The following is a 221,176-nucleotide window of genomic DNA, read 5'->3' as shown; positions in this document are numbered from 1 at the left end:
ATACACAGACAGTCTAAATATTCTTTTTCTGATAAATGAAAAAATAACTTTACATTCATTTTTTAGATAAATGTACAGGAACTCCCACCACCATTACAATTCGAAGATAATATCCATGACGAATCACAGGAATGGATTACAAATTTGTTAAGTGATTGGTTTGGTGATAATTGTAGTCGTAGTAGTAGCAGTATGCTTCTCAGTCCTGATACCCTCGAGGGTTTGTTGAGTGAGTTTGGGGATTCCAAACCACACAACATCCCCACCATTGAGAAATTTAGTGCAAGACATGAAATCCCCGTACCACCCCCTATCATGTCCGATTTTAATTGTAGTATGCTTCCTCCGAATATGGGGGATAGTTATATTAATGTACCAAGTACATCTACAGGGGGTATGACTCAACCAGCTAACCTCGAATGGGCTGATAGTCTCAGTCCTGATACACTCGAGGGTTTATCGAGTGAGTTGGGGGATTCGACACGACGTAACATCCACATCATTGAGCAAATTGGTGGAGGAAATGAAATCCCCGTAACGCCACCTGTCATACCCGAGTTTAATTTAGTTTACTCTGCCTTGCACAATGTATTTGTTTATAGGGCTGAGTTTGAGGATCCATTTAATTCACTAACATCAGGTAGCATCATAACGGATCCAGGAGACATAGTACACTCCTATGTGGGCAAGATTCGAGCCCTTCTTGAAAGAGTGATTTGGGAGGGTGGTGGGAGGGATGGGATTAAGGCTGCCATCGCACAAAAAATAATTTATTTCAATGAAAAGGCGGATGAGGTGTATGAGCGTTATTTACATACTAAAATGCTACCACTTCATCTGGATCTGAATAATTTTGAGGGGGTTTTTATGGAATGGGTTGACAATATAGTAACAAAATTGGAAAATTATACTGTGTTGGGTTGTGTGTCGTTGTTTTTATTTATTGGGAGTTTGGATATTAATGTGGTTAAATTTAAAAATAATTTTATTTTCAGGGGAGTCGTGGGAGGGGGGCGGTGGGACGAAAATATAATGAAGATTTAAAGGAGTGTAAAGGTGTACAACGATTTCGTTTCGATACAGGGCTTCAATGCTTCAAATATGCATTTCTTGTGGCAGCTCACAAGCCTCTGCAAGAGAATGCTACTAAGACACTGTTGGACAATTATGCAGTTAATGGGAGTCCAAATTTCCCTAAAGTAGATTTTAATTGTTTAAATGATCACTATCCAGTAACACTTAATGAGATAACTATTTTTGAGCGGGCTAATGCACATTTAAAAATCGGTGTTACTGTACTACAATATGAAACAGAACTTGAGGGGGGTGACCGTAAAAAGGGGGTTATATTTCCAGTGAGAGCTCCGTCCATTGAATCAGTGGAACATTGCGTTTGGCTTCTTTACAAGCCAGCCAGTGATCCCAATTCAATTGGACATTTTTTTCCAATACCAAATATTAGTCGGGTTCTGGGGGAGGGTAAAAGGGGACGTAATGGGACATGTTACTATTGTCCAACATGCCTTTCTAGATTCCGGTCAGAAATTAAGGTAAATAATCATATGAAGCATTGCAAGCGTCACGGATGTCAATCTGTGCAAACGGTTAGCAGTGACAGGGCCATCTTGCGATTTAAGAACTTTCAAAATTCACTCCAACAGAGTGAAAAGGTGGCCTTAGACTGCGAATCCACTCTCATAGATGTGTATGATCCATTGAATTCAAATCTTGTTAAAAAACATGAGGTCATTGCAGTCTCTTATGCTCACGCACAAAGAGACTCGTGTAATTCCATCCAATTGGTAGAGGTAGTTTAGAGAATGAATGGTGAGGATTGTATGCTCTCAGCCGTGACAGCACTCATTAAAACAACAAATAAACCGATATCACGGCTGTAAAATACATCCGATCCAATGACTCTATCACCAGAGGAAGAGTTGGTTATTAAAACTGAAAAAAAATGTTGGATATGAAAGGGTGACTTTGTTGAGGGTAATAGGAAAGAGGGAAAAGGGAAATAGGGTAAGGGGAAAGGGGGTAAAGGGATGGTCCACGACCACGATCATTTGGGTAACCCGATTGTATCGGGATTGAGCAATTTTCGTGGAGTGGCACATCAATCGTGTAATTTAAACGTTAGTCAACAAGTGTTTCCAACTGTCTATATACACAATTCCAGCTATGATATGAAATTTATTTTACTGGCATTGGCACGATTGCAACGAGGTGGAGTTGTAGATGGCGCATGGGTAGATGGTTCTTTTTCTTATAATATCATACCCAAGTCGTCTGAAAAGCTGCTGCTCTTAGAATTCAAATGGCAAATAATAGATAACGATAAATTGTGCGTGAATAAGATCCGTCTTTTACACTCCTTTAGTTTCTTCCCCAAATCCCTAAGACAACTCATTGAAGTACAGAAAACTGACGATTTTAATAGTTTCCCCCTTCTTAGGCAATGCCTCCTTAAACAGCACTTTTCAGACGGTGAAATGTATGATTTATTAACGTGTAAGGGCATATATCCATATGACTACTACAACTCCACTGAAAGGCTTTCTGAAGAACAATTGCTGTCCATCGCGTAGTTCTACGATTCACTTTACGAGCGTCAATGCACCACTGCCGATTATGAATTTGCCAAGAGGGTTTGGGCCAAGGGAGGGTGTAAAAACAGGCGGTATTATTGTAAATATACCTGGCAAGTGATGTATTGACGTTGTTGGATATTGTGTGTAAGAACACGGACAAAATTTATGGTGTTTCGGTGGGTTTTAGGGTATTATTTTTCAACTCCTCATCTGGTGATGGATTTAATTCTTAAGATCAGTAAATAGGAAATAGGCTTGATCACCGACGTGGATCAGCATCTATTTGTAGAGAGATCAATGAGGGGAGGGTATTTTTTTCATGGAGATCGTATCCTTGAAACTGATCCGACTGGACAAGACACCGGTGTAAAGTCGGATCCAGTTTTCCTAGATATGAACTCCCTCTATCCGTCGGCAATGTCTCACTATTCTTTGCCGTGTGGAAATTATAAGAGACTTAACGATCCTCGTGCTTCAGATTTCCCCAACATTGCCAATGTTGAGGAGAATGGACCGCAGGGATGGTTTTTTGAAATCGATGGTGAAATACCGGTGGAGCATCATGACTCTGTGAAGGATTTTGTTTTCCCGTGCATAAACAGACCGGTGACTAGGGACTCTTTGAGTCCTTACAAAATTTCTAAGGTAGAGGATGGTGGTGTGCACTGGACAACTTCAAAAAAAAAACTTATCACCGATGTTCATCAGAAAGAGAATATCGTTGTACATCACATTCTTTTGCAGTGGATGGTATCCAACGGTTTCAACGTTAAAGGAATGTATAGAGCCCTCCAATTTAATACAAAAACCCTATTTGAAAACGTTTATTGACACTTTTGTCGGTAAACGTTCCGAAGAGAAAACGAAGGTTGAAAAGGAAATTTTTAAACTCATTTTGAACTCAGCCTTCGGTAAAATGTGTGAGAGTGTACGTAATTGAAGTCGTTGTGACGTTGTGACAGACCCAGAAGAATATGCTCGAATCGTTGCCGATCCAAACTTCACATCATTCACCATCATAGACTCGAATATGGTCCTCTTAAATAGAAAAAAAAGAAATGTAATTCTCAGTAAAAATATTGCAGCTGGCAGCGGAATAACCAAAATATAAAAAAAACTCATGTTGTCATTCTATTACGATGTGTGTAGGTACCAATGGCCGGGAGAGGGAGAAGTTCAGTAAATTATGGGAATACCGATTCACTGTTGCTAAAAGTTAGAACTGCCAATTTATTGGAAGATTTGGAAAAAGGCGTGCACATTAGCTCCCGAATGGACTTTACCAATTGGGACGAGTCCATTTCCCCAGAGCTAGTGAAGCGCCAGGCCCCAAATCAGTTACTAATGTTGAAATCAGAGACGGGGAGCGACTTGATTTCCAATGGTGGACTTGCAGGTCCGAAGGTGTACTGTGTACAAACACACAATGAGGTAATCAAAGAATTCTGCAAGGGGGCACCTAGACACTACGTGAATCAGAATTTCGACATGAATGTATACAGAAACTGTGTGGAAAATAGTATAGTTCCAAGGGCGAAGGTCATGGCGATTCGCTCTTTAAAATTTAAAAACCACACAGTTCGATTTGACAAAATAGCCATGTGTCCCGTGTCGGATAAAGTCTATGTGTGTGTGGATGGTGTGAAGGTGCTACCCCATGGACATTATTTAACTTCTGACCGAAGTGTGTGTCGAGATTATAGACATCACCTCGGTCGTGAAAAAATTAAATAGTAAATGGTTGGGTGGTGGGATTCTTTTTTTTAATAGATTTTTTTTTCAACTCAGCAGTGGGTTTTTTTTCACAACTCAGCAGTAGTTTTTTTCCCAACTAAGCAATTTTTTTTTATAGCAAGGTAGAGTCGTATGTTTTTTCTTCTTTTTTTTTTAATAGAAAAAATGTGTTAAAATTGTTTAAAAATGTTTTTCTTCATGTTATTGTTGTAAAAATAGTGTGAGTTATTGCTATTCGTACTGCATTTTAACTTGTACAAAATGTGATGTCAACAAGTGAAAAATGTTGTTCTTCATGCTATTGTTGTACAAATAGTGTGTGATATTGCTATTCGTGCTGTATTTTAATTTGTATAAAATGTGATGTTAACAAATGGAATTTATTACTGTTGCTATTTATGATGTATTTTAAGTTTTTTTTGTTAATTAATGAAAAAACATGTTTTTCTTGTACTTGTTATTGAATAACGTACTAGGTAGATCTAAGGGAAAATTATTATTATTATTTATTCATTAGAAAAGTATGGTTAACAGTTAGTTGTAGACCGACTATTCTTAATAGCAGCAGTATATATCAATTTAAAACACCATTTAGATCGCTTCTGTGTCGATCGTCAATGTCAGGTAAAACGTTTAAAATGTTTATTAAAAAGTCAGAGATGTACGAAAAAGGAATTTTCAAAGAAATCGATACTACTAGCAGACTCATAAAACCATTAATTATTGACTGAGTGTCAAAATTAATAGGAAAAAAGTACTTTTGCATAGAACAAATTTAACTACACAGATATTTCATAGCATCAAAATGATCTTACAACGTTTCACAGAATCGAGAGACTACTATTGCCATCTACCAACCTATAGCTTTAGATGGCAGCACAGTCCCTCAGACACACGGCTATTGTGTGAGAGACATGCAAAAAAAATAGATATTGATGACAATACTAAACTAACATAGCCACAAAATTCCAAATTATTACACAGAAATACAAAAACCATAGTTGTAGACCGACTATTCTCAATAGCAATATTAAGTATCAATTTAAAACACCATTCAGATCGCTTAGGTGTGGATCTGCAATGTCAGGTAAAACGTTTAGAATGTTTATTAAAAAGTAAGAGATGTATGAAAAAGGAACTTTCAAAGAAATTGATACTACTAGCAGACTCCTAAAAGCCTTAATTATTGACTGAGTGTCAAAATTAGTAGGAAAAAAGTACCTTTGCATAGAGCAAATTCAACTACACAGATATTTCATAGCATCAAAAGGATCTTACAACATTTCACAGAATCAAGAGAGACTACTATTGTCATCTACCAACCTATAGCTTTAGAGGGTAGCACAGTCCCTCAGACTCACGACTATTGTGTGAGAGACATGCAAAAAAACAAAAAAACAATATATATTGATGACAATACTAAAGTAACCTAACCACAAAATCCCACATTATTGCACAGAAATACCAAAACCATAGGTTGGGTTAGGTTAGGCTAGCCTAAGTACGCGCGCGTACGTTTTTGCACAGAAATACCAAAACCGTAGGTTAGGTTAGGCTAGCCGACGTACGCGCGCGTACGTAGGCTAGCCTAACCTAACCTATGGTTTTGGTATTTCTGTGCAATAATGTGGAATTTTGTGGTTAAGTTACTTTAGTATTGTCATCAATATCTATTGTTTTTTTTTTTTGCATGTCTCTCAAACTCTAGTCGTGTGTCTGAGGGACTGTGCTGCCATCTAAAGCTATAGGTTGGTAGATGGCAATAGTAGTTTCTCGATTCTGTAAAATGTTGTAAGATCCTTTTGATGCTATGAAATATCTGTGTAGTTGAATTTGTTCTATGCAAGGGTACTTTTTCCTATTAATTTTGACACTCAGTCAATAATTAATGCTTTTAGGAGTCTGCTAGTAGTATCAATTTCTTTGAAAGTTCCTTTTTCATACATCTCTTAATTTTAAATAAACATTCTAAACGCTTTACCTGACATTGCAGATCCACACCTAAGCGATCTGAATGGTGTTTTAAATTGATACATAATATTGCTATTGAGAATAGTCGGTCTACAACTATGGTTTTGGTATTTCTGTGCAATAATGTGGAATTTTATCGTTATGTTAGTTTAGTATTGTCATCAATATCTATTTTTTTGCATGTCTCTCACACAATAGCCGTGTGTCTGAGGGACTGTGCTGCCATCTAAAGCTATAGGTTGGTAGATGGCAATAGTAGTCTCTCGATTCTGTGAAATGTTGTAAGATCATTTTGATGCTATGAAATATCTGTGTAGTTGAATTTGTTCTATGCAAATGTACTTTTTTCCTATTAATTTTGACACTCAGTCAATAATTATTGGTTTTATGAGTCTGCTAGTAGTATCGATTTCTTTGAAAATTCCTTTTTCATACATCTCTGACTTTTTAATAAACATTCTAAACGTTTTACCTGACATTGACGATCCACACAGAAGCGATCTGAATGGTGTTTTAAATTGATATATACTGCTGCTATTGAGAATAGTCGGTCTACAACTAACTGTTAACAATACTTTTCTAATGAATAAATAATAATAATAATTTTCACTTAGATCTACCTAGTGCGTTATTCAATAACAAGAACAACAAAAACATATTTTTTCATTAATTAACAAAAACAACTTAAAATACATAATAAATAGCAACAGTAATAAATTTCATTTATTAACATCACATTTTATACATCTTAAAATACAGCACGAATAGCAATATCACACACTATTTGTACAACAATAGCATGAAGAACAACATTTTTCACCTGTTGACATCACATTTTGTACAAGTTAAAATACAGTATGAATAGCAATAAATCACACTATTTTTACAACAATAATATCAAGAACAAAATTTTTAAACAATTTGAACAAATTTTTTATATTTACAACAAAAGAAAAAAAACATACGACTCTACCTTGCTATAAAAAAACTGCTGAGTTGGAAAAAAAACTACTGATGAGTTGTGAAAAAAAAAACCACTGCTGAGTTGAAAAAAAATCTATTAAAAAAAAAAGAATCCCACCACCAAACCATTTACTATTTAATTTTTTCCCGACCGAGGCGATGTCTATAATCTCGACACACTCCTCGGTCAGAAGTTAAATAATGTCCATGGGGTAGCACCTTCACACCATCCGCACACACATAGATTTTATCCAACACGGGACATGTGGCTATTTTGTCAACTCGAACTGTGTAGTTTTTAAATTTTAAAGAGCGAATCGCCATGACCTTCGCCCATGGAACTATACTATTTTCCACACAGTTTCTGTATACAGCCATGTCGAAATTCTTATTCACGTAGTGTCTAGGCACCCTTTTGCAGACTTTTTTGATTACCTCGTTGTGTGTTTGCACACAGTACACCTTCGGACCTGCAAGCACACCACTGGAAATCCAGTCACTCCCCGTCTCTGATTTTAACATTAATTACTGATTTGAGACCTGAAGCCTGACTAGCTCCGGATAAATGGACTCCTCCCAATTGGTAAAGTCCATTAGAGAGCCAATTTGAACGCCTTTTTCCAAATCTTGCAATAAATTCACTGTTCGAACTTTTCGCAAAAGTGAATAGGTCTCACCGTCATCTGCTTGAACTGCTCCCTCCCCTGGCCCGTGGCACCTACACACATCGTAATAGAATGACAACATGAGTTTATTTTATATTTCGGTTATTGCGGTGCCAGCTGCAATATTTTTATTTAGAATTATGTTTCTTTTTTTTCTATTTAAGAGGACCATATTGGAGTCTATGATGGTGAATGATGTAAAGTTTGGATCGGTAACGATTCGAGCACATTCTTTTGGGCCAGTCACAACGTCATATTGACTTCAATTGTGTACACTATCACACATTTTGCCGAGGGCTGAGTTGAAAATGAGTTTAAAAGTTTCCTTTTCAACCTTCGTTTTCGCTTCGGAACTTTTATCGACAAAAGTGTCAATAAACCTTTCAAATAGGGTTTTTGATCAAATTGGAGGGCTCTATGTATCCCTGTGACGTTGAAACCGTTGGCTAGCACCCACCGCAAAAGAACGTGATGTACAAGGATATTCTCTTTCGGATGAAGGTCAGTGATAAGTTTTTGTTTTGAAGGTGTCCAGTGCACACCACCATTCTCTACCTTAAAAATATTGTATGGACTCAAAGAGTCCCTAGTCACCGCTGTGTTTATGCACGGGAAAACAAAATCCTTCACCGAGTCATGATGCTCCACGGGTATTTAAACATCGATTTCAAAAAACCATCCCCGCGGTCCATTCTCCTCAACATTGGCAATGTTGGGGAAATCTGAAGCACGAGGATCGTTAAGCAATTTATAATTTCCCCACGGCAAAGAGTAGTGAGACATTGCCGACGGATAGAGGGAGTTCATATCCAGGAAAACTGCAGTTGGAAAGTTGGAAAATATCAAATATGAATTTTTTGTGTTTTAAGTGTGTTTCATGACATTCTAAGAGATGTAAAAAAATTAAAAAAAAAGGGGGGGGGTTGATGGGGGTTGGAGTAAGGGGGTTGGAGGGAGGGGTTTGGAGGGAGTGTGTTGGAGGGAGGGGGTTGGAGGGATGGGGGTGGACGATTGTGGCACTTTGGGCCGGTGGGGAACGAATGTGGGGCCGGTGGGGAATGAATGTGTGGCTGGTGGGGAATGAATGTGGGGAACTTTGGTCCGGAATAAAAAATAGGTATGATTTAACTCATGTGCTAAGCTCGCAAGCCATTTAAATATAGTGTTTACATACTTTTTTTTCTTGTTTTGATATTGCTCTTTACCGACCTCTGGAGATCCAGGTTCAAAAAATATTTAACAATCTGTTAACTATAATAATGTCTGTATAAATTTTAGTAGAATTATTTTCTTTACCCACTATAAATATAAAAGAATAACTTACTTCTTGCGTGTAGCTTTCGACAATATTCCTTTTATTTGAATGCATCATTATATTTCAAATGCTAATTCTGAACTGAGATGATTACAAATTGTCAGAGTTTTTATACCCGTATTCAAAGTCAAACATAAGTCAATCACATCTATCAATTAAAAGATAGCAGACAGATATGAAGTTACTATAGTATAAAAGAATCATCACGCACTTTGAACAATGATCAATACAAATTTTCACGGTGGTGAAATTCCGGTCATTACACTGTCTGCTTGTATTGGCGGGACTGTCTTGTTGTAAGCATTGTAGCTATATGGGAGACAACCCGCTTGTAATCGTTATAGCTATATGGGGAGACATCCCCGTTGTAATCATTATATACAGACTACTGACAAGGATCGTTATTTACTTACCATTTATTACTATGAAGAATTTGTTTGTTTTTTTTTGTTTTTTTTTTGCTCCAACCAAATCATATAGAAAAAAATTTGTGGAAAACTTGTTAGGGGTCACTCAGTCACAAATTAGAACTTATATTTTTCCAATTACAAATTAGAACTTATATTTTTACAAATTAGAACTTATATTAAAATATTTATATTTTATATTTATAGAAAAAAAAATTTTCACTTATTTGTTTGCACACTACTTGACGGGGCTTTCTAAGGATAGGCTGTACGAAAATGTGGTTCAATGCCACTTTCTAGGGATATAGCGAGAGAAAGCTTGAGATGGCTAGGGCAGGTTCTGCGGATGAAGGATGAGGGATTGCCGAATATAGTCCTTTTTGGGCAACCGTCTAGGGCTCAACGAAAAGCAGATCGTTTGTGTTTGGGGTGGGAGGATGTCAAAAAAAAGATTTAAGGAAAATGGGAACTTCCTGGGAGGATGCAAAGACGAGGGCTTTGAATAGATTGGGATGGAGGAGGAGCATGTGTTGCTGTGTTGGCCTCAGGAGGCTTGGTACTGCGGTGAATCGTTAGTAGTAGTAGTACTAGCAGTATTTAATCTATAGCTCTCATTAATGTTTTAATTTCATATTAATTAATCTTATTTTCTTCTGATTACCATTGAATATATTATTCAGGAAAAATATATGCAAAATCAATCTTTCTTCTGCCAAAGTTTTTTTCGCTACGTAAACTAAAACAGAACATCTGTTGGTTCGCAGACTATTTTCTTTTTTTTCATCATTCCACAAAGAAATTGTTTCTTTTCGACATCGAACCATGGCCTTTATAATTCCGTATCACCTTTCTTATACAAAAGATTTAATCAAAATGTTCTATGCTATTTCGCAGAACAACCTATATCAAGTAGTTTATGGTAACGAACTGTAAGTAAGGAGCGACCTGGCTCAATAGTAACCGAAACTCTAAAAAACGGAATTTTGATACCAATAGATTTATCAAAAGAATCAAACTGTATGCTGATTTCAAAAAGTCTTAGTCTTACGTCGGGGGTTACTAGTAGTAAGTATCTATTGAATTTGCTTAGACATATAGCAATCTCCATGTTATTTGCATGCCCCTATAGGAATTCAACATTCCATGGCACTTTTCCATGGCAAATTACCAGACTGGTTATTAGAAAAGGTTTTTTAGGGAAAGCTGTCAATCACCCATGTGTTATCCACAGTTCCATTTTTGAAGTCTGTTGAAACAGTTTGACGTGTTTGGGGAGATTACGTTCATTGGCGTTTGATTAACATTTGCAAAAAAAGGGGTAATTAGTGATTGGATAATTTTTTAACGTGAAATCTCTGAATAAAATATTTTTGGAGCATGTACTTGACGATGGATAAAAGGAATAAGGTGATTAGCAATTACGAGCGAGAATTCCCCCACTTGTTCCTGGCAGTAGGCTATGCATATCAAATTACTGTACTTTGGGCCGACTTGCTAGCGAAAATGGATTCTATGGGTCGTATAGGAATTGTACATTTTGAATATCTTTCGTGAAATGCAAGAGTTGGAATGCTTCGGTAGTATTTTGTGGTGCTTTACCTTGTCACAGTTACATTCTGTTGATTTTCATAGTTCATTTTGAATTTCTTTCATTGAAATGCAAGAGTTGGAATATTTCAGTAGTGTTTTGTTTTTCTTTACCTTGTCACAGTTACATTCTATTGATTTTTAAAATTTCATTTTGAATTTCTTTCTTGAAATGCAAGAATTGGAATATTTCAGTAGTGTCTTGTCGTGGTTTACCTTGTCACAGCTACATTCTCATGATTTTTCAACGTTCATTTTGAATTTCTGTCGTGAAATGCAAGTTGGAATATTTCAGTAGTGACTTGTTGTGCTTTACCTTGTCAGAGTTACATTCTCTTGATTTTTCGAAGTTCATTTTGAATTTCTGTCGTGAAATGCAAGAGTTGGAATATTTCAGTAGTGTTTTGTTGTGCTTTACCTTGTCACAGTTACATTCTATTGATTTTCATAGTTCATTTGGAATTTCTTTCATTGAAATGCAAGAGTTAGAATATTTCAGTAGTGTTTTGTTGTGCTTTACCTTGTCACAGTTACATTCTCTTAATATTTCAAAGTTCATTTTGAATTTCTTTCGTGAAATGCAAGAATTGGAATATCGTTTCTTCAACTGAAAGTAAGGAGCAACATCAAAACTTAAAAACGGACAGAAAATAGAGGCTGTTAAAATCATATTGAGCCTGTTCATGAGACACCAGTAAAAATTGTGTATGATTCAAAATGGAATAATGATTATTCTACTGATTACGAACTAAGATAAGACAATCACTCCATTATCAAGAGAGAACATGGTGAACTATTTAATGGAACAGATTCAAAATGTCCAAAGTTAATCATTGATATTAATAATCTATCATAATATATTTTTGTATTAATATTCTACATAGCATTATTTCATTAAAAATATTACATTGTTATGTGTTCATTATTTTTTAGAGTAAGCTAGCATATCAAGCGTTTAGAATGTCCATTAAAACATCAGAGATGTAAGAAAATGAATTTGCGTACATCTATTGTCAGACAAACAATTTTCATAAAATCTGAGCTAATAAGTGTTTTTTGACCGTAAACTCTAGTTTTTTGTAAGAAAATTATGGAAAATAAAATTTTCTGGTTCAAATTTGAAAATTAATTACATTTATGTATATAAAAATAAAACTATTTAAGTAAAAAGCGTGCTAAAAATTGTTTTTTGAACATAATAGCTATTTTCCTTTACGAGGATTAGGGAGATTACATGTCTTTAGTTCAAATGTGAAAATGAAGTCCAGTTTGGATACTCATAATGATTAGAATTGTTGCTTCTAATTCAATATTTTTTTTTCCAATAAAACAAACTATTTTTTTTTAAACTTCAAAATTATTCAACTTTATTTATTTTTTATTTTTTTCTTTTGTACATATCTTAAAATGACAAAATATCTTTCTTGAATTCACCTCTTGGATATACAATATAGAAATTATAAAAAAAATGTAATTTCCAGACTTCATTTGCTTGCAAGAGATACCGAGAGTTCTATAACTCTTCCCCGCAATTAATTCTAAGGGTTTTATGACTCCTCCCCAAAATGAATTCAGATGCTTTTAGGAGTCATCCCCCTAGCCCTAACTCCATTCGACCTTGAGCGAAGGTATAAAAGTTTGATGATGTATTTCTCTTCTTAACAAGTACATTAATACCTTCCAAGATGATAGGACTCTATGACACAGAATTTATCGGTTTGAAAAAATTATCTTGTGGTGTTATATTTGAATGTGCATTTTTATTATTGTCAATGGAACTTGAAGAAATTGACTGTTATCATTGGATAGTGAACTACAACATGTATGAGTATGATAAAAGCTTGTGGAGTACTACGTTACATCGTATAAACAGACTGGGATTCTACGATAGAGTGATTACACCACTTAATAATAGTGGTCAGGAACTGAGAAATGTCCAGGAGGAAGTCAGTGAAATTTGCAGCTTTTTCGGGGTTGAAACACTCTATGTAAAGGGTAATGTACCTACAGATAAAGTTTTAATTCAAAAGTGCGACCCTAGGATTCCACTTTTCAATCTAGAAGAAATTAAGTCTCCTAAATTTGAAGGGGTTTATCATCGTCCTGAAGACGAGGTCAGGTTTTTCGCGCACTGGATACCTAAGGTCATACCTCATCGTGATAAATGCATTAAACATGGTAAGAACTATTTCATATCATGGGACCTTCGTGTTTGGATGTTTAAGTGTGGACATATCTATGACTATGCGTCATAATATAATTTCGTATTAATATTCTACATAGTATTATTTCATTGAAAATATATTATGCATTATATTGTTATTTTTTCATTACTTTTAGAGTAAGCTAGCATATCAACAGTTTAGAATGTATATTAAAACATCGGAGATTTGATAAAAGGAATTTGCATACATCTATTGTCAGACACATGAGGTAACATTGACAAAATCTAGGTATCAGAATGAATAAATTCCTTATCAACATCCGTTGTTGGATATGTCATTATGTCATTATGAAAAAATTGTAAGTAGGTAAGTAAGTAAGGTAATACACAATACGGATACACAAAAATATGCAAAGTCGACATAGTTTTATTTCATTTTTTAAGGTTAATTTAGACGAGGTTACGTGCGCGCACGAAACTACGGCCTAATTAACCTTAAAAAATTAAATAAAGCCATGTTGACTTTGCATATTTTATTAAAAATATCCGACAATTTATGCAGTAAAATCATAGAGTTTGTTACTTACTTAAGTACATTTTTTTTCCATAATTTCTTGAATTAAATTTCTGTATTGTGCATCCAAATGGGGAATTCAAGAAAGAGTTTGTTACTTACTTGCGATTTTTTCATAATTTCTTGAATAAAGTACCTGTATTGTGTATCCAAGGGATGACTTCAAGAAAGAGTGTGTTACTTACTTACAAATATTTTCATATTTTCTTGAATGAAATGTCTTCTTTGTGTATCCAAGAGGTGAATTCAAGAAAGAGTTTGTTACTTACTTACTTACCTACTTACAATTTTTTCATAATGACATAATGACATATCCAACAACGGATGTTGTTAAAGAATTTATTCATTCTGATACCTAGATTTTGTCATTTTTACCTCATGTGTCTGACAATAGATGTATGCAAATTCCTTTTCTCAAATCTCCGATGTTTTAATATAAATTCTATACTGTTGATATGCTAGCTTACTCTAAAAATAATGAAAATATAGCAATGTAATGCATAAAATATTTTTAATGAAATAATGCTATGTAGAATATTAATACAAAATTATATTATGACACATAGTCATACAAACATTCACTCTTAAACATCCAGAAACGATGGTCCCATGATATGGAATAGTTTTTACCATGTCTAATGCATTTATCACGATCAGGTATGACCTTAGGCATCCAGTGCACGAAGAACCTGACCTCGTCTTCAGGACGATGATAAACCCCTTCAAATTTAGGACACTTAAATTTTTCTATATTGTAAAGTGGAATCCTAGGGTCAAACTTTTGAATTAAAACTTTATATGTAGGTACATTACCCTTTACATAGAGTGCTTCAACCCCAAAAAAGCTGCAAATTTCACTGACTTCCTCCTGGACATTTCTCAGTTCCTGACCACTATTATTAAGTGGTGTAATCACTCTATCGTAGAATCCCAGTCTGGTTATACGATGTAATGTAGTACTCCACAAGCTTTTATCATACTCATACATGTTGTAGTTCACTATCCAATGATAACAGTCAATTTCTTCAAGTTCCATTGACAATAATAAAAATGCACATTCAAATATAACACCACAAGATGATTTTTTCAAACCGATAAATGCTGTCTGATAGAGTCCTATCATCTTGGAAGGTATTAATGTACTTGTTAAGAAGAGAAATGCATAATCAAACTTTTATACCTTTGCTCAAGGTCGAATGGAGTTATGGCTAAGAGGGATTACTCCTAAAACCATCTGAATTCATTTTGGGAAGGAGTCATTAAATCCTTAGGATTTATTGCGGGGACGAGTCAAAGAACTCTCGATATCTCTTGCACGCAAATGAAGTCTTGAAATTACATTTTTTTTTTATAATTTCTATATTTTGTTTCCATGAGGTAAATTCAAGAAAGATATTTTGTCATTTTAAGATATGTACAAAAGAAAAAGATGTAAATAAATAAAGTTGAATAATTTCGAAGTTTAAAAAAAATAGTTTGTTTTATGAAAAAAAAAATGATTGAATTAGAGCCATCAGTCCTCATCATTATGAGTATCCAAAACTGGACTTAAGTTTCACATTTGAACTAGAGAATTGTATTTTCCATAATTTTCTTACAAGAAACTAGAGTTTACGGTCAAAGAACCCTTATTAGCTCAGATTTTAAGGAAGTAGTTTTATTTTTCGATCCAAAAATAGACTTAAGTTACACATTTGAACCAGAGAATTGTATTTTCCATAATTTTCTTACAAAAAACTAGAGTTTACGGTCAAAAACCCTTAATAGCTCAGATTTTACGGAAATAGTGTGTCTGACAATAGATGTACGCAAATTCCTTTTCTTACATCTGTGATGTTTTAATGGACATTCTAAACGCTTGATATGCTAGCTTACTCTAAAAAATAATGAACACATAACAATGTAATATTTTGAATGAAATAATGCTATGTAGAATATTAATACAAAAATATATTATGATACATTATTAATATCAATGATTAACTTTGGACATTTTGAATCTGTTCCATAAAATAGTTCACCATGTTCTCTCTTGATAATGGAGTTATTGTCTTCTCTTTGTTCGTAATCAGTAGAATAATCATTATTCCATTTTGAATCATACACAATTTTTACTGGTGTCTCATGAACAGGCTCAATATGCTTTTAACAGCCTCTATTTTCTGTCCGTTTTTAAGTTTTGATGTTGATCCTTACTTTCAGTCGAAGAAACGATATTCCAATTCTTGCATTTCACGAAAGAAATTCAAAATGAACTTCAAAAAATCAAGAGAATGTAACTGTGACAAGGTAAAGCACAACAAGTCACTACTGAAATATTCCAACTCTTTCATTTCACGACAGATATTCAAAATGAACTTTGAAAAATCATGAGAATGTAGCTGTGACAAGGTAAACCACGACAATACAGAAGAGAATATCCAGAAGAGATAATAACATTCAAGAATAATAACCTGAGAGGTCACGAGTTTAAGCTAACTGAAGAACGTTTCAGAAGAGATGTTGGGAGATGGGTATTCAGCAACCGTATTGTCTCCGAGTGGAATGCACTACCCTCAGACACTGTTAACTCAGATTCAGTCAATGCATTTAAGAACAAAATTGACAAACATTATAGTGATAAAGCATTTAATTATTTACATTTTTGTAGATAGAGGCGCAAGCCTGTTTTCGCAATATATTATTATTATTAATACACTACTGAAATATTCCAATTCTTGCATTTCACGAAAGAAATTCAAAATGAACTTTGAAAAATTAGGAGAATGTAACTGTGACAAGGTAAAGCACAACAAGTCACTACTGAAATATTCCAACTCTTGTATTTCAACGAAAGAAATCCAAAATGAACTTTGAAAAATCAAGAGAATGTAACTGTGACAAGGTAAACCACGACAAGACACTACTGAAATATTCCAATTCTTGCATTTCACGAAAGAAATTCAAAATGAACTTTGAAAAATTAAGAGAATGTAACTGTGACAAGGTAAAGCACAACAAAACACTACTGATATATTCCAACTCTTGCATTTCAATGAAAGAAATTCAAAATGAACTATGAAAATCAACAGAATATAACTGTGACAAGGTAAAGCACAACAAAACACTACTGAAATATTCCAACTCTTGCATTTCACGACAGAAATTCAAAATGTACTTTGAAAAATCAAGAGAATGTAACTGTGACAAGGTAAAGAACAACAAGTCACTACTAAAATATTCCAACTCTTGCATTTCACGACAGAAATTCAAAATGACCTTTGAAAAATCGTGAGAATGTAGCTGTGACAAGGTAAACCACGACAAGACACTACTGAAATATTCCAATTCTTGCATTTCACGAAAGAAATTCAAAATGAACTTTCAAAAATTAAGAGAATGTAACTGTGACAAGGTAAAGCACAACAAAACACTACTGAAATATTCCAACTCTTGCATTTCAATGAAAAAAATTCAAAATGAACTATGAAAATCAACAGAATGTAACTGTGACAAGGTAAAGCACAACAAAACACTACTGAAATATTCCAACTCTTGCATTTCAATAAATGAATTAAAAAATAAAATATAAAAATCAAGAGAATGTAACTGTGACAAGGTAAAGCACAACAAGTCACTACTGAAATATTCCAACTATTGCATTTCACGACAGAAATTCAAAATGAACTTTGAAAAATCATGAGAATGTAGCTGTGACAAGGTAAACCACAACAAGACACTACTGAAATATTCCATTTCTTGCATTTCACGATAGGACTTCAAAAATGAACTTTGAAAAATTAAGAGAATGTAACTGTGACAAGATAAAGCACAACAAAACACTACTGAAATATTCTAACTCTTGCATTTTAATGAAAGAAATTCAAAATGAACTATGAAAATCAACAGAATGTAACTGTGACAAGGTAAAGCACAACAAAACACTACTGAAATATTCCAACTCTTACATTTCAATGAAAGAAATTCAAAATGAACTATGAAAATCAACAGAGTGTAACTGTGACAAGGTAAAGCACGACAAAACACTACTGAAATATTCCAACTCTTGCATTTCACGACAGAAATTCAAAATGAACTTCGAAAAACCAAGAGAATGTAACTGTGGCAAGGTAAAGCACAACAAGTCACTACTGAAATATTCCAAATCTTGCATTTCACGAAAAAAATTCAAAATGAACTTTGAAAAATTAAGAGAATGTAACTGTGACAAGGTAAAGCACAACAAAACACTACTGAAATATTCCAACTCTTGCATTTCAATGAAAGAATTTCAAAATGAACTATGAAAATCAAGAGAATATAACTGTGACAAGGTAAAGCACAACAAAACACTACTGAAATATTCCAACTCTTGCATTTCACGACAGAAATTCAAAATGAACTTCGAAAAATCAATAGAATGTAACTGTGACACGGTAAAGCACAACAAGTCACTACTGAAATATTCTAACTCTTGCATTTCAACGAAAGAAATCCAAAATGAACTTTGAAAAATCATGAGAATGTAGCTGTGACAAGGTAAACGACGACAAGACACAACTGAAATATTCCAACTCTTGCATTTCAATGAAAGAAATTCAAAATGAACTATGAAAATCAACAGAATGTAACTGTGACAAGGCAAAGCACAACAAAACACTACTGAAATATTCCAACTCTTGCATTTCACGACAGAAATTCAAAATGAACTTTGAAAAATCAAGAGAATGTAACTGTGACAAGGTAAAGCACAACAAGTCACTACTGAAATATTCCAACTCTTGCATTTCACGACAGAAATTCAAAAAGAACTTTGAAAATTCATGAGAATGTAGCTGTGACAAGGTAAACCACGACAAGACACTACTGAAATATTCCAATTCTTGCATTTCACGAAAGAAATTCAAAATGAACTTTGAAAAATTAAGAGAATGTAACTGTGACAAGGTAAAGCACAACAAAACACTACTGAAATATTCCAACTCTTGCATTTCAATTAAATAAATTAGATATTGAGTATTAAAATCAAGAGAATGTAACTGTGACAAGGTAAAGCACAACAAAACACTACTGAAATATTCCAACTCTTGCATTTCACGACAGAAATTCAAAATGAAATTCGAAAAATCAAGAGAATGTAACTGTTACAAGTTAAAGCACAACAAGTCACTACTGAAATATTCCAACTCTTGCATTTCAACGAAAGAAATCGAAAATGAACTTTGAAAAATCAAGAGAATGTAGCTGTGACAAGGTAAACCACGACAAGACACTACTGAAATATTCCAATTCTTGCATTTCACGAAAGAAATTCAAAATGAACTTTGAAAAATTAAGAGAATGTAACTCTGACAAGGTAAAGCACAACAAAACACTACTGAAATATTCCAACTCTTGCATTTCAATGAAAGAAATTCAAAATGAACAATTAAAATCAACAGAATGTAACTATGACAAGGTAAAGCACAACAAAACACTACTGAAATATTCCAACTCTTGCATTTCACGACAGAAATTCAAAATGAACTTCGAAAAATCAAGAGAATGTAACTGTGACAAGGTAAAGCCCAACAAGTCACTACTGAAGTATTCCAACTCTTGCATTTCACGACAGAAATTCAAAATGAACTTTGAAGAATCGTGAGAATGTAGCTGTGACAAGGTAAACCACGACAAGACACTACTGAAATATTCCAATTCTTGCATTTCACGAAAGAAATTCAAAATGAACTTTGAAAAATTAAGAGAATGTAACTGTGACAAGCTAAAGCACAACAAAACACTACTGAAATATTCCAACTCTTGCATTTCAATGAAAAAAATTAAAAATGAACTATGAAAATCAACAGAATGTAACTGTGACAAGGTAAAGCACAACAAAACACTACTGAAATATTCCAACTCTTGCATTTCACGACAGAAATTAAAAATGAACTTCTAAAAATCAAGAGAATGTAAATGTGACAAGGTAAAGCACAACAAGTCACTACTGAAATATTCCAACTCTTGCATTTCACGACAGAAATTCAAAATGAACTTTGAAAAATCATGAGAATGTAGCTGTGACAAGGTAAACCACGACAAGACACTACTGAAATATTCCAATTCTTGCATTTCACGAAAGGAATTTAAAATGAACTTTGAAAAATTAAGAGAATGTAACTGTGACAAGATAAAGCACAACAAAACATTACTGAAATATTCCAACTCTTGCATTTCAATGAAAGAAATTCAAAATGAACTATGAAAATCAACAGAATGTAACTGTGACAAGGTAAAGCACAACAAAACACTACTGAAATATTCTAACTCTTGCATTTCAATGAAAGAAATTCAAAATAAACTATGAAAATCAACAGAATGTAACTGTGACAATGTAAAGCAAAACAAAACACTACTGAAATATTCCAACTCTTGCATTTCACGACAAAAATTCAAAATGAACTTCGAAAAATCAAGAGAATTTAACTGTGGCAAGGTAAAGCACAACAAGTCACTACTGAAATATTCCACCTCTTGCATTTCACGACAGAAATTCGAAATGAACTTTGAAAATTCATGAGAATGTAGCTGTGACAAGGTAAACCACGACAAGACACTACTGAAATATTCCAATTCTTGCATTTCACGAAAGAAATTCAAAATGAACTTTTAAAAATTAAGAGAATGTAACTGTGACAAGGTAAAGCACATCAAAACACTACTGAAATATTCCAACTCTTGCATTTCAATGAAAGAAATTCAAAATGAACTATGAAAATCAAGAGAATGTAACTGTGACAAGGTAAAGCACACCAAAACACTACTGAAATATTCCAACTCTTGCATTACACGACATAAATTCAAAATGAAATTCTAAAAATCAATAGAATGTAACTGTGACAAGGTAAAGCTCAACAAGTCAATACTGAAATATTCCAACTCTTGCATTTCAATGAGAGAAATACAAAATGAACTTTGAAAAATCATGAGAATGTAGCTGTGACAAGGTAAACCACGACAAGACACTACTGAAATATTCCAATTCTTGCATTTCACGAAACAAATTCAAAATGAACTTTGAAAAATTAAGAGAATGTAACTGTGACAAGGTAAAGCACAACAAAACACTACTGAAATATTCCAACTCTTGCATTTCAATGAAAGAAATTCAGAATGAACTATGAAAATATTCCAACTCTTGCTTTTCACGACAGAAATTCAAAATGAACTTTGAAAAATCATGAGAATGTAGCTGTGACAAGGTAAACCACGACAAGACACTACTGAAATATTCCAATTCTTGCATTTCACGAAAGAAATTCAAAATGAACTTTGAAAAATTAAGAGAATGTAACTCTGACAAGGTAGAGCACAACAAAACACTACTGAAATATTCCAACTCTTGCATTTCAATGAAAGAAATTCAAAATGAACTATGAAAATCAACAGAATGTAACTGTGACAAGGCAAAGCACAACAAAACACTACTGAAATATTCCAACTCTTGCATTTCACGACAGAAATTCAAAATGAACTTCGAAAAAACAAGAGAATGTAACTGTGACAAGGTAAAGCACAACAAGTCACTACTGAAATATTCCAACTCTTGCATTTCAAGACAGAAATTCAAAATGAACTTTGAAAAATCATGAGAATGTAGCTGTGACAAGGTACACAACGAGAAGTCACTACTGAAATATTCCAATTCTTGCATTTCACGAAAGAAATTCAAAATGAACTTTGAAAAATTAAGAGAATGTAACTGTGACAAGGTAAAGCACATCAAAACACTACTGAAATATTCCAACTCTTGCATTTCAATGAAAGAAATTCAAAATGAACTATTAAAATCAAGAGAATGTAACTGTGACAAGGTAAAGCACACCAAAACACTACTGAAATATTCCAATTCTTTCATTTCACTAAATAAATTAAAAATTAACTTATTAAGATCAAGAGAATGTAACTGTGACAAGGTAAAGCACAACAAGTCACTAATGAAATATTCCAACTCTTGCATTTCAACGAAAGAAATCCAAAATGAACTTTGAAAAATCATGAGAATGTAGCTGTGACAAGGTAAACAACGACAAGACACTACTGAAATATTCCAATTCTTGCATTTCACGAAACAAATTCAAAATGAACTTTGAAAAATTAAGAGAATGTAACTGTGACAAGGTAAAGCACAACAAAACACTACTGAAATATTCCAACTCTTGCATTTCAATGAAAGAAATTCAAAATGAACTATGAAAATCAACAGAACGTAACTATGACAAGGTAAAGCACAACAAAACACTACTGAAATATTCCAACTCTTGCATTTCACGACAGAAATTCAAAATGAACTTCGAAAAATCAAGAGAATGTAACTGTGACAAGAGAATGTAAACTACTCTTTCATGGGCCAGGAGGATGCAGACCAATCAGCGTAAGCGTGAACTGAATGGGCCACAATAACAATTCACTAGCTTTTAATATCCCGCTGTGGCATCGTGAACTTATAATTTTAACGCGTATTTTTTAATGATTTAAAGTCTTAAAAATTTTTTCAAGATTTAAAGCTTTGAAAAATCAAATCTTTTAAAGCGCGGCTGAAAGCACTTACAGGAGAAAAAGAATATGTACCTGCTAACAAAACAGATGACATATCATGTTATCTAACAATCATGTTCATAAAATTTTCTAATCAGGACTCGACTGTTTAGGATGGAAAAAATAAGCTATGATAAACTAAATCGGTTGGATTTGAAATTTTAATTGATATTTCATTTTGGGCAAATATTTTAACTGAAAGTTGCGGTTACAAAGTGGACCTTACATACGTTTTTATGAACAATATTTAAAACCCTAATTGCAACTCTTCATTGAACGTTTGAGTCGTAAATATTGGCTCTCTGACCCAAATAGGTTCCCGATCACTGGCCTAGGGTGCCAAAAACTATTGAGCCAGCCCTGATACAGACCCGCAAAATCAGCAAAGTTTTGAATAGGTCTACTGCATAGGGCTGTATACAGGCAATAGGAGCGACCGGCTAGTATGCAATTGATACAGTAGCACCAATTATATTTGAATAAAGTACTCAAAGGAAAATCAATTGGTGCTCTTTTGTTGCTGTTGTAGGTAGTTTTTTTTTATGTCGTACATCTATATTTACTACTTCCCCTCTATATTTACCTCTTTGAGATCAATCTGAAAAAACCTCTATTCATCTTCTTCTTCTTCAGATGTGGACTTTACACTTTACATTATTTAGCCATCTCCTTATGTTCCATGTCTTGCCGCAATTGAGTATTGGGGTGCTGTTAGCTAAAACTCTAGATTTATGGCGATATGCCACTTGTTTCTCGGCGTAGAAATATAAAAATGAAAATTTGGAGTTCTGAACTTATTGAAAGGGTTTCCCCCACCAAGCTCTTGGTAACAGGTTTTAGCTTATGGAACTTCAAGCAGTTTACTAGCTTTAGTTAATCTTATTTAAAAACATGACACTTACTAGGATCCCCACGAAATTTCAGTGCTACCAGGGTTGTTTTTTTTACCAAAATTTACATACGAATATTCCCCTTTTCGTATTTTTAAACCTTTTTAATGACTTTTTTTTCTATTTTTTATTCTTTTTTCTATTTCTATTTTTTCCTATTTTCTTTTTTTTTTACTCCGCTCTTCTCAGTGCTCATAATGATACTGATCACTACCATCAGATAAATTGACGTTGATTGGCAGCTGTTCCCTTGATTGGCATGCATTATCTACAATATCATAGCTTGATTCTGCTATTTATTTAGGATTCTTTCACTTCTAAGTTGTCTTCCAAATCAGACTCCTTTCCATAATCAAATCTAACGTTTTATCACTAAAACGTTCTTATACAAAATTCTTCTCTTTTCTTTTCTCTTTTCTTTTTGAAAAAATAGACAACTGAGAAGGACAAAAAATAATTTAACGTAATTACCATTTATTACCATAATAATAACGTTATTACCATTTAAAGCAGCTTAAAAAACTGCCTTTGAAGAGAACAGCACCAATTCACAAAAATTTCGTGGGGGAAAGGTAAATTTTTCGATTTTTATGAACATCAGAAAACTTATATTTCAAAATCTATAGGGGTAAATTGCCCACCCCCGTATTTACATCCTTATTTAAAAAGCCCCTTTAAGAAAATGGTAAATTAGAAAATGGTAAATATGAGGCATGCTGTGGATGACAAAAAACATATTTTTCATTTATATTCTTAGTTGTTTTTCATACAACTACATTTATTCAAAACTTGGGAAATGTATAAAACAACAAATTCGCACTCATCCAAGGCGATATTTATCACAGCTTCACAGAGACACATCAAAAAATTACCAAGTTACAAAAATAGAATTTACACTAGTTCCTTATTTTTAGAACGAAATACAAAAGTAAATGATTTCAAAGTCTGAGACTAAATAATGACACCAAACAAAAGTTGGATAATCTAAATATAAGCACATAACCAACTATAAGGCAAGTACAAAAAATTTTTAGTGAGGAGAGAGGGGGGATTATGAGAGGGGACACTAAAAAACTTGAAATTTTATAATTATCCTCAAAATGAAAAAATTTATTAATCCCGAAGTTTATACGGGGCAGGTGACTAAGTATATAGATTCTTCTCCTGGGCAAGTTCCTATTACCTAACAAGGTGGTGGTAAGGCCCTAAAATTTAAGTATGGAATAAATTTTCCTTTCAAAAAAAAAGAAAAACATTTTCAGTTTCTATACAAAGCTGGAATGTACCAGGGAGTTCCTATACCTCCTTGGTAACCGGCAGGGAGCGGCCAAGGGGGTAACTGGCAAATCCCCATTTACAAACAGGTAGTAATTATAAATTGTATCAAGAGGATAATGAAAAACATTCCCATTTAAAGTGTGGCAAAAAAATTCTCGATAATATTTTACTTTTAAAATGAGAAATCATTTTATAAACCCCTATTACTTAGCTACAATGATACTAATTACAATATATCCCCCTCCTACCCTTGTATAAGCTCAAATGTTGAAACACAGACAAATGATTTCATTACTTGATCTAGAATATAAAAGGAATATCTATATTTGTATATAACATTTGTAAAAAATAATAGTAATAATGACATTGACTGCACGCAAAAGCTACTGTGATATAAAAGTAAGGCAATATGCTCAGTAGGCTTAAACGCAATACAAAAAAGAAACCTACCTTAAATTTTACGTAAATTTTTTAATTTAAAAATATCGAAATTTTATTTAAAAATTTAATTTAAATTTTTGTTTAAATTAAATTTAATTTTAATTTTCAATTTAATTTAATTTTAATTTATATATATTTTTTTTAATTTGAAATCTCGAATAGTATTTTGTGGAAGGGGGATTCTAAATAGCGAAAACTAGTTGAGAACTAATGAAAAAATGAAAAAATTCTGAGAATTTAAGGAGCTCAGCAAACTGGTTATTAGTATTATGTTTTCTTTAATATTCTTATCTTATATTTAAGTTGAAACCGGTTGGAGTAAAACCGGCAAAAATCTGTTCTGAAAACTTAACGAGCTCAGCGTTTTGGTAGCTAAATATTTTTATTTTTTAAATAGCCCCGTTTTACATCAAGAGTTTATTGATCACAGCGAATCGACTTTTTTCCATCGTAACTGCCTTTAAAAAAATAAAACCTATGGAACTAAAACCGATAAAAGAAGTGTCAAACATTTCACAAGCTCGTCTTACCGGTAGTTAAGTTTTTTTAAAAATAAATTTTACAATTTTGTTTTGTTTTCTTCAATATTTTTTTATTTTTGCTAATGTATATCAAAGTTAAAGCCAACTCAATCAAAGCCAGTGTAGACCTGTTTCAATGATGTATGGTTGATTAAATAAATTCATTCATTCAGCGAGCCGGCTACTAATTTTTTTGAATAGCCCCACTGCGTATTAAAGCTATAGTTCGACACAATTATTCAATATAAACGGCATTTAGAAGTTAGTTGGCCCCAGGTTACAAATTGGTAATTACAATAAGGCACAAGATTGTGAATCAGAAGAAGAAAACTATAGAAAAACAATATATAAACAATATACTATATACACAAAATATATATATATATGATTTACACAAGTTAAAAACACTAGTACAAATAACACAACAAAAGGACGCATTAACACAAATAAAGGTTCGAAACTGGAGTAATGCAGAATTATGTAAGGCACTTTGATTTTTTCCCCTTTGCAATAATTAACTGAAAGTAAGTTACAAAAGCCAATTATCATTACTGACGATTAATTATTATTTATTATTTTTGCGCCAAACTCCTAACGTTGATCTATTCTTAAATACTGGGTTTAGGATTTAGGTGTAGTCTTTTTAAGCGAATATTTATTTAATACAGGTGTTCTTCACATCAGGTTTTAAACTAGAAATAATTTCTAGATTGAGCTCTCATTTTGAGGCTTCCTGCCTTTGGAGACATCCCCTCGACAAAAGTAAATATTTCCAATGCTGGATTTGTAGAAATGCTTACAAAAAGGCGTAAGCACATTAAATCAGGCATAAGCTCAAGCAGCTGCTTGATTACTTTTCCAAGAAAAAAACTTTCTATTATAGCATTCACATTTTACGAATTAAAAAAGTTGCAAAAAACGTCGCCTTTTCTTTGAAAAAGCTAGTAATTGTCCTGCGCGTACGCTATTAAAACATTGGTTGAAAGCACTGCGTCTGTCTAATGCTTCAGTATTTTTTGTTTAGGCTATATGAGATCACACCATTCACGAGCGCAGGGGGAGGGCGGTTTCACCCCCCCCCCTAAAAAAATCTTATATTTCCCCAAATCCCTTGGCACTTCTTATTCAAATTATCCAATATTTTTTTTTATTATCTCCCTCCCTTTCAAAAAAAAATTCTAATAATCAATGTTGGGTCATAAATAGCAGAGTGAAAGAGCGAGACGATGTTTGGGTGTGCATGTCATTGTCAGCCACTTTTACTTACTGAGTGTGTAAGAGGTTGAGTTTGAGGTTACCAACCATTTTAGGATGAGATTAGTAACTAATAAATTAATGACAGCTGAGTTAGGGAAGGAACCCGCAGTTAGACACTTATAAAACTCAAGACTTTAGGTCCGTTTCAGAAGTCAATTATCATTAATTATCTTTTATTTACTTTATCCTTATGGCTCACAAGTACAAATTCTACCCCATGTGGAAAGTAGAATAGCAAAGACCCCGGGTGTTTTTTTTTTCACGGTTGAAAAAGGTTTAAAGCATAGGAGGATAAGTGTGCGAATAAAGACAAGAATATTGAAAGCTACTATAATGAAAGTGGTCATTATAGTATAGTTCGTTACTACTAACTACTAACAACTCATTGTTAGTAGTATCTAACATTAGTAGTTAGTAGTATCATTCGGATGAATTCCCAAAGGTTGTTAATTTCGGTCATGTATCTTGGGTCAAACGAAAAGCAGGTCGTCCCAAAATAGGATGAGAAGAGGCCATAAGGGAGGGGTTAAAGGAAATTGGAACTTCGTGGGAGGGTGTAAAGAAAGACGTTCTGAATAGATTGGGGTGGTGGGGGCGCAGGTGTGTTGGCCTCAAACAGGTTGGCGCTGCATTGAGTTGTTAGTAGTAGCAGTAGTATCGGCTCATAAGAAGCAACAGATTTTGACATTTTAGCTCTTGCGGCGCTTAATACACAAAGAACTGACAAACTTTTTATTATCTGTTTTTTTTGGAACGCAACTAATAATATTACTAATAATTTTTTTTGTAATTATCAATAATTAATAATGTAATAACAAAAATAATACACTATTAATGATCAGTAGTGACAATTGCCTTATGGGACGCAGCCGCCTTTCACCATACCCCTTTTAAAGTACAAACTCTATAAAATGAACTGCATTTCATCACGGCATTTAACACCAAGAACAAAAGCAACACTGACTGAGAAAGCCTCTCTACAATGCATGATATTATGTTGAAGCGAATCAACTCCAAGGAAAGCTCTTCATCGTATTATCCAACACACAGAAAATGATAATAATAATAATAAGCTCAAGCAAATCATGGCAAATAAAGGCAACACTAATTAAAAAAAAGCCTTTCTAAAATGAAGGATTCAGTACTGAAGTGAAAAAATCCAGGAAAAGTTGTTCGTCACGTTGTGCAACACATACAATAAGCTCGAGCAAAGCAAGGGCAATAATGGCAACACTGATTAGAGACGATTATAGCATTAAACATATGACAATTTTAACATGTATTAATAGCACTGAAATTTTGTGCATTCTATGTTTCAATATATTGTTCAAATATGTCTGTGTTTTTTTTTTTTTGTTCATTTAGTTTTCTCTTTTTTTTATCTCATTTCCTGTTTCTTGCTCTGGGATTTGTGCAGCAGCATGTTTTCTTAATTTGCAAGACAAGCTTTGTGCCAAGGCTTATTTGTGTATAATAATATGTATTGGTAGTATTTGTAATAATGTATAATATGTGTTTATAATAATAGGCTTATTTGTAATAATAAATAAATAACGCCTTTTTCAATAGCCACAGGCAACTTTCAACTTTAATTGGACATAATTATATCGGAGGGGACAGAAAATTTCTATCCTAAATTGCACAATTAAAACTTAATTTAACATTTAAATTTAATATAAAAAAAAGAAGACCCATTGAATTAAACATCACACCAAAATCACTAGAAAACGGCGAGCCATTATAGGACATTTCCCCCCACTGTTACAGTGTCATTTATAATGTATAACATTACGATAAACTGCCTTAAAAATGTACCTTCTTCCTGAGAAAAATGAATTTATTGATGAAAATAAACTCCCTCGTCCTTTAAAACTTCATATAAAAAAGCAGGACCTTCAAAACTAAACCTCAGACCAAGACCACTGGAAATAGGGCCAAGCATACCCATTCCTTCCAATCCGTTATAGGTCATTATCCCCTCCCTAGTGTTACGCTGCCATTTAACCATGTATACCATCACAATGTACAAAGCCTCATACCTTAAAAATTACAAAGCCTCATACCGCATCTTTTGAAACTAATCGAGTAAAAAGCCAATTTTTAGTGAAGACTCACACACTAGTATCAAATCAGCACAGATTCCTCTACATCCCTACAGAACCTTTCAAATTTAAGCTCACACCCAGAGATGAACCGTACCAAATCATTTCAAAACGGATCAAATTACACAACAAATTGTTCTGAAAAATCGCTGGGAATTATAAAAATAGTATTACAACATTACGTATACCCTTCCTGAATAAAAGCTTAAAGTTTTAAACTCATACCCAAAGATCAATCATACCAAATCACCTTAAAGCCAGTCAAGACATCAAATCGTTCTGAACAACCATTGGTCATTTTTCAAAACAGCCTGACATGATCGAAGATTGTTAGCATACCATTCTCAGAGGGAGTTTCAGCCCTATTTCACTCAAACCCAAAAATGAATCATAAAAAAACTACCTTAGAACCGGTCAAGTTAAACGTCAATTTTTTTTTTAATCACTTGGGTATTCTCCCTAGCGCATTTCTTAACCAAGATGGCTTATATTAATTACTAAAAAACTGGTCAAGATATGCATCAATTTCTTCTGAATCACCATCGGATATTATCAAACTAGCACTCTGTTCTTTGATAGAGCTCAAAAGTTTTAACACATTTCCAAGATGCATCATAATGAATCACCTTAGTAACAATCTAGTTACATACAAATCTCTACTGAATCACCATTGGATAATTCTTCGACTAACATACCGTTACTTGCTAGAGCCTTACAGTCGTAACACATATCCAAGACGTACCATACTGAATCACATTAGAACCGGTCTATTTATACATCAATTCCTTCCAAATTACCATTGGATATTCTGAACCATAATACAGTCCCTTTATAGTCTTACAGTTAAACATCAATTTCTTCGGAGCCCCCACGTGACATTCTTACACTGGCGTTACGCCTTCGTTGCGATCGCCGCAGAGCATCAGCCCGCCTATAAGGTTCTGATTTGAGACCTAATAAAATATCTTCTAAGGCTCCGTGATACACGTCTTCTGTTGGGAGAATCTTCTTTTCTTGCACATTCTTGGTTTTCAACTTCAACTCACTTATAACAGCATCCTAGATAAGAGAAGGAAATTTTTTTTTTACATATATAAGTTTAAGTAATATATATATATATATATATATATATATATATATATATATATATATATATATATATATATATATATATATATATATATATATATATATATATATATATACATATATATATACATATATATATACACACACACACATATATATATATATATATATATATATATATATATATATATATATACCCTGGTGAAACAAATAAGGAAAATATATTTTGTCATTTCACTAGTTTTGAATAAGATTTTGGTATTTTTTTGGGATAAATTTGAAACCAGTTTTATAATTGTGATTTTCCAAGTAAGTGAATACTTTTTTTCCAGTTAAGAAGAGCCATTTTTTAGGAATCCGGTGTGTTTATTGGATGCGCACGCGCTGATTGCGTGATTTTTGGCCGCGCAGCGTTGCCATTCTTGTTTGTGAGTTTGGTTTTCGGGCGCGAAAAAAAGGTCAAAATCGGCGTGTGTTTCTTCTTAATAAGTGAAGTCTTGTGGACTGATTGGATCGCTTGGGACCAAGCAGAAGAGGGGAGAGAACCTGCCGGAAGCGCCGTATTGGTACCTGCCGGTTAATTAGCCTTAAATTGCAGGGAACAGGTGAGCAGGTCTCGACGCTTCCCTTGCTCCCGGTGATCGACGTACGCTCCGAGCATTCTTTCCTGTGCTCCGAACTGTGCTCCGCCCCCGGCTATTCTGATTGGACTGTGACTTCTCAGACGAATCCCTGCCCACCGACTGTGATTTTTCGACGCTCTGCTGTTTCATTCCGCGGGTGAAATGGGGACTGATTCGAGAGAGATAAAAATGATCTATAATCCTGTCCTGAACTTTGTTTATCGTGCGAATAAGGCGGGAAACGCAAGTGTAGATATTATCTCGAAAGCGACACAATATTATAAGCCTGATATACTGTTGAAAGCCAAGGAAATTATCTGGCCGATGGCTGGAAAGACTACTCGTGTGTCAGAGCGTGTCAAGGCGCTTGATATTGTGACTGATCTGATCGGAGCTGTTCGGCAGTGTGACGAAAAGAAAATAGCTCTTCCTAAGTTTGTCATATATGAACCGGATGAAGTGCCGATAATTCCTGGTGAGGTTACTGCTACTCTCACCAGGAAACTGAACGAAGTCTGCAGCAGTGTTGAAGACCTTAAACAACATATAACCACTCTAAAGTCGCAGCCTAGCTTTGTGCCTCAGGTCCCCAGTGTCACTTCTCAGCCGAAACCTACGTACTCGGTTATCTTGAAACAACCAGCGAAAGGTCTTGTAAAGCCGGATGACCGCAAAGGCTATATTGAGAGCCTCGCGGATGCCGCTTGTTGTTCTCATATTATGGACCTGAAACCTCTTCAGAAAGAGTGGCGGATTGTCCTTGACGATAAGGACGCCGCGACTACACTTGCTAATGCAGTTAAGGATGCTAAATTGAAGTCGCCTTCATGCTTTGGTATTATACGTCATATCCCAGATGATATCGAGGACAGTGATCTATGTGGTTTGATTCAGAACTGTGTTAAAGCAGAAAGGATACGAAAAACTCGATCGTTCAAGCTGCTTTTCGACAGTAAGATGCACTTACTCAAAGCAATGGAAAACCCTGTGACCTTTGGCTATGAGAAACACCGAATTCAGGAGTATAAATTCCTGCCCATGCGTTGCTATAACTGTCAACAGTTTGGACATGCAGCTCAAACGTGCAAAAATGATACCAAGTGCTCTCGCTGTGCCGCTTGTCATAAAAATTCGAAAGAGGACCCTTGCAATAATGATGTGAAATGCGCACTATGCAGTTCTGCGGACCATCCTTGCTTTAGTATCAAATGCCCAGTAGCAATGAAAATCATGGCTAGTAAATGATTGCTCCCCAACTAAAGGTTTGCTCGTGGAACATTAACGGAAATGTTATTGAAAAGCTACCGTTTCTCGAAAGTGCGCTATGTTGCAACGATGTGCTCTGTTTGCAGGAGCACTTCCTGTCGACATCCTCGGTTTCTCTTCTGAAGTTCAGTGACAATATTCAAGTATTTTCGATGCCTGCTGTGGCTTCGGGTCGAGGAAGACCATCAGGTGGCGTTGCCATACTCGTTAACTCTCACCTGGCTGTCCAGCTGTTTAGTCAAAATGAATGTTTTGTGGCTGTAAAAATCGGTGAAGCTTACGTATTCTCTGTTTATATCCCAACCGATTACCGCGACATTGCTTCAGAGGAGAGATTCAGTGTTGCATGCTCCCAACTGGTGCGTTCCGTTCAGGACTGTCATGATAAGCATGGGCAGGTGATTATTGTGGGAGATTTCAACTGTGACTTAAACGATAGTAATAGCGCAAGGTCTCAAATCCTGTTGCCCGCTCTTGCCGACATGCACCCCGTACCAAATGACTGCTGTTTCACATATGTGCACAATTCAGGCTCAACAAGCTCTTTGGATTTCTTCGTCTGCTCGAACAGTGTGAAATCACTTAGTGTTAGCCGTGTCGATACTGGCTTATCGGTATCCGATCATTTCCCTATAACCTGCTCATTTGAAATTGCTATGCCTGAAATCAGCTACCCAAGGAAAAGGAAGTGGTATTTTAAATCTGATTGGAATAAAGTCAACCCTAGTGTATATTCTAGTGTTCTTGGTAGCGTGTTGGCGAAAATCAAGATACCGGTCCAGTTACTACAGCAGAACGCTAAAATATCAGTCAGTGAAAAGAAGATTCTTTTAAACATATATTGCTCTGAGCTTACCCATGCGATGCGGTGTGCCGAAACAGCTGCTGTACCCAAACGCAAAGTGCGTGTGGGGTCTGAAGTTCCTAAGTGGTCTCTTAATCCAGAGCTGGCTCACGCGTGCGAGTCTTCCAAATTTTGGTATCGTTTGTGGAATAGCTGTGGTAGACCCCGTTCTGGCGCTGTGAATGATGTAAGACTCTACACCAAGCGTCAGTTTTCTAAAATTCTTACTAAACACAAAAGAGCTGTGATTGATGGATATAGTGAAAGATTGTCAGGAAATCCCAATGAAATATGGAAGTTCATTTCAAAGAAGAAAGGTGATTGCGAGTCAAGTGATCAAAAGATACCATCAGAGCAAGAATGGGTTAAATATTATACTAGTGAATTTTCACCCCCAGATACCGTTTTGGAAGAAGATTTCTCTACGCAGCTTGTTGCGACTTTGGGTGATTGTGATTCGGGTCCCAGTTTCACAGTTAGTCTGGAAAAAATTAAACAGTGCATTCTAAAACTGAAAAAGAAATTGTCATGTGGAAGCGATCAGTTATGCGGTATGCACCTCGTGCACGGAAGTATAAATCTGTTGCATCACTTGGGTCTACTATTCCAAACTATATTCAACTGTGGGTTAGTCCCCGATGTGTTCTGTGCTGGTGTTGTAACCCCGGTGGTTAAGAAAGGAAAGGATAAAAGTAAATGCAGTTCATATCGGCCAATCACGGTTTCCTCGGTAATGTGTAAATTGCTAGAGCTGATAGCTATTGATGAGATAACAGAAGTCTGTTCGACACCAGAGAATCAGTTCGGTTTTAAAAATGGTTACAGTCGTGAACATGTACATAGAGTTATTGCTAATGTTTTAGTTGATGTTGAAGAGAAAGACGATATTCTTCTTATGGCCGGTCACGACGTTTCGCGTGCGTTTGACTCGGGAATTCATCCTCAGCTTTTAATCAGCGCTAAGGATCGTGGTCTTGATCGCTCAATTTTACGTGTTTACAGGAATATGTACAGCAAACTGTATGTTGTTATTAAAGTGCCGACACGAGATGGTTTTGCAATTTCGAAGTGTGTAATACGTGTATGGAAAGGTATTAGGCAGGGGGGTATATCTTCACCCCCACTATATAATAACAGTGTCCTGGAGGCCCAGAAGAAAGTTCGCACGACATTTATCTACCGAGGCCTTGATATGTCGCTTCTGAACTACGCTGACGATATATTGAATCTCAGCAGGACTGTCTCGGGTATAGAGGAAAATTTTGATATTTTATGTATTGAGTATAGGAAAATCGGATTGAAGTTTAATGCTGAGAAGAGTGAGGTTGTCGCATTTGGTAAATCGCGTAACCGGCCCTCCCCGAATAATGTTTGTCTAGATGGTCATCCGATACCTCTATCGCCAAGTATCAGTTACCTTGGACTTCCGATTGGGAGTGATCTGAGGCATACCCGATCGCTTTTGCTATAATTTGTTGGTTCGAAGCTTCGTAAGACATATGGTATGCTTGTTCCCTGTAAAGCTCGATACAAAAGAAGTATATTATCAAAAATTTACAATGCATTTGCTATGCCCCTTTTGCTTGCTTTTTCACCCTTTTGGAGTATATTAACTATCTCGGATAAGAAGACGCTACGAACGTTGTTTTTTTCGGTATGCCAAGTTCCTCCTTGGCATACCTCTTTGGGCCAGAAACCGGGGCCTGGTTTCTGTATATGGGGTCACAGATCCTTTTAAAGCAATCACGGAACGGAGACTGCGATTTGAGAAGTCGCTGGATCCGACTAATACCTTGTTTAGTGCCTTTATGTAAATTGTTACCGTCTAAAGTTTTTTTTTTTTTTTTTTTTTTTTTTTTTTTTTTCCTTTCTATTTACTCCGAGTTTACATCATGTGTGTATTTCGGGAATTAAATTTATTGATTGATTGATTGATTGATATTTGCCCCTATTTGTATTTTTTTTTTTTTTTTTTTTTTTTTTTTTTTGTTTTTTTTTCTTGTCTGTTTTGCTATGTTTTGGTTTTGTTTGTATTTGTCAGAATTTATTTGTTTTTTTTTTCCATTTTCTTTCTTTATACTCCATCAGTGTTGTATTTTACATTTATGATGGGAAATAAATTTATACATACATACATATATATATATATATATATATATATATATATATATATATATATATATATATATATATATATATATATATATATATATATATATATATATATATATATATATATATATATATATATATATATATATATATATATATATATATATATATATATATATATATATATATATATATATATATATATATATATATATATATATATATATATATATATATATATATATATATATATATATATATATATATATATAATATATAAATATATATATATATATATATATATATATATATATATATATATATATATATATATATATATATATATATATATATATATATATATATATTTCGTCCGGGTGGTACGAAAGTGAAGTTTACGTGTGATGAATGGATTGAGGAACTAGCACATAAGCCTCCTCCCTCCACAGCTTCCAGAGGTGCTAAAAATGAGTGTTTTATTGAATGTGTTTAGTTTACTTATTTGTTAATTATCTTTTCTTTTTCGCTTAGTTTAATCAAATAGATATGGAAAAGTTGATAGTGATGAATTTGAAATGTTTGGGTTAATGATAATTTTTATTTTTGAGTAAATAATTTAAAATGTCTGTTAATGTGAAATTATTTTGAGTGGGTGGTAGCGGGCTTATGTTTTTTTGATGGTTTTGCTTTGTGCCATGAAGCTTGCAATAATTTGCTTTTTTAAATTGTATGTCCGCTTTGCCGGAATATATTTTGTTATTTTTTTTTTTATTTATCTAGGTCTAGATATATGTTTAGTAGATAATGATTTTTTCCGCCACCGCTACCCTCTACAGTCATATGAATTAATTTTTATTGATGATGGTTAGAGATATTGTTTTTCCTCCTGGGAAAAGCACTGTCTTGCAATTTGAAAGTCGAAGGGTTGATTTTTCCAGCCAGTTTAATGAAAGAATAAATAGAAATTTAGATATTAATGCCACTGAGATTTTCACAAATGAACCATCAAGGTATATTTTTAAAGAGGAAGCACTACCCTTGTATTGTGATAGGGGCCATTTTGGCCTTAACATTTTTCATTTGAATTGTCGGGGATTGAATTCTGCGCATAATTTTTTATCGGAATTAATAAAGACTAATGTCTTTCAGGTGATCGCTTTAACTGAAACGTGGTTAAATGATAATAACTGGCAATTACTACATATCCCTGGGTATAATTTATATGTAAGGAATCGCGAGTATTACCAACATGGAGGCCTAGCAGCTTACATTCAGGCTGATTATAAGGTTTCAATAAGAGAAGATCTTACAATATATAGAGAGAAAGTTTGCGAGTGTTTTGTTTTACATATAACTAGAGAGAATTTGAATTTTTGTATTTTTGTAGTATATAGACCTCCACAGAGCCTGCTCCAAGTCTTTATGGACCTATTTGAAGAACAATTAATGAAACTTCCGATTAACTCTATGCCATGTTTTATTATGGGGGATTTTAATATTGACCTTATAGATCAGTCATCTGCTAGCACTGAATTTATTAATAGAAGTTTATCCAATGGGTTTCATCCTTGTATAAATATCCCTACAAGAATTACGGGAACATCAGCTAAGCTTCTGGACAACATCCTTTCTAATGTACCCTTGAGTCTTCCCAGGGTCCTTATTAACGATGTATCTGACCACTTTGGAGTTTCAGCTAGCTTTTGAACTGTCACGAAGGTGGTTAAAGACAAAAAATCAAGGATTCCAGTGATCAGTAAAAGTGCGATGGTAAAACTTAAAAATGATATAGAAAAGGTGTATTGGTACGATGTTTTGGGCGAAGTTCAGGACGCAAATTCAAAGTTTGTTTTATTTTATGAAAAGTTGCAGAGTTTGATAAGTCAAGTAGTCATATTGAAACCGTTTAATAGAAAGCACTCAAGTAAAAAACCTTGGATTGGTCCTGTGACTTTGAAGCAAATAAATGTAAGAGATAAATTGTTTAGAGCTCAAATAATTAACCCGACACAAGAAAATAAGCAATTATATAAAATTTATCGAAATAGGTTGAATACAATTTTAAGAAATGAAAAAAAGAAATATTTTGAGAAAAAGTTTAAGGAGGTAGAAGGATGCCCTAAGACAACCTGGGAACTAATAAAAGATGTGATTGGATTAAAAATAAATAGTGCACCTGATGAATTAGTTAGTGTAATGAGAAAGACTTTGAATTCTGAAAAGGACATATGCAATAAATTTCAGAGTTATTTTTCGAATATTGGTCTGAATTTAGCTATGTCCGTTGTGCCTGATAGTGGTGACCCGACGTTCGAGTTCTTACAGAGGGACCCCATTGATGTATCTCTTCACCTTAGACTTCTAACGGTTGATGAAATTAAAAAAAATTATTTATGGGTTGCGTAGTAATTCATCTGGTAGCGATCATATTACTCTAAAAACACTTAAATGTATTTTTCCTGTTATAGCTGATGTTTTATGTGGGTTAATTAATGAGTGTTTTCGTCAAGAAAAATTCCCAGACTGTTTTAAAGTTGCCCGTATAACCCCAATTCATAAGGGTGGTATTCAAAATGACCCAGGAAACTATAGACCGATATCTGTTTTACCCATTATTTCCCGTGTTTTAGAGAAGTGTTTTAGTATTAGAATGATGAGTTTTTTGGAGAATCATAAGTTATTGGTGGAGACACAATTTGGGTTCCGTAGAAAAAGGACAACGGAACAGGCGATGATTTATTTGACAACTATTATTAATGATGTATTAGATAAAGTTTCAAAATAGGAGCTATATTTTTAGATCTGATGAAAGCTTTCGATACTGCGGATCATGAACTTCTACTTAAGAAGTGTGAGGTGTATGGTTTGATGGGTATATCATTACATTTTTTAGGAATTTTTTTAAGTAATCGTTATCAGTATGTCCAACTAAATGATTCTTCTTCTGAAAAAAGCGTAATGAAATAGGTGTTCCGCAAGGATCAGTTCTTGGTCCTCTACTATTCTTGATATTTATTAATGATCTGACAAATTGTCTAAAAAATTTTTGCTGTAGAATAAATGAACTAACGGTAAACCCGACTAATCAAACAGTTTCACTGTTTGCTGATGACACAACAGCCATTAGCACAGCTAAGACAGCGGAGCTGCTACAGATTTCCATGAAGTAGTCAGTTAATAGAATAACAGCATGGTTGAGGGTAAATAAATTAAGGATTAACATGGCCATGTCTAACTTTATTATTTTCTCGCGATCATCAAACTTTTACCCATGGATCAAGGAATTAGATATGCCCAATGGCGTTATAAAACGGACTGTGTCTTTTAAATACCTTGGGATTGTAATAGATGAAACTCTATCTTTTAAGGAACATGTTACTTTAACTAGCAAAATTCTGGCAAGAAATCTCGGTATAATGAAGAAACTCCAACATTGTTTTCCCAAGTCTGTCCTTCGCCATTTTTATTTTTCTTTAATACACCCGTATATACTTTATTGTTCAAGTATTTGGCTCTCTACTTTTTCTTCTAACCTAAAAACAATAAGAGTTCTACAAAATCATGCAGTAAGAATTTTAGCCGGTATATCTCCACGTATGTCTGTTAGAGAAATTTACCCAACTTTAAAAATTTTGCCGGCTGCAGGCCTTCGTGAGTTCTATATATTGTGGTTTAGTTTTGGACTGCAGCAGGATGTTCAGCCTCGTTGTTTTGGTGATTTATTGTCCATTAGGTCTACTGTTCATTCTCATGATACAAGGGGTAGCGCGGACTTCTGTGTACCTAGAGGTATATTTTCCCGTTCATGTTTTTCTGTTTCTTATAGAGGTACGCGGAAATGGAATAGTTTGAATAGTGATATTAAGACTATTGGTGACCCCAATATTTTTAAAAAAATCATTAAGGAACTGCTTTTTGCTGAATATGAGTTTTGACTGATTAATCGATTTATCTATTGCGGGGGTTTTGTTGATATGATGTTTCCAGAGGAAGTATAATATATGATATTATTTTTTATTTATTGTTTAGTGTGATGGTATTAGGGGTGTCGGTGGCCAAGTATCCTTTGTTTTAAGGATTTTGTTTTCTCTACCTCCCCCACGGACAAGCTTTGCTTTTTAGGGGAGGCAGCAATAATTTTTTATTGATATGTTTTTTTTTCAATAAATCCTTATTCTTCTTAATTCTTCTTCTTCAAGTTTCTCAAATCTTTTCCCAATGCAAACACTAAGTCTAAGAGATAGTACATTCCTTTGTTAAGAAACTACTTAATAAATATGGTCTCTTATAAATTCGTCAAATTTTCCGCGTAAAATGCTCCCCCTCTCTAATTCTTTTTCCCTTTTAAATTTGTTTCCTTCTTCTTCTAATACTGGCATTCACTGCATTTCTTTGCATTGGATTGAAAATTAAATCCACCAAAAAAAAGTCCTTCCACGGGGAAGTCGAAGGACAATATTAGACCTGAATACAAGCAGAAATCAACTCATATGAACAGAACTCCAACATGAAATGAACAGAACTGCACAATAAATACGGAAAGCGACAGAAAGTTAATAAGACGGAAGCAAAAACAGGTACCCATACTCAGTCTTTTTTTTTCTTTTTTCAAGATTTTATCAAACCTCAAATTCACTTTATTTCTTTGCCAAGGACCTTAAATTCTATTTTTATTTTAGTGTCTATAGAATTTTTGGAGGGACCAAGTGGTAACAAATACCAGGTCTACAGAGATTGTTTGCAACGACGCTAATTAAACAAGTGTGTTCTTGCTAAAATGAAGAAGATAATTATATGCTCCCCCCTCTCCCCAGCCTAATATACACCATAGAGTACTTGCTCATCAATAGTAGCACACTTCCGCCCTGTCGTGCCTCTTTGCACCGGTTATGACACACTTTAAGTCACACACAGTGCCCCCCACACGCAATTTTGAAAGCAGACAACCCATCGACTAAAATGTCACGCAGATTCTGAGTTGGTAATTTTCTCTAATTTCTCTTTTTTTTTAAGATTTTTTTCACAATTTGAACGTAGTTTCTTGTGATAGATTTTTTAAATTTATTGATTTTTTATAATTATACAAAATTCTTGACGTGAGAATTGGAAGAATAAGAAGATAAGTCTGTGAAACAAGATTAGAATATTGGAAGCTAGTAGTGATGACAGCGGTCAAATATGGCTATGAAGCGTGGACGCTCCGAGAAACTGAGGAAGATTTCCTAGATGTTTTCCAAAGAAACTACCTACAGATTGTTTTGGGTACCCGACTGACTGAACGTATCTCAAAAAGCAGGCTGTAGGAAAAGTATGGTTTAATTTCGCTTTGTAGGGCAATAATAAGGGAGAGATTGAGATAGCTAGGGCATGTTCTGCGGATGAAGGATGACAGATTGCCGAAGGTTGTCCTTTTCAACAAACCGTCTAGGGCCAAACGAAAAACAGGTCGTATCCGGTCGGGGTGGGAGGATGTCGTAAGGAAAGATTTAAGAGAAATTAAAGCTTCCTGGGAGGGTTTAAAGAGGGGGGCTTTGAATATATTGGGATGTAGGAGGAACGCGCACAGCTGTGTTTGCTTCAGGTGGCTAGGTGCTGTAGTGAGCTGTTAGTAGTAGTAGAAGTAATTTTACTACTAGTTTAGCTGCTTAATTTATTAAAATTTGACGATCTTGTTTATATTTGTCTATCTTGTCTTGAATTTTCAACTCACTGAATTTTCACCTTTTCAACTCACTTTTTTACGAACATTTTCATTATTATTATCATCAATTTTTTGGTACTGAATTCGTAGCTTTTTGGTGTTCACAAGTTCGGTAGTTGTGAATGAGATAAATTAAAGGGTAATATTAAAGGGTAATTAATAAAAGGGTAGTAAATTAAAGCGCAATATTTTACTATCGAAATGGGTTTCTCAATCAAGCCATACCAAAACTGATCTTCTTATTACAAAAAAAAACATAATTATACACAAAATTTATAGCTTAAGAAAACACACAAATTCAAAGGAAAAGAACAATAAATGCTTGTCAATTAAAATCAAAACAAAAAAAAACACGAAATACAAAAAAAAACGATAATAAAATTAAAAAGCAAAAATTCAGTCAAAGAAACAAAAGAAATTATTTTCAAAGACAAATTATACTTTTGAGACATTCTTATTTTTATAGATTTATCTTAGGCTTAAAATACATTTCTTTTTGAGAAATATAAATTTTTAGCTTTTAAAACAATACAGAGATTCAATTGCTGACTTCTGTCAAATAGATTTGTAAGATTGTTTTCTTTTAGCTTAGCAAATTTATCAAACTAACTAGTACAAAAGTTGGATACAAAAACTGCTCAAGAAAAAACTTTCTTGAACGCACAACACTGTTATAGAATTTGGATGGTACAGAAAATTTACTGAAACAATATTAAAACCTTCTCTTTTCTATACAAATGAACAGATTATGTAAACACCATATTCCAGAACCAAGAAGTATTAACAGAGTAATTGATAAACTTCAGGAGAAAAATAAGCATATTGCAAAATTCTGAACTGAACATCAAAATCAGAAATAGTCCTAGACGATATATGCCCGCTCCCCCCCCCCCTATTTTCATAAAACTAGTCACAATGGCTGCTCTTTTCGAAATGATGGCCTAAGAATATTGTAAAGGGGCTATTTCGAGCAGAAGTTGTCAAAATTGCCGAATTTGTCAAACTAAATAGTATAAAAATTGGATAAAAAGATAGCCGAGCGGAAAGATTTTTCGCTTGACAAGCGTGTACCAAATCACCTACTCTAAAATTTCTAGAACGCATTCGACGTAAATAAATGACTAAAACAATACTATAACAGGTTCACTGCAAAAACATCAGTAAAAAAACGTGGATACTTATCTGTTTAGCATTTCATTTACCCTCGTGTTTAATTTTATCTTTAACATGTCTAAACGCATTTGAACTGATTAAGACCAAACGAAGTAAATAATTAAGATATAAATAATAAATTAATAAATGACCACTCTCCTGCTCCATACAATTTATTGCAGCACCAAGCCCCCTGAGGCTAAAACAGACGCGCACGCTCCTCCCTCGACTCTAATATATTCAAAACATCAATCTTGGTTATTAAATGATAAGTAATATAAGTAAGTAATAAGTAAGTAATAAGTAAGTAATAAGTAAGATAAGTAATAATAATAAGATAAGTAAGATAGTAAGATAAGTAATAAGCAAGTAAAAATGATAAGTAAGTCAAATAATAAGATTATACTTGCTTCAGAAGTTCTATTCACTGCTTTTACTAACCCCCCCCCCCCCCAAATTTATTAAGGGAGATATCAGGACTGTTAAACAGAGGAAAATATTGGAGAATGTTTGAAAATATGTAACAAAGTGCAGGGAATAGAAAAACATGAAAACTGTACTTTCAGTGGGTTTAAGCATGAGAATTAGCTTGTCTACATTTTAGCATGGAATTCTTAAAAAAGAAGCTCTTATAGACTTCTTAAAAAAGACTCACTTCAAAGTACATTATTTTTAGTTATTTTATTTTGGATATTTTAATATGTTAATAAGGGATATTTTATTTATATAGATCTTATTTTACAGTTTATTATTTTGCAGGTACGTCATCTTTTGTTTTCTTTTTATTTGCGCATAATGACTTTCCCCCTCCTCCTCCCCTTAACATGACACACTGAGCATCAACATGTCATGTTAGCTTGTGTGCAAATTAGACATATGCTAAGCTTTTTTAATTCACAATTGAAGCTTTGCTACGACTTTAAGCATAATTACTATGAATTTTTATATTTTCAAACTGAAAATGAGTAAAAACAGTTGAAAATAAGCAAACCTCTAAATATTCATTCACATCTCCAACATTGTTTTCTAGGATAATCAAATCATTCAAGTCAAGGAGACATTTATGTTCCTATTTGGTACTCTGTTCTCTTACAAACTTAAACGTATTCCTTACGACAAGGTCAATCAAAATAATCCACAAAAAAACGAAAAGAAGACACAACCTTGGGTAACTCCTGATTTCACACCAAAACCAACTATTAACATCGTTTACTTATGACACAATTAATAAAACCAACTGACCTGTTGCATTTTTTTGTTCAATTTATTCCTTTGATTAATTTGTTCCCGATTTTGTATCGCTTCTTGTGCCGCTTCTAACCTTTTTCTTTGTGCGTTTTCAGCGTCCACTTGCTGACAAAAAAAAGAAAAAAGATAAATTACCAAAAACTTCACGATAAAAACATATTTTTTTGGACCCTAAACCCACCTTAGATCTATTCGTACCTGAAAACCGCAACTTTCTAAGACATCGTTTCAAAGCTATGAAGTTTTTGAGGGGTATCACCTTTGCGTCAATGTTGTCTGGTGTATAGAGTGATCCCTCATCCAAGGGTGACAATTTTCGTCGTGCTGTGCCTCTTTGCACCAGATATGACACACTTCGGGCCACACGTGGCGCACCCCATACGAAATTTTGAAACCAAGCAACCGATCGACTAAAGTATTACGCATATCCTGAAGTAATATTTTTCTCCAATTCCTCTTTTCAGTTATTATGTTGTTTTTTGTGGGTTTTTCAAGTCGACTGTTGGTTTTGCGATAGATCTTTGGGCCATGTAATAGGGAAGGCCAGTCATTGATTTATATTTGGATAATTAAGCCAGACACAATGAATATTTGATTTTTGGTGCGCGTTTGTACCGGAGAAGCCCCTTCCAAAAAGAACATATTATTTTTTCAACCAGGACTGGTTGAATTTCCTTGAAGTAATGATATTAGGGCTGTTTTAAAACTTTTTTAAACAGTTTTAATGATTGAATTTTAATGTAAGTTTCTTTTATAGTGTTTTTATTCTCTTCGTCTGTTTTGCTGAGGACGGGCCTTGGATATAGGGTCGAAATATTCATTTAAAGTTGCGTTCCACTGTCTTATATAAAAATTTCCCTGTTGTTCTACTTATTTGTTTATGATGGAAAGGCAGTGTGGTCTTCGTCGCTAATTACTACTTATAACATAATTTACTTCAGGCACCTTATTTTTATTACAGAATAACATAATTTATCTTTTATAACAAAAATCTTATGATTTAAATTGAAGGCGTCCAAGGACCTTATGACTGAAGGCGGCCAAAGGCCTTATGACTGAAGGTGGTAAATTCTGTCGAGCAAAAACAAGCAACCGACTAGCATAATTCCGGTTGGTGCGCCGGAATTATGACGTGCCATAATTCCTGATAAAAAACGAAATTAGACCGACAAAATTCTCACATATAGCCCAAGGAATATATACAAAACTAAAAAAAAAAAATTAAAACACTAAAACAACGAAATTCTAACTTTACAATATGCAGGATATTTTTATTCATCTGTTTCCTTCCACTATTATCAACTTTTTAAAACCATTTCAAAAAATATTTTGGTAAATCATGCATTCAATCATACACGGAGATAAATTCATGACTGAAAATATAACTGATTAAATAAAGGAGCTAAAATTTATAAAATGATCGAAGTAATGGAGAAATTTATTATTAGGGCTAGGAATGGGACCATCAGGGGGGGGAGGGCATTGGCAAGTGAATTGGATATTATATTTGGAAAGAGCATACAAAGAGGAATCAAGTTGTGAGTTCATCTTGTCGCTATGCCAGTACCTCGTATATATTTACCAAGCCAAATAAACCTACAAATTTTTAATTTTTCTTCTTTTTTGTTTGCTGTGAGAAATATTAAGCCGACAAAAAAAAATTTCAAGTTAAAATATCTGTTTTTTCAAGTAAGCCGTTTTACCCATTGCTGAATTTACCTGTTGGTTTCTCCAACAGGTTGGTTCGTCTAATGCTGACCAGTAAGAATACTGTGCAAAATTGTTGTGTGACATGGAGCATTATCGTGATGCAAAGCCTTGATGTTTGGTCTCTCACACCCCTGACTATTTTTCGATGCTTTTCAAGAAAATCCCAGTAAAAGTTTTCATTTGTTTTTTGATATCGAAAAAGCAATCAGCCGGCATTTGATGCTTCGACTTCCTGAACATTTTTTGGGGGGAGTGGACCTTAGAGAGGTTGGACATTAGGAGGGACCTTTATTTAAAATTTTTCTTCTTGTTTTGCTTTTTTTGAGAAATATAAAGTCAGTAAAAATAATGATAACTTTTTAAAGGTAAAACTTTTTTTAAACTGAGTCTTTTTTACCCGTTGTTGAGCTTACCCTTTGGTTCCTTTTATAATATTAAGGAATAAGAATACCACAGTTTATTTTTAATTTTCTTCTTTTTTTGTTTGCTGTAAGAAATATTAAGTCAGTAAAAAGAACGAAAAACTTTTTGAAGTTAAACATTTTTTTTGCAAGTGACAATTTTTACCCGTCGTTGAATTTACCTTTTGGCTCCTTGTCTAATGTTGAGGAATAAGAATAACACAATTTATTTTTAATTGTCTTCCTTTTTTTTGTTTGTTAAACGGAATATTAAGTCAGTAAAAAGAACGAAAACTTTTTGAAGTTAAAACATTTCTTTTTAAGTGAGCATTTTTACCCGTTGTTGAATTTACCTTTTGGCTCCTTGTCTAATGTTGAGGAATAAGGATAGCCCAATTTACTTTGGATTTTGTTCTTTTTTATGTTTGTTGTAAGAAATATTAAGTCAGTAAAAAGGACGAAACTTTTTGAAATTAAAACATTTTTATTTCATGTGAGGTCTCTCTCTTTGATGTCGTGTTCCTTATGTGAAGCTCTACTAGCGAAAACAAAAATTCATCTCCTTCAGGTGAATTTACGAGACAGTGAGAAATAAATTGCAAGTTTTTTAAAAGTGCTATAAATATCCTTTTATTGGGAGGGATCGTTTTCCAATACTGACGCAACTTCTTTCAAGAAAGAACAATATTAATTGCAGATGCTATTGTAAAAAAAAACCGGGATCAGTTGCCAAAGTAAACTTCAATTTTGTTTGGCATGGAAAGACGAGAAAAGCGTTCAGTTCTAAATGTCCCAACTACGCCTAATGCTTAGACTGGGGACCCTTTTAATCACTTATGAAATTAAACCATACCGGGGGAGGGAGTTCCTCCCCCGGTCGGAAGGACCCATCCTCTACCCGAAATAAAAAATCATGACCCAAAATGTAGTTTTTCGTCACCGCGACCCCCCCCCCCCCGAAAAAAATAATTTGATACCTCAAACCCCTGAGCAATAAAGAAATAAATAATTTTAGGATGTAAAGGAACTCCAGAGTCAAAACTATAGACAAGAGGGAGGCTCTGGGTTTGACCCCTCCTCTTCCCCATTCTGGAATATGTACATGACGTAAAAAAAGCCCTGTTCGGTTATTTACAGGTTAAAAAGTTCTTTCAGCGATTTTTGCAACGATTGTACCCCTTCTAAATGGCTTCACCCCCTCCCCCTCCAAATTAAACTCCTGGAAACACTGCAATACGAGGTATATAAATTTGATTTGGGGCAACCAAAAGATATATCTTAAAACCGCAGTTTTCAGAATGGGGGGGAGGAGAGAGAAATTTTATTCTGATGCCCTTGGCATGAGCACTCTAATGGGTTCCTTTGTTGTTCATATTTTGCTCTGGATTCGGCTCTATTAGAGCTTGTGATAGTCTTTGGAAATAAACATTATATTTTTCTTTAAATAACGGCTTTACTCGCCAAGTGCTGAAGAAGTTCAAGTTAGCGTCTCTCCCTAAAACTTCACTTCTCATTCACAAAATATGGTCATGGGATATAATAAAGGCTATGGGTCATTACATCAAAAGTTGATGGTTTATGGCATCGTTCATGACGCCATACCGCAAAAATTTTAAGGGCCTGATATGCCACTAGCCAGCTTTTTACAGGTTTTTTTCTCTCTAGAATTGTGAAGGTTGAACTTCCCATAAATGAGATTTCTTATGTGAAATTCTGAACAACCGTTACTTTTCGTCGTTTACGGCCTGATTTTTTCTTAAAATTTTAGTGATTTTGTAAAGAGCGAGCACGATTCTGTAAAGTTTAGAAGCAGAAACAGAAAAAAATAAAGAAAATGCTGCTTTCTTATGCTACTACTGCAACCACTAATACTCATTTGTCCCAGGCAATTATAAGATGGAACCTCAAATAGTGACAAGAAAAGTGTTCAAGAGAGATAGGTAGAACATTTTAGAGAATGTATTAATATATATATATATATATATATATATATATATATATATATATATATATATATATATATATATATATATATATATATATATATATATATATATATATATATATATATATATATATATATATATATATATATATATATATATATATATATATATATATATATATATATATATATATATATATATATATATATATATATATATATATATATATATATATATATATATATATATATATATATATATGTGTGTGTGTGTGTGCGTGTGTGTGTGTGTATGTTACCGTGAATATCCAAAAATTGGTGAATGTCCGCAAACTGTTGAACGTTGACATTTATCGGTGAATGTCTGAAATACTTGTTTTTTTTCTCCTTGGATTTAGTCAGCATCGCCAGTCAACTTTTTCAATTTAATGTAAGATTTGATGATGACGGGTTATGTTAGATTACATGAGGTTTGGTTAGGTAAGGTTGAATTAGGTTTTTAACCCATTTCTGTTGTTCCCTTTCCATTTTTGTTTGCAACCAAATTTAACCTAAGCTAATTTAACTTAACCCAACCTAAACTAACATAATCTAATCTAACTTTAACTTTTACTATCATAGCTTGCATAAGACTGAAAAAGCTGACTCGCAAAGCTAATTGAATACAAGCCGAGAAAAGGGAATTTCGGACTTTCAACTGGGAGGCGAAATGAAGATACTGTAAAAACACAACAAAGCGAATATTTCGAGGGGACAAATTTTGTCCCCTCTAAATATTCGCTTTGTTGTGTTTTTTTAGTATTTTCATTTGGCCTTTAAAAACCCCATTTTCGCTCGTTTTTCTTTCTTTATCTTATGTCAAGCCAATGTGGTTTAAGAAATTATCTTTGGGAGGCGAAGAAACATTTGTTTTGCAAAGAGGAGTTAGAAAGAGTGCTAAAAGAAAAAAAAATAATACTAAGTACTCAGGTGCTGATACCGTGGTAAATGAGTTTTTGAAATATGGTGGTAGAGTGGTTAGAGATAAATTACTGATGATTATGAACGTAATTTTAATTAGGGTAGGCACCTAGTGATCTTAAGAAAACTGTAATTAATCCCCTTTATAAGAAAGTTGATAGGATGAGTGAGGTTGTTGTAGAGGCATTATCTTGGCTTGAGTAGGAAGCAAATCACTAAGCACGACGATGATTAATAGACTAAGATGTGCTGTAAACAAAGTTTTAACAGAAGAACAGTGTAGTGTAGTGTAGAACAGTGTAGTTTTAGGAAGAGGAAAGGATACCCAAATTTGTTACTTTTAGATTAACATCTGAAAAGTGTCTGATCCATCTAACCCATCTAGTCAAACGCCGTTTTATGGATTAGGAAACGTCATTCGATTCTGCCGGCAGAGAGCTTTGTTGAAAGTCCTATCCTTGTTTGGTATGCCAGATAAGTATATTAAAGTGATTAGTGCTATTGATGAATACAATATTGCTGCGGTAAGGTAGGCAGTAAGTAGCAGTTTGGTGCTGAATCAGGAGTTAAACAGGGTTGTGGCCTATCACCGTTTATATTGAATATTTTGATGGACTTTGTCCTAAAGAATACGGCAAAGGCTATGGGGTGTATGGAGCGGAATGGGAAGTCAAAACTCTCCCAGACTTTGTTATGCAGATGATTTGAGTATCCTAGAGAACAGTATAAGCAAAATAAATTCCACAGGAATTGTCCATGGATAGCTTTAGGCCTTCGTTTGACTGACCAAACAACAAGCTCGACGAAAGGCCCCTGTTTTGACTGACTGGTCAAACAACCAGCTCGACGAAAAATTTAGTTCCATTCAACTTTCTAGGGCTGAAAGTTTGAAAACAAAAGGCTGAGGTGGGCAAGGCAGATGGCAGATTTCCAAATATTGTCCTGTTTGACCATCCATCTGGGGGAAAACGAAAAGCATGTCGTCCCCGAACGGGGTGGAAATAGGTGATACGAAAGGATTTAGAGGCAATTGGAAGCTTCATTATGAGGGGGTAAACTTCGAAGCTTTGAATAGATTGGGGTGGAGGGGCTGTGGAGAGATTAGGATAGATAGAGCGTAGATGTGCTTGTCTTATGCAGTTTATTGCTGCCGTAAGTTGTTAGAAATAGTCGTCCAAATCAAATACCTTATTAAACCCATAAAAAGTGAACTTTCACTTTTCCCCAAAGTTTTGGGTAAGACGAAATTTTATAATAGGACAGTAATGCACATTTACTATTCTAATGACCAATGAGTTTCCATCCTTCCACCACCCGGTGCACATCCAGAGCACTCCTTTTTCTACCATTTTTGGCAAACTTCACATCACATGTGGGCAAACTTTCACCACACCTCCTTGCGCCACACACGGAGTAATTCTCGTCGCGCGTGGCAAGAGCTAAATGTTGTACACGGTTTCTAAAAGTTGACAACCCCTTACTAAAGATTACAACTACTTAGACAATTTTCGCTTGGAAACGCAAAAGGCTGAGCCTAAAAATATTTCCAGTCTCTGGCTGAGGTAAATTACATACAGAGTATAGTCAGAAAAATCTAATTCAAAAAAGGGAAAAAAGTGAATACATTTTTAATTGAGATCTAAGAGGCAAGAGGAATATCTGAAATGTGTTTAATGTCGGGAGGCATCCTAAAATGTATTTTATGCTAAATGTATAAGACTGTCTATTTTCTTATAGATTGACAAAGAAAGATCAGATATTGGTAAATATAAATTTAAAATCTGTAATGGAAACACATAATATTTCAAATTACCATCGCGTTTGGAATATTTTGAATGCACCATTGTCAAAAACGGTGGTAAAAGGAAACAAGATTTATGATTAACATTTTTTTCCTAAATTTTAACGTCAAACTTGTACTACAGAAGCGGAAAATCGAAATTCCAACAAGTTGGTTGGGGAAGCCAGTAACAACACTAAATTGTTCCCATATGGTGTCTTCTAACATTATTTTAGAAGACAAATCTATGAGGGGAAGGGCATTTGCCCCGCCTCACTAAATTTTGAAAAATATCTTTTATATTTTTTAAATTTAAAAAACAAAAAAGTGCCCCCCTCCTTGGTTTAGAAAACATATTTTAACCCTCTTACTCATATTTTCGAGAAATTAGCACCACTGTACCAAGCCCCCTCCCTCCCCCCCCCCCAAAAAAAAGGTTACAACTAGTTTACAAATGCACATTTTAAAGTTATATTTAATATATTATTAAGCATTAGATAATATATTTTTTTAAATAGCGTTCCCCGTTTAATTGTTTACTAATATGTTACAATTTAAAAATACTGCTATTGTGCATTTCATTGTGCTATTGTGCTATTGTGCATGTGAAATGCTATTGTGCATTTCATATTATGCACTGCAATTGCATTACTGTGTGTTTCAGATAAACACAACTGCTATTGTGTTTTCGCTTCTTTGGGCATATTCGCCCATAAAAGCCGTCTAGAAAATTACAGACAAGTTAATTTGTCTGGCATATTATTTCCATTGAATTTTGCCTCTTTTACAAATTGGATCTGAAGCTTGTAGATAAAAAAAAAGTAAGTAGATTACGGGGCTTAACTCCATATAAAATACATATCCCAATAGAGTATTTATCATTTAAGCCCTTGACTATCTTAGAAATAGCCACTTAATAATTCAATAGCATAACTGGAACGACCAATCGTTTTATTTCTAGAACGGCTAGCAAGTTCACAGTGAGGGAGAAAACTCGAATTTCAGGGATTGGACCCGCTCGAGGTTATTAGTAGATAGAAGCTTTAATGGGTACAACTTGATGAAAGAGATAGAGCTGCTCCACAGAGAAATAGAGAGCTTACTTGTGTAAAATCTTGTGGCACAAAACTTTTCGTTCTTTTTTTTAGTGCTTTTTGCGTGATTCGTCTTTCTGTTAATTTGATCCTCCACTTGTTTCTTTTTTTCTTCGTGTTTTACTTATTACTTATCGTTTGATGTATGTGGACAATAAATATTTTTATTAATTATATTATAATGGGATTGGCGTACGACACAGAGGAAACCAATAATATGAAAGCACACGTTTTTCCACGGAAGCGTATAAATTCGAAATACCACGAAATGCGTATAAATTCGTTTACAATTACGCATGCTAGGCTTAGAATGTGAATAATATGTTCTTATTGTGCAATAAACAATGGTTAAAACATGAACATTACCCGAACCTTACGGTGACTCGGTCATTTAGTCCACACGCCATCAGAAATACCAGTCAGCATACTATGTAATTTTGACCCCCCCCCCCTGCACATGGTTGAAGCGGCCCTCACGAAATAATTTGAATCCGGTGGAGGGACAGCTTCACTCAGGACCTCTCCATGATCGGTAGCGATCTCCAAGAAACAGTTACGCTTGCACAGGACCGCTAGGATTGGAGGCGATGAGTCGCATCTCTCTCTTACACTGGGTCACCGGCAGAGGCAATAAGTCACGTCAAGTATTATCAGATCACTCCGTCATACTGGCAAGAGGGAAAAGTACGGGTGTATGTACACCCCGCTATCATCAGGCCTGTTAAAATCCTGTACTTTGGCAGCCCTGCCAGGAATCTCAGGAGGTTTAGTTCGAATTCTGTAATCTCATTCGAGTCAAGAGTGTCCAAACTTTCTCTCGACCCATTACAGGTTATTTCTAAAAAATACTTTATCAATAACTTATTTAAATGTCTTAAGCATAGAAGCACATATGTCTGTCAATGTGGGGAGATGCAGGACCAAAATAAAAAAAAAAGAAAATTGTCTGGTCAGGATTGACATTTCTTGACTGAGTACGCCAGAACAAATCCTGGGGATGATCCCTCCTCCATGAGCAGGTCTCGGTTTTAAAGGATTTTCTACGATCCATGACCGAGGGGCATCTTTAGCAAATGAACTAATTATACTATTTCCTTTGTTTTTGTTGAGTTTATCCCACTTTTCCTATTATCATCTGACCTTCCAGATAAAAGACTTAGGGGTTCTAAGTTTAACACATCGTAAAAAGAGTTCCCAATAGAGTGATTCTCATTCAAGTCCTTAGCTTAGTAAGAAAGATAGCTACTTAATAATTCACCCTCCTAGCTGGATATCAATGATTTATTTCTACAATAACCAGCTAATTCCTGGTGAGGGAGAAAAAGATTATTCGGAAACCAATTTGAACTTGGAAAACAGCAATTCAAAAGATCCTTTAATAGGCACAAGTTGATGGACAATAAATTAATTCTATACAGGTCAGAAACGTACCGTCAAACCTGACATAGAGTTAATGTATTTTTGGCCGACACTCCTCCCCCATACCATCTTAATTAAAGGTTCTACTTTGGCTACTTTACAATGTATTCTCTCGCATTTTGAAATGCAAGAAAAGAATGTTTTTTCATGGTACTATTTTCAATTTTTAGGAATATTCCTTTAGACTAGTCTCACGGATGAACAGTTTTTTTTTTTTTTTTTTTTTTTTTGAGAATTTTGTTTTAAACTATCAATAGTTTATGATACTAAATTGTTTTTCCTTTTTCTCCGAGACCGCAACTGTAGCTGTTGACCACGTTTTGCAGGACTGCACCAGCCTACCTCGTAACTAGGCTAATGACAATTGATAACACATCCCTTTCCCGTCCCCTCTCCCAACAGAGGTCGGATCAGAGTAAGGGCTAAGAATTTAACCTCTTCAGAAGCAAACGCGCTAGAGCAAAAAACAACAACACATTTTTAGATTGCTAATTTTCATGGTTTGGTTCGCGTTTTTGACTATTCTTTCCTAGCCCCTCCCCCCTCCACTGGTCCCATACAGCCTTAGGCTATGCAGAAAAAGGCAACATAAATGATGAAAACTGATTCAAAACAGATAAAAATGGGCAAAAACAAGGAAACATGATTCATTGATCATTGCTGCATACTATGAAGTAAAAATTCCACCATTTCTTAGGTTAGTTTCTTTATATAGCCTCGGGTTATGTGAAACCATTAGAGGGGAGGGGATGTTATGAATTGTCAAACACGCACACCAAACTATAAATATGAGCATAAAATTTGCAATCCAAAAATGTGTCTCTTTTTGCTCTAACATGTCTACTTCTGAAGATGTCCAGTCTTCAATCTTTGCCCGAATCATGCACAGATCCTATACTGTTCGATCTCTTAAGCCTCATCTTGACTGACATCATTCGCCCTGCCAGCAGCAGGACCGGCTTTGGTTTGACAGCCAGTCATAGTTTCGAAGGCAGTTCAATCATATTGGCTGTCCTATCGTAACTGGCTGTCAAAAAATGACCCGCCTTCAAAAAATGTTGCTGACAGGGTGAATGATGTCACTGAAGACGAGGCTTAGTTGGGTGCCAGAGTCTGACAGTGACGAGTGTTACCAATAAAGCCATGATCGGTAACTCAGAGTGATGAATCAGACTCTTCCTAAGTTTTAATGAGTTCCTAGTTTTAATAACTGAGCAAGAGAACTCATCATTTATTTCTAGAAAAACTATCTATAGATAGCCTTTAACTAGAAGATAGTGTTTAATATGTCACCATGATGGATAGAACTACCAATCATTTATTTCCAGATGGGCTTTCTGATTCCCAACGAGGGAGAGAACTCTAAATTTGACGATGGGGCCTCCTAACATGGATAACACTAGACACAAGCTTAATGCAGAGAGAGGAGGAGATAGGGGAGAGTAATTTCTTTCTTTGAACGGACCAACCAGCTCTGTTTTAAGCGTATGCAGGTTAAAACATTTAACTCTTTACTCCCTACACGTAATCCTTTCAAAGATTCAGCTTTGGTAACATCCCATGAGCCCCCGAGGGTTTTAGGCAATTTCTAAAATCACATTTCAGTCTAATTTCTACCTCCGGCTCCAGCTAGCCTTTCACCTCCTTGCAGGTTAATTAATAAAACCATTCTGTGATGTTGTTTGACTTAAAAGCATTTTCGGATTTCCAATTTACTTAAACACGTATAGGGACTTCTTTAGTAAAGTAAACAATTATCCAATGTTCTTTATTTGCACTAAATGTACCCCTCCCCCTTTTTCCAGGTTCATCAGAATTTCCAGATAAAAGAAGTAAGTTCCTTGCAAGGATTTATAAACATAAAATGACATCCCAACGGACTATTTCTTATTCAAGTTCTTAGCTTTCTTAGTACGATAACCGTTTAATAAATCATATCTAGAACTGCTTGTAATTTATTTCTAGAATATCCATCTAATCCCAAGTGAGGGAAAAATCCTTCAACTGCTATTGTATGACCCATTTGGGGGATGACAGTGGAGAAAGAATTTAGCAGGAGGTGATCATTACAGAGGTATAATTTGATGGGAGGGGGGAAGTTGCATTTCATCAATGATTCCTAATTAGAAGTTTACAAATTTAAGAAATTTACGAGCTATAATCAAACACGTGAACAACCCCTAAGGTCTCAAAGGGTGTCTGCAAGAAATGCAATAATTAAAATCTGAAATCAGATGACATAGTTATCCAACTTATGTAGTTGCTTGTTTGTTTTGTTTTTGAGTGAATGAATTGTTTTCATTTCTTTGATTCCTTAGTTGTTCGATAATATCCTTCGATGGCAGTTTTTAGTTTTTTAGATTTCGAGCAAATCGCGGATATCGACAAATAATTTGTTTGTATGGCTGTTAGGTATCTGTTTTTCATTCTTTTAATTTTTGGCTTTTATTGAATTTTATTCATCTTTTAAGTTTTTGGTTTTTCTTTGTTTTTTTTGGTTCTTTTCACATTGACATTCCGCGTTTGTTTTTTTTTTGTTGTTTTTTTTTTTTTCTTCGGCACTTTCCGTTGTTACATTATTTCGTTTAGCGCTGAAGAAGAGAGGCGTTTGTCCTCTCGAAATATTCGCTTTGTTGTGTTTTTTCAGTACTTTCATTTGGCCTTTAAAAAACCCATTTTTGCTCGTTTTTCTTTCTTTAAGCTTTTCGTGAGAAATATGTTTTTGGAAAACGAAAAACGTGGAAAAAAGGGTTAATTTTGAGACTTTATTTGGTATATCTATATATAAAATCAAATGTATGTCTGCGTGTGTCCTGTATGCATTATTACACTGTTCGTCAGATCGCCGAGAAACTTTAAGAAATTGTTGATTATATTCTTGCGAGGGGTTTAGGTATGAAATACCCCCCCCCCCCGCCAAGGCCCTCTTTGTACTTTCCGTGCTGACTGAAATTAGACACCCCTGAACACAAACACTTGATGGCTGCTTCCGTTAATGTTGCTCACACTTCCTGGACGTTAATCATCCAAAAAGGCCCAGCGATTAAGTTGATAATCCTAACTAATTTTTAAATATTTTTAAATTCAAAAGATATGATCGCTGTTTTACATGTGAGGGAAATTTTTTAAGGGGGAATTGTTGGAGAGGGGGGAGATTTTCGAGGTGGACTTTTCCACCAGGTGGAGAGTTTTCCGGGGGATTTCCGCAGAAGAGAATTCTGCGCAAGGAAGTAGTTTCTGCAGCGGAAAATTTTTCGGGGAGAGGGAGGTTTTCCTTGAATTTCCTCTTTGAGGTCGCGGGAACTCGTGACGGGTAAGCTAGAAGTACATAAAATTATTTTAAATAGTCTTAGAATTAGGGTTACTTAAAAATAATTTCGTTCTAATCCAGTCACTCACTCCAACTTTCTTACAGTGGATAAAACCACATATATATTTGTGTGGGGCATGATATAGGGGTGGGGGACAGATCGAGCAAAAGACAAACGAGGAATATAAAAAAAATAATAAGAAATCAGAGATTTTGATATATATATATATATATATATATATATATATATATATATCAAAATCTCTGATTTCTTATGTTTTTTATATTCCTCGTTTGTCTTTTGCTCGATCTGTCCCCACCCCTATTTCCCTATATATATATGTACCACCATCCCTATATATATATATATATATATATATATATATATATATATATATATATATATATATATATATATATATATATATATATATGTATATATAAATATAAATATATATATATATATATATATATATATATATATATATATATATATATATATATATATATATATTATACTATATTATATATTATAATATAATCTAATACGAATCTGTTATAACGCGATTGGAAACGTAATAGCTGATTTCCAGGACGCTTTCACTTACTACCTTTAGGCATAATAGCAGATAGTTGTCAGGAAGGAATTGGATACATTTTTTTTACGTAAACTGGTGCCGTATTTTTTGCTGAAGTAAGGGTGTCTAGATTCGGCAATAAGCCGAATACAAGACTTTTAGAGATGGATAACTAACCTGTGCCGTAAAATCCCACCAGAGTTTCCCACAGAGAAGGACTAGACCTTTCGATGTAAACAGGTAATTCTTGGCCTTAGATGCGGTTTTTTTTTATCATTTATGGGCCTTCAGAGTCAGCTACAAGACTTTAGCGAGAGCTGATTAAGCTGAGCGTTCAATGAAGGAATTATCCATTCTGTCTATGTAATTAACCAGTTTTAAGTGTATTGTTGTTTTTATGTGGATGTCCTGTTTTTTTGTTGTTTTTTTTTCAAAATACAAAATTCCGCCCTTCGGGGCTTGTGATAGTGATTTTTCTAAGTAAATATCTTATCGCATCCTTAAACTATCACCAAACCCAGCTTTCCCGCACCAGAGATCGACCAGTCCCGATTGATGTTCACCCCATGAGAGGTCATTTGAGAAATTACTTATACAATGTGCAAAAGCATGAATATTAGATTCGGCACAAAGTGAAGACACCGAAAAAATAAATTTGGGTTAAAAATATCTAATATTTCATTTATGGTTTGGTTTACTTTTATCTTAAGGAGATTCTTAAGGCCTCGTTAATAAAGAAATTGTCGTGAAAATTTTAGGACAATAAAAAAATTGGGTTAAAAACATTCAATATTTCATTTATGGTTTGGTTTACTTTTATTTTAAGGAGATTCTTAAGGCCTTGTTAATAAACAAATTTTCGTGAAAATTTTAGGACAATCAAAAAAATTAAAACCTTTGTTTTCTCACTGTTTGTGTGAGCAGGGGCGTCGTTTCGTTTCGTCATTTCTCCAATAATTCGCAGAAAAAAAATATTATAATGCCCCTTGATCATTCACATATGGACCCCCTTGCCCCCCTCTACGGAACTAGCAAATGACTAAATCAATTGCTTTTTTTTTAATGCCAGTTTTATATCTGAAGGGATATTAAAAATGTCCGTTTTTTGCTCATTCTGGCAGTTCAGTCTCAAAAATTTTGGATAACCCTGAGCGCAAAAAAACACCTTGAGAAAATAGCGGGACGAACCCTCTTTCAACCGGCTTCTGAAAATAAAACAACGATATACGTAGATCATAAAAGTAATTTAATCTGACTGTAAATTTGACCCTGATTCAAGTTCTTATGGTTAAAACCATTTTACTTTAAACTATATACTTTAAAGTTCATTTTAGTTTAAGTTAATTAAGTGATTACTTTAAAATTTTACTTTGACTTAAAGTTTACCACTTACTTTGAACTTACCACCATCATCAGGGACGGATCCAGGCGAGCAAAGAGGCAAGCCCCCCTCCCAGAAAGTTAAAAGCTGCATTAATTAAACGGCGGAGGATGTGAAACACGGATTTGGGAGCTCAAATTAGTAATTTACGTTAATTAGTTAATAACGTAAGTTAACCTAATTCTTACTAAGTTCCTAGTTTTAATAAGTCAGCATGAGTAATAAAATTACCAATTATTTATTTCTGGAAGGAATTTGTAACTCTCATGTAAAGGTAAAAAAGATAAAGGATATGGCATTAGATTCTATAGTCCAAACTGGAGGTGCTGCTCTCCGATTCATGGCCATTCAGCCAGGAAGTGCAATTGGAGGGGGGAGTATCCATCCTGCTTTTTCCGCAAACCCTCCCTACTTACCATCCCCATATTTCTTCAGGTACCTGTTTAGAACTGGGTTGACTCTGGCTGAGCTTACAGAGTGAGGCCACTGACTCTCGTTCCAAACCAAATAATCGGCAATACCAGGACTCAAACTCCTGTCCTTCCGGACAGATTTGCAAGTCTAAGGTGCTAACCACTCAGCTAGTTTGGGTAGTTCTCTCCCTCTCCCAGAGAGAGAGAAAACTACAATTTCGACTATGGGCTTGATAGCACGGTAACTATAGGGAGAAATTTAATGTAGAGAGAAGGAAGAAATGGAAGAGTAGTAGAGTTTATTTAAACAGGCTAAACATGTCCTATCAGCTCTATTCTAAGCGTATACAGGTTACCAAAATCACCCCTTTCACCCTACAGATCACCCTTTCCGAGCATTCAGTTTTGGTACGCTCTCATGAGTATTCAAGACGGTTTTTGGAAACATCTAAAGTGTCATTTCAGTCTAATTTATATCTCAGGCTAGCCTTTCAGCTCTTTCCAGGTTATTTAATTCGACTATTATGGAACACTTTTTGGCTTAAAAACCACTTTCAGATATCGATCCACTAAAACATGCAAAGAGGGACTTCTTTGATAAAAGTAAGCAATCATCCTATTTTTTTTTTTTTTCATTGAGTTATCCCCACCCCACCCCCATTTTTAACCGTTCATCTAACTTTTCAGATAAAAAATAGAAAAAGTAAGTAGGCTTTCAGAAACACATAAGGACGTCCTAACGAAGTATCTCTCGTCAAGTTCTGACCTTTCTTAGATGAATAGCCATTAAATAAATCATCTCTGGAACTGCTTATGATGAATTACTAAAATAACCATGAAATTCTAGTGAGAGGGAAACCCTTTAATTTATATTATATGACCTGCTTGGGAGAAGATAGCGGAGAAGGACTTTAGCATTAGGTGACAATTACAGTGGCAAATTTAATGGGGAAAACATACAAGTTCAGTTCGTCAATAATTCGTGATTTCCAATTTTTGAATTTCATGCGAGAGTGGAGATACGGCTTTTGAGCTTTTCGTGAGAAAGACAGACCGATCCCTCCTGATCAGAAGCTTTAATGCAAAGCCATATCCTGTGATGGAGGTTGAAACCTCCGCAAATAAAAATGGTAAATCAGGGGATTTTGCGCCGTACTAATAACGGTGTTCATCTTAAGAATATGGGACAGTCTGAAGTATAGCTCTTTAGCGACATCCCGTCCGGCATAAGTGGGCCTGCCACGGCAGTCTTGGTCTCATCTAAGAATTGCGTATTCTTCTAGGGCAACCTCACGAATCTCTATCCCTTGGCTGGGATTGGTCTCAGCAAAGCATATTAAGTTCGGTTTGACCGTGTTAATCAAATGATCAAACTTTGATCTGCGACCTCGTGTTTTACAATTGGCTAGAGTGAAAAGGTCAGTTTTTTTAGTCCAGGGTCTAGGCTTCTTGTAGTAGTTTAGGCTCTAGGACTGGGCTTCACTTTAAACAAAAAGAAGTCTAAGGGGCTTAACGAATATTCTTGAATAAAGATCTTTTGAGATAGGAGGTGCATTCCCTGAATGTATTTTGCTCATTTTTCATCAACTACTAGCCATAAACAGTTTGACATAAGATGTTAAGAGCCATTCCAAGCAGATGGGGCAAATCCTCCAAGTAGATGGGATATTCGTCTCTTGTACATTTTTATTGAGTTTTAGCTTTTTATGCTTTAACATGACATGCAAAGAGCCTAAAGAACATTCTGGCATCGAACTCTTTAGGAGACTCTTGAGAAGCTTTCAGTGAAGGCTGTCTTTTCATGATTTTTCATTGATTACTTACCTTCTGCGCCTAAACGTTCAAAGAACATTCCACCGACAAGATGACTTTCTAAAATACGGGGATCATTCACTAAAGGCCTCTTATGAACTATTTCTCTTGGTATACTGACCTTATATGCTTTAACAAAACGTGCAAAGAGTCCAAAGAACATTCCTGCATCCAGCTGTTTTGGTGATTCTCCGAAATAGGCGGCGCATTCACTAAATGCTTCTTGTGCATTTTTCATCTCAGTTTTAAGTCTGACCAATTTACTTTCAGCGTTGCCGAGAAAGTCCTGGAATTAAAAAAACAAAGAAAAGATTAAATCGAGGGATTGTGTGCTTTTGCACATCTATTGCACGCACTGCACATAACACGAGTATGCTATATACTCGTCACGAAGTAAACCAAACATGGCGCAGCCTGGCGGAAGTATGACATGCGATATGCACCAAACCCTGCATAACAGATGTGAATCATGCGTATCAAAACAAGGCTTGCTCCGAGATATACATCCGGCGGCAGAAGGTGGACAACCCCTCAGACTAGATTAAGCTTAAGTAGCGTTGAAAAATAGTAATAAATAACTTCTGTAGCTTAAGTAGCGTTGAAAAATAGTAATAAATAACTTCTGCAAGACAAAGCGATAATCAGCAGATTAAGAGCACACACCAAAGAGTATGAGCAACTTACCAGAGTGGGAACTGGTTCTAGTGTCGAAAAAAAACCCAAAAAAACCTGAAGTGTGGACAAAAAACGCCATCTAACGTCTGACGACACTTCGCATTTTTTCAGTGTAATATTAAAATTAGTTAATTGAATTTGCAGAGTTGGCAAAATTAGTGAAGTAATAAATGTCTGATCTATGTTCCTGACAGAAAATCGAATGCAAAGCTTGGAAAAAAGCCATGTGTCACAAAATACTAGATGACATTGATGTTTTTTATCGACACTAGCGATAGCTTCCTCTCTTATAAGTTACCTACACTTTTTGGCACAGGCTGGAAAATTTCTAATTCACCTTTTACCTTCGTTTTTATATACTACAATAACTTTTATTTCCCTTTTTTCTGGACGTATTGCTTTTGCAAAAAAAAAGAAAATAAATAAATACAGTATGTCTTTTCAAATCTGGCTTATATTTCCTCTCAAGATATTCAGGCACCTCTCAATTATTAATCTAAGAATGAAAATTTGGCCAATGCATCCTCTTCTCTTCTAAAACCACACAATTTTTCCTAAAAACTTTATTTAAAGCATCTCTAAGTCTAAAAAATTTAATCATACCAAGTAAATTGCTTCCTACATAAACCAGTCTAATGCCTGTATAGTTATCACACTCACTCTCATCACCTTTCTTATGGAGAGGCTTATCCTAAAATCACTAAGTACTTCCCCTTCCTCTAAATAATATTCATAATCTTCAGTAACTTATCTCTAACTTCGCAACCACCATATTTAAAAAATTCATTTACCACACTATCAGCGCCAGGGGCCTTGTTATTTTTTAATCCTATCAGTACTGTCACTAATTCTACCTCGCAAAATAAATCTTCCTTCACATCAAAAGTGTCACAAACTTTCTCCTATACCTCTTCCTGAAACTCTATCCCGGTTATGGACATTCTCAAAATGTTCTGCCCATCTCTCTTTAACTCATTCCTTCTCACTAATTTTGGCCCCGTTCTCATCTTTAACTGGAATAATTCCGGATTGACTATTTCCTCTCAATTTATTAACATGCCAGTACAAAAATTTTCTTTTTATGTCGTCTGGCCACACCTTCCAGATCTTCGGTAATTTTATCCATGGCCTCCACTTCACACCTTCTTAGTTCACATTTTAATGATTTTTCCACTTTCTTTGCATTCCTCTTATTTTCATATGATCTATCGCTCAAATAATTTCGCACAGGCCCCTCCTCCTCTCTATTAAACATATAGCATTCTCACTAATATTCCTAGCTACGTTTCTAACTTGAAGAAGTTCCTTGGACCTCCAGTTGAATGGAGGCTTTGGCCAATCCTGGGCCAATTTTGGTCACAAACTGGTTTTTAGCACTTGGCGACGCTCTCTTATCAACAAGAGTCGAAATCCTGCACATACAATTTCAAGCCTACTACCTCCGACTCATTACAATAAAGTTAAAGTTCAAAATAGGGATAAAATCCATTATAATAGACAGTGTATTAGAAACTCACAAAAATACCAGATATTTCGGTCACATATACAGTAACCGTCATCACTGTATATGTGTCTGAAATATCTGGTATTTTTGTGAATTTCTATACACTGTCTATTAAAAAGGATTTTATCCCTATTTTGAACTTTTATTTTATTTTATCGTCATGGAAAGGCAGTGTGGTTTCCGAAATTATCTACTCCGACTCATATATATTCAAGACTACAAATATTATGCTACTACGGAGAGGCAACCCATAATGCATAACCTAACTAGGAAGAGGTTATTCAACCCCCCCCCCAAAAAAAAACAAAAAAATAAACCAAACCCAGAAGAATTTGTCCATTCATAAGAATACACTGCTAATACTGCCTTGTTTACCAGGCTATAATTTCTTCCAGGGGTGCCACTCCTCATGGTCACCATGCAGCACTTAACAGTCAGAAGTTTGGTTAGGAAAACTCATGAGGTCCACCCTGATGCTAATATGAGGTCTTGCAAGCAGGATTTCCCTGTCGGAGATCGGGATGGAGAATGGAACTTACGAAGAGCAGAGGCCCCAAACCATCTCACAACAACGGAACAGCTCCTACCTTTAATACCAGTCTGTCCTCGTCAGGGCATACATATGTCGATATTAGATAAATTAAATAAAAAAAAACAAGTTTTTTTAACTGACAGTAAGGAACGACGTTAAAACTTAAAACGAACAGAAATTATTCCGTATATGAAAGGGGCTGTCATCTCCTCAACGCCTCGCTCTTTACGCTAAAGTTTTTCATTGTTTAAAAAAAATAGAGTTTCGAAAAACTCAAACTTTAGCCTAAAGAGCGAGACGCCGCGGAGGAGACAGCCCCTTTCATGTACAGATCCGTATCTTCTCGTTTTAAGTTTTAACTTCGTTCTATGCTTTAGTTTAAAAAAAACTTGTTTTTTTATTTAATTTTTGAACGCGTTTTAATTAACGCCGAGTTTGACATTTGCCCACAGTACACGAATAATTAAAAAAAAAATTTTGAATATTAATTTTAATTTTATTTGGTTAAATGGCTTTCTCGAAACCTGTTTAATTTTATTTACGAACGTTTTTATTAGTAATAAATATACGTACTTACGAATTAACTTACGTAACGAACCTCTATATTCATATATTTTTAATACGTATATTAGAGGGTTCGCCCCCTAGTCAATACCTTGCTCTTTAAGCTAAAGTTCGAATTTTGTTCCAATTCTTTAAAAATGACCCCTTAATCACAAATGCGTTAATTAGAATAAATAGCTCTTATGAAAGTACTAAATAATCTTTGGTTTAAAGAGCAAGGTATTGACTAGGGGATGAACCCAATCATATACGTAATGTTTTCTGACGTTTTAAGTTTTGATGTTGTTCCTTACTTTCAGTTAGAAAACTTGTTTTTTTTTATATATAAATAATTTCTGATCTTTTTTTAAATAATGCTGGGAAATCCGGCGCCCCCTTCATAGCAATGTTCCTTCCCCCACGAAAACTTCTTTCATGGAAAGATCCTCCCACATAACCCCCGACCCACTCCCCCCCCCCCAATACCAGAAAAAAATCCCCCTGAAAACGTCTGTATACTTCCCAATAACCAATACTACGTGTTAACATTGGGTAAAGTTCATATCAGTCAGCCCTTCTCCAAAGGACTTCAGGGAATTAAGTCATCGAGAAAGACAAAGTTATCATAATTTCGACCATTCTGAACAAAATGGCTATCTCAAAATTTTGATCGGGTGACTTTGGGAAAAAATGAGCGTGGGAGGGGGGTTGCCCTCCATTATTTTTGGTCACTTAAGAAGAGCACAATAAATTTTAATTTCCGTTCCACTGAGTCCTCCCACGATATTCTAGAACCACTGGGTCGATAAGATCATCCCTGGAAAAAAAACAAAACACCAAAAAAACAAATAAACAGGCACCCGTGATCTTTCTTCTGGCAAAAAATTGCAAAATTCCACATTTTTGTAGATAGGAGCTTGAAACCTCTGCAGTAGGGTTCTCTGATACGCTGAATATGATAGTGTGATTTTCATCAAGATTCTATAACTTTTAGGGGTCTTTCCCCCTTTTTTTCGAAAATCAGCCAAATTTTTTCAGGCGCGTAACTTTTGATAGGTAGGACAAAACTTGATGAAACTTATATATTTGAAATCAGCATTAAAATATGATTCTTTTGATGTATCCATTGGTATCAAAATTCCGTTTTCTACAGCTTCGGTTACCATTGAGCCGGGTCGCTCCTTACTTACAGTTCGTTACCACGAACTATTTGATAAAGCCAAGTTACGGCTCGGCTGTATTTAGCATTACATGGATAAAACGCAAAAACGAATCAGCCAAAGGAAAACCAGTTTTCTCGGATTTACTTTACTACGGAAAAATCAATTGTTTGAACTTTAATTGGTTGTCACTGTTTGTGTTATCCAAAAATATAAAACCAAAAACTCTCTTTTCGAGAAAATAAAATACGCTAAAAATGCTTTTGAATTATAGTATATCCACGCAGCTGAGCGACTTGGACTTCGATCCTCCTTCTCCAGAGGAGAGTCCTATAGCCGCTGCACCGTAATAACTACTGTTTAAAGATGTATTGTTATATTTAACATTTTATGTGTTTGGATACTACCCAAGCAGGTTTTTGTTTTGTTTTTTTGTTTTTTAACATTTTAACTACATATTCTTCGATAACATTGTTATAGTTCCTGAATCAGCTTAAACAGCAACTTTCCCTCACTTTCTCTTCTTTTTTCAAAACAAGTTTCTGAATTTTTTGTTACTTTGGGCTACAGCTCGTTCTTTACTAATTTGTGCCGAATGCCGTAAATATGATCATTACCAATTCCTTTTCGTTAACGAAACACAACATCATTCCTTCACTATTTAATAGATTGTTGCTATCGCTGCAACCATGAATTAGCGTGGTAAACTGGATCTGAATGTTCTGTACGTAGTCATTTTACTAGGGTCACATCTCACCCACATTTGCCACTTCATCTATCCAACCTTAACCTTTCTTTTCTATAGTGACCCCCCTCATGTGAGGTCTGTCGTTTATCATTATAGGTTCCACTATCAACATTGTAATGAAACACAATTTTTGACAACACACACCATATTCATATTCAAGATAACGAATGGCAATGGCGTCATGCACTATCAAACAGCATCTTCATATAAAAGATGGCGAATGCCAATGGCATCATGCATTACCAAACAGCATCTTCAAACACAAGATGACGAATGGCAATGGTGCCATGCACTACCAAACAGTATCTTCATATACAAGATGACAAATGGCAATGGCGTCATGCACTACCAAACAGTATCTTCATATACAAGATGACGAATGGCAATGACGTCATGCACTACAAAATAACATCTTCCTATAAAAGATGGCGAATGCCAATGGCATTATACATTACCAAACAGTATCTTCATATACAATTTGACGAATGGCAATGGCGCCATGCACTATCAAACAGTATCTTCATATACAAGATGACGAATGGCAATGGCGTCATGCACTACCAAACAGTATCTTCATATACAAGATGACGAATGGCAATGACGTCATGCACTACCAAATAACATCTTCCTATAAAAGATGGCGAATGCCAATGGCATCATACATTACCAAACAGTATCTTCATATACAATTTGACGAATGGCAAATGCGCCATGCACTACCAAACAGTATCTTCATATACAAGACGACGAATAACAATGACAATGGCGTCATGCACTACCAAACAACATCTTCATATACAAGATGACCAATGACAATGGCGTCATTTACTAATGCAAAAGGATACATACAGTCAATTCGCCTCAGAAAGGGACTTTAAGGAAACTAGAGCTTAATAAATGGGGTAAAGAGTGAAGCTTTGAATTGATTGGGGTGGAGAAGCAGAATGAGCAGCCGTGTTTGCCTCAGGCATAATGATATTGCAATGAGTTATTAGTAGCAGAAGTAGTACCTAAGTTTAATACTACTTCAGTACACCGTTGGCATGCCGTAGTAGCTGGTAGCGATTAACGCTACAAGTAGTTAAGACTTTAAGACGTATCCAGTTAAAGACGACCGATACCCTTAAATCACAGTACATTTCGCAAAATTTGCAGCGTGAGCTAGGGTCAGTACTCTGTGCCCTCTGCTAATCCTGCTCATTAAAAGAAAGAGGACCGTTGAAGTCCACCTATTTTCCAAATCCAGCTAATCACAAATAGCAAACACTAGATTTCTATACATTTTACTATATATGAGGTTCTTATCAACAAACGTGGCCTATAGCAGGAAAATTTGGCATCCTCAAATATTGTCAGGACCCTCACTCTATCATTGTTGCAATTGTCAAAATTCATGATGTTCATTCACACTGGTGATGGATTTACACTGACTTATTGCAAATGTAATAGCTTCATTTTTTTTCTATATAAATGTAGTTTATGTTAATTATAATACTTTAGTGTTTCTGCTGATGATGAAGACCGACAGTGTCTTCAAAATATTCAGAATTTTTGTATTTGTTTTTCACTGTCTAGTAAAGGACTTATCCTATTAAAACTCTTATTCGTTTCGACAAAAGATAATGCTATAATCAAATACAGTTTTGATAAAAAGAAAAAAAAATGCATCTTCATATACAGGATGCGAATGAAGTCATACGTCATGGAGATCCACCACATGGCTAATATGGGAGTAAAGTTCATTTGTGGAATGGATGTTATATTCAGATTGAGGATGCAATTCTAGGTATATATTTACACATTAGGGGAGTGAGGGTATATATTCTGTGAATATATAGGTTCTAAGAAATTCATGGATGTTATATTTAGATTGAGGATGCAATTCTAGGTATATATTTACACATTAGGGGGTTGGGGGTATATATTCTGTGAATATATAGGTTCTAAGTAATTCACGAATTTCTTAGAAAAACTGGAAAAACAGTCAAAGAAGTGAAGATAAAGGCTCTCCCCCTGCAAAGTGTGTTAACTAGGATTATTCTGAATATTATGAAATAAGAATTGTTTTCCTGATATATTTCCTTATATCCAGCTGGACTCCTAGGCTTAAAATACTGGTTGACCGGTTGGCTAATTTAAAGGTTTGTATATATATATACACTGTCAAATTAGCCATCTGGTGGTATCCCATACGTCATAGGTTACAGCCATAAATGAGCCATATTAAAACTTATGATATATAAAAAATTGTGATGCGAAATTGAGAATCCTCTGCGTGATCTACAATTCAAGAGATACTTGGCTTGTTCAGTTTATCGATGGAATCAAATGGATAATTTTGAACCTCAATTAATTAAATAATTGTAATAATTAGATAATTTATATGATTTCTTTTAGAATCGATATTCTAGCATTCTGGTTCGGATGTCAGTCCTAATTGTAAGCACATGCACTGATAAGGTATTTGATGACAAAATCATTACATTTTTTGACGTAATAGATCCTGTTTGTCTAACGAGAGAGAAAGAAACCGAACAAGTGCGTTTACTTTCTTATCTGGACTGTTTACAATTTGATGAACAACATTGTCACTGATAAACGAAAATGATTCCCACAAATATATCATTTACTTACAAGAAATCCGTTAAAAAATAATTCGTACACAAATAAAATTTTTGATAAAAATCAATACTGGAAACCGTTCGCAAGACGGTATCTGACGAACGGTAATGGGCCACATTTTAACAATTTCGGAACCTGTTTTTCATAATAGATGTGGTTTATTATAGAAATTTCAGAAACATTTCGAGTTTTTTTGTTGTTTTTTTTTTTGCAAAATAACAGGCTCCTTTTGAAGAGAGATTTAAGGGTACACTTTTGTGAACTCAAAAATTTCCTTTCTGGGTACAAATCAATACTCGATACTTATCAATAAACGATATATCAAAATTCTTATCAATAAACATTGATACTCGTTATATGGTCTAATTGCAACGTTTCTTTCAGCATATTTTTTCCAAGAAGAGAGAGAAAAACTGAAGATAAGAGACTATAAGCGATATAAGGGAAAGAAAAATACGAAAGAAACATAATGGAAACTTATGCACGTCAGTTGTTTTGCAACCTTGTGAGAGTTGAGATAGTTTAAGACCTGATAAGAGATTGGGGTTATCAAGTCGCGTGAACTGATGGAGATAAGACATGGTTTTCATTGGCTGAAATTTTCCTCGTTATTTAAGCAGTTTTGTTTATTTCTTAATCCTGTAATAAGGCTAAACGACTCCTTGGACTAATTAAAAAAAAAAAACTGAGCTGCAATACAATCAATTAATTTAAATTAAAATGTAAACTAATGAATTTAATTAATAGAATGGAAATTAAAAATTCTTATTCAAACTTTTAAGCCCAATATTTTTTATTATTGGGCTATTCCTCCCCCCTCCCTCCCCCCCCCCAAAAAAAAAAATCCTGTGTACATGTCACATGATCAAATAACGCATATATTTCATGGGTTCAGGGTCGAATAGACAAATTTTCTGTCCTTGAATATTATTTCTCATGGCAGTAGCATGTGGCGAATTCATATTTGGAAATAAAAATATGTCAAAATTATAAACATTTGATAATATTAGTCAAATAATTGTTCGTTTATTTAGAACAGAAAAATTTCTTCAAAAAGTCTTAGGGCCGCAAGTGAAAAAATGAAAAGAAATCCAGCTTTAAGTCCGTTGTAAGTAGCATAGCCTTGAAGGGCCCTGGCATTATTTCCGTTTTTTTTTTTCAAAATAGTGACAAAAATTAAATAAGAATAAAAGTACATTATGAAACGTCTATCTGAACGTGAATAAATCTGATTAAAATAATAAGAGAGTATTTTTTTTACGTGAAAGCTATTTCAATTTTTCAGTTGTTCCAATTTCATTGAGCTTCAGGTGATTTTTCAGTTTTCAAGTGGGGGAGGAAAATCTTATGGTTAACTGTCAGGATCAAAGTGGCCATAACGGAATTTTGAACCTTTTTTTCTTTTGGCTGAGATTGAAGCTCATAATTGGCGTTAATTGGAGTACAGCTGCTCTCCGAAATTGACAGGAAAGCAAATTCGCCAATTATATGAATCGTCAATACAATTACATGGGTCTTATAACCTCTTCTAATTTCGGTGTTGTCTATTTCTTAGTCTTAATTAAAAAAAAACTTTCTCCACAAAATAACTTTCTCAGAGAAAATTAAAGAACTCAATTATACGAAAAATGAGCAAAAATAAAATCAAATAATCTACCAAGCGTGAAACTACCATAAATTAGCGTCAACAAATAAATGAAACCCAAAACAAACAGAAATTACAATAATTAACGGAGTCAAACTTAAAACAAGCAGAAATTAACATAAGTTGGGCGCAAAACCCCTATGCCTTCCCAAGGTCAGAACAAAATTTGCACTTTACTGAAAAAATATAAATGTTTTTACTTTTATAAATTTAATAAATCAAATAATATTAACATTTTGGTTAATTAATATAAGTATATATATATTAAACTGACAATGCACATTCGTTTGTATTTTTTCAGTAAAATCGCAAATTTTGATCTGACCTTGGGAAGGCATAGGGGCTCGTTTTGAGTTTGACTCGGTTAATTATTGTAATTTCTGTTCGTTTTGGGTTTCATTTATTTATCGATGCTGATTTGTGGTAGTTTCAAGCTTGGTAGATTATTTGATTTTATTTTTACTCATTTTTTTCTTAATGGAGTTCTTTACTTGTCTTTGAAAAACTTATTTTGTGGAAAAAGTTTTTTTAATTAATTTCTGTTCGTTTTATAATGACATAGTCTTTTCAGGAAAAAATAAAATAATACTTTAAATCTTATCGTTTTTTAAGAATTTATGGTTTGGCCTGCTATTTGTATGCTGGAGAAAAATTTTCAGCAATTTTTAACAATATACACCCTTTAAAAATCTGGACACAAATAGTACTGTTTAATTTAGTTTTATACCTACTCTAGTTGACCTGAAATGGATAACTTGATACCATTCGCAAAAAAATCTGTTTACTTTCTATGATAGCTTGGATACACTTACGCTATTTTAATTTGGTTAAATTTTAAGAGCAGAAATGGGAGTGGAAGAGGGATTAGTTGCCGTCAGATCACCTTAGACTTTTAAAAAGGGCATCAGTCCTTTTTATTTTCAATCGAATGAGCCTTTTCGAAGTTCCCACGACAACTCCTTCGATACGAAGTGCCCTGGTCAAAACAACAACAACAAAATATAATACATTATACCTTCTTCGATCTTTACTATAAAAATATCAAGCCTTCCAATCACTTTTAACTATTAAAAAGGGCACTAGGCCTTTCGATTTCCAATCGAATGAGTCCTTTTTGAAACGACAACGCTTTCTATGAACACCTTATATACCCCCAGGGCATAAATTACAACCCTTACCCTAAGGTCTGTTAGGGTGGTTGTCATCCTCTAAGACCGAATTTCCAGAACTTTCAACTATTTTAAACGACATGGCTAACTCAAAAGTTTCATTGGTTGTTTTTTAGTAATTGGCGGACACAAGTGGGGTGTTAGTTACCTTCCAATCACTTTCGACTATTGAAAAGGAAACAAGCCACTCCAATTTCCAATTGAATGAGCGCTTTTCAAAGCTTCTACGACAACTTCTTCGATACGAAGTGCCCTGCTCTAAAGAAAAAATTTATAAATAATACATTATGCCAACATCGTTCTTATGTGCCCCCAGGGCATAACTTAAAATTCTTGCCCTGAGGGTTGTGGGGGAGTGTACTCCTCATTACTTAGTCCCCGTTTCTTGTCTCGTTCTCGAGTGTCCCCGTTCTTCACTTAGGCAGCGCGATCCTGCTGCCTATGATTTATATAACAACTTTCTATATAAACCTTATATGCCCCCAGGGCCTAACTTACAACCCTTGCACTGAGGGCCCTGAGGGGGTTATCATCCTAAAAGACCTAATTTCCGGAACGTTAAACTACGTTGAACAAAATGGATATCTCAAAATTTTGATTGGATGTGTTTTGGAAAATGGTGGGCGTGAGAGAGGCGTTAGTAACTATCAAATCACTTTCAACAATTAAAAAAGGCACTAGCCCTTTCAATTTCAAATTGAATGAGCCCTTTTGAAGTTTCTACGACAACGCTTTCAATAAAAACTTTATATGCCCCAGGGCAAAACTTACAACCCTTGCCCTGAGAGCTGTGGGGAGAGGGGTTGCCATCCTTAAAGACCTAATGTTCAAAAGTTTATACTACATTGAATAATATGACTATCTAAAAATTTTGACTGGATGTGTTTGGGGGATAGGTAGGCGTCAGAGGGGGGTTAGTTGCCCTCAGATTACTTTCGACTATTAAAAAGGGTATAATCCTTTGGAATTTCAAATCGAATGAGCCTGTTTTGAAGTTTATACGACAAAGCATTCTATAAAAATCTTATATGGCCCCAGGGCATAACCTAAAACCCTTGCCCTGAGGATTGTGGGGGAGCTTCCTCCTCAAAAACATATTTTCTATCTGGAAATCCCTACGCTGAACAAAATGACTATCTCAAAATTTTCATTGAATGTGTCTGGGGGAATGATGGGCGTGGGGAGGGGGTAGTTTGCCCTCAATCACTTTCGAGTATTAAAAAGGGTACTAGCCCTTCAAATTTCTGATCGAATGAGCCTGTTTTGAAGTTTATACGACAAAGCCTTCTATAAAAACCTTATATGGCCCCAGGGCATAACTTAAAACCCTTGCCCAGAGGGTTGTGGGGGAGTGTCCTCCTCAAAAACATATTTTCTATCTGGAAATCAGCTACCCTGAACAAAATGGCTATCTCAAATTTTGATTGGATGCGTTTGGGGGAATGATGAGCGTGAGGGGGGGGGGCTAGTTGCCCTCCAATCACTTTCGACTATTAAAAAGGGCACTAGCCACTCCGATTTCCAATCGAGTGAGCCCTTTTCGAAGTTTATACGACAAATCGGAAGTGCCGCTGTTTACAGTGACATCGCTGTTTTACTTAAGGAATAAGACCAACGTTTCACAATTTTCACAAATGCGTCTTTAACCATAAAAATAAGCATAAAATTAACAATCTAAAAATGTTTCTCTTTTTGTTTTAGCATGTCTCCTTTTAGAGAGCCGATAGTCTGCACCTTTACCACTTAAGATTTTAATATCCATTTCGAAAAATGAGCGTGAAATACAACACCTTAAAAGCAACATGAAATTTCATTTTACGCCTAACTAAAATTTCCAACGAAATTAAACCAAAAAATACATTTTACCCACGTATTTGACATATGGCATAAAAAGGCAAAAAATATGGCACAAAAAGCCGTAAATTAAATCAATTTTGACTTAGATAACTTAGAGTCTATTTCAGAATTCCAATTCGAGGATTTTATTATCGAAAAATAAAGTTTGTCTAATTAAAATAAATATATCATGAGTGTACGTAACTGCAGTTTACAAATTCATTTAAAAAACTAAGTTTAAAGACGTTTTAATTTTTATGTAAAAAAAAAATCTAAAATGTGAGAGTATGCCATTTTAAATCTTATAAAGCTTTCCAAATTTAACTAAAATTAAACAATTTTTACTTTCAGAAAAATAAAAACTTGAAACTACGTCAATAAAATTATTAGAATTAAAATTTTCTTACATTTTCTGAAAAATGTAAAACATGACATTTACCCCATCCCCACTCCACATCTTATTAAACATAATTACTTAGTTTCAATCCAAATATGCACATACTTTTTCTCTTTTAATTTCATTTTTATAGATTAAAAGGAGTAATAATAAATAAAAACTGTCATTATGTCACTCTACATCTTACATCTTATAAAGCTTTACAACTTCCTCTATATAAAAAGTATTAAAGCTTTTTTATTACTAATATATATATATATATATATATATATATATATATATATATATATATATATATATATATATATATATATATATATATATATATATATATATATATATATATATATATATATATATATATATATATATATATATATATACTATATATATACATATATATATACATATATATATATATATATATATATATATATATATATATATACATATATATATATATATATATATATATATATATATATATATATATATATATATATATATATATATATATATATATATATATATATATATATATATATATATATATATATATATATATATATATATATATATATATATATATATATATATATATATATATCACGTGACAGTAAAGCGTAACAGACAAGTATTTTATTTAATATATGCAACACAATTATTTATTAAAAAAAAGTTGGTTCTATCGTAAAAAAAATATATAACGTGACAGAAAAGCGTAATAAATGAGCGTAATAAAAAGCGTAATAAAAAAGCGTAATAATTTCTTAATATATGCAAAAATACCCACGAACAATTAAAAAATATATAAGCAAACAAAATAGGTGGTCCGCGTTACGTCTTAACTGAAGGATGGACCTCCCCCATCTTAACTGTAATATGATATTTTGTCACCATTTGGTAATAATCTACCATATAATCTCCTCTCCCTCCCATAATATTCTATTTTTTAGGATTATACAATACTGCATAGTTGGACACCAGCCATTAGGAGATGTTTATTTTATCTTGTGATGGGGGGGGGGGTACCTTAAGCCTCAAAATGTTTCAAGCTTTCCATAACAAGTCGTTATGATAAAGATGGAGGAGGTTAAACACATCCACAACCTTAGAAACATACACAAGGGGGAGGTTCGACTCCTAAGCGTAAAAAAGGTTTTCTTTAATGCGTGCATATAATAAATACCTTTGTGACGCCTAATAAAAAATATACAACCAAAGAAAAAATTCTGGTCACGGCTTAATCAAGGGATAGATCTCCCCTTATCACTACAGTAGTGCAATATTTTTATAATAAATTTATATAATATATTTATACATTTAATAATATATATATATTAATATATATTTTCATAAATATACAAATAATATATATTATATTTATATATATATATATATATATATATATATATATATATATATATATATATATATATATATATATATATATACTTTACCCCCCCCCCCCAATGTGGAAATTTATAGTCCAAATTTGCTTATAAAGTATTATATTTTTATCTTACTTTGGTATATTTTATTAGAATTGAGCGTCAGAGAAACACAGAAGAATATTAGGTAGAGGGTATGTCGTACAACTACCGCAGTTTTTATACTAAAATTTTCGAACTTGCGAAGAAAGTTATTTCAGATAAATGTGGAGGGGGATTTGCCCCTAACCCCTATCATTGTCTCAAAACAAATGAAAGGGGGAAGGGGTACCTAAAGCCATTATATAACCAGAATTTTCAAAATATTTCTAAGACAGGCCGTTCATACAAATAAGGAGGGGGTTCTAACTCCCCCTAACTCAGAAACTGATCCTGAGGGATAGGGTTACCGATCAGCGTTAGAAAATAATCATTTCATTTGATGCATGCTAATGATACCCACATGAACAATCACAAACAATTTACAACCAAACAAAAATCACGCGGTTCAATTGAAGCATCAGGTCTCCCCTCAAATTAACAATAATAAGATGTATGATAATAAAGCATATTTCCACTACAATATTCTGATCTACAAGGTAGGAACATTTCTTAAAGATCAGAAGCCAAAATATCAAGAGCTGGTTCTATTGTGGCTTCCAATTAAAACTTTTAATGAAAGTACTTAGTCAATAAGTCAGTTCTTACTTAACTGAAGGATCTCAAGGGGGAGGGGAATTCTATAGAGTGTAAGGATTAATTAAAAAATCGATCTCAAGTGCACGGGAAACTTTCCTGTTGAGTAATTAAAGCTACCTAATTTGTTGCTAAGGTACAAATTAATAAATAGAAAAGCCGGGAGGAATTAAATGATCAAACAAGGGAAAAAGTAGGACTTAATCAGCTGTATTAATTTTTTTCAAAATAATTAAAAGTTAAGAAAATCGTTATGAAATTTAAAACAACGTTAATTAAATAAGAAAAAAAACATTAATGCCATATTTTTTTTCTAGAGCTGCAAACAATAAATTAAAACTTTGCTAATAGAAGTTTTTATTGTTCGTTATTAATTATCTGTTTTTATTATTTTTATCATTTATTAAAGGGAGAAAAGAAGAATGATTTAAGAAATTGTAAACAAAGAAAATTTAGAGAAAAGAAAGCTATTGTTAAGAAGGACTGTGGAGATAGAAAGCAACTGAAAAAAAGAGAGAGGAGAAAAGAGAATTCTTTATGTATCCAGATGAATGACGGTACCAATATTTCAACTGAAGCTTATTATTTATTTTTTTATATACTTTATTCTTTATTATTTTTAATTTGTTATTTTTATTACGCAGTAATAGAAATTGTGAGAAACTTATCTGATTATTTAAGAAACTGCAAATGAACTAACTTTAGAAAAATAAAGAAGGTATTAAGAAGAACTGTAGAGAAAAGAAAGAAAGACAAGAAAGAAAACTATCCTAAGAGCAAAATTATCGTATCTCGCTTGTTTGTTTTCGCCATTATAAAGGGCCGAAAAAGAAACTAAGCTACTACAATTTTATCAACTGGACTATGGGGCGTCCAAAATATTTAGTTGCGCTTTTCTTGTAATGGGGCTTCGGGCATTAGGACGATTTCACTCTCGGATCGTACTCTTTTAGCTCCTTCCAAAATTCAAGCTCTGTCTTTCCAAAACGTTACCTTCCAGGAAGTTAATAATGATTTAGATTTTTTAAAGTGAAGTTTTGAATATATAATAGGCTGTGAAGATGTAATGGTTGGTGAAAGATGTTATATATGTGTATACTATTTTTGTTATTAAATTTACTTCGAATCCTAAATTCTTTCTAAATTTCCTTCGAAGTTATCTAAATTCAAGCACTTTCGAAGAGAGCGATATTTTTCAAGAACTTACCTTGAGAACAATATGATGTTTTTCATCTCTTAGCTCCTTCCTGAATTCGAGTTCTTTCTTAGCTAGCTCCATCCCCTTATCAAGTTCGTGTACGTCTGTCCCCAAATTCTCCAAGGATACTGTAAAAAGGTACTGATTAGCCCTTATGGCCTCTAGGGAAGTCATTAAGACTTCTAATAAGAGATTTTTAAGAGCATGAAAATTGCTAGCAAACGAACAACGAAGGGCAATCAATCTTAGTAGCGACACTCGTAAAATGATACAAATACCTTTTGTTGGATGAGATGCTATATGAAGTGAACAGACCTTTAGTTGTTAAAAGTTGATATAAAAATAGCAGAATTTTTCTGTTGGGGGGGGGGGGAGGAAAAGGGGGCGAAACATGTAAAAAGGTCCATGTACTGACCACAACTTAATAGTTTTCTGGGGAAGAATCTCTCTGACTAATTTCTAAATGGAAAATCCACCCCATCCCCACTTCTATGGGCAGGTTTGGGTGTTACTACGTCATAAAATACTACATACAACACTCACATAGCAACACGACATACTAAATGATCCATGACGTACTCGTATGTCACTTGCCGAGGAAAAAGCTCATAGCGAATAGCAGCACTCGTAAAAAATTATAAATTATCTCTTTATTGGTTGAGATGCCCGATGAAATAAACAGACCTCAAAAGATGATTGACAGCAGGACTTCCTAGGACTATTTTGTCCCTGGACTTTGATTTCTCACTTTAAGCAGTAATAGTCCCTACAAGCTTTTGAGCCAGAGGAGCGTCATGACTCAATGGCTCTCCATGACTCCCTGGCTCTCACTTAAATTTGTCCCGATGTTTAAGATTATGACCGCCAGTAAAAACGAATTAGATAATCCCATCCCACTTAAAAGACAAGTACAAAATGTAGAGATATGTTGTGAAAGTATGGCTTTTCTGAATAGAAAAACTTGTTTCCTAACCTTTGAGACGACATGGCAAAAACGATTGCAGTGAAATGATCTTTAATTATAAAAGTTCATATATCCGTTACAACGAGTTATGAATGCTCCAATTACTTGATAAGACCATGAGGCAATAATTTTTACTCGCTTGAATTTTAAACTTCACTCTTTACTTTCAGTCGAATAACCTTGTTTTTCTTTAATTAATTAAAAATAAATTAGTTAAAACAAAATTGAAAAACACGGGTTCACTCTTTTTTCTTCTTTTACAACTATGATACTAATGATAGATTAAAAAATATGAAAAGAAAATTGAAATGTAGATTAAAGAAGATAGAAAGAGATAGAGAAAAAAATAGAAAGGGATAGAAAGAGAGAGAGAAGAGAGAGAGAGAGAGAGAGAGAGAGAGAGAGAGAGAGAGAGAGAGAGAGAGAGAGAGAGAGAGAGACCCTAAAAAAAACACAAAACACTCGATTTGCTCTTTCATTGCTGCTTAGAAAGGTTTTTTTTTCGTAGTATTTGTTTTTAAGGTTTGTCTTTTTACAATGTCATGTGGACTTTTTTTCTGCTTTTTCTGTTCCCAATTCTGCACCGAGGATCATTGTTCGGAGGAGTGGGCCGAAATATTTGCACTGTATTTTATTTTATTCACCAGCTCTATTGCCCTTGCTTATTTCTTCGTTACGAATTTTTCTCGTTTGTTACTGTTTATCCAGTGTGGTTTCTGAAATTATTTAAGAGCTGCAAAACAAGTTCGAGCCCTGGTATTGTGGTTATTTGGTATAGAATTGGGGTCATTGGCCTGACTCTAAGCTCAGCCAGAATCAACCCAACTCTAAATGAGTACCTGGAGAAATCTGGGGAAGGCAAACAGGAAGGGTGTGCAAAAGCACAAGATTGCTAGCCCCCAACCCCCACTGATTTTCCTTGCTAAAAGGCCACGAAACGAAGATCAGCATCACCGGTAGGAACCATAAAGTACAGTCCCGTATTTTTTACTTTAACCTGTAGACCATGCCAATCGTTGGGAGGGGGATCCCAAAATATAAACCTTCTTTAAAGATGGTGAGTTGAGACAATAGATAAAATAAACAGATTTCCAGTTATTAAAATGTATTGTATTCGGTTGTAAAAAGTTATACTACTAATACTACTAACAACTCACCGCAGTACCAAGCCGCCTAAGGCCATCACAGCTACGCACGCTCCTCCTCCGTCCTAATCAGTTATATATCGTAATATTTATACAATATTATATATTATTTAAAATATTATATTTACAAAAATTTATATATTTTTATATTTACAGTACTGTCAAAGCAAGAGGCCCAAGTCCCCTATATATTTCTTGTATATAAAAAAACAACAGTTATCTTTTTTGCTTCACTACTTTCTCTGTGTTTTTCAGCTTTTACTATAAACCTTATGACATCAGTGTTTGTGCTGCAATTCCGTCTTGTCAGGTTTTCCATGCAACTTAAATAGCATGGATAGATATTTAGTGCCAAAAAGCTATCAAAGGCTTATTTTTGCTAGATAAATTTCTTTTGGCTTGTTATGAAGAGAAAGAACTTGCCTTTTGTCCTCCATTTATTATGTCGTTCTGCTTTAAAATATACTCTTTTTTAATTTCTTCCTTTTGTCTTCTCTTTTTTATCACTTCCTGTACATTCAAAGGGGGAGAGATATTAAGTAGTAGAGATGTTTAGTAGAATTTGTGAGTTGATCCAATCACATTTTCTGAGCTCGATGTGATGCTCAGTTTTTAGTGAATTGATACATCAAATGCATGTGTCAATACATATTATATCAATAGGATTAACAGACCTATCTAAGGGTCTCGAACAGGCTCTTAATGTACTTCTATTATCGTAACGTTGACATTCTTTAATAAATCACATTTAAGATTTGCAAAAAAAACTGGGAGGATATTATCTTGAGTTTTATACAACTAAACCATGTTTTAATTGAGTTTTAGAGAAAATTGTATTGGTTTAAGTTCCTTGGTGCTGTATAATCATGTAAGGGCATGCCCTCATTGAATTTCATGTACACTGCTAAATAAAAACACCTCCCAGGTACAAAGCAGAGAAGTTAACCGCTCGAGATGGATAGAGTATTTCAAAGAAAGGTTCAACCTGATATCCTTCCAAACCCTGCCATCCTTGACCTATTTCTTGACTCCAGCCCCCCTTCCCTCCGTTCTGAGATTGCGAACACCAGTCGAATACCGAAGACAAATAAGGCCCCAGGCCAGGAATGAATGTAAGCGGAACCACGGAAACCACTTATAGCTCTTTTATAGAAGATTATATGAGCGGCCGTTCAAGAGGGCCATTTCCCAACTTCTTGGTGCGATGCCACAATTCTTCCACTGCACAAAAGGGCAATAAAGGTGGCACGTGTGACTACCATCCTATTAACCTTACAAGTCAAGCTGCCACAATCCTCACCCGTATCCAGTGCACCAGATTTTAAAGAAATATCTGGAATTCAGGCGCGACCTTTACCAGCTCTTTGTTGATTTTGAACAAACGTCTAACCTTATTTGAAGAAAGACCCAGTGGCATATCTTCCTCCATTCCGGATTCTACGAAACATAGTCGAAAGATATGTACTCTAAATTTGGGAGTCGTGTCATGGCAAGTGGAGGTTTCACTGACAGCTTTCAGACATCCGCAGGAGTCCTTCGAGGATGCCTCTTGTCCTCAGAGCTGTTTAACCTTTTCCTCGCAGCAGTCTCAGCCCTGGTGGAAACAACTTACGGCGCACATATAGGGATTGTTCTGACAGGCAAGCCAGCATACCACTGACGCTATCGAAGAAATGGCAGAAACACCTGAGGATCTACAACCCGTTGCTAACAAGATCCTTGAAGCGACTAGTTCTTTTGGAATGATCCTAAATGCATCCAAAATAAAGGCTATGTGCAGCTCACAACACCCAGAGAATGCAATTAAACCAGACCTGAGACTTAACGGAGAGTATCCAGTGGGTAGACGAGTTCCTGCACGCCCATATGCCAAAAAAATGATTTATCTCTACGGCTTACAATGCGTCTTTTCGATACCTTAATTATCCCCATCTCAATCTACTCATGTGAAACATGGATGACCATGTGAAACATGGCTGAAGATGGATGACCAGAGTCCACTTGAAGCGTTAGAAACTAAATGTCTCCACTGCATCGCTGAGGTCCCCTAACTTAATCAAATCTCAGATGTCAAACTCTTTCAGTGCCTTAAAATCCGACAAACAACGGGTGAGTCAGTCTCGTCTTCCGTAAATCATCCTTGAAGGCCAAATTCGCGGTCCTCGCCCTCATGATTGTCCCACAAAGAGGTGCAAGGAAACTTCACGCCTCGTCACTTTTCAGACCTTCTTCGTCGAGAAGAAGACCGCAAGGCATCCAAAGGCATATCCATACAATTACGAAGACAGAGACCCCAAGATGACCTTCAAGGACGGGCACGACTTAAGTCAAGTTTACTATATTTTTTTTCTCCTACTGATAATACATTTCTTTTATCTTGCCAAGTAATCCATAAAAAAAAGAAAAACAAAAAGAAAGACAAAAACAACAAATAAACAAAAACCAAACATCCATAACTCCAAAAAAAGCAGCCAAAAATAAAAATACCAACGATAAAATCAAATCAAACGACAATAATTACGACTGTGTAATGAAATTGGTCAACAAACTACAAGAGCTGCAAAAAGAAATCAACTAGAAACTCGGTTATCTAGCCCTCAGTTACCCGGTTTCCTCATTATCTGGACTACCAACCCTAACCAACTCAATTTTAAATTCAAGTCTGTTCGGACATGTCCGAATCGAATTACTGGCCCACGACACGTCGCAATCTGCTGTATACGTTTTGTTACTGTATTAGTTACTAATTAGATTCAACTAGCATGTGAAGTAGACGTGCCAACTATAGTACAATTAAATTTTGTAAATAGAGCTTATATAAACAACGACTATATTGGAATAATGCCCCTCCCCCAACTCACTATTGGCCTTCCCCGATCAAAAGTTTCAACTGGTTCGTTGGTTTGGGAGAGCATAGAAAAAAAGTGACAAACAAACAAACAAAGCACTTCATAGCTCTCATCAACCAACAAACTATTTTAATAGTGGTTTCACACTGACCAAGTACTCTTATCACATTGACTAGAGTATGACAGCTATATTTTTGTTCATTTTTAGTTCAAAGCTAATTTGTTTGTGGGAAGCAGCATTCTAGTTTCTGAAGCCAAGGAAAATCATACCGTTTTTTACTATGTGTTTAAAGCAAGATCAGAACTTTTTTACAAGACAACTTTCATCATGTTGATTCAACGTAATGCTAAAAGTAAGTGTATTCAACCACTATGACTCAGTCTGCCATGGAATTTAGACAAAGATATAAAAAAGGATTTCCTACTTCCAGCAGCCTTTTCCAGAAAACGCAGCTCAGTATCGAATCCGGCTACTTCTGGGAACTTGGTCCCGACAGTTTCGGCAATGTAATGTAAGAGAGACAGCTTCTTGTCAGCTGTTTTAGTGTCAGTCAGGGCATCAAGGGACTGCAACTTAAATCCATATGCTGGCCCCCTCCTGGCACTATTCATATAATTGCCAAAAGCTAAAACAATTTCCAGTAAGCGTTTTAGTTTCTTTGATTGATGAATTGAACGGGACGCAGCGTGGATGGTTTGAATTTGCTAAAAAATGAAAATAACTATCAATATGCATACAACAATGCTATTTTATGAAATCAAATTGAGCCCTATAATTTTCAACCATATCAGAAGGATGTGGGAGCAACATATACTCAAAAATCTTGCTAAGCACACATGCCACAGTAATAACCCTGTAAAAATTGCGTGAACTTGGATCTTTCCGTTTCGTCAAAATACATCTCAGGAAAAGGGATTTGGCATGTATACTTAAAACAATAATTACAGATAAAAGAAATCTTGTTCGGGGGGAGGGGGAGGATTTTTTTTTTATCTATGCCTTTAAGACCAATTTATTAGTCAGACGAATATATATATATATATATATATATATATATATATATATATATATATATATATATATATATATATATATATATATATATATATATATATATATATATTATATATATATATATATATATATATATATATATATATATATATATATATATATATATATATATATATATATATATATATATATATATATATATATATTTGGGGGGGGGGGGTCGTACCCGGTAAACCTCCTCCCCTTGGATGTGATCCTGAGACTCATAATACCAGCTCAAAATACCAGACCAATTTACGATTCAGAAGAATATTTAGAGGGGGTGGGGTCGAACCCAGAAATCATCATCTCCCTGGATGCGGCAAATTCAATTGATGGTTAAATTACTCAAATATCATTCAATTACTAGGAGACAAAAGCAATAAGAAAGCATAATGTTATTCACCTTTACACCACAATTCATCCAAAAGCCTACTAAGCGTATATTTCACAGTAAAAGGCCTGTGAAAATTACGTGAATTTCTATATTTCCCTATCTTCAAAACAGATGAAGAGGACAAGGAACAAGGGACTTAGAAATGCACATTTTAGACAATAGCTACATATGATAAATAAGTTCAAGAGAATTTATTTTAAGATAATCAACACTAATACCATCAAGGTCAACTAAATTCCCCTGAGACTGGTTCAAACGATGTGGTCGTAAAAATTGTAAAATAAAAATTCATGCAAAAATTCATAAAATTCAAATAAAAATTTGCGGAGAGGCAAGGTCAAGAAATGGGGCCTAGACAAGGTGAAATAATGCACAGTAACACAAAAGCTGCAACTAGCCAAAAGAACAATACGTTATTTCCAATAATATGGAGTTCTAAAATTTAACATTAGAGGAGAAACTGATAAAAGTCACTGTATCTTTGAGCGTTTTACTTTTCTTCCATTAAACGTTTTCGTCCAATGTATTGATCGTTAGTCTGCGCGGAATTTTATCCAGGTTTTTAGTTTTGAACCTGGTAACTATAGATTAATTTAAAACTGAATGAATTAAGAATACTGAAACGGACTAAATTATGGTTCTTTTTAAGCATAGAACAGCAACCAAAGCCGGTTCACACAACTATAACAACTAAACAAATGAAAGGCAGGCTCAAGAAACTAGGCCTACACAGAAATGAAATAATGTACAGTAACACAAACGTGCAACTAACCCAAGGAAAAATATGCCACAAACAGTAATTTGAATGTCTGAAATATAAAAAAATAGATCAACAAACCAAGATCAAATTAAAATCATAAACCATGTAGATTTCTTATTTTACTAAAAACAAAAAATAAATAAGTAAAAACTGACGCTCCAAAGACTTGTTAAAAAAAAACAGAATAAAAACTAAGAACAATTTTAAACCAATAATTTGAATAAATTAAGAAGAATAAATCAGGCAAAACTAAGGTTTCTTTTTAAACGCGGAAAACAACTAAATATACTAGCGAATTTCTAATGAGCATCTTTATCGGGGCGCAGCGACTACAGCGCCGATTTAGGTTTTAAGGAATACCTCTTGCTCTTTGAAAATGCAGATACTCATTGAAACTCCCTAGAGGGGGTCCCAGCACCATACAATTGACAGGACGGTAGCAGAGTTTGGTCTCCCACAATGATATCTGTGGACATATAGGTTAGCCTTAGTCATTGCCTTAAATCGTATCTTGGGGAAGGTTTAACGATTCCGTGAATTCAGGTGTAGCATTCTAGTTTACAACCCAAATGCCTCCCGACTCTGCACGAAATCTTAATGTAGCCACTCCGTGGTAACCTCATACTTGAAGATACTGGTTGATTCAGCAGATGCTGCACTGACAGATGATCCCATATATTGTTTACTATCTAATAGAGGAAATAGCTTCTGTCTCTGGTTATGCAATGGCACTTCATAAGTTTCTTTGAATGCCCTGAAGTCATATGGTCCATGGACAAGGGCACAAGAAGACCAAAAAGGGCAGAAGTCGGACTAAAATCCCCTCTCCTTCTTTTTTCCCTCGATTTACTTTTTTGCTAAATTAATGCCAACGTCAAACTGAAATACATCTGATTGCTAAATTATATCCCACTTCTTCAAGTTCCAATTTTACTATTCCTGGTGCTTCGTGAACCAGGAAAACTATCAGGAAACATTTAAAGGATTACTCAAGATCTGTCTTTTATCAATAGACTTTCATATAGAAGTCACGAGTAGGTGGGACGGTTGGGATTGAATAGAAAGTTAAATTGTAAAAGGGAGGGACACAAACGGACAATAATTACACACGAAATGTTTTCCTATCGGCAAAAATAGAAAATTTCGTTTACATTTTGTCAGCTGAAATAACAGTTATTTAGTAGCTATTAGTGCAGTTATTTACTAAATAATTTTTAGGCAGTTACATAGTTGATATAGCTCCAGATTAAAGTAAAAAAAAAATATTAAGAAAGGTAAAGAAAATCAAATTGTAATTTTGGTTGTGTTTCCACAGTCAAGTTCATTTTGCAAAAGAAACTTGAGAATGAGAAAAATAAACTTGAATATAAAACTTAAATAAATTAAAAATTGGAATCTGAAGGAGGGCAATGGGGAGGGTTCAATGGGGAGGGAGGGTTCATGGAACCAAACTGTACCTTTAATGATCCATATTGATATCCCTTTCCAGATCCCGGTTTTAACAAGATGCCACAAGCACACCTGTTCTAATCAAGTATATTTTTAAAGGACTGGTGAACTGCATAATTCGAAGCCATTGCCCTTGGTGCTGTGAGTCTCATCTTCCCTTGAGGCACTTTTTGGTGATCTTTTGACCATTTTTGGGGATCTGGTGGTCTACGTAAAATGGTGATTTTAGAACTACGATCCTTTACCAGGGGAGTTGAAGTCCAAAACCTGCACCATGAACGTCGAAAACTTGAGTAGCATGACTAGACTAATGTAGGGGTGTAGGAAAAGGGGCTGTCCTAGTCTTGACTGCAACTATTGCTATTCCCAACTTATAGCAGCGCCTAGCCAATAGAGAGCTGTGCATGCCTCTATTCCCTCACCCCGCCATTTCGGAATTTCACTCTTCTTTCCTCTCATCAAGGGTCTTAACCCTTTAAGTCTTTTCTCCTAGTCTCTTTCAATCCTCAGACCAGGAAGTCCTACTTTCTGCTAGGCCCTAGACGGAATATCGCAATTTTTGACGGCCTATTCATAACAACTCAGTAGATAAAGCTGAGTGTGAAAATTCTGGGCTTTATGGCTTAAGCCCGACTCTAAAAACAAAGAAATGAATACAAAGACGACAAATGGGTCTATGGCCCGTAAATGAAAACAAAAAGAATATGGCCCGTAAATGAAAACAAAAAGAAACAAAAAAAAAAAATCAAACGAATATTTCGCCCGTATACAACAAGGCGTCTTCAGCGTAGAAACAACTAGTAGCAACGTAAGCAGCGTAGTAGCTGCCAATCGTAAAAGTAAGTAATTGTACATTAAATATTAGTCTATTTTAGTTTTTTATATATATATATATATATATATATATATATATATATGTATATATATAAATATATATATATATATATATATATATATATATATATATATATATATATATATATATATATATATATATATATATATATATATATTTTATTTTTTAGTTTCTAGTTTGTTTTTTTTTTTCTACGCTGAAGATGCCTTGTTGTTTACGGGCAAAATATTCATTTGATTTTTTTTTTTTTTCGTTTTAATTTACTGAAACAAAAAAGTTTGTCGTCTTTATGTTCATTTCTTTGCTTTTTGTTATGGCTGGCCAGTTCGGCTTTAGATCTTTTGTTTTTAAGCCCGACTCCCAAAAGGGGCTCAAATAATTTTTTCATGTTCAGACCCTGAACTGTGATAATTTATTACAGTTGACTTAACTAAAGTCTAGTCTACCGTATTTCTGGCTGCAGTTCCGACAAGATTGATTCTTTCTGAAGGTTTAATAGTAAACCACTTGGCCGACTAATAAAGTTAATTCAAATACATAAAAAAACAATCAAGGCTATTAATCAGTAATTTAAATGATTAAGGTAATTAATGGTTAAGATTAACTAGTTAGGGTAATGGTCTAGCACGCTGAAAGTCGTATCTAAAAAGTATTCGTGATTTATTTTGTTGCTAATCAGTCAGAGCAAACAAAGAGATAAGGGCATGGAGATTTTTTTTTATAATGATAAAACTTTCATTAAAACGATCTTAAAATAAGGTCTTTCTTTTTAAAACATAATTTTTCTCTATTTCCTAAAAGCTAATCAATGTTGTTACATCTTTGTTTTATCCATGTATATAAGCTATTGTCATATAACCTAACTTTATCTACGCTAACTTTATCTATAACGTTCAACCGAAATATTCGGATTTCTTTATTGCCAAAAATTTGTTTCTTTTTTATTTGTCCACTGCTTTGTCCAAAATATTCTAGCGCTTTCCACTATATTTTTATTTGCTAAATTCTGAAAAAGGAGCTCAATGATTGTCAGCCATCAAAGTAAATATAATCAAGAAACTGACGCAGCTTTGCGCTGCTATTTTAGCCACCGGAGATAATCTGATGAGTTGTAAGTAATAGTAGTAATAATAGTAATATATAATCATTAAAAGGGGCAGTTGGATGGAATTCTAGGGCCACACCAGTTGAACTTCAGGGTTATAAATAGAGCTAGGGCTACATAGGGCCATAAGCTCTTATAAAAATGGGGCCACAATAAAAGAAAGGTTAAGTATAAAAGTTGTAAGTAATAGTAGTAATAATGGTAATATATAACCACTAAAAGGGGCAGTTGGATGGAATTCTAGGGCCACACCATTTGAACTTCAGGGTTATAAATAGAGCTGGGGCTACATAGGGCTTTAAGCTCTTATAAAAATAGGGCTACAATAAAAGAAAGGTTAAGTATAAAAGTTGTAAGTAATATATAGAGTAATAATAATACCAATAAAATTGGTATCTTAATTTTCCTTCATTATAGCCAAAGGAAGAGGGGTTGAAATCAGCTTATACAGATTATTGTTAAATATATATTTAATCATAAGAGTACCTAAAAGTAATCATTAATTACTCATGGTAATCATTACTACGATAAATACTTCAACTACGAAAAATAATATTTTCATCGTCAATGCTAAAGATCAAATAATTATTGTTTTTGATAATCATATTCTTGTAAAGAGAGAACCCAAATGAATTTTGCAAGATCTTTAGTATTCATAAGCAAATTAACTTCAGACGAAAAACAATGGATATGAAACAGTTTGTGATACACCGTCAGTTGCCATTAATTGTCATCAGTCCCATTAAATGTCAATAAGTTCATAAGTTAAGTTCATAAGTTTATTAATCCACATTCACAAACAAACAGATAAATTAAATAACACTTTCGCGCTGTAGAAAACATACGTAGGTTTGCGATCGCGCGAAAGTCCACGTAATTACTTACCTATTAACTCAACTCTTTACATAAACCTCAACTATTTAATCAAAACTATTATAAATAAACCAAAAATAGATAAACTATAACCAATATATATGAAAAAAATATAGATAAATAAATAAATAAATAACTGAATTAAAAATAATAATAGATAATACTCAATGTCTCTGAGTATTTGTCATTACTCGTCTCATGTATAAGAGTTAGTAAAGGAGATAATTCGCCTATACACAGGTTATTTATTTTGCTAAATTGTTTGTTTAGTTTTACATACAATAGTCGGGCCCCGACTCGCCCTATTCCTCTTATAGATAGATAAATATTTATTGCAACAAAAGTTGCTTTGGGCCATGGCAAAAAACGACACAAAATATTCTTCTTAATAAAATTATTCATACCATAAGTAAATATAAAATATTATTCCATATACTTTTATATTTTATAATTTATTTCTGTTTATTCATGTCAGGGTTATTTAACATATGGCGCAAAATCACACCTTTGCTTCCATTTTGACATTTTTTAGTGTAATTCATTCACCTGTGATATAATGTAAATAACTTGTTAAATTTGTGTTCTAATAAAAGGTGCAACTAAAATTTATGCCCTTATTTGACAGATTGGACAATATTGGGCAATATTTCTCCGGCCTCCTTTTTCTTATAATACGTTCCGGCCGTCGTATCCAACGTGCCACTAGTTTTCTACCCGGTTCAATTACTAAGCTGTTGTTGAGGTTGAAAAAACAAGCTGTTTTTGAAGTAGTATTTCCTATATGTTTCCTCCTTCAAGTTACTGCAGTAGCACATTTTTCTAAGCGTTTTCCCTATTTGCCCCAACCACGCATTGCACTCCGGGCCGGAAGTAGAGAATCAGGAGATCGGTATATGCGCTCCACAGACCATTCATCAGCATGCGAAAATTTTTGTTCTAGTGCCTTGACACAAGGCGAAGATAAACTAAATAAAATTGTCTTAAAAAAGTACTTGTACTTGTACTTTTGTACTTGTGAAAGCTTATTTTTAGGTTCTGTAATTTATTTTTTTACTTATGCATGTGTCATATTCAGATATTAGTATATGTATTAGAGCATTTGAATAAATGTTTCTCAAAATAGGTATTTTGCGTAACAATTAGGAATAAGAGGTACTTTTATTGAGTCTGCAATTTCTAGGCGTCTTGAAAAATAGAAAAAATAATTTTAGGCAACATTTTTCTAGTTCTCCCAGGTACAGTAGCCCTCCAGATCAAGCTCCTGAGAATAAGCCCCATCCCACCTTCTGTTTCCATATCCAGATAGATTTATTTACTATTATATGTACCAAAAAAGAGGCTGAATGAAAGCTAGTTGGTGACGAGCCAAGAAGGCTGATTGTAATCGGATATTAGATTACTACTAATTACTTTTGTTAGTGAGTTTTTGTTTTTACTATAAGTGGAAGTTCTGAATGTTCCATCAAATGGAAGTATGGATTCCTCCGATACTGTTCCAATGATCTTCCTCGCGAAAAAAGAAAAGAAACATTAAAATGCACAAGACTTATATTTAGGGCTACAAACGAACTTTTTGAAAAAGACGTGCGCCGCATCCTCCCCCACCCTATAAAAATCCAAATCTTTCCTATGTGAACACCTAAAAAAGATCTGTCACTTTGGTCACAAATGTGATCCTTTGAAAAATCCACAAAAATCGTCCGTCAATTCACTTTAACAGCTCTACAAACTAATGTACATCTGAGACCAGCACATGTTCTGCTATGCGCAGCACACTTCTACCATGAGTGACACCTACTACGCGGTGTACACAGTTTTTGTAAGTGGGCAACTCCTCGATTAATACACATGAAAGGCTTAAAAGTTTCCTATTACCTTCTTTACCGTAAATGTCAACACTAATTAGCCCTATATTGTAAAAAACTTCCCTTTCAAAAAGGCATTCCTTTTCTGACAGTAGCACTGGAATTAATCTGAAATGAGATCCTTAAAAGATAACACGAAGCATTAGGTTTGTATTACGATTTCTTTCGATCAGGAAACACAACTGTGAGCAGAAAGTTCTTTCTCTAAGCTGATTATCTATTTTCGGGGGGAGGCCTTTGACCAAATAAAGTTCATAGGCCGATTTATCAATTTGCCTCTGAGGAGATTTATAATAATCTTAGAGGGAACCTCACCCCTAGCCTTTCCCCTCTGTGTAGAGATGGGCTAGTATTGTTTATACATATTTTGACAGTACAGCATGTTCGAGTATATTGTTCATCCCTGATATGTACAGCGTAGGATCGGATTTGACCTTTGAAGGCATTATCTAATCAGAACCAAGACTGCAAACAGAGCTACAGATAAAATTACAGCTGAGTAAAGGACAAACCTCCCTGACCTCCCTGACTAGCAGATTACTTGGTTTTCATTTTCAAAGGAGAGACAGTAACAAGAGTAGATATACAATGCCTTCTTGGAGTTCACTTCTCATTCGATCTCATATGGCTGGACATCTCAGCAAAGTGAGATCCTCATGCCCATGAAAGCTAGGAGTCACCCTAAGATACAAAACCCTTCGCTCATAACGAGTCCGTTTGAGTCCATTTTGAGACCGGCGTTATAAAACAGGGTTTTAAGAAAATCGGAACTTCATCGGAGTTAGTGTAGAGTGAACATTTGAACAGACTGGGGCGAAGGAGGAGCGTACGCACTTTTGTTGGGCTCAATTGGTTTGGTGCAGCCCTGACTTTTTAGCAGTAGTTTTATCATTTATTTATAAGAAGAAGAGCACAATCTTTAAAACTCACCTGGTGGATGCATCTTATATACCATACATGTACTTGTACATCTTATATACATACATGTACATTATATACCATATAATTTTGGATTTTAGGGTTTGTTTCGACACATGCAGGTAATGAGTAACGTAAGATGTTTGGAAATCAGTTCGTAGAAATTGAGCGAAAGGAAAAGTTTTTGGCTGACAGTTAGGATTATGCAATTAAGGGAGCTATACTGGCTGAAGGATATTCTTTCAGAGTTGGGAGGTGGTTACTTTAATTTAGTGCTAGGTGAATGATGGTTAAGGAAGCTTGGAAAATTTTTGGGTATATTTTTGGCTATTGGTTTGGTTACAAATATTCCCCAGGTGTCACTACATAGGGGTATGCCATATGGTTTTATGGCATGGGGCGCTCATTGTGCCTGGGCAATGAAATTTAAGCGACAAAACATATATAGGCAATGAGTTATCCTCTGAGGAGCCCTGATATGTGGTGATTACTCGGGGAATTTTAAATTTTGTAGACTTACGATGCTATAACTTGGTTTTGTGACAATGACTTATACTTATTAATGCTGATTTTGCTCTATGTTGGACTTGATTTCTGGATTATCGGGTTGGATATACTGTTTTGCCCTAGGTGATTGAATGGATGAGTAAGGTCTATACCTTGTTCAAGTGCCCATTTATCTCAGTTACTAAATTAGGAAGACACTTTTTTTCCAAGTAATTACCTGTAATACATTATATGTCTATTACCTACCATATATGTAGAGCTTGTGAGTGAACCAATGTATAAATTATAAATCACCACCCAATTTTTGAGAAGAAACCTTATTTGCGATCCTACTCGAAATTTTATATTTAAATTTCAACAGACAAATACAGCTTAACATGAGAGTGCGCTTCGAGGTAATTATTACAGGCAAATACATTACAAGACTGATATTCAGTTAGTATATGACTTAAAACGGAAAAAATGTACAATCAAAATTAAAATAAAAACAACTAAATACACGGTTAATAATGGCATAATTGAAAGTGCAATTAAAATTAATACAATTATAAATTAACGCCACGAGCAGCGACATTAAAACATTAGTTGTTTAGTCCCTTCAACTTATGACTTTAAACGAATAACAAACATACAAATAAACGTAATATTAAAAATAAATATGATACTAAAAGAATAGAAAAAGGAATGTATACAATTAGTTGAATTACTTACCGGCTGAATGAGGTGGACATTGTCGTAAAAATTTGCGATGTAATTCATAACGTTTAGTTTCGTTGCAAGCCTGTCTACTTTAGTCAACTGGAACAGGAATTTGTCTTCTTCAGTCAACAGGTCAACACTTTTACCTGAGTTAACGTAATCTCGATATGCCTTCACCTGAAATTTATTGCAAATTAGAAAAGATTTACGTCTAATCATTAAATATACTTATCAAATAAATAAATAAATTTAATTAGAACGAAAAAACTGAAAATATAATTGAATTATAAAAAATATTTGGTTTTGAAATAAACATAACGAAACATCTTTGCCTCCCAATGCACTAAAAAAAACATACCCAGAAAACTTTTTTTTGCTTTTTTAACAATAAAAGTGAAAGCATTTGGCGGTCATGCGGTCATGGTTTAGAAGTAATTCTGCGCGACCCTTAACAAATGTTGATTTAGTTTGATCTGCAAATTTGGCTAATTTCTTCTCAGCAGCGATAAGCATAGAAACATGTACACCCCCCCCCCCTCTCATTACGAAAAAAGTGAATAGAAGATCAAAAACAAAAGAATACTTAAAACCACCAACTGTACGTACCGAACGCTTCTCAACTTCATTTATACATTGATTATATGTCAGCGTTTTTTTTTTTTTTTGTTTTTTTTTATCAGGCTGGATATTCCTGACTGTGACAGCTGTTCATAACTTTGTTGTAGCACAGCCATCCCACATTTCTATTCCTAGTCTTTGAAAAAGATAATCTGAAAAATCTAAAAATGATTCTGGAAAAAATGAAAAATTCCTAGTTTCTTTTAATATCTATATTTTTTAATTTCATATTATTTTCACTTTATTTGACTATTGATCCTATTGAAAATGAAGAGACTAAAAATTCGAGAAAAAAACACATAACTGGATAACATCAAAAGTCACTAAAACCCCCACAGAGAAAAAATCAAGGAGGCAAACTCAATCCCCAAAATTAGTAACAATTATTATATTATTAATTGCTACACATGTTTTTTTTATTGTTCATGCACATGAAAATAAAAAGGCATTTTTTATACACAATTTATAACTGTAAAAGTATCAATCAGGGCCTTGAACTATTCAAGCATATCGTAGTAAGTCGGTTCGACATAGTACAGGACCACGCCTTTCTCTCTTTAAAATATAATTACTGGCTTCAACTCGGCAGCTGATACAGTGAGAACTAATCCTTGATCTAAAAAGACTAAATAAAAGCATCAACATCTAAATAAAGTAGAAACTGGGATAGGGGGAGAAGGGTCTGAAATAGACATTACCGACATTACTACTACTACTACTAACAATTAGTTGTGTTGGCGTGGCCAACACAGCTACGTACGCCCCTCCTGCATTCTAATCAGTTTAAAGCCTCTTTCTTCACAACCTCCCAGGAAGTTCCCATCTCTCCGACATCTTTCTTTATGGCATTCTCCCAACCCAGCCGCAGACTACCTGCTTTCCGTTTAGCCCTACACGGTTGGGAGAAAAGGACTAACTTTGGCAATCTGTCATCCTTCATCCACAGAATGTGCCCTAGCCATTATCGACATTATTTCCTAAAAATTTGTATGAAATACATAACTCTTGTTTTGGGTATGGAAGAGATAGCCGCACACACAATCATTTATCTGAGGTAGCGTAATCTCGTTGTGTCTTCAAAAACGCATAACAGAAATAACGAATTTGAAAGTAGCAAGGACAGTAAAATAAAATAAATAAATAAAAGCAAATAAAATAAAATCTGATCATTGGAATTACCTAATCAAAAAAAACGTGGGAGAAAATGTAGTCCAAAAAACGTAGGAGAAAATGTGGCAACACGTCACTAAAAAAAACGTGGCAGCAAAAAACTTGGCACCAAAAAAAAAACATTTCACATAAAAAACGCAGCACCAAAATCTTAAGAGGATGTAGCTCGTTGGTATTTAAATTTTAATTGGAATTGAATCATTGTCAAACTTAACTAATTACTTTTACTTGTTTACTTTCATGCTTAGACGTGGCAACACTGATGAAAATGTGTTATTGCCCTAAAAGCTTCACGATTTTGAAAAAAATTAAAGAAAAATCTTAAGAAATCGCAGTTTTCTGGTATGAGCCGATCTAATATGGGTCCATGGGACAAAAAATGGTTCCTTTTGATGTCCTCGGTACTTTGATAATTAAAAATGCTTACGTTTGTCTTAAATAATTGCAACTAAAATTATAAAATTACTAAATACAACAAACTTTTTACACTTCCATACCATAAAACTTCCATACTTCCATACCATAATGTTGTTACAACATTAGCTGACATGTAGAGTTTAGTAGTCTTGAAAGAAACCAAGGGTAACTTAAAATAAAGCTTATATTAAAATAAATATCAGAAACATTTTTTGCAACAAGAAGAGTGGTATCGCCCAACAGCATCCTTATTCAGACTTAGTCTAATAGAAGGGAGGTGAGAGATTAATTCCTATGCTCTTTGATTTTGAGCAAAGAGCATTGGTAAACTCCAAGAGTTGAAACTGGCACTAGTATCATAGGCAGCGCCCTAGCGCTGCCTAAGTAAAGAACGATGTGGGCACTATGTGTTTTTTTTTTCATACCCGGGCACTTCGTATCGAAGGAGTTGTCGTAGAAACTTCGAAAAAGGCTCATTCAATTGGAAACTGGAGTAGCTTGTATCTTTTTCAACAGAAGAACGCGGTTTGAGGGCCAACAGCCCCCCCCCCATGTCTATCATTTCCCCAAATACCGTCAATCACCATTTTTAGAGAACAATTTGTTCCGTGTTGAATTTTTCCTGTCAAGACTGATGCTTCTGGAGATAACACTCCCTTACGGCCCTCAGGGCAAGGGTTTTAAGTTATGCCCTGGGGGCATATAAGGTTTTTATAGAAGGCGTTGTCGTAGAAACTTCAAAACAGGCTCATTTGGTTATAAATTCAAAGGTCTAGTACCCTTTTAATAGTCGAAAGTGATTCGAGGGCAACTAGCCCCCCTTCCCACGCCCATTATTCCCCCAAACACATCCAATCACAATTTTTGGATAGCCATTTTGTTCAGCGGTGTAGATATCCACAAACAAAATGTGTTCTTGGGCAAGTCACTCCCCCACAACCCTCAGGGCAAGGGTTTTAAGTTATGCCCTGGGGGGCATATAAGGTTTTTTATAGAAGGCGTTGTCATAGAGACTTCAAAACAGGCTCATTAGATTGAAAATTGAAAGGGCTAGTACCCTTTTTAATAGTCGAAAGTGACAGGAGGGCAAATAGCCCCCCCCTCCCCACGCCCATCATTCCCCCAAACACATTTAATCAAAATTTTGAGATAGCCATTTTGTTCAGCGTAGTTGATTTACAGATAGAAAATATATTTTTGAGGAGGACACTCCTCCACAGCCCTCAGGGCAAGAGTTTTAAGTTATGCCCTGGGGGCATATAAGGTTTTTAAAGAAGACGTTGTCGTAGAAACTTCAAAGAAAGCTCATTCGATTGGAAATTCAAAGAGCTCTTGCCCTTTATAATAGTCGAAAGTGATTGGAGGGCAGCTAACCCCCCCCCCCCTTGTCCATCATTTCCCCAAACACATCCCATCAAAATTTTGAGATAGCCATTTTGTTCGGCTTGGTTGATTTCCGGATAGAAAATATATTTTTGAGAAAGACACTCCCCCACAGCCCCCAGGGCAAGGGTTTTAAGTTATATCCTGGGGGCATATAAGGTTTTTATTGATATCTTTGTCGTAAAAACTTGAAAAAGGGCTCATTCGATTTGAAATTCAAAGGGCTAGTACACTTTTTAATAGTCGAAAGTGATTTGAGGGCAACTAAACCCCCTAACCTAACCTAACATAAACCAGAGAAGACACACGCACAGAGAGACGACAAACACATAAACACGACACACACAAAGAGACAAAACACACACACAGACGACAAACACAGAGAGACGACACACACACCGAGACGACACACACACAGAGACGACACACACAGACAGAGACGACACACAGAGAGAGACGACACACACACAGAGATGACACACACATAGAGACGTCACGCACACAGAGACGACATGCACACAGAGACGACACACACACAGAGACGACACACACATAGAGACAACACACACACAGAGACGACACTCACACAGAGACGACATACACAAGACGAGACACAAACACAGACGACAAACACACAGAAACGACACAAACAGAGAGATGACTCACACAGAGAGACGACACACAAACAGAAACGACACACACACAGGGACGACACACACACAGAGACGACTCAAACACAGAGATGTCACAAACACAGAAGTGACACACACGCACAGACGAGAAGCACATAGAGACGACACACACACATTGAGACGACACACATAGAGATAATACACATAGATACACATAGAGATAAGGTTTGTACTGAAATCTTCGTCGTAGAAACTTGAAAAAGGACTCATTAAATTTGAAATTCAAAGGGCTAGTGCCCTTTTTAATAGTCGAAAGCGATTTGAGGGCAACTAATCCCCTCTCACGCCCACCTTTTCCCCAGACACTCACCCACAACCCTCAGTGGAAGGAATATAAGTTATGTCCTGGGGGCATATAAGGTTTTTATTGAAATCTTTGTCGTAGAAACTTGAAAAAGGTCTCATTCGATTTGAAATTCAAAGGGCTAGTAATCTTTTTATTAATCGAAGGTGATTTGAGGGGAACTACCCCCCCCTCTCACGCCCACCTTTTCCCCAAACACATCCAATCAAAATTTTTAGATAACCATTTTATTCAACGTAGTTGAAAATTTTGGAAATTAGGTCTTTAAGGATGACAACCCCCCCCCCACAGCCCTTGGGGCAAGGTTCGTAAGTTATGCCCTGGGGCCATGGAAAGTTTTTATTGAAAGCGTTGTCGTAGAAACTTCAAAAGGGATCATTCAATTGGAAATTCAAAGGGCTAGTGCCTTTTTTAATAGTTGAAAGTGATTGGGTAGCGACTAACACCCCTCTTACGCCCACCATTTTCCCAAAAACATTCAATTAAAGTTTAGAGATAGACATTTTGTTGAACATAGTTGAAAGTTCTGTAAATTATGTATTTAAGGATGACAAACCCTGAGAGCCCCAAGTGCCAAGGTTGTAGTTTATGCCCTGGGGGCATATAAGATTTTATAGATAGAGTTGTCGTAAAACTTCACAAGGGGCTCATTCAATTCGACATAGAGAGGGCTAGTGCCCTTTGTAATAGTTGAAAGTGATTGGAGCGTAACTAACCTCCCTCTAACACCTAGCAGCCGTCCAAACACCTCCACTCAAAATTTTCAAATAGTAATGTTGTTAAACGTCGTGTAAAATTCCGCAGATCAGGTATGTAAAAATGGCATTAGGGTATGGGGTGTAATTTATGCCCTGGGGGCATATAAGGTGTTTATAGACAGCGTTGTCGTTTCCAAAAGTGCTCATTCGATTGGAAATCGAAGGGCCTAGTGCCCTTTTTAATAGTCGAAAGTGATTGGAAGGCTTGCCATTTTTATAGTAAAGATCCATGTGGGTATAATGTATTATTTTTTGTTGTTGTTGTTGTTTAGACCAGGGCCCTTCGTATCGAAGGAGTTGTCGTGGGAACTTCGAAAAGGGCTCACTCGATTGAAAATAGAAAGGACTGATGCCCGTTTTAATAGTCAAAAGTGATTGAAGGGCGACTAGTCCCCCTTCCACTCCCACCCTCCCATTTGCCCATTATGTTTAAAAACTAAATGTTGCCTAAGATTAAACCAAAAAGTACTGTGTTAGTGCTAATTCCCAATAAGGTATCTCAGCAGTATCCCAAGAACGACTGAGGGTATTATGTTCATACTTTTGGGGCTACTCCTGAGCTTAAAATTTAACCAAATCAAAATAGCGTAAGTGCATCCAGGCTATCAAAAAAAGTAAACAGATTTTTTTGCGAATGGTATCAAGTTTTCCATTTCACGTCAACTAGAGGAGGTATGAAACCAAATTAAAAACTACTATTTGTGTCTAGATATTTAAAAGGGTGTATGTTGTTAAAAATTGATGAAAATTCTTCTCCAGCATACAAAAAGCAGGACAAACTGTAAAGTCTTAAACGAAAAGATCTAAATTATTATTTTCTGTTTTCCTGAAAAGACTATGTCAATGTAAAACGAACAGAAATTAATTTAAAAAAACGTTTTCTACAAAATAAGTTTTTTCAAAGAAAAGTAAAGAACTACATTAAACAAAAAAAGAGCAAAAATAAAATCAAATAATCTACCAAGCGTGAAACTACCACAAATCAGCATCGATAAATAAATGAAACTCAAAACGAGCAAAAATTATCATTAGTAGGGCTTAAGACCCCTATGCCTTCCCAAGGCCAGAACAAAATTTGTACTTTACTGAAAAAATACAAATGACTATGCATTGTCAGTTTAATATACATATACTGATATTTAGTAATCAAAATGTTAATATTATTTGATTTATTAAAGTTATAAAAGTAAAAACATTTACATTTTTTCAGTAAAATTTTGTTTTAAAACATTGGAAATTTTGTTCTGGCCTTGGGAAGGCATAGGGGTTTTGCGACAAACTTCTGTTAATTTCTGCTCGTTTTGATTTTGGCTCGGTTATTTATTGTAATTTCTGTTCGTTTTGGGTTTCATTTATTTATCGATGCTGACTTATGGTAGTTTCACGCTTGATAGATTATTTGATTTGATTTTTGCTCTTTTTTTGTTTAATGGAGTTCTTTACTTTTCTTTGAAAAACTTATTTTGTAGAAAAAGTTTTTTTAATTAATTGACAAAAAAAAGTCGTCAACGTTTGGCATTTGTTTGGCGTTTGCCATTTCTTGGCATATTTTTTAGATTAATAATGAAGCAAAATAAGAGCAATTAATTTCACTGGCAAAATTAGTGCATTAATGAGTTTCTAATCTCAGTTTCTGGAACAAAAAGAATAACTGCCAAAGTAAGGAGAAAAGAGAACCCACAGACACCAAATGATAGATGGCGTTTGTGGTTTTTTGACACTGGCGACGGTTTCCACTCTTACAATTTGCACAATAGTCTTTGATTTTGACCACAAGAGAGGCAATAATACATTACCTCGATGTCAGTTGGAACCATTCTTTGGAGTATTTCCACCATTTCAATTTTTAAGGTCTTCAAATCAAGGAGGTTCACTGCTTGAACGATATTGTCCAACGGATGTTCCAACTTTCGTCTGGAAATGGCTACAATAAAAGAAAATTAGTGAGAAGCTACCCATCGACTCTTTTCACATTGGTGAGACAGAAGACGTCACAGTTTCGTTAGATACTGTAGGCTATTTAGTTTTTCATACTGCAATTTTATAATTTCACAAGAGACAAGAAATGAGGTTTTATAGCTATTTACACTAATTTTTTTTTTTTTTTAATTGTGACACAGCAGACGTCACATTTTCGTCATTTAAATAATAAATTGAACTCTGTGAATTGCAGTGTTCACAATGACACAATGTGTGCCATAGTTTAAAATTTCAAAGGAGAACATAAACAAGGTGTTTAAAAGGTGTGATCTTATTTTTGCTCATATCGTGAGATTGGTTTCAAATTTTTATACAATTTAATCCATTAACATTAATTCAACAACTTTTTTAACAGGTACTTTTTGTCACAAATAGCGAAGCAGCAAATTAAAACAAGCCCTAAAACATGAAAAATTCGGGACATTTTGGGACTAACTCCGGGTTTCTTTTTTAACAGCACGAAAAATAACAAGACAGTAAACATACCAAACGAAAAATAGTGTGTTCGATACCAGCACCAATTCTTTTGTGAAGATTCTATTTTGAATTTGAACTTTACTCCCTTTTATTTCTTATTTTACAATTCTTCTGATCTTTCTTACTTTTCCTTCTTCCAATTATTTTTTATCAATTGCTTATTTATTCTTTGTTTTGAAAGAACATCCCATTTTTTTCCCTTCTTAGGGTTTACTCTTATTTGATTTTTCACAAATTATAATCAAATAAGTACCCATTATAAAACATTTTATTTTGTATACTAAATTACAAAAAAGCAGTGTGGCCTTAAAAACTATTAACCATTAACTAGTTACTGACTTATGCCATATTGTGAGATAGGAGACGCCATATCTTTAATATAAAAACAGCGCAGCTGACTTTGAGTACCACGGTGTCCAAGACAATAAGGACGTATTTCACGGTTTAATAATTTTTTAATTTTATATTTTATTTTATTATTTTTTTATTTTTTTTATCCAATAAAGGAGGAAGCCATAGGCCCGTCGCATAAAGTTGTCGCATAAAATTACAACTGTAAATTGTAATTTTAGCAAATTACAATTTTCGAAGGAGGACCGAAGTCCTCCCTACTGATTTCTGCTCTTGCTGTGAGATAGTAGACAGTGAACGTTAATGAGGCTGGGTAGCATTTCCCATCTTTCCCTAGAATTTTTTGCTCCCTTCCCCTAAATTTTGAAGAATACCTTTTCGGGGGATATTTTTCTATAAAAAACCTTTTTGTTATTTTGATCTAAAAAAAAACTAAAAGAAACGGTAAATTCTACCCCCGACTAAATTTTGAAAATAACATCCCCCCCCCCTTCTTCATTTTCGTGAATTGACGCTACTGAGACCTTTCCATATTATTCGTTCATTTTAAGCATCTTTTCCGAATTATGTGCTATTGAAAGCCTTTCTCTCTCTCGGAATACTGAGCGATGACCAGACTTGGAATTACCATTTCGCTATTACAAAGAAAAAAGAGAATGAAAAGACACTTCACATCCTGTAATACATTTTCTGCTAATGCCACACTTTTGTAATTAATAACGGGATTAATTAATTAATCATTGTATTAATTAATCACAGATTTTTCAGTAATTCTTGCTCAGGTACTTGTATGATATAGTCCCAACCTAATATTCTTCATCTAAGTAGAACTTGTTTCTCTGACGCTCAATCCTAATGAAATATATCTAAGTATGATAAAAAATATAATACTTTAGAAACAAATTTGGGCTATATATTTGCAAATTACGGAGGAGGGGGGGGGGGGGGGTAAAGTATAGCTGGTCTGCATGCCTAATGTGTTAGGTACAGTTATCCTATATATTATGAAGTAAGAATTGTTTTCTAACTTCAAATTGTCCAAATACTTTACCCCCACCCCTAATGTACAAATATATAGCCCAAATTATATATTTACCATCTATTCTGTCACTTCCATTTGTCCAGTCTCACGCTAAGCTGAAAGAAACTAATGAAAAAACCTGTTCTACAATGGGTCAACGGATGAACAACTTGAGTGGTTGGGGCTTTATCATACAAGTACCTTTGCTGATATTCTGAAATGGTGGATGTCACAATTTTGTTAGTTAATTAGTGTACTTAGTGTACTAATTAGTATATTAATTGTATTAATAGAGTACTAATTAGTGTACTATTTATTTGTATTAATTAGTGTACTTTGTTAATTAGTGTGTTTCGCGTGTGCAGTGCTTAAGACGTCAGGGCGCATCATGGAAACCAGCATGTTTTCGTACACTTTTCTCTTTTTTGGCTCCGTTATTTCACTTTTTTTAAGGTTTCTCCATAAAATAAATGAATAGAAGATAGTAAGACAGAGAACAAGAGAGATCTCTAGTTAAAAAGCTTGAAGCTTAAAAATGAGTCATTCCACTGAGTGGTTGAAAATTTCACACGGAAAATCCAATCAAATTGTAGAAGGCGGAGCTATTCAAATATATTCAAGCACTAAATTGGATAGACTTCTACTTCTGATTTACGTTTCACAAATTAATTGACTCGCTTTCAAGAATACACAAAATAAAAGAGCCAATGAACCACAGGGAGATTTTTTTTTGTAGTATCATAGGGAACCCTCTGGTATTTTGCGTATTAGTGAAATCTCACTTTCTGATTAGAGGGTAGATAAGCCCTTTCATTTTAGGCTACACCATATAGGATATTATGACCACTTTTATCATAGTAACATAGGAAACAATTCTAGTCATAATTGCAAGCAGAAATAAGTTCATTGGTAAAGAAATTCCGTTATTTTTTGCAATAGAATGGCAAAGATACACGTCGGGACTTAGTTTAAAAGTAAGCAGTTATTTTCTTCTTCTTTTTTGGTTATTTGGCATTATATGGAGATTTAGTTATAGTTTTTGTTGTTCTTTTTTTTACCCCCAAAAATACAGTTGCAAAATGTAATATAGAAAACCCAATAAATAAAGTAACGTTACAAAATATTTAACATCATAACAGTGGCTTAATAGAGCCTTAGGTGGTAATATAAAGGATTTTGTTTTTTTAAAACAACTACTATTCAACTGCCCTCCCCCTAAAAACAACGTATTGCAAATGGCATATTTTAAGTCACTTTAAAAGTAACTGTAACCATAATGCGTTTTCCCCATGTACGCAGGAATTTTTTTTGGGAGGGGGAGGGGTGTACAAATTAAAAAACAAGCAGAGCTTAGGCAAGCATGAAAAAAATGTAAAAAAAAGAGGCGGAAATCGTAAAAAAAATCATATTTCAGAGGCCAGATCAAAAGCACAGGCTCCTCCTCCCTCGGTTGAAGCACTTAAAATCTCTTCTGCTCTTTCAAATGCAATAAATCGGCTTTCTTTCGCACAACAATACCGTTTAAAAAATATGAAAGAACCCCTTTTAATTGAAAAACTGCTCAAACAATTTCCTTTGGAATAGCTATTGTATCCAAGGGGTTTTTCGCTCTCAGCAACCTTATGAATATCTTGGTTGCTAAACTTCTGGCAGGCTATGAATCTTTATGCCATGCTTGGTGCGCGTCTCTTGGTGTACACATTTTTGAGAGTGGACGATCCCTTAATCCCTTTGGACGATAATGTAAAAATTTGTTCTGAAAGACATTCAATCACACCACTATTGGAGCTAAATGAAGTAAGAAATTGATAAGATTTAAGTAATAAATGGGAAACAAAATTTAAACCAAAATTGAGAAACAAATCGATGAGAAACAAAATTTAATAATAAGTTCCCATCAAATAATACGGCAAAAAGAGGAGATGGATAAACTTCCGTAAATCAGTTACAAAAAGGGTGGTTTACTAAATCAGTTTATTTATTATAATAAATAAATTTATTATTTTTATCTTTCTTTATTTTCTTATAACATAAAAGTTTTTTTAATACTTGTATTTATTATATTATTTTTATTATTTTATTCGAAAAATAATAAAAATATCTTAGTATTTTCTTTTTTTGAGAAATTGATTTGAACCCCAAATAATTCGGGTATTGTGGAAGAAATTTCACAGAGATCGAAGACAAGCTACAATGAGAGGTACTTTTGGTATTCTTTTTTAGATAATTATACAAAGTACTGAGTAGCATCAATTGTTCTTTTTTTTTCTTTTTTAGTGTTCTAATGCCAACTTGGTCTTTCCTGTTTTCTCTGCTTTCTTAAATCCCTCTTAAATCGGTTACATAAAGGGTGCGCTAAAAGTTAAGCAAGATTTTTCTTTTCGATAAAATACAAACTAGCAATTTTTTACCTAGCGGCAATATCACACCGTCACAAACCGGTATTCGGTCAGCAGATTCAGTCTGATAGATCCTGCTTTGGCAGTTCCTATCAGAGTAGTGAATTTCCATAAAAAGTTCTAACTTTTGGTCATCCTTGGATCATCCTTCAGTGACAGAACTGAGACTAATATGTTATTTGAATGCCGACGTTGGGTTAGTCTATTTTGTCGCAGATATTCATGTTAAACAGTATTCTGTACTTTGAATATTTTTATTATTTCCTTATATTCTGCCGTCCATTATGTTTTGTAGTTTTGACAGGTAATAAATAAATATCATATCAATATTTGACCGGGATTTAACGAACTGGCTAGCTATTTTCACCGACTTTCTTACTGACCAAGATTGCCGTTTCGATCCAACCTAGTTAAGTTGGAAATGTGCTTTAATATTGGTAAAGTTGCAGTTATTGTGCAAGAAAATCGGTTAACTTGCGACACTTAATTGCGGAATTTTACTGATATTTTCTAAACACTTAAACATAGAATAGAATAGTAAGTCTCTATGGGCAGGAAAAAAACAGGATAGATATTAAGTCTATTAGTTATATCTGAATTTTCAATCGACAGCAAACAAGACCCCTTTGTAGCAAATTCATAGTTTAGTGAAACAACATGGCCGAAACTGCCACTGCCCCGTGGCAAAATAGTTTTGGTCTTTTAAAAGTAGCATCGGAAATTTTGATTTCTGTTTAAAAGAGCACTCTCCCAACCTTTTAGGACCATTGGTTTGATACAATCCCCCCTAGGGAAACAAAAAAATTAAATAAAATCAAAACAATAAATACCATAATCTTTACCATAATCTTTTACCATAGACATTATTGTTCTTTGGTATTTTTTTATGGGAGTATATACACTGCTCTATTTGTGTATTATAAAATAGCCTATAACAAAATAGTTTCGGTAGACCTACTGAGCCTATAAATAATTAAACCGTTTCGTTTATATTTTATTTGGACTCCAAGTCCATAGAAGTACATACGACATTTAGGGCGGGGGGGGGGGCACAGTACATAAGCCTAAAAAATATTAACCAACTCTTTTGTTACTATTAGTCTACCGAAACCATTTTGTTATAGGCTAATTTATAATACACAAATAGAAAAAAATATATAGAGACCTTGCTTTAAATGGAGATACTGGAGATATTCCTATAGGCCCATTTACAATAACTTAATATTGAAAGATTCAAATAATATTTTTCCTCAGTTTAAGTTAAGAACATCTGCCCACAATTTTAATAAAAACTGTGTCAGTAGGCAAGATATAGGTCAATAGCTAAAACGATATTTCTTGCCCAACCTAATTGGTCAATCGTCTTTCTTGTTTCTTTTTCATCAGTGATTTACTTATAGCATGAGTGCACATAGGTCTGACCTTTAGCCAAGGGTATCTGGAGGGAGTAGGGACACTTCAGAGGGAGTAGGTTAAAAAACCTCAAGATAGTACATTTCGAGGCCAAACTCTTCCGTACTTTCCGGACAAAAGGTCTTCAGACTTTTTTAGTGGGATTTCCCTCAACTTTATCCAAGCATCAATTGAAAGTTGGAAACTTTCATAGGCTTTTGACGGATTCCTGGACTTTATCACAAATAAAACTTGAGCTTTTGCTTAGCTAGTAATCACCGAAACTTTCAAAAAAGGAAAAATAATAAACGAAAAAGCGAAATCTAATGGCGTGGAATCACAGGATCTCGTAAGAAAGGTAGAACCATTATTTCGTAAAGTCTTGAAATTTTTAGCCGAAAAGATTTTCAATCTGCATGATTTAAGGGCCGAAGTGGATTCACTGCCCGTCCAACTCCACCAGTTCGGGCATAGGCTGAGAATACAGGCTGAGACAATTTCGATTGTAAAAGCAAAAGGGACATTTCCGAGTTTATGGGACATGTAGCGATGCTGTTTTTGAAACAGATACCTGACAGATTAACATGATTCCATATATCAAATTAAAAATTTGAAAAATTACCATTAAGCTTTTTGAAAGAAACTTTATTTGATTCTGCCACTATAATTTTCCATTCCCAGCAGCACTCAAACTCGAATTTCATATTCTTCTTTTTAAGTTGTTCGACAATTTTGTCGCTTTAAAGTACAAAACGGCTCATCTTTTAACAAGTCACAAAAGTTGTTTATTGCTCAACATACACAGTTACACCATTTCTACGGTTATATTCGAAAAAAATGGCATTAATGGTTTTGCCGGCCCAAAATAGACAACGTAGATGACATTCATTAATGGCCATATCCACCGTTTTTTTCTACCTAAAGGGCCACATTTAGCAAATGCATGGGTTTTTCACACGTGGGCTTTTGACCTAAAATTGTCTCTAAAATTAACCCTAATTTTCAGTGTTTCTTACACCCCTTCAGGGTTTAAGCTTGAATATTTTAAATACCAGATTTGTGGGAATTACATCTAGAGATGTTTAAGCTAACATAATCTTAATTAGCAGTGAGGTCAAATAAATTTTCTTCTTTGACGTTCAAGTTTTACGAATTTAAAATATCGGTCAAGAAAGTGCTACCTTTTCTCTCATTAGAGTTCACGAAAAGACGCTCTCCAAGCGAGAATTTCACTTATTACCGAGCCCCGAAAATCCCCCTCCCCCAAAAAAAGAAAACCGGAGGCACCACATCAAAAAGTCAGATGAACTTTTTAAGAATGTCATTTCGTTGCTGTTTCTGCTTAAGACCATACGATATCTAGGCATATGTAGTATGTGTAGTATTCAGGATATAGATGTCAGCATTTACTTCAAACAGCAAAGCCAAAGATTGATAGGACGTTTCTTGTAACAGATGTTGTGCCTCTGAAACCCTTTTACTCGCTTAAAATTTCCCTCGGGAATGCTAATCAAGTGAAATTCAACGTTTCTTCTTTTCATTGCTTAAAATTTTACTCAGAAGATTTAACAACCAATCAGGTTCTGAAAAACTTGATTTATTTTCTCTACAGAAAGAATGAATAATATGATTGGCTTACGAAAAAATGCTCAAAAGATGCAAACCAACAAAATTAAAGCACAATTTTTCAAATATAACTATAGGAAAGTAATCTCTCTTTTTCTGTTTAATTAAGCAATAATACTTTAAATACGCTTTGTAAATATTATTATGAATAGTCTTTGACAAGTAAAAAGGCTTTCCATCCCATAACGACCTACCGGGCAAGAAAAAATATCCAAAAAATTACAAAAAAACTAACATTTTCCTAATTTATATATTTATCATTTTTCACAAAGCCAAAAAATTTGAATTGATATCTATCCCCCCCCCCCGAAATCTCACGATTTTTTTATTGTCCCATAATTTTATGATTTTTCTCACAGAATAATGGGTTTAAAGGATTTGCCCCCCCCCCCCGGGAAACAAATTCCTGTGTACGTGCCTGCACCTGTGTCTCTAGGTGGTGTGCTGATTCTGAAATTTTTGAAAAGATGGAAAAACTTTTGACTTTCAGAATAACACTTTCACCGTTACTAAGAAAGGGTCATCCAATTTTAGTTTTGTGTTTTATTTTAAGGTTTGGTTTTTTATATTTTTATCAGTTTTATTCTGCACTGAGAACGGTCAAGCGGAGGTCTTGACCAAAATATTTGCATAATTTTTCAATTTTTTCACTGGCTGTTAATTGTCCTCGTTTTTCTTCGCGATTTTATGTTCTTTCATGATTAGCCAGTGTGGTCTCAGGAATTATTTACAGCTACACAGTAGCTTACACATAGGAGTGAGGGGAGTAAGGGCCTCTAAATCCACAGCTCAAGATTTTCCTATAATTTCTTGCATTTTCCGTATAAATCTACCAGATTTTTCACTTTTTAAAAAATTTCCCCCCTCCCTAAACACATGCCATATATGTTCGTGACTTACACAACCTATATTTAACTGTAACAGTCTTTTGTGATACATTGTGATATATCTTATACATTGTGATTCACTGTGTAATACCTTATTCACTGTGATACAGTGTGAAATACCTGTGATATGATTCCTGTTTTACCTTAGGTTTACTTTTGTGGTTTTATTCTACCGAAAAGGTAAAAAAAAAACTTCGCAAATGACAATTTTTTATGAGCAATGGACCATTTAGATGGCCATTTTTATGGAACATATATCAAAACACAGCTTAAAGACCCTTACTAACTAGGGATATTAGGGAGGAGAGCTAGAGATTGATTTTATGGTTTATTTAAACTCGTATCAGAAAAGTTTTCACTAGGAATTCTAATATCTATTTGGACGATAATCTGAAAACTCTCTCCGGAGGGTATTCAATCACATTTGAGCCAAATGAAGCGGGAAATTGATAAGACTTAAGTAAGAGACTGAAAATCGAAACTTGCAACTTGAAATTCAAGGGCCTATGAAAAAAAAGGAAAAGCACAGAAAATGGATTATCACATAGATATTGGGAAACCGATTTAAATGGAACGAGACTTTTTAACGATTCAGCCAATCCTGGTGAGCAAGAATATTCAAAAAATTTCAATTCACAAAAGGCGATGGGGTCTATAATGTAGAAGAAATGGCTGACATTTCCCCGTTCAGTAACGAACGGGGATAATGAAAGAATAAGCTAAAAAATTAATAAATATGACTATGGATGAAGGAGAATTTCGTAGTAATTTTATTAAAAATTTCTTAAATCACTCTATAATAAGGTTGAGAAGAGCGAATATGATCGCAGACGTGCGCAGGGGTGAAGAGCCCTCGGGGCAGAGGCGGTTTTAGGGAGAGGACAGATATTTTGGAAGACAGGGGGAGGGAGGGTGCTAATAAAGATTTTGCGCCAGGCACAAGAGAAAATAGAGCCACCACTGCCTCGGAGTCTGAGCTTTTACCCTATAACCCTAAATATTACTAACTTTCTGGGCACTTCTTATTCAACCTACCAAATAAAACTTGTTTTCTTTATCCCCCCCCCCCTAAAAAGAAAAAAAAAATCATCTGTACGTGCCTGAATGCGTTGTAAGGAAAGAATTGGCTTATCATGCTGATTCAAAACATACAAGATTCATTAAGTTTAGTCTTATCCATCGAAGGCTACGAGCCTGAGAAAATTTGCCTGATTTCCAAAAAAGGGAGAAACACCCCCTAAAGGCCAATGCATTTCATAACACACCATCAAATTCAGCGTACAAGAGAACCCTACTGTAGAGGTTACAAGCTCCCATCTTCAAAAATGTGCAATTTTGCATTTTTTGCCAAAGAAAGATCACGGATGCGTTTTTTTTTTTTTTTTTTTTTTTTTTTTTTTTTTTTTTTTTTTTAGGACAGCTGAAAGGTCTAATAACTATGGGGGATTTTCCACGAGGAGAATTTTTCATGGAGAGTGAGGTTTGCGAAGAATGAACTTTTCAGGGAAATTTTGCACTGGCGGAATTTGCAAGGACTCCCTTACGAAATTATTTTTATTTGTCTTACTTTCTCTTCGTCGACTCAATTTTATATGTGGAGATTTTAATGGTAATTGTCCGGGGTAAATTTTCACCGGGATTGAATTGTCTAGAGAATCTTTCTGTGGAGGGGAGCCGGATTTCCTGGCATTATTTAAAAAAAACAATCAGAAATGTAATTAATAAACAAGTTTTTTCAGCTGAAAGTAAGGAGCATCATTAAAACTTAAAATGAACAAAATATTATTACATATGAGGGGGATTGATCCCTCCTCAATACCTCACTCTTTACGCTAAAGTTTTAATTTTTGTTCCAGGTCTTCAAGAATGACTGCCAAACAACAAAGGTCAGCCACAAATGCAACACCTTAAAAACAACACCACATTATTTTCTGTAAAAGAAACTGTCGCAAAATGAAATTGCATTGAACTTCACTTAAATAGAATATTCTAGGTGGCTATTGTGATAGTAAAGTACTTCAATGTCACGTTAATGCCACAATGTTGCAGTAAAAATAAAGTCACGTCATTTTTCGCCAAAAGCTTGTCGCAAAAGAAAATTGTGTGGAACTTCACATAAATAGCATATGCTAGTAGGGCTGTTGAGTTAGCAAAGCACTTGACTGTCATAATAATGTCACAAATGTTACTTATAAATAACGTCACATTATTTTTCGCCAAAAAAGCATTACAAAAGGAAACTACATTGAACCTTCCTTAAACAGCATGTGCTAGAAGGGCTGCTGAAATAGTAAAGCACTTCAAATCACGTTAATGTCACAAATGTCACTTTGAAAACCACGTTACATTAAGTTTTTGCCGAAAAACCGTCGCAAAAGGGTATGCTTCAGTTTAAAAATCAAACTTTTAGATGTAGTATCAAAGAACTAAAATACTTACAAGTCATTTCAGATAATTGAATTTTGGTCCTTGAATAGTTTCACATTGAGCAATGAAAAATACTTAAAAATTAGCGAGTCATATAGGAGTTTGACAAATGGAAGGCATTTAGTCAAAGTTGGAATACTGCTGATTAGCTGTGGTCCAAACAGATGTACAAACAGAGAATTAGATACAGGAAAATCGACAAAGACAAACGCCGTCTTCGGTTGTTCCAAGATTAACCATTGCATCAAACCTCAAAACTTGGGTCTCAGCAAACTTAGTTATGTTGTGCGCTTCAGCAACTTGGTATTTAGTCCCGGTGCATCAACTGAATACGTTCAATGCCCTACAGACCAAATACTTCGATAAAGTCAAATGCATCAGATAGTATAATAACATGTGGAGCAAATGCACCTTTCACGGCTTCAAACTCCCACTCCCTTCAGACCAGATCAACTCCTGGTCGCTTCCAGGGTGCGATAGCCGTCTCTTTTTACCTTTCCACAGGCATTTAAACGCATATGAATGTACCATCATTCACATTATTCTTTTTTTCGAAACTAGGGCTTTAGAGTAGGGTCAGCCGTAGAGTGCACGTCCTGCACATGACCCCCGAAAATATTGCCATGCCTCACTGGTGGGGCCTGTATCCCACGTTGGGAATCACGGCTTCAGAACTATATTTAGAGCTAGACCTGAAAACATTCAAAATGCATTCGAATTCATTTAAAACAGAAGTTGTGAAAGATGAAAAAAAAACTAGGCTATATAACCCTGGCATGCGTGAAAGCTGAAGTCCTACGTGGGAGTTGAAGTCAGGATCAGTGCAAGCTGAGTGCCACTACCACACCTTGCTTTTATACTTATCATATTATACCGATGATGGTGGTTATCTTTAAAATGCCATTCCCATCTCATCACCCACTATTTTATCAGCAATCTATCTTGCCACTGGCAAACTAATCTGTTTTTATATTACCATATTATATCAACAAGAGTGGTTATTTTTAACATGCGACTCCAATCTCACCGGCCACTAGCTCAACAGTGTTCTCCCTCCCACTAGCCACCTAGGCTGCTTTTATATTATCACACTATATCGATAAAGATAATGGTTATTTTTGAAATGCCACTCTTATCTTACCGGCTACTATCCTAACGGTGTTCTAACTGCCATTGGCAACCTTAGCTGATCATCAATGATTTTTCCTCGGTCATGATCCGCCCTGTCCGGAAAAATCACGTTCGACGTCAGCGTTCCCATGCGACATGCAGAGAGCTGCTTTTACTATCTTTGAAACAAGGGGATGTTTTGTCTGTCCTTGATAGTTTTCAGACTAAAAACCGAGTTCCATAAAACATCAATCGTCGATGAAGTCATGTTCTTAGGTAAACTCGGTGCCAGCTGGAGCAAGTTCTATTTGTCACTGGCAGATTCAGCATTAACACGGAAAGGCATAAATGCAACGATTTTCACAAAGTCGCTTGTTCTTGTCTCCGGATTTGAATCATCCAGCCGCAGGCACCGGAAATGCTGAAGGGCACTTTGACCTAGTGATTTCTCTTCAATATGGCGGCAAACAGCCAGGTAAGCAGTTCTGGCACTACTCCTCAAGTTCAGAGCATCAACATTTTGTGTCTTCGACAGGCATTCTTCCACGACGTCACCGCATGCTACTTTATCGGATGGAAGAAAATCCCCGCTTGAATGGGAGAGCTCAGAAACGTTTTTTTTTCCTTCTGAATATCAGTCAAAGCACTTTGCTTGACAAAACGGCTGGCGGTCATCATTACTAGTCGACGCGTTTCGTCATACAGAATGTGGATAGATGGTTCTTTACGTTGAAACAACTCTGTGAACTGAGCAAATAGCTTTCCGAAAGATATTACACAGAGGACTAATACTTTAGATATCTCTCGGTATCCGCTGGACTTCATCAATTTTGGTCTTTTCTTAGGAATAAATTTCAGGAAATACTCATCGAGAGCATCCTGTCGTCAGCAAATGTCCTCTTGCACATTTGCTATACTTGTCTAAGAGTTTATTCCAAGGGCATTATTTATCAAGTCTCACAAGGTTTAGCCATCGACTTGGCAGATGTTTCAGAAAACGATGTGGAGGAAGCTCCAACATCTTCACAAAACATGCAGTGTTACAGCTTGAAACGTTTTAAATAAAACTCTTGCACATTGGCTATACTTGTCTAAGAGTTTATTCCAAGGGCATTATGTGGCGCTTTCCTACGCCAAATAATGCCCTTATAATCTGCATGCTCTAATCACTTAATTTTGAAAATGATTCTCTGCTAGGATCATCCTTCTTCAGGTTTTCCAATTATATGATAAACTATTCATTTGCTCTGATTTTCCTTTTAAAATAAACATACTAATTAATTCTTCAAAATTAACCACCATTTCAAGCCCCCTTTTAAATGATAGAAAACTTTGTTATAAGGAAAAAGACGGCAACCCCAAGTGCTTTCCAGCTGATGGCAAGAAAACTATGAACTATATGAACCTTTTTTTTCTAAATTGTGAACCATTTATGAAACTAGGTTAAAAACATGAATTTTTTCCATAATTATGAACCCAGTGGGAGGTCTGGTATCGGTATACCAGACCACCTAAACTACTTATTCAACACTAACCCAACCTCGCTAAGTATACAGAAAAGGTTGACAGTTATATTTTCACGAGCTAACAGAAAATTATTTTTAACAGATGGGAAGACGGAGACTGGCCTTACGGAAGGTTAACTACCGATCATGACATCTATATTAAAAGTCTTACTATTCTGTTAACTAAATGGACCTCTGATTGAGGCTAGATTAAATTAGATTAGCCTCTGATGGACCTTTAAGAGGAATTCCTCTTATTGCAAATAAGCTATGATTTGTTAAAAATACAATATGTTCAGTAGCACCAATTCACGAAAATGTAAGGGGGGAGGGGGAAAGGATTTTTTTCAGTTTTGTGTTAATAAAGATAAAAAAAAGTATATTTTAGAATATAGTGCGGGGGGAGGGTGATTTTTTCTAAAATAAAAATACCAAAAAACTGATAAACCAAAATCTAGGAGGAGCCCCCCCCCCATCCCCGAATCGCTACCGCTGAATATGCTTGATTCATATATTTTATTGACGTATTTTCATGAGGGCTACATTATAAAAAGAATTATTTTATACATTGCATTCACTGTTGAACGTTTGGCGCACAGTGCTTGTTGAGTAAAGAAACAATGGACTATTTTCGCCTTTCTTTTCACGTTCTGTGTCTGAAAACGTGCAATGTTGATAATAAAAAGTTGGTTTAGTTCAATTTCATGGAACAAACTGGCTTACCAGTTGCTTTAATTGGGGAAGGGGGGCAGGCATTTGCCCCACACCCCAAAATTTTTTGCACTCTCTTAGATTTTGAAAATATTTTTTTGGGTACTTTCATTGAAAAAAAAACTCAAAATTCAACCCCTAGATTTTGATAAGCACATTTTTGCTTCCCTCCCCCTCCACCCCCCTCATTACCGTGAGTTAACACCACTGTGGCTTACAAACATCATATAATTTAAAATTAATTATAAGGAAGGAATAGAATAGAATAGAAAGGAATAGCAATATTAGAACCAGCTGGAGTATTAACTGTGACATTCACAGCTGAGCCCTTTTCACAAAATAGAAGAAATAAAGAAAGCATACAACAAAAATTTGTTTCAGAACAACCCATGTTCTTTATCATTTGGCAATAATCTATGGTAATTAGACCAGTAGGCTAATATTAAAGCTTACCAATATTTCTCAGTCTCGTATGCTCCAAGACAGATGTTGCTTCAGGTTTCTTAAACCGTTTGCTTCCAATAGTAGCAAATCCGTCGATTTCACTGCTGCCACTGGACCTGTTGCTCATTGCTTGATTTCCTAGTTTGAACTGTTCCTCGAATTCGTGAAAATCAATCACAGCAAATACCTTTTCATCGTCTAACTCGCTAAATATCGTTCCTTTTACCTAAAATTTAATTACACGAGAATTATATGCACACACTTCATATATGTAGAAATTTATCTCAGAAGGGGAGCATAATACTAAAATAAAATAGACCAAAATTAGACAAATTATAGGGAAACTATAAAAAAAAAAAAAAAAAAAAAAAAAAAAAAAAAAAAAAAATCGTTTAAAATCTTTTAAGAAGACACTGAAAAAAAAATTCTAGCGCTAATAATAAAAGAAGTCCGGCTATTTTGGCTTCACGTCTGGAAGCCTTTATCAACAAGAAAAAAAACTTGGTTTAAACAAACTTATTTAAAAATATGTGAAAAAATAAAATGAAAAACAAAATCTTCTGGAATATCTTCACATTGGACCCTATTGGACTTTTATCAAATCCGTTGATTTTGAATTGGAATCAAGTAGTTGGAGGCATCAAGCCATGGCTAATTGTAGAAAAAGCCAAAACAAACAGTCCCAGTGGGTGAGAGGTAGACCTGGCATAAGCCCTTTTTAGGATTGTATAAAAATGATGTCATTTCATTTATTGATAGATAAGTCTATCTATCATCTGTTGATACGTCTTTCCTAGGGCAGAAATAAGGTAGATTGTAATAGAACTAAGGGATGAAACATTGGATTGATTTTGGGTTGACGCGTGACAGACAATGTCCACTGGACTTGTATGCAAAATCTGGGACTGAATTTGCTTTGACTCACAGGCGGTGAACAAATGAAACCTAAGCCTAATAGACTTGGTCGCTTGTAGTCTAAAGGTGGATTACCGTTTCATAGGATTGACAGATGACCAACAAGTCCCCTTGACTTGCAGGCGAACGGTGAAATCTATAGTTTTCCAAGTGTTTGGTTAAGTGGCATGGGTAAACGGCGGGAGGTAAGTATGACTCTCTTATCTGGCAAATACTTGTTTGTTAGCTTTTGGAAAGGCACGCCCGCCTAGAGTCTCAGGCAGGTTGACCAAGAATTTAAAATTGACATAGGACCGTTAGATTGCCTGGAATGAGAGGCAAACAAGGCACGCCCGTCTACGGCCTTAGGCAGGTTGACCAGAAATTTAGAATATCAGACAAAATTTAAGATAACAGATATTCTGTTTTTTACTGTCTTGTGCACTGTCCTGTATTAACGGAATTACCTTATTGGACTTCATTTAAACGTGAGTATTCTTTCGTTTTTCATTTTGCTCTACAGCGTTTGTGTATTTTGTTGTTGTTTTTTTTTGTTTTTTTTTTTAACTTTTCTTTATACTGTATGTTTACTCGGGCTATTTTTATTAGTTCTTTTTACCCGTTGATAAAGGCTTCCAGATACGAAGCCGAAATATTTAGAATTTTTTACTGTTGGAACAAAAGAGATTCTTCCTCTCTTGTAAGAGATTTTTACATGTCTTAAAATTTACATATATCTCCCCCCCTCCCCATTAGCACCCCGAATTTCTAGTAACTGCGGATAGGTGGTTTTATGTCAACATATACTTTTTGGACAATTATATATTAAAGAGAAGCACCCCTCCCCGTCTCAGATAATAGTTTTATTAAGAGTTTCAGCAACTAAAACAGAATCAAAATTCATGTGTATAGGACAACTTCAATTTACGGACTTACGGAGATCACAGTTTGGGAATCCCGGGAGAGTTAAAGACAATCGGGCTTTTTTGGTGGAATCATAAGATCCCTTTGAAAAAGATTAGTGGCTTGGCAAGGTATGGTTGCAACATTTTCTTCTAAGGGGGATGGAAGTACGTAACAGGCGAGTAATATGAAAGGTCCGCTAACGTGATTAGCCTTTTCGGGTGTTCGGTCTGAAGAACCACCCTCAAGTGTATGTACCTTTCTTAATCCAAAAAAATCGGACATTATTGCCAGATTTGGTGGTAAATCTTATGGTATAAGAGGTATTTAGGCGGAAAAAGGGAGCAGTTACGTTTTTATGGTGTACTATGTCCGGGTTATATCTTTATAGTCAACTTTGATTGTGTTCCTTACTTAATTCTCAGATAATCGTGAGTAACTAGGCTCCAGCCTTATGAGAGTATCATTAACTACCAAGTGAATCTTTAGGTTTGTTTCTTGTTGGCTTAAATTACTTAGTTAATTTTAGAGTCATTTGTAGAGGTAAAGATAATAAGCAAATATAAAACCTCACAATATAAATACTGATTTAAAAGCTGATTCCACTACTAAGCACCAATATAAAACCTGATATAAGTCAATAAATAGGCGAGAAGAAGGCGTAAGGAAAAAACATGTCGAAATTGTTTTTATTTTCTTTCTTTGTCAACAACATTAGATACGCCTGTAAATATATGTGGATTGCTTGAAATACTCTATTTCGATAAGAAACTTTATTGACCTACTCTCGCTTACACAGAGTTTTTTAGGTAGATAACTAGGGTTATCATATATGTGACTGCTTAAAGCAGAATCAAAGGAAATATTTGTACTATTAGAATTTAAAGCTTTAGTTATGTCATCTTTGTGTTGTTGCAGGCGTCTTTCTAAATTTTTATGGGTTGTACTAACAAAAAAATGGCCACAATCACATGTAATTTGATAAACCCCTCTCTGGCGAGTAACTGGGGTTATATCTGTACCAGAATTTAAGAAATTCATGATTTTAAAATTATTTGTAAATACGACATAAAAATTATTTTGTGTGCAAACTTTTTTTAAACTTGTAGTGACTTTTGGAATATATGGAAGGTAAATTATATTTGAGGGCTTGAAGGAAACTTCACATGGTAAAAGACCCTTGATTTTACGGGACTGTCTTGCCAATCTTCGGCTAATTGTATTGTTAATAAAGACAATAGGATAACCGTTTCCAAAAAGTATGTCTCTAGTAAAATTTAGTTCATCTGTGATGTAAGATTCAGAGCAAATGTTTAGGGCACTGTCAACAAAAGATGTAACAACACCTCTTTTAACTTGTGGGGGGTGAATGGATTTTAAATGTAAATTTCTGTTATTTTATGTGGGCTTTCTGTAAATTGTAAAATCCAGTTTATAAGTGTTACAAATAATTAAAACATCCAAAGACGGTAGTTTATTTGCTTTTTCAATTTCTAGGGTAAATTGTAGAATTCGGTCATATGTATTAAGGTGATCTAGAAAAGTTTGCACACAAAATAATTTTTATGTCGTATTTACAAATAATTTTAAAATCATGAATTTCTTAAATTCTGGTACAGATATAACCCCAGTTACTCGCCAGAGAGGGGTTTATCAAATACCATGTGACTGTGGCCATTTTTTTGTTAGTAGAACCCATAAAAATTTAGAAAAACGCCTGAAACACCACAAAGATGACATAACTAAAGCTTTAAATTCTAATAGTGCAAATATTTCTTTTGATTCTGCTTTAAGCAGTCACATATTTGATAACCCTAGTCATAAAATGGTTTTTGAAGAAACTTGCCTTATTAGCAATGATTTAGGCATAAAACAGGTTGTTCGAGAGGCAATTTAAATTAAAATCAAAATGAATAGTAATATTTCTTTAAAAAGAGATTTGGGGGAATATTCGCTTAATGCCCTATACAAAAATTTAATTAAATATAATTTGACTAATCACATTAAAAAAACTTTAATTGAATCCAGTCAACCTATTAAAAATCGACCTTCTAGCTTGGCTGCAAAGAATGCTTGATTAGCTTTATAGGCTGTCTTTAAGTATCTTAATTCCAAATGAATGAATTGTTCTCTGTCGGTTTCGCTTGGAGTACAAGTCCTGGTTGAACTTCCTTGAAGTATTGATATTAGGGCTGTTTTAAAAAAAAATTTAAACAGTTTTAATGATTGAATTTTAATGTGTTTCTTTTATAGTGTTTTTGTTCTCTTCGTCTGTTTTGCTGAGGACGGCCCTTGGATATAGGGTCGAAATATTCATTTAAAGTTGCGTTCCACTGTCTTGTATAAAAATTTCCCTGTTGTTCTACTTATTTGTTTTCATTGCTACCCAATTTCATACCGACAGCCTATATTTATTTTGCACTTTTTTTAATACCTTTATTTTTATTTCGTTTTGAAGAGCTCAACTTATATTTTTTTATTCTATTGTACTGAGGATGGCTGAGCGATGCTCCCGGCCATAATTCTGGATTTTCTTCGTTTTGTTTCGTTATCCTACGACTTCTCTTATAGTCAGATTCTAAACAGAAGCGAACCAATTATTCGTTCACGAAATCGGGGTAGGCGCATTTTTCATCGGGTGACGGAAAATCTGGTTACCACAGAGAAGCTCGACTTCTATAAGAACTCAGTTGAACATTTATAAATTCTCTGCCTACCTGGTTTGGTTTCATTGCTACCCAATTTAACACCGGCAACTTGTATTTAGTCTGCACTTTCCTCTTAATTGTCATTGCGTCCATCAGTCCGTTCATAACCGGCGGGGGAGGTAATAGGGCTCCACCAGTACCTTTTACACTTTGACTAGACAAAACAGGAGGTAAAGGGGGTACCTGGCCACCCATAGGAGGAGGGGGTGGAGCTCCAAACATCGGTGGAGGAGGTGGTGGACATCCTCCTGCGGGCAGTGACATTGGGGGCGGAGGAGGAGGAGGTGCTGTTGAGACTGTGCCTGTGGCTGGAAGAGTATTAAACTTTGTAGATGGACTCGAATCTGAAAATAAAAACATATTATTGACAAGTATTGTTAAGAATAAAAAAAATTGCCCTGATCTAGTACTAAACACAAAGGTCAGGAAAGTATGAAGGTGGTGTTCTTCAGACCAGTAAGAGCCCCCCTCCCCCTAGATAATGTCATTTTTTGCAAATTTTTTCATATGTTACCGTGTTTTTCAAATAAATAATCTCTTTCGGGAATTATAACAATTTTTACCCTCCGAAATATGGGGATTTCTGTGGTTCTTTTTTTCACAATTAACAAGTTTTTAGCAAATTTTGGGAGATCGACTTAGGCTTTCCTTCTCTCCCCCCCCCCTCCCAATATATATATATATATATATATATATATATATATATATATATATATATATATATATATATATATATATATATATATATATATATATATATATATATATATATATATATATATATATATATATATATATATATATATATATATATATATATATCAATTAGAATATTAAGTCAATTAGAATATGAATATATGATAAATAAAAATAGCCCAAGTAATGTAAAATATAACCTTTCAAATAATAAAAGATATCTGGACGATCTCTTATTAACAAATTGTGCAGAGTTCATTGAGATTTAAAAAAATATTTATCCACAAGAGCTAATTCTTGAGCCTAGCTGTGTGATGGGACACTCGAACCATTTCTTAGATTTAAATATTAATATTTCAAATAATAATAAATTAGTTTTTAAATTATATAATAAAACGGATGATTTTAATTTTGAAGTAATTAATTTTCCATATCTTGAAAGTAATATACATTCAAATATTACTTATTCGGCTTATTATTCCCAATTATTATTATTCCCAATTTGGACCATTTTCTCCGAAAGTGCCCGGTGCTCTCTGATTTAAGGGAAAATTACTTACATGGGATTGTTTTGCTGCTTCCAAATATCTTACAAAGTAGTAATCCAACCACAATATTTCGTATTGGTGCGTACATAGAGAAGGGATTAAAAAGAAAGAAATGTTTTTACAATTAATTAGTATTAATTATATGGAATTAAAGTTATTTTTTTTTGTATTTTACCAGAAGGTATTTTTCGCTATGTATTCATGTTAATGTGTGTTTGTAGTTTGCTCTGTTGTAATTTTTCTATTTTCATATTTTTTGTGTGTATATGGCTCTTGGGCTTTTTGAAATACACGATCTATCTATCTATCTATTCCCAATTATTTAGGTATGCAAAAATATGCAGTAATTACACAGATTTTAAAAATAGATGTAAAAAGCTGAGCGAAAAACTGATCTTAAGAGGTTTTTCTGCCAAAAAAATTAGTTGGCAATTCAAAAAATTTAGTTTCATGTATCATGAACTCTGAAGTAAATATACAAAAAATTATAAATAAATACTGAATGATCTTTTACTCTAATTTATCGTTTGCTTTTCTTTTTTTTTTTTTTTGATGTTTGAGTTTCTAGGGGTTTCAAAAAAGCTTGTGGATCTTTAAATTGGTAATTGGTTACAGATAACAATAAAAGACACATATGGACATGTCTTCATTTGTTCCAGAATGGTCTCTTTCAGTGACCTCTGGGATTTTACTATGGAAACATTGAAACACTTTTTGTATGTAATTTTTAATAGCTTGACTAGTATGCATGTATTTCACAGGTTTTACCTGACATAGGGTTACCATATAGATCTTATGGTAGAGGCGCCACCGTGCTGGGTAAAGAATGTAAAGACTCGAAACCCGTTAAGGCCGGTGGTATTTCTTCTGATGAGCCCTAAATGGAAGGTTTTACTTGGAGATATTTTTCTAGATTTAAGGTGCTTTTGCTGGTAATTTTACAACGACTTACATTTATTGATGACAACTTTGCATGGATTTGGACATTTCTATTTGGTTGATGGTTTGGGTATACTGTTTGGTCCTAGGTAGTTGGATGGATGTGTAAGGTGAGAGCCTCGTTCAAGTGCACATTTGTCTCAATTGCTGGATTAGGACGACGTTTTTTTTTTTTTTTTTTTTTTTTTTTTTTTTTTTTTTTTTTTTTGCTTTTGCCAAGTAATTATCTCTTAAACATAATATATATATATATATATATATATATATATATTCTGCTGTCAGCCCACACGTCCGTAATATATATATATATATATATATATATATATATATATATATATATATATATATATATATATATATATATATATATATACATATACATACACACACGTCATATATATATATATATATATATATATATATATATATATATATATATATATATATTCTGCTATCAGCACACACGTCCGTAATATATATATATATATATATATATATATATATATATATATATATATATATATATATATATATATATATTACGGACGTGTGTGCTGACAGCAGAACATGTTCGGAGTGGCGAGAAAAAAAGATCAATATTCATCCATTCAATAAAAAGAACTATCAATACATTACAAAGCGTATGAGAAACTCAAGTTTGTCTCTGAAACTAATGACATCTGCCGTTAGCCAAAAAAATCATTACATTAATTAGTAATTTAGCTTGTTTTCGTTCACTTAAAGAAATATTTCTTCGTTTCCCCCCATGGGATTCGTAATTCTTATCTAGTAGAAAGTGTGACATAGCTAATCCAATTATTTCTTTAAAAAAAACAAGAATTCTTTTGAAATAATTGTATTATCTGCGTGTGTCTTCTTTTATGTTTATTATTGTAAGCTGTAATGACTACCATCATTGGCGTATCCATCATTCGAACAAAAAGGAGGTCGTAGGGAACTAGAACTAGGCCTTAGCCAAACTTTTGTCAAGTGATGATATTAAGGCTCTGTTAATTTTAGTTTTTTAGGTTGTTTCGATCGAGGAGCTTTTCGATCCTGAGTTTTCAATTTTGTTATTCTCATTTGTTCGTAATTTTTTATTTATTATTTTGTTTTAGTTTTTTCTGCCTTTTTGAAGATGACTATTCGTCATACAGCCGAAATATTCGTTTAGTTTTATTTTCAGCCTCACTGTCTTAAGAAAAGTTCTCACTTCAGTTTCATATCGTATGTTGTCATTTGAGTATTTTTTTTTCTTTTCATTTACCTTTTTTTATGCTCCTTCTTTTCGTTTTGTACCATGGTTTTTCAGACAAATAATAATAATAATAATAATTAGAATCTATATTGATAGACTTACAAACCTATATTAAACCTAAAAAATAATATACAAATCTAAGTAAAAAAGTGAGTAAAAAATAATTTATTATTAGTATTAAATCAAAAACCGAGTTTTATCAACTGAAAGTAAGGAACAACATTAAAAGTTAAAACGAACAGAAATTACTACATACATGAGGGGGATTACTCCTCCTCAACACAACACTCTTTACGCTAAAGTTTTCTTAGTACTAAAAAAAAAACTTATTATTCTAATTAAACAAACATTGTATTTCAGGAGTCGTTCTTACGAAATTGGGACAAAATTCAAACTTTAGCGTAAAGAGCGAGGTGTTGAGGAGAAGGCAACCCCCTCATATACGTAGTAATTTATTTTCGTTTTATGTTTTAATGTTGCTCCTTACTTTCAGTTGAAAAAAACTTCTTTTTTTTTAATTGAATTTCTGATCGTTTTTAAATAATATCAGGGAAGTCTGGCTCCACTTCCACAGAAAAATCCCTACTCCTCACTGATATATTTTTTAGATAGACAATTCAACCCTGGTAAAAATGTACCGCGGACAATTACCCTTAACATCTCTACGCGTAAAATTGATTCGGCAAGGAGAAAGCAAGACATAAGAAGAATTTCGTATAGAAATTTGGGCAAATTCCACTAGTGCAAAATTTACCCTGATAAATTCACCCCTTGGAAAATTCCCTCCCCATGGAAAGTTCTCGGAAAGTTCTCTCCATGAAAAATCCCCCTAGCAGACAATTCATCTCCCCCATAAAAAAAATATGCATACTTCCTACTAACAAATACTAAACTTAAACATGGGTAAATGTCATAGCTTAAAGAGCTTTCCCCGGGGGCTATGGGGGGTCATGTTATCTCCAAAGGCATAGTTATTCGGCCTTTCAACTATCCTGAACAAAATAGCCACCTCAAAATTTTGATCAGACGATTTTGAAAAAAAGACATGGGAGGGGAAAAAGTTGCCCTCCAATACTTTTCGTGACTTAAAAAGGGCATTAGAAATTTTAATTTCCATTTGAATGAGCTCACTTCCGATATTCTAGTACCGATGGGTCGATATAATCACCCCTGGTAAAAAGAGACAAAAAAAAAAAAATAAACATGCATCGGTGATCTGTCTTCAGGCAAAAATACAAAAGTCCACATTTTTGCAGGAAGGAGTTTGAAACCTCCACACTAGGGTCCTCTGATACGCTGACCTGATGCTGTGATTTTCATCAAGATTATTTTACTTTCAGGGGGGTGTGTTCCCTTTTTCGAAAATCAGGCAAATTTTCTCAGGTTTGTAGCATTTGATGGGTAAGACTAAACTTGATGACACTTTTAAATTTGGGATCTGCATAGAAAGCTAATTCTTTTTATATATCTATTGGTAACAAAATTCTTTTTTTTTTAGAGTTTCGGTTACTATTGAGCCGGGTCACTCCTTATTTATAGTGCGTTACCAAGGACTGCTTGATATGGCTATTGTAAATGAAGATTTTGATTTTATATACCTCTAATTCATCGTAACAAGATCATTCAGGCCATATATGGAGCTACTGATATTGTTATGCCGTTTTATTAGCTATCTGATAAGCTGTCCAAAGACTTTTTTTTAGTTTATGGCCTTGCCGCTGTCACAAAGGAATCACTTGAGCTCTTTCATGTTGTAACTTTCTCGTTTGTTAGTTTTTCTTTTGTCTCCATCATTGCATTTTTGTTTGTTTATCCTTTTTTTCGAAATCATCATAACAGGAAAATTAGAGCGAAATATGGAGCTACTAATATTGTTATGTCATTTGATAAGCTATCAATAAGCTGTTCAAAGATTTTTTTTCTTTACCACGGTCATATGAGGCTTACCCCATATTCGTAATCCTTTACCTTATGCTTTTCTTGTTTCTTTGTTTTTCTCTATGCCGCTATTGCAATTTTGTTTGCAAAATAAGCTTGTCTTTTTGCTTCTTTAATTTACTTTGGGTTTTTTTTTACTATTTTTTGCAATTTTGTACAGAGGCTAAAAAATGAATCAGAATTATTATTATTACTATTAGGCTATCACTACTTCTTTTCTTTTTTTATTTCTGATTAACACTAGCCCAAGGATAAATAACTACTGTTGCCAAAAGGAAACAATAATTACACTTGCGTATACCTTTCTGAATTTGCCCGAATTCTGTTCAATAGCCTATTAAGAATCAATAAAAAGAAAGTTTAAAAAATGAAAAATATGCTTGCTTCGAGAAGCTTTAAAGTTGGATTCAAATAAGCTTCGACCTTTCATTGATATTCGAAATTGTATGAATTAAAATTACGATCATTCTGAGTTTCCCATTTCTGAGAAACGCCACGCTGTCAGAGGCGCTGGTAAATAAAAATAGCGCCAGTAGTGGAGCTAGCAGCCTTTGAGCTAGCTTTTTAGAGTTTAAGTTTTTTAAAGTGGAGCTAGCAGTTTTAGAGTTAAAGCACCAAAGTGTCCTCACATTTAAGTGTCCTATATTATGTTGCATTACATTCATCAATTATACCAATGTAAAATATAATGAATTCAGCAAATATAGTTATCACAAAGATTTGATTGTCATAATAAACTGGTAATTATACAAATTAATTGGTTATCATTAATTACTATTAATTGAGCTTTATTATTAAAATAGTACTCTTACAATTCGTGACCTGAGAACAAAATTATCCTATCTCCGTAAATAACCACAATTTGAAAAATGTTCTGCCATTTAGTATATATGTTTTGCTCTTTCAAAGGGCACATGTGGTAACCCGGTAGGATCCTCTGTAGCTTAGCAACAGACAATTCAGTTTTGTCCTAATCAACAGGTCAGCACTTTCCCTGTGAGTGAAATTATCCTATCCTGCTTATTTATCTTCATTATTATTAAGAACAAAAGAAAAAAAATGAAACTGAATCAGGAAAAACAAAAATATAGAGCGTTCAAAAAAAATTTAAATCTTTAATTACGTTTTCCAACAATGAGTTTTCGAGCAGTAGCATAATTTCGCTCTCAGGTCACGAATTAATTAATATGTATGTTACCGTGAATGTCCGAAATCTGGTTAATGTCGACATTCACCGGTGAATGTCAGAAATTCCTTTTTCTCTGCTTTGATTCAGTTAGCTTTGCGAGTCAGCTTTACCAGTGTTATGCAATGTTTGATGGTTAACGTTAAAGTTAGGTTAAATTAGGTTATAAATCTCAGAAATGGGTTAGAAACCTAAACTAACCTGTTACCATCAAACGTTGTATAAAACTGACAAAGCTGAGTGGTAAAGCTGACTAAATCCAAGCAGAGAAAAAGGAATTTCGGACATTCATCGGTGAATGAATACATTCTCCAATTTCGGTCTTTCACGGTAGCATATATACTCCCTACTGCAACAATAAAGACACTGTTCTTACCTTTACCCGACCTAGGTAAAGTATTAGCTATACTCTCAAGCTCCTGGATTCGACATTCCAAATGACTCTGCTTCTGTTTTGTCTCTTCTTCACGCTGCGCCTGCGTAACTCGAATGGACGCCAGCTCCCCCTCGAGTCTCAATCGGGCCTCATAAAGCTCATCGCGTTCAGTAATTATTTGCTGCAGTCGAGACTCCATCTCTAGCTGTTTTGTGAAGCCATCTTGCTCCAGTAGACTCAGTTTTTCGTGGATCTGTGTTTCAAAAGGAAGATGTTTATTAAGTAAACATTCAGGTTCCATTTCCACCCACGGGAATTCAATCCTCTTGCTTATAGAATTATAGCAAAGGATTCTAGTTTAGCTATTGTGTGTCCAGATGTAGTCAAATAGTTTCGAGGGAGCTTTTTTTTATTAAAAAAACGTTGAATTGTTTCCAAATATAACCAAATTTTGCACTTAGCTTTGTCTTCTAGGGGGAGGGAGGAGGAGAATGGTGGGGCAGCCCCCTCCCCTGGGTACCCTTTGACAGCATACGATGCCCTTCGATATCATAAGTTGATTTGAGTGCTATAAAAAAAACGAACAAAAAAGTCCATTTATAGTCAGTAAAAAGAACGATAGAATTTTTATATAAAAAGGAAGAGTTCTAAGCGATTTCCTGAAAAAAGAGAATTACTTTTTGCATTCTACTCGCTACACAAAATGACAATAGAAATTAAAAGCTACAAAATAATACCCAGATATGAACCAAAATAAAATCCATGTAAAAAAAAAAAAAGAAAAAACTAAAAACTAGGTAGGTAATTTTCATAACCAAGGAAAAAAATAAAACAACTAAGAATATTTTCTTTTCAAAACTGTAATAAACAAGTGCTTCAGTTGTACAGAACAGCCCCCTCCTGTGATAGGTCCGGAAGACCACTAGAAGAACAGAGACTGATATTCCTAAATAATTCATATGATGAAAATTGGTCATAACTTCGAAATTCACTAGAAGAGTGGTTATTAACTAGGAGAAGTGGTCATTAACTAGGTATATATTTGAATAAAGGTTTGAACAGCAACAGTTGATCAAAATATCGAAATTCATTAGGAGAATAAACAGATGACCAGGAAGACTGGGATTGATCTCATTAAAATTTTGAAGAATGACAGATGATCAGAATATTAAAACTCCCAAGGAAAGTAGCCACTAACTAGGAGAACAGATATATTGATCTGATTGAAAGTTTGAACATAGACATATGGTATGAAAATTAAAAGACACATTAAAAGCAGTCATTACGACTAAAGTTAGGTATTCTAGTCTTACTAACATTTTGAAAAGTGAAATATGGTATGGAAATAGAAACAACAATGTAGTATAGTTATTAGCACTAAGGTCAGATAATCTGGTAAGACTAAAATTTTGAAAAGTTAAATATTGTATAAAAACAAACATAACCCTTAAGTGTAACCATAACCTAGGAGAACTGGGACTTATCTTGATAAAGGTTTAAGCATCAGGATATCAAAATTCATAGGAGACTATTCATTTAACTTAGGGGGACAGGGATTGGTATTAATAAAAGTTCAAACAATGACAGTTGATCATAATATCACAATCACTAGGAGAACAGCTTGTCCCAAAGAGACCTGAGCTTGCTATGAGACATTAACAAAAGTTGAAACTAGGAAAGCTAATCAAAATAACGAAATTCACAAGGAGAATGGCCATTCACTAGGAGAACAAGGATTGATATTCCTAAACGTTTAAACAGAAACTGAGAAAAATAACCAAATTTTCTGGGAGAATTGCCATTTTCTCTTAAAGTGTATTTCATCATGACGATATAAGAGAAAGGGTTTACTTAAAAAGCACAAACGTTTTCTTGGGAGAGAAAAATTGTCCTGTAGCACAATTTCACTTTAAATGACATTGAACTTTTGAAATATGAAAAATGACTGAATTTATATATATATTAAAAAAAAAAAAAAAAAAAAAAAAAAAAAAATTGATTTTAGCAACTAACACGATTAAAAAGAGTACAAACTCAGTCAAACAAAGCAAAAATAAATTGAAAAATTTCTACTGGAAGACCTTGAACAAGTGAAAATTGCAAAAACAGTAAATTAAAATACTTTTAAATTGTTTTAATTTTGAACATTCTAAGATTTTGACAATATTAAAACTTTGAACAGAAATAAAAATTAACCCAAATAAAAGAGAAACAAAAATAGATAAAGAAAACATTATGAACAAACTAAGATAAGCAAAAAGTATGTTTAAAGAATTATTGAAAATGAAAGTGAAAAATTGAAATGAAAAATAATGGACTTACATGTGCTACCTCATCTTCAAGCTCTGCAACCTTTTCAAGTGCAGCCGTTTTCGTCTCACTATCTTCCATCAGTGCAGCCACGTCAAAGACATTATCCAGATAGGCTGAAATTTGAGTTTGCAGTTCTTCACTTTCGTGATGTTTTAATCTCTCTAGGGCTTCGTCTAGTCCCAGTTCAGTGAAAGCATACTGAAGGTGAACTCGGAAATTTACGTCTTCCACGGAATGAACAATTATGTTTATAAATTGAAGACAGGCGACCTGTAAATTAAATTTCGAAATTTATGGAGAGGAATTAGATTCAGCTGATCACATTGTACAGACTACGTAACTTTTTAGGGACGATTGCACCACCAGCTGGCAGTACTTCCCCTTAAACTGGCGGCACCAGATGGCAGTAATTCTTCTTACTTCCTCTTAAACTTTCCTCTTAAGCTCAACACACAGTATTTCGGTACTTTTATATCGATTGGCTATTTAAGAATTTCTAACTCGGAAATTTACGTATTCCACGGTATGAACAATATTATTTATAAATTGAAGACAGGCAACCTGTAAATTTAATTTTGAAATCAAGTGAGAGGAATTATAGCACGGATTTCAATCTTGTCAAATAGTTATATCCAACAACTATAAAGAATTAACTGCTTTTGACTAGTATTTTATAATATTCATATAAATACATTAACCAAGTATTTAACTGCTGAGATAATATGAATTCATAATATTTTGGAATCATCTTACTATTTATATTATTTATTTAATTTTGTACTATTGTTAAATACATAATTTTCTATTTTCTGTCGTTGTTTTTTTTTATTTCTCTATGTTTCTTTGTAATATTATTCTGTTTTTCTCTATTCCACATTCCATGTTATAACTTTTGTATTTTATTTTTCACTCATGTCTGTTTTTTACAATTTCATGTTTTCGATTCTATTCTATTTTACAAAATTGTTATAGAAAATATCCTATTCTATAATTCTACATTTCTATTTTTCTTGTACTGTATTCTTCTTTCCTTTGATATACCATTTTTTCTATTCTGTTAAGCATACACACTCTGTAATCTCATATTTCTATGCCTCCTCAGTCATTATATTTTGTATGGCTAATCATACCATTTTCTAGTTATTAACATAATTATTTAATCTAAAATATACAACAATCTATTACTCCTAGGTTTGGTGATGGCAAACTGGTTTCTCGCATCGGCTTAAAACCAGTAAGGCATTCAAGTCCAACGAACATCTATAAAGGTTGTAACAGTGGAGTCAAACCCTTTCAACAAATCGTTGGAAAGGACAATTTTTTCTAAAGAAAGACACAGCATTGTTCGACCTGTATATTCATTAATTTTTGCATCCAAATTTTTGCAAATTTTTGCACCTGAAAAACTGCATAATTACTTTATAGAAATAGCAAGTATCCATATTTCTTGTAAGTTTTTCTATAGATTGGATACAAGTATGTAGATCTGTGGTAGGTCCAAGTTAAACTCCGATTGGTCAATTCCTGCGATTAGGCGTGTCAGGGAAGGATAAAAGGGAGGGGCATTCCCCGTCTCACTCATTGATAACTAACTTAGTGTTATAATAACATATAATAAACTGGATATCTTCTATAAATTGGATACAAATATCCAGCAAGTATCCAGATCTGCCGTAACTACTACTACCACTACTAACAACTCACCACAGCACCAAACCGCCTGAGGCCCACGCAGCTACGCACGCTCCTCTTCCATCCCAATCTCTTTGCATCCTCCAAGTTAAACTCCAACTGGCCATAACCTGCCTCAAAGTTTGAAACAACATTGGTTAAATCTCTTTTCAGTTGATAATTAATTAGTTAGCCTTTTTGACCAAGACACCATATAAGCGTATAATATATTAGGTATAGTTTTACATTATATTCTTAATATAATTTTATTTATATTGCTATCTATATATTATATTTATATAAGTACATTTTACATTTATATTGTTAATAAATCAAACGATGACAAGGGGAAGTATACAAAACAGATGGGGCTTACGGAAAAAAAAATCTCGAATTGTAAGATATTCAAGAAGACAGGCCAGAATCCCCCTCCCAATCCCCTTAGGTCCAAACCTGGGTTAGACTTAGCCAAAATCAAGTTACTAGAGTCAAATATAGGTGTTCAACAAGCCAGTAAGAACTTTCCCTAGGTGTAAATTGTTTTTAATGAAAAGCATCAAAGATGTTAACTTTCAGGAGAGAAGATTCACGAGTAGTTAGGGTTGGGGAAAGTATTTTTTTATTAAGATACAAAGATGTATTTCTCTTAATTTCGGAGGGAGGGGGCATTGAACCAAAAATTTTTAAAATCGAACGGGGAGGGCATTTTCCCTCTAGCCCCGACCCACTCCGCGATTGGAACCTTCACCTTTTACCCCCTTGATCTCCCAATTGAAACCTTGACAACCATCTTGACTTCCACCTACCTCGACTACATAAGAATACTTACCATAAATTCCATATGGAATGTATCGTAATGGCAAAAATATTTCATCATTGTTTCAAAACGTCTTGTTTCGCCACATACTTCTTTAAAACGGTCGAAAGCATTTAAAACCAGCTCATGACCACCTTCTACTAAACAAATGGCAGCAAGAAGCTGAAGCACTAAAGCCTTTGTCCTAAAACATAAATAAATACATATAAATAAATAAAATTAGGTATAAATTAGTAAAAAAATATGTTAAAGTTTAGATATATTAAGAATAAGTATAATGAATGAAGTAGTAGCAGGATTACTACAATAACTTGTTATAAATCAAAACACAAAAAAAATCAGCACTACACCAAAGCTAGAGGGAGCATTGCTAGCGGGGAGCTGGAACGTCATAGAGAGCTATTTAAGGGCTCATTTGAAAGGAAGTTACACTATCTACGTGCTTTTTAAGTAATTAAATTTTAAGAAAAACAAGTTTTTTCGAACTGAAAGTAAGGAGCAACACTGATACTTAAAACGAACAGAAATTATTCTGTATATGAGGGGGGGGGCACTGCTAAATACCTCGCTCTTCACAATGAAATTTTTTAGCACTTTAAAAAAGTATCTTATTCTAATTAAACGGTCCTTGTGTTTCAGGAGTTGTTCTTAAAGAATTAGGACAAAAAGTCAAATTTTAGCGTAGACAAAGATATTCAGGAGGGAGGCACCCCCACTTATACACGAAATAATTTCTGTTCGTTTAAGTTTTAATATTAGTCCTTAGTTTCCGCTGAAAAAACTTGTTTTTTTATTTAATTTCTGATCGTTTTTCAGACAATGCCGGGAAATCTGGCTCCCTCTCCGTAGAAAATTCCCTCCCACAAAACACATCCTCACACTTTGCGTGGGAGACTTTCTCCCACGCAAAATCTCCCTGGAAAACTCCCCTGGACAATTCTATCCTCACTGAAAATTCTCCCCGGAAAATTTTTCGCATACGATTCCGCCTGAAAAATTTCTCTTAGCAAACTTTCATTCGAAAAAAGACGTCGATTTCTGATCGTCTTTCAAATCATACCGGAAACTTTTCCTCTGTGGAATTTCTTCCAGAAACACCCCCCCAGCCCCAGAAGCATCCCTCCCCACGCAAAATCCTCCCCGTGATAAATCACCCATCTGTATACTTCCCAAAAACAAGTACTATACATAAAATATGGGCAAGTTTCACAACTTACAGCCCTACCCCATGGGACCTTGGGGTCATTTTATCCCCAAGGGCATAATTATTTGTCTTTTCAACTATGCTGAACAAAGTGGCAATCGCAAAATTTTGATCGGATGACTTTGGCAAAAAGGGCATGTGAAGGGGGCTAGTTGCTCTCCAATCTTTTTAATCACTTAAAAAGAGCACTAGAACTTTTAAGTTTGGTTAGAATGAGTCCTCTCCTAATATTCTAGGACCATTGGTTAGATGCGATCATCCCCAGGGGAAAAAAACAAATAAATAAAAAATTAAAAATAAATACGCATCCATGATCTTTGTGCTGGCAAAAAAAAAATACAAATTACAAGTTTTTGGAAATGGCAGCTTGAAACTCCTAGGGTGAGGTTCCCTGATACACTGAATCTGATGGTACGATTTTCATTAAGATTATTTAAGTTTTGGGAGCGTTTCCCCCTTTTTCGAAAATCCAGCAACTGTTTGACAAAACATAGTATATAACATAAAATTCAATTTTTGCAAAAATCATGTTATCATATTCCTTGTCAAAAGAAGATACGTCATCTTGTATATGAAACTGCAGTCTTTTGTCAAAATTGCATTTTATTTCACATATCGGTTTTTGTTAATTACAAAGCTATTGCCCCCTCCCCCCCTAGCAGTGAAGAAAAAAAGAGGAAACATTTCCTTTTAGTTTTCATTACTATGGGCCGTGGTTCGTTGCTAGATTGCAGCTATGGCGACAACCATGATTTGTCTATTTTATGAGCTAACTACTCATACAACTGATAATTGTGGAATTGCCAGTTTGGACAATTGTACACTTGCCAAAAGTAATGACACATCGCCAAGTAATTGATAGCGGCACGTCTTTAAATAAATAAAAACGACACGGTTTATCGGTAGTAAATTTAATACTACTACTACTGCTGTCAACTCATTAAAGCACCGAGCCACCTGGCATTAGCAGGGCTGCAGATGCTCCTCCTTCAGCCTAATCTGGCCAGAGCTTCACTCCCGAGCTAGGACTTCCTGCAAAAGATGGAATAAAAAAAAGAGAATGATTTGGAAACATACCATCCTTCATTCATAAGACATGACTTAAGCATCGATCTTAAGTTTCTTTCAGTATATCCAAAAGAACTGGCATTGAACCACGTTATTCGTGTAGCTCTTAGTTCAATACGCGGCCATTCAAATAAATACCATAGACAGTCCTTGGACAACCCTTTTGGAAAACTTATAGTATATATTTGTTCCTTAGCCTTTCGAAGTGCCCTTGTTTTAGAGCCATACTCGACAGACGCAGCTATAGATGTTGTTTTGAGAAAAACGATGTTCCACCAATTTAATTAATGGACCGTAATAACCCTCCTTTTCCCCCCCCCCCCCCATCTTATATGACTGTTAGGAATTTATATGGAAGATACAGCCAAATAGCCTTGCAATTAATTCTATTTTTCCGTTCGAGCGTCTTTAAACTTGTTTTTAGCTATTTTATAGATGGTACTTTATACTAACACTTTTGATTCTAGACTTTTCTTCCAAGGGACTTACACAAAATAAAATTCAGACAGCAGGGAACATTTCTAGGGAACAATAAAGTCTACAATGTAAAAATTACAGGATTTATCAAATAAATAACAAAAAAAAGACGAGACTTTGAAGAACAATCAATTTCCCCCACGTAAACTTCAACTTAAACTAATTTGAAAGACAGTTTTTCAGGTTATCTGGGATTAGAAAGGCTTTTAGCAAAAAAATACACAGAATATCATGCAGCTTTGGATGGAGAGTTTAAACAGACCTTATAAAATTCCTCAAATTCCGCAGCTTAATAGCCCACCAATTTAAGCTCCTTTTTTACAGTTGGGGAATGGGAGGATGATGTTTGATTTGTATTTGGTGATTTATGTTGAAGGTAATTGGGTGACTACTGTTAGCTGTTAGTTTGATCAGTGAAATTTTGATTCAATGAAATTTTGATGTGGGTATATTTGTTTTTCCATGTTTACTGGACTGTCCCTTTGGAAAGCCTTGTGTCAGGCGCTCGGGCAGCCCAGAAAAATATTATGTTACTATGTATGTTGTAAGTATTTTGTTCAATAAAATATGAATAATGAAAAAGATGGAAAGTGTAATAATATGTATAAAACATGGTATGATATAAAGCAGTTTTAAACAAAAAAGTTTTAAACGATCTGGTTAGCATAACAGAAGAAAAGAGAAAATATAAATTAAGGAACAACCAAAACGCTTGGTCAATCAGTTCATCAGTTGTATCAATACAAATTAAGGAACATCCAAACGATTGGTCAATCAGTCCATCAGCTGTATCAATGCAAATTAAGGAACATCCAAAATGCTTGGTCAATCAGTCCATAACTTGTATCAATACAAATTAAGGAGCATCTAAAACGCTTAGTCAATCAGTCCATCCTTTGTATCAATACAAATTAATGAGCATCCAAAATGCTTGGTCAATCAGTCCATCAGCTGTATCAATACAAATTAAGGAAGATCCAAAAGATTGGTCAATCAGTCCATAAGTTGTATCAATACAAATTAAGGAGCATCTAAAACGCTTAGTCAATCAGTCCATCATTTGTATCAATACAAATTAAGGAGCAACCAAAACGCTTGGTCAATCAGTTCATCAGTTGTATCAATACAAATTAAGGAACATCCAAAAGATTGGTCAATCAGTCCATAAGTTGTATCAATACAAACTAAGGAGCATCTAAAACGCTTAGTCAATCAGTCCATCCGTTGTATCAATACAAATTAAGGAACATCCAAAATGCTTGGTCAATCAGTCCATCAGCTGTATCAATACAAATTAAGGAACATCCAAACGATTGGTCAATCAGTCCATACTTGTATCAATACAAATTAAGGAACATCCAAACGATTGGTCAATCAGTCCATAAGTTGTATCAATACAAATTAAGGAGCATCTAAAACGCTTAGTCAATCAGTCCATCAGTTGTATCAATACAAATTAAAGAGCAACCAAAACGCTTGGTCAATCAGTTCATCAGTTGTATCAATACAAATTAAGGAAAATCCAAACGATTGGTCAATCAGTCCATAAGTTGTATCAATACAAATTAAGGAGCATCTAAAACGCTTAGTCAATCAGTCCATCAGTTGTATCAATACAAATTAAAGAACATCCAAACGATTGGTCAATCAGTCCATAAGTTGTATCAATACAAATTAAGGAACATCCAAAATACTTGGTCAATCAGTCCATCAGCTGTATCAATACAAATTAAGGAACATCCAAAATGATTGGTCAATCAGTCCATAAGTTGTATCAATACAAATTAAGGAGCATCTAAAACGCTTAGTCAATCAGTCCATCAGTTGTATCAATACAAATTAAGGAACATCCAAACGATTGGTCAATCAGTTCATACGCTGTATCAATACAAACTAAGGAACATCTAAAACGCTTGGTCAATCAGTCCATCAGCTGTATCAATGAAAATTAAGGAAGATCCAAACGATTGGTCAATCAGTCCATAAGTTGTATCAATACAAATTAAGGAGCATCTAAAACGCTTAGTCAATCAGTCAATCAGTTGTATCAATACAAATTAAGGAACATCCAAAATGCTTGGTCAATCAGTCCATCAGTTGTATCAAACAAATGCAGAAAAGGTTAAACAAAGCGGGGCAAATTTTAAACTCAGAAGTAAGCCTGTGGAAGAGGAAGGGATTAAACACTCAGATGAAGGTTAAAAGAAAAAAAAATATCATCCAGAAAAGGGAGATTTAATTTGTAAATATGTGAAATGTATTTTGTAATATATTGTCTTTCATAAAAAGTGTAGTAAAGTGGCTCTTGCTAAATGTTCTAAAGAAAGCTGGGCTTTCAATAATTAGCTTCAGACAAAAGTTTTCGTCCGCCAACAAATAAGTCATATCTTCAAAAAGAAAAAAAGAGGAATAGAATGAGAAAAGAGAGGTAGTGATACAGGCAGAAATTCCATCTATGTAAACTTATTAGTTTAGTCAACTTAGTTTTGATAAGACTGTATTCTTAATGTTCCCAGTTTTACCTGTAAAACACTTTCTTTCTAATTCTGTATACACTTATTTTAAAAGCTTCATTTCAAATTAGTTTTGGTAAGTGTAGTCTTAATGTTCCCACTTTTACCTGTAAAACACTTGCTTTCTTATCCAGTGTAGCCTGAAATGAGTATAGAATCGAAAATGAAGAATAAATACTACAGTGTCATCTATAGAAGTTTTGAAAATGTGCTTAAAGATACTCCAACGGGAATAAAATGAAACAAACTTGAATTGCAGGGCTAATTTGCTGTACCTCCCATATAACTTCCTAAGGATTATATAGGACGGGGGGCTATAAAGTGATTTATTAAGGCCCATTTGGACATTCACCCTATGCTATATAATAATCTGCATATTTCTTGTAAAAAATCCTTTTCTAATCCAGTAGTAGTTTATATTCTGATATTCTCCATGTTTCTTGTAAAAAGAGACCTTTCTAAGCCTATATTAGTCTTTAAAATTAGTTTAAATTAGAATTTTACTTGGAGGGGACGGAGGGATATATAATGTATTCCATGCGTTTATCCATCTATTTTAATAAATGATTTCTCAGATCACACTGAAAATGCATCAGAAAATAAAAAAAAATGTGAAGAAAAAAAACAAATATAAATGAAATAAGAAAAAATAAATTGTATGCGAAGAAGAAAAAATACATAAATGTGAAGAAAAAAAAACATGGAAATTGACATTTCCAGCCAGTGAAAAAGGGAAGAAGAAATATACAGATATTTCAGTCAAGACCTCTGCTTGATCACCCTCAGTGTAAGAAATAATAAGAAATAGGAAAAAAGAAATAATAAGAACGAATGTAAATAAGAAATAAAAATTATACTGATAAAAGGTCTAAAGACAAAAGAAGAACAAAACGAACCTTATCCTTTTATCCTACGAAATTATCCTTTTCGATTGTTTCTTCTTTAACTCGAATATGAATTGATTGAAAAATTATAATTATCACTCATCTATTATTTAAATATAAGTTTTTGTAAGCAAAATGCATCTATCAGATGCTCTTGACAGTGTGGGTAACTTAATCGTTTAGCAACTGCGTGCAACTGGTAGTACACAAGAACAAAATGAGGTCTCAATTCAAGGAGTATTGACATTTCGTTCTTCCAGAAAATATCTAGAAGGTGCATCAATGATTTCTCACAAAAAAAAAAAACAGAACTAACAAAAAAAAACTCTTTTGAAATGTTGAAATCAACAAAAGAATGTCAATGGTACATTTGTACTACTGCACCACGTGGAAATGTTTATTTAAATTGAACAGAGTTGTACGACCAAGAAAAATAAACTTTCCATTTTCATTCACAAAAGAAACGAGCCGAAAGCTAGCCCACCTAAGGATAGTTGAAGACATTTATTTATGTACCACCGGCAAAAATCGCACTTAAGATGGCACTTAAGAGTAAGAAGAAGCTATTAGGTTGGCTGTTTGATCATCCGAAATGACACAAAGAGTTGTGTTTCTCTCTACGCTGGACAACCAGCAGTTAGCCTAAGTAAAGAACAAAATGGGCTGTATCTGTCGTATTTATTTATTCTTCATACAGAAGGAATTGTAGAAAACCCAAAGGCGACAAATTTGGTTGGAAATTAAAAGTTACGGTGGCCTTTTAAAGTCACAAGTGACTGGAGGACGTCGAGCTTGCTCTTAAATATATAGCACAAATCTAAATATATATTATGGTGCACAAGACCCATTATGCTAGCCTTAAAGCTGCACACAAAATTTGTCATACTTTTTTGTAAATTAAAAGTTTTAATAAAACTTTTGGTTAGGAATTTCAAGAAAGGAGGGAATATTTCTTATACAACTACTTTTTACAATATTCCTCGTAAAAATCGGACCGGGAAGCTAAGCACAGCTATCTGGCTTTAAGATATTTTGAGCAACCAATAGTCCTTGTACAAACTGAGACTTGTTGCTATTTTAAGTAACTTGTATTTTAATTTTGCAAAGACACAAACATTTATCTTCGGTCTCTGTCTGGAATTTCAATACTTTACTTTCCATCTGGTTAATACTTTTGTTCAAAGCACAAATTCTATATTAATTCTGAAGTGGAAAATATTTTTTGCACTAATGACTCCATTTTTGAATAAATTTCTTTTTTTCCACGTGTCTTATAAGGTATTACAAATTGTTTAGTTAGTTCATAAATTGCGTAGTTAGTTCTCAAGACCCACCTCTTCCGAAAATTGGATCTTTTTCTTGATTTAGTTGCATGAATATTATAAGACCCCCCCCCACCCACCCTCTTCCTATTCGATCTTCCTTAGAAAATGTGATCTTTTTTCATAATTTTCTGTAAACTGTGAAATATTGTTCTAAACTGTAATTACTGACAATCGTGACGGATTTGTTGGGGGAGGGATATCTATTAGGAGTTCAGGCAACGTCTTAGGACCCTTTGTACTTAGTTGTGATAGGAAAAAGCAGTGTACAGAAAGGGTAGCAATCGGGTATTAACCCCCCCCCTCCAAAAAAAAATAATAATGTGTGCTGAGGAGGGGAACCAACGAAGCTGGGCTCCCCCAGTGGTATTTTTCACTCCTTCGCCCCTGTATTTATTGCGACATTCGACCTTCTGGGGGACAAAGGCCCCTCTCCTCCATGGATCCGCCCCTTAGTGAAATTTAAATTTAGTGAATCATTGATCTCTGTTTAACTATGTTTCAACAGCAGACGTTGAAGCAGTTTTTTGTAAAGAGTAATTCTATTTTAAAAACTTTTTGTTTTTAATTACAAAAGGAATAGATGTGGCAATTTCCTTTAAAATGAGCCATTAAACAGCTCTTTACGATGTTCCAGTGCCTCACCATCTGTAAGAGATATTGTAAGAAATCTGGTTTCTTTTCATTATTTTCTGCAAAGTGTGAAACATTAATCTAAACATACTGCAATTGCTGATAATGATGACAGAATGGTCATGGGGCAGGGGAATAATCTACTAGGGGTGCAGAAGAGACCTGGGGCACGTCTTTTGATTCAAAACAGAAAAACGGTGTACAAGATAGGTAGCGATTGACCCCTTGTGAGTACTTGTAAGAAAAAAAGGTGAATTGATGACCCATTTATTGAATTCTTGTTAGAGGCTGATGTTGAAGTTGAGGCACTGCAAGGTTCACCTTGCAGTGGCTTTGTTCGTTTATTTGGTGTGGATCAAAGTGTCCTGCCCTTGAGAAGTGGGAATGATATTAATTTACCAAGCTTACCAAGTTAGCTTAGCAAGGAAAAGCCAAGTAGTATATGCCCCTGTAGAACCGACTGAAGGAGAAACTAGTGACTCAGATGAAGTTCACTTACAGTTACAGGGGCAAATAGACAGGGTCCTAGGTAGAAATAAGGTGTTTTTACTAGGAAAAAACTTGAGAGTTTAATATTTGACAATGCGGCAGATGGATGGAATAATTTTAGAAAAATAATTTGTCAAGTTGCTGATGGTGTCTTAGGGAAGAAACTTAGGACTGCAGCTAGGAATATTAGTGAAAAAGCTTTATGTTTAATAGATAGGAGAAGGGGCTTGTAAAAGAATTATCTTACTGATAGGTCATACGAAAACAAAACGAATGTAAAGAAAGTGGAGAAAGCATTAAAATATGAACTAAGGAGGTGTGAAGTAGAGGCCATGAATAAAATTGCTTTGGATCCTTAGATGCAGCTAGACGGCATAATAGTAAAATATTGTACTGGCATGTTAACAAATTGAGAGGGAGTAGTCAACGCGGACTTGGCCCAGTTAAAGATAGGAATGGGGCCGCAATTAGCGATAAGGAAAAAACTAAAAAGAGATGGGTCGATACTTTTTGAGAATTTGCTTAACCGAGATAGAGTTCAGGAAAAGATATAGAGGAAATTGAAAAAGTTTGTGATATCTTGGATGTGAAGGAAGATTTGTCATGCGAGGAAGAGTTAGCAACAGTACTAAAAAGATTAAAAATAATAAGGCTCCAGGTGCTGATAGTGTGGTAAATGAGTTTCTTAAATATGGTGGCTCTGAGGTTAGAAATACGTTACTGAAGATTATGAATATAATTTTTGAAAAAGGGGAATTACCTACCGTTTTAGGAAAACTTTAATTAAACCACTGTATAAGAAAGGTGATAAGAGTGAGTGTGGTAATTATCGAGGTATTAGTCTGGTCTCTGTAGGTAGCAAATTACTTAGTAATATGATACTTTTTAGACTGAGAAATGCTGTAGACAAAGTGTTAAGAGAAGAACAGTGCGGTTTTAGAAAAGGATGTGTCGATCAAATTTTCACTCTTAGGTTAATAATTGAGAAGCGCCTGAGTTGTCAAACACCTTTGGTCCTCAGTCTTATAGATTTTGAGCAAGCGTTCGATTCTGTTGATAGAAGAGCTTTAACAAAGGTTTTATATTTGTATGGTATACCAGACAAATACATTAAAGTGATTAGTGCTATGTACGAGAATAACACTGCTGCGGTTAAAGGAAATGAGGGTAGCAGCTGGTTTCGTATTAAATCAGGAGTTAAGCAGGGTTGTGTTCTATCCCCTTTTATATGGATCACGTTGATGGATTTTGTCTTAAAGAGCTCGGGAAAGACAATGGGAGACCACGGAATCAAATGGGGAGGAAAAACTCTCCTGGACTTAGATTATGCTGATGATAAAAGTGTGAGTAACATGAATGAAGTTTTAGAGGTTTTTCGAGTTCAGGGTGCTAGAATAGGTTCAAAAATTAATGTTAAGAAGACTAAGTCACTAAGGCTAGGAATAAGTGAAGATGAAAAGGTGACGTTGGGTAACGAAAAGATTGATCAAGTGGGCAGATTCATTAGGTTAGCATTATTAGTAGAGACGGAGGGAGCAGTGAAGATGTTAAAAGTAAAATAGGATTTCTAAAGTTAAATGTTATCCTTTCACCGTTGTTTGGAGGAAACCTATTGTAACTTAATGTTTTCCTTTTGAGGTTGGTTGTGCAGTGAGGGCGATTGAGCGGAAGTCTCGACCGAAATATCTGCATATCCATCCGTCCTTTCTTCAATGGCTGGAAACATGTCGTGTTTCTTCTTAATTATTTTTTTTTTAATTTTCGCTTATCTGTTTTAACAGACCAAATACTATATTTCGTGACTTTCATCATTAGATTAAAAAAAAAAATTCTTTACCTTGCACTTTTATGATTCAAACATAGAGCAATGCAGGTGATAGCCTCCTTGTGGCGAATAATATTGTTGAACCCGTACTGCAAGAAAAAATACTATGAATACAATATCGTTTCCCTGAGGAATAAACACAGAGCCACAGAGAGATCACTTGTACAAAATCTTGCGACTCAAAAACGTTTCAGTCCATTGACTACATTAAAATTTTACAAGGACAATCCAGTTAGGTTTTAGAAGATGGGGCTAATCGAATATATGCATTTAAGTGTTTAGAAACGAATAAAGGCATTTACAAAGCCAATAAAATGATACACTTGAATGAAAAGTCTAATCTGCAGGCTTCCACATCTTTAAAAATAAAAACGCCTATAGCTACAACATTTCTAGGAGTAATTGTAAGCAACCCCAGTAGCAAGTAATCAGTAACACAAGTAAACACATTTCCCCTTAAATTCTTAAGTTCAATAAACCTAAAATAAAAGGATGTCAATCCATCCTCCAACATAAGATACAGTGTGCAAGTTCAGAATCTTTTTGGAAAATTATTCAGAATGTTACAATTAAAGATTTGTCATTATTTACACAATATAGTGAATATTACATAATAATTATTATTAAATTTTCCTCGAATTTTAAATTCTTTCTCTGACCAATGTCTCAGACAAATGATTGACCTACACTACAAAAAAGCAGAGCCAATCAAACAGTTCGTAGTAAGTAAGACGCGACTCGGCTCAATAGTAACCGAAACTCGAAAAAGCGAAATTTTAATATCAATAGATACATCAAAAGAATCAGCTTACTATGCTGATTCCAAACATATAAAAATTCATCAAGTTTAGTGTTACCCATCAAAAAATTACAAGCCTGAGAAAATTTGCCTGATTTTTGAAATAGGGGGGGGGAACTCCATAAAATCAAAGGAATCATAATGAAAATTACACCATCAGATTCAGTGTACCAGAGAACCCTACTGTAGATGCTTCAAGTTCATATCTGCCAAAATTTAGAATTTTGCCATTTTTGCCAGAAAACAGATCACGGATGCGTGTTTTTTTTTTTTTTTTTTTTTTTTAAGGGTGAGTATCAAAATAATGATCCTAGAAGATCGGGAAAGGGTGCATTCGAACAGAAATTAAAAGGTCTTGTGCCATTTTTAAGTAACCAAAAAGATTAGGGCAACTGGGCCCCCTCCTACACCCATTTTTCCCCAAATTATCTGATCAAAATTTTGAGATAGCCATTTTGTTCAGTATATTTGAGAGATCTAATAATTACGTCTTCAGGTGTAAAATGACCCCCGCAGTCCGTGGGGAGAGGCCTGTAAGTTATGAAATCCGCTCATTGTTTACGTTTAGTATTTGTTACTGGGAAGTATACAGGCAATTTTTTTTTTGGGGGGGGGGGCTTGGGATGGATTTCTATTGGGAGAATCTTCCTTAGGGAGGAAAATTTCTGGGGGGAGTGAATATTCCAGGGGAAAAGAATTTAACAAATGGCTATGATAGAAACAGAAAATAGAAAAAGAAAGAGGGGGGGATAAAAGATAATAACAGTCAATAAGAAAAACATTGGCAAAATCTTATTAAAGGTCAAATAAATAAAATTAAAAAAAAAATTCCTAAAATCAAGCCAAATTAGTTGTAAAAATAAATATTTACAATTAAAGAAAGGAATACAATTAAAGGAAAAAAAAAATTAAAGGTCAGAAAAGAAATTTAACATAAATAATTATCAACAAAAGGGAAAATAAAAGTGAAAAAGATAAAAAGAAAAAAATGACGCATGATTATTGTTAGCATCCACAACAACTAAAATAAGAGACGGAGGAGTTAATTTTGGTAGAGAGCATAGTTCAGGGATTATTTAGGTGTGCCAGAGTAAAGGGGATAAAACTTTTCCGGAACCTCTCAGTAATGGTATGGATAGGTGAATATGTTGGAATTGCTAGGGAAGCTAAGCGGGGGAGACGGAGTCTAATGGGGTCATGTAAATCAGGAAAGATGTCCTCAGTACGAGGATTAGATATTTCGGATTTAACAAAACGCAAAAAAATTTGTATTTTCCTTTCTTTGAACCTGGTAATGCGTGCGGATTTAAGGAGGAAGGAGTATAAAATTTCGCCCTTTTTGTAAATTATCCGGAGCGAACACTTCTAGACCAACTCGATTTTGTCGCTAGGTTCACTTGAAAGATTCAATTACCAGACTAGACATGCATTTTCTAATAGTGGCCTGATTAATGATAAATAAACACTGAGGGACTGCATCTTAGGGCAACTAAACCTGTTTGAAAGTTTTAACATTGAGTTCGAAATATTTGCTTGTTTAACAATATTTGAAACATGCTTGTCTTACCTAAGGTAATTTGGAATTGCGACACCAAGGAGTTTAACTTGTTTCACAAGAGTTTCGAGTGAGATAGAGTCAAGGACAACGGGAGTAGATTTCAAGAAAAGTATCGTCATTATATTTGATTTGGTGGAATTTACTTTCACATTTAGGTGCTTAGCTTCATCTGAAATGGGGGTTAGGATTCCGAGGGGGTCACTTTTAGTAGTCCTGTGACATACTTCAAGGATCGACAAGTCATCTACGTATTTCCACCTTTGGGGAAAATCCCTACCAATATCGTTAATCATGACGGGAGGGGGTTAGGGAAAATATTTTTGTATTTAACAACTTGAGATCTATTCGAAAGAAACGATATAACAATATTTACTAACAGAGGATCAAGTTCAAAGTTAACCAGTAGTGAACGAATTAGGATGGTTTGGTAAACCAGGACAAAATCTTTTTGGAAATCACCTAGGAAACAGGTTCAGCCAAACACTTGGTTTGTCAAGATTAGTTACGACGGTATGCATTAAGTGCACAAGGTAATGGGTAGTGGAAGTTTTCCTTAAGTTACCAAACTGCCGGTTGTCAATACGCGGACAAACTATATTCCTAAGCCAGTCACAGAGGAAACCTTCACAAATTTTCAAAAAAATTTATGTGACTGTAAAGTGGCAAATGTTGGAGAAAGTCAAACAGGTGCATTTTTTTTGGGACAGGTTATATAAAGCCTTCTTTCCAACAGCTTCGGAATTTAACAAATTTTATGATGTGATTGAAAATATTTGATAAAGGGTCAGCAATTTTGTCTGAAAAGGCTTTAATTAAGTCAACTGGGATGTCCAAGGGATACTTGATTTTCTAAGCTTTAGAATTTTATTTATAACATCAGAGGGAGAAATAAAGGGGATGGAAGTATTGGGAGGAATAGTTGGACTTGAGCCAGTGAAAGGGGGGAGACTTTGCACGATGGAAGCTAGGTACGAGTTTAAATCATTGGCAGTCTTATTATTGGGTTCAGGGAGATGAAAAACAACCTCGGATGGACTTTTCCCACATATTTCTTTAATTTTTCTATACCAATGCTTGGGCTTGTTAGAACATAGATCTTTGACTTTACTATTATAATAATTAGAAGCTGCTTTTCTTAATTTTTTCTTTATGAACTTCCTTAGACCATTAGCCTCAGTAATGCGAACTGCTTTGAAAAAATTGATTTTTTTTTATAAGTTTTTTAAAACACTCAGTAACGTAAGGCTTATCTGTAGAACACGTTTTGAATTTTTTCTCAGGAAGGTGGGATTCATAATTACTCCTCAATAAATTTTGGAGGGAGAAAGCCATGCAGTCTACGTCATTTGTTTGATACACAGTGGACCAATTTCCAGCAGTAATCCCGGAGCCAAAATTGAAAAGTCCTGGGTCAGTGAGAGGTCTATAAGCGGTTTCAGCTATAGAAAACGACTGTTTAACTTTAGCCACCGGAGATAGGAAAAGGCTAAAGTGGAAACTACCTTCTGGAGGGGGCAGAGTGGAGACGGGTTTGTAAAACTTCGAAAAATTAGTGCAAATTAAATCAAGAGTAGTAATGCCTTTTGTAGATGGGACATTAACGACCTGTTTTAAATTAAAAGCATTACACGTAGAATCAAGTCTTATATCGTTTGCGTCACTCATCAGGAAAATTCCAGCAGTTGGGTATTTTGATAGTATAAAGTCAGCACTTGCATGTAATTTTTTGATAAAATTTATTTTGTCAGCGGATCTCTGATTAGGGGAGTAATAAAAACAGCAAATTAAATTGAAAGGACGTGGCAAGACTTTAGGTCAAACACACACCCACATAACCTCATGAAAGGGAGCAAGACACGGAATTGAGATTTTACTTGGGTACAAGTCATTACGGACAAAGAACAGAATTCCGCCACCTTTCTTACCCAGAGGGTGGTTTTCTGGTCTGAGTTTAATAACTTGAGAAAAATAGTTAATCTTCAACATGTGCAAATTTTGAGCTTGAACTTCAGTAATAGTGATTACATCTAATCTATATATTTTAGAAAGGGTGTCTAATTCATTAAGTTTTTCAAAGCTAAAGCTTTCCGCGTTGCTTAACAAAAGTGCGGGGACTTGAAAGCGACTAGTGAATGTACCGTTTCTACACTTTACTTTTTTTATATCACAGATGGGGTCAAGGGTTCTAGTGGAATTCTTGACGGGGGCTATAGTGAGAATAAGGGACAGGAGGAACAAATACACATTTTTCAAAAAAGTATGTATTTGATTGAGCAGGTACTAGCAGAGACTCTAAGCTGAAGTAACTAATTAGTGGCTGGGTGTGGGGTCAGGTGGAGGACCCAGGGGAGATAAGATTATTTTCGCAGAGGAATGGTACGAACAGTCCAAGTTGAGTGGTTACGCAAGGTGGTGGGGAATGATAGATGAAGGGTAGGAAAATGTTGGAAAGCAGACGGAGGGGAGGGTGGGTTTATCTTTGAAAAAGAAGGACGGGGGTAACGACGTGGATATTGAGACGGGGGAATTCTTTGGATAAATACTCAAGTAGGAAGGACTGGATGGCTCGTGGGCTTTCTTGTGTGTGAGCGATGGTTTAATAAACATTTAGTAGGATTAGCAGAATTTAGGTGGCCTCTGGGTAGCCCAGTTTTGTGGAACCTACTACGACTCTTAATGGGCAATTTGATATGATGTTTTGCACAGCCAAAGCACCTTCCATTTGAAAATTGTTTACGGATATAAACATGGGGGTATTTGCATAGATTATTTATACAACAGGTAAAAACATGAAACTTACAAATGTGTAGATATTTACAATTACTAGACATACATCTACTGTCTAAAAATCTAAAGCACACATTAGGTTGATTACACTTAAGATCACAGAACTCATTTTTTTGAATATATGATTGCATTGAGTGAGAATTACCGGTTGTAAGTTCAACATCATTGTCAATTTTTAAAGATGTGTCATTACCACTGGATTTCAAGAATAAACTATCTTCAGGTGAAAAAATGTCAGAAGGATTATTTTGTATAACCCTTTCAATCCTCTGAGAAAATTCTGACGAGGGAAGTTCACTAGCACTTGTTTGATTATATATAGTGACGTTTTCAGGTTCAAAGGGTTTTGCAGTTTTTCACAACTTGAAGAATTTGGATAATGCATATTTGGATTAGAAGTATCAGCTGAAGGAGAAACACCGGGCGATGTAGAGGATTTTAATGCATGTATAGCATCAACAATTACTAGCTGAAAACCGACTTTTAACATTTTGATTTCATTGTCCTTGAAAAGACCACTTTTCCGACGTTCGTAAAGATCAGATAAACTATCATAAAGAAATTCAAGATTAGTAATCCGTTTCCTGAGATTGACGATTTCCGCGTCTTTTTTTAGGCAATCTTCACAGGTATGGAGCTCGAAGTCACTAGCCGTTTCTGCAATGCTTGTCAATTCACCTTTACTGGAACAATAGATTTGGGGGGTAATTTGGGATTGATGGGTTGTGGTTATTTTTGCAGAATCAATCGATCCATCAGAACTATTGTTGACATTACTCGAAGCACAAGGTATAGTAGGGGAATTTGTAATACCACTTCGAACTATCACTTAAAGTTGATTTTCGTTGGAGATACATGAATTTTCTTCATCCGAAATAACGGGGGATTTTACAGCCTCGATTGGTTGAACCACTTCTGGTTGATTATCGATGGTATTAATCACGTCATTTTCAACCATCGACGCTCGGCATTGTACGCATAACCAATTTGGCTTTTTAAGGCAAATACTTTTAGTTAAGACTGTCTAAGTAGAGTGCAACCAGGCATTGCACATAGAAGACCTGAAAGACCCAGTTCCACATTTTCTGTAGCATTCATTACAAGGATGGGACATTCTAGGCTCGGGAATAAAACAAGACAGACCCTGAATTGGAAGCTATATCTTCAACTAAAACCTGGTTACCTACGACAGAATTAACGCTAGTAGTTGATAGAGAAAAGTTCACAAAGCTGATTTTATGTATTCACTTAAAAATCAAAGGGTCATTTAACTCAGAACAAAACGTTTTGGCTGCTCGAAATCTCATGGAAGACTGTATATCTTGCAAATACTTTTAATCTACTTTTTAAGGGCAAACCATTCGCTCGGACCTGGAACCACAGACGCAAGTTTTCCGGTGGCAAATTCAGCTTAAAATAATATTCTAGCCCAAAAGACTTTTATCTGAGAATATTGGCGCAAGGTTTCAGATTTTCGAATCTGTTCATGCCAGAATTGAATCTCTTGATCCTCCTTAACATGTTTTAGCTTCCGATAAATTTCCTCTGGATCGCCTGTTGGACCAAGACCTTCATTCCAAGCGTATGAAAGTCCCGTTTTATTATATGAAGGGCTGTCCCCTCCTCAATGCCTTGCTTTTTACGCTAAAGTTTGACTGTTTGCCCCAATTTTTTTAGAGCGTCTACTGAAACAAGGGGGCCGTTTAATAAGAATCGGAAGCTTTTTTTAAGTGCTAACAGCTTTAGCATAAAGAGCAAGATATTGAGGAGAGGAATTTCGTCTCTCTGGTTCTATGTGATCCAATTCAAGAGATTCTACTAACATCTAATCAAAAAGTAGTACTACACATAATTAAACTCTAACAACTATTAGACACTTTTATCAGCGACGTCAATGCACGAAAATTAAGGGGAAGGGGTGCAAAATATAGGGGGAAGGCAAGAAGGGTCGATTGTTTTTTGTTCTTTTCTTCAACATTTATTCAGGAAAATACAAAAATTAGCATTTGTCAATGAACATACTAAAAAATAGTATTTTTGAGAATATAGGAGAAGGGCAGGTAAAAAGTATGGGGGGAGAGGGATCAAACATCTCTCGCTCTTCCTCTCTCTCACTCTCTTTCGCTCAATATCACTCTCTTTCGCAAAAAACGCAGATGAGCTTTGGAATATGTGACAATGAAACCATCCTTTGAGGCCGTTATTAGAAATCGGGTTTAAACTTTTCGCCAAAACCAATTTACATGAGTCATTAATTTGAATGAGCAAGCAAACAATCAACAATAATTTCGAAATTCGTTTTCGATAAGACACATCACAAATCACTTCGATTTTTTTTAGGAAAAGCCACAAGAAATAAAGGTGCTTATCTTGCGGTCGCAATTATTACCGGAAGTATTTTGGAGTTACTAATAGATAATTTAATGAATATAATTCAATTGAAATAAAATATGTATAAAGTTCTAATTACGTGATTTGATCAGAAGATTTAAGAATATAAACTGTTTTTACGCTACATTAGAGCGTCACATTCGGAATAGTTCTTCAGAATATGAGGCAGCGGGGAGAGCGTCTCGATCCATATAGATATTAAATAAAAAAAACAAGTTTTTTAAACTGAAAGTAAGAAGCGACATTAAAACTTAAAACGAACAGAAATTATTCCGTATATGAAAGGGACTGTCCTGTCCTCAAAGCCTCGCTCATTACGCAAAAGTTTTTTATTGTTTTAAAAAATAAAGTTGTGTGACAGAGTCAAACTCTTACGTAAAGAGCGAGGCCTTGAAGAGGGGACAGTCCCTTTATATACGGAATAATTTCTGTTCGTTTTAAGTTTTAATGTCGCTCCTTACTTTCAGTTTAAATAACTTGTTTTTATTTATTTAATTTTTGAACATTTATGAATTAATACAGGTTTGGATCTTGGCTCACCGTACATGAATAATTAAAACAAAATTTGCACATTTATTTACTTTTATTTAGTTAAATGGCTTTCTCGAAACTTATTTAATTTTATTTACGAACGTTTTTATTAGTAATAAATATACGTAACTTACGAATTAACTTACGTAACGAACTTCTATATTCATATATTCTTAATTTTTTTATTATGGGGTTCGCCCCCTAGTCAATACCTTGCTCTTTAAGCGAAAGTTCGAATTTTGTTCCAATTCCTTAAAAATGACCGCTTAATCACACAGGCCGTTAATTAGAATGAACAGCTCTTATGAAAGTACTAAAAATCTTTGGCTGAAAGAGTGAGGTATTGACTATGGGGTGAACCCATATATTTAATATTTTCTGTTCGTTTGAAGTTTCGATGTTGCTGCTATTGCAGTTGAAATACTTGTTTTTTTATATTTAATTTCTGATCTTTTTTTAAATAATGCTGGGAAGTCTGGCGCCCCCTTCATAGGAGTTTCCATTTTCCAACTGAAACTTCCTCCATAGAAAGATCGTCCCCGCAAACCCCCCCCCCCCCCCCCCCACTACCAGGAAAAATCTCCCCTAGAAACGTCTGTATACTTCCAAATAACCAATACTATATGTTAACATTGGGTAAAGTTCATAACTTTCAGCCCTCCCCCCGGGAATTTCGGGGGATTAAGTTATCCTAAAAGACATACTTATTATATTTTCGAACATGCTGAACAAAATGACTATCTCAAAATTTTGAGCAGGTGACTTTGGGAAAAAAATGAGCGTGGGAGGGGGTCTAGTTACCCTCCATTTTTTTGGTCACTTAAAAAGGGCACTAGAACTTTTAATTTCCATTCCAATGAGCCCTCCCACGATATTCTAGGACAACTGGGTCGATACGATCACCCCTGGGAAAAAAAACAAACAAATAAACACGCATCCGTGATCTTTCTTCTGGCAAAAAATGCAAAATTCCACATTTTTGTAGATGGGAGCTTGAAACCTCTACAGTAGGGTTCTCTGATACGCTGAATATGATGGTGTGATTTTCATTAAGGTTCTATAACTTTTAGGGTGTCTTTCCTCCTTTGTTCGAAAATCAGGCAAATTTTCTCAGGCGCCTAACTTTTGATGTATAAAACTAAACTTGATAAAACTTGTATATTTAAAATCAGTATTAAAATCTAATTCCTTTAGTGTATCAATTTGTATAAAAATACCGTTTTCTAGAGTTTTGGTTACCTTTGAGCCGGGTCACTCCTTACTTACAGTTTGGAATCACGAACTGTCTGATATAGTTTCCCCTGAAGAAACTATCATAGGCAGCGCAATCGCACTGCCTAAGTATAGAACGATGTTGGCACAATGTATTTTTTTTTGGGGGGGGGGGGTAGACCAGGGCACTTCGTATAGAAGGAGTTGTAAAAACTTCAAAAAGGGCTCATTTGATTGGAAATTGGAGTGACTAGTGCCCTTTTTAATAGTCGAAAGTTATTGGAAGGCAACTAACACCCCTTCCACGCTCACCATTTCCCCAAACACATCCAATCAAAATTTTGATATAGCCATTTTGTTCAGCGTAGTTGATTTCCAGATAGAAATTATGTTTTTGAGGAGGACACTCCACCACAGCCCTCAGGGCAAGGGTTGTAGGCCTAAGTTATGCCCTGGGGACATATAAGATATTTATAGAAAGCGTTGTTGTAAAAACTTCAAAAAAGGCTCATTCGATTGGAAGTTCAAAGGGCTAGTGCCCTTTTTAATAGTCGAAAGTTATCGGAGGGCAACTAACCTCCGTCTCACGCCCACCTTTTCCCCAAACACATCAAATCCAAATTTTGAGATAGCCATTTTGTTCAACGTAATTGAAAGTTCTGAAAATTAGGTCTTTGAGAGTGACAACCCCCGTCCCCACAGCCCTCAGGGCAAGGGTTATAAGTTATGCCCATGGGACATATAAGGTTTTCATAGAAAGCGTTGTCGTAGGAACTTCAAAAGTAGCTCATTCGATTGAAAATTGAAATGGCTAGTGCCCTTTTTAATAGTCGAACGTGATTGGAAGAAAACTAAGCCCCCTTCCACGCCCACCATTTACCCAAACACATACAAAAAAAATTTTGAGATCGCCATTTAGTTCAACGTAGTTCAAAATTCTGGAAATTGGGTGGTTTAGGATAATAGCACTCAGACTAAGGGTTATAAGTTATGCCCTGGGGGCAAATAAGGTTTTTATTGAAAGCTTTGTCATAGAGACTTCGAAAAGGGCTCATTCGATTTGAAAATCAAAGGACTGGAGCCCTTTTTAATAGTCAAAAATGATTGGACGACAGATCACCCCTCTCTCACGCTCACCTTTAACCCAAATAGATACAATCAAAATTTTTACATAGTCATTTTGTTTAACGTAGTTCAAAGTTTTGGAAATTAGGTATTTAAGGATGACAACCCCCCCCCCCCCCCCACACACACACAGCCCTCAGGGCAAGGGTGGTAAGTTATGCCCTGGGGGCATTTAAGGTTTTTATAGAAAGCGTTATCGTAGAAACTTCAAAAAGGACTCATTCCATTTGGAATTGAAAAGGCTAGTGGCCATTTTAATAGTCGAAAGTAATTGGAGGGCAACTAACCCCCCTCTCACGCCCACCATTTTCCCAAACACATACAATCAGAAATTTTAGTTAACCATTTTTTTTCAATGTTGTTGAAAATTTTGGAAATTATGTCTTTGAGGATGAAAACCCCCCACAGCCCTCAGGGCAAGGGTTGTAAGTTACGCCCTGGGGACATATGAGGTTTTTATAGAAAGCGTTGTCGCAAAACTTCAAAAAAAGCTCATTCGCTTGAAAATTCAAATAGTTGGTGCCCTTTTTAATATTTGAAAGTAATTGGTGGGCAACTAACCCCCCTCTCACACCCACAATTTCCCCAAACACAACCAATCAAAATTTTGAGATATTAAGTTTTTTCAAGGAAGTTAGCGGTTCTGGAAATTAGGTCTTTTAGGACGAGAACCCTCTCAAAGCCCTCAGAGCAAGGGTTGTAAGTCATACTCTGGGGGCATATAAGGTTTTTATAGAAAGTGTTGTTGTATAAAATTCAAAACGGGCTCATTTGATTGGAACTGAAAGGGATAGTGCCCTTTTTAATAGTCGAAAGTGAATGGAGAGCAAGTAACCCCCCTCTCACGCCCACCACTTCCCCAAACACATTAAATTAAAATTTTGAGATAGCCATTTTGTTCAACGTAGCTGAAAGTTCTGGAAATTATTATTTCGAGGTTAATGTTAATATTATAACAAACCCCGAAACCCCTCAGGGCAAGGGTTGTAATTTATACCCTGGGGGCATATAAGGTTTTTATAGAAAGTATTTTCGTAGACTTCAAAAGGGGCTCATTTGATTGGAAATTGAAAGGGCTATTGCCCTTTTTAACAGTCGAAAGTGATTGGAGGGCAACTAACACCCCTCCCACGCCCACCATTTCCCCAAACATATCCAATCAAAATTTGGAGATAGCCATTTGGTTCAACGTAGATGAAAGTTTTGGAAATTAGGTCTTTGAGGATGACATTCCCCCCAAAGCCCTCAGGGCAAGGGTTATAAGTTATACCCTGGGGGCATATAAGGTTCTTATAGAACGAGTTGTCGTAGAAACTTCAAAAAGGGCTCATTCGATTGGAAATTGTAAGGATGTTGTAATGGAAATTGTAATGGCATGTAAGGTTTTTATAGAAAGCGATGTTGTAAAAACATCAAAAAGGGGTCATTCAATTGGAAATTGAAGGGGCTAAGGTTGTAAGTTATGCCCTGGGGGCATATAAGGGTTTTTATAGAAAATGTTGTCGTAGAAACTTCAAAAAAGGTTCATTCAATTGGAAATTGAAAGGGCTAGTGCCCTTTTTAACAAGCTATGATTGGAGGGCAACTAATCTCCCTCTCACGCCCACCATTTCGCCAAACACATCCAATCAAAATTTTAAGATAGCCATTTTTTTTTCAACGTAGTTGAAAGTTGTGGATATTATGTGTGGATGTTATGATGATTAGCCCCCTCCCCCCACACCCCTCCCACAACCTTTTATACCCTGGGGGCATAAAAGGTTTTTATAGAGCGTTTTAATAGAAACTTCAAGAACTTCGAAATAGTCAAGTTTTTTATTTTTAATAGTCAAAAGTGATAGCCTCCCACGCCCATCATTTCCCCAAATATATCCAATAAAAATTTTGATATGGCCATTTTTTTCAACGTGGTTGAAATGTCTGGAAATTATGTCTTTGAGGATGACACTCTCCCCCCCTCAGCGCAAGGGTTGTTAGTTATGCCCTGGGGGCAAATAATGTTCTATAGACAGTATTATCGTAGAAACTTCAAAAACGGCTCGTTCGATTTGAAATTGAAAGCGCTAGTGCCCTATTTTATAATCGAAAGTGATTGGAGGGCAACTAACGCCCCTCTCAAGCCTACCATTTCCCCCAACACATCCAATCAAAACTTTGAGATAGACATTTTGTTCAACGTAGTTGAAAGTTCTGGAGTTAGGTGTTTGCCAGCGCTGTCGTAGAAACTTCAAAAAGGACTAATTCAATTGAGAACTGAGAGGGCTAGTGCCCTTATTAATAGTCAAAAGCGATCAGAGGGCGAATGCCCCCCTCCCATACCCATCATTTCCCCAAATACTTCCGATCAACATTTGAACATTTGAATATGATAACCCCCAACAGCCCTCAGGGCCGAGGTTGTAAGTTATGCCCTGGGGTCATATAATGACATATAAAAAGAGTTGTCGTAAAAACTTCAAAAAGGGCTCTTTCGATTGGAATTTGAGAGGTCTATTGCCCTTTCGAATAGTCAAAAGTAATCAGAGGGAGAATCGCCCCCCTCCTACGCCCACCATTTCCCCAAACATGTCCGATCAACATTTTGATATGGCCGTTTTGTTCAACGTGGTTGAAAGGTTTGTAAATTATGTCTTTGAGGATGACAACCCTCCCCCATAGCCCTCATGACAAGGGCTGTAAGTTATGTCCTTGGGGCATATAACATTTTTCTAGAGAGTTTAGTCGTAGAAGATTCAAAAAGGGCTCATTCGATTGGAAATTGAGAGGACTAGTGCCTTTTTTATTAGTCGAAAGTGATCGGAGGGCAAATGTCTCCCCCCACGCCTATCATTTCCCCAAACACTTCCAATCAAAATTTTTATATAGCCATTTTGTTAAGTCTATCAGAAAGATCTGAAAACGATATCTTTGAGGATAACAAATCCCCCTTGCCCTCAGGGCAAGGGTTGTAATTTATGCCCTTGGGACATATAGGGTTTTTATAGAAAGTGCGGTCACATAAACTTCAAAGGGGGCTCATTGGATTGGTGATCAGATGCTCTAGTGCTCGTTTTAGGAGTCAAAGTGATCAGAAGGCAGCTACCCTCTCACCTCTACACACACGTCATACTGTCCCAAAATGCGTCTAATAGAAATTTTGAGATAGTCATTCTATTCAAAATAGTCTAAATGTCATATAACAAGGCTTTTGGGGTTGAAACAAACCCCAGAGATTAGGGGCAAGGGTTTTAATTTATGCCCAGGGGGTATTAAAGGTGTTTATATAATAGGGCGGGCTGTTTGACCCCGGAGAAGGTTCAGCCTTTCTCCCTGAAAAAGAATATGTCAATATAAAACAAACTAAAACTAAACAAAAAACTTGTTGCACGCAACAAATTTTTCAAAAAAAAGTAAAGAACTCTATTGAATAATCTACCAATCATACAACTACCACAAATCAGTATCAATGAATAAATGAAACCCAAAACAAACAGAAATTAAAATAAGCCAAACTCAAAACGAGCAGAAATTAATCTGAATAGGGTTCTAAACCTTATGCTTTCTAAAAGCCAGAACATAATTTGTACTTTACTGAAAACTAATTCTTTTAAATGTTTTCATTTATGACTTTAAGAAAACAAAAATTAATTAAGATTTTAAGGAATAAATATCAGCATATGTATATTAAATTGACAATGCATAATTTTTTTCAGTAAATTCATTTGAATATTTTTCAGAAAAGTACAAATTGTGTTCTTGGTTTAACAAAGTCAAATTGAATATTAGATATATAATGATATTAATTGATGAAAGATCCATCAGTTCAAGATTTTTTTTTCACTGTAATTTTTGTTTTCATTTTCAATGCTGTAAGAACTGGAAAAGAATAAATTTGTAATATACGAGTAATTCATTTTCATTGAAACATCAATGACGCAGCAGGCTTTTGGTTTTTACAGTTAAGGAAGGGGGTGGTATCCAAACTCTTGTTTGTAGTGAAACTATATGTCTTGACCAATCTTGAAAAGAACTAATAAATTAAACTGAATATTTGATGAATAATGATATTAATTGCTGAAAGCTCATCAGTTCAAAATGTTACTGTAATTTTAATATTTATTATAAATATTAAGTACAAAAGAAAACATTTGTAATATAATTCGTTTTCAGTAAAGCACCAATGACGCAGTAGGTTTTAGGCTTCTGCAGTGAGGCGATACCCAAACTCTTGTTTGTAGTTATTTTTATTCGATTCAAACTTGATTTGCATATTCAATTTAAATTTCACTCGTTTTAAGATTTATTTATTCACTTACATTAATGACTATTGTAGTTTTGTTTGTAGTGATTGATTATTAAGTTTCTGTTCGTTCTAAGCTTCATTCAGACTTTGATATCAACTTATTTTTTTTTTCGTTTTAAATTGATTTGAACATTAAATCCAAGCGTTACTTCTTTTAGGATCTATCTTATCATTTTTATTGTTACTTTTTGTATGTTTTTTTGCTGTAATTCTTAATTTAATTTCTGTTAGTTTTGGGTTTCATTTATTCTTTAATAGTAAAATTTCTAGTCGTTTTGAGTTTGAATTTTAACAGGTATTTGTATCTCCTGAGCTTAAGTTTAAAATGACCTTAACTTTTCTTTGAAAAGCTTATTTTTCGGAAAGTTTTTTTTTCAATTAATTTTTGTTCGTTTTTGATTGCAAAAAGTTTCAAGTTTTTATGGCATGGGGGGGGGTGTTGCTTACTGTCCGATTATTCTTGACTTTAAAAAACGGATCTAGAACTTTCAATTTAAATCAAATGAGGCTTTTTTCAAAGTCTATATGATTATCTCTTTGATAAAAACCTTATATATGAGCAATAGACAGCTTGTATAACTTGTGGACTGCGATTGAAAACAATGAATGGATTGAAAAAATGGCTCCAATAAGGGAGTTTACACCATTTCACTTGCTGACACAAAGGGATCACGACTCTTTGGAATTAACCTTAATAGGATTGTGTGTGCCAAAGCAATTTTACATCTATCACAGATTCTGTATTTTAACCTTATAATTGTACAATTATAATATATTTACTTTGTTTTCTCCCAATAAAAAATTTTAAATTATTAATGTCTTGGGGGTGGGGGCGGCGTACTTGGCATAAAGAAGAAAACATTTGAGTAGACAGAGGGAAAGGAGGAGGTGAAATGGGAGACTCATACAAAACTAGGCGGAACTTTAATTATTTTCTCCGTTCCCGATATAGGACATTAAATAGATTAATTGAACTATATAATTTAGGACCGTTTGAGCTGTGGAAGACGTTAAAATACTCAATAATACTTTATATTTTCAGTTATTGCAGGATTGATTTCATAGATTGTGGAATGGTGAGGACCCTGGGCCATCATTTGGGTGAGCCTCAACTCATAATGTGCAATTTAGATAAATTGTTCCGTGTTATGTGCATATTCATAAACATTCATAAACAGTCATTCATAAACAGTTGACAAGTGAACATCTCGCTATATTCCGTTGTGCGCTGGCGTCATGCCAGTATTCTGGGAAGGATTACTGAACTATTTTTCACAATGCATTGACAGTAAGATTGAAATTGATAAGAAAGATGTGTACGTTACGGCTTGCAATTCTTATATAAAAGGATTAATTTTGAACTCGAGAAAATGTTTAGATGAAGCTGGTGGTCAGATAAATGCACATAAGGACGGTACAGAGGAAGAACTAATTAGTGAACTTTACGACTGTTATGTCGTTTTTCGAGAAAAGGATATTAGAGACGAGACGGTGTTCTGCATGTATGATCCTTCGGAGGTCCCCGAAGCCAGTTTATAACACGTGCAGATTTGTCGCGCCGGCTGCTAAAAATCGAACGCAAGTTAGAAGAAGCGCTGAACATAAAATTCGAAACGCCAACGAACTCACCAGTAAAAGGTGCTGCAGGTGCGAACAAGGAGATAGCGAACGTTCCTGAGAAAACTTTTCTCCGTTGTTGTGGCTAATCCACCTGAAGTATGGAATCTCGCGGAAAAAAGACAGTTGATTGAGAAGTAAGGCATTAGCAATACTGATGTTTGTATCGTCATCAAAAAGTCATTGGCTGCTCAAAGTTTCCGACCGAATTTCGGTTGAAAACATTGCAAAATAGATGGAACGCGATACTGTGACAACGAAAGTAACCGATCCCGTCTACATCAGTGTTGTGGAAGGGATACCTAGTGGCGTAGCAGAAAACGATTTAAAAACTGCCTCACCAGAATGCACAAGAGCTATCCGTATGGGAAGCTCGTCGACATTCAAGATTTATTTTCAGACCGAAAATGCCCTTTCCTTTGCAATTCGACAAGGTATTTAGATCAAATGTGATGTCTTTTGAATAGTAAAGTTCTTGTTTAATCCAACATGCTGCTACAATTTCCATCACTATGGACAAGTAGCTTCCAAATGTAAAAATGCGACAAACTGTGCTAGATGTTCTGGAGGACATACCTCCGGTCGTCAGCAACCGTGTTCTGCCCCTATGAAATGTGCAAATTGGGGAAGTCAGAGACATCCCTTTTATAGCATTAAGTGTAAAAAACTAAACCAAATTTTGAAATTTCCTGGCTGACTCACCAACTCATCCGTTGTTACCCTTGCTGAAAGTTTTCTTATGCATAGTGTACGAAGAGCAGTCTTCCTGATATCAAATTGATTTGATTATTTATGGTGAAAACAAGTTTTTAGTGCTCATGTTCCTTTTTTCTTTCCCATTACTCCATCATTCCCATTTTTGTGGACGGGTAAGAAATACATTATTATTATTATTATATATTATTCTATATATGTTATTTTGAGTTACACTTTTATCGCATTGCGTTCATTTTTAAGCCTTAAGATAAAAAATGAAACCTTAGCGTAGACAGAGGTGGGGGGAAGTCTCCCCCCTCACATGCATAATTGAGTAGCCACAGAGAAAGTAATACAAATGAAAATAATCTGTCTTTTGAAAGCATATTTTATCAAAAGACCCGAACAAAATCGTCTAAAGCAACCTGAAGTGCTATCTCCGACATCTCCGTTGCTTCTTTGTCTCAGTCACAGTAAGATGTAAAACTTTGAACAGAATATAATGGGTTTAGTCGTCTCCTCCCTGAATAATTAACATTTGGGAAACATGTCACTGGAAAATTCCTCCCCCCCTCAAAGAACATTTTCTTTTCCTCCTGATAATTCCCCCGCGTTAAATTCCACCCAGCAGAAATTTATTTATTAATTTATATTAATATCAGCACAAAATTTATTTATTAATTCACATTAATATCTATTGTATGTTTGTTTGCACACCGAAGTTTTTGGTTATTTGAACTTTGAACTATTTTAACAAAATTTCTATCTCAAAATTTTTATCTGATGCATTTAGGAAGTGAAGGAGGGGGGGCTAGTTACCCTCCAATCTCTTTTGACTCTTAAAAAGTGAACAAGAACTTTCAATTTTCAGTCAAATGAGCCCTCTCTAAAGTTTATACGAGCATCCCTTCCATAAGAAATAATAGGAAGGATTCGGAGAATCCTTAATTTACAACCCTTGCCCTGAGGGCTGTGGGGGAGTTGTCATCCTCAAAGACCTAATTTCCAAAACTTAAAACTACGTTTAATAAAATGGGTGTCTCAAAATTTTGATTGGATGTGTTTGGAGAAAAGGTGGGCGTGAGAGGGGGGTTAGTTGCCCTCAAATCACCTTCGACTATTAAAAAGGGCACTCGCCCTTTGAATTTACAATCGAATGAGCCATTTTTGAAGCTTCTACGACACCGCCTTCTATAAAAACCTCATATGCCACAAGGGTATAGCCTAAAACCCTTGCCTTGAGGGTTGTAGGGGAGTGCCCTCCTCAAAAACATATTTTCTATCTGAAAATCAACTACGCTGAACCAAATGGCTATCTCAAAATTTTGAGTGCATGGGGTGGTGGTAAGGAGGGGCGTGGGGGGGGGCTAGTTACCCTCCAATCACTTTTGACTATTAAAAAGGGCACTAGCCCTTTGAATTTCCAATCGAATGAGCCTTTTTTGAAGTTTCTACGGCAACGCATTCTGTAAAAACCTTATATGCCACCAGGGCATAACTTAAAACCCTTGCCCTAAGGGTTGTGGGGGAGTGTCCTCCTCAAAAACATATTTTCTATCTGGGAAAAAACTACTCTGAACAAAATGGCTATCTCAAAATTTTGATTGGATGTGTTGGGGGAAAGGAGGGGCTGGGTGGGGGGGCTAGTGTCCCACCAATAACTTTCGACGATTTAAAAGGGCAATATCCCTTTGAATTTCCAATCGAATGAGCGTTTTTTGAAGTAGCTATGAAAACACCTTATATAAAAACCTTATATAACCCCAGGGCATAGTTAAAAACACTTGCCCTGTGGGTTTAGGGGGAGTTTCCTCCTTAAAAACATATTTTCTAACTGGAAATCAACTGCGCTGAACGACATGGATATTTCAAAATTTTTATTGGATGTGTTTGGGAAAATAATGGGCGTGGGGGGGGCTAGATGCCCTCCAATCACTTTCGACTATTAAAAAGGGCACTAGCCCTTTGAATTTCCAATCGAATTAGCCTGTTTTGAAGTTTCTACGACAGCGCCTTCTATAAAAACCTTATATGCCCCAGGGCATAACTTAAAACTCTTGCCCTGAGGGTTTTGGGGGAGTGTCCTCCTCAAAAATATGTTTTCTATGTGGAAATCAACTACGCTGAACAAAATGGCTATCTCAAAATTTTGATTGGATGGGTTTGGGGGAATAATGGGCAAGGGGGGGGCTAGTTACCCTCCAATCATTTTCGACTATTGAAAGGGCACTATAACTCTCGATTTCCAATAGAATGAGCCCCCTTTGAAGTTTCTACGACAACGCCTTCTATAAAAACCTTATATAACCCTGGCCCTGAGGGTTGAGGGGGAGTGTCCTCCTCAAAACATATTTTCTATCTGGAAATCAACTACGCTGAACAAATTCGCTATCTCAAAATGTTGATTGGATGTGATTGGGTAAGTGATGGGTGTGGGGGGGGGGATATGTGCCATCCCATCGCTTTTGACGATGAAAAAGTGCACTAGAACTCCCAATTTCCAGTCAATTAAACCCCTTTTGAAGTTTCTACGACGACCTCTTCCATATGAAGTGCCTCTGAGAAAAAAAATAATAATAAATAAATAAATAATAAAACATTGGAGCCGTATAGCCTTTACTGTAGGCAACGCTACAGCGTTCTCTCTGATAAAGATTTCATAGGTAAAATAGAACTTGCTGGGGATGTAAGGTTTTGTGAACTGCCAATATAAGTTCAGCCCCCCCCCCCTCGCCCTTCATCAAAGAATCGGCTGCCCCCTTAGACAAGAAGCACCCATGTCAGCTGCCACGTTATGTGCTTCTGTATAGGCTATTTATTTCGATAAAATTGGCGATTTGAGGGAGTTGAATTCTCCATAATTTCCTATGCGTAAAGATATAGAGCTTAAAATAGCTGATATCAAGAAACTGGCAAAGTTAAATAATTACCTTATTATTCATAATAGCTCTCATACACATTATACATATGTGAACATCATCCTCAGCATCGCCAATTTTTAATTTATTTGCTTGTTTTATGACCTTTCGGACTCGAGTTGGAGTCCTCAACAACGTGGAGCTTCTTCTCAGAATAACATCCTTGGCTGACTCAATTTTCGCTGTGCTATTACTCAAATCCGAGTTGCTTCCAGACTTCTCTTCACAGATGTTCTCAAGAGAACCTGGCGATCGAAATTCATTTCTAGAAATAAAAATAGAAATAGTTGCACAAATGAGGCAACATTCTTGAGTAGTCCATACACTACCTCAGAAGGTCCCAAAGCATATAAAATTCGCTCCAAACGACTGGAAACCTTCAGGAGTCTGAATTAAAAAAAAATTTATCTGAGGTTTCAGCCCCCCCCCTCTATATATATATATATATATATATATATATATATATATATATATATATATATATATATATATATATATATATATATATATATATATATATATATATATATATATAAAGGCAAGCAATTTGAAGTTTAAAAGACAGCTCTGTTGACTAATAGTAAAATCATATAGATGAGTTGTCTTGTCTTTTTTCTGATTTCTTTTAGTATCTCAACTTTATCAAGAGTTAGGGTCAAGGTCAAAAGTTATTTTAATTTTTTGATAATAGATAATATTACTTTTAACCCTTGAATATATTTTCGTTTTTGCACAAAGAAACTTAAGAACATTTTCACAGTCTGAATAAAATTCAGACCTAATATCTGCGATGCCAAATTTCCATTTGACTGCCACATTGGCCCAAGAGTACTCTTCCCTCAGAAGAGGGGGGAGGGAGGGTATGACACACTTTGAAAGGGGTTGGGCACAAAGCCTTTATACGTTTTAAGCAACACCTCTTGGGCCACTCTGGCCCAAGAGGGGAGTTTTTCCCGAAAGAGGGGGGAAGGGGTTAATACTCTATAAAAGGAGTTGATCAAAAAGCCTTATTAGCCCAAAATATGCCAAATACTGTTAAATATTGCACAATGCTCAACTTTTTGTACATTTTTGGTTTCCCAAAAAAGGGGGGGGGCACAGAAACTTGTTTTGTTCCCCTCCCTTGCAAGCACCTATATTATTAGATCAGAACACTGACATAAAGATTTACTAACTTACTTCATCATGAGCAAACGGAAACTTAGATAGTCGACAAGTATTTCAAGTCCCTTGTTTTCATCGTTGAGGAATTCTCGAACCCACCTGAAAGAAAATGCTATCTGAGCTTTTGGAATTTTTGGTGCTAAAGTATTCTCCAGCCGATATCAGGAATTATCCAAGTGAATTCAGGAATTCTATTAGTGAATTCAGAAATTCTCCAAATGAATCCAAGAATTCTGAAAATCAATTCAAGAATTCTTCCAAAAAATTCAGGAATTCCCCACCTGAATTCAGGAATTCTCCAAAAGAATTCAGGAGTTCTGCAAATGAATTCAATAATTCTCCAAATCAATTTAGGAATTCACGATTGAGTCCAGAAAATATCGAAGTCAATTCAAGAATTGTAATAGTGAATTCAGGAATTTTGTATCAGGAAGTGAATTTCGGTATTCACCAAGTGATTCCGAAAATTTTCCAAACCAATTCAGGAATTCTTCCAAAAAGGTCCGGATCTCCCCCACCTGAGTTCAGGAATTCTCGAAATGAACTCATGAGTTCCCCAAAAGAATTCAGTAATTCTCCAAATCATTTCAGGAATTCCCCAAGCGGATTCAAGAATTCTCAAAATTAATTCAGGAATTTTCGAAATAAATACAGGAGGAGAATCCCCAACCGACTCCAAGAATTCTCAAGTGAATTCACGATTTCTCCAAAAGAGGTCAGGAATTCTGAAAGTGAATTCAAGAATTCTTAAAACCACCTAAAAGTATTAAGTGAATAAGACCACACTGCTTTTCCATCATAGAAAACAGTCACATGGAACGATGAATTTTCTAAAACAATAATTAAAATGAAGCCCTTGCGAATATTTGGGCTATGTGGCAAATGGCCGTCTTCAGTGAAATAGAGGACAAAACTAAAATAAAAAAGCCAATAAAAAATCTAACTCCCTTAAAAAACAACTTCTATAAAATAAAAATGAACTAAAAACTCAAAAATTAATTATTGACAGGGCCTTAGAACCTAGAGTCTTAGCTAAACTTTAGGAGGCTTGTTCAAATCTTCTGTCTAGACTTAAATCTCGATCCTAGAATAAATTCCTGTTGGTTAAGCTTATTGCCCCACTTTCAGAAATCATTAAATTGTTGATAATAAAATATGATTGAGAAGTTTAATACAGGTTGCCACTAAACCTTTTAAAATACTGAGTCATAAAAGAAAAAAGGCATTTCGTTGGCCGAATATTCGGCTGGCTTCCACTTCGACTTAAAATTGAAAAATTTTGCTTCTCTCTCCGGCAAAACAATGGTTAAAAAAATCAACAAAGGTGTGTCATAGTTCATCAGTCAATTTTGAGAAAGTCTCAAATTGTACATGAAACACAAGCCTCTTTAAATTTACTAAATTTATAGAAATTATAGCCAATCATAGTGAGCCTGTATCCATAACACACCAAAATAACTTGCATTTCAATAAGGCACTGCTTAAGGGGATTCAATCAGAGGCAACGCTATAGCGTTGTCTATAGTAAAGGCCATAAGGCTCCAATGTTTTATTATTATATTTTTTTCGAGAGGCACTTAATATGGAAGGGGTGGTCGTAGAAAATTCAAAGGGGGCTCATTCGATTGGAAATTGAGAGTTCTAGTCCCCTTTTTAAGGTTCAAAAGTGATTGGAAGGCGACTAACACCTCTTCCACGCCCACCAGTTCCCCAAACACATCCTATCAAAATTTTGAGATAGCTATTTTGTTCAGCGTAGTTGATTTCCATATCGAAATTATGTTTTTGAGGAGACTCCCCACAGCCCTCAGGACAAGGGTCGTAAGTTATGCCCTGGGGGCATATAAGGTTTTTATAAAAAGCTTTGTCGTAGAAACTTCAAAAAGGACTCATTCGATTGGAAATTCCAAGGGCTAGTGCCCTTTTTAAGGGTCAAAAGTGTTTGGAAGGCAAAAATACCAGATACTAAAATACCAGATACTGTTCACCTTTATACTATTCATTTGAAATGGTAACTACATTTTCATTTTTGTGTTTGTCTTTTTATTTTGTTTGATGGGCTTTTATCGGCTTTCTATTCTTATTTTTTGCAATGAGGACGGCTGAGTGGGGGTCTTGGCTGAAATATTCCCATTTTTCTTCTTTTTTTCCCCGGCTATGAATTACTTCGTTTTCCTATGTTTTCTCGTATTGTAATCTCATGTACATAAATTATTACGTCTTGTTAAAAACAAAAAAATAAAATAATGATTTTTATGGTGTTTCTGAGACACATTCAACAACGACAAAAAAAACAACAACAAAAGTAGAAAAAAAAGTTACATTGGTGATATAGGCTACCTACCCAATGCTATTCGTCCTCAGAGAGATTTCCAAATCTCTCAACACTTGGGTCGAAGTCGAGCCATTCAAAATACGTCGTATCTGGAAGAAAAGAACATAAATCAGCCTTTCTGAATGAACTCCATGACCCGGCAGGCTAAAGTCATAGATGTCCCTAAATCTGACGTCACAAATTACGCATTTTTTCAACTTGGTGCTGATTAGCATTAGATCCTGAGCAATAGCCAACGCTGATTATAACCATAGCTCAATTATTATACCAGACTGAGATTCCGGTATATGAATTAGAAATTGCACAGTTAAAGACATTTTGAGACTAGGGCATAGTTGATTGTGTTCTGGCGAGGAGTCCAACTCATTTTTGGCTTGAAAGGGACAAAACCCATTTTTAGCTGGAATGGGCCAACTATAGCCCTCTATAGAAGTAAAATACTTATAAATTTTGTTGGAGGAGGGTGGGGTAGTCAGTTAATTTTCATTTATGTCCATATTTTTTATAGTTTCCTATAATCTACCCTCTTAAATTTTTTGCAAAATATTCTGATTTTCTGTAATTTGCTTATCTTCTAATCCCCTCATAAACTAAATACTTAATCCCGCGTTCGTACCGATTTCCAGAGGAATCATCAAACCAGCAATGAGAGAAAATTTTCTTATTTATGCATAAAAGCAGACATGCATAACCATCACGTGCCCAACAAGAACATTTTTCACATAATTTCCATATTTCAGGGGTTGGGGTCTGAGCCAGGCAAGCATGTACGAATTTATTTTAAAATAAAATTTCGAGAGGGGTAACTCACAAAAGTTCGCAAACAGTACAGGCAAATTTCACCAATTTTATAGAAAATTTGAGGGGAGGGGGAATTAATCATAGCAGGTTTCAGCAGGAGGCTCTGCCCCATCCTACGTCATCCGTAAGATTGGGAACATGGACATGACCGATTTTAGATATCAAGTGGCCCTGGGCAGACAACAAAATGTGACCTGCCCCCAAAATTATTCGCGGTGCATTCTTCTACCGCTTTTTAGATTTCATGTTTTATTAAAAGACTTCAGGTTTTATTTAAGCTACTTCAGTGTTTTATAATAGGCTTATCAGTTTACTGATTACCAAGAACCTTTAAACTGCCTTGTTGTATTACTATATCTTTTGGATTATTAGTGCTTATTCTTGCTGGCTTGGGTCTGTTTACTGTTTTTTATGTAATTTTTTTTCCAACGGTTGATTTATCCTGTATGTATAAATAAATAATAAAATATTTTTCATAATCTTTATAGGATAGCCTTTTGCGAATTTACAGAAGAAAATAAAGTGTCATTTTCAAGAAAAACATAAATACACATATATAATTATTGCTTGTTTAGAGATTAGATTTTGACAAAACACCTCAGAGAGAAGCAAAAACATAGAGGTGGGATTCTTGGGGAATTTCGCAGTAAATCCTAGGTCAGTCTAAATTTCGCATGGCAGTCTTATAATGAAAGAATGGAATAAATAGACACCAACTAGCCAGAATCTAACCTCTATTTTCTTTCTACCTTTATACTTTGCCTTTCACTATTCGAAATTTGTCAAAATTTTATTTATTTTATGGCACCCTTAAAATCAAAGGAGGCTAGAAAAGTGCCCATTATACCCATGCGGTAGAACAGATCTGGTCATTGATGCAGGCTCGGAGGCAGATTAGAAGCCCATATTTGTGCACGAAACAACAGAAAATATGTTTATGCAGGCATATTTTGAACACTATAATAGTGTGGGCAAAACTTGAATGAGGAAATATATGAGGACCACCCAGGTTGTGCAAACAAAGAGCGCCCACATTCATCAGCACAAATCTTTGCCCTCATAAAAGGAAAATAGCTGAAACACCGTTGCTAGGATTCAAGCTAAGATGTGAGGGATTGCCAACTCTCCGTAACCTGGGGTATATCCTGGAATATCCCATGCTCCACCACGCGAGAGCCATTTATGCCATACGCGCCTCTTCACACCACAAATGGCACATTTAATACTACATAGCCTATGGCAAAATTCCACCACACATGGTCTGCGCCACCAGGTGCAAACGACTTCCAAAGTGGACAGCCCTCACCAAGATGCCAAATGGGATAGTCCTAATATAGTATGGCAATCAAGGCGTTTTTTATGGCGTTTTCAAAGGCGTTTTAATGAAGATTCCTCCAAAGTAGCGTCAATGAAACTCATCCTCCCAAAATCAAAACACATAATCTTTTAACAAAAACATTCACCTGTCGATGATATGTACCATTGGTAACAAATATACACCATTTTCTCTATTCAGACATCAGGAGCTTCTGTCTAAGCAATTTTATAAAAGATCATAAACATGCTGTATCCAGATATTCGAAAATCGGCAAATCTCAGTGCAATTACACAGACAGAAACATTGGTCAATATGCGATTAGTAATGAGGACAACTCCCAACCAATCACGAATGCGAAAACCATAATGTGACAGTATACAACGGGTACCTGAAGCGAGTATTCCTCAGTCGAGCAATCAGAGTTATTGTAATTTGTAGCAAAGAAATGGGTTAAAGACAAGAAGTAAAAAAAAAACAGAGGACTGAAACATAAGGCGTGTCTAAAACTAGTAGAAAAAATAGGGATGAAAGATACAATCGTTAATACTTTTCCGGTATAATATAAGGTGTCTTCCGAGGAATGAAATGGGCTAAGAAAAAAAAAAGTTGAAACGAAAAAACAAAATGAAGAGCTAAAAAACAGAAAAATAAAAACTCCAAAGCAAAAACATGCCAAATACACAATCTCTACTCCCGAAACAATCTGGTTAGCAGTAAAATATACAATTTGAGCAACTTTTTTCACATCTAGAAAGTAATTTAGTTGTTTTTTTTTCTTTGTCGTTGCCTATCAGTCGACCTTTGGATCTAGTGTATTAGACACAAAACTGTAAAACCAGATATACTAATTTGATTAGCCGATATTCTGGCGACCCAATTCTTGAAGATAAAAAGCACCCGCATCCATCAGCAAAATTCTTCACCCCCCCAAAAAGGGTAAATTGATCAAGAATCGTAACAGGCTCTCACGCAGAGATGACAAATACGATACTCATAATATGGATGGCAATCCTACAAAATTTGAATGAAGAAACACGGAGAGTGGCGTCAATGAACCTGTTCTGGTCCAGACCAACTTAAAATAAACAGACCGAAAAAGAATGATTTTTATGCGCATAAGCGTCATGCCAATCAATATTTGATAAACAAAAGCTTTTTATGAAGAACCATCAGTCTACAACAATGTTTAGACGAAGATGTAGCAACGCTAATTCTAAATGGAAGACAGTGTTCCATTGAGCATTATAAGTGTTTGTTAAAGATCTTAAAGGAGAGTAAAGGTTACAAATCCTGGCGACACTTAAATCTTAAAGATGAGACGACTGGGCGGCCTTTTTCATAAAACAGAACCTCTGTATAGGATAGATAACGACTTTATTCAGCAAATTATTTAACGAATTCAGACATTTCTTCGAGGGGTTTCTCACTCTCCACTACCTGGTGTACATCTCGAAGCACTGCTTGTACCATCAAGCATGGCAACCTCCGCCCCACAGTTAGACAGACTTCCGCCATGCCACACCTCCTCGAGCCATGCGTGGCACAGCATTAAATTGTGCATAAAGCCTTTTAAAGTGGGCAACCAGGGTCGTATCCACGATTATTTTCGGGGGAGGGGGGGGGGTACAAAAGGATTTTTTTTGGGGGGGGGGGGGTTTACAAAAAACGGTACTTGTATCTTATAGCAACCACACTCCAGTTCTGTCGAGAAGTGAAATTTGGTTAATACTAATGAAATAAAACAAAATATCATGAAAATATAATACTTTATCAACAAAATTATGAATACAGCAAAGAATTAGAAAGGGGACCGCCCAGACCCCATTGTGTTAAATACGTAACCTATACTAATCTAACCTAACCAAAATACATACTATATATATAATTTAAATACAGCTACAATTTTGTTTCCCACCGAGCCGAAACTTACACTGTCCGGTATAAAGACAATGAAAACCGGTTATTGTCTCATGTTCACGATACAAGATCTTGAGTGTGGTGGCTATAAGACAAAAGAACAAAAAAAAAACAACTTAAAAACGCGTCAAGAATTTGTTTATATTCATTTTTGATACGCTTTTACGACTCGGACAAACATTTCGGGAGGTATTCATACCCCCCCCCCAACCCCTGAATACGGCCTTGTGGGTAATCCGTTATGTTTTTGGTGTGAAAGGATGATCTCCCTTGTGCCAATTTTTGGAAATATAGAACAATAATTCCTTAAAATTCGAGGCTTTGGTAACAAGTCTTTTTTGGAAAATCTGAACCATTTTCAAATGCTTCAATCCTTTCTCAAAGGTTTGAATATATGCATTTACGTTTAGGGACCTTCTGGGGGACATCATATGTACATGGAAAGTTTCTAAAACGGCCAGGATTTTTCTTAATTCCTTTCTATTGTTGCTTTTTATAGCTGTCTCGTTTTTCTTCTTTTTTTTTACTGCTGATCTCTTTTTTTCACAAAATGGTATCCAATGACTTGTGTTGTATGAAAGCTCTATTGAATACCGAAAAACTGTAGTTTGTTGCGCTCTTTAATCTTTTGTTTTAGGCCATCTCGGGGGGTTGCCCACTCCACACCCCCTGATGTATATTAAGATTAGCCCTTTTTAACCACGCGTGGCACACTTACGCCATTCCACACTTATTCACACCATGAATAGCACACTTAATACCATGCATGGAGCACACCTCTTCATGTATGGGATTTTTTTTTACCTGAACAACCACTCAGAGGACCTTCTGGCATTCTGCTCCGCTATTGACTCACTATACAGGAGTGGATGAATGAATTTATATCAGTGGAAGGGTTCAAGAGCTCAAGAGAGTTGACACAAGTTCGGAGTAAAAAAAATAACGAATTAGGAGAAAAACAAAAGAAATTATTGCGATAAGCTGACTGTAAAAGCCTCAAAATTCAAGGGGGCAAGGAACCGAATCTCACCTCCCTCGCATGTGAGGGTTGGTCTGATTTTGTTTTAAAGGGAATAGTCACAAACAGATAATAACATTACGAGCAAAGTAACGACCTTATCTACAAGGGTGAAAGGAACGAACCCAGATCAGATGAAGCGAGGACTCTAATTGCTAGGTTCAAAGGACCGGGCGTCACTCAAGTAAAGAAGGGACCCGTTTGTGAGGACCGAAGGCCAAAGCCACCGAGAATGTTGAGTTCCCTGATCTTCTTCCCGAAACAGACTTTTCCTTGCTTAGGCATTAAAATCTGCAAATATTTTTTTTTCCAATTACAGTGAAAAAAGTATGATACACATATTTTCTAAAAAATGTTTTTTTCGAAATTACTCCTTCCAGAAATATCACTTCCAGTGAAATACGGTAAATTAGACGCTAAAAGTTAGACAAGATAACCTTTCAACCAAAGAATTGCTTTTGACAGAGTCTACGGCAGTCAAAGCTCTACCAGGCGGGGGGGGGGGCAAAGATTATCTTGTCTATACTTTCGTTATAAGGGGCGCCATCTGAAACTCTAAGATTACCCCACGTACCCCTGAAGACGGTCATATACCCCTTTTTGGCAGATAAGCACTAAAGAACTTTTTTTCTGTCTATGTATCTTTGTTCAATTTGAAAACACTGATTACCCCAGGTCTCTCTTTTTTTATACTCACTAGGGTTGGGCCAAGATCCTTCGCACTTTCAAAATAGTGTCTTCGTGTTTTAACCACATGTGGCTAAAACACGGAAAACCCTACCCAGCATACCAGGAATTGTTTTCCATAGTGTGGAGTCAAGCGCTATGAGACTACTCTTCGGTTCTCGATGTTCTCTCTTTTTTTTTTTTTTTGATACTCATTAGGGTTGGACCAAAAACCTTGGGACTCTCCAAATAGTGTTTTCGTGTTTAAAGATAGTACCAAATACAATTTTACTGACTGGTAAAGAGTTTTGGGGGTTCTGAAATTCGGGGACACAATAGTACGTTTGAAAACTAATGAAGGGAAAAATCGTCAGAATTAATCGTTTGAATTTTCTGCAAAAACAGAAAGAAAAGTCTTAGAGCTAAGACTAGGACTACGCTTGCGCAAGATTAGGTCACGCTTTCCGTATGATAGGATCAAAGTCATAAGTTATAACTTATGGCTTATGGTCATAAGCCATAAGCCATAATTTAAGCCATAAGTGGGGCATGGGAAATCGACAATTGGGAACATTTTATTGCGTATGGCCATAATTTAAGGATTATTTTATGGCTTATGGCCATAAGCCATAACTTAAGCCATAAGTGGGGCATGGGAGATCGACAATTGTGAACATTTTATTGCTTATGGCCATAATTTAAGGGTTATTCTATGGCTTATGGCCATAAGCCATAATTAAAGCCATAAGTGGGGCATGGGAAATCGACAACTGTGAACATTTTATTCCTTATGACCATAATTTAAGACTTATTTTATGAATTATGGCCATAAGCCACAATTTTAGTCATGAGTGGGGCATGTGAAATCGACAATTGTGAACATTTTACTGCTTATAGCCATAATTTAAGGCTTATTTTATAGCTTATGGCCATAAGCCACAAGCCATAATTTAAGCCATAAGTGGGGCATGGGAAATCAACAAATGTGAACAATTTATTGCATATGGCCACAATTTAAGGCTTATTTTATGGCTTATGGCCATAAGCCATTATTTAAGCCATAAGTGGGGCATAGGAAATCGACAATTGTGAACATTTTATTGCTTATGGCCATATTTTAAGGCTTATGGCCATAAGCCATAAGTGGGGCATGGGAAATCGACAACTGTGAACATTTTATTTTCCGGGTGTTTTTTCACAGGGATAGACAGCAAGCCTGTCACCCAGCCTTACGGCAGTTGGGATTGAGCCCCCGAACCCGTTTTACTAAGCAATCAATCCACAGCGCTACTACAGGATTTTGCGGATGATACATAGCCGAAATTTGTACTATTTGGCATTGCTGTTGACGCCAAACAAAAAGTAGGGTATTCCCGAATAGGGTGGAAAGAGGTCATAAGACATGCTTTAAAGGCAGTAGGAGATGCAGTAGAGTGAAGCTCAGAACAGAAGGAGGTGCAAGAATATCGCGCAAGGTGTACGCAGCTGTATTGGCTTCAGCCATCTTCGTGCTCCAAGGAAATTTGTGGTAGCATTCAATCAATATAGCCTAGCAGAACTACAACCTGTTCTAATAACAAAATACTTACGGAAGATCGATTATTGGACATCGGAGCCATATAAGTCACCAGTTTTTTTATATAATAAGCTGGTGCGTCTCTTGCTTGTACCAATTCCTGGAAGAAGATTTAGAGGTCAAATTTTAAAAGCTACTTCTGTAGGAAGAAATAAGAACTGTTTAAATAAAAATTTATTTACTTACTTATTCTTAAAACATTTTTCTCTGAGGATAGTTATTCCTTCACTATAACTCTAATAGCCTTAGGCAGACAGACTAAATCTTAGGTCCAGTCCCATTCTTATCCCCTAAAATTCTATAGTTTCTTCAATTACATGCAATTTTTAACACGGTCTTTCTAGTATTTTTAAACATTACTCGGTATTTTTTAGATTACCTGCAATTTTCATACGGTCTTTTCGGTATTTTTGAACATACGGGACTCAGGTACGCACGCATACATTTCTCCGGGGGGGGGGCATAAATTAGCAGAAAATATTAAATGGTGAATAATTATGGGAAAATATAGGGTTAATCTTGGGACTCTAGCTTATCAGAAATCCGAAGCCCCCTTCCCATTTTACGCGTGTCAGGACTTAACACCAACCAAATGCGGCCCCCTCTCTACAATCGATTACTGTGCATTTACCTAAGTTACCTATTCCCTATCCATCTAATTAAATGCTCAAAAGCTCCCTGAAAACGCACTAGGCAAAAACTCAAAGTATCTTGGTACTGAAACACTTACTGCTCAGAACCTCCCCCTTGTACACGAATTGGACAATTCTCAACAGACCTTTAAAACATTGCTTTTCGAAGTTGGACAAAAAGTCACAAATAATATTAACAAGTACTAACTTGAAATAAAAAAACATCAAATGACTTGGCAAAACCCTCAATTAAGCAAGAGAGCCTTCTAATAGTGACATCAGTCAATCTAATCGCTGGAACCAACAGAGCAGAGCCAGTAATTGAGTATTTATAGCTTGTCGGTCTGGTCCCACTCCCTCCGTGCGCAAATCGGGGAATTCTCAAAAGCTCCCAAAAATATTACTTTCCCAAAGTAAAAGAGGATTCAAAATTAATAACTAAACCTGACACAAACAACAAACATTAAATATCAAATGACTAGGCAAAAATCCTTAATTAAGTGGAAGAGCCTTCTAATAATGAAATCAGTCAAGCTAATCGCTAGAACCAACAGAGCAGAACCTGTAACTGGATATCTCTAGCATGTTAATAAACAAATGACGAAATGTTAAAAAACGATGCCAAAAATGCGTGGCATTTCTAGGAGTTATTCAATATGGGGATAATGTTTGTGACAGGATAATCTAATGGGTCTATAGCCTTGTAATTAGTTCCTCTTGAAGATTACAACGATAAAAGTGGGCCCAATTTGATGAGAAACAAATGTGACAATGGACAAAATGCACACACATAGGGGGGGGGGGGGTGGGTGTTGCAAGAGTTCATCCATTAAAACCACTTTTCTACAGTTCTAAGAAAATATTGTTAGCTAGTAATTTCACTAAAAATCCGCGTCCCCCAATCTAAAACAAATTTGCTGTCTAGTATTATTAGCCAGTTTTTCTAATAAAATCTAACCGCAACTGAGGGAAATTGTTGAAGAGTTGGAATCTATTTTTTATACCCTCAGATTTCCTTGTGTACAGTATTATGAAGCCACTGATTCACTTTGTATAGGCTACAGTATTATAAAATTACATCTTATTCTATTCATTAAAGAATACATTAATAAGCCCTTCAACCTAGAAAGGCTCAGGGTACACTCAAACACGTATATAAAAAAAAACTGTACGGGTGAGAATTTAACTGAAAATACAGAGAAAACGGGTATAATATTTTAAAACAAAGCAGTGGGCAAAATATTGTTTTAAAATATTATTATTTTAAAATATTAGGTTTTAAAATATTAGGTTTTAAAATATTGTATTTAAATTTGTTTCAAAATATTATACCCATTTTCTCTATATTTTCATTTGTTAAATTCTGTAAATGGAAAGGCAGTGTGGTCAAAGAAATTATTAATGTATGGGTGAGAGGGGAAATTTCGAAAAGTTCAAAGCAGCATAAATATATGGTTCTCACAAAACTCAACCCCCGTTTAACTCAACTCCTTTTAACTCAACCCCTGTTTAACTCAACCTCGTTCAACTCAGCCGTTGTTTGCCCCCATGCAACTCGGTGCTTATTTAATTCAACCCATGTATAGTTCAGCCCTCATTTAAGTCAATTCTATTTAACTCTCCATTCAACTCAACCCTCCGACAGGTTAGATTAAGTTAGGCTAGGCTAAGTTGAATAGGGGTTGAGTTGCTTAGTGCTGAATTGAATGGGGGCTGAGTTAAATGGGGTTGAGCTGCACGGGGGTTAAGTTTAATGTTTTGAGCAAAACGGGGGTTGTCTTACATGAACACCAATGTACAAACATTAGAGGATTTTAAACACCAATATTTCTTGGGAACCTATTTCCAAAGGTTCATTTGCGTACATCTGGTGTTAATAAATAATAATGAAAGAAGAAAATCAAGAATATTTGACAGATTACAAAGGGCCAAATTTCCATAGTAACTGCGTATTTCCTTCTATAGCTGGATTATCAATATAAATTAACTTACCATAGTTAATCAGGGACACACGCAGCGAAAAGACACGTTCAGGCAAGTGGCCCCCTAAATAGTGAGATTTCTTTCAATTTTTTCTTAAATATCCTTTGACTGTTTTTCAAAACCGCGTCTCCTTTGAGATAAAATCCAACGTTAAATTACATAGTGAATCCTTTCAAGAATCAAGAAGATTTTTCTATTCCTAATACGATTACGATCCATTGAAAAGCCACGTATTATAACGTTTCTCGCTTCTCATTCATCATCGCATTACTAATACAAAATAATTTTACTACAAGGAAATCTAAAATGGCAAGAAACTTGTTAGAGAATCCATACCAATATAAATCAATCAATCAATCAATCAATTTTATTAAATCAATAAACTCAACAAAATACACTTCGATATAAACTCCCCCGTAAGGCTCTATGGCCAGGAAAAAAACAGGGGAGAAACAAAAATGAAACAAATACATAAAAAACAAAACCATTTCAACATCATACATTCACACCTTTAAGAGACTCAACACACAAAAAAAATAAGAAAAAAAATCATAAGATACAATGATCCACATAAAAAAAAAAAAAAAAAAAAAAAAAAAAAAAAAAACTAAAAAGGGTACTACCAAGCTATCAATCTTTTTCTTTTTTTCCTCTTTTCCATTCTTCCTCTCCCTCCTTTCTCTTTCTTTCCCTTTTTAAATCTTTATTTAACAATAAAAATCATAAACGAAAAACTACATCAACAAAATCTCCCCCATAAGGCTTCATGGCCGGGAAAGAGCAGGGGAGAAAAAAAATACCAACAAAAAAATATATATAAAAAAAAAACCAAAAGAAAATCCCGTCGCCCACCTTAATAGTTCCCATAATGACAAACTAGACAGGGGATAACACATGAATTCACCAACTCAAATAAATATCCAACTCAATCCAGAGACATCAACTCCAAGGGAAATCGAAAGAAAAGAGAAAAAAAAAAATAAAATAAAAAATTACATTACTAGCTAGAAAATCTCTAACATAATTTTTTAACATACCAAACGAGTGGCAGCTTCGTGGATACACGGGAAGCGTGTTCCAAATCCTGTCGTAAATTATCGAAGGGTTGAGATCAAACCTCACTAATGGAGTATGAAGAATCTTTAACTTGCTGGAAGTGAGGAGATGATAAATTGATTGATCAGAAACGAAAGCTATATTAATATATAGAGCAACAGGAAGATGAATGTGCAAATGTAAAATGATGAAAGAAGAACAAGAAAGAAAATAGAGAGATTTCAAATCAAGCAAGGGTTTAAGTGAAGATCGGTTAGTTTCCTTAACAAGAGTCCTTGCTTTATCATAAAGTTTCGAAAGTGGCATCAGAGACGAGGGAGAAGTTGACATCCAAATAACAGAACAATATGAAACATAAGACTGAACTAGGCTGTAGAACAAGATTCTCAGACGACCCTGGAAATATGTGTTTAAGCTTTCTAAGGATTCCAAGACTCCTGGAGACTTTCATTTTAATCAGGTCAATATGATGCTTGAAGGAAAGATTTTCATCAAGCAAGATGCTTAGGAATCGAACGTGACGATCCTTAGGTCTACTTAGAGAACCTCTTGATACGTGTATTTCATTTAAGTCATGGCAAGCCTTTGAAACTCTGGAGAAAATGAGAAAAAATGACTTCCCGACATTTAAGGCAAGATAATTTATATCAAACCATTGGATAACCTTTAAAAAAGGACAGTTATCTTTGAACGAAGATCAGACTCAGTTCTACCAGCTATGCCAAGAGTACTGTCATCAGCAAAAGCAATAAGTGCATCCGGTAAGGACGAACTCCTGTCACAACTAGTGACGGATGCTTGTTGACAAAGACGACAGCAAATGGTAGGCTTTAAATTTTTAACTGCATTAATAAAGTCATTGACGTTGAATAAAAACAGTATCGGTACAATGAGATATCATTCTGGAGTTTCAAAATCTATTCCAGAAGAGTTAAGAAATTGCAAATCAACTGAGAACAATCAACCAAATGATTATTGTAAATACTAAAAATAAATAGTCCATCTTATAACATATGGGGCAGTTTCCGAAAAAGAATCTAATGAGGTAATGAGTTGGATGCCTTTTATGCATCAAGAAACAGAGTAGCCGGTATTAGACCAGAGTCAAGAACTGAATGTAGATAATTCAAGAGAGTTACGCATGCATGCTGAGTTGAGTGCTTCGCCCTAAAACAAAACTGAAAATCATTAAAAAAGTGTCTAAAATCAAGAAATTTAAGAAGTCGAGAAAGTATAACTTTTCAATATATTTCACTAAACACCGATGAAAGGGATATGGGACGATAATTTGCAGGATCATTCCTTGATAACCTTTAAAAAGAATAATAACGCGAGCACGCTTTAAAGCACTTGGGAAAACACAATTTTCAAAAGAAAGATTGATAAGCCTCGTGAGGGGAGAAACGATGACAGTAAGAATGAACTTGACGACCTTAGTCGGAATACGGTCTGGGCCAGAAGATGAAGAACCCCTCAAACCATTGACAATTCTGGCTATTTCAGCTTCAGAGGCAGGTTCCAATGCCATTGATTTAGGACAAGGTGGTCCAAGGTAAGACCTAAAGTCAGGTAGAGAAGAAAAAGGACTTACAGAAGAGGCTGTAGTTTTGCCGATATTATCAAAATAGTAAGTAAACGCATCTTGAACTTTTAGCTCACCCTCTACATTTTCGCCTTCTATCACAATATTTGGAGGGACAGAAGGAGGCAGAGAAGATGGCCTGATAACAGAATTGATTACTTGCCATGTCTTCCTAATGTCTTTACCACAATATACCGGTACTAATTTCTATTGTATCAACATCAAATATTGTCTTACAATACATCAAATATTGTAGTACGTCTTTAGATGTTTCGTCATATTCATCATACATAGTAAAACAATGGTTTCAAGCTTCTATATCTTCTTATTTCAAAAAAAAACTGTACCTTAAATATTCACTCTGATTGATCATGAAGATTACACTTAAGCATCAAACATAGCCCAACCGAACAAATTACGAATGGTGTGCTTTATCAGCACTATAGCCTAGTCGCCAACGCCAAAAAAAATAGAATATAACAATTGACTATGTCAGTAAACTTGCATGCTGTTACAGTCGGTGACAGGTATCTGAAGCTATCCTACCTAGCGAGTCATTGTTTATATATATATATATATATATATATATATATATATATATATATATATATATATATATATATATATATATATATACATATATATATATATATATATATATATATATATATATATATATATATATATATATATATATATATATACATATATATATATATATATATATATATATATATATATATATATATATATATATATATATATATATATATATATATATATATATATATATATACGCATTGCTGACGCACAAGGCGTCCAATCGATATTTCAGTTGCTGTGTCCTTTTTACAGGGACAAGAAGCAAGCCTGTGACCCAACCTTGCCACAGTGGGGATCAATATATTGGTCCAGTTTATCGTGGCCTCTTGTCGCCAAACAGAGCATTAATCCACTGTGCAACCGCAGGGCGGTCGTTTTTTAAACGGTATTTAAATCATAATTATGACGAATGTTTATGAATATAAGATAAGCCTATTTGCTTATTGTTATACGAGAGTAATTGAGGAGTGTTTGTATGACTTTAATTATTTATGTAATTTAAAACACTTTTTTGTGAATTAGTTTGGGAGACATAGGCCGAAAACCGAATGAGGGGTTGGCAACTCTCGAAGTTGCAAGAAGCGGGTTGCTACTTTGCATCCGGCCTTTTAGCTAGTTTCCTTATGATTTAGCAACTAATTACCTGATCGCAAATCATATCCCATTTCTTCTCGTCATCGTATTGCCGTAAAACCTTAACCTTGTCTGGTGGCAGGTCCATTGACATCTGCAAAAAAAAAGAAAATATAATTAAGCATTAAGTAATTAAACCAATTTCATATATAGCATTTTAAATTTCGCTTCCAGTTCGCATACAGGATCTTTACAAGTTCGCTTCGAGGATCTTTATTAATATTGGTGTTGTTTTTTTGTTTTGTTTTTTTGTTTTTTTTTTGAATACATTGAATTGAAAATACTTGCACCCGTATGGCCTTTACTAATAGGCAACGCTATAGCGTTGCCTCTGATATTGATTAAAAAAATTCCACAAAAGGAGTTTTTCAAAGAAAAGTAAAGGGTTACATTACACCAAAGATGAGCAGAAATAAAGTCAAATAATTTTCAAAGCATATAACTGCTATAAATCACCATCCACAAATAAATGAAGCCCAAAACAAACAGAAATTACAATAAATAATCAAGCCGAACTCAAAACTAGCAGAAACTACCACAAAGAAGAGAAGGCTAACGCCGCCTTTGCCTTCTCAAGACCAGAAAAAGAAACAATATGAGCAGCAAACGATTTTACGTTACAATTCAATTTGCCAAAAGGCGTAATGGCGCATTTTGGCAAAAAGGCGTAATGGCGTAGGCGTAATAGCGTAGACAGAGTAGGGAATCTGAAATGCAGAGCATGGTATAGCTGTTTAGTCAAAAATAGACTAAGAAGCCTGAAAGCCTTTTAGTTAACTGAACCCCCACGACTGCTAAGAATGATTTGGATGGCTCTAAATTTGAACACTGTTTCATTTTTAGGTTTAGTGTCAAACCTCGGCCCAAAACATATTTCTGCGTGCAAGGTTGAATATACACCTGGGAATTAATAGTCCACCCTATGCTCTCAAAAATTTTCAAACATAGTATTTCATTTTAACGCCATTTTAGAAGAAAAATATTACGTGCCCTACTATCTGGTCAAGTTAGCTGAGAGGATAATACAGTAATAAGCAGCTATGATCTACGTATTCATATTTATGTTTAGGGGTGTAATTTGCTAAGGGGCAGGGGGAAACTGCCCTCTCCAGACCTCAGTTTGCCCCCTCCCTCCAGACCCCAGTTTGTCTCCCCGGCTGAAATCTAGTTTCTGCAAAAAAAAATCCTGTCAAAACTAAAATAAGCCTGTATAATTCTAGCATCCAGAGAAACAGGTCACTTTTCTTTAGTATATTTTTGCCTTTATGATACTATAAGGTTCATTATTCATTTTTCAGTGTCATTTTGACTTGATTTGGGAAACATGTCTCCAACTCTGCCCCCCCCCCAAGGATTTTGTCGAAATTACGCCAATATTGATATTGTTGATTTACATTCAAAGAGAAAGTATGAAGCTAACAGCCGATATAAGCCAACACACAAGGTTTTTAGCTAATTTTACGGAGATTGGGCATGAAGAACCAAAACAGGCGATTTTTATGAAAATAATAGAATTTGGCAACACTGATGGATATCGAGGATTTGGGCCCTAGCCCCCTCCCTTTGCTGATTGCGTTTCTGAGGCGAAATAGAAATTCAGAGCCACATATTCATGTACACATTCAGGGGAGTAATACCCCCCCCCTAACTGATAAAATAGTGTTTTATAATTTCATACATTTCCTGTATGATTTGCAAGTTATTTTTTTGTGCGTTTTTTATAATTTTTGTGTTCCTCCTCAGTCCAAAAAAACATTTCTGTGCGCATGCTTGAATGTACACCTGACATCTACGAGTCTATCGTCCCTATGCTCTACGTAGGCTACTCTGCATACAGGTATTGTTGATTGACGACGTGTCTTGTATGCAAGCTCCTTGGGTTGTGTTTACCTAAACCTCAGTTCCTCTAAGAGATTTCAAAATGTTCTGCTAGAGGAAAAAATTCAAACATTGCACAAGGAACGAATGGTAATGACCCATTGAAAATTATTCAAATATGCTTCCTTTTTAGTTGTTATGGTTATGAGCATGCATGGCTACAAGCAGCGGAAACCGGGAATTTATGAAGGAAGACTAGAAGAGGTCATAGAACACCTGCTAAAGAATCGTCGTAACAATATAAATTTGCACCTGCAAATATGGAGGGTGGAGCAGGGCGTAATTTCGTCATAATCCTGGGGGGGGGGGGCAAAGTTGGAGCCAAATCTCCAAAATCCAGCGAAAATGACACTAAAAACTAAAAAATCAACTGATTGGTACCATAAAGGTACTATTTAGTACTTTAAAAGGTATCTTATAGTTATAGGTATCTTATAGTATTTTAAAGGTAAATATGTACTAAAAAACTGATCTGTTTCTGTCGATGCTTGAATTACGCAGGTTTATCTTAGTTTTGACAAGATTTTGGAGGAAACTAAATTTCAACTGGGGGGAGAACTAGGGTCGGGGGGAGGCAAGCCGAGGTTTGGGATGGGCAGTTGCCTCCCTGTCCCGTAGCAAATTACGCCCCTGGGGTGAAGTGGATTCCACCCACAAGAATTGAAAAATGAGGGCCAAAAGATCCACTTTTTCATGACATGCTCCAGTCCCTTCATTGGAAAAATCCAACTCCCTCACCAACAAAAATCCTACCCCTCTTCCTAACAAAGAGGACCAACTTGCAACTATGTAGTACAGCTGTCCACAATCAAAACAAACAAAGTGCAACCTTAAAAAGATAGAGTAAGCGATTTCTCAGAAGTAACACATCGATGCGCTACACTAACAGTCATCTGTAAAGTAAATATAAGCAGACTAAAACTTCCCAGGAGGACGGAGGTAAGATGTCAAAACATTGTATTAACCAAATGTTTTACATTGTATTAATCAAAACCTTGTATTAGCCAAGATATAAACAGAGATATTTACCATTGTCCTACTCTTATAGATTTTTTTTTAATATCTTCTCATTTCCCAAGTTCCTGGTCCCCCTGTCTGCCCCCATCTATCTGCCAAACTAGGTTATTGCACAGACATCCTTTCTAATACCACTCCTCAGAAAAATGCACCTCCAGTCAAGGCCGTCGAGAACCAATGCTGGACTCGGGGGACAATCCCCCCCTCTCTCCTGATTTTCTAAACCCATATAAGAACAAACTGAACATAACAGGTTACAGAAATGGCTCTGGGTATCGAAAGAAACAGGGTTCCTCCCCACTAAGTCACTTTTTTCGAAAAAAAAGGAAAACTATAATGTTACAATGTTAACACTGAATGGAAGCAAATCACAGAACGCAATTCTATGGCACTCAGTTGCCACTAAATTGTGCAATTAGATGTAGCATTATCATACACGTGGAAATTGTCATATGGTTTATAGATCTCTTGTACAATGGTTTGTCGAACGAAAAAAAGTAACAAACAAGCTTGAAGTAAAAGGGAAAAATAAATAAGACTCTTTTTTTAAACTAAAAACTAGTGATGCAAGTGCCTATGTGGCTTTTCTTTGAAGGTTTAGTTTTCTTTTGGGAGTTGTCACATTCTCAATGTTTGAATTTTTACGGACAGAAAGCATCGTCAAACATAACGAATTAGTTTTGTTTATTTATTCTCACTGTTTAAGTGTCAACACGGACGAGAAGGAGATTTTGAATTTGACACAACTAAAACAGTTTTAGAAAATTGTGGTTTTCAGGCATGAATAGACAGATCCAAGGACCAAAAATTATTTCAAATTTGATGTCATTGGTACTTCAGACTTAGACGAAAACCAATATAATATAGCATGTCGAAGCAGGAACAATGCACACGATTTCTACCTATAAATAGTTTCAAGTGATAAAATATAGTATTAAAAACTTAATAAACAAACTTAGATTGTAGTGCCACGTGAATTATCTTATTCCTCTATAGTTACGCTTAGCATAATCCACACATATTGTGTATACAAGGTACACAATACCATAGCGCACATTAATTAGGTGCTAATGACTCCATTGATAATGTTGGGAATAACTGAAAATGTATAAAATGAAAAACTGAAAATCTATAAAACTTCAGTTATGTGTCGGTTTAATCAAAATAAAAAAATGAAAAAGGTTTACATTATAAAAGCACAAGGAATTCAAACTTCGTGGGCGGGTGTAAAAAGGGAGGCTTTGAATAGATAGGGGTGGAGGAGGATCGTGCGTAGCTGTGTTGGCCTCAGGCGGCTTGGTGCTGCTGTGAGTTGTTAGTAGTAGTAGTAGTAATTCAAATTAAAAACATTTTTGGCCCCCTGGACCCATTTTAGTTCCATTCATAACCTGAAAACACCGATCTTCTTTGTTCAAAATTATATTGTTTTTTGGGGCCGTATCACATCTTCGTCACTGTTGTCAGGTTAAATCGTGAAAATAAATAGTTTAAAGTAATTTTGACAATTCATTCAATTCGTAAATATTGAAACCTAAACTGTCAACTGATTTCCAAAGACAGTTACGCCTTCAAATGAAAGCTATGGCTTCAAAGAATAGAGAAACTTTCGTCGCTTGGCTCTACATGTTTTTAGTTTATTTTTTAGAGCTTTTTCACCCATGCTTCGTTTTTTTTTTTTTTTTTTTTTTTTTTTTTTTTTTTTTGGCGCCGGTTCCTACCAAGAACTACATAACTGAATATGGAGATCTTCATTAACCATTAAACTATTGGGTTTAATTTATTTTTTTATTAAGAAAATCCTTGATTTTTATACCAAAAATAAAGGCTTTTCTTAATAAATTATATGGCTGCATAAGTTTCCACTCATAAAAATCAAACCAACAGATTTTAATATCACTGCCTTGGGTACTTTGAGTTTCCCAAAATAGATTTTTTTCCCAAAAATTTTTGATCAAAAATGTCCCTTCGAAAACTGAAAAGCTTGTTTCTGATATGCAGTAAAATTATAAAGAATGTTATACACACCGTCCTAGTCGAGTGGTTAGAGTACTGAATTTTAAATCCTGAGATCATAAGTTCGAGTCCTGGTGTCGCTGATTATTTGGTTCAGAACGGCGGTAAATGATGTGACTCTTTCCCTTTGGCTTCGAAACTTGGATACCCTCTTGGGTACCTTGGAATTAACTACTTTGTTGCGAATAATTTCATTCTGTTTTTTTATGATCTTACTGTCATATCTTTCCAAAGCGCAAAAGAGTATCCCCTATATTAAAGAAAAATACCAGAAACCACTTCACAATAAGGTTTTACTAAAATCGGGATTTAGCTGATGCTTAATTGAGCCAATCCGATTTTTCACCGAATTATTCGATTGGTTGAATGAAAAATTTTGATTGGCTCAAATTAGCACTAGCTAAACATCAACATTAGTAAGATTTCATTGCGAATAGGCCTTAAGGAAAGAAACTGACGGGACACAAAAATGAAGTACCGCATCGAACAAGAGTAAAAAACAATATATACGATAGACGTAAATGATGCCAAATGTACTTATTCAAACAAGTTTCCTTTTTAGGCGTTCCAGTTAAGCTCATGAGCTATTATGAACTATTAACTATCAAGCCGGGTCGCTCCTTACTTACTGTTCGTTTATTACGAACTGTTTGATAAACTGAGGGGAAACAAAAATGAAAATATAGTACTGCATCGAACAAAAGTAAAAAAAAATACGAGATTTGAAAAAGGAAACATGCTTCCTTTTTAGGTGTTCCAGTGTTAGGTGTTAGGTGTTTTTAGTTATGAGCATTATTGGCCAAAAACAACGGAAACTATGAATTTATTATTAAGACTATGGAAGAACTACTGACAAAAACAACACCTGCATAAACATTGTCTATTTACAAGTATCATTAGTGGATAGACATGTATAAAGACTTAAATATACGTTTTTTCTGGGGGCTTACATTTTGGAGGGGTAAAAGTTCATCAACCCACATTCCTGAAAGCTGATAATTATACAGAAAACACTGAGACTTTGCAAAAAAAAATCTCGCATTATGCGGACCTGAAGGATCCCCCCTCCCCTGCTTTCATGCCTCGACTCTGCCAAAATTTAGAAAGGTGTCAGAAATTCGTTTTTTTCGAAGGGACGGCGCTTAATTAGCTGTTCCAGATCAAATGTGTGACTTTCGGCATTTCTGTCTCCTTTTTTTATTCTAGAGGTACGTCCTTCGACACCCTTTCAACGAAAACCAACGAAATATCAATCTTCCCTTTAATGCGCTAATGACATATAGCTTTCGTTGTAAGCTTGTATGGGCGTCAGGGCCGTGTCCAGGATTTTTGTTCGAGGGACGGGACATCTTTTTCAGGAGGGGATGGGTAATAACAAAGTTAGGAAACGCATTAAAAATTCGTTTACATGTAGGCTAATTTTGTGCAAGCCCGACAAAAATTTCAGATGGGGGGGGGGTTCAAACCGGGTAATCCATCCCCCCCAATGGATACAGCCCTGAGTGACGTGTTTGTGTTTATTAGGCCCTGTTGGTATATTCGTTGGGAGCGTATTCTTAGACACGTTCTTGCTAGTAGCCGATCAGGTACACCAATGAACGAAAATATTAGGATTGAGGCAAATGTTTCCTTGAAAATCTAGGGGGATGGGGGCGATTTTATTCTTTCGATTCTGTATGAATATACCGAAAAACGGTGTTCTTCAACGAAAACACCAGTATTGTTCGAGAACAAAGTAGAAAATCTCGGGCAAGTCAAGTCAGAATCAGATTCTCTATTTAGGTCAGGATCATTTAAGTCACATCCTCCATTTGAGAACAGCCTAGCAAATGGTTTTTGGTAAGCATATCAGAAGCGTGAAAATTTGAAAAAGCATGACAGCGACAATATGTACATAGGTTTAATCTTCAGTGAATTTTTTTCAGGGGTCAAAAAATTCAAGGGTCAGCCTTTGCAGGAGGATTCCCCTTCCCCGTGCAGCTATAAACTAAGAATTTTTCATACATATCTTCTTTAATTCTTGCGCAGGGACTAAAAATTCTTTTTCACCCTTCGGTACCGAAATCAATCTTTCGATTTGATCTACCAAGCTGTAAAGGGTTATATACCCATAAAAGGAAAAGCCAATTAGATCCAAGATAGCTTAGTTATGGTATGCATTATAATATTAACTGATCTCTCAAAATTACCATAACAAAGGCAACAATAAAGCTGATACTGAGCCAAAAATGGCATTTATGCGATAATACTGCACAAAGAAAATTGTAGGGTATAAATACGGCTTTTAAAAAGCAACTTAATCGAGCTGAATTATTATGTACAACATGGAATTGCAAAGTGATATTGGAAAAAATTACTATCATTTAAAGTTTTGGCATAAATTATAATGTGAAACAAAATTGAACTATTCTTGGCTCAAGAGTTAAAATGCGTGACTCTAATCTAGGTTTTTTTTTTACACTGAATATGTAATATGAATGTTTCCATTATTCATAATTTTTGCGCAACAGTTCTTTAGATTTTTTTTTTTTTTTTTACAGAATTCAGGTGTTTCTGATTAAAAAAAAAATTATTTCATCTCTAGGAAATTTTTCTAACGCAGTTCATCATGGGAAGCTACAACCATCATCGTAGTTTCTGTGTTAGTCTTTTTCAAGATATTAATTTCTTTCTAACATATGAAAAATTCAACCAAAAAGCTTTAAAAACGGAAGGTAGGCTACTAGAAAAAAATTGAACTAAACTGATGAATTCAGCATACCAAATTCAATTAGAAGGTTCTAAAAAAAAAAAAATCAGAAACTTAGAAACAGTGACGCACTTAATTCGTCGCACAACAGAAGATAAAAAAATCCCGTTTTTACCAAACAGTTCGTGGTAAAGAACTGTAAGTAAGGAGCGACCCGACTCAATAGTAGGCTAACCAAAACTCTAAAAAACGAAATTTTGATACCAGTAGATACATAAAAAAGATCGGATTTTTATGGTGATTTCAAATATAAAAGTTTCATAAAGCTTAGTCTAACCAATCAAAAGTTATGAGCCTGAAAAAATTTTCCTTATTTTCGAAAAAGAGGGAAACACCCCCTAAAAATGACAGAATCTTGATATAAATTAAACCATTATATTCGGCGTATCAGAGAACCCAACTGTAGAGGTTTCAAGCTCCTATCTGCAAAAATGTGGAATTTTGTTTGTTTTTTTGCCAAAAGAAAGATCACGGATACTTGTTTATTAGTTAGTTTTTTTTTGCTTTTTTTTCCAGGGGTGATCGTATAAATCCAGTGGTCATAAATTATCGCGAGAGGGCTCATTCGAGCGGAAATCAAAAGTTCTAGTGCTCTTTGTAAGTAACCAAAAAACTTGGAGGACAACTAGGCCCCTTCCCAACCTCATTTTTTCCCAAAGTCACCCGATCAAAATTTTGAGATAGCCATTTTGTTCAGCACAGTCGAAAAACTAATAAATATGACTTTGAGGATGACTTAATACCCCACAGTCCCCGGGGGAAGGGCTGCAAGCTATGAACTTTTCCCATTGTTTACATATAGTATTTGTTATTTGGAAGTATGCAGACGTTTTCAGGAGGGATTTTTTTCTTGAAGGGAGGGGGGGTGGAGGAGGGGGCTACGTGGGAGGATCTTTCCATGGAGATGATATTAGTAGAAGAGTACGCATGTCTTCTTTTGATCTTCCGTTGAATGCTAATACCCGAAAGCTGACGATAGGATGTATCAGTAGGTAATGTGTTACCAGCAACAGTAGCAAGGAGTTGTCATCAGAAATTAAATAGGGGATCCCATGATAGAAATTAAATAGGAAATAAGGGGCTGTCCCCTCCTCAACGCCTTGCTCTTTACGCTAAAGTTTTTTATTGTTTTAAAACATAGAGTTTTGAGAAAGAGCCAAACTTTAGCGTAAAGAGCAAGGCGTTGAGGAGGGGACAGCCCCTTTCATATACGGAATAATTTCTGTTCGTTTTAAGTTTTAATGTCGCTCCTTACTTTCAGTTAAAAAAAAACTCGTTTTTTTATTGAATTACCGCCCAAAAAGGTATGTACGCAAAATAACATAAAAACATTTAAAATCAACTTGAACTTTAGCAAAGAATTTGCTATCAAATGTGGCATATTACTTCATTTTAAAACATTATGCATTACTCCAGTGCCCAAACCGTGAATTAGGCTACTATTAACCAGAAAAAGTTTCTTTTGAATCTCATACAGAAAATAGAATAGGGAGAATATAATTAGGGGGAACCCACCGGACGTGGAAATGGACACTTCATGTTTGTTATGATAAAAAAAATGAAAATAAATTCCGAAAATGCAGTCCTAAAGAGGAATACAGTAATTTTCTCGTACAGTACTTGGTTTCTCTCTTTGTTTTTGGCAAATACATAAGAAGTTTGAAAAATTTATACATGACCTTTAGGCATAACAGTACAAGGAGTTTTTCCTGAGAGGGGAGGAACATGAAAAAATGTAATTTCTATTCCTATTTATAAATTTATCCCAGGAGGGGGAAAATTGAGAAGGGGGTTGTCTAAAATCCACGCTGTGTGTAAGTATGTCCACAGGACAAATTTTTTCCTCATTTTCTAGACACAAAGGCCGCTTTAATTTGTTTTCCTTTTCTTTAGAAGGAGAGGGCACTGAAAGGACTCATAAAAATTTAGCTTTAAATAAATGCAAGGCCGTACCCAGAGGGGGGGTTAGGGGGGTTTGACCTCTCCCCCCCCTCGAAATGTTTTTGACTCGTAAAAACATAACAAAAATGGATATAAGCAAATTTTGTATGCGTTTTTAAGTGTTTTTTTTTGTGTAAACACCCCCCCCCCCGAATTTTTTTTTTAGTAAAACTCCCTCCGAAAAAAAATCCTGGTTACGGCCTTGAATAAATGGTTAGGAAATATTGAAGCCTTAAGGAGAGATTGGTCATGGTGACTTCTTCTAAACAGCATTCCTGTCCCTAAAAAATAGTGAAAGTGCGAGTCTCACAAGTGAAAACAATGTTTGACTTGCTGCCCTGAGTCTTTAGCCTCCAAACTTGCGTTAGTTTCCCCACTCATCCCTTTAATCTTACTCCATCTCTTCTTGTGTGTAGGTATTCTTTCCTCCCTCCCCCCAAGATAAATTACAAAGCATATAGCAAAAAGAAGAGGAAAACTTTTTACAATGTTTGACAATTTTTTTTCTGCATTTCACTTATATTTCGTCTGTTTTCTTGTCAGTTTCATCCTAATCCATAGTGTGAAATCTATGCTTCCAAGGTATATTCCTTTTTGCATATCTGGGAAATCTAGAATGAACGGTTGAAAATAATTACGATATCAGTAAACTCCCACTCCTCTGTCAATTCGAAAAAAATACGTTTTTTGATATTTTATTTTAAAAATCAGAAAAACCCAATAATACCTCCCCGAAGATTCTTAAAAAATACCAGTTTTGTATCTTCGATTAAATGAAAAAAATGCTCCCACGCCTAAATTTTGGAAAAATGGTGCCATTGCTTGGCTCTTGCCCCCATGTAAAAAAAAGCTGCAATTGCCCGCCTTGGGCTCAAGTCCCTGTCTCAAATCAGCCTACAACCCATAATTAGAATAGGACAGATGTCTTACCAAAACTTGAGTGAATCTTCTTTCCACTTCTCCCTGTTCCGGCATAGGCCTCTTTGGGGGAGGTGGAGAAAGGGTTTTCCTCAACTTCTGAGATCGCGTCACAGTTTTATTCCTCAAAAACGCCATTCCACCATTATCCAAATCCTGAGTTTTTATATCCAAATCTGTTGACACTTCTTTGCCACTATTTTTATCACTATTCACATTATCTGAGCTCAGAACATTGCCCATGTTTTACACTCTTCGTGGTTGGAATTAACAACCAGAAACCACAACAAAAAACTTCGACCTTAACAGAATGCTAATTGTTCAACGAACGATGGAAAATGCTTCTATACATAGTTAATCCTGAAAAGACAATTAATCCTAATTATGATATCAACACTTTATTAACACAATATCTTATTAGCAAGTAAACAGGTGGACTCACAAATAGAAGATGGGAGGGGAAGAGGGGATCAACATAATTTATCCTGATAGTTTTGGTGCTGGAAAAGAAACGCTTTATGGACGAGGTATCCGGATTGTCATGGGATATTCTTTGCAACTCCCCCCCCCCCCGTAATTTAAAGAAAGGACGTCATTTCAATAAATCTTGTGCAAGGGAAAAGGAGGGCATACCCTCGTATGCAGGCATGAGTTAGTGTTACCTTCCGAAAATTAATTGTTCCAATCTGCAACCTTGTTCCTGAACTTTCTCAGAAACGTACTAGGACAACACTTTGGAGGGAGGAGTCAATTACTCCCTCATATTTATAAAATACCTCTTTTGGTATATGCTCATTAAAAAAAAACTGTCCCCCTCTAGATTTAAAAAAAAACATTTTTCGTATCTTCATTAAAACAAAATCGAATAAATCCTTGCCCTTTTCCCAGCCCCCCCCCTCCCCGCTAATTTTTCGTGAATTGGCACCCCTGAAGATGTATGATACATCATACGTTTCACAGAGAAGAGATGGGTCCTCTTAAGTGAGCGCTCTAAGACAATATAAAATACACTTTCTCTGTATGACCCAGTGTTGCCCCCCCCCCTCCCCCTGAAGAACAATAATGTCCCTAAACCTCAAAGCTGTATGTAATTAACTTACTTCTTATTTTTGGTTAACGAAGTATCTTATTAGCTAATACGTGGATGAAGACCTAGGAAGATGAAAAAGCAGATGCGGGTTTTTTCTTCAGGATGGTTTGGTAATCTGAAGAAGGTACATTTCTATCAGCAGTTTTGTGTAGGCCTATATATGTTCAAGATTTTTACCAAAAACTCCATAGAAAGAACTTTTTCTAGTACGTCTTAGGGGGCTTTTCCATTCCCTTTGTGCAGGAATGAAAAAGTTTCACTTTCTAGAATCAATTGATCAAAAAGACTAGCATTGAAAAACAAACAAGGTGATGGAAGTATTCTAAGATGTTCTGCTAGATTTCACTTCAAAAGGTTAGTTTTTCTTTTTCTTTTGAGCATTGAGGACATCTTGGCGGAGGTCCTTGGCAAAATATCTGCTTATGTGTTTTTCGCTTCTTTTCTATCCACTGGCTGATATTGCCTCGTTTTTTCGGTTATTTTTTAATTATGCATTTTTCTTCTTTTTGTCAAACGTCAAGGTGATGGAGTGACGGATGGTCATAGAAGTAAATCGAGTTTTTTTTCTTTATTACAGTGTCTCCTTGTATAGAAAAAAATCGAAAATTGGAGCCAAAATAAATAGTAAAAAAATCATTTTAGATTACGTAACATTCACAACCTCGGCTTACGTTAACTTTAAAGATTTTTACGATATTTTAATACATTTCTATAGGCCTACTGTTTACATTGTTTACTTTTTTTAATAATAATAATTTATTTGAACCCTCTATACATACAAAAATGCACTTAGAGAAGTATGGAAAAAGAAATTTATAAACATTTATAAGCACTATATAAACAAAATATAAACACTTGTCATCACAAACACTAAAAAAATACTAACAATGATTCACTAACGATTAATACATCCCAACGGAAAATCTACGCCTGACTCAGATCGCTGTCTGAATCTTCCTTCTAAAACATCCATCTTATCACATATGTCAAAAATATAGGCCGCCCCTCCCCCGAAATAAATGTCTCTACCTGCATGCCTACATGACTAGTAGGCCTAGCTTATATGAGAAAGTTCCGTATTCAAACTATTTATCAAAATATACTATAAATATAGCCTATAATATACAAATATAGGCTATTTTTCAGAAAAGCTTTCAATTAAAATTACAAAGTGAATGGAAAACATCGTTTACATGAAATATTTTGAAATCCTACGCTTTCAGATTAACAATTAATTTCAGTCCGAAAATAGATTACGATCTGAAAAGTGCTTTGATAGGCCAGAATACGGAAACAGATGGATAAAAATAGCTGTAAAAAAATTGTGTCAAAAGATAATAGGCCGCAAAATTCTCCCTGGTTAACTAAAACCTTTTTACTTTTCAACAATAACTCATTGACAAAGAATAGAGTCAAGCTAGTTCGTTCAAAGGAAAGGGCAAGGGACAACCCCCTTGCAGAAACCAAAACTGCAAGCAAATATAAAATTATGCAATATTTTAAATTAAGATGTCCCTTTTCAATAGAACTATCTTATCCTTAAACCTCCCCAAACCGCAAGGTAAATTTGTGAGAGGTTGTTTATATCAAAGTCTGCATCTGTACTCTGTGTAAGAAATATGTAATTCAAGAAAACTAATGAGTGGATTGGTCTGGTACGCATCCAAACAAACATTTAGGAGGGGAGGGGGGAAATTAAAAGAAAATTTGTTATGTGAGAATCGTGGATAAAATCAATAATTCTTGATATTTCGCGAAGTCATATACACAGGCGTGGCATTTATACTACGATTTCATACGTTATCGATATAACTAACTTTTTTCGAACTTGCGCCCCTTCCAAGGAAAAATACTTCATAACGAACCTGACTTGAGGGGATCCAGTCCCAAAAATTCTTTCCGTTGTATACGTTCCTGGAACGAGATATCCTGAGAGGTCTAAGATGTTACTTAGTGCCTGTGAATTAATTGCGTCCTCAATACTAAATTGAAACGTTAAAATATCGATTCGACTGCTGGATATAATCCACTAAAATGACAGATACGGCTTTTTGACACCGTGACTTGACTTAACAGTAACTACCTAGAATCTAGTACTAAAACTGAATTTTTGCGAGATGAAATGTGGGCGGAACAATGCTGACTCAATTTATTGAAGAGCCCCACCGCCACCGGAACTAAACAAAAAAGATGTTTTGGCTATGAGTCAGTACTAACCACACTAATTATACTGCCAAAGCTATAAAAGGTATATTGATCAACAATTCATGCAAAATAATAGATGATGTCAGGAGAATGTCTGGCATTATCATAGGCAGCGCGCTAGCACTGCCTAAGTAAAGAACGATGTGGGCACAATATTTTTTTTCTCCATACCTGGGCACTTCGTATCGAACGAGTTGTCGTAGAAACTTCGAAAAGGGCTCATTCGATTGGAAATTGGAGTGGCTAGTGCCCTTTTTAATAGTCGAAAATGATTGGAGGGCAACTATCTCCCCCCCCAAGCCCATCATTCCCCCAAACACATCCAATCAAAATTTTGAGATAGCCATTGTGTTCAGCGTAGTTGATTTCCAGATAGAAAATATCTTGTTGAGGAGGACACTCCCCCACAACTCTCGTGGCAAGAGTTTTAAATTATGCCCCGTGGGTATATTAGAACGATTTTGGCACACTATATCGTGTATTATTTTTTTTTCCTTTAGAACTGGATACTGCATGTGGATGGATTCATCGTAAAAACTTCAAACGGGGTTCGTTCGTCTCGACATCGAAAGTTCCAGTGCCCTTTTAAACATTCGAAATTGATTGGAGGGCAAAAAGCCCCCCCCCCCCCACGCCCATCATTCCCCAAAACACATCCAATCAAAATTTTGAGATAGCCATTTTGTTTAGCTTAGTTGATTTCCAGATAGAAAATATGTTTTTGAGGAGGACACTCCCCCACAACCCTCAGGGCAAGGGTTTTAAGTTATGCCCTGGGTGAATATAAGGTTTTTATAGATGGTGTTTTCTTAGGAACGTCAAAAAAAACTCATTTGACTGGAACTTAAATGACTAGCATACTTTTTAATAGTCAATAGTGATTAATTGGTACATAGACCCCCCCCACGCCCATCATTTCCCCAAACACATTCCCTACAATTTTTGAGACAGCCCTGTTTTTCAGCGTAGTTAATTTCAAGATAGAACATATATTTTTGGGGACGAAACACCCCCACAACCTTCCGGGCAAGGATTATAAATTATGCCCTGTGTGTACATATGGTTTTAATGAAATCTGTGTCGTTGAAACTTGAAAAAGGGCTCATTCGATTTGAAATTCAAAGAGCTAGCACCCTTTTTAATAGTCGAAAGTGATCTGAGGGCAACTAACCTCCCTCTCACGCCCACCTTTTCCTCAAACACATCCAATCAAAATGTTTAGATAGCCATTTTATTCAACGTAGTTGAAAGTTTTGGAAATTACATCTAAGGATGACAACCCCTCCCCTCACAGCCCTTAGGGCAAGGGTTGAAAGTTATGTCCTGAGGGCATATAAAGTTTTTATTGAAGGCATTGTCGTAGAAAATTTAAAAGGGGTCATTCAATTGGAAATTGAAATGGCTAGTGCGTTTTTAATAGTTGAAAGTGATTGGATAGCGACTAAAGGCCCTCTCATGCCCACCATTTTCCCAAACACATCCGATCAAAATTTTGAGATATCCATTTTGTTCAACGTAATTGAAAGTTCTGGAAATTAGGTCTTTTAGGAGGATAACCCCCTCAGAGCCCTCAGTGCAAGGGTTGTAAGTTATGCCCTGGGGGCAAATAAAGTTTTAATTGAAAGCGTTGTCATAAGAACTTCAAAAGGGCTCTTTCAACTGGAAATTGAAAGGGCTAGTGCCTTTTTTAATAGTTGAAAGTTATTGGATAGCGACTAACGCCCCTCTCACGCCCACCTTTTGCCCAAACACATCCAATCAAAATTTTTAGATAGCCATTTTTTCAACGTAGTTGAAAGTTTTGGAAATTAGATCTTTAAGGATGACAAACCCCCCCCCCCACGCCCCACAGCCCTCAGGGCAAGGGTTGCAAGCTATGTCCTGGGGGCATATAAGGTTTTTATTGAAAGCGTAGAAACTTCAAAAGGGCTGATTCAATTGGAAACTGAAAAGGCTAGTGCCTTTTTTAATAGTTGAAAGTGATTGAAGAGCGACTAACGCCCCTCTCACGCCCACCATTTTCCCAAACACATCCAATCAAAATTTTGAGATATTCATTTTGTTCAACGTAGATGAACAAAATTAGGTCTTTTAAGATGATAATCCCCTCAGAGTCTTCAGTGCAAGGATTGTAAGTTATGCCCTGGGGACACATTAGGTTTTTATTGAAAGTTTTGTCGTAGAAACTTCAAAAGAGCTCATTTGATTGGAAATTGAAAGGGCTAGGGCCATTTTTAATAGTTGAAAGTGATTTGAGAGCGACTACCGCCCCTCTCACGCCCACCATTTCTCCAAACACATCCAATCAAAATTTTAAGATAGCCATTAAATTTAACGTAGTTGAAAGTTCTGGAATTTCGGTCTTAGAGGATGACAACCACCCTAACAGACCTTAAGGTAAGGGTTGTAATTTATGCCCTGGGGGCATATAAGGTGTTTATAGAAAGCGTTGTCGTTTCTAAAAGGGCTCATTCGATTCGAAATCGAAAGGTCTTGTGTCCTTTTTAATAGTCGAAAGTGATTGGAAGGCTTGACATTTTTATAGTAAAGATCTATGTGGGTATAATGTATTATTTTTTGTTGTTATTGTTGTTTAGACCAGGACACTTCGTAAAAAAATACAAATGAATGTGCATTGTCAGTTTAAGATACATATACTGAAATTTAGTAATCAAAATGTTGATATTATTTGATTTATTAAAGTTATAAAAGTAAAAACATTTATATTTTTTCAGTAAAGTACAAATTTTGTTCTGGCCTTGGGAAGGCATAGGGGTTTTGCACCCAACTTATGTTAATTTCTGCTCGTTTCGAATTTGACTCGGTTAATTATAGTAATTTATGTTCGTTTGGGTTTCATTTATTTATCGATGCTGATTTGTGGTAGTTTCACGCTTGGTAGATTATTTTATTTTATTTTTGCTCATTTTTTATTAAATGGAGTTCTTTACTTTTCTGTAAAAAACTTATTTTGTGGAAAAAGTTTTTTTTAATTAGTCTTATATAGCACAAGATTACTGTTAATAAATTGTGAGCAAAGTAAAACTAGGGAAGCTACCAGTAATCCGGTCAATATTCTATTTCTATCTTGGCAATTGTTATACTGCTCATACTTTTATTTTCCACTAAAATTTTAATTAATAAATATCACATTGGAAACATTTGTTAAATAAAACAATAATTCGTATTCATAATTTTGTAGACAATTGATATAAAGCAAGAACAAAACTACCCCTCTGGGACAGAAGTAGGAAATAGCAAGGGGGGTAGCCTGTCCTAGACACCGGTTCGTGAGGGCACCGGCTCATCAGGCATATTTTGATCTGATCAAATAAGATTTGAACTCTATTTTTCCTTCTCCAGACCACACCTATGTTAAAGAGTGGAGAGTAGGGGTGTTTTTGGTCAGAGAGCGACAGGGATAGAACAGGGGAGGGTGGGATGACATGGGAGGATTCCTCCCTTAGAAATTTATATAGGTAACCTTTCTCGGAGGAAACAGTTGCGCATTTGTTTCAGACTCCTCCAAGGTGTTTATACCAGGGGGGGGGGGAGGTCTAACCTGAGAATCTTTAAAAAATAGGTGGTTGCAATTTCATGAGCTACCGGTGGAAATCACCATTCTGAGGTTTGAACACCAAAAGCAATGTGTATGTGTGGTATTCTAAAGCATTTTTATTTGGGAACTTTCATATTTAGTACAACACACCTTTTATTAATTTTTCATTTCTCAACTCTTACTAATTTAAGAGTGCATAATCTTATTAATATAATATTAACATAGTACTTCCAATAACGAAAAAACATTAGTATTAGATCCCGACTAAATTATTTCTGTGAAATGTGTAAAAAAAATGTGAGCGTAAAAAAAAAGAAAAAGAAAAAAAATAGAACGGCGTTTATTATTATTTTTTTTTCCTAGATCGTTTCATTTCTCGAAAGACCCCCGATTCAAGAAGTATAGTATGTTGTGTGTAGAAGAAAAGACCCGTAGAGCTCTTAAAAAATGCTGATGTTGCCTTATAGGCTATGAACTCTCCTTTTTTTGTACTTTCACATTGTGTTCAAAGTCACAATATTTATTTTGTATTTATTGATGTTTCCTAATAGATTTATAATCAGGACTACATTTATGTGCTTATTGAGGGAGTGAGGAACAATTCAAATTCCACAGTTCAAGCACTATTCAGTGGGATAACCAAAAGCTCATTATCGTCCTCTCTACGATTTGATATTGCAGGAAATATGTTCAATATAATTACTTTAGGAGTGTTATTAAAATTATTTACTAGCAAACCTTTTTTCGTAGATACTCGGGGGAGGAGAAAATAGAGGTTAAAAATAAAAAAACTTGACTCCCATAACTTATATACAACAAAACATTCGGCTGAAGTTGCTATTAACCGTATCAATCGTTCATTCATACCGCGTTATCTTTTGCACGTTATATACGAACACAGCATAGAAAGGTACTTGTCTGAATGTGACAATCGCCTTGAAGGTGTATTGAATTATTGCATATATCATGAAAGAAGCTTTAACAAATTAAAGTTAATTAAAAACTATCTTGGAAACAGGAAGGTCGATCAGCAATTGACAAACTTGAGCATAATCCACAATGAACATGATATGGCTTCGAAGTTTTCATGACGTCGACGTGTGACATTATAACAACATTTGCTTTGAGAAAAGCACCTAAAGTCAAATTTAAGTGTACAGGATTTTTTATTTACATAAAAAAAGAATATACAATTATAACAGTAAAATAAATAAATAAATATGCAGTAAATGAATATATAGAGAGAAGTAAAATACCCATATTTTGATATCTAAAATGGGTTTGATGATCAAAAGACACCAAATGCCATCCTTGCCCCGGACACCGACAGATCTAGATCCGTCCCTGCTACCCCTTTGATGCCAGTACCCCATGAAGTGTTACAGCAGCCTTGGTCCATGTGTCAGAGCTGTATAGCAACACTAGCGACTATGTCTACCAGATAAACACTTGTATGTTCCATTTTACAATCGTCGTTCGCCATGATAGACAACCCCAGATACAAGATATATGTGCATGAAGCACAGATGAAACGATACACTGAAGACTGCTATTGCACGCCCTGTGTAACAAAGTCGTTTTTAAACATGTTTTTAAAATTTAAAACCGTCGTGGGCAACTTTCAGTGGCTGTAAACCAAAGTATAAACGCATACTGAACAAGTACTGACAAAACTCTCCAAAAGTGACCCCGCGTACCTCAGCGCCTCTAGAGGGTAAATGTTGTACTACTTAACCGCTCCGATCCTATAAATTTAATATACCTTATACGGAACAGGTATAATCACCTATGGAACCTGTAATTTACTCGTCAGGTTTGCATACGTTTGCGTATATGGAGACGCGGACAAAGGGTCACTTTTTTTGTGTGGAGAGGATAGGTTTTGTCAGTACTTGTTCAGGATGTGTTTATACTTTGCTGTAAACTGAATGTAATAAGAATGGATGATGCGCTTATATGCAATAAGAATGGATATATATATATATATATATATATAGATATATATATATAGATAATATATATATATATATATATATATATATATATATATATATATATATATATATATATATATATATATATATATATATATATATATATATATATATATATATATATATATATATGTGTGTGTGTGTGTGTGTGTGTGTGTATAAATTTATTTTAAAAAGCTTCCCGAAAAAGAAGTTTTTCAAAGAAAAGTAAAGGCCATTTTCAACTTAAGCTAAGCAGATACAAATATCTGTTAAAGTTCAAACTCAAAACGACCAGAAATTACTATTAAAGAATAAATAAAACCCAAACCAACAGAAATTAAATAAACAATCAATGTATACAAACATACAATAGATATTAATGTAAATGAATAAATAAATATTAAAAACGACTTAAACTTAAGTTGAATATACAAGTCAAGCTTAAAACAAACAAAAACACCTACAAATACTAGTTAAGGTATTTTCTCCTTCTCTCACTATAAAAGTCTAAAACTTACAGCGTCACTGGCGCTTTACTGAGAAATATATGTGTCTTGAACAGTCTTGGAAAGTATACACAACATCAAATTGAATATTTGATATACAATGATATTAGTTGTTGAGAGATCCATCAGTTCAAGAATTTATCTTGCTCTAATTTTATTCTTATTTTCAATGCTGTAAGAACTGAAAAAGACAATACGTGTAATATAATTCGTTTTCAGCGAAGCGCCAATGACGCAGTAGGCTTTTGGTTTTTATTTACAGTTAAGGAACGGGGCAGTATCCAAAATCTTGTGTACATTGAAACTATATTCGTGTTGAACAACTTTGGAAAGAACTAATAAATTAAACTGAACATTTGATGTATAATAATATTAATTGCTGAAAGCTCATCAGTTCAAAATTTTACTATAATTTTAATGTTTATTCTCAATATTAAGCACAAAAGAAAATATTTGTAATAAAATTGGCTTTCTGTAAAGCGCCAATGGCGCAATAGGTTTTAGACTTTTACATTGAGAGAAGGAGGCAGTATCCAAACTCTTGTTTGGAGTGATTTTTGTTCGTTTCAAGCTTGATTTGCATATTCAATTTAATTTTCACTCGTTTTAAGATTTATTTATTCATTTAAAGTAATATATATTGTATTTTGATTTGCATTGATTGTTTATTTAATTTCTGTTCGTTTTTAAGTTTCATTTATACTTCAATACCAAAATATTTTTTTTTGTTTTAAGCCTGATTTGTATATTGAATTTAAGCATTACTCGCTTTAAGATCTATTTATTCATTTATATTATTACTTGTTGTATGGCTTTTCCTATGATTGTCTATTTAGTTTCTATTCGTTTTGGGTTTCATTTATTCTTTAATAGTAATTTCTAGTCGTTTTGAGTTTGAATTTTAACAGGTATTTTTATCTACTGAGCTTAAGTTTAAAATGGCCGTTACTTTTCTTTGAAAAACTTATTTTTCTGAATTTTTTTTAAGGAATACATCAAATATTCAACTTGAAATTGTTCACACTTTCCAAGACTGTTCTAGACGCATATAGTTTTCAGTAAAGCGCCGATGACGCAGTAGGTTTTAGACTTTTACAGTGAGAGAAGGAGACAATACCACAAACTCTTGTTTGTGGTGATTTTTGTTCGTTTTAAGTTTGATTAGCATATTCAATTTAAGTTCCACTGGTTTTAAGATTTATTTATTCATTTACATTAATATATATTGTATGTTTGTTTGCATTGATTGTTTATCTAATTTCTATTCGTTTTAAGTTTCATTTATGCTTCAATTGCAATTTTTTTTAAGCTTGATTTTCCTAATCAATCTAAGCATAACTCGCTTTAAGATCTATTCATTCATTTATATTATTACTTGTTGTATCTTTTTTGCTTTGATTTTTTATTTAATTTCTGTTCGTTTTGGGTTTTATTCATTCTTTAATAGTAATTTCTGGTCATTTTAAGTTTGAATTTTAACAGGTATTTTTATCTGCTGACCTTATGTATAAAATAGCCTTTACTTTTCTTCGAAAAACTTATTCTTTGGAAAGTTTTTTTAATTATTTTTTTTTCGTTTTTGATTGCAGATAGTTTCAAGTTTTTAAAAATTCCTTATTTCAAAATCATAATTTAAAAAAAAAATCAATTGTTCATCAAAGTATCAAAAAAGGTATCAAATTAGCAATTTCAAAGTGAAAAATGGGTTTGTTCCTAACTTGGGGTTTGTATTATCTGACGTTTGAATTATTTTTAACAAAACGGCTCTCTCAAAATGTTTATCGGATGGTTTTGGGGAAAAAAGGGCGTGGGGCGGGGGCTAATTGACTTTCGATCTCTTTTGACTCTTTAAAAGTGAACTAGAACTTTCCATTTTCAATCCAAAGAGCCCTCTCTGAAGTTTATACGAGAATCCCTTCTATAAGAACCATATATACCCCCAGACATGGGCGTAGGGAGGGGGGCAGCTGCCCCCCCTAGACCTTCAAATTTACATTAGATATGGCTGAAAAAGCAGATGGTTTGGAAAAAGCAGTTGATAAAACTCCGTCACATTATCGACTGCCCCTCCTAGACAATATGCTGCCTACGCCCATGCCCCCAGAGTGTAACTTACAACGCCTTTCCCTGGACCCAGGGGGTTGTGTCGACTCCCGAACTATCCATCCGATAAACCCAAAGGCGTGGATGGCGGGAAGGGCTAGTTGTCCTCCGATCTTTTTTTACTCTGAGAAAATGAACTAAAACTTTTAATTTCCATTCAAATGAGCCCTCTATGAAGTTTATACGGGCATCCCTTTTATAAAAACCATATTCGGCCCCATGACATAGCTTGCGGTGCCTATCCCGTGGTCATGAGGGGTTGTGTCTAAACCGGAGTTTCTGTTATCTAACCTTTGAACTATTAAAAAAAATGGCTATCTGAAAATTTGTATCGGATGGGTTTGAGGAAAAATGGCGTGGAAGGGGGGGGCTAGGGGCCCTCCGATCTCTTTTTACTCTTAAAAATTGAACTAGAACTTTCAATTTTCATTCAAATCAACCCTTTCTGAAGTTTATACGAGCATCTCTTCCATAAGAGCCATATAGGCCAGGGCATAACTTGCAACGCCTGCCCCCAGGCCCTGGGTGGTTGTATTGACACCGGAGTCTTTTTTTTATCTGACCTTTGAACTATTTTTAATAAAATGGATATCTAAAAATATTCATTGAATGCCTTTGGGGGAAAAAGGGCGTGGGGGGATAGTTGCCCTCTGATCTCTCTTGACTCTTAAAAACTGAACTAGAACCTTCATTTTCCAATCAAATGAGCCGTCTGAAGTTTATACGAGCATCGCTTTCACAACAGCTGTATATGCCCCCCAGGCATAACTTACAACGCCTACTCTGGGCCCTGAAGGATTGTGTCTACCCCGGAGTTTCCGTTATTCGATCTTTGAACCATTTTGAAAACAATGGCTCTTTCAAAGTTCTTACCAGATGGGTTTGAGAAAAATAGGGCGGGGCGAGGGGGGGGGATAGTTGCCCTCCGATATTTTTGTGCTCTTTAAAAGTGAACTAGAACTTTCAATTTCCAATCAAATGAGCCCTCTCCGAAGCTTATACGAGCATACCTTGCGTAAGAACCATATATGCCCCCAGAGCAATACTTAGAACACTTGCCCCGGGCCCTGGGGGGCTGCAGCGACACAGGAGTTTTTCTTATCTGATGTTTGAACTATTTTTAATGAAATGGCCATCCGCAAAGAAGTTTTTGTTATATGACCTTTGAACTACTTTTAACAAAATGGCTACTTCAAACTTTTTATCAGATGTATTTGGGGGAAAGGGCTTGGGGGGCTAGCTGCCCCCGATCACTTTTGACTCTTAAAAAAGGCACTAGAACTTTCGATTTGCAATCAAATGAGCCCCCTTTGAAGTTTATATGACGATCCCTTCATTATGAAGTGCCCCTGGGAAAAAAATAAATGGAGTGTGGGGGGAGGCTAACTGCCCTCCGATCACTTTTGATTCTTAAAAAGCGAATTACAACTTTCAACTTCCAATCGAATGAGCCCTCTCTGAAGTTTATACGAGCATCCCTTCCATAACAACCATATATGCCTCCAGGGCATAACTTACAATGCCTACCCCCGGGCCCTGGGGGGCTGTGTCGACATCGGAGTTTTTGTTATCTGAACTTTGAACTATTTTTAACAAATTGTCTATCTCAAAATTTGTATCTGATGCATTTAGGGAGTGGATGGGGGGGCCTAGTTACGATCCGATCTCTTTTGACTCTTAAAAGTGAACAAGAACTTTCGATTTCCCATCAAATGAGCCCTCCCGAAGTTTATACGGGCATTCCTTCCATAAGAACTATATAAGCCCCCAGAGCATTACTTACAAGACTTACCTCCGGGCCCTGGGGGATTGCGTCGACACAGGAGTTTTTCTTGTCTTACGTTTGAACTATTTTTAATGAAATGGCTATTTTAAAAATTTTATCGGATGGGCTTTGGGAAAAAAGGGTGTGTGGAGGGGGGGCTAGTTGCCCTTGGATATCTTTTGACTCTTAAAAAGTTAACTAGAACTTTCAATTTCCAATCAAATGAGCCCTCTCTTTACGGATGCTGTCTGAAAGGGATGCTCATACGAGCATTCCTTTCATAAGAACCCTATACGCCCCAATGACAACACTTACAACGCCTACCCCCGGGCCCTAGGGGGATGTGTTTACACCGGAGTTTTTGTTATCTAATTTTTGAACAATTTTCAAAAAAAGTGGCTATCCTAAAATTTATAGAGGATGGGTTTGGGAAGAAGAGCGTGTGGGGGGGCTAGTTTTCCTTAAATCCCTTGGCTCGTAAAATGTGAACTAGAACTGCCCATTTCCAATCAAATGAGCCCTCTATGATTTTTAAACGAGCATTCATTTCATGATAACCATGCATGCGTTCAGGGCATAACTTGGAATCCTTCCCCCGTGCCCTAGGGGGCTGTATTGACACAGTAGTTTTTTTTTTATCCTACCTTTGAACTACTTTTAACAAAATATCTAGCTCAAAATTTTCACCAGATGGGTTTGGAAAAAAAAGGCGTGGGGATGGGGGGGGGGGGGCTAGTTGGCCTCGGATCTCTTTTGACTATTAAAAGTGAGCTCGAACTTTCAATTTCATATCAAATGAGCCCTCTCTGAAGTTTATACGATCATCCCTTTCATAATGAACCATATATGCCCCAGGGCATAACTTACAACACCTGCCCCCGGGTCCAGGGAGGTTGCGTCAGCACCTGAGTTTTCGCTATCTGACTTTTGAACAATTTTTAAATGTATGGCTATCCCAAAAATTTTATTGGATACATTTGGGGGAAAAAGGGGCGTGGGAGGGGGGGGCTAGTTGCCCTCCAATCTCTTTTGACACTCAAAAACTGAACTAGAACTCCCAATTTCCAATCAAATGAGCCCTCTCTGAAGTTTTTATGATTATCCCTTCCATAAGAACCATATATTCCCCCAGGGCATAATTTACAACGCCTGTCCTCGGGCCCTGGGGGGCTGAGTCGACCCCAGAGTTTTCGTTATATGGTCTTTGCCTATTTTTTTTTATGGATATCTCGAATTTCTTATCGGATGGGTTTGAGGAAAAACAGGGCGTGGAAGGGGGGGGGGGGGCTAGGTGCCCTCCAATCTCTTTTGACTCTTAAAAAGTGAACTAGAACTTTCAATTTCCAATCAAATGAGCCCTCTTTGAAGTTTATACAAGCATCCCTTCCATAATAACCATATATGCCCACAGGGCATAACTTAGAATGCCTGCCCCTGGACCCTGGGGGGTTGTGTCAACACCAGAGTTTTATCATATGATCTTTAAACTATTTTTAATAAAATAGCTATCTCAAAATTTTTGTTGGATACATTTGGGAAAAAAGGGAATGGGGGGAGCTGGTTACCCTCCGATGTATTTTGACGCTTAAAAAGTAAACTAGAACTTTCATATTTCCAATCAAATGAGCCCTCTCTGAATTTATACAAGCATTCCTTCCATAGGAAGCATATATGCTCCCGGGGCATAACTTATAACCCTTGCCCTGAAGACTGTGGGGGGAGTGTCCTGCTCAAAAATATAATTTCAAGTACTTTCAACTACGTTGAATAAAATGGCTATATCATAATTTTGATTGGATGTGTTTGGGGAAATTGTGGGCGTGGAAGGGGTGTTAGTTGCATTCCAATCACTTTTGACTAATAAAAATGGCACTAGCCATTTCAATATCCAATCAATGAGCCCTTTTGAAGTTTCTGTGACAACCCTTTCTATAAAAACCTTATATGCCCCCAGGGCAAAACGTACAACCCGGGCCCATAGGGCTGTGGGGGGGGGGGGGTTCATCCCCAAGGCCCTAACTTCCAGAATTTTCAACTATGTTGAACAAAATGGCTATCTCAAAATTTTGATTGGATCTGTTTGGGGAAAAGGTGGGTGTGAGAGGGGGGTTAGTTGCCCTCTAATCACTTTTGACTATTAAAAAGGGCACTAGCTCTTTGAATTTCCAATCGAATGAGTCCTTTTTAAAATTTCTACAACAAAGCTATCTATAAAAACCTTATATGCCCCTAGGGCATAATTTACAACCTGTGCCCTTAGGGCAGTGGGGGAAGTGTCCTCCTCAAAAACGTAATTTCTATCTCGAAATCAACTATGTAGAACAAAATGGCTATCTCAAAATTTTTATTGGATGTGTTTAGGGAAATGGTGGGCGTGGAAGGGGTGTTAGCTACTTTCCAATCACTTTTGACCCTTAAAAAGGGTACTAGAACTCTCGATTTCCAATGGAATGAGCCCCCTTTGAAGTTTATACGACGACCCCTTCCATATGCCCAATGTGTGGATGTGTGAATGAAAACTTATTTCATTTTGTATCCGAGTGTGAAGAGCTCTGTCTAAATTACAAAATGGACGTTTTGTACGAGGGTTTGGGACTGAATGTTGGTTAATTGAGCGAAAGGCTGAGAGGAACACATGTGCTATTAAACAGTTGTGTACGTTTCTTCGTTTAGGGATTAAACATAGGGAATCATGTTTGAGGGGATAGCCTGTTACTGTTTTTAAGATTTGAATTTTATTATGATTAGGGTTTGTTGGTTAAAATTTTGAACCTTGGTGTTTCTTTTTTTGTCTTTTTGTTGTTCTTTTTCCTTTTTTTTCCTTGTTTGATTTTTATTATCTAAAGTTGTATTTTGTTCCTGAGCTTTGTTTGTAGACTGTATTATGTGTTGCTATGGCTCACAGGCATTTTGCGATAAATCTTATCTTATCTATGAAGTGCCTCTGGGGAAAAAAAATAATAAAACATTGGAGCCGTACAGCCTTTACTATGGGAAACGCTATAGTGTTGCCTCTGATATAGCCTATATAACGAAACCTGAAAGCTCATATGACACTTGCTCTAGGGAGCAAATGAGCTCCCTAGAATAATAGGATTGGATTGTACTTGTACTTGGATCAGGACACAAGCTTCATAACTCTTCCTGGCAACAGGATCAGACAGACTGTTGAATTCCAAAGGTACACAGACTGTATGCAACCTATGCAACTTACTTACTTACTTACTTAACTCCCATCCGGCCGGATTGGCCGACTTGGGGCTTCTCCTCTAAATGAACTCTGAAAAAGCTTCTTATACGAGTCCCTGTTCGCTGCAGTCCGAAGGAGTACCGACTGGGGATGGCTGGGAAAGTTTTCCCTCCAGCGCTTGGAAGGTCGTCCTTTTGGGCGGGATCCATCAATCCTTCCTTCAATCGCAATTTTTGGAAGTTGGGCTGGGGACATCCGCTGAACGTGGCCTAACCATCAAAGCTGTTGAAGCTGGATGGTCTGGGAATAGTTGAGCGAAGACAATAGCCGTTCGTTTGATATTCGGTCAAGGTAGGTGATGCCAGCAAGCTTCCTGAGGGATTTTGTTTCAAAGGTCGCCAACCGGCGTTTGTCTTCTGCTTTCAAGGTCCATGTCTCTGCTCTGTACGTTGCTACTGGAACCACAAGAGCTCGAAAAAGGCGTGTTTTTAGTTTCAGCGACAGATGTTTGTTTTTCCAGATTGATCGTAATGACTTGAAGCATGCTGAGGCAAGGGCGAGGCGTCGTTTAATGTCTTTTGAGAAGTCGTTTGTGGATGTCAGCTCACTTCCTAGGTAAACGAAATGGTCAACCCACTCAATCTCTTCCCCCAGGATCATAATTTTGCTGGGTTGAAGGCCTGTATCTGTATGCCACGTTACCTTCATGGCTTTTGTATTGTTAGCATTGATTTTCATCCCAAAGGAACTAGCTGCATGATCAATATCGTTAGCGCTTGATTGCAGTTCCTCTAGTTGATCGTTTAGGCGATTAATGTCATCGGCGTATGCAAGCAAGTCAAAGAGGTGTCCACTCATGAGTGCTCCCGTGTCATTGGGCACCAGTGCCAGTACAGCATTCAGGAATAGGCAGAACAGAGTGGGGGAGAGTAGGCATCCTTGCAGCACTCCTGAAGAGGTTGAGACTTCTTCAGTAAAGCCTTCGCTGGTCTGCACCATGCTTCTCGACTTCTCGTACATGCTCTTGACAACGTCAATAATGTCAGTGGGAATACAGTAGTGTGCCACGATGTGCCATAGACCATCTCACCAAATTAGATCGAAATCTTGTTTGAAATCGATAAACAGCTGGTATAGCTCTTTCCCAAATTCCAGTTATCTTTCCATAATCTGTCTGATCACAAAAATTTGGTCTATGGTGGATCGGTTTTGACGGAAGCCAGCTTGATATTCAGGGATTACGTGTCTTGTCTGGTTTCTAATCCGATCAAGGAGAATTTTCGTAAGGATTTTAGCTGATTGGCAAGTAAGCGATATGGGTCTGTAGTTTTCGCAGTTACTTTTAGATCCTTTCTTGTGCAAGGGCCCTATGACAGATTTCGACCAAGACTCGGGGAAGTATTTTATTTCCCCTACAGCTGTTATTATTTTGTGGTACAGATCAACGACGATATCAGATTCCACTTTTAGCAGTTCTGCCTGTATACCGTCTATTCCGGGTGCCTTATTTGACTTGAGGGATTTGAGTGCAGCTTCTACTTCTGACCTTAAGGGTGGTGGGGGTGGTTCCTCATCTCTGTGTGCTGGGAACTTTCGAAGCACTTCAGGATCTGGGTTTACTGTGAGATTAAGCATTTCCTGGAAGTGTTCTTTCCAGCGATCTCGGATTCTGGCACAAGTAGTGATTTTGCGTCCATTTTTATCTAAGAGATCGAGACACTTCGCTTCTTTGCGGTTTGTCAGCTCTCTAGCACGTTTGAACATGAGGTGTGAGTTACCCCTACGGGAGTCCTCCTCACACTGCCGACATTTTTCAGTAATCATGTCTTTTAGTGCTAGGCGGGTTTTCTTCTCAATTTGACGTTTAATGTTTTTGAATCTATCCTTGCTTTCTCGATCTTGCTTGTTTTGGAGAGTTCGTTTCTCGGTACACATATCAATAATCTCCTGGGTAATCCATGGCTTGTCTTCTGCAGATTTACGGCCGAGGACGAGCTCAGCTGTCTCGCATACGGCCAGGCTGCTTTTTGAAACAAGTAGATTGATGTCGGCTGGACTCAGCAGATCAGGTGTTTCTTGCAAGGTCTTTGACAGTCGTTTGTTGAGCTGCATTCTCTACTCTTTTCTCGTCTTAAGGTCTTTAAGGGCTTCTATCCGGAATCTTGGAACTTTTTGTTTCGGCTTGACAACAGCCTTTAATCTTAGGCGAAGCGATGACATGAGGAGATTGTGATCACTATCAAAGGCCCCACCTCCTAGCGTCACTGTGTCTGTGAATGAAGATTTCCATCAGCTGGATACCAGTATATAATCTATCATGCTGGCAGTCCTTCCATCGGGGGACCACCACGTGACTTTTCTCTTTCGTCTGTGCTTGAACATTGTGTTTGCAAAATACTTGATAACTTCAATTCAATTTTGAATTGAACTTATCAAGTATTTTACAATAGGTTGCATCAAGACGCTGGGTAATTGTAGACAGAGAAAAGCCAAGACAGATAGTCCAAGTATTTAAAGACCCAAATGTTCAACAGTCTGTGTACTTTTGGAATTCAACAGTCTGTCTGATCCTGTTGCCAGGAAGAGTTATGTAGCTTGTGTCCTGATCCAAGTACAAGTACAATCCAATCCTATTACTCTAGGGAGCTCATTTGCTCCCTAGAGCAAGTGTCATATCAAGCAAGAGAGCAAGTTATCAAGTATTTTGCAATAGGTTGCATAGGTTGCATCAAGACGCTGGGTAATTGTAGACAGAGAAAAGCCAAGACAGATTAAACTTAAACTTTGAGCCATGAAAGGGTCCCATCTGGGACCATGTCTCTGGAACCCACCAATCAGCTCGAGGTCAGATTTGATGGTGTTGAGCCAAGTTTTGACTTGTCCTCCACGTCGGTTCCTCCAATTAGGCACTAGTTTGCAGCATAGACTTTACCAACTACTAAAGAAGCAACTGGGAAAAGTAAAAAGATCTCTACTGGAGCAAGAGGCAAAGATCGAAAGCTTCTGTCAAGAAAAGATGACATAATTGCAAGATGGCAGTACCACTTCCAGAAGCTGCTGAACCCCAGTCATGACATCCTTTCCACTTAAACTTCTAAATAGCAACAAAATGCCTCCTGATAATAGCCCCACCAAACTCTAGCCAAGCAACCCTAACCCCAGCTCTGTACCCAGTCAATCAACCCCACACAGCAACGTCAACGTTGACCCCCCTCCCTTAATACAAGAGATCAAAAGAGGCCATCAAGAAGCTGAGGAGTCACAAGGCGCCAGGCACTGATTCTATCCTGGCCAAAGTCTATAAAGCTGCTTCTATTTTCGCTCAGAAACTCCAGACGCTCTTTTGCTCAATCTGGTCTTAGGAACAGTTTTCCCAAGATTGTCAAGACTCAGTTATAATGCCAGTCTTCAAGAAAGGCGACCACATTGAGTGCAAAAATTACAGAGGGATCTCACTATTGACCATTACAGGAAATATCTTTGCAATGATCCTACTTAACCAAAGTCTGCAACAAAAGAACCCGCCCCAACCAATCTAGTTTCAGAGCTAGCACAGGCTGTGTTGACCAACTATTCACCCTGAGACAGATTTTTGAACATAGAGCCAAGCACCAAACAAATTACCATTACTGTCTTAATTGACTTCATTATGGCCTTCAAAGTCATACAGGGAGGAATTTAGATGGTGTTGGAAGAGCATTGTGTCCCATCTAAGAACACACAACTCATTCATGCTTACTATAAATACACATGAGCCTGCATCCAGGTCAATGGAGAACTTTCCCCACTATTTTGTTTTGACTACCATCACTTTGGTTTGAGGCAAGGGTGTGTACTCTCTCCTGAACTATGGTGTTCAATTTTGTTGTTGATTGGGTAATGAAAAAAGCAATGCTAAATTTTGAAGGAGTCAAGGTTAGCCCTGATTTCAGTACCACTGACCCGGATTATACCAATGATGTTGCCCTTCTTGGCAGATCCATTGGTGAAGCCCAGAATATACTTCTAAAACTACTACTACTGCTAACAACTCACCACAACACCAAGCCGCCTGAGGAAAACACAGCTATGCACGCTCCTCTTCCATCCCAATCTATTCAAAGCCTCCCTTTTTACACCCGCCCACGAAGTTTCCATTTCCTTTAAATCTTTCTTTATGACGTCCTCCCACCCCAGACAAGGACAATCTGCTTTCCGTTTAGTCCTAGACAGTTGGCGGAAAAGAACAATCTTTGGCAACCTGTCGTCCTTCATCTGCACAACTTGCCCTAGTCACTTCAACCTTTTTTTCATTATAGCCCTAGAGAGCGGTATTGAAACAGATTTTTGTATAGCCTACTGTTTGAAACACGGTCAGTCAGCCGAGTACCCAGAACAATCCTTAAGCAATTTCTCTGGAAAACATTTAGCAAATATTCATTTGCTTTTTGGAGTGTTCATGCTTCAGAGCCATATTTGACCACTGTTGTCACTGTAGCTTCTAATAATCTAATCTTGGTTTGCAGATTTATCTTCCTATTCTTCCAAACTTTTTTTAACTGTGAAAAAACACCCTGAGCCTTGGCTATTCTACTTTTAACATCTTCACTGCTCCCACCATCTTTACTAACAATACTACCAAGGTAATTGAAGCTACCCACCTGATCAATCTTTTTTTTATTACCCAACATCACCTTTTCATCTTTACTTATTCCTAGCCTTAATGACTTAGTCTTCTTGACATTAATTTTCAAACCTATTCTAGCACCCTGTACTCTTTAAACCTCTAAAACCTCATTCATTTTGCCCACACTTTCATCTAGGATGCTTAAATCATCAGCATAATCTAAGTCCAGGAGACTTTTTCCTCTCGATTCTATTCTGTGTCCTCCCAATGCCTTACATGTTGTTCTTTGGACAAGTCCTTATAAATGATCCATATAAACTGGAATAGAGCACAAACCTGCTTAACTCCTGATTAATACGAAACGAGATACTCACCTCATTTCCTAACTTAAATGCAGCATTGTTATTCTTGTACATAGCACTAATGACTTTAATGTATTTGTCTGGTATACCATACAAGGATAAAACCTTTACTAAAGCCCTTCTATTAACAGAATCAAACGCTTGCTCTTAATCTATAAAACTTAGGACCAAAGGTGTTTGAAAACTTAGGCACTTCTCAATTATTAGCCTGAGAGTGAAAACTTGGTCAACACATCCTCTACCTTTTCTAAAACTGTAGTGTTCTTCTCTTAAAACTTTGTCTATGGCATCTCTCAGTCTAAAAAGTATCATATTACTAAGTAACTTACTACCTACAGATACCAGAATAATGCCTTGATAATTACCACACTCACTTTCATCACCTTTCTTGTGGCTTAATTAAGATTTTCCTAAACTCGTTAGGCACTTCCCCTTTTTCAAAAATCACTTTCATAATCTTCAGTAACTTATTTCTAACCTCAGAGTCACCATATTTAAGAAACTCATTTACCACCCTATCAGCACCTGGAGCCTTATTATTTTTTAATCCTTTTAGTACTATAACCATTAACCAAAGGCAGACTTAAGTTGTCAATAAATTCAATTATCTTGGATTGTATATCAACATCAACAGCAGATGTAGCAAAGAAATTAAACATTGCACTGCATCAGCTTCCACTGTCTTTGACAGCTGTGGAAGTTGCTATAGAAAAGGAAGGAAATCCACCAGAGAACAAAAATCTGTATTTGTGATGCCCTAGTCCAATCTGTCTTACTGTACGGCTGCAAGATGTGGTCCTGAAAAGTCGCCAAGGCACAAGCCCTCAACATTTTTGACCACAGATGCCTGAGGAGCATATGTGGGCTATGTCTCAGCAACCAAATCCCAAACACAATCATCCACCAATGATGTGAGTAGAAGTACGACATCACAACTATCATTCAACGCTACCACTACTCCTGGTTTGGCCATGTTTGCTAAAGACCCACCAAAGATTCTATTATAAGTTTAAAAGTTATAAGATTCAATTCTTACACCCAAAGATGACACCACAACTCTGGCTGCTAATCCCCACCAAATTTAACTGAGGTTTAATGGATGCAGATGACAGCAATATAATATACAGAGCTCATTAAGCATGGACAGAAAAACCCTAACTATAGCTGTTGACCAGGTTTCATTAAATCAAGTTTTATTTGGATACAACCTCCCCTTCTGGTAGATATGCTCATTGCAATTGCTTCAGCCTTTTCAAATATAGTCTTATGCCACCTCTCTCTATTCCATCTGCTTGTTATAGTCAGCAACTCAAGCCTTTAGACCTTGCAAATGTGATATTCTTTGCTTTGACATTCAGCCCTTGTATGCTTATTTTGATGATGTTACATTTTGTTTGGTTAGGATTCTGACCCTTCCATGTTTATTAATGGGACATTAGATTTCTAGTGTTTGGCTTTTATTTTACTTTAGCCTATGTATTGTTTTATAGCCTTGTCCCTCCCCCCTCCAAGATTTTGTTCCAATTATTTTTGTGTTTTGGTATCTTCTAGGCAGATGACTACCTTTATTCAAGTTTTCAGCTTTATTTGAGACAATAAAGGGCTCCTTCCTTCCCCTACCATTTAAATTTGAAGTTTCCATGATTCAAAAAAAGATGCTCAAAAGATTAAAGTCAATAAGCCTAGCCACTGCTGAATCAAAGAGAAACAGAAGGTTTATTTGTAAAGACTTTAAGCTCTGTTACAAAAACATAGTTTTTTTGCAGTTGAAACTTTTTGTAAGAATAGGAAGATAAGTCTGCAAAATAAGATTAAACAATGGAACCTACAACAAAAAAATGGTAAAGTATGACTCTGAAACATGGGTGCTTTGAAAGTTTGAGGAATATTTGCCAAATATCCTCCAGAGTAATTGTCTAAGAATATCACCTTAAGCCATTTGGAGAGCTCTAGGGTCATCTGGAGCTGTAGTACTCTTGAGTTCATGACTCCTAGTTAGGCCTCCACTGCCACTGCTCCTAACTCCTTGTCAAGATTATATCTGAAAGACTGGATGGAGGGAGTGCTGACAGTTGAGCCATTCAATTGATTCCAGTTGCTTTTTACCCTTCTTGAGAAGTAGATTTGATGGGTTCTCAACTGGGAGCTTAACTTAGGCAGCTTCTTAGAGTGTCTTATTATATGATGATGGCTGGTGCTATGACTGCTGTTGAAGATGGTAGGGCTTGCCTTCTTGAAGTTTGCAAATAAGCATCATATCCTTATGCATGCATCTGTAGGTAGCTTAAGATGCTTGAGGCAGTTCTCATATGAAGCCAAGCTTAGACCCCTCATGCCCTTTGTTGCTTGCCTCTAAACATTTTCGATGGGCTTTGCATCATGCCCATAAGAAGGGCCAGCAAGGCCTAAATATCCTCCAGAGTAATTGTCTAAGAATATCACCTTAAGCCATTTGAGAGCTTTAGGGTCATCTGGAGCTGTCGTACTCTTGAGTTCATGACTCCTAGTTAGGCCTCCACTGCCTCTGCTCCTAACTCCTTCTCAAGATTATATCTGAAAGACTGGATGGAGGGAATGCTGACAGTTGAGCCATTCAATTGATTCCAGTTGCTTTTCACCCTTCTTGAGAAGTAGATTTGATGGGTTCTCAACTGGGAACTTGACTTAGGCAGCTTCTTAGAGTGTCCTATCATATGATGATGGCTGGTGCTATGACTGCTGTTGAAGATGGTAGAGTTTGCCTTCTTGAAGTTTGCAAATAAGCATCATATCATTATGCAGGCATTTGTAGGTAGCTTAAGATGCTTGAGGCAGTTCTCATATGAAGCCAAGCTTAGACCCCTCATGCACTTTGTTGCTTGCCTCTGAACATTTTCAATGAGCCTTACATCTTGCCCATAAGAAGGGCCAGAAAGACACATTCCAAAATTAACATGAAGTCTGACAAGATCTTTAAAGAGTTTTATACATATTGTTGCCTCTCAGCTACTGATGGTCTGTTTTCATAGGTTAAGACTGGAATTTGCATTTGATTACACTAAGGTCCCTTTCTTCCTCTCTATCCCTAGAAACTCTCTTGTGTTAGTGATGGGATTTTAAATTGAGTAGGAAGCTTTTGGGTTCAGAGAACCAAGGTACAAAACACAGCATTTGGTTGCATTAAACTGAAATAACCAGTCAGCAGCAATGAGTTGCAGGTGTTCACATGGCTTTTGATAGTCCCATTTGTATATGAGGTCTCTGACTCTGATAGGACTTCTTATTGCTTGTTACTCTAGAAAAATTTTATTAGGTTGAAATCCTACACATAGCTCCATATATGTTGTGGTTCTTTCATATGCAGAAGTGATGATCTGGCACTTACTTCTTAGCAGAGGCAGTAGACCATACTGAAGAGGCACTCAGCTACTTTCCAAGAAAGCAAGAAGCCCCTCAACTAGAGCTTTTTATGAAAATTTGAAGATGAAAAGCTTTTAAGAAGACTATTCTTTGAAAATAGTTGTTTAGAAGGTTATGAATAGGGGTTGGATAAGAGTAAAAATGGTAGCTTGACAAACCCTTCCTGGGATATATTTTAGGCCCTGGTTTCTTTGCTGAAAGTTTTATTCACCAAATTTAAATAATTCTATGAAAAGCAACAAACCCCTCAGCTAGAACTTTAATAATCAAATCCAGCTAGAACCTGGTATTTTGGGCCTAGTTACCCTCCAATATTTTTTGGTCACTTAAAAAGGGCACTAGAATTTTTAATTTCCATTTGAATGAGCCTTCTCCTGAATTTCAAGGACTACTGGGTCATTACAATCACCCCTGGGGAAAAAGAAAATGAAAAAATACAAATAAATACACATCTGTGATCTTTCTTCTAGCAAAAAAATACAAAATTCTACATTTTTGCAGATAGGAGCTTGAAACCTCTGTGGTAGGGTTATCTGATATGCTGAACTTGATGTTGTGATTTTCATTAAGATTCTGACTTTGTAGAGGATGTTTCCCCCTTTTTTTAAAAATAAGACAAAATTTCTCAGGCTTGTAACCTTTATTGAGTAATACTAAACTTAATGAAACCTTTATATTTGGAATCAGCATGAAAATTTTAATTTTTTTAATATATCTATTGGTATCAAAATTCCGTTTTTTAGAGTTTTGGTTATTATTGAGCCGGGTTGCTCCTTACTTACAGTTTGTTACCACAAACTGTTTGAAAATTTTCATTAGGTTGAAATCCTACACAAAGCTCCATGAATGTTGTGGTTCTTTCATATGCAGATATGATCACCTAGCACTTACTTCTTAGCAGAGGCACTAGATCCTCAGTATAAGCCTGAGGATGCCTTGAATGCCATTCTTATAGACTAAAGAGACTATTCTCCATAAACTTAATCCCCATTAAGGGCAACAATTTGGAACAGTCTTTGACTTTTTTACTCCCTTTCATTCCATGACTACTTGCTGATTCCTCAGCATGTGGGAATTCCATTTCTGTCTAGAAATATCTATTTTCCCTTCTTCCATGGATATTTCTATGGATTCAAAAGTATGATTGTCAAATGCATTTTCTATGCCTAAAGCATACTACTTACAGTGGAACCAAATTCATAAGGTTGTAGGATGAAGTAGGGTTTTTATTTATTTTTTAATGAAGATACAAAAAGGTAGATGGGAAGGGGGGGGACATTTTTTACTAAAATACGTACAAAAGAGTTTTTTTTCAAAAAATATAGAGCATCTGTCATTTTTTTTTTTCAAGTATAAGACATATTTTCCCAACATTTTGAAACCTTATAAATTAGGATTTAGCAAAGTTATGAAACTCAAAATACTTCCTTTGGGCATTAGTTGGGAAAAGTTGTAGCTGAGGACTTTTTGCTTCTGCTATCTTAGAAAGTAGCTGACATAGGTCAGTTAAACTTTCATGAACTTGTCAAGAGCATGAATCATGCTCTGGGAAGGTCTAACTTTAACCTCAACCCTCCAAAGGGCACTAGTAGCTTGATGATACCTTCCAAGGGTATATCTTAGGCCCTAGATAAGGATCTGTAGATGTATAATTTTAGATAAGGGCATTTTTATCATGAAAATTAGTTGAGCATGATAAACGAAATCCTCAGGATTAAATCCAGAGCCTTAATGATCCCAAAAGAAGGCATTTTGGAGCACCTACTTCCACCCTCCCCCTCTAAAGGGTATTGATTTTTTATAACCTTTTACAATCTTTGTGTTATAAAGGTTAAGCCCTGAGAAATAGATGTACTGCTCAAATGAGGTATAAGGAAATCATATTGAGTCTCATACATTTCCTCAATCTTGATTAATATGGTTTTAATGATTGGACAATCTATTTCTCAAATTTATAAAAAAAAATCTTGATATGGCTTAAAATCCTCCTGAAATAGTACAATTTGCATTTTCAAAACTAGAGCCAACAAAAAAGAGACTGAAAACCCAAGATCAAGATCAAACATTTTTCATCAAAATTCAAACAGGTCAGAGATGACTGATTAAACAAATCTATTATCTATACAATCTTGTATGTCTTATAAATAAGGAAAGGGCAGAGAAATCAGGTTGATGAAATGTTTCCAATGTATATTGTAGGCTCTGGATTCATTCCTGAAAGTTTCATCAACTTAACTCAGCTACTTCCCAAGAAAGCAAGAAGCCTCTCAAATAGATATTTTACCAATTCAAATAAATTGCACCCACTTTCCAAGATAGCAAGAAGCGCCTCAACTAGAACTTTTCATGAAAAATTTTAGATGATGGGCCTTTAACAAGGCTAATCTTTGAAAATAGTTGCTTAGAAGGTTAGGAGTAGAGGTTGGAAAATAGTAGCTTGGTAACACCCTCCAGGAATGTATTGTAGACCATGGTTTCTTTGCTGAAAGCTTTATTCACCTAGTTTAACTACTTCTATGACAGCAACAAGCCCCTCAGCTACAACTTTAATGATCAAATTCTTTAAACAGTAAATTTGCTGGAGTTGACCATATCTACAGAAAATATACTAATGAAATAAAAATTATACTATTAAATCTCTTATTTTAACCTCTTTTTAGATATTGTAGTTAATTTCTGACAATCCACCTAACCCCCCAGATGGTCCAAGGCATAACCTTAGGATTTATATATAATACCAAAAAAACACTAAACAATTGAAAATCTTCCTTTTTAATATGCAGTCTGTTTCTATTAATCAAATCATCACGTCTTCCTTTGTTATCTACATTTTTAAGTCTTTTCAAATAAAATTTTCATCTAATGATATCAAAAAATGTCTTGGTGTACTGTTTTCACCAGATCAAGAATAAAAGAAAACTGGCACAAAAAAGAAGTTGTGGTGTCTCACAAGATTAAAGGGAGGGAGAGTTCCCCCCCCCCTCAAACTATGTTTTGTCCCCCAGACCCCATTTTTCCCCCTTGACCACTTAAAGAATAAATGTTTTGTTTATGAATATACCCTTATTTATCCTTATAATACAGATTTTATCCTGTACAAAACATTATATAAAGTCTATATCAAATTCATATAATATGCATCCTGGAGCCTTGGTGATCAAGTAAGGATTGTAACAAATGAATTCAGTTATTTTCTTTGCCAGCAGCAGTACCATCTGTCCAGCAGATATTGCATCTAAGCAATTCCTGTCCAAGAGCCAAGTACTTTGAGGCATTCACTCTCTGTTTCAGGCAGTCAAGCACCAAGTTCTAAAGCTCTGATCTGAAGAGTGCTGGTTTAAGATGGTTGAAGCAATGAAACACATATATAAGCAGTATTCAACCCAAACAGAAAAGCCAAGACATTTGGTTGCTATGAGTAGATAACTGCATTTTTTATGTTAAAACTTATGTTGAGGCCAGAGTAAGAAATCAGACTGAATCACAACATTTTTCATACTTACAAGCCAGAAATAGTATACTTCATAGTCAACTGACTAACTTTGAGAAGACACAGATTAGAGAAAACTTCTCAGTAATTCAATTTTTAGAAGCCTGTGACTAAAGCTCACTAAAGTTCATGGATGCATGCCTAGTACAAGGCTTTGTACATTACTTTTCTGTGATAGAAGTGGGTAATGTTTATATTAATTGTTTATTGGTAAATTTCTAGGTGGTGCAATAATTTAGCTAGGATAAAAGAGAAAACAAGCATTTGATGCCTTTTTCTACACTCTTTCATAATTTGATAATTGCTCCTGGGGCTAATTGCATCTTGAGCCCTTATAGGGGCCCCAAAGGTATTTTATATGAATTATGAAAGAGCATAAAAAAGCATCAAATGATGTTTTCACTTTCATCCTAGCTAAATTATATGGTCCTCTGCAAATTTACCATGAACTTACCCCCACCCATGGGTGTAGGCAGCATATTGTCTAGGGGGGGCAGTCAATAGTGTGATGGAGTTTTATCAACTGTTTTTTCCAAACCATCTGCTTTTTCAGCCATATCTAATGTAAATTTGAAGGTCTAGGGGGGGGGGGCAGCTGCCCCCCCTCCCTATGCCCATGCCCCCACCCTCTAACCCATAATGTGAAAATATATACCCTGAATTGTCAACAGCAAAGTTTTGAATTGAAAATCAAGTATTTTGCAGGTTAGGTTATAACTTCTTTGGGTCAATATATACCAAATCATATTATTGAGTTAGGACTAAAGTGAATACACCATTTGATGCCTTTTTTTATGCTGATTATGAATATAATAAGCATTTCTATTAGAAATGAGCTTAAGCCCCCCCCCCCGATATAGGTCAAATCAGGGTTAGGTTAGGTATAGCCGATATAGGGGGGGGGGGTGAAATTCATTTATGATAGAAATGCTTATTATATTAATAATCAGCATAAAAAAGGCATCGAATGGTGTATTCACTTTAGTCCTAACTCAATAATATGATTTGGTATATATTGACCCTTCTTTGTGTGGTTACAAAAATAAAAAACATTTGGGGCCCCTTTAAGGGCTCAAGATGTAATTAGCCCCAGAAGCAATTATTTAATTATGAAAAGAGCATAAAAAAGGCATCAAATTATGTTTTCACTTTCATATTAGCTAAATTATTGCACCACCAAGAAATTTACCAGATTATTCAGATAGGCCTATTTAAGAAAAAACTTAGCCTACCTCTATATTTGGAATTGTATCCTCAATCCAAATTTAACATTCATTTGCATCAAAAATGAACTCCCCCCTAATGTGCAAATATACACCCTGAATTGGTATAGCCTACATGGGGGGGTAGCCTAAAGTTCATTTCCAACACCAATGAATGTTAAACTTGGATTCAGGATGGGGGGTAAAATTCATGTCTAACATAAATGAATGTTAAACTCGGATTCAGTTAAATTAGCTATTTGAATAATCCGTTAATATGAACATTACCCCTCATCTATGCTAGCCTACTTTGCAAGACAGCCCAGGGCACCTCTTGTTGAATTTTATTCCTTATAAATCTATGTCTGAAACAACAGTACGTGGTTAGACATAGCTTATTTGATATTAAAATTGCTTACTTGGTGAGAAATATTCATAGAGTATTTAGTCTACATAGAATATTCATTAGCCAGATTTTAAAGCTAATTTGTGCCTCTTCTTTCCTAAATCTACGAGCAAACGTTAAACTAGATGCGTTTTCGGCTTCAAATGATTCCGATTCTTTACAGTCCTACTTTACGTTTGAAGACTACAGATTTATGATTTTGGTTCAAGACCAAAGTTTCAAGGTTTATGATTATGTTTATGATCTAGTGTATGAAGAGGAATAAGATGGTAAAACTACGGTTTATATTTGTTTGTGCGGCAGAGATTAGAACACAAAGTAAGAACAGCAAAAAATTTCTTCAAATGAATATACCATTAGTTTCACAGTGTAATTATGTAGTATATGGCACTTTCAAAGAACATCTAAATTTTAGACGCAATGTGAGGCAAAAACGTCTGACCCTGGCGCAAGAACAGGAAGAAAAGTATAAGCCATTTAAAGTAAGAATATGAAACTTTTTCAATGGAACAACTAAAATAATCCACCAATCAAAAACGAACTTACACTTTCTTACGGTATGTATGTAAACTCGAGCAATAATATAGCGTATTTTGCCGTCGTGAAACCTCTTTAGTCCCCAGGATAGTGTACGCAGTTTTTATTTTTCCATATTTATAAAATGATTTAGCTGCAAGAGCAGACCAGGATAGCTGTGCTAGCCTCAAAAAGCATTAACTCTTATTAGTAAATTATAATCTTAACAACCTTATTAAAGATCAAATGGAGGTCCTAGTCTTATATGGCATACCATATAAGTTAATTAAAGGGATTAGTGCAATTCACTTTATTACCATTGCTTCTGTTTATGGAAAAAGTAAGCTGAGTGGTGGGTATGTGTGGAATTAGGATTTAAGTTGTGTTCAGATCCTGTTTATATAGTATGTATCTTATTTTGATTGAATTTGATTGAATTTGATTCAGTTCTCATTCAGCATCCGCCAGTGAAGGTCATATATATTTTAAAAAGGATTAAAGAGTGACACAATTTCGTAATGGATTAAATCTTACGCAATTACCTGAATGCACTCAAATTTTAGAGATTGAATTTTTTTGACTGGATCGGTGACGTCACTGATTAGTTGTGCACCTGAATTTTGAAGATTGCTTATAATTTGAATTGTTTGGATACTTGTGTATTTAAAAAAAATTATTATCTGAGTTAATAATCTTAAATGGAATAAGGTGTGTTTGTTCGACAGAAGTGAATGAGTGAACATTTTAACTCAAATTGTAATAATGGATTATGATTTACGATCTATTACTGACTAGTTTTTGAATTGCCAAGTTGGTTAGTTTGGAACAAATTAACATTTGTAATGTTTTGTCTTATGATTGAGTAAGACCTATTACGCGAGAGCCGCTTATTTGTCTATCCAGTGGCGGTTACAAGTTTATTCCGAATATAAACCATTCTGAACTGTGATTCTGATTTTTGATCGAGTGTTCAAATTATAATTATTCGTTAAAATTTGGTGCATTAACCCAAAGAGGAATTGTTGCTGACTTTTTGGCCTAAATTTCAAGTTGTTTTTGGAGCTGAGTTTGAGATGGGCGTTAGGAGTCGTTCTTGGAGCTGAATTCGGGGTTGGCGTTTGCCGTGCCCTTGTAACGGCTAACGCTTAATGCACGTTGGCAGCTCAGTGGATAAATATTTGTTGCCCAGTGAGGTAAGACGTTTCTTGTTTAATTATTTCTAAGATGAGACATCGGCGTAAAGTCCAGCATGCTGGAGCTGATGGAACTGGAGCAGTTTTAGATATTTCGGCAACTTCTAGCGAGGAGTCCCAGTCACCATTGTTAAAATTGTCCGAAGATTTTGTTACGATGCTGGCAATCGTGAAAGAAAACGGATCGAAGTTAGACTCTATTAATGAACATATGAGATCTCTAGAACAAAGGGTTATATTAGGGGAAAAAGCGCAGCTTGAGTGTCACGCATCGGCTACGGAAGTTCAAGCCTGTGTAGTATTAGCTGAAAGCGAAACTGATAGCCTAAAAAATCAGATAAGCGTTATTACGAGTGAAGCGATGGCACTGAGGAAAAACAATATTGATCTGGCAAGTCGGTTAATGATGTGTGAATACCAGGTATCTGACAGTAACATTATTGTTTGGAATTTGCCTTGTGACCGTAAGGAGGACGCTAGTGAAGCGTTTAAGCAAGTATATCTGTCTGGGATTGAAGTAAGTGAGGTTCCCAAGTTTACAGTGCTACAAAACATGAAAGACCGGAAATTTTTCAAAGTTAATGTTTTTTCGAGGGAACAGAAAATTGATTTACTAAAAGTTAGCAAGAATTTGAAAGGGAAATCTGTGAGGAATCTGAAAGAGATTTATATTAGTGATGATTCCCCTCTTTCTGTCCGGGAGGCACGAAAAAGTCTTTTGAGAAGAAGGCTAAGCTAAAGGATATAGGTATTTCAGCTTGGGTGTCTAAAACTGTTCCACCTTTGCTTTATTTTGATCGTCCTAATGGTTCGCGAGCCACATTTTGCCCTAGTGATATAATCCCAGAGCTTAAGTCACCACGCAGTGATAGCAATGTGCATCAGCGCAGTTAAGTGAGGGGAAGAGGTATACGTGATGGTAAAGGTAGAGAAGGAGTTTAATATTGGTCCCTATTTTATATTATGGTAATCTTGTGAACGGATGGTCTGTAATCGTGTGAGTATTGTTTAGTGTCAGTTATGAAATTTAAAATAAGCGGTTGTTGCGTTTATTATTAATTTATTAACTTATTCATTTTTTTGGTGTTTTGAAGTATTCATTGTTTTTGTTATTTATGTCTCCTATGTTGGCGATTCTTTTTGTTTTATTATGTTTAGTCCATGTTTTTCTTATCTTTTGTTTTATTTCAGGATTTGTTGGTCTGGATTTTCTCAGTTCTTGGTCGTTTCACTCAATGCATGGTAAGGTTACTATTTTTTCGCATTCCAAAATTCCGGTTTCCATCCCATCGGATTAATTATTTTGAATGTCAAGTTTAGGTAGGGAACAGCTGGGTTTTCTTGAGAGTGATTCGATGAAATTGAATGATTTGGGGGGAGGGGTACTTCACAGAGGTTTTGATGTGGGTGAGTTTCATGAGGTTAATCCTGATTCCCGTTATAAGTTTCTGTGTGATTTGAGTTCTATTAGCTGTCAAAATGAGTTTAATATTTTTCATTTAAATTGTCAAGGGATTGGAAGTTCATACCAGTTTTTGAATGAGTTATGTCTGCAATCAACCCCTCATGTTTTATCTTTAACGGAAACTTGGTTGAAGAACCATAGTTCTTCTCTGTTAGAGATTGGTAATTATAAGCTGAATATTAAAAATAGAGAGATGCATCAACATGGCAGTTTAGCAATTTATATGCGTAATGATTTTGAGGTTAAGGTGAGAGATGATATAAGATTTAATCGAAAAATTGTGTTTGAAAGTATGGTGTTAGAATTGCCGTGTCTTAATTTTAAGTGTTTTACGATTGCCGTTTATAGACCCCCTTTGCATAATATAGATGAGTTTAGTTCAGTTTTAGAAGAGCAATTGGATAAGTTACCAATTTCTACTAGACCTTGTTTTATTTGTGGTGATTTGAACTTGGATTTAAGAACTATGAATACTAACCTTGGAGCTCGGGAGTTTCTAAACACTATGCTAGGTTATGGACTACAGCCTTTTATTAATATATGTACAAGAGTGAGCCATGATTCTGCTACGTTCATTGATAACATTTACTTAAATACTGGATATAGTAGTGCGAGTGTTATTGTAAACGACGTTTCGGAC

The 221,176-nt window shown here is 35.3% G+C and overlaps 1 protein-coding gene across 2 annotated transcripts; it reads right to left on the bottom strand.

The window, feature by feature from the left end:
• Positions 1-27,712: 27,712 nt before the first annotated feature.
• Frl (formin-like protein) lies at positions 27,713-217,456 on the bottom strand. 2 transcript variants are annotated; one of them, XM_089108397.1, is made up of 20 exons: positions 217,376-217,456; positions 187,516-187,863; positions 176,998-177,081; positions 170,512-170,598; positions 163,212-163,291; positions 160,883-160,966; positions 159,716-159,968; positions 139,800-139,876; positions 129,385-129,556; positions 126,894-127,154; positions 124,572-124,824; positions 117,640-117,974; positions 113,135-113,351; positions 98,592-98,719; positions 91,466-91,630; positions 81,396-81,675; positions 76,022-76,140; positions 59,979-60,143; positions 43,049-43,159; positions 27,713-30,078 (listed from the first exon to the last, which is right to left on the bottom strand). In XM_089108397.1, exons 2-20 carry the CDS (start codon positions 187,744-187,746, stop codon positions 29,863-29,865), a joined length of 3,318 nt encoding a protein of 1,105 aa, XP_088964523.1. In that variant the 5' UTR covers positions 187,747-187,863; positions 217,376-217,456; the 3' UTR covers positions 27,713-29,862. The 2 variants fall into 2 exon arrangements, with proteins under 2 accessions (XP_088964523.1, XP_088964525.1); XM_089108399.1 differs by lacking the exon at positions 217,376-217,456 and adding an exon at positions 190,459-190,660.
• Positions 217,457-221,176: the final 3,720 nt, after the last annotated feature.

The sequence above is a fragment of the Artemia sp. Qi Xiang Cuo genome, chromosome 3 (genome assembly GCF_049724085.1).
Source record: "Artemia sp. Qi Xiang Cuo chromosome 3, ASM4972408v1, whole genome shotgun sequence".
NCBI classification, from domain to species: Eukaryota; Metazoa; Arthropoda; class Branchiopoda; order Anostraca; family Artemiidae; genus Artemia; species Artemia sp. Qi Xiang Cuo.
This window is presented reverse-complemented; position numbering and strand designations above follow the sequence as displayed.

Bases quoted from the DNA above. Each gene is read 5' to 3' on its own strand.
- Frl (XM_089108397.1), bottom strand. From the start codon at position 187,746: ATGGGCAATGTTCTGAGCTCAGATAATGTGAATAGTGATAAAAATAGT. The intron at 177,082-187,515 runs GTAAGACATCTG...TTTTTTTTGCAG, and splicing joins GAAGATTCACTCAAGTTTTG to ATGTCAATGGACCTGCCACC. The intron at 159,969-160,882 runs GTAAGTTAGTAA...TTTTATTTCTAG, and splicing joins TTCCGTTTGCTCATGATGAA to AAATGAATTTCGATCGCCAG.